The sequence below is a fragment of the Pelobates fuscus genome, chromosome 7 (assembly GCF_036172605.1).
Source record: "Pelobates fuscus isolate aPelFus1 chromosome 7, aPelFus1.pri, whole genome shotgun sequence".
NCBI lineage: Eukaryota > Metazoa > Chordata > Amphibia > Anura > Pelobatidae > Pelobates > Pelobates fuscus.
The window spans coordinates 32,022,280-32,310,637 of record NC_086323.1 but is presented as its reverse complement, the minus strand read 5'-3'; the positions used below and the strand labels follow the sequence as shown (position 1 = coordinate 32,310,637).

At 43.1% G+C, this 288,358-nt stretch overlaps 6 protein-coding genes and 1 long non-coding RNA gene across 8 annotated transcripts; 5 read left to right on the top strand and 2 right to left on the bottom strand.

The window, feature by feature from the left end:
• The first annotated feature begins 81,680 nt into the window (after window positions 1-81,680).
• Window positions 81,681-88,406, top strand: LOC134568572 (uncharacterized). Its single transcript, XR_010084039.1, has 3 exons — window positions 81,681-81,887; window positions 85,417-85,498; window positions 88,259-88,406. It is a non-coding gene; the product is annotated as an uncharacterized LOC134568572 (long non-coding RNA).
• A 358-nt stretch (window positions 88,407-88,764) lies between these two features.
• LOC134569125 (uncharacterized) lies at window positions 88,765-109,072 on the top strand. The gene is made up of 6 exons (XM_063428030.1): window positions 88,765-88,894; window positions 93,513-93,586; window positions 95,123-95,270; window positions 96,522-96,642; window positions 102,658-102,838; window positions 107,987-109,072. The coding sequence occupies exons 1-6, from the start codon at window positions 88,765-88,767 to the stop codon at window positions 109,070-109,072; spliced, it is 1,740 nt and encodes a 579-aa protein (XP_063284100.1).
• Window positions 109,073-121,823: 12,751 nt separating this feature from the next.
• On the top strand, window positions 121,824-153,843 carry SLC35D1 (solute carrier family 35 member D1). The gene is made up of 12 exons (XM_063427900.1): window positions 121,824-122,017; window positions 124,904-124,937; window positions 125,020-125,106; window positions 126,778-126,845; window positions 129,884-129,955; window positions 133,489-133,557; window positions 134,218-134,320; window positions 134,804-134,896; window positions 146,566-146,633; window positions 147,830-147,908; window positions 148,987-149,069; window positions 150,103-153,843. Exons 1-12 carry the CDS (start codon window positions 121,827-121,829, stop codon window positions 150,209-150,211), a joined length of 1,056 nt encoding a protein of 351 aa, XP_063283970.1. The 5' UTR covers window positions 121,824-121,826; the 3' UTR covers window positions 150,212-153,843.
• A 17,394-nt stretch (window positions 153,844-171,237) lies between these two features.
• Window positions 171,238-204,044, bottom strand: MIER1 (MIER1 transcriptional regulator). 2 transcript variants are annotated; one of them, XM_063427895.1, is made up of 13 exons: window positions 203,949-204,044; window positions 194,162-194,186; window positions 193,068-193,213; window positions 191,335-191,529; window positions 188,885-189,017; window positions 187,746-187,810; window positions 185,832-185,904; window positions 185,067-185,218; window positions 178,437-178,518; window positions 177,394-177,485; window positions 175,696-175,823; window positions 174,774-174,910; window positions 171,238-173,624 (listed from the first exon to the last, which is right to left on the bottom strand). In XM_063427895.1, the coding sequence occupies exons 1-13, from the start codon at window positions 203,955-203,957 to the stop codon at window positions 173,317-173,319; spliced, it is 1,545 nt and encodes a 514-aa protein (XP_063283965.1). In that variant the 5' UTR covers window positions 203,958-204,044; the 3' UTR covers window positions 171,238-173,316. The 2 variants fall into 2 exon arrangements, with proteins under 2 accessions (XP_063283965.1, XP_063283963.1); XM_063427893.1 differs by having other exon boundaries at window positions 177,394-177,488; window positions 203,949-204,043.
• Window positions 204,045-204,250: 206 nt separating this feature from the next.
• On the top strand, window positions 204,251-246,387 carry DNAI4 (dynein axonemal intermediate chain 4). Its single transcript, XM_063427215.1, has 17 exons — window positions 204,251-204,336; window positions 207,339-207,516; window positions 213,372-213,562; window positions 213,712-213,809; window positions 226,672-226,828; window positions 227,683-227,822; window positions 228,262-228,423; window positions 229,125-229,319; window positions 231,119-231,258; window positions 232,343-232,429; window positions 235,247-235,398; window positions 236,542-236,699; window positions 239,142-239,266; window positions 241,977-242,075; window positions 242,838-243,064; window positions 243,213-243,366; window positions 246,150-246,387. Coding segments are annotated over exons 1-17 (2,316 nt in total). The 5' UTR covers window positions 204,251-204,334; the 3' UTR covers window positions 246,201-246,387.
• Window positions 246,388-257,300: 10,913 nt separating this feature from the next.
• On the top strand, window positions 257,301-261,649 carry INSL5 (insulin like 5). Its single transcript, XM_063427214.1, has 2 exons — window positions 257,301-257,523; window positions 261,231-261,649. The coding sequence occupies exons 1-2, from the start codon at window positions 257,346-257,348 to the stop codon at window positions 261,464-261,466; spliced, it is 414 nt and encodes a 137-aa protein (XP_063283284.1). The 5' UTR covers window positions 257,301-257,345; the 3' UTR covers window positions 261,467-261,649.
• A 10,625-nt stretch (window positions 261,650-272,274) lies between these two features.
• DYNLT5 (dynein light chain Tctex-type family member 5) lies at window positions 272,275-282,875 on the bottom strand. The gene is made up of 5 exons (XM_063427213.1): window positions 282,817-282,875; window positions 276,628-276,742; window positions 275,495-275,586; window positions 273,724-273,848; window positions 272,275-273,007 (listed from the first exon to the last, which is right to left on the bottom strand). Exons 2-5 carry the CDS (start codon window positions 276,738-276,740, stop codon window positions 272,804-272,806), a joined length of 534 nt encoding a protein of 177 aa, XP_063283283.1. The 5' UTR covers window positions 276,741-276,742; window positions 282,817-282,875; the 3' UTR covers window positions 272,275-272,803.
• Window positions 282,876-288,358: the final 5,483 nt, after the last annotated feature.

Genomic DNA, 288,358 nt, shown 5'->3' with positions numbered 1-288,358 from the left:
ACTAAAACTGAGAACGTACACCCAAGGTAACAGGGCAGGGAAGCTGTTAGCCAACCTACTTAAAAAACAACAGACTAACTCTAAAATACCACATCTGATTACAGCTGCAGGTGACAAAATACATAACCCGCAAGACATTAATGACTGTATGGCAGATTACTACCATTCCCTCTATAACCTCAAAATAGACCCCAACCTGCATCAACCGACCTCTAGGGAAATAGATGACTTTCTCAAAACGGTAGAACTCCCAACACTTTCCACCGCCCAAAGGGATGACATACAACACCAGATCACTACACAGGAAATCATAGATACTATCAATTCACTCCCACCAGGAAAATCCCCTGGCCCAGACGGACTAACCAATGCTTATTACAAACAATTTGCACCAATCTTAGCACCCTACCTGCAAAAGGTATACCACTATGCCATACAAACAGGGCAACTACCACAAGAGATGCTGATGGCCCATGTCGCCACTCTTCCCAAACCAGGGAAACCCCCGAACAGGAGCCAAAACCTTCGCCCTATTTCCCTACTAAACACGGACATTAAAATCATAGCAAAAATCTTCTCCAACAGGCTAGCGCACATCATACCCTCCCTAATTCAGAAGGACCAGGTGGGGTTTGTCGGGGGCAGACAGGGAACAGACGGTACTAGGAAAACCCTAGACTTGCTTTATGTGATACAAGAGAGCAGAAACCCCAGTGTCCTGCTGTCCCTAGACGCTGAAAAAGCCTTCGATAGGCTCCACTGGCCCTTCCTGAAAGCGGTACTTCAAAAATTCGAATTCCCACCACAGTTCCTAGCTATCATTCAAGCACTATACTCCTCACCAACAGCCAGGGTGGTCAATGGTGGATTTGCATCCAAACCGTTTTATATTTCCAACGGATCTAGACAGGGCTGCCCACTCTCCCCACTACTATATATATTGGCACTTGAATCCCTCACACAACTAATAAGAAACGACCCGAATATACATGGAATAAAATCCAAAGGCCAAGAATATAAACTATCACTTTTTGCGGATGATATCTTGCTCACATTGGAGCAGCCGCACATATCCCTGCCCAACTTCCACAACATTCTATCCCGCTTCAGTGCATGTTCATACTACAAGCTAAATGTCTCCAAAACCCTAGCCCTAGGCATTCACATCCCAAAACCAGCATTGACAGCTCTCCAGGAGAACTTTAAATACGACTGGAGACATGACCATATTAAATTCCTTGGAATTTACTTTACCCCTTCGACCAATACCCTATTCAAAGCGAACTATACCAAACTACACACAGAAATTAAAGTTCTGTTACACAGCTGGAAGGGGAAGTATATATCGTGGACAGGCAGGATAGCCTCAGTAAAAATGGTGATCATGCCAAAAATCCAATACTTATTCCGCTCACTCCCACTCAAACTTACCAAAACCTACCTAATGGATCTGCAACGTAGTATAAACCGGTTTATATGGGACTACAAAAAGCCAAGAGTGGCTATGACCACAATGTACAAGCCCCACGACCAGGGCGGAATGGGTCTCCCAGACATAGAGAAATACTACAGAGCAGCCAACATAACTCCAATTATTGCAGCATCACACCGACAGACCCCCTTGACTTGGGAAGAACTGGAGAAGAACCATGCCAAAGGGATCTCCCTTCCAGCGCTAGCATGGCTGCCGAACAGCCTCAGACCTAAAACATCAGAATTATTGCCTCCTACCAAACTAACCCTCTCAGTATGGGATGACTACTGCCGAAAGAGAGGGATAACAAAGCCCTTTTCACCAGCGACCCCGATTGAAACAATTAGACAACTTATTCCAGACTTTAATCACAAACTCTGGCAGAGACATGGCATACACACACTATCACAAATATTACAAGGAAACCACCTCAAGTCCCTTTCGAATCTATGTGAAGAATACAAGTTAACCAACACAGCGACCTTCTCCTACATCCAGCTGCAATCATGGATTACTCTCCACAGACCACAACAAACCACAACACCGCCGGACCCACAATGGTCTAAATTAATACAAATATGCACCAAAGCTAAACCGCCAACGAAACTCATCTCACAGATCTATGCTTCCGCAAACTCAGAAGCTCCAGTAACACTGACCTCCTTTCAAACGGCATGGGAACAGGACATTGGTCATAAACTCACACAAGATCAATGGCGAACCATATTTCAAGCCAACAAGAAACTCACCCTCTGCACAACACACATAGAACTCTCCCGCAAAATATTGTATAGATGGTACCTAGTCCCAACCATACTCAAACACAGCTACCCGAAGACAACAGACGTATGCTGGCGATGTCAACAAGACCGAGGTACCTTACTGCATATATGGTGGCAATGCCCGTCATTGCTACAATATTGGACACAAGTCCTAGAATTAATATCGAGATGTACCAAACTGCGCATCTCCCCCATGCCAGAAACGTTCCTACTCTTACTATTACCTCCAACACAGCACATACACACCAAATATCTACTGTACCACATCTGTATAGCGGCCCTTGCAGCTATTAGTAGAAATTGGAAACAATCTAAAGCCCCAACGATCACTCAATGCATCACAGCTGTAGAAACATCCAAGGCATATGAAATAATGGCACGGAAACCCAGCAGGACGAATCCCTACTGGACCGAAGCATGGAATCTTTGGGACCGAAACAAGCCACCAGACCCACATTGAAACACTGACAACGGAACCCTCTCAAAATGAAAGGCCTCCACGATCGGAGGCAACCTAGCTATATACATGCTGGCTCACACACACACACCACATACACGCATCACACACACATAGCACCTACACTGCGACTACACACATTTACATGATACAACAGGATACTGCATCTACGACTACATGACCCCGCGTGCTTCACACATTCTCTCCCCCATAACCCGACCCTATAAACCTCAACATGCCCACCACCGATAATGGGGACTGCCCTACACCCGCAATCCACACCAGCCCGATCCACACAAAGAAACAACACACGGAAATACGAGAGGGCTCACTTTAATAAGAATTTGATTACAACCAATGGCAGCCCCCGAACGAGCTACTAGACAGTATCTGTATACACCTGGGCAGGCAGTTCACATTATTGGAAATGTTGAGTATGGTTATGTGCATAACCCCCTTGTCTCCCTCTTGCCTTCTGTACCCTCCTACCCTTAAGTATAACATTACTGAAATATTGCGTATGAATATATACTTAACCCTTGTTCCCGTTTTGCCTTCTGTATCCCTTACCCTTGACTGCAAAATAAAAATTGTCAAATTCAAAAAATTAAGGGAATTTAGGTGGTGTTTAAAGGACCACTATAGGCACCGAGACCACTTCAGCTTAATGAAGTGGTCTGGGTGCCAGGTCCAGCTAGGATTAACCCTTTTTGCAGTAAACATAGCAGTTTCAGAGAAACTGCTATGTTTAGAAATGGGTTTATCCAGCCTCTAGTGGCTGTCTCATTGACAGCCGCTAGAGGCGCTTCCGCGCTTCTCACTGTGATTTTCACAGTGATAAGACGCCAGCGTCCATAGGAAAGCATTGATAATGCTTTCCTATGAGACTGGCTGAATGCGCACGCGGCTCTTGCCGCGCATGCGCATTCAGTCGATGACGGAAGAAGAGGGAGGAGAGTCCCAGCGCAGAGGGAGCCCGGCGCTGGAAAAAAGGTAAGGGATTAACCCCTTCCTCCTCCTTCAGCTCCACGTGAGTGTTACCCTGAGGGTGGGGTCTACCTCAGGGCACTATAGTGCCAGGAAAATGTTTTCCTGGCACTATAGTGGTCCTTTAATATCCCAAACCCATCTTAACGTGTAATCTTCAGACCTTTAAAGCAATATTATGATTTCATGGATACATCAAACAATATCTATGAAAAAAAATTAATGGAAACATGAATATTTGAATTTGATACATTTTCTATTTGGAAATTATATTTTATATTTTGAGAATTTTTATGTAGTTATTACTAATTTTTAAGATTACGCTGTTAAACAAACTAATCCTTTGTGCACCAGGCTGTAAATGTAATGTACTATAATTCTCATGGAATAAGCGGACATTAAGTCTTACTCATTAACTCATTCATAAAAATATAATTACAACGTTAAGTTCAAAAGCCACTTATTACTAAAAAAAACAAACCTTTTCACTTTTACTGAAAAAAAAACCTCAGAGCAGTCAAGTTACTGTGCAATTTTGGTTTATCAAAGGTTTGGTGTTAATTTGCTTAGATTGTTAAACATTTCCTCAGAGATTAGAGAAACCAAATTTCTCTATAGAGGTGTGAATTTAAGAAAATGCACAATACATGTTTTAATGTAAGCCATTGTGCATTCGCTAGAGCCAGGACCATTTTATAGCTCAGCCCGTCCTCAGTTCTCTAATATAATATAACTCTATACACATCTTTGTAAGTGGAAACGTGATGAAGTAAAACATATATATATATATAGATATTCTTAGAAAAGGCTTCTTATCTGATTTTACAAAAATACGTCAAGTGTCAGTCAAACTTCCTCAATATGGAGGAAATGTGATATAAATCTCTATATTGGTTCCTATTGAGAGACCTTTGAAACACAGGGTAACAATCAGATAAGTTACTTATTTACATTTTTTTTTAACACATTTTCTTTTTATAATTGTCTTACAGAAAATGGTATGCAATAGTGCACAGTATATTTGCTGGTTAAAAATAATTACAAACTAAAAATGGTATAAGCAAGTAGAAAGGGATATAATCCACAACTAGTTGCATGCTATTTAATTTAAGGAACCTATGTAAGGAAACCAAGTTTAACCAAACCGAGTTCGGTAGTTTCCTCCCGGACGGTCAGAGCCTAAGGTAGCGAGAGTCCGGTTCGGTAGTCCCAGGAACGAAATCCCTACGGAATTGTAACGGATCACCTGGCACCCCGACTTGGTACCTCCGTTAATGGATGCTCCTAGTGCTTCCTGAGGACTCCAAGCACTCTGGCAGACACCACAATCACCGAATCCGAGAAACCTTTTAAATTCTCCCAAGCATATGAATGCTGTAGACCATTGAATAGGAACCATACGAATAGGCTTGTACTCCTAGCAGTCAACTGGAACAGCACTCAATAAATCCTTCCCCCCAATAATGAGACGACACATCACTTTGAGGGTTAAACAGGAACTCAGGACTGGCTCATCCAGCCTGGCTTTTATTACACTAATCCACATACAGGCCACACCCAGGGGGAGGCATAAAATAACCAATCACATACATGGTTCAGCCCACACATCCCCTCCCCTCAGATAACATTAAACTCAATTATCCGGTACACTTTTTCAGCCAAGTTCTGGATGTACCCCAAAACCCGGGGGTACACCTTTAAATCCAGCATCGCTGGATAGCCCTTATTCAGGGGGACAACATATCCAAAATTCAAGTAATTCGGATGAATGGTTCGTGAGATATGGGGTTCCAAAGATTTGACCGACCGCATGGGTAAAGTATCCGAAAACAGTTCCATGCATTTTGGCCCTGCGGTCGGTCACAAACAAGGGAATGAAAACAGGCGAATTGCCTGTGTTATAGAGCCTGGAGAGGGTTTGAATGAATTCCCTTGTTTATGGGGTTCTTTCTACCGAACGGCGGGTCATTCGGTAGTTTCCATACGAATTTCTGGAAGTATGGAGGTCTCAGCGGTGTTTGCCTAGTCAAGTGTCCGATTTTAGTTCCAGACACTCGACGGCAAAACACCGCTGTTCGGTAGTTTAAGATGGCCGCCGCCACGTGTTTGTTTCCCGAATGGCGGCCACCCAGAGGACAAAGGACACATTACACTGATTGCCAATTACCCGTTTGCAACATTGTTGCAAACTGTAATTGGAGGCACACTTATTCCTGGGTGGTCTGGTTGTTCGGTAGTTTCACTCAATATAATGAATGGAGTGATTCTACCGAACAATCAGTTGAATGCTGCATACATATCACCCAGGCTAAACTTAACACATGAATACATATACAATATTACAGGCAGCACACTAGAACATGCTTCACAGTCTTAAAGGGACAGTAGTCCCAAAAGTCCCAATGTGTCCATAGATGCTGTTAAAAGGGCCAGTAGCAGCAATATACAGTACAATATGCCCAAATATAAATCTTTAAGTGTACCAATTTTCCAGGGGCCATAGTCAGCAGGTAAGAGGCAGGCAGCCAGGCCCCTCCAATGTCCAGTGGCGAGGTGGGTTCCGCCACAGGAATATAACAGCTGCATAAGATAATTCCCTTGTTACAGCATACGAATTCCAAAATAACAGTCAGAGTCCAGATTCAGGATACAAGCAGAACTAACGTTTATTCACACACATGGCTTTTTATGCAGGTCCCCATGCAAGGGGACATCCCACAGGGAGGAGTAATATTTATCCAATCCTGGACAGTAAAAATATAAAACACACCTAATACAAACAGGCAGTTCCCTCCCCTAGTCCTGGAGATAATCAGGTCTGATATAGTGCCAACCTAATTATCTCCAGGCTGAAAATTCACCATTCTCCCCAACTTCTGGAACACCCCTTTATACCTGGGGTATCCCCACAAATACTATATCCCCTGATAGCCCCGATCCGGGTGACCAACATATCCAAATTTCACCCGGATCGGTTCAGGGGTTCGCAAAAAGTATGGAAGTCCTTTGTGACCGGTCCACTGGGGGCGGACTGCCCAAAATAGTTCCAGAGGTTCGTGTGGTTTTGCCGGTCACTTCAGAAAAAGGGAAGAAATGCATAAAAGTACCGAATGAATTCCCCTGGCTCCTAGCAGCGATTGTTCCCCTCATTCGTGTGCATATTTGTACCGAATAGCGCTCTCCTAGCTAATCGGTATCACTAGTTCCAGCGTTCGCATGATGGAGACCGGTGTTTGGGAAGTCGAGTGTCCGATTTTAGTTCCAGACACTCGACGACCAAGTCCCGCTGCCTTTGTTTGGCGAAAACAAGATGGCCGCGGTTTTCTCTGCCACGTGGCGTTCGACAGTACGAACGCTGACCGCACACATAGAGGGTGAAAGTGATGCCGGCTTTGAAGTTAAGTGAGCCAGGGGTGGTCTCGGTTCGGCAGTCCCATCTGCCGAATGAAAAGTACACAAAAAAACAAGAACTATGCAACAAAATATCGAATAATATAGTCATTTCTTCACACTGCTCCCCTATAAGTCCATAGGTCGGCATACCCGCCTAGACCCTGTCGGGTTGGCTTGGGGATGTCCGAGAAAAGTAGCGGTTTAGGAGTCCAGTTCGGTCTGGCGTGACAGGCCATCCGCATTACCATTTTGTTTTCCAGGCCGGTACTGCATAGTAAAATTATAAGGTTGAAGGGCTAGGCTCCACCGTAATAGCCTGGGATTGTCTCCAGCTACCCGGTTAAGCCATACCAGGGGGTTGTGGTCCGTCATAAGGGTAAATGCCCGCCCATACAAATAGGGCTGGAGCTTCTTGAGTGCCCACACGAGGGCCAAGCATTCTTTTTCTACGGTGGCATAGCTGACCTCTCGGGGTAACAGTTTACGGCTGAGGTATGCCACCGGGTGGTCCATGCCGTCTGTGCCCACTTGGCTTAGCACGGCTCCCAGTCCGAACATGGAGGCATCTGTGTGTACAAGAAATTGTTTAGTGTAGTCAGGTGCTGCCAACACAGGAGCCTCACTCAATGCCGCTTTAAGCTTCTGGAAAGCGTCCGTGCACTCTGGGGTCCAGGAAACCTGTTTGGGGAGGGCCTTTTTGGTAAGGTCGGTGAGGGGTTTGGCCAGGGCGCTGTACTCTGGGACAAACTTTCTATAATAACCGGCCGTCCCTAAGAAAGCTAGTACCTGGGTTTTGGTCCTAGGTTGGGGCCAGTTCGCTATGGCCTCTACCTTCGCTGGCTCTGGACGCTGTCTACCGGAGCCCACCCTGTGGCCGAGATACTGTACCTCGGCCAGACCTACGTGACATTTGTCGGGTTTTAACGTGAGCCCGGCGAGGTGGATTCGTTGGAGTACCCTGGACACATGGCCCAGATGGTCTCCCCATGTGCGGCTGTAGACGGCAATATCGTCTAGATACGCGCATGCGAAGTCCTGAAATCCCTCCAGGAGCCTATCGGCCATCCTCTGAAAGGTAGCCGGGGCATTCTTCATCCCAAAGGGCATAACCTTGAATTGGTATAGCCCGAAAGGGGTGACGAATGCCGACTTGGGGATGGCCGCAGGCTCCAAGGGGATCTGCCAATAACCTTTGCACAGGTCCAGGGTAGTCAAGTAGTTCCCCCCCGCCATACGGTCTAAGAGCTCATCTATTCTGGGCATGGGGTAGGCGTCTGTTATGGTACGATCGTTAAGCCTCCGATAGTCTACACAGAAGCGCGTGGTACCGTCGCGCTTCGGTACTAGGACTACCGGGGAGGCCCAAGGACTTTGCGAGGGTCCTATTACCCCTAACTGTAACATATCCCTTAACTCGGTGAGCATACTCTCACGCACTGCTTCCGGGATCCGATAGGGTTGTTGCCGCAGTGGCGTCTCTCCCTGGGTTTCCACGCGGTGTACCGCAGCGGAGGTATAGCCTGGGGTGGCTGAAAACATCTCTTGATATCTTTGCAGCAGTTGCGTGGCCTCACCTTTCTCCAGGGGGTTTAAATTTTGACCCAAGCTTACTTGGTCAATGGTACAGGGAGCGGTGTCTAGTAAATCGGGAAGGGGTAGTCCCTCACTATCTTCTGTGGCGGGCGCACACACGGCGCCCACATCCTCTGTTCTCTCAAAGTATGGTTTGAGCATATTCACATGGAAGGCTTTGGTCAGCCTTTCATCTGAGCATTTGCTCACGATGTAGGTGGTCTCGCTAACCCGTTCTACTACCTTAAATGGTCCCTGCCATGCGGCTTGTAGCTTATCCTTTTTAACTGGCCTCAAAGCTAACACCTTCTGCCCCAATTCTAGTACTCTATCTTGGGCTCCCCTATCGTACCATTTCCTCTGGTCCTCCTGGGCCGTCTGCAGGTTCTCCCGAACCGATGCGGTGAGCGCCCGCAGACGGTCCCGGAACTCCAGAACATACTGGACGATAGGGACTCCCCCCTCGTCTGTATTGCCCTCCCAGTGCTCCCGTACGAGCTCCAGTGGGCCCCGAACTTTTCTCCCATACAGGAGTTCGAAGGGGGAAAACCCAGTGGAGGCCTGGGGCACCTCACGGTAGGCAAACAGAAGGTGGGGGAGGAATTTTTCCCAGTTCTTGTGGGACTCCGTAAAGGTTTTTAGCATCTGTTTTAGAGTGCCATTGAAACGTTCACAGAGCCCGTTAGTCTGGGGATGGTACGGGGCGCTGAACAGGGGTTTCACTCCACAGCTCTGCCACAATTGTTGTGTCAGGGTAGCCGTGAACTGAGTTCCCCGATCGGATAGGATCTCTTGTGGGAAACCTACTCGGGTGAAAATCTGAATAAGGGCTTCGGCCACGGTCTCGGCCTCTATATTGGTGAGGGCGACTGCCTCCGGGTACCTAGTGGCGTAGTCGACCACGGTTAGTATGAACTTTTTGCCCGACTGGCTGGGTCGGCTGAGGGGTCCTATTAAATCTACCGCTACTCGGTGAAAGGGCTGTTCTATAATGGGCAATGGGTGAAGTTTGGCCTTCCGAAGATCTCCCCTTTTTCCCACCCTTTGGCAGACGTCGCACGTCCTGCAATAATACTTGAGGTCCTGGGTGACCCTGGGCCAGAAGAAGGTTTGGGTTAACCTGTCTCTTGTCTTTTTAACCCCTAAATGTCCTGCTAGGGGAATGTCATGACTGAGTTTTAACAACTCAGCCCGGAATTTACGGGGTACAATTAATTGTCTTTTGATGACCTGGGTGGCCCCCTGTCCCACCCCCTCGGTCACTCTATATAGTAACCCCTTATACCACTCAAACTTTTCGTGCGGGTTGTTCCCTGGGGTAACGGCCGCTGCCTTCCTATAACCCTCTAATGTGGGGTCGGTACGCTGCTCTTGTTCAAACCCCTGGGGGGTATCCCAGAAAGGGAAGGTAGGATCGGGTAAGGGGGGTATTTCGACTCTTACCTGGTTTTCCTCAGAGTGCAGCGGAGCTTCCAGTCTGGCTTGAGCTCGGGTGGTCACTGGGTATGCCTCAGCAGGGGGGTCTCGGGCCAGTTGGGAGGTCAAGCATCCTACATCATTCCCCAACAAAACCTCGGCGGGTAGTTCTTGCATAATCCCCACCTCTAGCTGTTTCGACCCGGAACCCCAATCAACAAGGATATTAGCGGTGGGCAGTTTGTGAATAGCGCCCCCAGCCACCCTCACAGCGACTGTGCGTCCGGTGCGAGCTTGCGCTCTGATCGTGTGAGGTTGCACCACAGTCAAAGTAGCCCCAGAGTCTCTCAGAGCCCGGGCCCCCACGCCATCTACGGTAATCCATTGGCGGTGGTGGTCCCGGTTGTCACCCCCAGCTTGAACTGGGTTGACCTCGTGCAATACACTCCACTGTTCTTCTTGGTTAGGAACACCGGTTGTGCCTTCCTGTTGCACACAATGAGCAGCTGCCCTGGGTTGTTGTGGGGGTTGCCTTTCCCAGCTTCCCCGGTTTAAGCGAGGGCACTGATTCTTGTAATGCCCTGGTTGTTTGCAATAATGACACACTGCAGGGGGACGTGGTGTGTTTGCTGGGTTCGGTGAAGGGTTACTCATGGCGGGTCTAGGAGGGGTAGGGGTTGTTGGAGCCTGGTAGTTAGGCTTAAAAGGTGGTCTGCTCACCCCTTGCTCCTTCCTCCTATTATCCTGATACTCATCCGCTAACCTGGCGGCTTCCTCCACAGTTTTTGGTTTTCTATCTTTAACCCAGTCTTTTATGTCCTCTGCAGCGTGATTAAAAAATTGCTCCAGTAACATAAGTTGCAAAGCATCCTCCAGGGTGGTTGCTTGGCAGCCCTTCATCCAATTGCGGGCCGCCCGTTGTAGCCGAAACGCCCATTCCGTATGGGAATCTCTCCCAGTCTTTCTCAGATCTCTAAACTTTTTCCGGTATGCCTCCGGAGTTACAGCATATCTGGCCAACAAAATGTCTTTTATTTTTTCATAATTATGTATGTCCCCCTCAGGTACTGCTCGCAGCGCCTCGGCTGCTCTACCTGACAATTTACAGCTAATGACTGCAGCCCATTTCGTGGAGTCTAATCCCTCCAGTGCACATTGGCGTTCAAAGTCTTGCAAGTAACTGTCAATTTCCATCTCATTGTCATTGAAAGATTTAAAGGCTGCATAGTTTACCTTCTTTGGGATTTCCCCAGTACTTCCCGGGGAGTGTAGTAAATCCCCCTGTGACGGTCTGTCCCGGTCCTCTCGCTCTTTTTGCGATTGTCTGGCTTGTGCCATGACCTGCAGAACCGCCTCTGTAGCTGGGTTGGGTCCCAACAGACTGAGCATCCATCGGATGTCCTTTTGCATCGCATTTTCTTCCTCTTGATCCATTTCTGTGTTGCTGGTATTATCGCTCTGCATTAATTCTGCAATTAACGTGGCTTTTGTCTTGTTACTTGCCACTCTGCCTCGAGCTTCCAGTAAATCCTTTAGTGTGGTTCTTTTAAGTAGCTGGTACTGCTGAGCCATTCATTCCCTTGCTTGGTTTGCAATGTCCATTCGGGATTCGAATCCCTCCGCTTGCCACCAGTTGTAAGGAAACCAAGTTTAACCAAACCGAGTTCGGTAGTTTCCTCCCGGACGGTCAGAGCCTAAGGTAGCGAGAGTCCGGTTCGGTAGTCCCAGGAACGAAATCCCTACGGAATATAACAGCTGCATAAGATAATTCCCTTGTTACAGCATACGAATTCCAAAATAACAGTCAGAGTCCAGATTCAGGATACAAGCAGAACTAACGTTTATTCACACACATGGCTTTTTATGCAGGTCCCCATGCAAGGGGACATCCCACAGGGAGGAGTAATATTTATCCAATCCTGGACAGTAAAAATATAAAACACACCTAATACAAACAGGCAGTTCCCTCCCCTAGTCCTGGAGATAATCAGGTCTGATATAGTGCCAACCTAATTATCTCCAGGCTGAAAATTCACCATTCTCCCCAACTTCTGGAACACCCCTTTATACCTGGGGTATCCCCACAAATACTATATCCCCTGATAGCCCCGATCCGGGTGACCAACATATCCAAATTTCACCCGGATCGGTTCAGGGGTTCGCAAAAAGTATGGAAGTCCTTTGTGACCGGTCCACTGGGGGCGGACTGCCCAAAATAGTTCCAGAGGTTCGTGTGGTTTTGCCGGTCACTTCAGAAAAAGGGAAGAAATGCATAAAAGTACCGAATGAATTCCCCTGGCTCCTAGCAGCGATTGTTCCCCTCATTCGTGTGCATATTTGTACCGAATAGCGCTCTCCTAGCTAATCGGTATCACTAGTTCCAGCGTTCGCATGATGGAGACCGGTGTTTGGGAAGTCGAGTGTCCGATTTTAGTTCCAGACACTCGACGACCAAGTCCCGCTGCCTTTGTTTGGCGAAAACAAGATGGCCGCGGTTTTCTCTGCCACGTGGCGTTCGACAGTACGAACGCTGACCGCACACATAGAGGGTGAAAGTGATGCCGGCTTTGAAGTTAAGTGAGCCAGGGGTGGTCTCGGTTCGGCAGTCCCATCTGCCGAATGAAAAGTACACAAAAAAACAAGAACTATGCAACAAAATATCGAATAATATAGTCATTTCTTCACAACCTATCCTTAAATTAAACCTCTAAGTTTGCAATTAATATACCGGCTTATCAGAGGTTAGAGATCCAGTTCAGTTCAAGCAGGACAATTGCAATCTGGAGACAATTTGGAGTTAATGGGATTGAAACGTTGGGAATTCAAAGATAAAGGACATCGCACTCTCACAGTGAAAACCAGGTGCATCAAAGACCGGGTTGGCAAAACCCAATTTAGTAGATATCAGTAGAAAGTAGATCCAGGCACTCAAGATTTCGTCAAAGAGGCAGATTTATTAAAAACTGAATGTGCAACGTTTCGGCCTTCAAGCTTGACGAAGCTTGGAATCTGGGAGACAGCACTGGAGGCAGACTTAGAGCTGTAATGTAACCATTGCAGTTTCTCTGGGTCTGCAATATTTTACATTGCAGCACCAAGTGCAATAGGGACACTGTAACCAGACCATTTCTATGAGCTGCAGTGTTCTGGGTGCCTATAGTGTATCTTTAAAATCTTAGATGGTAATTTTCTGTAAGTGCTCTCCTAAATGTCTCTAATAGTCGCACATATTGTGACCTCTGCTGTAGTGCACTCAGAATATGTAAAACAAGTTGGTATTGTCACAAACGCAGCCTACTCCAAGCGTGCACCTGACTCGCTTCTTGTGGTGAAAGGGATAGAATTCACTATTTGTCTGAGATCCGAAATAATGATAGAGATCCGAAATAATGATAAATATCCGCCTTAACACCCCCCACACTTAATTATAATAATATAAATAATATAATGCTGCCACCACCTTGAAAATGTATAAATGGGGTGCCTTTGTCCCCCAAGAAAATCAGACTAAAAACACACATAGCACATTATCTATTTGTTTTCAAATGACTAATAAATGGGTCTATTTAGGTAATGTGAGTCTTTACCAGACAAAAGCAGAACTTAATAAAGGAATATTTATTATGATAAAAAAATAGTCACAAAAAGTCAGATGACATACAGATTATTTACACCAAAACAAATCGAAATAAAAAGGATTAATTTATAGTAAAACTAACTACTAAGATGATGAAGTAACAGTATTTTCTGTCTTGGGAGGGTCTCCGGCAAGGGAAGATGGTGACTTGCTCAAAATTTGATCTTGGCCCCTAGTAAAAACACCTACCGGTATTATTTTCACACCCTTAGCTTTATACCTGTTGAGTTCATCTAAAACTCCCAAGCCAGCCCAAAACTGATATAGGCAGATGTAAGGCATACCCATAGAATCAGTAAGTGTTTCAGGCAAAAATAAATATTTTTTTCTCTTGTGCTTGCCACGTAAATAGTTCTTGCATCCATTAGTTTTATTTGCATTTTTTTAATTAACCCCTTCAGGACCGGCCTGTTTTTGCGATGTTTGTACGTTAAGGACCAGAGCAGTTTTAACACTTTTGTGGTGTTTGTGTTTAGCTGTAATTTTCCGCTCTCTCATTTACGGTTCCCATACAAGTTATATATTGTTTTTTTCACGACAAGAAGGGCTTTCTTTACATACCAGTATTTATATTATGTCATATATTGTATTTAAAAAAAATAATGAAATATGGTGAAAAATAAAAAAAAAAACATGTTTTTGGACTTTTACTTGAAAAATCTTTTACTTATCTACAAAAGCTAATGAAAAAAACTGCTAAATAGATTCAAAATTTTGTCCCGAGTTTAAAAACACCCAGTGTTTACATGCTTTATTGCTTTTTTTTGCAAGTTATAGGCCTATAAATACAAGTAGGAAATTGCTGTTTCAATATATATATATTTTAAATGTATCAATAGTGACATTGTTACACCGTTATCTGTCATAAATCCCCGAAACACACCTAACATGTACATATTTTTTAAAGTAGACAACCCAGGGTATTTAAAATGGGGTATGTCCAGTCTTTTTTAGTAGCCACCTAGTCACAAACACTGGCCAAAGTTAGCATTTATATTTGTTTGTGTGTTAAAAATGCAAAAACCGCTAACTTTGGCCGGTGTTTGTGACTAAGTGGCTACTAAAAAAGGCTGAACATACCCCATTTGCAATACCTTGGGTTGTCTTCTTTTGTAAATGGTATGCCATCATGGGGCTAATTCTCATTCCTTGGCTACCATACGCTGTCAAAGGCAACCTAACCAATCTGACAAATTTCAATAAAAAAAAAAAAAGTAAAATCAAGCCTTATATTTGACCCTGTAACTTTCACAAACACTATAAAACCTCTACATGTGGGGTACTGTTATACTCAGGAGACTTCGCTGAACACAAATATTAGTGTATCAGAACAGTAAAATATATCACAGCAATAATATCCTCAGTGAAAGAGCTGTTTGTGTGTGAAAAATGCAAAAAACTTCACTTTCACTGACAATATCATCGCTGTGATATGTTTTACTGTTTTGAAACACTAATATTTGTGTTCAGCGAAGTCTCCCGAGTAAAACAGTACCCCCATGTACAGGATTTAGGGTGTCATAGAAAGTTACAGGGTTAAGCACAGTGCTAGCAAATTAAATTATCTGGACTTTTGGCCTGGGTTGGCAGGCAGGTCCCTCAAATTGCAATCATTAAAATTACTTAATTAGGTAAAAATATTACATAAATATGCACGTAGAATTTTAATATATATACATATTTATATATTTGACGTCTACGTGTATATTTATGAAATTATTAATGTAATTTTGTATGTGGACATATGTATATTTTGTATTATTTTTATTTATTTATTTATACATAGATATATATATCATTACATTCTAAGTGTATTTTGATATAAATATATATATATCAATATCAAAATACTGTTAGAATAAAATTGAATATATATATATAATTTTTTTTTAATTATTAAAAATTATTTTTATTTTTTGTTATTTATTTTTATTAACATATTATTTGTATTTTATAATAATATATATATACCATATATATAGTTATTATATATATTGTATATATTCGTGTGTAATTTAAATATAAGTGTATTTTTACATTAATATACGTATATATAAATATAAAAATACACTTAGTGTGACATTATATATATGATACATATACATATATTATATATATAGATATAATACATGTATATATATCATATATATATACACATATTATTTTTTTTACACTGATTGTTTTTTTTTTCACTTTATTTTTTTATTTTACACTTGCAGGGAGACTGCCTGTCAGCACAGACAGTCCCCCTGCAGGCAGATACAAAGACCCCTATTGCAGTCATGTGATCGAGTGATCACATGGCCGTGGGGTCCTGATCTGCCGAGGGGGGACTGCCCGGGCAGACAGGCAGTCCCCCTGGACCGGGAGGAGAGCTGATCGCCGCCGTGGGACCGACGGCGATCAGGTAAGTAGCCCAAAACCGTTATGACGGTTCAGGACCGTCAGCGGTCCAAACGCACGTTTTGCCGCTGACGGTCCTGAACCGTCAGCGGTCCTGAAGGGGTTAATTCCATAGATGTTACACTTTCTACTTATGACTCAATGCCACGGACTTCACACTTCCTTCCAAACGGCTTAAGTTGTGCTGCCCATATTTATACTCTTTTTTGTATAGTGCACTTTACTTGTTCTGAATATGTACAAAAGAAGGCACGATTATTAATCTGTGAGTTATTATTAATGTGTCTTTTGGATATGACAACGAACAACCATGGTCTCCCAACTGCTAATGGTCACTTAGCATATCAGAAGAATGCACTGGCTATGAGGGGATATAGGAACATGGTAGATTAGCCAGTCAGTAAACATTGAAGCTAGACTTATTTCATGCCTGGAAGTGGAGCTCTGGTTGGAGTCACAGCTTCAAAAGAGAGATTCATGTTGTGAACCTTCTGACACCTATCACATTCCTATCCAATGCTGAAGATGGTCTCTCATGCTGAATATGGCCATACCACCTCTACCAGGTAGTCAATTCACGTATGCACTGCACGAATCACATTTAATATTTAATTCTATAGTGCGACAATAAATGATGCTCCCTGGTGTAACATGTATAGCCGTACTTGACCATTCCACAGCTATATAGCCCATAAGACTTCTCCCGGATACAGATCAAGTAATATAATGCAGAACAAAAAGAAAAAAGTAGCTCTTGAGACTAATATATATATATATATAAAAAATCTTACAAGAAAAGAGCAAAATAACCCATACATATATTTAAAAAACAAAATCAAAAAAACTTTTCCTACCTTCCTGGTTCCAGCATTCCAATATGGAAATAGTGCAGTTTTGCTCATTCTTATCGTGAGATGGAGCAGTGGACTATGCACCCGTAAAACAAGAAACATCTCTAAAACCCGGATCTTATTATATTCTGTGAATGCATCATCACTGAGTTTACTAATGTCTGACTAACCGTATCAGCAAATCACATGAATTTTTTTTTTTCTTCCTGCTATATGTTTTTGCTGTTGTTGGTTTATGTCACATTTGTTAAATGCTTTATTACTCTGATCTCCTTTGACATGAGGAAGAAGACTCACATTTTTCCAAAAGCTGGCAACACCCGTTAGCCCGCTTTCTTCTTGATCTACAGGAAATGTTGAATTAAAAAGGACTCAGAGTTCTAGAAACTGTTTTGGGGTTTATTCACTAATCGCCAAATTATAGCAAACTGGAAGCTGAATTGCAAAATTGCGTGACTATATATAATTTTTCCTAATCAGCATTTTTTGCCTATTTTTTGACATGCCGTTTTCAGTTCAGTACAGTTTGCTAGTTTTGTGAATAAACCATAGAGGGCCATAAGGCCGGTGAAATAGCTCAGTGGGCTAATGAATCAGCAGAATCTGTTCTAACCCTTGGGTCACAGGTTCAAATCCCAACAGCATTGACTCAGCCCCTCATCCTTCCAAGGTAGTTAAAATGAGTACCCTTAAATTGGGTGATAGTAACAACCCCTGGATGTTGGGCTAAGGTAACATCCCCAGGACATACTTGGAAACCAGAGTAATCTGAATGTACCTTTCCTGGTTAAATACTTTGTTATTATTCACTAATCCTGTTAGTAATGATTTAAAATCCAGTTGGCAAATTATCAGCTAAAATAGCTAAACTGTAAAAATTCTCCACCTCAGATATTAGCCTACTCTTGGGGGATACTGTGCCTAGTTTAGGGTCCTGTGCCACCATCCTGATTTTGACCTCGATTTACTAAGCTTTCCACGCGATTCAATATTGTTAGAAAACTTCCCAAACAATTAATCTACAGAAGTCACCATAAAGATCTACAGTAATTTTGTAAGTAAATTATGTGGAAAGTTTTCATAACAGTATTGAATAATTCTAGAAAGCGTATTAAATCAATGCCTTAGTTCCCCCGTGTCCCACACCCTTGGGAACCAGGAAACTTTTCCCAGCAAGCACTGTATGATTGATGTTTCGACAGGGTTGGACTTGGAATGGTCCTGTTTGTTGGAGTCCAGCCAGAGAGGCTATAAGTCAGCTTGGCATGCATGAAGCCAGGCTGACATGCTCTGTCAGTGGATGGGCACTCACATTTCGTTGAGCCAATAGCAAACCCCCTTAAAGACCCGCTGACCTATCAGATTTGTATTTGCTACAATACAGAGTTTAGTGAATGAACTGGCCTGTGTTTTAATACCTTGCAACAGAGGCACGCCCAAGGCAAGATATATTCCAGGTGTGCCCATGTACTCGAAAATTCATGGCCACCCGCCCTCCCTCATCTTCCAAATAAGCTAATAACTGCATTTTTGTGTCAGTTTGGTTCAGCTTCTTGGCTTGTTATGGATAGAACAATAATAACGGACTGCTTATGTTCACATAGGGTCATTAAATAAATGTGTAGTTTGTGTCTCATTTATTCAGTTTATCTCCTTTTAATAAAGTGAATTGTTACATTTTAGATTCTGTAATGAATACAAATGAATATGTTTTTGTTTCTTTGATGAATAGCATTTAGTGGCTGTGTGATTACATTTTCAACAACTGTCTGCCTTTTAGTAAAAAATGACATAAAAGATCTGGGTGCGCTAAAGATCTGGGTACGTTCACTGTTCAATTGGGGGCAGTTGCAAAATGTGGTAAATACACACTGTGCTCATGTTGAACTGCGTGGTAGGATACAGATAAAAATCTGTCTTGTATTTTGTTTATTGATGGGATGTGCAATAGAGAGAAAAAACTGCAGGTTGCAACTGGGAAATTCTGAGCTCTGAATTCTATATAGTATCGTGATGATGTTGGTAAAATTGCAGCATCAACTTAAAAACACTCACTGAGAGAAAACGAGACCTTTCTAAAAAAAAAAGGTCACCGGTAGAAGTTAATGTGGGTTTACGAGATGTTGTCCTACTTTTCGATGATCGTGGGAGTTTTATCTAAATGATTTTCATTGGCCGGAAATGAACAGGGGTCCCGGCTGCCAAATTGCAAATAAACCATAGGATGTTTAAACAACAAGCGAGGGGACTCTACACTCTACACTACATATCCAACCAGTAAGAATGTTGACATCAGTGGAAGAATTAACCGCAGCACCTATATTGCAGGAAGAAAAAAAGAGAGAGAGAGAGAGAGAGAGAGAGAGAGAGAATGTAGGACAGTGCATCCTCTTGATGTTCTCCTACCAGAAACCACTCAAAATGATGGTCTACAAACCAGATTCATGCTGCTGATCCTCGCATGTGGTGGGATAATGAAACCGCCGAACAGCTCATTGTATCTACACACAGTTATGTTACATGAACTTTAAGCCCCTTCCCAGAAGTAAAGGTTAGCCCCTGATCAAGAATCTACTAGATACACCTTGAGAGGTATAATATTCCTCCGTATTGTAAAATTTTCATGACACAGCAACACAGGAGCACACAGCAGCAAAGATAAACAGAGTGGGCAAACAGGCACTACTGTACATGGTTTGTGTCAGTCATGACATTTACTTATAAGAGTGAGGGCCACACATTAATTCAAGGTAAGATCAAAACTAACAGGGTTATTTACTGAATAGGGGAAAAAACAGCCGGTTCTGCGCGGGGCCATTCGCACAGTAGAACCCAGACATTTTTCACACAGTAGTATTTTACAATATCTGGAGTTTGCGGAGCAGACTCCGAATGAGCCTGAATTTTACCAGGATTTCAGCTGTTCTGAACACTGGTGGATGGCTGTAATTCAGGTCCGAATTGTCAATATCTGGCTGTGGGTTTTAGACATCTGTACTATTTGCTAATGTGTGGTGATCACAGAAAAAAAAAGAAAGCTTATTGGGGTCAATTCGTATTACTATAAGGAATTTTTTAAACCGCTCTTATTCCCACACCTATCATGACGCCGTTAGGGCATATCTACTAAACAGTGAGCAGCCAGCTAAAAACTAAAAAACTAAGAAACTAAAGAGCCATTAACCGGGCAGCATGTACAAGGTACACATTATTTTTTTTGAGTTTGGATGCAAAAAGCAATAGTTTTAAATGTAGTACCTATGCCTTTTTTCTGTGCATGTGTAAATGTATATGCATGCAGTACATGCAGTGTTATATATAAATCTGTTTGTAGAGGATTACATAGATATCTGCGTATAGGGTTATGTTTCTGAATGTAGATATTTGTGTTGAGGGCTTTGTGTTATATATGCATAGAGGGCTGTAGGTCTGTATGCAAATAAATGCTTGCAAGTTTATGCATCTGTGTATATAATGTATGTAGGTCACAGATTGTCTGCTAGCGTGTAAATAATGTGTGTGTGTGGTTATATGTTAATATAACACACATACACGTACATAGAGAAACATTGTGAAAGCAGAGACAAAAATAAATCATGGCTATACAGACAATGAAAACCACATACAGACACATAGCTAAGCAAGCACAGATAACCACAGTGTGAAACCCACAGAGAGACACATAGCAAAGCACAGACACTCACACTGCAAAACACACAGAGAGATGCATAGCAAAGCACAGACACTCACAATGGAAAACACACAGATATACATAGCAAAGCACATACACTCACACTGCAAAACACACAGAGAGATACCTAGCAAAGTACATACACTCACACTGCAAAACACACAGAGACACAGAGCAAAGCACAGACACTCATGCTGCAAAACACACAGAGAAATACATAGCAAAGCACAGACACTCACACTGCAAAACACACAGAAAGACACATAGCAAAGCACAGACTCCCACGCTGCAAAACACACAGAGAGACACATTGCAAAGCACAAACACTCACACTGCAAGACACACAGAGCAAAGCACAGACACTCATGCTGCAAAACACACATATAGATACATAGCAAAGCACAGACACTCACACTGCAAACCACACAGAGAGACACATAGCAAAAAACAGACACTCACACTGCAAAACACACAGAAAGACACATATCAAAGCACAGTCACTCATGCTGCAAAACACACAGAGAGACACATAGCAAAACACACAGAGATACATACAAAAGCACACACACTCGCACTGCAAAATACACAGAGATACAGAGAAAAGCACAGACACTCATGCTGCAAAACACACATAGAGATACTTAGCAAAGCACAGACACTCACACTGCAAGACACACAGAGACACAGAGCAAAGCACAGACACTCACACTGCAAAACACACTGAAAGACATAGCAAAACACAGACACTCATGCTGCAAAACGCACAGAGAGACACATAGCAAAACACAGACACTCACACGGCAAAACACACAGAGATACAGAGCAAAGCACATACACTCACACTGCAAAATACACAGAGATACAGAACAAAGCACAAACACTCATGCTGCAAAACACACAGAGAGATACTTAGCAAAGTACAGGCACTCACACTGCAAGACACACAGAGAAACACAGAGCAAAGCACAGACACTCACACTGCAAAACACACATAGAAATACATAGCAAAGCACAGACACTCACACTGCAAAACACACAGAAAGACACATAGCAAAACACAGACACTCATGCTGCAAAACACACAGAGAGATACATAGCAAAACACAGACACTCACGCTGCAAAACCCACAGAGAACCAGAGCAAAGCACAGATACTCATGCTGGAAAACACACAGAGATACAGAGCGAAACACACAGAAAGACACATAGCAAAGCACAGACACTCACACTGCAAAACAAACAGAAACAGAGCAAAGCACAGACACCTCATGCTGCAAAACACACACAGAGAGATACATAGCAAAACACAGACACTCATGCTGCAAAACACACACAGAGGGATACAAACACGCAAATAAGCAGATAACAAAACTCACATATAAACGCGTACCAAATCAGCAAACCGCTCGGCACATGTAGGAAACACACAGATACACACATAACAAAATGCACAGAAACACATTGAAAAGCACAGACAATGCATTCCTGTCCACTGGCTTGTCCTGAAGATTGTCCTGGCTGATCTCGCTAACATTAGCCAGGAACTCTTCCCTCCCAGTGCAAACAGCATACAGCAACTTCTCTCACATTGAAGGAACTATATAGTGCTAGAATACAAAGCTGTATTCCTAACACTATATTGTCCCTCTGCCATCTGCCCCCCCCCCCCTCCCCCCACCACTCCCGGCTGCAATAAATGGTTAAACAGCCCTTGAAACACTTACCTGATTCCAGTGTCCCTTGGCAATGGGTCAGGCTCCTCCGCCAATGCAGCCATTGGGGGAACCTAGTGCGTATGAATGGCAAGGTGCCCTCTGGAGGATGTCAACACACCGGGTGTCCTCATGCAAAGCGTGAGGACATCCAGTGTTGTTTCACAAAGTCAAACTCTGTGAAACTACAGGAAGTGCCTTAGGTGGCTGCCTGGTATGCATCCACTAGTGACAGTCCTAACACTGTGATAAGAGGACTGGGATACTGCACCCAAACCACTTCAATGAGATGACGTAGTCTGGGTGCCTATAGTGTCCCTTTAAGCATGTCTCCACACATCGCTGTTTGCCTGGAGAGAGAAGATAAGACAAGGCAAAAGGGTTCTGGAACAAGCAGGGATGTTGACAGGCTGCTACACTGAATGAGTGGAAGCCCAAGGTAAAAGAGAGATAAAAAAAGAAATTAATAATAATTCGCTGAGTCTCCGACTCGGTGTCCACAGAGGAACTGCCACACTTTCTTAGATGGCTGATAGCCACAGCCCTTCCTGCTAAGCAAGCTAAATTGATTCTTCTGGACGGGGCATACCAGGTAAACAGGTCTCCACGCACCCCAGCATGCTCGCCAAGGGACATTATACTCAAGTGCCAAACCTTCGCGGACAAGCAAAAGCTTATGAAAGGCCTCCAAGAAAAGGCACCCTTGGACTTTGAAACCCACCACCTCACTTTCTTCCAGGATGTCACCAGGTCCACACTGCTGTGGAGAAAGGCTATGCAGCCTATAACTAAGAAGCTGCAAGAAGCTGGATTGGCTTACCCCTGGTCCACTTCACGCACACTGATGGTCCTCAAAGACGGGAAGATACACACAGCAGCACTACCATCAGGCGCCTCTAATTTCCTCGCAGCACTCGGCCTAATGGGGGGCGCAGAAGCCCCGGCAAGACACCCGACGATCCACCAATGGGATGCCTCGAGAGTGATATATTTTGTACCATTCAGGATCCAGGACTCAGTGACTTAGACTCTGGAATAGAGGCACTACCTCAGTGCACCTCACCGTAGGTGTTAGTGAGGAGAAAAACACCCTTGATCTACCACAAGGTGGCCCCCTGCCAAAAGAAATATAGTTCATACACGCAAACGGTTTTAAAGTTCTACGCTAGTTACCTAATTACAGAACGTAACCCACTTACAAGTGGAAATACACACAGAGAACCCACACAAGCCCGACACTTAACCCCCCCCTTAACACTTAATTACAAGCATTGAGGCACCAGGCACTGTCCCCCATCCCTACTGCACGCACCAACACTTAGCGATGATGCCGCAGGCTCAATAGCCTAACCCGAAGCAGCAAGGCTCACACATAGGACAACACATAGGACATACATGGTGGCCTCTAGGACAATACCAGCAGACATCTGGCCAGCACACCTCTGCGGAAAACAAAAGAAACCTACACCTCACTACACACACACCAACAAAGTTATGCATGCAATAAGCTCCTTGAGGCTTTACCCTTTGTTTTATCTTTTTTCCTTATGTTCATCATTGTCTTTCATTGGTTGTAAACATGCTGACCTAACTGCACAGAGTCATGTACTAAATACATAAAGAGTGGTTTAAATTGTAAGGAAATGTTAGACAGCCAATATGTTGTATAATCTACTATAATGGGTGTCGGGTGAACTCACTCGCATTAGCTTGCTTATTCAGCTATGCGAAACACCCTGACTAATGCATGTAACTTATGTGTCAAAGCTATACCCTCTGTCATATTGTGATGCCTGACCTATCTCTTATATGCCTTATACTGTACAACATGTGCACCACTCAATAAAAGAAAGATTTAATAAAAAAAAAAAACTAAAAAAAAGAACAAACATGCTTACTCCAGTTTAATGTACATTTACATTACTGCAGTATATGGACCTATTTCATCACATGGAGCTAGTGCTCCATCTGGCCCTGTGTTAATCCAGCCCTCTGCAAATTCCTGTGGTAAATTAAAGTCAGGGTCTAGTCAGAGTTTTAGTATTTCAACGTGTGATACACCATTTTACTTTAGAAAATTTGAAGATGAAATGTAACGGTTGAAATTACATTATTCCTAGAGCAGAGTTCCACAGTGTACTCAGTCTGTACTACTGATAAATCACTGTACTGTGATAAAGTGAGGTACTAAATGCATAACCCTCATCATGGTTATCTCTACGCCCAGTTGTACAGTCTCAGCCGAGTATTTAAGAGTGATAATGCTTAACCAATGGCGATGTTGTGGAATTTAAACCCATTTACTACTGGCTAACAATCATTGGAGACACCGGCCACAGCACCTTGAGGGCTCCCTAGCCCTAAGTATGCTTGATCCTAAATACCTCAGAATTTTGTCCCATATCTTTAATCTCAACACCGACCCCCAATTGTGCTGTAACCATGTTGAACTCTTTTAAATGAAAATGATTTATGTATATGTCAACATTCTTCATACAGTATTATTTTGTTAAATTTTTATGAAAGTGAAAATATCTTATTAAATAATATAACTATATCTTATTGTACCTGGAATCCTTTCATTGTGAATGAATAATTTCCAGGGCCATAATATTGCGTCATGCTAAAAGCCGTGTGGATTTACATTTTATAGAATGCAATGGATTTATTCTCTAAACATTGAATGACAGTGAATTAAACTATTATTTTATTTTGAAGATTTAGGCCAACATATCGGAACTGTGAGTTGGAAAATGATTCCCAATTATCACTGTTTGCATAACATTTTGCAGTTTGGTTTTCATTTTCAATACGATATAATGTTTAGTGAAGAAAACCCCATTATAACGATAAAACATTGTTTGATTAAAATAGATTTAACCCTCGAAGTTCCTAAAAGTACCGTAAGGACAATGTGATTCCCTTTCTTCCAGGCAATACAATTAAGTCTATATCCATCATTTTAACAATATTAATTCTTAATATGGCATTGATACTTACAGCTCGCATAAACCTTTGTTTTTTTAAATCTGCCTTATCTTTTGTGAAGTTCATCCTGTCACTGTCTCATCGTTTTGAATTTAAATACTCCTCTGTTCCTCTAAAGAGTTCACGCCTACCAGTATCAGAATCTTTAAGAATCTAGGACACAGATATCGCAAGACATGCAAATCTAGTGGCATATTCAGAATGCAACCCCTTGTAAAACTAACTCCGCTATCCAAATACATTCTGGTTTCTCAGGCTGACTGTTTTGTTTCAGACAGGTTTTGTTAAGTTTGAACTCATGAACTCCCTAAAACATAAAATATCAATGCTTGATATTCAAATAGCGATGTCAGTTTCACCAATAATCATGTCTATATTCTGGACATTGACTGCCAAGACATGCTGTCCAATAGGATTTCTGATGTCAGCCATTGGTTTTACATTGGGCCATTAGATCCTAGACGCCCTAAAACACAGGCTAACACATTGTCCGCTTAGGACTGTCACATTTGGTCACGAGTTCAGTACATGTGGGGAAAAGGGGTTGAGTCAATTCATAGAGGAGATTCTAGTGCCTTACCAGCTTTAAACTTCACCAGCTACCAATGATGTGTAGACTTCATATACTAAGGTAAAACAATGGATTAATTCATGGAGGAATTACAGTGGAATTGTTGATGTTTAGATAATAGATCCTGCAGCTTATGATTTCTACGTACAACAGGTCAATACAGGTTGCAAACATTAAGACTTTATAATTTAGCCAAAAAAACATGATTAATCTGGCAAGCCAACGGAAGCCTAATTTTAGAGTTGAGCTAAGGCACACAGGGTCTGGTTTGCTCGAGATTGATAAGAGTTCAACTCACAGGCATTGCAATAAAAAAAGAGAATATCACAACTTTGAGAATGGACACAAGCTTTGAGAACCTCAGTAGCTTCCCTTTCTGTAAATCTCCGCTCAGATCTCAAAATAGTTTTTGCGCACTTGTGCAATTACAGAGAGAAACTATACCATTGCCTATCAGACTGATCCCATCCACAAGGGCAAACCACGAGAGATATAGCAACCCCGGACAATTATTTTAGCATTCTTTGGGTCTAATGAGCAGAAGATGACGCAATTAAATTAGCCCCTCTGAAAATTGCCAAATAAACAAACATAGCGCAACTCATAGCTTTTCTTTCTTTATGGCATGCAGGTACATGAACATGCCAAGAAAAACTATTGTTTAATGCATTTTGCACATTTTGTAATTAGTGGCTACAAACATGATCGCTGCAAGCGAATACTATGTAATTGATAAAGACCGAATGAGAGCACTCGTAGAGCAGCTATCATGGGTAGAAACATAACGAGAAGTCAAGTTATGAAGACGCTGAATGTATTAAAGAAAATAAGTAAAATATGCTATAGCGATGTAGCATTTCCGCTAGTGCTGAATTTGTGAATGGAAAGAAAGAAGTGTTCGTGTAGCGGAGCTCTAGTCCTAGCAGGGACTTCCTTCCCACTGGATCACCCAAGAGTAAAATCAGGAACAAGAAAACACGAAGCAGATATTCCACCTCCTCCCCAGTAACTGGACAACACACAGTTTGGGAGTACAACTGGTTTTATTCCTGCCACTCACGGCTTTTATACATTGCCCTAGAATGGGGTTTCTTTTCACAATTACAGGGCTTTTCTTCTGAAGATCCTCTGTGCCTGAGATATAATTGAGTGAGAAAAAACTATAACTCAATTATCTTTAAGGTACAGAAGAATCTGCAATATTTAAAAACATCCAAAAATACATTTTAAGGGCTTCAGAACCCCACCAAAGCCATATCACCGAATAGCTTGGATCTGAGCGCAAACATCGCCAGAATATCCCTCAGATCCCTTCGGTGGTGCGGGAACGCCATTAGAATGAAGTTTTGACCAGACGGCCATGAGGTGATGCCCCAAAACAGTTCCAGAGAAAAAAAGTCAAAGACCGGTTCTCACATGAACTGTATAGTTATCTGGGGGAGCTGAGGTGGAGGATACTGTATAGTTATCTGGGGGAGCTGAGGTGGAGGATACTATATAGTTATCTGGGGAGCTGAGGTGGAGGATACTGTATAGTTATCTGGGGGAGCTGAGGTGGAGGATACTATATAGTTATCTGGGGAGCTGAGGTGGAGGATACTGTATAGTTATCTGGGGAGCTGAGGTGGAGGGTACTGTATAGTTATCTGGGGGAGTTGAGGTGGAGGATACTGTATAGTTATCTGGGGAGATGAGGTGGAGGATACTGTATATTTATCTGGGGGAGTTGAGGTGGAGGATACTGTATAGTTATCTGGGGAGATGAGGTGGAGGATACTGTATATTTATCTGGAGAGATGAGGTGGAGGATACTGTATAGTTATTTGGGGAGCTGAGGTGGAGGATACTGTATAGTTATCTGGGGGAGCTGAGGTGGGGGATACTGTATAGTTATCTGGGGGAGCTGAGGTGGAGGATACTGTATAGTTATCTGGGGAGCTGAGGTGGGGGATACTGTATAGTTATCTGGGGGAGCTGAGGTGGTTATCTGGGGGAGCTAAGGTGGAGGATACTGTATAGTTATCTGGGGAGCTGAGGTGGGGGATACTGTATAGTTATCTGGGGAGCTGAGGTGGAGGATACTGTATTGTTATCTGGGGGCTGAAGTGGGGGAGACTGTATAGTTATCTGGGGGAGCTGAAATGGAGAATACTGTATAGTTATCTGGGGGAGCTGAGGTGGAGGATACTGTATAGTTATCTGGGGGAGCTGAGGTGGAGGATACTGTATAGTTATCTGGGGGAGCTGAGGTGGAGGATACTGTATTGGTATCTGGGGGCTGAAGTGGGGGAGACTGTATAGTTATCTGGGGGAGCTGAGGTGGGGGATACTGTATAGTTATCTGGGGGAGCTAAGGTGGAGGATACTGTATAGTTATCTGGGGAGCTGAGGTGGGGGATACTGTATAGTTATCTGGGGGAGCTGAAGTGGAGAATACTGTATAGTTATCTGGGGGAGCTGAGGTGGAGGATACTGTATAGTTATCTGGGGGAGCTGAGGTGGGGGATACTGTATAGTTATCTGGGAGAGCTGAGGTGGGGGATACTGTATAGTTATCTGGGGGAGCTGAGGTGGAGGATACTGTATAGTTATCTGGGAGCTGAGGTGGGGGATACTGTATAGTTATCTGGGGGAGCTGAAATGGAGAATACTGTATAGTTATCTGGGGGAGCTGAGGTGGAGGATACTGTATAGTTATCTGAGGGAGCTGAGGTGGAGGGTACTGTATAGTTATCTGGGGGAGTTGAGGTGGAGGATACTGTATAGTTATCTGGGGAGATGAGGTGGAGGATACTGTATATTTATCTGGGGGAGTTGAGGTGGAGGATACTGTATAGTTATCTGGGGAGATGAGGTGGAGGATACTGTATATTTATCTGGGGGAGTTGAGGTGGAGGATACTGTATAGTTATCTGGGGAGATGAGGTGGAGGATACTGTATATTTATCTGGAGAGATGAGGTGGAGGATACTGTATAGTTATTTGGGGAGCTGAGGTGGAGGATACTGTATAGTTATCTGGGGGAGCTCAGCTGGGGGAGCTGAGGTGGAGGATACTGTATAGTTATCTGGGGAGCTGAGGTGGGGGATACTGTATAGTTATCTGGGGGAGCTGAGGTGGTTATCTGGGGGAGCTAAGGTGGAGGATACTGTATAGTTATCTGGGGAGCTGAGGTGGGGGATACTGTATAGTTATCTGGGGAGCTGAGGTGGAGGATACTGTATTGTTATCTGGGGGCTGAAGTGGGGGAGACTGTATAGTTATCTGGGGAAGCTGAAATGGAGAATACTGTATAGTTATCTGGGGGAGCTGAGGTGGAGGATACTGTATAGTTATCTGGGGGAGCTGAGGTGGAGGATACTGTATAGTTATCTGGGGGAGCTGAGGTGGAGGATACTGTATTGGTATCTGGGGGCTGAAGTGGGGGAGACTGTATAGTTATCTGGGGGAGCTGAGGTGGGGGATACTGTATAGTTATCTGGGGGAGCTAAGGTGGAGGATACTGTATAGTTATCTGGGGAGCTGAGGTGGGGGATACTGTATAGTTATCTGGGGGAGCTGAAGTGGAGAATACTGTATAGTTATCTGGGGGAGCTGAGGTGGAGGATACTGTATAGTTATCTGGGGGAGCTGAGGTGGGGGATACTGTATAGTTATCTGGGAGAGCTGAGGTGGGGGATACTGTATAGTTATCTGGGGGAGCTGAGGTGGAGGATACTGTATAGTTATCTGGGAGCTGAGGTGGGGGATACTGTATAGTTATCTGGGGGAGCTGAAATGGAGAATACTGTATAGTTATCTGGGGGAGCTGAGGTGGAGGATACTGTATAGTTATCTGAGGGAGCTGAGGTGGAGGATACTGTATAGTTATCTGGGGAGCTGAGGTGGAGGATACTGTATAGTTATCTGGGGGAGCTGAGGTGGGGGATACTGTATAGTTATCTGGGGGAGCTGAGGTGGAGGATACTGTATAGTTATCTGGGGGAGCTGAGGTGGGGGTTAATGTATAGTTATCTGGGGGAGCTGAGGTGGGGGATACTGTATAGTTATCTGGGGGAGCTAAGGTGGAGGATACTGTATAGTTATCTGGGGAGCTGAGGTGGGAGATACTGTATAGTTTTCTGGGGGAGCTGAGGTGGAGGATACTGTATAGTTACATGGGGGAGCTGAGGTGGAGGATACTGTATAGTTATCTGGGGGAGTTGAGGTGGAGGATACTGTATAGTTATCTGGGGGAGCTAAGGTGGAGGATACTGTATAGTTATCTGGGGAGCTGAGGTGGAGGATACTGTATAGTTATCTGGGGGAGCTGAGGTGCAGGATACTGTATAGTTATCTGGGGAGCTGAGGTGCAGGATACTGTATAGTTATCTGGGGAGCTGAGGTGGGGGATACTGTATAGTTATCTGGGGGCGCTGAGTTGGGGGATACTGTATAGTTATCTGGGGGAGCTGAGGTGGAGGATACTGTATAGTTATCTGGGGAGCTGAGGTGGGGGATACTGTATAGTTATCTGGGGGAGCTGAGGTGGGGGATACTGTATAGTTATCTGGGGGCTGAGGTGGGGGATACTGTATAGTTATCTGGGGGAGCTGAGTTGGGGGATACTGTATAGTTATCTGGGGGCTGAGGTGGGGGATACTGTATAGTTATCTGGGGGAGCTGAGGTGGAGGATACTGTATAGTTATCTGGGGGAGCTGAGGTGGAGGATACTGTATAGTTATCTGGGGGAGCTGAGGTGGAGGATACTGTATTGGTATCTGGGGGCTGAAGTGGGGGAGACTGTATAGTTATCTGGGGGAGCTGAGGTGGGGGATACTGTATAGTTATCTGGGGGAGCTAAGGTGGAGGATACTGCATAGTTATCTGGGGGAGCTGAGGTGGGGGATACTGTATAGTTATCTGGGGGAGCTGAAGTGGAGAATACTGTATAGTTATCTGGGGGAGCTGAGGTCGAGGATACTGTATAGTTATCTGGGGGAGCTGAGGTGGGGGATACTGTATAGTTATCTGGGAGAGCTGAGGTGGGGGATACTGTATAGTTATCTGGGGGAGCTGAGGTGGAGGATACTGTATAGTTATCTGGGAGCTGAGGTGGGGGATACTGTATAGTTATCTGGGGGAGCTGAAATGGAGAATACTGTATAGTTATCTGGGGGAGCTGAGGTGGAGGATACTGTATAGTTATCTGAGGGAGCTGAGGTGGAGGATACTGTATAGTTATCTGGGGGAGCTGAGGTGGGGGATACTGTATAGTTATCTGGGAGAGCTGAGGTGGGGGATACTGTATAGTTATCTGGGGGAGCTGAGGTGGGGGATACTGTATAGTTATCTGGGGGAGCTGAGGTGGGGGATACTGTATAGTTATCTGGGGGAGCTGAGGTGGAGGATACTGTATAGTTATCTGGGGGAGCTGAGGTGGGGGTTAATGTATAGTTATCTGGGGGAGCTGAGGTGGGGGATACTGTATAGTTATCTGGGGGAGCTAAGGTGGAGGATACTGTATAGTTATCTGGGGAGCTGAGGTGGGAGATACTGTATAGTTTTCTGGGGGAGCTGAGGTGGAGGATACTGTATAGTTACATGGGGGAGCTGAGGTGGAGGATACTGTATAGTTATCTGGGGGAGTTGAGGTGGAGGATACTGTATAGTTATCTGGGGGAGCTAAGGTGGAGGATACTGTATAGTTATCTGGGGAGCTGAGGTGGAGGATACTGTATAGTTATCTGGGGGAGCTGAGGTGCAGGATACTGTATAGTTATCTGGGGAGCTGAGGTGCAGGATACTGTATAGTTATCTGGGGAGCTGAGGTGGGGGATACTGTATAGTTATCTGGGGGCGCTGAGTTGGGGGATACTGTATAGTTATCTGGGGGAGCTGAGGTGGAGGATACTGTATAGTTATCTGGGGAGCTGAGGTGGGGGATACTGTATAGTTATCTGGGGGAGCTGAGGTGGGGGATACTGTATAGTTATCTGGGGGCTGAGGTGGGGGATACTGTATAGTTATCTGGGGGAGCTGAGTTGGGGGATACTGTATAGTTATCTGGGGGCTGAGGTGGGGGATACTGTATAGTTATCTGGGGGAGCTGAGGTGGGGGATACTGTATAGTTATCTGGGGGAGCTGAGGTGGAGGATACTGTATAGTTATCTGGGGAGCTGAGGTGGGGAATACTGTATAGTTATCTGGGGGAGCTGAGGTGGGGGGTACTGTATAGTTATCTGGGGAGCTGAGGTGGGGGATACTGTATAGTTATCTGGGGGAGCTGAGGTGGAGGATACTGTATGGTTATCTGGGGGAGCTAAGGTGGGGGATACTGTATAGTTATCTGGGGGAGCTGAGGTGGAGGATACTGTATAGTTATCTGAGGGAGCTGAGGTGGAGGATACTGTATAGTTATCTGGGGGAGCTGAGGTGGAGGATACTGTATAGTTATCGGGGGAGCTGAGGTGGAGGATACTGTATAGTTATCTGGGGGAGCTGAGGTGGAGGATACTGTATAGTTATCTGGGGGAGCTGAGGTGGAGGATACTGTATAGTTATCTGGGGGAGCTGAGGTGGAGGATACTGTATAGTTATCTGGGGGAGCTGAGGTGGAGGATACTGTATAGTTATCTGGGGGAGCTAAGGTGGAGGATACTGTATAGTTATCTGGGGGAGCTAAGGTGGAGGATACTGTATAGTTATCTGGGGAGCTGAGGTGGGGGATACTGTATAGTTATCTGGGGGAGCTAAGGTGGGGGATACTGTATAGTTAACTGGGGAGCTGAGGTGGAGGATACTGTATAGTTATCTGGGGGAGCTGAGGTGGGGGATACTGTATGGTTATCTGGGGGAGCTGAGGTGGAGGATACTGTATGGTTATCTGGGGAGCTAAGGTGGGGGATACTGTATAGTTATCTGGGGGAGCTGAGGTGGGGGATACTGTATGGTTATCTGGGGGAGCTAAGGTGGGGGATACTGTAGAGTTATCTGGGGGAGTTGAGGTGGAGGATACTGTATAGTTATCTGGGGGAGCTAAGGTGGAGGATACTGTATAGTTATCTGGGGAGCTGAGGTGGGGGATACTGTATAGTTATCTGGGGGAGCTGAGGTGGAGGATACTGTATTGTTATCTGGGGGCTGAAGTGGGGGAGACTGTATTGTTATCTGGGGGAGCTGAAATGGAGAATACTGTATAGTTATCTGGGGGAGCTGAGGTGGAGGATACTGTATAGTTATCTGGGGGAGCTGAGGTGGAGGATACTGAATAGTTATCTGGGGAGCTGAGGTGGGGGATACTGTATAGTTATCTGGGGGAGCTGAGGTGGGGGATACTGTATAGTTATCTGGGGGAGCTAAGGTGGAGGATACTGTATAGTTATCTGGGGGAGCTGAGGTGGAGGATACTGTATAGTTATCTGGGGGAGCTGAGGTGGGGGATACTGTATAGTTATCTGGGGGAGCTGAGGTGGGGGATACTGTATAGTTATCTGGGGAGCTGAGGTGGGGATTACTGTATAGTTTTCTGGGGGAGCTGAAATGGAGAATACTGTATAGTTATCTGGGGGAGCTGCGGTGGAGGATACTGTATAGTTATCTGGGGGAGCTGAGGTGGAGGATACTGTATAGTTATCTGGGGAGCTGAGGTGGAGGATACTGTATAGTTATCTGGGGGAGCTGAGGTGGGGGATACTGTATAGTTATCTGGGGGAGCTGAGGTGGAGGATACTGTATAGTTATCTGGGGGAGCTGAGGTGGGGGTTAATGTATAGTTATCTGGGGGAGCTGAGGTGGGGGATACTGTATAGTTATCTGGGGGAGCTAAGGTGGAGGATACTGTATAGTAATCTGGGGAGCTGAGGTGGGGGATACTGTATAGTTTTCTGGGGGAGCTGAGGTGGAGGATACTGTATAGTTACATGGGGGAGCTGAGGTGGAGGATACTGTATAGTTATCTGGGGGAGTTGAGGTGGAGGATACTGTATAGTTATCTGGGGGAGCTAAGGTGGAGGATACCGTATAGTTATCTGGGGGAGCTGAGGTGGAGGATACTGTATAGTTATCTGGGGGAGCTGAGGAGCAGGATACTGTATAGTTATCTGGGGAGCTGAGGTGGAGGATACTGTATAGTTATCTGGGGGCGCTGAGTTGGGGGATACTGTATAGTTATCTGGGGGAGCTGAGGTGGAGGATACTGTATAGTTATCTGGGGAGTTGAGGTGGGGAATACTGTATAGTTATCTGGGGGAGCTGAGGTGGGGGATACTGTATAGTTATCTGGGGGCTGAGGTGGGGGATACTGTATAGTTATCTGGGGGAGCTAAGGTGGAGGATACTGTATAGTTATCTGGGGAGCTGAGGTGGGGGATACTGTATAGTTATCTGGGGGAGCTGAAGTGGAGAATACTGTATAGTTATCTGGGGGAGCTGAGGTGGGGGATACTGTATAGTTATCTGGGGGAGCTGAGGTGGGGGATACTGTATAGTTATCTGGGGGCTGAGGTGGGGGATACTGTATAGTTATCTGGGGGAGCTGAGGTGGAGGATACTGTATAGTTATCTGGGGGAGCTGAGGTGGAGGATACTGTATAGTTATCTGGGGAGCTGAGGTGGGGGATACTGTATAGTTATCTGGGGGAGCTGAGGTGGGGGATACAGTATAGTTATCTGGGGAGCTGAGGTGGGGGATACTGTATAGTTATCTGGGGGAGCTGAGGTGGAGGATACTGTATAGTTATCTGGGGGAGCTGAGGTGGAGGATGCTGTATGGTTATCTGGGGGAGCTGAGGTGGAGGATACTGTATGGTTATCTGGGGAGCTAAGGTGGGGGATACTGTATAGTTATTTGGGGGAGCTGAGGTGGAGGATAGTGTATAGTTATCTGGGGGAGCTGAAGTGGGGGATACTGTATAGTTATCTGGGGGAGCTGAGGTGGAGGATACTGTATAGTTATCTGGGGGAGCTGAGGTGGAGGATACTGTATAGTTATCTGGGGGAGCTGAGGTGGAGGATACTGTATAGTTATCTGGGGAGCTAAGGTGGGGGATACTGTATAGTTATCTGGGGGAGCTGAGGTGGAGGATACTGTATAGTTATCTGGGGGAGCTGAGGTGGGGGATACTGTATAGTTATCTGGGGGAGCTGAGGTGGAGGATACTGTATAGTTATCTGGGGAGCTGAGGTGGGGGATACTGTATGTTTATCTGGGGGAGCTAAGGTGGGGGATACTGTATAGTTATCTGGGGGAGCTGAGGTGGAGGATACTGTATGGTTATCTGGGGGAGCTAAGGTGGGGGATACTGTATAGTTATCTGGGGGAGCTGAGGTGGAGGATACTCTATAGTTATCTGGGGGAGCTGAGGCGGGGGACACTGTATAGTTATCTGGGGGAGCTGAGGTGGGGGATACTGTATAGTTATCTGGGGGAGCTGAGGTGGAGGATACTGTATAGTTATCTGGGGGAGCTGAGGTGGGGGATCCTGTATAGTTATCTGGGGGAGCTGAGGTGGAGGATACTGTATAGTTATCTGGGGGAGCTGAGGTGGAGGATACTGTATAGTTATCTGGGGGAGCTGAGGTGGAGGATACTGTATAGTTATCTGGGGAGCTGAGGTGGGGGATACTGTATAGTTATCTGGGGGAGCTGAGGTGGGGGATACTGTATAGTTATCTGGGGGAGCTGAGGTGGTTATCTGGGGGAGCTAAGGTGGGGGATACTGTATAGTTAACTGGGGGAGCTGAGGTGGAGGATACTGTATAGTTATCTGGGGGAGCTGAGGTGGGGGATACTGTATGGTTATCTGGGGGAGCTGAGGTGGAGGATACTGTATGGTTATCTGGGGAGCTAAGGTGGGGGATACTGTATAGTTATCTGGGGGAGCTGAGGTGGGGGATACTGTATAGTTATCTGGGGGAGCTGAGGTGGAGGATACTGTATGGTTATCTGGGGGAGCTAAGGTGGGGGATACTGTAGAGTTATCTGGGGGAGTTGAGGTGGAGGATACTGTATAGTTATCTGGGGGAGCTAAGGTGGAGGATACTGTATAGTTATCTGGGGAGCTGAGGTGGGGGATACTGTATAGTTATCTGGGGGAGCTGAGGTGGAGGATACTGTATTGTTATCTGGGGAGCTGAGGTGGGGGATACTGTATAGTTATCTGGGGAAGCTAAGGTGGAGGATACTGTATAGTTATCTGGGGAGCTGAGGTGGAGGATACTGTATAGTTATCTGGGGGAGCTGAGGTGGGGGATACTGTAGAGTTATCTGGGGGAGCTGAGGTGGGGGATACTGTATAGTTATCTGGGGGAGCTGAGGTGGAGGATACTGTATAGTTATCTGGGGAGCTGAGGTGGAGGATACTGTATAGTTATCTGGGGAGCTGAGGTGGGGGATACTGTATAGTTATCTGGTGAGCTGAGGTGGAGGATACTGTATAGGTATCTGGGGGAGCTGAGGTGGAGGATACTGTATAGTTATCTGTGGGCTGAGGTGGGGGATACTGTATAGTTATCTGGGGGAGCTGAAGTGGAGAATACTGTATAGTTATCTGGGGGAGCTGAGGTGGAGGATACTGTATAGTTATCTGGTGGAGCTGAGGTGGGGGATACTGTATAGTTATCTGGGGAACTGAGGTGGAGGATACTGTATAGTTTTCTGGGGGAGCTGAGGTGGGGGACACTGTATAGTTATCTGGGGAGCTGAGGTGGAGGATACTGTATAGTTATCTGGGGGAGCTGAGGTGGAGGATACTGTATAGTTACATGGGGCAGTTGAGGTGGAGGATACTGTATAGTTATCTGGGGGAGCTAAGGTGGATAATACTGTATAGTTATCTGGGGAGCTGAGGTGGGGGATACTGTATAGTTATCTGGGTGAGCTGAGGTGGGGGATACTGTATAGTTATCTGGGGGCGCTGAGTTGGGGGATACTGTATAGTTATCTGGGGGTGCTGAGGTGGAGGATACTGTATAGTTATCTGGGGAGCTGAGGTGGGGGATACTGTATAGTTATCTGGGGGAGCTGAGGTGGAGGATACTGTATAGTTATCTGGGGGAGCTGAGGTGGAGGATACTGTATAGTTATCTAGGGAGCTGAGTTGGGGGATACTGTATAGTTATCTGGGGGAGCTGAGGTGGAGAACACTGTATAGTTATCTGGGGGAGCTGAGGTGGAGGAGACTGTATAGTTATCTGGGGAGCTGAGGTGGAGGATACTGTATAGTTATCTGGGGGAGCTGAGGTGGAGGATACTGTATAGTTATCTGGGGAGCTGAGGTGGGGGATAATGTATAGTTATCTGGGGGAGCTGAGGTGGAGGATACTATATAGTTATCTGGGGGTGCTGAGGTGGGGGATACTGTATAGTTATCTGGGGAGCTGAGGTGGAGGATACTGTATAGTTATTTGGGGAGCTGAGGTGGGGGATACTGTATAGTTATCTGGTGAGCTGAGGTGGAGGATACTGTATAGTTATCTGGGGGAGCTGAGGTGGAGGATACTGTATAGTTATCTGGGGGAGCTGAGGTGGGGGATAATGTATAGTTATCTGGGGGAGCTGAGGTGGAGGATACTGTATAGTTATCCGGGGGAGCTGAGGTGGGGGATACTGTATAGTTATCTGGGGAGCTGAGGTGGAGGATACTGTATAGTTATCTGGGGAGCTGAGGTGGGGGATACTGTATAGTTATCTGGTGAGCCGAGGTGGAGGATACTGTATAGTTATCTGGGGGAGCTGAGGTGGAGGATACTGTATGGTTATCTGGGGGAGCTAAGGTGGGGGATACTGTATAGTTGTCTGGGGGAGCTGAGGTGGAGGATACTGTATAGTTATCTGGGGGAGCTGAGGTGCAGGATATTGTATAGTTATCTGGGGAGCTGAGGTGGAGGATACTGTATAGTTATCTGGGGAGCTGAAGTGGAGGATACTGTATAGTTATCTGGGGAGCTGAGGTGGGGGATACTGTATAGTTATCTGGGGGAGCTGAGGTGGAGGATACTGTATAGTTATCTGGGGGAGCTGAGGTGGGGGATACTGTATAGTTATCTGGGGGAGCTGAGGTGGGGGATACTGTATAGTTATCTGGGGGAGCTGAGGTGGAGGATACTGTATAGTTATCTGGGAAGCTGAGGTGGAGGATACTGTATAGTTATCTGGGGAGCTGGGGTGGAGGATACTGTATAGTTATCTGGGGGCTGAGGTGGGGGAGACTGTATAGTTATCTAGGGGAGCTGAGGTGGGGGTTACTGTATAGTTATCTTGGAGAGCTGAGGTGGGGGATACTGTATAGTTATCTGGGGAGTTGAGGTGGGGGATACTGTATAGCTATCTGGGGAGTTGAGGTGGGGGATACTGTATAGTTATCTGGGGAGTTGAGGTGGAGGATACTGTATAGTTATCTGGGGGAGCTGAGGTGGAGGATACTGTATAGTTATCTGGGGGAGCTGAGGTGGGGGATACTATATAGTTATCTGGGGGAGCTGAGGTGGAGGATACTGTATAGTTATCTGGGGGAGCTAAGGTGGAGGATACTGTATAGTTATCTGGGGAGCTGAGGTGGAGGATACTGTATAGTTATCTGGGGAGCTGAGGTGGGGGATACTGTATAGTTATCTGCGGGAGCTGAGGTGGAGGATACTGTATAGTTATCTGGGGGAGCTGAGGTGGGGGATACTGTATAGTTATCTGGGGGAGCTGAGGTGGGGGATACTGTATAGTTATCTGGGGGAGCTGAGGTGGAGGATACTGTATAGTTATCTGGGGGAGCTGAGGTGGGGGATACTGTATAGTAATCTGGGGGAGCTGAGGTGGAGGATACTGTATAGTTATCTGGGAAGCTGAGGTGGAGGATACTGTATAGTTATCTGGGGAGCTGGGGTGGAGGATACTGTATAGTTATCTGGGGGCTGAGGTGGGGGAGACTGTATAGTTATCTAGGGGAGCTGAGGTGGGGGTTACTGTATAGTTATCTTGGAGAGCTGAGGTGGGGGATACTGTATAGTTATCTGGGGAGTTGAGGTGGGGGATACTGTATAGCTATCTGGGGAGTTGAGGTGGGGGATACTGTATAGTTATCTGGGGAGTTGAGGTGGAGGATACTGTATAGTTATCTGGGGGAGCTGAGGTGGAGGATACTGTATAGTTATCTGGGGGAGCTGAGGTGGGGGATACTATATAGTTATCTGGGGGAGCTGAGGTGGAGGATACTGTATAGTTATCTGGGGGAGCTAAGGTGGAGGATACTGTATAGTTATCTGGGGAGCTGAGGTGGAGGATACTGTATAGTTATCTGGGGAGCTGAGGTGGGGGATACTGTATAGTTATCTGCGGGAGCTGAGGTGGAGGATACTGTATAGTTATCTGGGGGAGCTGAGGTGGGGGATACTGTATAGTTATCTGGGGGAGCTGAGGTGGGGGATACTGTATAGTTATCTGGGGGAGCTGAGGTGGAGGATACTGTATAGTTATCTGGGGGAGCTGAGGTGGGGGATACTGTATAGTAATCTGGGGGAGCTGAGGTGGAGGATACTGTATAGTTATCTGGGGGAGCTGAGGTGGGGGATACTGTATAGTTATCTGGGGAGCTGAGGTGGGGGATACTGTATAGTTATCTGGGGAGCTGAGGTGGAGGATACTGTATAGTTATCTGGGGAGCTGAGGTGGAGGATACTGTATAGTTATCTGTGGGCTGAGGTGGGGGAGACTGTATAGTTATCTGGGGGAGCTGAGGTGGAGGATACTGTATGGTTATCTGGGGGAGCTAAGGTGGGGGACACTGTATAGTTATCTGGGGGAGCTAAGGTGGAGGATACTGTATAGTTATCTGGGGGAGCTGAGGTGGGGGATACTGTATAGTTATCTGGGGGAGCTGAGGTGGAGGATACTGTATAGTTATCTGGGGAGCTGAGGTGGGGGATACTGTATAGTTATCTGGGGGAGCTGAGGTGGAGGATACTGTATGGTTATCTGGGGGAGCTAAGGTGGGGGATACTGTATAGTTATCTGGGGGAGCTGAGGTGGAGGACACTGTATAGTTATCTGGGGGAGCTGAGGTGGGGGACACTGTATAGTTATCTGGGGGAGCTGAGGTGGAGGATACTGTATAGTTATCTGGGGGAGCTGAGGTGGAGGATACTGTATAGTTATCTGGGGGAGCTGAGGTGGAGGATACTGTATAGTTATCTGGAGAGCTGATGTGGGGGATACTGTAGTTATCTGGGGGAGCTGAGGTGGTTATCTGGGGGAGCTAAGGTGGGGGATACTGTATAGTTAACTGGGGGAGCTGAGGTGGAGGATACTGTATAGTTATCTGGGGGAGCTGAGGTGGGGGATACTGTATGGTTATCTGGGGGAGCTGAGGTGGAGGATACTGTATGGTTATCTGGGGAGCTAAGGTGGGGGATACTGTATAGTTATCTGGGGGAGCTGAGGTGGAGGATACTGTATGGTTATCTGGGGGAGCTAAGGTGGGGGATACTGTATATTTATCTGGGGGAGCTGAGGTGGAGGATACTGTATGGTTATCTGGGGGAGCTAAGGTGGGGGATACTGTATAGTTATCTGGGGGAGCTGAGGTGGAGGATACTGTATAGTTATCTGGGGAGCTGAGGTGGAGGATACTGTATAGTTATCTGGGGAGCTGAGGTGGAGGATACTGTATAGTTATCTGGGGAGCTGAGGTGGGGGATACTGTATAGTTATCTGGGGGAGCTGAGGTGGGGGATACTGTATAGTTATCTGGGGGAGCTGAGGTGGGGGATACTGTATAGTTATCTGGGGGAGCTGAGGTGGAGGATACTGTATAGTTATCTGGGGGAGCTGAGGTGGGGGATACTGTATAGTTATCTGGGGAGTTGAGGTGGGGGATACTGTATAGGTATCTGGGGAGTTGAGGTGGAGGATACTGTATAGTTATCTGGGGGAGCTGAGGTGGAGGATACTGTATAGTTATCTGGGGGAGCTGAGGTGCAGGATACTGTATAGTTATCTGGGAAGCTGAGGTGGAGGATACTGTATAGTTATCTGGGGAGCTGAGGTGGAGGATACTGTATAGTTATCTGGGGAGCTGAGGTAGAGGATACTGTATAGTTATCTGGGGAGCTGAGGTGGAGGATACTGTATAGTTATTTGGGGAGCTGAGGTGGAGGATACTGTATAGTTATCTGGGGAGCTGAGGTGGGGGATACTGTATAGTTATCTGGGGGAGCTAAGGTGGAGTATACTGTATAGTTATCTGGGGGCTGAGGTGGGGGATAATGTATAGTTATCTGGGGGAGCTGAAGTGGAGAATAATGTATAGTTATCTGGGGGAGCTGAGGTGGAGGATACTGTATAGTTATCTGGGGGAGCTGAGGTGGGGGATAATGTATAGTTATCTGGGGAGCTGAGGTGGAGGATACTGTATAGTTATCTGGGGGAGCTGAGGTGGGGGACACTGTATAGTTATCTGGGGAGCTGAGGTGGAGGATACTGTATAGTTACATGGGGGAGCTAAGGTGGATAATACTGTATAGTTATCTGGGGAGCTGAGGTGGGGGATACTGTATAGTTATCTGGGGGAGCTGAGGTGGGGGATACTGTATAGTTAGCTGGGGGATCTGAGTTGGGGGATACTGTATAGTTATCTGGGGGAGCTGAGGTGGAGGATACTGTATAGTTATCTGGGGAGCTGAGGTGGGGGATACTGTATAGTTATCTGGGGGAGCTGAGGTGGGGGATACTGTATAGTTAGCTGGGGGATCTGAGTTGGGGGATACTGTATAGTTATCTGGGGGAGCTGAGGTGGAGGATACTGTATAGTTATCTGGGGAGCTGAGGTGGAGGATACTGTATAGTTATCTGGGGGAGCTAAGGTGGAGGATACTGTATAGTTATCTGGGGAGCTGAGGTGGAGGATACTGTATAGTTATCTGGGGAGCTGAGGTGGGGGATACTGTATAGTTATCTGCGGGAGCTGAGGTGGAGGATACTGTATAGTTATCTGGGGGAGCTGAGGTGGGGGATACTGTATAGTTATCTGGGGGAGCTGAGGTGGGGGATACTGTATAGTTATCTGGGGGAGCTGAGGTGGAGGATACTGTATAGTTATCTGGGGGAGCTGAGGTGGGGGATACTGTATAGTAATCTGGGGGAGCTGAGGTGGAGGATACTGTATAGTTATCTGGGGGAGCTGAGGTGGGGGATACTGTATAGTTATCTGGGGAGCTGAGGTGGGGGATACTGTATAGTTATCTGGGGAGCTGAGGTGGAGGATACTGTATAGTTATCTGGGGAGCTGAGGTGGAGGATACTGTATAGTTATCTGTGGGCTGAGGTGGGGGAGACTGTATAGTTATCTGGGGGAGCTGAGGTGGAGGATACTGTATGGTTATCTGGGGGAGCTAAGGTGGGGGACACTGTATAGTTATCTGGGGGAGCTAAGGTGGAGGATACTGTATAGTTATCTGGGGGAGCTGAGGTGGGGGATACTGTATAGTTATCTGGGGGAGCTGAGGTGGAGGATACTGTATAGTTATCTGGGGAGCTGAGGTGGGGGATACTGTATAGTTATCTGGGGGAGCTGAGGTGGAGGATACTGTATGGTTATCTGGGGGAGCTAAGGTGGGGGATACTGTATAGTTATCTGGGGGAGCTGAGGTGGAGGACACTGTATAGTTATCTGGGGGAGCTGAGGTGGGGGACACTGTATAGTTATCTGGGGGAGCTGAGGTGGAGGATACTGTATAGTTATCTGGGGGAGCTGAGGTGGAGGATACTGTATAGTTATCTGGGGGAGCTGAGGTGGAGGATACTGTATAGTTATCTGGAGAGCTGATGTGGGGGATACTGTAGTTATCTGGGGGAGCTGAGGTGGTTATCTGGGGGAGCTAAGGTGGGGGATACTGTATAGTTAACTGGGGGAGCTGAGGTGGAGGATACTGTATAGTTATCTGGGGGAGCTGAGGTGGGGGATACTGTATGGTTATCTGGGGGAGCTGAGGTGGAGGATACTGTATGGTTATCTGGGGAGCTAAGGTGGGGGATACTGTATAGTTATCTGGGGGAGCTGAGGTGGAGGATACTGTATGGTTATCTGGGGGAGCTAAGGTGGGGGATACTGTATATTTATCTGGGGGAGCTGAGGTGGAGGATACTGTATGGTTATCTGGGGGAGCTAAGGTGGGGGATACTGTATAGTTATCTGGGGGAGCTGAGGTGGAGGATACTGTATAGTTATCTGGGGAGCTGAGGTGGAGGATACTGTATAGTTATCTGGGGAGCTGAGGTGGAGGATACTGTATAGTTATCTGGGGAGCTGAGGTGGGGGATACTGTATAGTTATCTGGGGGAGCTGAGGTGGGGGATACTGTATAGTTATCTGGGGGAGCTGAGGTGGGGGATACTGTATAGTTATCTGGGGGAGCTGAGGTGGAGGATACTGTATAGTTATCTGGGGGAGCTGAGGTGGGGGATACTGTATAGTTATCTGGGGAGTTGAGGTGGGGGATACTGTATAGGTATCTGGGGAGTTGAGGTGGAGGATACTGTATAGTTATCTGGGGGAGCTGAGGTGGAGGATACTGTATAGTTATCTGGGGGAGCTGAGGTGCAGGATACTGTATAGTTATCTGGGAAGCTGAGGTGGAGGATACTGTATAGTTATCTGGGGAGCTGAGGTGGAGGATACTGTATAGTTATCTGGGGAGCTGAGGTAGAGGATACTGTATAGTTATCTGGGGAGCTGAGGTGGAGGATACTGTATAGTTATTTGGGGAGCTGAGGTGGAGGATACTGTATAGTTATCTGGGGAGCTGAGGTGGGGGATACTGTATAGTTATCTGGGGGAGCTAAGGTGGAGTATACTGTATAGTTATCTGGGGGCTGAGGTGGGGGATACTGTATAGTTATCTGGGGGAGCTGAAGTGGAGAATAATGTATAGTTATCTGGGGGAGCTGAGGTGGAGGATACTGTATAGTTATCTGGGGGAGCTGAGGTGGGGGATAATGTATAGTTATCTGGGGAGCTGAGGTGGAGGATACTGTATAGTTATCTGGGGGAGCTGAGGTGGGGGACACTGTATAGTTATCTGGGGAGCTGAGGTGGAGGATACTGTATAGTTACATGGGGGAGCTAAGGTGGATAATACTGTATAGTTATCTGGGGAGCTGAGGTGGGGGATACTGTATAGTTATCTGGGGGAGCTGAGGTGGGGGATACTGTATAGTTAGCTGGGGGATCTGAGTTGGGGGATACTGTATAGTTATCTGGGGGAGCTGAGGTGGAGGATACTGTATAGTTATCTGGGGAGCTGAGGTGGGGGATACTGTATAGTTATCTGGGGATACTGTATAGTTATCTTGGAAGCTGAGGTGGAGGATACTGTATAGTTATCTGGGGAGCTGAGGTGGAGGATACTGTATAGTTATCTGGGGGCTGAGGTGGGGGAGACTGTATAGTTATCTGGGGAAGCTGAGGTCGGGGATACTGTATAGTTATCTTGGGGAGCTGAGGTGGGGGTACTGTATAGTTATCTGGGGGCTGAGGTGGGGGATACTGTATAGTTATCTGGGGGAGCTGAGGTGGGGGATACTGTATAGTTATCTGGGGGCAGAGGTGGGGGATACTGTATAGTTATCTGGGGGAGCTGATGTGGAGGATACTGTATAGTTATCTGGGGGAGCTGAGGTGGAGAACACTGTATAGTTATCTGGGGGAGCTGAGGTGGAGGATACTGTATAGTTATCTGGGGGAGCTGAGGTGGAGGATACTGTATAGTCATCTGGGGAGCTGAGGTGAAGGATACTGTATAGTTATCTGGGGGAGCTGAGGTGGAGGATACTGTATAGTTATCTGGGGAGCTGAGGTGGGAAATACTGTATAGTTATCTGGGGAGCTGAGGTGGGGGATACTGTATAGTTATCTGGGGGAGCTGAGGTGGAGGATACTGTATAGTTATCTGGGGAGCTGAGGTGCGGGATACTGTATAGTTATCTGGGGGAGCTAAGGTGGAGGATACTGTATAGTTATCTGGGGAGCTGAGGTGGGGGATACTGTATAGTTAGCTGGGGGAGCTGAGGTGGGGGATACTCTATAGTTAGCTGGGGGAGCTGAAGTGGAGGATACTGTATAGTTATCTGGGGGAGCTGAGGTGGGGGATAATGTATAGTTATCTGGGGGAGCTGAGGTGGAGGATACTGTATAGTTATCTGGGGGAGCTGAGGTGGAGGATACTGTATAGTTATCTGGGGAGCTGAGGTGGGGGATACTGTATAGTTAGCTGGGGGAGCTAAGGTGGATAATACTGTATAGTTATCTGGGGGCTGAGGTGGGGGATACTGTATAGTTATCTGGGGGAGCTGAAGTGGAGAATACTGTATAGTTATCTGGGGGAGCTGAGGTGGAGGATACTGTATAGTTATCTGGGGGAGCTGAGGTGGGGGATAATGTATAGTTATCTGGGGGAGCTGAGGTGGGGGATAATGTATTGTTATCTGGGGAGCTGAGGTGGAGGATACTGTATAGTTATCTGGGGGAGCTGAGGTTGGGGACACTGTATAGTTATCTGGGGAGCTGAGGTGGAGGATACTGTATAGTTACATGGGGGAGCTGAAGTGGAGGATACTGTATAGTTATCTGGGGGAGTTGAGGTGGAGGATACTGTATAGTTATCTGGGGGAGCTAAGGTGGATAATACTGTATAGTTATCTGGGGAGCTGAGGTGGGGGATACTGTATAGTTATCTGGGGGAGCTGAGGTGGGGGATACTGTATAGTTAGCTGGGGGCTCTGAGTTGGGGGATACTGTATAGTTATCTGGGGGAGCTGAGGTGGAGGATACTGTATAGTTATCTGGGGAGCTGAGGTGGGGGATACTGTATAGTTATCTGGGGATACTGTATGGTTATCTTGGAAGCTGAGGTGGAGGATACTGTATAGTTATCTGGGGAGCTGAGGTGGAGGATACTGTATAGTTATCTGGGGGCTGAGGTGGGGGAGACTGTATAGTTATCTGGGGAAGCTGAGGTGGGGGATACTGTATAGTTATCTTGGGGAGCTGAGGTGGGGGTACTGTATAGTTATCTGGGGGCTGAGGTGGGGGATACTGTACAGTTATCTGGGGGAGCTGAGGTGGGGATACTGTATAGTTATCTGGGGGTTGAGGTGGGGGATACTGCATAGTTATCTGGGGGAGCTGATGTGGAGGATACTGTATAGTTATCTGGGGGAGCTGAGGTGGAGAACACTGTATAGTTATCTGGGGGAGCTGAGGTGGAGAATACTGTATAGTTATCTGGGGGAGCTGAGGTGGAGGATACTGTATAGTTATCTGGGGAGCTGAGGTGAAGGATACTGTATAGTTATCTGGGGGAGCTGAGGTGGAGGATACTGTATAGTTATCTGGGGAGCTGAGGTGGGGGATACTGTATAGTTATCTGGGGAGCTGAGGTGGGGGATACTGTATAGTTATCTGGGGAGCTGAGGTGGGGGATACTGTATAGTTAGCTGGGGGATACTGTATAGTTAGCTGGGGGAGCTGAAGTGGAGGATACTGTATAGTTATCTGGGGGAGCTGAGGTGGGGGATAATGTATAGTTATCTGGGGGAGCTGAGGTGGAGGATACTGTATAGTTATCTGGGGGAGCTGAGGTGGAGGATACTGTATAGTTATCTGGGGAGCTGAGGTGGGGGATACTGTATAGTTAGCTGGGGGAGCTGAGGTGGAGGATACTGTATAGTTATCTGGGGGCTGAGGTGGGGGATACTGTATAGTTATCTGGGGGAGCTGAGGTGGGGGATACTGTATAGTTATCTGGGGGAGCTGAGGTGGAGGATACTGTATAGTTATCTGGGGGAGCTGAGGTGGGGGTTACTGTATAGTTATCTGGGGGAGCTGAGGTGGGGGATACTGTATAGTTATCTGGGGGAGCTGAGGTGGAGGATACTGTATAGTTATCTGGGGGAGCTGAGGTGGGGGATACTGTATAGTTATCTGGGGGAGCTAAGGTGGAGGATACTGTATAGTTATCTGGGTGTCATGGCCGTTACCAGTAATTCCTGTCTCTTCCGGGTTGACGGACTGTTGCCACTCCCCCTCTCTGACGCGGTCTCGCTGCGCTACATAATGCGACCGCGCCAGACAACAGACGCTTGATTAATGAACAGCGTACCGCGGAATTGAACCGGCTGCAACTCTTCTCTACAATTTACCTGTGTACCGAACTGGACTCGTAATCAACTAACCTCCTTCTCCTTCCCTCGACCACGGCAAGCACTTTGACTCCTCTCGACCTCTCTCCAACGGAACCTCCCCGGAGGGCACTCTGGGACCAACTTCAATCCTCTGGAAGCTAAGTTACCTCACTGTGTTACGAACTTTTCCCCTGACTACTGAGCTCAAGCTTCAGCCTGCTCGCACTTTCTCCTATCGTTATAGGAGTAACTCCTATTCATTAACTTTCTGCCTCGATATGAGATGTTTTCTATCAATTAAGCTAAATCAAATCTCTGCAAGTTAGTCTGCATTACCTTCCTTTATTTTATTGCTGCAATTCAATTGTATAAGATAGTCTAAGAATCCACTCAGCAATCCTGAAGTATTTAAAGATACAGTACCTATGTTTCTTCAATCAAATATATTAAAGACACAGTATCAGTGATCTCCCTGGTGAACTGTCATCTCTTTATTTCCTCAATTATCACATTCACTTCTAATTAATCAGAAATCTGCAGTTGAGCTCCATCAAACTCTATGTAAACGTGACACTGGGGAGCTGAGGTGGAGGATACTGTATAGTTATCTGGGGGAGCTGAGGTGGGGGATACTGTATAGTTATCTGGGGGAGCTGAGGTGGGGGATACTGTATAGTTATCTGGGGGAGCTGAGGTGGGGGATACTGTATAGTTATCTGGGGAGCTGAGGTGGGGGATACTGTATAGTTATCTGGGGGAGCTGAGGTGGAGGATACTGTATAGTTATCTGGGGAGCTGAGGTGGGGGATACTGTATAGTTATCTGGGGGAGCTGAGGTGGAGGATACTGTATAGTTATCTGGGGGAGCTGAGGTGGGGGATACTGTATAGTTGTCTGGGGGAGCTGAAGTGGAGAATACTGTATAGTTATCTGCGGGAGCTGAGGTGGGGGATACTGTATAGTTATCTGGGGGAGCTAAGGTGGAGGATACTGTATAGTTATCTGGGGAGCTGAGGTGGGGGATACTGTATAGTTATCTGGGGGAGCTGAAGTGGAGAATACTGTATAGTTATCTGGGGGAGCTGAGGTGGAGGGTACTGTATAGTTATCTGGGGGAGCTGAGGTGGGGGATACTGTATAGTTATCTGGGGAGGTGAGGTGGAGGATACTGTATAGTTATCTGGGGGAGCTGAGGTGGAGGATACTGTATAGTTATCTGGGGGAGCTGAGGTGGAGGATACTGTATAGTTATCTGGGGGATTTGAGGTGGAGGATACTGTATAGTTATCTGGGGAGCTGAGGTGGGGGATACTGTATAGTTATCTGGGGGAGCTGAGGTGGAGGATACTGTATGGTTATCTGGGGGAGCTAAGGTGGGGGATACTGTATAGTTATCTGGGGGAGCTGAGGTGGGGGTACTGTATAGTTATCTGGGGGCTGAGGTGGGGGATACTGTATAGTTATCTGGGGGAGCTGAGGTGGGGGATACTGTATAGTTATCTGGGGGCTGAGGTGGGGGATACTGTATAGTTTTCTGGGGGAGCTGATGTGGAGGATACTGTATAGTTATCTGGGGGAGCTGAGGTGGAGAACACTGTATAGTTATCTGGGGGAGCTGAGGTGGAGGATACTGTATAGTTATCTGGGGGAGCTGAGGTGGAGGATACTGTATAGTTATCTGGGGAGCTGAGGTGAAGGATACTGTATAGTTATCTGGGGGAGCTGAGGTGGAGGATACTGTATAGTTATCTGGGGAGCTGAGGTGGGGGACACTGTATAGTTATCTGGGGAGCTGAGGTGGGGGATACTGTATAGTTATCTGGGGGAGCTGAGGTGGAGGATACTGTATAGTTATCTGGGGAGCTGTGGTGGGGGATACTGTATAGTTATCTGGGGGAGCTAAGGTGGAGGATACTGTATAGTTATCTGGGGAGCTGAGGTGGGGGATACTGTATAGTTTGCTGGGGGAGCTGAGGTGGGGGATACTGTATAGTTAGCTGGGGGAGCTGAAGTGGAGGATACTGTATAGTTATCTGGGGGAGCTGAGGTGGGGGATAATGTATAGTTATCTGGGGGAGCTGAGGTGGAGGATACTGTATAGTTATCTGGGGGAGCTGAGGTGGAGGATACTGTATAGTTATCTGGGGAGCTGAGGTGGAGGATACTGTATAGTTAGCTGGGGGACCTGAGGTGGAGGATACTGTATAGTTATCTGGGGGCTGAGGTGGGGGATACTGTATAGTTATCTGGGGGAGCTGAGGTGGGGGATACTGTATAGTTATCTGGGGGAGCTGAGGTGGAGGATACTGTATAGTTATCTGGGGGAGCTGAGGTGGGGGTTACTGTATAGTTATCTGGGGGAGCTGAGGTGGAGGATACTGTATAGTTATCTGGGGGAGCTAAGGTGGAGGATACTGTATAGTTATCTGGGTGTCATGGCCGTTACCAGTAATTCCTGTCTCTTCCGGGTTGACGGACTGTTGCCACTCCCCCTCTCTGACGCGGTCTCGCTGCGCTACATAATGCGACCGCGCCAGACAACAGACGCTGGATTAATGAACAGCGTACCGCGGAATTGAACCGGCTGCAACTCTTCTCTACAATTTACCTGTGTACCGAACTGGACTCGTAATCAACTAACCTCTTTCTCCTTCCCTCGACCACGGCTAGCACTTTGACTCCTCTCGACCTCTCTCCAACGGAACCTCCCCGGAGAGCACTCTGGGACTAACTTCAATCCTCTGGAAGCTAAGTTACCTCACTGTGTTACGAACTTTTCCCCTGACTACTGAGCTCAAGCTTCAGCCTGCTCGCACTTTCTCCTATCGTTATAGGAGTAACTCCTATTCATTAACTTTCTGCCTTGATATGAGATGTTTTCTATCAATTAAGCTAAATCAAATCTCTGCAAGTTAGTCTGCATTACCTTCCTTTATTTTATTGCTGCAATTCAATTGTATAAGAGAGTCTAAAAATCCACTCAGCAATCCTGAAGTATTTAAAGATACAGTACCTATGTTTCTTCAATCAAATATATTAAAGACACAGTATCAGTGATCTCCCTGGTGAACTGTCATCTCTTTATTTCCTCAATTATCACATTCACTTCTAATTAATCAGAAATCTGCAGTTGAGCTCCATCAAACTTTATGTAAACGTGACACTGGGGAGCTGAGGTGGAGGATACTGTATAGTTATCTGGGGGAGCTGAGGTGGGGGATACTGTATAGTTATCTGGGGGAGCTGAGGTGGGGGATACTGTATAGTTATCTGGGGGAGCTGAGGTAGAGGATACTGTATAGTTATCTGGGGGAGCTGAGGTGGAGGATACTGTATAGTTATCTGGGGGAGCTGAGGTGGGGGATACTGTATAGTTATCTGGGGGAGCTGAGGTGGGGGATACTGTATAGTTATCTGGGGGAGCTGAGGTAGAGGATACTGTATAGTTATCTGGGGGAGCTGAGGTGGAGGATACTGTATAGTTATCTGGGGGAGCTGAAGTGGAGAATACTGTATAGTTAGCTGCGGGAGCTGAGGTGGGGGATACTGTATAGTTATCTGGGGGAGCTAAGGTGGAGGATACTGTATAGTTATCTGGGGGAGTTGAGGTGGGGGATACTGTATAGTTATCTGGGGGAGCTGAAGTGGAGAATACTGTATAGTTATCTGGGGGAGCTGAGGTGGAGGATACTGTATAGTTATCTGGGGGAGCTGAGGTGGGGGATACTGTATAGATATCTGGGGAGGTGAGGTGGAGGATACTGTATAGTTATCTGGGGGAGCTGAGGTGGGGGATACTGTATAGTTATCTGGGGGAGCTGAGGTGGAGGATACTGTATAGTTATCTGGGGGATTTGAGGTGGAGGATACTGTATAGTTATCTGGGGGAGCTAAGGTGGAGGATACTGTATAGTAATCTGGGGGAGCTGAGGTGGAGGATACTGTATGGTTATCTGGGGGAGCTGAGGTGGGGGATACTGTATAGTTATCTGGGGGAGCTGAGGTGCAGGATACTGTATAGTTATCTGGGGAGCTGAGGTGGAGGATACTGTATAGTTATCTGGGGAGCTGAGGTGGGGGATACTGTATAGTTATCTGGGGGAGCTGAGTTGGGGGATACTGTATAGTTATCTGGGGGAGCTGAGGTGGAGGATACTCTATAGTTATCTGGGGCAGCTGAGGTGGGGGATACTCTATAGTTATCTGGGGAGCTGAGGTGGAGGATACTGTACAGTGGCGTACATACCGGGGTCGCAGGGGTCGCGGCTGCGACCGGGCCCGGCCCACCAGGGGGCCCGGCCGCCCTGCGACCCAGGTATGTAGGTCACTGGGCCAGCCTCTTCTGCTGGGGGGCCCAGGAGCCGGCCACCTCCGGGCCCCCCCGAGGCTGGCCCTGCTGTCACCCGGCTGGCTGGCGGGAGCGCGAGGGAGCACTGTCCCCTGGTTGCTCCCTCTTCAGCTCCCTCGCGCGCCGCACTGAAACCGGAGCCGGAAGATGACGTCATCTTCCGGCTCCGGCATCAGTACGCGGCGCGCGAGGGAGCTGAAGAGGGAGCACCCAGGGGACAGTGCTCCCTCGCGCTCCCGCCAGCCAGCCGGGTGACAGCAGGGCCAGCAGCACCACTGGACCCCAGGGAATCCCCTCAGCTCTCCCACAGGTAAGGAGGCTGGGGGGATTAAAAAAAAACAAAACAAAAAAACGTTTGAGTGTGTTAGTGTGTGTGTGTGGTGTTAGTGAGTGTGTGTGTTAGTGAGTGTGTGTGTGTTAGTGTGTGTGTGTGGTGTTAGTGAGTGTGTGTGTTAATGAGTGTGTGTGTTAGTGTGTGTGTGTTAGTGTGTGTTAGTGAGTGTGTTAGTGTGTGTGTTAGTGAGTGTGTGTGTTAGTGAGTGTGTGTGTTAGTGAGTGTCTGTGTTAGTGAGTGTCTGTGTTAGTGAGTGTCTGTGTTAGTGTGTGTTAGTGTTAGTGAGTGTGTGTTAGTGAGTGTGTGTGTTAGTGAGTGTGTGTGTTAGTGAGTGTGTGTGTTAGTGTTAGTGAGTGTGTGTGTTAGTGTTAGTGAGTGTGTGTGTTAGTGTTAGAGTGTGTGTTAGTGTTAGAGTGTGTTAGTGTTAGTGAGTGTGTTAGTGTTAGTGAGTGTGTTAGTGTTAGTGAGTGTGTTAGTGTTAGTGAGTGTGTTAGTGTTAGAGTGTGTGTGTGTGTGTGTCTGTTACTGAGTATGTTTGTGTGCGTCTGTCACTGAGTGTGTGTCTGTCAGTAAATGTGTGCGTCTGTTCATGAGAGTGTTTGTGTGTGTGTGTCTTAAGCACTTACCTTTCTCCAGCGCCGGACTCCCTTAACGCTGGGGATCTCTCCGTCCCCATCCGCCTCTCAGCTCCGAATGCACATGCGTGGCAAGAGCCACGCGCGCATTCAAACCGCCCATAGGAAAGCATTACTCAATGCTTTCCTATGGACGTTCAGCGTCTTCTCACTGTGATTTTCACAGTGAGAATCGCAGAAAATCCTCTAGCGGCTGTCAATGAGACAGCCACTAGAGGCTGGATTAACCCTCAGTGAAACATAGCTGTTTCTCTGAAACTGCTATGTTTTCAGCTGCAGGGTTAAAACTAGAGAGACCTGGCACCCAGACCACTTCATTGAGCTGATGTGATCTGGGTGTTTGTAGTGGTCCTTTAAGTGTATGTGTTTATGCATGCACTCAGGGCCGGCGCGTCCATAAGGCGGCCCAGGCGGCCGCCTTAGGGCGCCCGAGCAGGGGGGGCGCAAAAATCCGTATCCCCAGCCATCGGCTAGGGATTCGGATTTTTATAATGCCGCAGCCTACCTTGCCCTGCTGAGGCTGCTCTCCGACTCCTTTTGGCTCCCTCCCTTGACGGAGGTGCAGTCTCTGTCTGCCGCCGCCCACTCCTGATGACGTCAGGAGGAGGGCGCGACTTACACCTCCCCCAGAGTCCCCTGCGGTCCACAGTGTCGGGCTACCTCTGCGGGCTCCAATATGGCGGCGCCCATGTACATTGGAGCCCGCCCGCGTTTGGAGCCAGGCCAGCCGGACTATAACAGGAAGGGAAGGGAGACAAGGAGGGGAGGGAGGCAGATAGGCCCAGGCGGACTTCATGGTGAGTAGGTGGCCTGACTTCCGCCGCCCTCCCACTCCCCCTGACTCCATATTGTCCAGGTCCTGCAGGCAGCAGACACACCTTGGAAGAACTGCCTCTTCTGCAAGACTGCTCCCCATAGTGTTGGAGTGCCTGCAGTCTCCTCAGATCCCCCTCACTTTAGACCTGGCTGCCAGCACTTGAAGGGGGTAAGTTTGATTTTTTTTTTTTTATATTTAATGTTTTAATTGTACACTGTCTGTAACCTCCTGTCAGGGCACTAAGGGGTCAGAGTGACAGGGTGTTACAGGCTCCTAATCCTAAACCATTTTGTCCCCAAATCCACTATCATTTGTTCCTCGGCATCCCATTTCTCAATGTATCCCACAACAAGCCCCTTTTCACTTGGTTCCCTAATTTAGTCTTAATTAGCTGTAGTACCAGGACTACAAAGTACCAGGAATACAAAGCTGTGTTCCTAGCACTACTGACCCTCTGCCTACCCTTTCCCTCCTGCCCCCTCCCCCCACCTGTAAATAAAGGGTTAAAAACCCTTTACTTGCCTTATCTTAGCGCAGCGCCTAGCGGGGTCTAATGCGCATGCGCACAGCAAATGCCGAGTGCACATTAGACCTCCCCACAGGAAATTATTTAATCAATGCTTTCCTATGGGTAAAAATCTGACCCTGGAGGTCCTCATGCAGAGCTTGAGGACGTCCAGCATCAGATAACGGACCAAAAGTCTGTTTCAATTCCAGAATCGTCCCCTTTGGTAGACAGCCACTGAGGGCAGACTTAGTGATGCAATGTAAACATTGCAGTTCTTTGGAACTGCAATAGTTTACATTGCAGCACTACGTGCAAAAGGGACACAGCACCGAGACCAAGGCAGCGTTTACATTTGCTTCTAGGGACATCTCTAGTGGCTGTCAAATGGCTTTATCTCTTAAAAAAACCAAAAACAAAGTGTGTATCTATCTATCTATCTAAATATCTTTACAATCTAGTGTTTTGTCACACCTCTAAAACATTTTAGAAACGGCAAGAAAAATGTATGGGGGGGGGGGGGGGGGGCAGCAAAATGCTCCTTCGCCTGTGTAGACAAAATTCCTTGCACTGGCCCTGCATGCACTGGCATACATACCGCGGTCGCACGGGTCGCAGCCGCCATGCCCAGCCTGCGCAGAGTAAGCGCTCGAGCGGGGGGGGGGGGGGGGGCCCGGATCAGTTTTCGCACCGGGGCCCCATGGGTTGTGTGTACGCCACTGATACTGTATAGTTATCTGGGGGAGCTGAGGTGGGGGATACTGTATAGTTATCTGGGGGAGCTGAGGTGGAGGATACTGTATAGTTAACTGGGGAGCTGAGGTGGGGGATACTGTATAGTTATCTGGGAAGCTGAGGTGGAGGATACTGTATAGTTATCTGGGGAGCTGAAGTGGAGGATACTGTATAGTTATCTGGGGGGCTGAGGTGGGGGAGACTGTATAGTTATCTGGGGGAGCTGAGGTGGGGGATACTGTATAGTTATCTTGGGGAGCTGAGGTGGGGGTACTGTATAGTTATCTGGGAGCTGAGGTGGGGGATACTGTATAGTTATCTGGGGGAGCTGAGGTGGAGGATACTGTATAGTTATCTGGGGGAGCTGAGGTGGAGGATACTGTATAGTTATCTGGGGGAGCTGAGGTGGGGGATACTGTATAGTTATCTGGGGGCTGAGGTGGAGGATACTGTATAGTTATCTGGGGAGCTGAGGTGGGGGATACTGTATAGTTATCTGGGGAGCTGAGGTGGGGGATACTGTATAGTTATCTGGGAAGCTGAGGTGGAGGATACTGTATAGTTATCTGGGGAGCTGAGGTGGAGGATACTGTATAGTTATCTGGGGGCTGAGGTGGGGGAGACTGTATAGATATCTGGGGGAGCTGAGGTGGGGGATACTGTATAGTTATCTGGGAAGCTGAGGTGGAGAATACTGTATAGTTATCTGGGGGCTGAGGTGGAGGATACTGTATAGTTATCTGGGGGAGCTGAGGTGGAGGATACTGTATAGTTATCTGGGGGAGCTGAGGTGGGGGATACTGTATAGTTATCTGGGGGCTGAGGTGGAGGATACTGTATAGTTATCTGGGGAGCTGAGGTGGGGGATACTGTATAGTTATCTGGGGAGCTGAGGTGGGGGATACTGTATAGTTATCTGGGAAACTGAGGTGGAGGATACTGTATAGTTATCTGGGGAGCTGAGGTGGAGGATACTGTATAGTTATCTGGGGGCTGAGGTGGGGGAGACTGTATATATATCTGGGGGAGCTGAGGTGGGGGATACTGTATAGTTATCTGGGAAGCTGAGGTGGAGGATACTGTATAGTTATCTGGGGGCTGAGGTGGAGGATACTGTATAGTTATCTGGGGGAGCTAAGGTGGAGGATACTGTATAGTTATCTGGGGAGCTGAGGTGGGGGATACTGTATAGTTATCTGGGGGAGCTGAGGTGGAGGATACTGTATGGTTATCTGGGGGAGCTAAGGTGGGGGATACTGTATAGTTATCTGGGGGAGCTGAGGTGGAGGATACTGTATAGTTATCTGGGGGAGCTGAGGTGCAGGATACTGTATAGTTATCTGGGGAGCTGAGGTGGAGGATACTGTATAGTTATCTGGGGAGCTGAGGTGGGGGATACTGTATAGTTATCTAGGGGAGCTGAGTTGGGGGATACTGTATAGTTATCTGGGGGAGCTGAGGTGGAGGATACTCTATTGTTATCTGGGGCAGCTGAGGTGGGGGATACTCTATTGTTATCTGGGGCAGCTGAGGTGGAGGATACTGTATAGTTATCTGGGGAGCTGAGGTGGGGGATACTGTATAGTTATCTGGGGGAGCTGAGGTGGAGGATACTGTATAGTTATCTGGGGAGCTGAGGTGGGGGATACTGTATAGTTATCTGGGAAGCTGAGGTGGAGGATACTGTAGAGTTATCTGGGGAGCTGAGGTGGAGGATACTGTATAGTTATCTGGGGGCTGAGGCGGGGGAGACTGTATAGTTATCTGGGGGAGCTGAGGTGGAGGATACTGTATGGTTATCTGGGCGAGCTAAGGTGGGGGATACTGTATAGTTATCTGGGGGAGCTGAGGTGGGGGATACTGTATAGTTATCTGGGGGAGCTGAGGTGCAGGATACTGTATAGTTATCTGGGGAGCTGAGGTGGAGGATACTGTATAGTTATCTGGGGAGCTGAGGTGGGGGATACTGTATAGTTATCTGGGGGAGCTGAGTTGGGGGATACTGTATAGTTATCTGGGGGAGCTGAGGTGGAGGATACTCTATAGTTATCTGGGGAGCTGAGGTGGAGGATACTGTATAGTTATCTGGGGAGCTGAGGTGGGGGATACTGTATAGTTATCTGGGGGAGCTGAGGTGGAGGATACTGTATAGTTATCTGGGGAGCTGAGGTGGGGGATACTGTATAGTTATCTGGGAAGCTAAGGTGGAGGATACTGTATAGTTATCTGGGGAGCTGAGGTGAAGGATACTGTATAGTTATCTGGGGGCTGAGGTGGGGGAGACTGTATAGTTATCTGGGGGAGCTGAGGTGGAGGATACTGTATGGTTATCTGGGGGAGCTAAGGTGGGGGATACTGTATAGTTATCTGGGGGAGCTGAGGTGCAGGATACTGTATAGTTATCTGGGGGAGCTGAGGTGCAGGATACTGTATAGTTATCTGGGGAGCTGAGGTGGAGGATACTGTATAGTTATCTGGGGAGCTGAGGTGGGGGATACTGTATAGTTATCTGGGGGAGCTGAGTTGGGGGATACTGTATAGTTATCTGGGGGAGCTGAGGTGGAGGATACTCTATAGTTATCTGGGGCAGCTGAGGTGGGGGATACTCTATATTTATCTGGGGAGCTGAGGTGGAGGATACTGTATAGTTATCTGGGGAGCTGAGGTGGGGGATACTGTATAGTTATCTGGGGGAGCTGAGGTGGAGGATACTGTATAGTTATCTGGGGAGCTGAGGTGGAGGATACTGTATAGTTATCTGGGGGAGCTGAGGTGGGGGATACTGTATAGTTATCTCGGGGAGCTGAGGTGGAGGATACTGTATGGTTACATGGGGGAGCTGAGGTGGAGGATACTGTATAGTTATCTGGGGGAGTTGAGGTGGAGGATACTGTATAGTTATCTGGGGGAGCTAAGGTGGAGGATACTGTATAGTTATCTGGGGAGCTGAGGTGGGGGATACTGTATAGTTATCTGGGGGAGCTGAGGTGGAGGATACTGTATGGTTATCTGGGGGAGCTAAGGTGGGGGATACTGTATAGTTATCTGGGGGAGCTGAGGTGGAGGATACTGTATAGTCATCTGGGGGAGCTGAGGTGCAGGATACTATATAGTTATCTGGGGAGCTGAGGTGGAGGATACTGTATAGTTATCTGGGGAGCTGAGGTGGGGGATACTGTATAGTTATCTGGGGGAGCTGAGTTGGGGGATACTGTATAGTTATCTGGGGGAGCTGAGGTGGAGGATACTCTATTGTTATCTGGGGCAGCTGAGGTGGGGGATACTCTTTAGTTATCTGGGGAGCTAAGGTGGAGGATACTGTATAGTTATCTGGGGAGCTGAGGTGGGGGATACTGTATAGTTATCTGGGGGAGCTGAGGTGGAGGATACTGTATAGTTATCTGGGGAGCTGAGGTGGGGGATACTGTATAGTTATCTGGGAAGCTGAGGTGGAGGATACTGTATAGTTATCTGGGGAACTGAGGTGGAGGATACTGTATAGTTATCTGGGGGCTGAGGTGGGGGAGACTGTATAGTTATCTGGGGGAGCTGAGGTGGAGGATACTGTATGGTTATCTGGGCGAGCTAAGGTGGGGGATACTGTATAGTTATCTGGGGAGCTGAGGTGGGGGATACTGTATAGTTATCTGGGGGAGCTGAGGTGGAGGATACTGTATAGTTATCTGGGGAGCTGAGGTGGGGGATACTGTATAGTTATCTGGGAAGCTGAGGTGGAGGATACTGTAGAGTTATCTGGGGAGCTGAGGTGGAGGATACTGTATAGTTATCTGGGGGCTGAGGCGGGGGAGACTGTATAGTTATCTGGGGGAGCTGAGGTGGAGGATACTGTATGGTTATCTGGGCGAGCTAAGGTGGGGGATACTGTATAGTTATCTGGGGGAGCTGAGGTGGGGGATACTGTATAGTTATCTGGGGGAGCTGAGGTGCAGGATACTGTATAGTTATCTGGGGAGCTGAGGTGGAGGATACTGTATAGTTATCTGGGGAGCTGAGGTGGGGGATACTGTATAGTTATCTGGGGGAGCTGAGTTGGGGGATACTGTATAGTTATCTGGGGGAGCTGAGGTGGAGGATACTCTATAGTTATCTGGGGAGCTGAGGTGGAGGATACTGTATAGTTATCTGGGGAGCTGAGGTGGGGGATACTGTATAGTTATCTGGGGGAGCTGAGGTGGAGGATACTGTATAGTTATCTGGGGAGCTGAGGTGGGGGATACTGTATAGTTATCTGGGAAGCTAAGGTGGAGGATACTGTATAGTTATCTGGGGAGCTGAGGTGAAGGATACTGTATAGTTATCTGGGGGCTGAGGTGGGGGAGACTGTATAGTTATCTGGGGGAGCTGAGGTGGAGGATACTGTATGGTTATCTGGGGGAGCTAAGGTGGGGGATACTGTATAGTTATCTGGGGGAGCTGAGGTGCAGGATACTGTATAGTTATCTGGGGGAGCTGAGGTGCAGGATACTGTATAGTTATCTGGGGAGCTGAGGTGGAGGATACTGTATAGTTATCTGGGGAGCTGAGGTGGGGGATACTGTATAGTTATCTGGGGGAGCTGAGTTGGGGGATACTGTATAGTTATCTGGGGGAGCTGAGGTGGAGGATACTCTATAGTTATCTGGGGCAGCTGAGGTGGGGGATACTCTATATTTATCTGGGGAGCTGAGGTGGAGGATACTGTATAGTTATCTGGGGAGCTGAGGTGGGGGATACTGTATAGTTATCTGGGGGAGCTGAGGTGGAGGATACTGTATAGTTATCTGGGGAGCTGAGGTGGAGGATACTGTATAGTTATCTGGGGGAGCTGAGGTGGGGGATACTGTATAGTTATCTCGGGGAGCTGAGGTGGAGGATACTGTATGGTTACATGGGGGAGCTGAGGTGGAGGATACTGTATAGTTATCTGGGGGAGTTGAGGTGGAGGATACTGTATAGTTATCTGGGGGAGCTAAGGTGGAGGATACTGTATAGTTATCTGGGGAGCTGAGGTGGGGGATACTGTATAGTTATCTGGGGGAGCTGAGGTGGAGGATACTGTATGGTTATCTGGGGGAGCTAAGGTGGGGGATACTGTATAGTTATCTGGGGGAGCTGAGGTGGAGGATACTGTATAGTCATCTGGGGGAGCTGAGGTGCAGGATACTATATAGTTATCTGGGGAGCTGAGGTGGAGGATACTGTATAGTTATCTGGGGAGCTGAGGTGGGGGATACTGTATAGTTATCTGGGGGAGCTGAGTTGGGGGATACTGTATAGTTATCTGGGGGAGCTGAGGTGGAGGATACTCTATTGTTATCTGGGGCAGCTGAGGTGGGGGATACTCTTTAGTTATCTGGGGAGCTAAGGTGGAGGATACTGTATGGTTATCTGGGCGAGCTGAGGTGGGGGATACTGTATAGTTATCTGGGGGAGCTGAGGTGGAGGATACTGTATAGTTATCTGGGGAGCTAAGGTGGAGGATACTATATAGTTATCTGGGGAGCTGAGGTGGGGGATACTGTATAGTTATCTGGGGGAGCTGAGGTGGAGGATACTGTATAGTTATCTGGGGAGCTGAGGTGGGGGATACTGTATAGTTATCTGGGAAGCTGAGGTGGAGGATACTGTATAGTTATCTGGGGAACTGAGGTGGAGGATACTGTATAGTTATCTGGGGGCTGAGGTGGGGGAGACTGTATAGTTATCTGGGGGAGCTGAGGTGGAGGATACTGTATGGTTATCTGGGCGAGCTAAGGTGGGGGATACTGTATAGTTATCTGGGGGAGCTGAGGTGGGGGATACTGTATAGTTATCTGGGGGAGCTGAGGTGCAGGATACTGTATAGTTATCTGGGGAGCTGAGGTGGAGGATACTGTATAGTTATCTGGGGAGCTGAGGTGGGGGATACTGTATAGTTATCTGGGGGAGCTGAGTTGGGGGATACTGTATAGTTATCTGGGGGAGCTGAGGTGGAGGATACTCTATAGTTATCTGGGGCAGCTGAGGTGGGGGATACTCTATAGTTATCTGCGGAGCTGAGGTGGAGGATACTGTATAGTTATCTGGGGAGCTGAGGTGGGGGATACTGTATAGTTATCTGGGGGAGCTGAGGTGGAGGATACTGTATAGTTATCTGGGGAGCTGAGGTGGGGGATACTGTATAGTTATCTGGGAAGCTGAGGTGGAGGATACTGTATAGTTATCTGGGGAGCTGAGGTGGAGGATACTGTATAGTTATCTGGGGGCTGAGGTGGGGGAGACTGTATAGTTATCTGGGGGAGCTGAGGTGGGGGATACTGTATAGTTATCTCGGGGAGCTGAGGTGGAGGATACTGTATGGTTACATGGGGGAGCTGAGGTGGAGGATACTGTATAGTTATCTGGGGGAGTTGAGGTGGAGGATACTGTATAGTTATCTGGGGGAGCTAAGGTGGAGGATACTGTATAGTTATCTGGGGAGCTGAGGTGGGGGATACTGTATAGTTATCTGGGGGAGCTGAGGTGGAGGATACTGTATGGTTATCTGGGGGAGCTAAGGTGGGGGATACTGTATAGTTATCTGGGGGAGCTGAGGTGGAGGATACTGTATAGTCATCTGGGGGAGCTGAGGTGCAGGATACTATATAGTTATCTGGGGAGCTGAGGTGGAGGATACTGTATAGTTATCTGGGGAGCTGAGGTGGGGGATACTGTATAGTTATCTGGGGGAGCTGAGTTGGGGGATACTGTATAGTTATCTGGGGGAGCTGAGTTGGGGGATACTGTATAGTTATCTGGGGGAGCTGAGGTGGAGGATACTCTATTGTTATCTGGGGCAGCTGAGGTGGGGGATACTCTTTAGTTATCTGGGGAGCTAAGGTGGAGGATACTGTATAGTTATCTGGGGAGCTGAGGTGGGGGATACTGTATAGTTATCTGGGGGAGCTGAGGTGGAGGATACTGTATAGTTATCTGGGGAGCTGAGGTGGGGGATACTGTATAGTTATCTGGGAAGCTGAGGTGGAGGATACTGTATAGTTATCTGGGGAACTGAGGTGGAGGATACTGTATAGTTATCTGGGGGCTGAGGTGGGGGAGACTGTATAGTTATCTGGGGGAGCTGAGGTGGAGGATACTGTATGGTTATCTGGGCGAGCTAAGGTGGGGGATACTGTATAGTTATCTGGGGAGCTGAGGTGGGGGATACTGTATAGTTATCTGGGGGAGCTGAGGTGGAGGATACTGTATAGTTATCTGGGGAGCTGAGGTGGGGGATACTGTATAGTTATCTGGGAAGCTGAGGTGGAGGATACTGTAGAGTTATCTGGGGAGCTGAGGTGGAGGATACTGTATAGTTATCTGGGGGCTGAGGCGGGGGAGACTGTATAGTTATCTGGGGGAGCTGAGGTGGAGGATACTGTATGGTTATCTGGGCGAGCTAAGGTGGGGGATACTGTATAGTTATCTGGGGGAGCTGAGGTGGGGGATACTGTATAGTTATCTGGGGGAGCTGAGGTGCAGGATACTGTATAGTTATCTGGGGAGCTGAGGTGGAGGATACTGTATAGTTATCTGGGGAGCTGAGGTGGGGGATACTGTATAGTTATCTGGGGGAGCTGAGTTGGGGGATACTGTATAGTTATCTGGGGGAGCTGAGGTGGAGGATACTCTATAGTTATCTGGGGAGCTGAGGTGGAGGATACTGTATAGTTATCTGGGGAGCTGAGGTGGGGGATACTGTATAGTTATCTGGGGGAGCTGAGGTGGAGGATACTGTATAGTTATCTGGGGAGCTGAGGTGGGGGATACTGTATAGTTATCTGGGAAGCTAAGGTGGAGGATACTGTATAGTTATCTGGGGAGCTGAGGTGAAGGATACTGTATAGTTATCTGGGGGCTGAGGTGGGGGAGACTGTATAGTTATCTGGGGGAGCTGAGGTGGAGGATACTGTATGGTTATCTGGGGGAGCTAAGGTGGGGGATACTGTATAGTTATCTGGGGGAGCTGAGGTGCAGGATACTGTATAGTTATCTGGGGGAGCTGAGGTGCAGGATACTGTATAGTTATCTGGGGAGCTGAGGTGGAGGATACTGTATAGTTATCTGGGGAGCTGAGGTGGGGGATACTGTATAGTTATCTGGGGGAGCTGAGTTGGGGGATACTGTATAGTTATCTGGGGGAGCTGAGGTGGAGGATACTCTATAGTTATCTGGGGCAGCTGAGGTGGGGGATACTCTATATTTATCTGGGGAGCTGAGGTGGAGGATACTGTATAGTTATCTGGGGAGCTGAGGTGGGGGATACTGTATAGTTATCTGGGGGAGCTGAGGTGGAGGATACTGTATAGTTATCTGGGGAGCTGAGGTGGAGGATACTGTATAGTTATCTGGGGGAGCTGAGGTGGGGGATACTGTATAGTTATCTCGGGGAGCTGAGGTGGAGGATACTGTATGGTTACATGGGGGAGCTGAGGTGGAGGATACTGTATAGTTATCTGGGGGAGTTGAGGTGGAGGATACTGTATAGTTATCTGGGGGAGCTAAGGTGGAGGATACTGTATAGTTATCTGGGGAGCTGAGGTGGGGGATACTGTATAGTTATCTGGGGGAGCTGAGGTGGAGGATACTGTATGGTTATCTGGGGGAGCTAAGGTGGGGGATACTGTATAGTTATCTGGGGGAGCTGAGGTGGAGGATACTGTATAGTCATCTGGGGGAGCTGAGGTGCAGGATACTATATAGTTATCTGGGGAGCTGAGGTGGAGGATACTGTATAGTTATCTGGGGAGCTGAGGTGGGGGATACTGTATAGTTATCTGGGGGAGCTGAGTTGGGGGATACTGTATAGTTATCTGGGGGAGCTGAGGTGGAGGATACTCTATTGTTATCTGGGGCAGCTGAGGTGGGGGATACTCTTTAGTTATCTGGGGAGCTAAGGTGGAGGATACTGTATAGTTATCTGGGGAGCTGAGGTGGGGGATACTGTATAGTTATCTGGGGGAGCTGAGGTGGAGGATACTGTATAGTTATCTGGGGAGCTGAGGTGGGGGATACTGTATAGTTATCTGGGAAGCTGAGGTGGAGGATACTGTATAGTTATCTGGGGAACTGAGGTGGAGGATACTGTATAGTTATCTGGGGGCTGAGGTGGGGGAGACTGTATAGTTATCTGGGGGAGCTGAGGTGGAGGATACTGTATGGTTATCTGGGCGAGCTAAGGTGGGGGATACTGTATAGTTATCTGGGGGAGCTGAGGTGGGGGATACTGTATAGTTATCTGGGGGAGCTGAGGTGCAGGATACTGTATAGTTATCTGGGGAGCTGAGGTGGAGGATACTGTATAGTTATCTGGGGAGCTGAGGTGGGGGATACTGTATAGTTATCTGGGGGAGCTGAGTTGGGGGATACTGTATAGTTATCTGGGGGAGCTGAGGTGGAGGATACTCTATAGTTATCTGGGGCAGCTGAGGTGGGGGATACTCTATAGTTATCTGCGGAGCTGAGGTGGAGGATACTGTATAGTTATCTGGGGAGCTGAGGTGGGGGATACTGTATAGTTATCTGGGGGAGCTAAGGTGGAGGATACTGTATAGTTATCTGGGGAGCTGAGGTGGGGGATACTGTATAGTTATCTGGGGGAGCTAAGGTGGAGGATACTATATAGTTATCTGGGGAGCTGAGGTGGAGGATACTGTATAGTTATCTGGGGAGCTGAGGTGGGGGATACTGTATAGTTATCTGGGGGAGCTGAGTTGGGGGATACTGTATAGTTATCTGGGGGAGCTGAGGTGGAGGATACTCTATTGTTATCTGGGGCAGCTGAGGTGGGGGATACTCTTTAGTTATCTGGGGAGCTAAGGTGGAGGATACTGTATAGTTATCTGGGGAGCTGAGGTGGGGGATACTGTATAGTTATCTGGGGGAGCTGAGGTGGAGGATACTGTATAGTTATCTGGGGAGCTGAGGTGGGGGATACTGTATAGTTATCTGGGAAGCTGAGGTGGAGGATACTGTATAGTTATCTGGGGAACTGAGGTGGAGGATACTGTATAGTTATCTGGGGGCTGAGGTGGGGGAGACTGTATAGTTATCTGGGGGAGCTGAGGTGGAGGATACTGTATGGTTATCTGGGCGAGCTAAGGTGGGGGATACTGTATAGTTATCTGGGGGAGCTGAGGTGGGGGATACTGTATAGTTATCTGGGGGAGCTGAGGTGCAGGATACTGTATAGTTATCTGGGGAGCTGAGGTGGAGGATACTGTATAGTTATCTGGGGAGCTGAGGTGGGGGATACTGTATAGTTATCTGGGGGAGCTGAGTTGGGGGATACTGTATAGTTATCTGGGGGAGCTGAGGTGGAGGATACTCTATAGTTATCTGGGGCAGCTGAGGTGGGGGATACTCTATAGTTATCTGCGGAGCTGAGGTGGAGGATACTGTATAGTTATCTGGGGAGCTGAGGTGGGGGATACTGTATAGTTATCTGGGGGAGCTGAGGTGGAGGATACTGTATAGTTATCTGGGGAGCTGAGGTGGGGGATACTGTATAGTTATCTGGGAAGCTGAGGTGGAGGATACTGTATAGTTATCTGGGGAGCTGAGGTGGAGGATACTGTATAGTTATCTGGGGGCTGAGGTGGGGGAGACTGTATAGTTATCTGGGGGAGGTGAGGTGGGGGATACTGTATAGTTATCTGGGGGCTGAGGTGGGGGATACTGTATAGTTATCTGGGGGAGCTGAGGTGGGGGATACTGTATAGTTATCTGGGGGCTGAGGTGGTGGATACTGTATAGTTATCTGGGGGAGCTGAGGTGGGGGATACTGTATAGTTATCTGGGGGAGCTGAGGTGGAGGATACTGTATAGTTATCTGGGGGAGCTGAGGTGGAGGATACTGTATAGTTATCTGGGGGAGCTGAGGTGGGGGATACTGTATAGTTATCTGGGGAGCTGAGGTAGGGGATACTGTATAGTTATCTGGGGGAGCTGAGGTGGAGAACACTGTATAGTTATCTGGGGGAGCTGAGGTGGAGGATACTGTATAGTTATCTGGGGAGCTGAGGTGGAGGATACTGTATAGTTATCTGGGGGAGCTGAGGTGGGGGATAATGTATAGTTATCTGGGGGAGCTGAGGTGGAGGATACTGTATAGTTATCTGGGGGAGCTGAGGTGGGGGATACTGTATAGTTATCTGGGGAGCTTGGGTTGGGATACTGTATAGTTATCTGGGGGAGCTAAGGTGGAGGATACTGTATAGTTATCTGGGGAGCTGAGGTGGGGGATACTGTATAGTTATCTGGGGAGCTGAGGTGGAGGATACTGTATAGTTACCTGGGGGAGCTGGGGTGGGGATACTGTATAGTTATCTGGGGGAGCTGAGGTGGGGGATAATGTATAGTTATCTGGGGGAGCTGAGGTGGAGGATACTGTATGTCAGGGTACCTGTGGTCTCTACCTCCGAAAGAGGTAGAGACTTAGCTGTTCCTCCATCCAGACGGTCTGATGGCTCCCTTCCCCGCGGTCTATCCGGTCATGCTAGGCCGGCCGCGAGGGAGTGACTGCCTTTTACAGCATCTAGGCAGGAAGTAGTCATCAGGGCACTCCCCCGGAACGACCTGTCAGTCAATTGCTGCAGGACCAATCAGGACGCCTCGGAGGCGTGGTTACTGCTCTGAACAGGGTATTTAACAGAGCTTCTTTCATTAGCTCATTGCCCTGTCGTGGTTCTAGCTTGTTCTAGTCACTCAGTGCTTGTGTATTCTATTATCCCTTTTGGTTTTGACCCGACTTGTTTACCTTACTCTGCTTATCTCTGTTACCCTTGATTCGGCTTGTCTCTCGCTTACCTGTCTTCTGTTACCCTCGACCTCGGCTTGTCTTTGACCATTCTTTACTGTACTACTTACGTTAGTCCGGCCATTCTAAGGTCCGGTATATGTATCTGGCTACTGTTTGTACTCTGCGTGTTGGATCCCTGTCCCGATCCTGACATTACGACAGGGCCAATGGATCCTGCAAGTACAAACAGTAAGCTGGCTGCTCCTGATCCTAGGTTTGAAGCCATGGATCACAGAATGGATCAGATGGCGCTTGCGCTACAGGCTCTATTAGCTTGTGCCAATAACCCACCAGAGGAGATACGTAATACCCCTGTTTCTCCTGTCGGTTCAGGTCTAGAGGTAGCCACAGTGGGTGCTTCTTCTCACATTACCCCCCCCGGTACGCTATGGTGGGGCTCCTGAGAAGTGTCGTGGTTTTTTAAACCAAATTAGTATCCACTTTGAATTGCAACCTCGCTCTTATCCTACAGATAGGCCAAAAGTAGGATTTATTATCACCCTACTCATTGAGAAAGCTCTGAGATGGGCCAACCCACTATGGGAGAACGATAATCCATTAGTTTATAACTATAACGCATTTGTAGCTGCTTTTAGAAGAACATTTGACCCTCCAGGTAGAAAGGTTAATGCAGCCAGATTACTGTTGCGCCTGAGACAGGAGAACCGAACACTGGTGGATTATGCACTAGAGTTCAGGTCTCTGGCGGCAGAAATCAAGTGGAATGAGCAGGCGTATATGGATGTATTTTTGAATGGCCTATCTGATGTAATCCTTGATGAGGTTGCTACCAGAGAACTCCCTGAGAATTTAGAGGATTTAATTTCGTTCATCTCTCGTATAGATGAACGTCTAAGAGAGAGACAGAACACTCGAGAGAGGAACCAGAGACCTTCTTTTAGGTTAGCTCCCGCTTTTCCAAGTCCTGACTCCACGATATCTTTGCTTACTGAACCTATGCAGATAGGGTATACCCGCCTCTCTGAGGAGGAAAGACAGCACAGGAGAAGAGAGGGTTTGTGTATGTATTGTGGAGGCAAGGGTCATTTACTCTCGAACTGTTCTAACCGCCCGGGAAACGCTCGCACCTAAGTCTCTCTAGAGGACAGGCCTTGGGTGTTTCTATTTTGTCCTCTACTCCTAATTATAAAGATCACAGGCTTCTGCTACCAGTTTCCTTAACTTGGGGGAAGGAAGTAGTAAGGGCTATGGCATTGATAGATTCCGGTGCTGCTGAGAATTTTATCGACCAAGCTTTTGCTAGTAAGAACAATTTCCCATCCCAGCTAACGGAGACACCTTTGGCCGTTGAGGCCATAGATGGTAGACCACTACTAGACCCTGTTATCTTTCGTGAGACCATACCCATTGATTTAAATGTTGGTATCCTACACGTGGAGAAATTATCTCTTATGCTCATTTCGTCTCCTTCCGTTCCCATAGTTCTGGGGTACCCATGGTTGAAAAAACATAACCCTATTATCAATTGGGAGTTAGGAGAGATACTCTCGTGGGGCCAGGGCTGCCAGGATCGGTGTTTGTGCAAGGTTTCTCCATTAGCTAATATTAACATACCGGAGAATCCTACTCAGTCCACAGAAAGACAAATACCAGACCTTTACCTAGACTTAAGGGCAGTGTTTGACAAGAGGAATGCCGATTCTTTGCCTCCACACAGGTCATTTGACTGTAAGATTAAGCTTCTACCCGGCACTATGCCTCCGAGGGGCCATGTATATCCTTTGTCTGTTCAGGAAAACTCGGTTCTAGAGGAGTATATTCGGGAGAATTTAGAAAAGGGATTCATCAGGAGGTCTTCTTCTCCGGCCGGGGCTGGGTTCTTTTTCATTAAGAAGAAGGATGGCACGCTGAGACCTTGTATCGATTACCGAGGCTTGAATAAAATAACTGTCAGAAATGCCTATCCTATCCCACTAATTACCGAGTTATTTGATCGTCTTAAGGGCTCCAAAATCTTCACCAAGTTAGATCTCAGAGGGGCTTACAATTTGGTGAGAATCCAGCAAGGTCACGAGTGGATGACGGCATTCAATACCCGGTATGGCCATTACGAATACACTGTTATGCCATTTGGACTATGCAATGCTCCTGCAGTATTTCAAGATTTGATTAATGAGGTACTTAGGGAGTTTCAGCATGATTGTGTTATTGTTTACCTGGACGACATACTAATACACTCTAAGGAGATTGAGACTCACCATAGACAGGTCAGAAAGGTATTACACAAGCTGCTGCAACATGGTCTATATTGCAAATTGGAGAAGTGCAGTTTTGATCAGTCTCAGGTAGACTTTCTTGGATACGTGATTTCTGGGGAAGGTTTTAAAATGGATCCTGTAAAACTCCAATCCATTTTAGACTGGCCCTTGCCCAAAGGACTCAAGGCTATCCAAAGGTTTATTGGTTTTTCCAACTACTATAGGCGCTTCATTAAAGGATACTCCTCTATCATGGCGCCTATTACCAATATGACCAAACAAGGGGCTGATACTAAGTTCTGGTCTAAGGAAGCTCTTGGTGCTTTCAAGACTCTCAAGGAACTTTTTGCCTCGGCTCCCATTCTAGTCCATCCTGATACGACTCTGCCTTTCTTGCTTGAGGTCGATGCCTCTGAGACAGCAGTTGGGGCTGTTCTGTCTCAAAGGTTAGGGGTGGATAAACCGTTACACTCTTGTGGTTTCTTCTCTAAGAAATTTTCTGGGCCTCAGAGCAGATATGACATCGGGGAAAGGGTACTGTTAGCAGTCATTAAAGCCTTAAAGGAGTGGAGACATTTGTTGGAGGGGACCCTACACCCTATTACGATTTTGACGGACCACAAAAACTTGTCCTATATTGGGGAGGCTAAGCGCTTATCCTCTAGACAAGCTCGTTGGTCCTTATTCCTGACTCACTTCAATTATGTACTGACTTACAGACCTGGTTCTAAAAACTCTAAAGCGATGCATTATCTCGCCAATATGAACCTTCTACTGTACCTGAACCAGTTCTTTCTTCTATAGTTCCGAAATGCAATATCATTGCTAATACGAATCTCAGGATTCATTCTCCATTACTGGCCGAGATCATTAAGTTGCAACATCTAGCACCTAAACAGACTCCTGCAGGCCGTCATTTCGTTCCTCCTGCTCTTCAACTGGAACTTTTACAGTGTTTACATAATAGCAAGATGGCGGGACATCCTGGTATTCGCAAAACTTACGCGTTGATCTCTAAGGACTTCTGGTGGCCTGCTTTACGGAGGGATATTGAGGAGTTCATTGCTGCATGTGAAGTTTGTACTAAAACCAAACAACCCCATACGCTTCCATGTGGATTCCTGCACCCCTTGGAGGTTCCAGAAAAACCATGGTCCTGTTTGGCCATGGACTTTATTGTCGATCTACCTATCTCTAAAAGACAGACTGTTATCCTCACCGTGGTTGACAGGTTTACTAAGATGGCACACTTCATTCCCCTGCCTAAACTCCCGTCTTCTCCCTGTCAGGATCGGGACAGGGATCCAACACGCAGAGTACAAACAGTAGCCAGATACGTATACCGGACCTTAGAATGGCCGGACTAACGTAAGTAGTACAGTATAGAATGGTCAAAGACAAGCCGAGGTCGAGGGTAACAGAAGACAGGTAAGCGAGAGACAAGCCGAATCAAGGGTAACAGAGATAAGCAGAGTAAGGTAAACAAGCCGGGTCAAAACCAAAAGGGATAATAGAATACACAAGCACTGAGTGACTAGAACAAGCTAGAACCACGACAGGGCAATGAGCTAATGAAAGAAGCTCTGTTAAATACCCTGTTCAGAGCAGTAACCACGCCCCCAAGACGTCCTGATTGGTCCTGCAGCCATTGACTGACAGGTTGTTCCGGGGGAGTGTCCTGATGACTACTTCCTGCCTAGATGCTGTAAAAGGCAGTCACTCCCTCGCGGCCGGCCTAGCATGACCGGATAGACCGCGGGGAAGGGAGCCATCAGACCGTCTGGATGGAGGAACAGCTAAGTCTCTACCTCTTTCGGAGGTAGAGACCACAGGTACCCTGACAGTACCCCCCCTCTCAGATACGCCCACCGGGCGGAATGAACCGGGACGAGATGGGAAGCGAGAGTGATACGCCCTGCGGAGACGGGGAGCATGAACATCCTCCTGAGGTACCCAACTCCTCTCCTCAGGACCATATCCCTTCCAATCAACCAGATATTGTACTCTCCCCCGGGAGATTCGAGAATCAATAATAGAGTTAACCTCATACTCCTCTTGACCCTCCACCTGAACGGGGCGAGGAGGGGCTATTGTGGAGGAAAATCTGTTACATATGAGTGGTTTCAGCAATGAAACGTGAAACGAGTTCGGGATGCGTAAGGTATTAGGAAGAGCTAAACGATACGCAACTGGATTGATACGGGTCAGCACCCTGTAGGGACCAATATAACGAGGAGCGAACTTCATGGAGGGCACTTTTAAACGGATGTTCCTCGTGCTCAGCCATACCCTATCACCTGGAACAAAGACCGGAGCCGCCCTTCTACGTTTATCAGCGTGTTTCTTGACCAACATAGAGTTGTGCACAAGGATTTGTCGAGTTTGATCCCACAACTTCCTCAAATTGGCAACATGAACATCAACCGACGGCACCCCCTGGGAAGGGGAATCCGAAGGAAGAATAGACGGATGAAAACCATAATTCATGAAGAAGGGGCTTGAATGAGTAGAATCGCAAACGAGATTGTTGTGTGCAAACTCCGCCCAAGGAATCAAACCGACCCAATCGTCCTGGTGTTCAGAAACAAAGCATCGTAAATATTGTTCAATTTTCTGGTTGGTACGTTCAGCAGCTCCGTTAGACTGAGGATGATAGGCAGAAGAAAAGTTTAATTTAATACCAAGTTGAGAGCAGAAGGACCTCCAAAAGCGGGAAACAAATTGGGAGCCTCTGTCTGATACAATTTGAGAGGGTATCCCATGTAGGCGAAAAATCTCCTTAGCGAATATCTCTGCCAATTCGGGAGAAGACGGGAGTTTAGGCAGGGGAATGAAGTGTGCCATCTTAGTAAACCTGTCAACCACGGTGAGGATAACAGTCTGTCTTTTAGAGATAGGTAGATCGACAATAAAGTCCATGGCCAAACAGGACCATGGTTTTTCTGGAACCTCCAAGGGTTGCAGGAATCCACATGGAAGCGTATGGGGTTGTTTGGTTTTAGTACAAACTTCACATGCAGCGATGAACTCCTCAATGTCCCTCCGTAAAGCAGGCCACCAGAAGTCCTTAGAGATCAACGCGTAAGTTTTGCGGATACCAGGATGTCCCGCCATCTTGCTATTATGTAAACACTGTAAAAGTTCCAGTTGAAGAGCAGGAGGAACGAAATGACGGCCCGCAGGAGTCTGTTTAGGTGCTAGATGTTGCAACTTAATGATCTCGGCCAGTAATGGAGAATGAATCCTGAGATTCGTATTAGCAATGATATTGCATTTCGGAACTATAGAAGAAAGAACTGGTTCAGGTACAGTAGAAGGTTCATATTGGCGAGATAATGCATCGGCTTTAGAGTTTTTAGAACCAGGTCTGTAAGTCAGTACATAATTGAAGTGAGTCAGGAATAAGGACCAACGAGCTTGTCTAGAGGATAAGCGCTTAGCCTCCCCAATATAGGACAAGTTTTTGTGGTCCGTCAAAATCGTAATAGGGTGTAGGGTCCCCTCCAACAAATGTCTCCACTCCTTTAAGGCTTTAATGACTGCTAACAGTTCCCTTTCCCCGATGTCATATCTGCTCTCAGGCCCAGAAAATTTCTTAGAGAAGAAACCACAAGGGTGTAACGGTTTATCCACCCCTAACCTTTGAGACAGAACAGCCCCAACTGCTGTCTCAGAGGCATCGACCTCGAGCAAGAAAGGCAGAGTCGTATCAGGATGGACTAGAATGGGAGCCGAGGCAAAAAGTTCCTTGAGAGTCTTGAAAGCACCCAGAGCTTCCTTAGACCAGAACTTAGTATCAGCCCCTTGTTTGGTCATATTGGTAATAGGCGCAATGATAGAGGAGTATCCTTTAATGAAGCGCCTATAGTAGTTGGAAAAACCAATAAACCTTTGGATAGCCTTGAGTCCTTTGGGCAAGGGCCAGTCTAAAATAGATTGAAGTTTTACAGGATCCATTTTAAAACCCTCCCCAGAAATCACGTATCCAAGAAAGTCTACCTGAGACTGATCAAAACTGCACTTCTCCAATTTGCAATATAGACCATGTTGCAGCAGCTTGTGTAATACCTTTCTGACCTGTCTATGGTGAGTCTCAATCTCCTTAGAGTGTATTAGTATGTCGTCCAGGTAAACAATAACACAATCATGCTGAAACTCCCTAAGTACCTCATTAATCAAATCTTGAAATACTGCAGGAGCATTGCATAGTCCAAATGGCATAACAGTGTATTCGTAATGGCCATACCGGGTATTGAATGCCGTCATCCACTCGTGACCTTGCTGGATTCTCACCAAATTGTAAGCCCCTCTGAGATCTAACTTGGTGAAGATTTTGGAGCCCTTAAGACGATCAAATAACTCGGTAATCAGTGGGATAGGATAGGCATTTCTGACAGTTATTTTATTCAAGCCTCGGTAATCGATACAAGGTCTCAGCGTGCCATCCTTCTTCTTAATGAAAAAGAACCCAGCCCCGGCCGGAGAAGAAGACCTCCTGATGAATCCCTTTTCTAAATTCTCCCGAATATACTCCTCTAGAACCGAGTTTTCCTGAACAGACAAAGGATATACATGGCCCCTCGGAGGCATAGTGCCGGGTAGAAGCTTAATCTTACAGTCAAATGACCTGTGTGGAGGCAAAGAATCGGCATTCTTCTTGTCAAACACTGCCCTTAAGTCTAGGTAAAGGTCTGGTATTTGTCTTTCTGTGGACTGAGTAGGATTCTCCGGTATGTTAATATTAGCTAATGGAGAAACCTTGCACAAACACCGATCCTGGCAGCCCTGGCCCCACGAGAGTATCTCTCCTAACTCCCAATCGATAATAGGGTTATGTTTTTTCAACCATGGGTACCCCAGAACTATGGGAACGGAAGGAGACGAAATGAGCAGAAGAGATAAATTCTCCACGTGTAGGATACCCACATTTAAATTAATGGGTATGGTCTCACGAAAGATAACAGGGTCTAGTAGTGGTCTACCATCTATGGCCTCAACGGCCAAAGGTGTCTCCCTTAGCTGGGATGGGAAATTGTTCTTACTAGCAAAGGCTTGGTCGATAAAATTCTCAGCAGCACCGGAATCTATCAATGCCATAGCCCTTACTACTTCCTTCCCCCAAGTTAAGGAAACTGGTAGCAGAAGCCTGTGATCTTTATAATCAGGAGTAGAGGACAAAATAGAAACACCCAAGGCCTGTCCTCTAGAGAGACTTAGGTGCGAGCGTTTCCCGGGCGGTTAGAACAGTTCGAGAGTAAATGACCCTTGGCTCCACAATACATACACAAACCCTCTCTTCTCCTGTGCTGTCTTTCCTCCTCAGAGAGGCGGGTATACCCTATCTGCATAGGTTCAGTAAGCAAAGATATCGTGGAGTCAGGACTTGGAACAGCGGGAGCTAACCTAAAAGAAGGTCTCTGGTTCCCCTCTCGAGTGTTCTGTCTCTCTCTTAGACGTTCATCTATACGAGAGATGAACGAAATTAAATCCTCTAAATTCTCAGGGAGTTCTCTGGTAGCAACCTCATCAAGGATTACATCAGATAGGCCATTCAAAAATACATCCATATACGCCTGCTCATTCCACTTGATTTCTGCCGCCAGAGACCTGAACTCTAGTGCATAATCCACCAGTGTTCGGTTCTCCTGTCTCAGGCGCAACAGTAATCTGGCTGCATTAACCTTTCTACCTGGAGGGTCAAATGTTCTTCTAAAAGCAGCTACAAATGCGTTATAGTTATAAACTAATGGATTATCGTTCTCCCATAGTGGGTTGGCCCATCTCAGAGCTTTCTCAATGAGTAGGGTGATAATAAATCCTACTTTTGCCCTATCTGTAGGATAAGAGCGAGGTTGCAATTCAAAGTGGATACTAATTTGGTTTAAAAAACCACGACACTTCTCAGGAGCCCCACCATAGCGTACTGGGGGGGTAATGTGAGAAGAAGCACCCACTGTGGCTACCTCTAGACCTGAACCGACAGGAGAAACAGGGGTATTACGTATCTCCTCTGGTGGTTTATTGGCACAAGCTAATAGAGCCTGTAGCGCAAGCGCCATCTGATCCATTCTGTGATCCATGGCCTCAAACCTAGGATCAGGAGCAGCCAGCTGACTGTTTGTACTTGCAGGATCCATTGGCCCTGTCGTAATGTCAGGATCGGGACAGGGATCCAACACGCAGAGTACAAACAGTAGCCAGATACGTATACCGGACCTTAGAATGGCCGGACTAACGTAAGTAGTACAGTATAGAATGGTCAAAGACAAGCCGAGGTCGAGGGTAACAGAAGACAGGTAAGCGAGAGACAAGCCGAATCAAGGGTAACAGAGATAAGCAGAGTAAGGTAAACAAGCCGGGTCAAAACCAAAAGGGATAATAGAATACACAAGCACTGAGTGACTAGAACAAGCTAGAACCACGACAGGGCAATGAGCTAATGAAAGAAGCTCTGTTAAATACCCTGTTCAGAGCAGTAACCACGCCCCCAAGACGTCCTGATTGGTCCTGCAGCCATTGACTGACAGGTTGTTCCGGGGGAGTGTCCTGATGACTACTTCCTGCCTAGATGCTGTAAAAGGCAGTCACTCCCTCGCGGCCGGCCTAGCATGACCGGATAGACCGCGGGGAAGGGAGCCATCAGACCGTCTGGATGGAGGAACAGCTAAGTCTCTACCTCTTTCGGAGGTAGAGACCACAGGTACCCTGACACTCCCGAATTGGCGGAGATATTCGCTAAGGAGATTTTTCGCCTACATGGGATACCCTCTCAAATTGTATCGGACAGAGGCTCCCAATTTGTTTCCCGCTTTTGGAGGTCCTTCTGCTCTCAACTTGGTATTAAATTAAACTTTTCTTCTGCCTATCATCCTCAGTCTAACGGAGCTGCTGAACGTACCAAACAGAAAATTGAACAATATTTACGATGCTTTGTTTCTGAACACCAGGATGATTGGGTCGGTTTGATTCCTTGGGCGGAGTTTGCACACAACAATCTCGTTTGCGATTCTACTCATTCAAGCCCCTTCTTCATGAATTATGGTTTTCATCCGTCTATTCTTCCTTCGGATTCTCCTTCCCAGGGGGTGCCGTCGGTTGATGTTCATGTTGCCAATTTGAGGAAGTTGTGGGATCAAACTCGACAAATCCTTGTGCACAACTCTATGTTGGTCAAGAAACACGCTGATAAACGTAGAAGGGCGGCTCCGGTCTTTGTTCCAGGTGATAGGGTATGGCTGAGCACGAGGAACATCCGTTTAAAAGTGCCCTCCATGAAGTTCGCTCCTCGTTATAGTGGACCCTACAGGGTGCTGACCCGGATCAATCCAGTTGCGTATCGTTTAGCTCTTCCTAATACCTTACGCATCCCGAACTTGTTTCACGTTTCATTGCTGAAACCACTCATATGTAACAGATTTTCCTCCACAATAGCCCCTCCTCGCTCCGTTCAGGTGGAGGGTCAGGAGGAGTATGAGGTTAACTCTATTATTAATTCTCGAATCTCCCGGGGGAGAGTACAATATCTGGTTGATTGGAAGGGATATGGTCCTGAGGAGAGGAGTTGGGTACCTCAGGAGGATGTTCATGCTCCCCGTCTCCGCAGGGCGTATCACTCTCGCTTCCCATCTCGTCCCGGTTCATTCCGCCCGGTGGGCGTATCTGAGAGGGGGGGTGCTGTCAGGGTACCTGTGGTCTCTACCTCCGAAAGAGGTAGAGACTTAGCTGTTCCTCCATCCAGACGGTCTGATGGCTCCCTTCCCCGCGGTCTATCCGGTCATGCTAGGCCGGCCGCGAGGGAGTGACTGCCTTTTACAGCATCGAGGCAGGAAGTAGTCATCAGGACACTCCCCCGGAACGACCTGTCAGTCAATTGCTGCAGGACCAATCAGGACGCCTCGGAGGCGTGGTTACTGCTCTGAACAGGGTATTTAACAGAGCTTCTTTCATTAGCTCATTGCCCGTCGTGGTTCTAGCTTGTTCTAGTCACTCAGTGCTTGTGTATTCTATTATCCCTTTTGGTTTTGACCCGGCTTGTTTACCTTACTCTGCTTATCTCTGTTACCCTTGATTCGGCTTGTCTCTCGCTTACCTGTCTTCTGTTACCCTCGACCTCGGCTTGTCTTTGACCATTCTTTACAGTACTACTTACGTTAGTCCGGCCATTCTAAGGTCCGGTATACGTATCTGGCTACTGTTTGTACTCTGCGTGTTGGATCCCTGTCCCGATCCTGACACTGTATAGTTATCTGGGGGAGCTGAGGTGGAGGATACTGTATAGTTATCTGGGGAGCTGAGGTGGAGGATACTGTATAGTTATCTGGGGGAGCTGAGGTGGGGGATACTGTATAGTTATCTGGGGGCTGAGGTGGGGGATACTGTATAGTTATCTGGGGGAGCTGAGGTGGAGGATACTGTATAGTTATCTGGGGGAGCTGAGGTGGAGGATACTGTATAGTTATCTGGGGGAGCTGAGGTGCGGGATACTGTATAGTTATCTGGGGAGCTGAGGTGGGGGATACTGTATAGTTATCTGGGGGAGCTGAGGTGGAGAGCACTGTATAGTTATCTGGGGGAGCTGAGGTGGAGGATACTGTATAGTTATCTGGGGGAGCTGAGGTGGGGGATAATGTATAGTTATCTGGGGGAGCTGAGGTGGAGGATACTGTATAGTTATCTGGGGAGCTGAGGTGGGGGATACTGTATAGTTATCTGGGGAGCTAAGGTGGGGATACTGTATAGTTAGCTGGGGGAGCTGAGGTGGGGATACTGTATAGTTATCTGGGGGAGCTGAGGTGGAGGATACTGTATAGTTATCTGGGGAGCTGAGGTGGGGGATACTGTATAGTTAGCTGGGGGAGCTGAGGTGGGGGATACTGTATAGTTAGCTGGGGGAGCTGAGGTGGAGGATACTGTATAGTTATCTGGGGGAGCTGAGGTGGGGGATAATGTATAGTTATCTGGGGGAGCTGAGGTGGAGGATACTGTATAGTTATCCGGGGGAGCTGAGGTGTAGGATACTGTATAGTTATATGGGGAGCTGAGGTGGTAGATACTGTATAGTTATCTGGGGGCTGAGGTGGGGGATACTGTATAGTTATCTGGGGGAGCTGAGGTGGGGGATACTGTATAGTTATCTGGGGGAGCTGAGGTGGAGGATACTGTATAGTTATCTGGGGGAGCTGAGGTGTAGGATACTGTATAGTTATCTGGGGAGCTGAGGTGGGGGATACTGTATAGTTAGCTGGGGGAGCTGAGGTGGGGGATACTGTATAGTTATCTGGGGGAGCTGAGGTGGGGGATAATGTATAGTTATCTGGGGGAGCTGAGGTGGAGGATACTGTATAGTTATCTGGGGGAGCTGAGGTGTAGGATACTGTATAGTTATCTGGGGAGCTGAGGTGGGGGATACTGTATAGTTAGCTGGGGGAGCTGAGGTGGGGGATACTGTATAGTTAGCTGGGGGAGCTGAGGTGGAGGATACTGTATAGTTATCTGGGGGAGCTGAGGTGGGGGATAATGTATAGTTATCTGGGGGAGCTGAGGTGGAGGATACTGTATAGTTATCTGGGGGAGCTGAGGTGGAGGATACTGTATAGTTATCTGGGGAGCTGAGGTGGGGGATACTGTATAGTTATCTGGGGGAGCTGAGGTGGGGGATACTGTATAGTTATCTGGGGGAGCTGAGGTGGAGGATACTGTATAGTTATCTGGGGAGCTGAGGTGGAGGATACTGTATAGTTATCTGGGGGAGCTGAGGTGGAGAATACTGTATAGTTATCTGGGGGCTTAGGTGGGGGATACTGTATAGTTAGCTGGGGGAGCTGAGGTGGGGGATACTGTATAGTTATCTGGGGGGGGCTGAGGTGGGGGATATTGTATAGTTATCTGGGGGAGCTGAGGTGGAGAGTACTGTATAGTTATCTGGGGGAGCTGAGGTGGAGGATACTGTATAGTTATCTGGGGGAGCTGAGGTGGAGGATACTGTATAGTTATCTGGGGGAGCTGAGGTGGAGGATACTGTATAGTTATCTGGGGGAGCTGAGGTGGAGGATACTGTATAGTTATCTGGGGGAGCTGAGGTGGAGGATACTGTATAGTTATCTGGGGGAGCTGAGGTGGGGGATACTGTATAGTTATCTGGGGAGCTGAGGTGGAGGATACTGTATAGTTATCTGGGGGAGCTGAGGTGGTGGATACTGTATAGTTATCTGGGATAGCTGAGGTGGGGGATACTGTATAGTTATCTGGGGAGCTGAGGTGGAGGATACTGTATAGTTATCTGGGGGAGCTGAGGTGGAGAATACTGTATAGTTATCTGGGGAGCTGAGGTGGAGGATACTGTATAGTTATCTGGGGAGCTGAGGTGGAGGATACTGTATAGTTATCTGGGGAGCTGAGGTGGAGGATACTGTATAGTTATCTGGGGGAGCTGAGGTGGAGGATACTGTATAGTTATCTGGGGGAGCTGAGGTGGAGGATACTGTATAGTTATCTGGGGGAGCTGAGGTGGAGGATACTGTATAGTTATCTGGGGGAGCTGAGGTGGAGGATACTGTATAGTTATCTGGGATAGCTGAGGTGGAGGATACTGTATAGTTATCTGGGGGAGCTGAGGTGGAGGATACTGTATAGTTATCTGGGGGAGCTGAGGTGGAGGATACTGTATAGTTATCTGGGGGAGCTGAGGTGGAGGATACTGTATAGTTATCTGGGGAGCTGAGGTGGAGGATACTGTATAGTTATCTGGGGGAGCTAAGGTGGAGGATACTGTATAGTTATCTGGGATAGCTGAGGTGGAGGATACTGTATAGATATCTGGGGAGCTGAGGTGGAGGATACTGTATAGTTATCTGGGGGAGCTGAGGTGGAGGATACTGTATAGTTATCTGGGGGAGCTGAGGTGGAGGATACTGTATAGTTATCTGGGGAGCTGAGGTGGAGGATACTGTATAGTTATCTGGGGGAGCTAAGGTGGAGGATACTGTATAGTTATCTGGGATAGCTGAGGTGGAGGATACTGTATAGTTATCTGGGGAGCTGAGGTGGAGGATACTGTATAGTTATCTGGGGGAGCTGAGGTGGAGGATACTGTATAGTTATCTGGGGGGGCTGAGGTGGGGGATATTGTATAGTTATCTGGGGGAGCTGAGGTGGAGGATACTGTATAGTTATCTGGGGGAGCTGAGGTGGAGGATACTGTATAGTTATCTGGGGGAGCTGAGGTGGGGGATACTGTATAGTTATCTGGGGGAGCTGAGGTGGAGGATACTGTATAGTTATCTGGGGGAGCTGAGGTGGAGGATACTGTATAGTTATCTGGGGAGCTGAGGTGGAGGATACTGTATAGTTATCTGGGGGAGCTGAGGTGGAGGATACTGTATAGTTATCTGGGGGAGCTGAGGTGGAGGATACTGTATAGTTATCTGGGGAGCTGAGGTGGAGGATACTGTATAGTTATCTGGGGGAGCTGAGGTGGGGGATACTGTATAGTTATCTGGGGGAGCTGAGGTGGAGGATACTGTATAGTTATCTGGGGAGCTGAGGTGGGGGATACTGTATAGTTATCTGGGGGAGCTGAGGTGGGGGATACTGTATAGTTATCTGGGATAGCTGAGGTGGAGGATACTGTATAGTTACATGGGGGAGCTGAGGTGGAGGATACTGTATAGTTATCTGGGATAGCTGAGGTGGGGGATACTGTATAGTTATCTGGGGGAGCTGAGGTGGAGGATACTGTATAGTTATCTGGGGGAGCTGAGGTGGAGGTTACTGTATAGTTACATGGGGGAGCTGAGGTGGAGGATACTGTATAGTTATCTGGGGGAGCTGAGGTGGAGGTTACTGTATAGTTATCTGGGGGAGCTGAGGTGGAGGATACTGTATAGTTATCTGGGGGAGCTGAGGTGGGGGATACTGTATAGTTATCTGGGGGAGCTGAGGTGGAGGTTACTGTATAGTTATCTGGGGGAGCTGAGGTGGAGGATACTGTATAGTTATCTGGGGGAGCTGAGGTGGAGGTTACTGTATAGTTATCTGGGGGAGCTGAGGTGGAGGATACTGTATAGTTATCTGGGGGAGCTGAGGTGGGGGATACTGTATAGTTATCTGGGATAGCTGAGGTGGGGGATACTGTATAGTTATCTGGGGGAGCTGAGGTGGAGGATACTGTATAGTTATCTGGGGGAGCTGAGGTGGGGGATACTGTATAGTTATCTGGGGGAGCTGAGGTGGAGGATACTGTATAGTTATCTGGGGGAGCTGAGGTGGGGGATACTGTATAGTTATCTGGGGGAGCTGAGGTGGAGGTTACTGTATAGTTATCTGGGATAGCTGAGGTGGGGGATACTGTATAGTTATCTGGGGGAGCTGAGGTGGAGGATACTGTATAGTTATCTGGGGAGCTGAGGTGGGGGATACTGTATAGTTATCTGGGGAGCTGAGGTGGAGAATACTGTATAGTTATCTGGGGGAGCTGAGGTGGGGGATACTGTATAGTTATCTGGGGGAGCTGAGGTGGAGGATACTGTATAGTTATCTGGGGGAGCTGAGGTGGAGGATACTGTATAGTTATCTGGGGGAGCTGAGGTGGAGGATACTGTATAGTTATCTGGGATAGCTGAGGTGGGGGATACTGTATAGTTATCTGGGGGAGCTGAGGTGGAGGATACTGTATAGTTATCTGGGGAGCTGAGGTGGGGGATAATGTATAGTTATCTGGGGGAGCTGAGGTGGGGGATACTGTATAGTTATCTGGGGAGCTGAGGTGGGGGATACTGTATAGTTATCTGGGGGAGCTGAGGTGGGGGATACTGTATAGTTATCTGGGATAGCTGAGGTGGGGGATACTGTATAGTTATCTGGGGGAGCTGAGGTGGGGGATACTGTATAGTTATCTGGGATAGCTGAGGTGGGGGATACTGTATAGTTATCTGGGGGAGCTGAGGTGGGGGATACTGTATAGTTATCTGGGATAGCTGAGGTGGGGGATACTGTATAGTTATCTGGGGAGCTGAGGCGGAGTGTATTGTATATTTAGTTCAGTTTATATTAACACATTGTATTACTGTAGACTGGTTGTCATAGAGGATGGATTGTACCGCCCTCTAGTGGAGCAGTGCTTAGTTGTTTCCATAGTAAGCAGAGACGCTGTTTGTTTGACATGTTTGTGGAGACTGAAATCTCAGGAACTCAATGAGCTGCTAAGGGGCCAGGACAGGGGCCACACAGAGCACAGACTGGACCCAATATAAGCATACCGACATAAAGGCACTGACTGGGGCCACAGATTATTTACTGGGATCTAAACCGGACTCTTATTTGTCACAAGAAGCACAGACATGAGCCAGCATTGGGGACAGCAGGAGCTGTGAATCAATAACATAATCTGTCATTGTGAGTTCTACTGAGTGTCTGCTGCAGGCTGTCAGTCTGATACCATGCTGTCCTCATCCTGTGGGATTTATTACTCTGAACCTGTAACTTTGTGTTTGTTACATTGTGTCACTTTGTCACTGAATGTCTGTTACATTGTGTTAAATTGTGCTATTTTAATACTGTGTGCCTATTACTGTATGTTACATCGTGTCTGTCACTTTGTGTCACATTGCGTCACCGTGTGCCTTTAACTTTGTGTTGCAGTGTGTCACAATGTGCCTGTTACTTAGTGTCACTTTGTTAATGTGTGCCTGTTACTTTGTGTTTGTCACATTGTGTTACTTTGCTGTTGTGTGCCTATTACTGTATGTTGCATTGTGTCACTGTGTGCCTGTAACTTTGTGTCTCATTCTCTCACAGTGTGCCTGTTACTTTGTGTCACAGTGTGTCACTGTGTGCCTGTTACTTTGTGTTTGTCACATTGTGTTACTTTGCTATTGTGTGCGTATTACTGTATGTTACATCGTGTCACTGTGTGCCTGTTACTTTGTGTCACAATGTGTCACTGTGTGCCTGTTACTTTGTGTTTGTCACATTGTGTTACTTTGCTATTGTGTGCGTATTACTGTATGTTACATCGTGTCACTGTGTGCCTGTTACTTTGTGTCATATTGTGTCACAGTGTGCCTGTTACTTTGTGTCACATTGTGTCACAGTGTGCCTTATACTTTGTGTCACTTTGTTAATGTGTGCCTCTTACTTTGTGTTTGTCACATTGTGTTACTTTGCTATTGTGTGCGTATTACTGTATGTTACATCGTGTCACTGTGTGCCTGTATCTTTGTGTCACAGTGTGTCACAGTGTGCCTGTTACTTTGTGTCTCATTGTGACACAGTGTGCCTGTTACTTTGTGTCACATTGTGTCAAAGTGTGCCTTATACTTTGTGTCACTTTGTTAATGTGTGCCTGTTACTTTGTGTTTGTCACATTATGTTACTTTGCTATTGTGTGCGTATTACTGTATGTGACATCGTGTCACTGTGTGCCTGTATCTTTGTGTCACAGTGTGTCCCTGTGTGCCTGTATCTTTGTGTCACAGTGTGTCCCTGTGTGCCTGTAACATTGTGTCACAGTGTGTCACAGTGTGCCTGTTACTTTGTGTCACATTGTGTCACGGTGTGCCTGTTACTTTGTGTCTCATTCTGTCACAGTGTGCCTGTTACTTTATGTCACTTTGTGTCACAGTGTGCCTGTTACTTTGTGTCACAGTGTGCCTGTTACTTTGTGTCACATTGTGTCACTGTGTGCCTGTTACTTTGTGTCTCATTCTGTCACAGTGTGCCTGTTACTTTGTGTCACATTGTGTCGCAGAGTGCCTGTTACTTTGTGTCACATTGTGTCGCAGAGTGCCTGTTACTTTGTGTCACTTTGTAAATGTGTGCCTGTTACTTTGTGTTTTCCACTTCGTGTCACTTTGTCATTCTTTATGATGAAATATTATTAATCTAATCTTTTTTTTTTTTTTTTTTATTATATACACTTCCGATAAAGCCCACACATCCGTGGGATATTTGGGGAATGCAGTTCACAAATATGTCTATCACTGATGTTACCTATAATCAAACAAAAACATGGATTACAGTTATAATATTTTATCAGAAAGTAACATACAGTGAGTGGAACAGAATAACAGTTACAAATTGACAACACAGACACACAAAGTGTCAAACCCAAAGTAACAGGCACATGGTAATAAAGTGACACAATGTGACCAACAAACATTAACAGGAACACAGTGACAAAATAACACAATGTAGCAGTGTGAGTTTACAATCTGAGCTTGAGGGGAAGTAAGTTTTGGAAAACATCAAGACCTTCCTTTTCTTCACAGGAAATTGATATAGATACATGGAATAGTCTGCCAGAGGAGGTGGTAGAGACCAATATAGTAAATGACCAAGTGAAAGCTTAGAAATAACACTGCTGTTTTGTACATAGAAAAGATCAATAATTAAGTCTGTCTAAACAGGTAATGGACAGACTAGGTGGGACAATTGTACCCCCTGTAACCTTCTGGTGTATATTCCCTAAACATTGAGTTGTCAAAAAAAAAAAAATGCAAACTATTTGCATATAATTGGAAAGAAAAATATGGAAAAATTAATCTTGCACTCCAGATAAGCCCAGGACACTTGTTCACTTTGGCAGTTTTCACTTACATTTTGTCAGAACAGCACAACAAATAGGGTTATTCACAAAGGTGGGAATTGTTGGGAATTCAAAGTGAATTTCACATATTCTTATGTTTTCTTCAGACAAACACACTTTAATGAATTAAAGGACCACTATAGTGCCAGGAAAACAAACTCGTTTTCCTGGCACTATAGTGCCCTGAGGGTGCCCCCACCCTCATGGCCACCCCTCCCGCCGGGCTGAAGTTGGAGGAAGGGGGTAATTACTTGCCTTTCTCCAGCGCCGGGCTCCCTCGGCGCTGGGAACTCTCCTCTTCCTTTGGACGTCATTGGCTGAATGCGCATGCGCGGCAAGAGCTCTCTCAATGCTTTCCTATGGACGCTGGCGTCTTCTCACTGTGAAAATCACAGTGAGAAGCGTGTAAGCGCCTCTAGCGGCTGTCAATGAGACAGCCACTAGAGGCTGGATTAACCCATTTGTAAATATAGCAAAACAAGGGGGTAATAGGCGCTCGCTATAGTAAATGATGGGCAGGCAGCAGTGTACAAAACAAGGATTCCCAAAACCTTGTATGTGAATAGAAATTGGAAAAAGAGGGTGTATACCGCGCCTAGAGGTATTAGTATAGAAAATTATACATACATATATTTGATGAATATTTCGACAGTAGATGATAACCTCAAAATAAAAAGTAAAACATAATAGTGCAATACAGTAAGTTGGTAGAAAGGTATAATAAAACTATGCACAGTCCACTCACATTAGGGTGAGCTATAACAGAGCTCAGCTGTGATGCGCCTGGACGGTACAATCCCCGTCTCGGGATATATGGTGATGTAGCTTCAGGGGTTGTTCAAGGTGCAGTTGTACGTAGATCATGAAATGAGAATATAGCAGCAAATAGTGAAGTAAGTACTATTGGAATAATAAAAAATATAAATAGTATTGTACTTACAATTTCTAGAGCATAAAACCTGCTCTAGTGAAAACAGCCTAGGTGGTATAATCCCCACCAGGGATATGCAGGATCCAGGGAGTAAAAAAATAATGATAGAAATATAAAAAAGTATACTATAAAAAGTACTTTAATATATATATCAAACAAGTATAATAACAGGTTTAAAAAGTCCACTTTACGCTTTTCGCCTCACAGGGCTTCTTCAGAAGTGTGATGCTATGTTTACAGCAGGCAGGGTTAATCCTAGATGGACCTGGCACCCAGACCACTTCATTGAGCTGAAGTGGTCTGGGTGCCTATAGTGGTCCTTTACCAATGAGTAGATTCCCATTTTCCATGTTATATTGTTTTTCAATACATATATATATAAAGGATAATTCTTATCTTGTTTTTAGGAGGGAAATGGCTCACAGACTGTTAATCGGGTTCGACACTTTAGACATATATTCCCAAGAGATAATGAAGAAACATGCAAAGGTTGGTTATATGATTTAATATAAATTTTTGGTTCTGTCATTGTGAGTTTTCGGTTTATAATGTTCTCTGATTAAGGCATCAATGTAATATACTTACTATTAAAAATATAAAAATAAAGGAGAAAACTGGCGTTTGTTTCCTTGGTTACAATGTGGTTGTATACAAAAGCAGCACAGTACATTGTAAATGTTGGGACGCTATAAATCATTAAACAAGCTCAGAACTTATTGTGCTGTTACAGTGTCATTGTAATAAATTGCTTTTTTTTTTTTTTTTTTTTTTTTTTTTTTAGCATTTTAGCATTTTAGCCCAGGGCTTGCAGCCTAATTTTGCTATTCGATATTGCATCCATATTGAAGTGATATCCCCCATTTTCTTGTTGGCATCAGAGGGGGAGTGATTTTTGGAAGGGTCAGGCTTTTAATTAGAGGAGTTTTTTCATTTTTAAAAAAATATTTTTGTGTCAAAATGGTTGGGGGAAAAAAGGCAGTTTGAAAAAAATAATAAAATAATAAAAGAACACAAGTGTCAGGCATACAAATGTGTATACTAAAGGTATAAATAGATAAAATAAAACTAGTATTTTACTTACCTTTTTCCTCGCCGAGGCTCCCTCGGTGCTGCTTACCTGTGCTCTTCCCGTATTCTCATTGATGAGGCGTGACCTTGTCCGGAGTTGGTCCACTCCAATGATCCTCATAGGAAAGCATTGAGAACCCAATGTGCATGCACCATAAAACTTCACCCATAGGAAAGCATTGCATTTTACAAGGTTACTCCAGTTGCTCTTAGTATGATAGCTACTGGAGTTGTGCTTAATCATTCAGTGTAAACATTGCAATTTCTAAAAACAACATTGTATTGTTAAACCTACAGGACCACAGCACCCAAGCCACGTCATCGTCATCGACTTTAGTGGTCCTTTAAATTAAGTTGTACTGGTTATGGTACATAGAGTAGAATTTTAAATACCTTCCCACCTTGGTATCCATGTCTCCTGGTCCACTTAGAAGCAAAGCAAAAAAAAGGCTTAAATAATCTCTTAGTCGTATATTCTGTAAAAAAAAAAAAATTATACTAAAGAAAATAAAGAATTTAAAAAGGTCCAACCTAGCCTGTGCTATTTCATAGTAAGTTTTACAGCATTATAGGCTTAGTAGAAGATGATCGCAGACCTCTCAGGTTTGGCAAGTCTGGTGAGTGAAATTACCAACCTTTAACGATGTGTGGTATGCCTGCGCGCATGTACGTCAGGATGACAGGCTGCATTTAAAAAAAAAATTTGTGCTGCACTTTACTCCTGTCCTCCTGACACTTGCTATGTTATGTTAGTCACTAAAGTGATCATTCAAAGTGTATTTTGTATTTTAAACCAAAGTAGCTAAACTTCATGCATTTCTGACTGAGATAAACTTTCCAATCGAGCTATTTTGGGCTTCAATTTTAAATTCCGTTTGGTAAATAACCAACTAGTATGATCTGGTGATGAGGAGGGCTGTAATAAACTCATATGAAACACTTTATATCGTGTGACATGATGCGTCTGTGTGTGTCAAAGTGCCCCCCAACTCCTCTTCACACTCGTTCTCTTTGCCTGGGATTCCTCTCTTTCTCTCTCTGTCCCATTTCCAAATGTATTTATTTATAAAATATTTTACCAGGAAAGATACATTGAGATTTCTCTGGTTTTCAAGTATGTCCTCTTTTCCCTATCCTAAACCCACCATGCTTAACCCCACTGCATCTTCTATCTCCTCTTCTCATTGTGCCATCTCCCCTCCTCTAATGTTACGCACTTTGAGGGAATCTCAGTTCATTTATGGTCCTTGCTGAGCCTGGACCCTTCTCCAAACAGGGCATAGTTTATAGAGAAGTTCATTCTTTGTACTAATGTATGACTCTCTTACAAGTTGCAATTTGAGCTAAGGTGTAGGCTTTTCTTTGACCAATTTTAATAATTATATTGAGGGATACGGAGTTATTTAAATTCATAGTGGATGATTTTATTGTAACATTGTATCTATTATTCTACATTCTATATAACGTTTATAACGAATACAACAACTGTATCAAGCACTGCAAGGTGCTGTTTTTTGCACCCAGAATACCATCTGATTCCTATTTAGTAGAATTAAAATGTTAACCAGTTGTGGAGTATTTCTACTGCAATTATATGTTTTGCAACTGGAATTACTGGTTTAGATTATATATTTTCTGAATAGGAAAAAAAAACCTTCAACAACAATCTTGTGGGTAATAATTAGTATTGTACGAACAGGAAACACCTCCTTTAGTGAGTTTTCATCTTAACTTCATATAAGGGTAGGATGTACCCTGTTGACTATGCTCATAATTAATTTATTGTTTTCTCAAAATCTACAATTTTAGATAGTATGATTGTAGTCAAGTCTGTCTTACACTTAAATTTGAATCTCAAATTAGTATAATTAAAGGTGTGTAATCCTGATCCACAGGGCTATAATTATCCACTTTTGAATAGTCTGATTTTCAAACTTCTAATTAGTGCAATTGTTTTAACTCCTAAATGGCAGATAATTGAGAGACGAGAATGCAAGGGGCATGAGCTGATTTTATACAGTAAAACTGCTTTGCTATGCTAAAGTTGTTTCGGTGCTTAGAGTATCCATTTAATTCATTGTTTACTGAATAAACCACATTGAATAGATTGTTTTGAGATTAAAAACGGAAGAACTGGTTACACAGGTTTCTGTAAAAGTATTTATCTTTTTTTTTTTGTAGAAAGCTAATTTGAGCTACATGCAGCTGATCCATTCTCTGAAAATCCCCCTCTTGTTTGATTTTGAATCGGATGATACAAGTGATCATGAAGCAGATCGTTTTAAGAGGTCATCTGATATCCAGGAAGATAAGCAAAATATCACGCAGAGGTACAATCACAGGCTTTTAACACCAATCAATAGATTTCAGTCTGCTTATAGGGTTCCTTCAAGCACCATAACCACTTTGGGCCGTTTCCCGTTCCCGGGCTTTTGTGTTTCACAAATTGTTTGTCTAAAGAACACCAGACTTTATTCCACCATATGTATGAAATAGAGTGTGTCACTTAGCTCCATTGTAACATTCACATATTTACACAAATAATATACATGGTGCACATTTTTTAAGTAAAACAATAACATTAAATAATACATGGAATATATTTTGGGTTATGTACAACTTTATCTGTAGTAATTTATCCATATTATTTTCTCTGGGATGGATACTAATAGTGGCTTGCTTTCATAATGCGTCGATCCAGGTCATTGACATCTACAACATGTGTACAGAAGCCAAAGGACAACGTTTCTACCAATCAAGTGATCAGACCTTTCAGTGCTTCAGCGCCCACCAAACACCACGAGTTTGCACAGGAAGGTAATATTTATTTGTTTATAGATGCTAACATTAAAGGGACACCCTAAGTACCAGAACCACTACTGCTGAATGTAGTGGTTCTGGGACAAAGTGAGACAGTGAGAAAAGGCAGTGTTTACATTGCTGTCTAGGAACACCTATCACTCAGACAGCCACTAGAGTTGCTTCCTGTTGTGGTCCTGCAGGACCAACGTTCTGTATCTTCATGCACATCATGGAGACATGGCACACTCCCAACAGAGGTGCATTGAGTCAATGCATCTATATGGGAAGATGCTGATTGGCACAGTGCAGCCATTGCCATGCATGTGCAGTAGCCCCCGAATTCTTCCCTATGGAGAAGCATCTGATTGGCTGATGATGACAACTGGTCCTGAGCAGCAGCTGTGTGGAGAACTTTTGAATGTAGGATGAATTAAACAGATTTCTCATAGCTCTTAAGAGAGGGGGAAGGCAGAAATCTAAACAGCTAGGAAAATACTCTAACGTTACAAATATATTTGCATTTGTTACATTAGTAATCATTTAAGTCAACTTTACTAGTTTTCATGAACAACTATGGCTTGGTGTTTATCAAGATTAGAGGCATTTAGTCACAAGCCCGGTGTGCAGGGTTTCACTAGCCCTGAGGACTAAGGATTCTGTTACATGGACAGGGGTGTTGTTATGTTCTTTATGCACACAGGGTTTGAGCTCAAAATGTGATGCCCTCCAAACACCTGCTTTGGCTCTAGTACACACCCACACCCATAAAAAAACACACTCACCCAGAAACAGACAAACAGGCATATAGATGCATATACACGTACACACATTTGTGCAGATAGGCACACATAGAGAAACCTGCACTAACACAGACACAGTTATTGACAGACAGACAGAAAGACTCTGCACATGACAGATCCACGCACAGAGACATAGCTCTCCAAAACCTTGCTCATCTCAACCCACTGTAATACCATCCTATCTCTACCGAGCCCTTCATAACCCATTCTATTCTCCATTAAGCTATCAAAAAAAACCCAAAAAACTCCAACAGCACTCCATAATTCATCAGTCTTCAAACAGTATATATACAATCTTCCCTCCATTACCCTGGTCTATATTCTATATATACATTCTGCCCTCCATTACCCTGGTCTATATTCTATATATACATTCTGCCCTCCATTACCCTGGTCTATATTCTATATATACATTCTGCCCTCCATTACCCTGGTCTATATTCTATATATACATTCTGCCCTCCATTACCCTGGTCCATATTCTATATATACATTCTGCCCTCCATTACCCTGGTCTATATTCTATATATACATTCTGCCCTCCATTACCCTGGTCCATATTCTATATATACATTCTGCCCTCCATTAGCCTCGTCTATATTATGTATATATACATTCTGCCCTCCATTACCCTGGTCTATATTCTATATATACATTCTGCCCTCCATTACCCTGGTCTATATTCTATATATACATTCTGCCCTCCATTACCCTGGTCTATATTCTATATATACATTCTGCCCTCCATTGCCCTGGTCTATATTCTATATATACATTCTGCCCTCCATTACCCTGGTCTATATTCTATATATACATTCTGCCCTCCATTACCCTGGTCCATATTCTATATATACATTCTGCCCTCCATTACCCTGGTCTATATTCTATATATACATTCTGCCCTCCATTAGCCTCGTCTATATTATATATATATACATTCTGCCCTCCATTACCCTGGTCTATATTCTATATATACATTCTGCCCTCCATTACCCTGGTCTATATTCTATATATACATTCTGCCCTCCATTACCCTGGTCCATATTCTATATATACATTCTGCCCTCCGTTACCCTGGCCTATATTCTAAATATACATTCTGCCCTCCATTACCCTGGCCTATATTCTATATATACATTCTGCCCTCCATTAACCTGGTCTATATTCTATATATACATTCTGCCCTCCATTACCCTGGTCTATATTCTATATATACATTCTGCCCTCCATTACCCTGGTCCATATTCTATATATACATTCTGCCCTCCATTAACCTGGTCTATATTCTATATATACATTCTGCCCTCCATTACCCTGGTCTATATTCTATATATACATTCTGCCCTCCATTACCCTGGTCTATATTCTATATATACATTCTGCCCTCCGTTACCCTGGCCTATATTCTAAATATACATTCTGCCCTCCATTACCCTGGTCTATATTCTATATATACATTCTGCCCTCCATTACCCTGGCCTATATTCTATATATACATTCTGCCCTCCATTAACCTGGTCTATATTCTATATATACATTCTGCCCTCCATTACCCTGGTCTATATTCTATATATACATTCTGCCCTCCGTTACCCTGGTCTATATTCTATATATACATTCTGCCCTCCATTACCCTGGTTTATATTCTATATATACATTCTGCCCTCCATTACCCTGGTCTATATTCTATATATACATTCTGCCCTCCATTACCCTGGTCTATATTCTATATATACATTCTGCCCTCCGTTACCCTGGTCCATATTCACAGCTCTGCCTTATGCTATGTAACATCTCTTAACCCAGTAATATATGTTCCAATTACCATGGTGATCTAGTGATGCATCCAAATGGAAGTGCATCTGTTTCCACATGTCTTCCTGCAGAGACAGGTTCCCTCCTGTTGTTATATGACAGGACATGCTCCATAAAGCCACAGTTTTACAAGGCCATGTTCCCACATGGACTACCAGCAGGACAGATGTGCATTGGCTGAGTACTTTCTTGTGCCTCTCACAACTACGAAAACTAAACTTAACTAAAATAAAGTAAAATAAGAAATGTTAATTTAGATGCAGGCTGGCACTATGCAAAAGCAAGATCAGACTTGGGGACCATTGAGCCTGGGAAGAAAGATAAAGTTTTTACCTTGTCTTCTCCATGTCCTTCTTTGGCAAGCAGCCCCACCTCTAAAGAAGCCCTTTTCCCACAGGCAAACGCAGAGCACAGTAGCTTGTCATGGTCACCCGACTAGAGCCGGTTAGAATTTGCAGCACATTATTTAATAAAAAAACTGGATCTGAAGCTTCTAAATGCACCATGATTCGGGGTTATAGCCCCAAGATTCCACCACTAGCAGTGCCATTGTATATAGACTGTACCCAGAGAGTACATACATGGCATTGACCATGGATAACTGTCAGATCATGTCAGCCCTCCATGCCTGTGCCAGCATTTTTAATAAATGTACCTCCTGGATCACTATTCACTAGAGCTTCTGATGCCAATGCAGTTTTTTAAGACCCTTACATTGTGCTAGACATATTTAGTCCAACTTTTAGCCATGCCACGAACGATGAACAATTCTGCCCTAAGATGAGGTATACTGCAGGGGAAACCTGCATCATTAAAACTTATGAGACCGAGATCCAAACACAAGAAACATCCAAAAACACTGTGCCATATAAACGATGAACATTTTTATTTGGGAAAAAAACTGTTACAGTAGAACAAAGAAAGTTTTCATGCCACATTATTTATAGTTTAAGGCATACAAATACATTTTAATTTAAACATCTCATCCCTTTCCCATCTCCATTCTCTCCTTCCCTGGTCGAAGATGATTTACCATTAATATCTTGGTAACGATGTGGTGATTGTAGGCATTGGTCACACATTCCAGACATGATAGCACAAATAACTTGGGATTATAAAACGGTAGGAGGTCTGCTAGAGCAATGAGGGGTCTAAACAGTGCATTTCTCTTGCGTATTAGAGTCTAATAGAGACCAATTTTGAAGCATTTTTAATGTTTTGCATTTCTAAACTTATTATTGCATCAAACAAGTTTGTTCTACAAGCATAATAAAGCTAGTGCTTGTCTTATTTTTTTTCATTCTTGCCATAGCTATTATTTGACAGCCCAAAGAATGGAATTATACGTTAGCCCCATCCCCCCATCTTGCATGTATTAAATGGACACTATAGTCACCCAGACCACTTCATCTCAATGAAGTGGTCTGTGTGTCAGGTCCCCAAGGTTTTAACCCTTCAGATGTAAACATAGCAGTTTTAGAGAAACTGCTACATTTACATAGCAGGGTTAATCCAACCTCTAGTGGCTGTCTTCCTGACAGCTGCTAGAGGCGCTTCTGCGATGCTGGACGCGAAATTTGCATCCAGCGTGCAGAACGTCAATAGGAAAGCATTGAGAAATGCTTTCCTATGGACTGTTAGAATGCTCCCACTGCTCTTGCCGCGCATGCGCATTCCGCTTCACTCGGAAGCTGACGTCGGCGGGGGAGGAGAGGTCACCAGCGCTGAGGGAGCCCGGCGCAGGATTAAGGTAAGTGCCTGAAAGGGTTTTTACCCCTTCAGCGCCACGGGAGGAAGACCCTGAGGGTGGGTGGGTCCTAAGGAGTATATAGTGTCAGGAAAACTAGTTTTTTTTCCTGACACTATAGTGATCCTTTAACATTAAACATCTTAAAAAGCGTTTTACGAGTATTTAGGTTCATTAGATCCTGACTTTTTGACTCACCCTGTATACTGCTACAGTGTTTTATTATGATTTCGGAAACTTACAAGGATTCATTTCTCTCCTCTCTTAACAGAGATTAATTCTAACAAGAGGGTGAAGACTAGACATAAATCAGCCATCATTAGAAGGCGCTCTTGGAAGAGTGAGGTTGGTATTATTTGTAAGGGTTGGCATTTATTTTCACAGGTAGATTATCTGCTGTTGGGTTTGGGTAGTTTCAGGGATCGCAGCTTGTTAACTCCAATGGCAGTGCCTTTCTGTGAGGTGGAGGGCAGGGGTATTATATCATCCACTCCCAGTCAGCCTTCTCTGTTCCTTACATTCGATGTTCACTAATTTCTCCCCAAACTGCACCCACACTGTGAGGGCCAGATTTACATGGAGCCTGCAGGCACCTCTAGCTCTGTAGCTTGCACCATGATTTGGAGGATGCACACATATCTTTCTCTTTCCAAATTAAAATGCAGTTAATACATAGCAAAAATGTGTAAATAAATAAATACATGTAAAAAAAATTGTAATAATAATAAAAAAATATTAATAAAATATATTTATAAAAACAAGTAGAGATATGAATTGTATCTGTTTTTTACATATATATATATATTTAAACAAACATATATAAATGTTTTGTTAGGGTACATACTGTGGCTTGTACGCACAACCTATCCCGCCTACTGGCAAACCCAGCTCTGCTCATTTTTACAATATTCCCACCCACTTAGCTCACTTGGACTCACCTCTCCCCAGCATCCCACCTCCATGATTTAGTAATGAATTTAACAGACATTGCTAAGACGCTAGACCACTCATTTACCAATAATGATTTGCCTCTGTCTATTTCCTGACATCCAAGAATAGGAGGCAGAGCCTAACATTAGATAATGTATCTTGTAGAAAAAAGGAATTTGGGGAATCCTATTTTAATTTTTTAATTCTGTTTATTTATCTCGACATTTTTTATTATAATTTTTTTTTTTTTTTTATTAAAAATGTCTGAGTTTAATTTTGTGCGTTTTGAAACATTTTTTTTTTTGCGGCCATAACAAATCCAACGATAATGCCCCTATGAAAAAGGATATAAATATTTTTTAAAATCTAAAATCCTAGGTATATGTGACAAAATATAAGCCTTTTTAAAGGACCACTCTAGTGCCAGGAAAACATACTTGCTTTCCTGGCACTAGAGTGCCCTGAGGGTGCCCCCACCCTCAGGGACCCCCTCCCGCCCGGCTCTGGAAAGGGGAAAGGGGTAAAAACGTACCTTTTTCCAGCGGTGGGCGGAGAGCTCTCCTCCTCCGATCCTCCTCTTCTCCTCCCCGTCGGCTGAATGCGCACGCGCGGCAAGAGCTGCACGCGCATTCAGCCGGTCACACAGGAAAGCATTCATAATGCTTTCCTATGGACGCTTGCGTGCTCTCATTGTGATTTTCACAGTGAGAATCACACAAGCGCCTCTAGCGGCTGTCAATGAGACAGCCACTAGAGGAAATAGGGGAAGGCTTAACCCATTCACAAACATAGCAGTTTCTCTGAAACTGCTATGTTTATGAAAAAATTGGTTAACCCTAGAAGGACCTGGCACCCAGACCACTTCATTAAGCTGAAGTGGTCTGGGTGCCTAGAGTGGTCCTTTAAGCATTTCAATGTAAATATTCTATGCTGATATTTCTCACATTGCAGATAGAACGCATTCCTGACCTTGCAACGCTATGCCAACAAGAATGTAAATTACCCGTTATGTCTATCCTGGGGCATCGAGAATCATCTCTCCAGAGCTCATTCGTATCTCAGACCTCCAGGGCTCCGACGATGGCATCCACTCATTCAGGTTAGTTTGAAAAGTCAGCTGAATGGGTATTGTATGTATAAATACTTGTTCAATACTAGGGGGAAAAAAAAAGTTATTTTAGAACGAATTACCTGGTGATTAAAAATAAAATTATTGATCAGTTACTGCTGTAGCATTCCAGCTATTAAAGAAGTACAAAAAAAAAAAAAACAGTCACTTAACGCCATTATGATGGAAAAGTGAAAGGACAGCACTTATCTCAATGGATAGTGGTGACAGCTTCCTCCAGGGATATCCCTTTAAATACCGTGTGTATATAAACCAAACAGCTGCAGATCTACAAAAGGAATACAAAACAGACAAAATAGTGTAACACTGTTTGGTAGGGTGTAAATGTGCTATGTAGAATATAACTCACAAGAAGGATGAAATAGTATAGCCCAAGGGTGCCTCCCCTGATGTAGATTGGGGGGGGGGGGGGGGGGGGGGGAGGGGGGAGATCACTCCTCCTGTTCCAGAGATGACGAAATCAGACTCAGGATATAGAGTAGAAATATCTCTTCTTTATTTAAAATAAGATTAAAAATGTATAAGCTATTATAGTACCAGGTCCTTATTAAAGAATATTATTATTTTATTAAAGAAGTAACCATGACTGTAGGAAAGTTGTAGGCAACCTTCCGCACTCCAGATGTTGTGGACTACATCTCCCATGGTGCTTTGCCAGCATTATGCTGTAAGAGGGGATGTAGTACTCTATTTCTGGAGTGCCAACGGTTACCTACACCTGCTGTAGGGTAATGATAGTTTATAAACTTGGAGTTTAATTATTACTAAACCTCGAATCGGACTGAGTTTAAACCTGAATGGCAAAATGTAGATTATTTTAGCCCAAATGTTGTTATTCAGCAGGCTGTAGTGTACTTGAAGTATTCTTGTAATGATAGCCTTAACCTGTATAAGACAGATTTAAATTACCTTTCCGACCTCCTGCCAGCAATCTCACTAGACATCATTTGATGAAAGGCATGTTCTTAAATTCATAGCTCTAAGTATCCAGGCATACACAGATGTGACCTTAGCATGCCATTCATTTTGCAGAGTTTTATAAGAGGTAGGTAGCTAGAAGCAGCATGATATATTCAAACATGTTATTGGAATGTGTGCAAGACTACCTTTAAAAAGAAGCAACATTAGCCTGAGGTTTTAGTATTGAATTTTCGGCTTTTATCTGCTGGGACAGTCAATGTATCTATGTAACAATGCCTGATATCTGATTTTTACTTACAGAAAAAAGTGCAGGTCTGTTTGGGATTCACAATGATATGGTCATGACGGATTGTCATACATTACAGAACAGGGAAACAGATGGCAAAGGGACATTAACACAGCCACCAGAACAAGCCGTCAGGTAGAATATATGAGTATTCTAATTTCTCAGAAAACAGCCATTTGGACAATCAGAAAATGTATGGAGCTTATGTACCAAACTGTGAATAAGAGACAACTGTAGCCCATGGATCAGCGCAGCTAAGAGGAATAGGCCTTGACAGAGCCAGGAGGTAGGCATAGCAGCCACAGGAAGTTAGTGACAGCTAGCATGCTGGGTAGGGTGGAGCCATAAGGGGAGTATTTACACCAGCCATTATATGAAGTGGCCAATTTAACGGAACCTAAGCTTACCTGTCAGTTGTGAAAGCTGCCTGCCCTGGAGGGAGAAGGCAGCAGCATGGAGGCAGCATAGAAGAACAGAGCAGTATTGAGGCAGGAGGCAGCATGGAGGTACAGGAGAGGCTGGAGTGAGCTGCTGCTGCATGCTCACTCCCATCAGCCTCAGACAGAACTCCAAACAAGCCACCATCCTGGACACAAAGGTTGTGGCAGAAATCGTGGCTGGTGGCTGCAGGAGCAGCTGGGGGGCCCCGAGCACGTCTGCTCCCCCCTACCCACGTGGCGACGGAACGGAGGCCGGCAAGGAGAGCAAGGCCGTCCCTGCGGCAGCCCGGGAGTGACATCGGCAGTTCGGCGGCGCAAGAGCCTGTCAGGAGGCGGCAAGGGGACAGCTGAAAACGAGGTTGGAAAGCAGGAGGGAGTTGGAGGGCGCTGTCTGTTCGACGCGGCGCCGGTCAGGCAAGGTGGCAGGCCATGATGAGGCCGCACAGGAAGAGCGCCCCCTGCCATAAAGCGGGGGGGCGGGAAAGCACGAAGGACAGCGGAATCCAGCATGACATGATGGCTGCCGGGCAGGGAGAGCGGCAAGAGGCGTCCTGGTGAGTCTGCCCCTGGTGGCATACCTGAGGGATGGGGGGAATGATGCAAGGAGCTAGCAGTGTAAAAGCGGTCCCTCCCCCAATGGGCAGGCGGGGGGGGGGGGGGTCCAGGTCGGCAGGACACAGACGGAGGCGGCCCTGGATGGGGCCAGGGTCAGGTCAGAGGTGAATGAAGGGGATAGTGAAAGCAGCAGGAGGAGTCTTCACAGGCACAGCAGAGCAGCTGTGGAGGGGAAGGCCAGCAACCAGGATTAATTAAAGGGGCCACAAGTGGATGAGGAGAGGCCAGGTACTGCAAGCAGAGGGCAGAAGAGAGGACAAGGATGGGTGGAAATGGACGTAAGGAACAGAGGCAAGCGGGAGCCCCCTGGGGGGCGTTCTCAGGAGCAGGAACACAAGAGAAGCGTCAGCAGGTGTGAGTACGGGAGGGAGCAGCGCAGGGACAATGACCGGCACAGCAGCAGCAGGAGGTCGGATGAGGGATGGAGGAGCAGGTGAGGAGCCCAAGAAGTCAGTGTGGAAGGAGGAGGTCCAGTTCCTGGGAGAGGAGGAGGTCTCAGTGCAGCACTTCAGCTTCATCTGGCGGGATTTCACTAGGGCAGAGGCGTGACGCCTGCGGCCAGGAAGGTCGAGGAGTGTTACTCCTACGGGCTTGAGGCGGGACCAGCGCGGACAGGAGTCGGCGTCCACCGGATACTCCAGAGCCTGGCAAGGTGGACGGAAGGACAGCGCAGACGGGGGTTCGGGTGGTGAGTCAATAAACACACCCCACTTTTTAAATTGAAAAAATCATTTTAGAGTCATGATCAAGGAAAAAAGGGGCCGTCCCCGCGGTGCGGAATGGTGAGGTCACCGGAGGGCGGTTGGGAGGCAGAAGTTAGGGCGGTGGTGACGGCATGCCAGGAAGGGAAGGGGAATACGGTGTACCGGTACCAGGGACATCCGACGGGGCAGGAGAACAGTTAGATGTGTGGCAATATTCCAGGCGCGACGAAATGGGCATGTGTCCATCGCGGGGACATTGCGGGGTCACTTGAAGGTGGAGGATAAGATTTGATTAAGGGGATTTGTAAAAAAATAAATAACATTTTCCTGTCTTCCGCTCAAGGAGTTCCTTGATTTAAAAGGGGATGATAGGAAGGAGGAAAGAAGAGAAGGGGAAAAGCGGAAGTATCGCAAGATACTGAAGACTTTGCGATTTGGCTTAGGGCTTTTGTATCATAGTAGGTGTAATCGGGGTAAGATGCCCAGTTCCTAATGATGGTGCAGGAAATGCGCTCTTTCTGGGGGCTGCCGGCCCGCCCCCAGGAGGTGCAGTGCTGGCCGGACAGAAGAAAGGTCAATGCAACTGGGGACCGTCAGGTAGGCTTGGATACGGGTGTTCCGGAGGCGGTGGGAGTCACGGTGTCAACTGACGTGTCAAGAAAGGAAAACCTAAGACAGGAGGGGTACTCGCCGGGGCTTCAGCTCGGAGCGGCTCTGGTGACGATCAGTGCGTTGCTGCCGTGCCTAAGCCAGTAAGCCTCCCATGAAGGCGCTAGTTTTATGGCTGAGATTGTTGGTTTTTCGCTATTCCATTCAAAGTCGAGTGGTGACGCGAGGAAGCCCAATTGGGGAGATGGCAGGGCCGTTACATCCCGCCATTAGCGGATCTGTTGGTGTCTCCGTGGGGGGTGGTCCCCTAGAAAGGGGCAGGCAAATTCCGTCTGATACAAAACTTATCGCACCTGAAAGGGGCATCGGTAAATCAGGGAAATCGACGCGGACCTGTTCTGTATCTTTGGCATCATTCGGCCTTGCTGTCGAGTTGGTTCGGGGGAGTGGGACGCGTTCGATTATTGATGACCCTGCCATCTTTTGGGTTGCATGTTTGCAGGTGCCTATTGGTACCTCTGCTTGCCTAGGGGCAGTTCCATTTCATGTGCCTACTTCGGGAAGTTGGTTCCGTCTGGGAGTGGGTGGTGAAAGAGGAATCAGGAAGGGGTTCCTTAGTACATTATCTGTAACATAGCTTGCTGTGTGGGCTCGGCTGGGCCGGGCCGTTGTGGACATACCTTACGGTTGCCGGAATCCTACCGCACGTCTTAGCTTAGGCTGGAAATTGTGTCGGTGGTAGGAGAGTGTCAATTGCCTGGGGATCAGTTGACTGCACTTCGGGAGTTCAGGGTGAAGGTTCGCAGGTCCAAGAAGGTCATGCTGAGAAATCGCAGTTGTTCATAAGGCAGTTTCAAGTTCGCATGTCAGATTAGTCGCGAGGAATGGGTATGTAGCCGTTTCATGACGAAGGCTACTTGTGGAGCCATTGCGGGTGGTATCGAGTTGTTCATGGATGCCTCTGGGAACATAGATTCCGGGGCATACCTGGAAGGCAGGTGGTGCGCAGAGCGGTGGCGGGAGGCATGAAAGGTAAGTCCACTTATTCGAAGTTGGGATCTTTTGAGTTATTTCAATTGAGAGTGGCCAAGGCTCGAAAAGGTGAAGGATTAAGGGACGAAAAGTCGTAATTCACGGACAATACGGCGGGGTTCATGCGGTTTACCATCCAGCCGGGTCCTCGGTTCAGGAGGTACGACGATAGTGTCGATTCGTATTAATGTGCAGGTCATTTAATATCGGGTGCAAGCATGCCACATGCCTGGTTGGCGGAAGGTAGGGGCTGGTTACTTGGCTTGCGCACAAGCCGACAAGCTGCGAATGGCGGCCCCAGGGGGCGCGGGAGGAGGGACAGGCCGGTCTGGAGGAAATGTGGTAGCTCGAGGCGCCGTGCTTGGAGGATCGATAAGGAATCCTATGGCACTTGGCACGGGGACTGCCTATGTGAAGGTTTGGGATATGTGGGACGAGGCGGTTGGTTTCACTGGGGGGTCCCAGTCAAAGGAGGGGCGACGGGATACCTTGCTGTGGTTCCTAAGCCGCTTGTTCTTTCAGCAATGGACAGGAGCATGGCGGCATTGGCGTTAGGGTTCAAACTGACCGATTGGGAGGAAGTGGTGGAATGTTGTCACGTCCATCAGGCATCGCGGGTCTTACGGAGAGGTATGAAATATGTCGGTGCTGGCCGGCTGGTTTCCTTGGGTAACGCAACGCCTGGTGGTGTGTTACTCTACTTTTGCGGTGAGTTTGTTTGCGGTGGCCTTCTCGGGGGCTTGGAGAAATTCGTATTGGGGAGCTGGTGTGTGCCTTTTAGGCGGGTGGTGGGGGGTTCTACACTCGGTTGTCGAACCTCAGTCGGTTAAGGTAACGATTCGGTAGGGTTGTACAAGAACGGATGTGTCTGGTAAAGGAGGTTTGGTAAAGCTATATTCCTTGCCGGGGTCAGGGGTACGCCCGGCGTCTAGCGCATCATGCTACTTGGAGCTTCGCCCAGACATCCTGGGTGGCTTACTGGTAAAAGGGGACGGATCGGCGCTGTCACTATTCAATTCCCGCAGGGGTTTGTTCGGAGGGGTTTGACAATTTTGGGTTTGGATCCCGGGCACTTTGGGGCCCATGCTTCCCGGATAATGGCGGCGACAGAGGTGTCCCGCCTGGGTTTAAGTGAGGACCTGGGGAAACGTTTAGGCAGGTGGGAGTCAGTACGGTTTAAGTCCTGTTTACGGCCAGTCTATTTGGTTTAATGGCTATGGACGTATGGGTTTGTGTTTGGGGCTATGTCTTGTTGCTAATTACTTTCGTTTCAGGTTTGGTGACATGGTTGGTGGGACTCTCTTACACAGAAGGGAGCCGCGGTTCGGGTCAAGCGCAACTGGGTTTTCCTTTGGAATTGGTGGAGCTGGAGTGGTTTTGGTTTTCGGGGGTTTTGGTGGCAAGGCATTAGTGAAGAAAATTTTCCGGAAGGTAACAAGGGGTTCTGTCCAGGACATTCTGGTAATCAGCAAGGGCGGGAAGGATATCGGCATGGTCCCGGAAAAGGAATTGGACAGGTGGAGGCAGAGGGAGGTGGACCGGCTATGGAAGCTGGCCACAGGTGTGGTGGTGGTGCGGTCCGAGATGGTTCCTCGGTTACATTGGAGACATACTAGGTACCCGGTCATGGTGGCTCGGTGTCGAGGACGAATTAATAAAAAATTGATGGCGGTATTTATCAGATGTGGGGGCGGTGTAACAGTGAGACACAACGAACTGGGAGGCAAGCTCCCTGGGTACTCCAGGGGGGATGGGGTACGTTTTCGGATGTAAGGTGTGATCTGTTTAAATTGGGCCTTCAGGAAAGCATTCAACAGGCCTTATTCCGGTGTGGTGGGGGTCGCTCAGGAGCTTTAGGTGTCAAGTCCTGAGCTGTGGCTGGGAATGGCCTGGTTAAATCAGAGGGTAGATGGAGGAGAAAGTGGGCATCCTGAGGTTTAGTGTGGATTGGGCAGTGTTGCACGTGGTTGGTAGGTTCGAGCCCGTCGGTGGCTCCGAACCTTGGGGTGTGGTGGTGTCTTGGTACACCCTACACTGGAACTGGTGGGTAGCAGTGTCTTGGTATACCCCTACAATGGATATGGTGTGTAGGGGTGTCATGGTACACCCCTACAATCGATATGGTGGGTAGCGGTGTCTCGGTACACCCCTACAATTTAACCTGGTGGAAATGTGGTCATATTGGGTGGCCAGTTTCTGTATTAACATGTTATTTAGATTGTTATCTATTGTTATTATTGTGGGGTCATTGCTAGGGGTATGTTATGTATATGGGGGGATGTTAACTTTAATAAGATTTGTTGGCAATGACCCCATTTGTTATTCCTTAATTATTTTATTAATAATTTAATAAAGCTGTGGACTAATTATTTCCAACAGTATAACCTGTGTCCGTGTTTTAATGGGGGTTTGGGTAAGGTTAGCGCATATGCCGGCAAATCCGACTGTGCGCCTGTCATGGCAATGGAATTACAATATTTTCAGTCTAAAATAACATATAGAACAGTTAATACAATAGCTGATTTGGATAATGTTTCCAATACAACTATTTTCACCTTAGATTTGCAGATCCCTTGTTAGTTCTCCATTGATCTCAGTTTAGTGAATAAACACCAATTTTTAAAGCAGTATAAAACAAATCAAGTTTAATGTTCATAGAGACCTGACAAGATAAACTACCTAACCTCTTCCAATATCAGGTGTAGTAATTGTGGGGTTTTTCTGGTTTTTTTTTTTTTTTTTTTTGTCAGCCAGCAAGATGTCCGGCACATTGAGGGTTTTTATCATGCAGAGAAACAATGTGGAACTCCAATAGATTCTTGTACGTTCAAGGAAAGACATATTGTATCTCTGAGCATCGAGGAAGAATTGAATAAACCAAAAAATAAAATATTAACGGTTAGAAATCCCATGTCTGCAGCAAATATTCAGGTAGGTGATGATTTTCAAATCTCTTTCAACAACGAATGAATACGTTTTGCCAACATTCTTTGACTCAAGGAAGGTTTGTGAAGGGAAAAGCTGCTCAACATTTTTAGGTTTGTTGACAAAAAAAAAAAGGAAAAAAGGGAATAAAACGAGATATAAAGTGACTTGATGTCACTTCAAAGAGGATACAACAAGTCAGTTTATTGTTCCTACCAAAACGTATAGTGGAAAAGTTATTAAGCTATACATTATTTTGACCTGCTAAGGTTTATGGCTTCACTGTCCGCTTGCTGTCTACATAGCAGAAAAGATTACAAACGTGGCTTTTTGGAGTAGTTGTTAATGCGACTACTTATCTTCCAAATGATGTGTTTGTTGGCCTCCAAATGTGCACCCACAAACCAATAATTGTGGGTTGCTGTTTGTGCATTATTTGGGGCTGGGTGGCTGGGAGTGCTGAGTGTGGAGGAAGTTATTTTCATGTGTTAATCTACACAATTGCTGGCAATTATCATCAGCACAATCCACCGACTGAAACTATACCTACCTGTATGTGGACTTGTCACATACACTGTGGGGGTCAGGTTTACTTTAACACGTTCTGTGGTGATGTCAAAACATGCAGCAAGTACAGATTATTATAGAATGCCTGGCAAACGTGCACCCCTCTGGGATAAAGGCAGTGTTTGCTCTCTGTTGCCCAGTCAGCTCACAGTAGTTTCACACTACCTCCCCCAGGGGCTGTTATGTATAGGGTCTGTCTCACCCTGAGTACTCAGACAGCGGCCATTACTGCATTACTGGTCTGATTGCAAGCCGGCCTGTGTTAGGATATAGTTAAATATAAATTTATAGCTAAACCTGGGAGCACAGGACATCACATGCCAGATTTAAATAGCAATGCACTGCCTAGAAGAGTATCTTACTTACTGTGGGTACCTGGCACAACCAGCTCTCTTTATTCTGATTTAAGCTCTGAATTACCTGGTTATGTTCCTGATTAAGCCTCCTGTCAGTCCGCAGTCTGTTCATAGTGATGCATGTTGCTGCTGACCTCAACTGTCCCTAAATTAGTGTCCTGCCACATCCTAATCGGGTCTTTTACCGGCCACCCTGTCTGTCTTTATTCCTTCTAGTTGCATGTGTCCAATCTGCTTCCATGTTATGTGTTGACAATCTAGAATATTCTAGGCATAACTAGAAACTGCATGGCTCTGGTGCAAGAATTAATGAACACCCCCTTGGCCCAACCAGCTTCACGCCTCTCATCTGCCCCCTTCTCCTATTCACCCCTGGCTTCTGTGTGGCATTGACTGAGTGTAATAGTTTGATGATTGGCCAAGTTTGACTGTTAGGTGGTTGAATAAGTCTGGCTGTGTAAGTGGTTGGCAGAGTGTGGTTGTGTGCACAATTGGCAACGTGTGATAGGCTGAATGTCACTGTGTGGTGGCTTGCAGAGTGTAACTGTGTGTGTGGTTGGCTGAATGTGATTGATGATTGGCCGAGTGTGATTTATGGTGGTTTGCAGAGTGTGGCTGTGTGGTGGTTTGCAGAGTGTTGCTGTGTGCGTGGTTGGCTGAGTGTGATTTGTGGTGGTTTGCAGAGTGTTGCTGTGTGCGTGGTTGGCTGAGTGTGATTTGTGGTGGTTGGCTGAGTGTGATTCGTGGTGGTTTGCAGAGTGTGACTGTGTGGTGGTTTCCAGAGTGTCACTGTGTGGTGGTTTGCAGAGTGTGACTGTGTGTGGTTGGTTGAATGTGATTGATGATTGGCTGAGTGTGATAATTGGTGGTTTGCAGAGTGTGGCTGTGTGCGTGGTTGGCTGAGTGTGGCTGTGTGCGTGGTTGGCTGAGTGATTCGTGGTGGTTTGCAGAGTGTGGCTGTGTGGTGGTTTGCAGAGTGTCACTGTGTGGTGGTTTGCAGAGTGTGACTGTGTGTGGTTGGTTGAATGTGATTGATGATTGGCTGAGTGTGATAATTGGTGGTTTGCAGAGTGTGGCTGTGTGCGTGGTTGGCTGAGTGTGATTCGTGGTGGTTTGCAGAGTGTGGCTGTGTGCGTGGTTGGCTGAGTGTGATTTGCAGTTGACGTGTAATTCATGGTGGTTTGCAGAGTATGGCTGTATGCGTGGTTGGCTGAGTGTAATTTGTGGTGGTTGGCTGAGTGTGACTGCTTACCAAGCACTCCCTTTCAAACTTTAAAAATGACTTAATGTATTGCCAAAATGGAACTGTATTAAATAACAGTTTTGCAAGAAGGGGGAGTTTCTTTGCCCTGTTGAGACCCAGGTAGTTCTGCCATTGATCCCGCATATTCGTTTACTAAATAGTGTGTTGGAGTGAAGTGAAAACTGAATTTAATATTCTAAGTGAAAAAGTAAAATGGGAAAAATTGTATGTTTTCGGTTGGTCAGTTTCCAACAATGCTCCCTTTAATGAATAACCCTCAAAAAGCATAAGATGCAAGACATCTACATTGTGTCCCCACAGGAAAATGTATCAAATTATCAGATGTACACCTTACTGCACTGAAATTTATTATTACCAAAAACAATACATAGATAAATTATACATACTATATACAGTGCTATAAGAACACAGAAAATGTGAAGGAATTACTCCCCACCCCCCAAAAATGGTAAAGATTTCTGCCTTTTTCAAAGTAATGAGCATTTTGCCTCTTCTAGTGCTGTCAGGAGGAGCAGGTCCTCTGCCTCTCAGAAGGTACACAACCTCAAAACTCTCTGATCTCTAGAGAAGCTTCCACCGAAACGTCCTCACTTTCTTGTGCTACCTTAATAATTATCTGTATTTTTTTCCTGCTGCCCCGCTTTCTGGGATGTGATTTCCCTGGTACCATTTAGTTTGTAGCTTGCTTTGCATACCTTATGGGGGAGGATACACATTCTTTTGCTCAATATGTGTGTAAGGTCTCAAAGAACTTCCTCTGTAAACCCAACATGTGTTTGCACTCTAGATGGTGGGGGGTCTGAATTGCATAATAATTACTAAGACCCTTGCCATCCTAACCAGAGTGTTCATCAAACCTGTTCTCGGGACCCAACAGTCATCTACAATTTCCTGGTATCTGTGCTTTAGCATGTGTGAGTTAAAGAGGCACTCTAAGCTCCTTAACCAATACAGCTCATTATCCCATTGTACAGTGCTGCGGAATGTGTTGGCGCTTTATAAATAATAATAATAGTGGTTAGGGTGCTGTGTCTACAAATCTCCCAACATTTCAAATAGACAAAAAGGGAACAGCCCTTCCATCATGCTCTTCCCCCTCCCTAGCCCTTTCATCATGCTCTCCCCACTCCCCAGTCCCTCCATCATGCTCTCCTCCCTCCCCAGCCCCTCCCTCAAGTTCTCCCCCCCCAGCCCCTCCATGATGCTCTCCTCCCTCCCCAGCCCCTCCATCATGCTCCCCCCCAGCCCCTCCCTCAAGTTCCCCCCCCAGCCCCTCCATGATGCTCTCCTCCCTCCCCAGCCCCTCCATCATGCTCTCCTCCCTCCCCAGCCCCTCCATCATGCTCTCCTCCCTCCCCAGCCCCTCCATCATGCTCGCCCCTCCATGATGCTCTCCTCCCTTCCCAGACCCTCCATCATGCTCTCCTCCCTTCCCAGACCCTCCATCATGTTCTTCTCCTTACCCAGCCCCGCCATCATGCTCTCCCCCAGCCCCTTCATGATGATCTCCCCCCTCCCCAGGCCTTCCCTGATGCCCCACCTCTATCATGCTCTCTACCCCCCTCCCCTGCTCCTCCATGATGCCCCCCCTCCATCATGCTCTCTCCCCCCCTCCACTGCCCCTCCATGATACCCCCCCCCCCCCATCATGCTCTCTCCCCCAAATCTCTGACCCCCAAATTTTGGGACACTAGTGTGTGTGTGTGTGTGTGTGTGTGTGTGTGTGTATATATATATATATATATATATTATATTATAAACAATACACAAGATCCAGCGCACTCTCCTATCTACTAAACAGCAACTTCAATGTTGACAGATTTTATTAGTTTTTCAAAGGTTTTTTTTTTAAAAACACCTTATCTAGGCAAAAAATAATGGGGATTTAGTTACATTATATGATCATACATTGCATAAGCCTGCCACAACGTCAATGTACCCCATCTTTGGCAGGTCCTACTCTCACAGTCTAATGTCTGCTCTTATATATATTTATATTGATTTATATTTATATTGATATGTACTTCAGAAGCATAAATAATACAAATTTATCAAAGGTTACCTTTATAATTTGATTGCGTAATAAAGCATGCCATAATTGTTTCATTTATGTGTTTAGAGGTAAAGAATAGTTAGTCTTTGAACTTGGGCTGGGTTGGGCTATTAAGGTGTTGCTATTCAAGAAGTGATTAAATAGTGGAGGTCAAATCTTAAACAATAAATAGTTCACACATAGACTTGCCGCGCAATATCCACTATAATGAGCTGTAGTAGTTATGGTTTAAGAGTCCCCCGTTAAGACAATTTCATGTAAAATCCTCCAAGAGCACGTACAGTTTATAACACACAGGTAGTGCAGAGCATAAAGACAAAAATATAGTAGACATACTGAAATTAAAGGTCCTTTGGTCACACATCATAATTGGGATGAGCCTCTTGTGGTAAATGCTTTGGTCCACATTTTATGGACAGCACCCAACCTCTATTTGGGTATACTTTACTTCCAGGTGCATCAATGTAAAATCACATAAATCAATGGCAGTGTTACATAAAAAATGGAAATATGTGACTATATTCCAAAATCATTCAAAAACATTTTTATAAACACTAACGATAAAGAAAGATCTGCAATATCTTGGAGAAAAATCACTAATCCCTGAATTGGGCACTCTCTTTACTCCACGTCCTGTTACACTTCCTGTTATACTTCTGCGCTATTTTATGATTGACATCTTTTTTTTTATCCACTATTTGTAATTTTTCAATAAAGATTTGTTTCAACAAGTGTACATTATTATCCTTCAATTCTATACTTTCTGGATCTCACATCCAGTTTCTGTTTTCTCTCACTTCTTAATAACTAAGTTCACCCAAATAAGGTTAATTATAAAAGTAGACATTTATGTTGCAGCTCATATACTGTCTGATTAATTTTTCTATAATAAAATGTACTTTGTATATTTGCAGAATGTAAGCGCAGCAAGTGAAACAGTCCCCGTTATTTTTGATAATAACTATAAACATGGTTCCTGTGGGATATTGCACAAGGATTTCAGCAGCAACACTATTTCTCTAAATCAGACAAGTGAAGCTTGGTTGAACAGCAATATGGACAATGTAAATAAATTACCAAAAGATAAACACGCTATGGCTCCCAAGTTATCATCAAAGAGAAATAAAAAAGTGGACCCAATGTTAATGGTGGATACAAAAGTCAATATTCACTTTCTATCAGCTGATGGGACAACGCAAGTTGCAGAAGTTACCAAAGATGGAAAAATGTCTATGCCAAAAAAATCGAACTTTCGAAATCCCAGTGTGGTTTCTTCAGAGGAACTACAATCATCCTCAAAATCTATCAGTACTCATGAGATGAAACAGGAGACTGATGAGGTCGGCCCTATCATAAACGGTGTGAACCCCAGAAAAGGTGCAGTTGAGGAATTATCTTTATATACAAGACCGGCTCCATCATCAAGGTCGATTTGTTCCAATCGTTCAAGGTCATCAACGAGGTCAAAGATTCAAAGACCTGTTAGTGAGGGTGAAGTCAGAAAATGGAGCTATATATCGATAGCGAAGACATTAACACCTGGAGGATGTCCTCTGAGCTCTTCCCCGAGACACAAATCTTCTCCAGTAACTTCTCCAAAGATCGCTGGTGGTCTGGAGAAGAATATTCCTAACAGGCTGAACTCAACAGTGCCTCTTACAACAAAATTGGTACTATTCGAAAACAGGAGAGAGAGACTTGTATCCATTCTGCCAGAAATTATTTCCCAGCATAAACACCCGAGTGTGCAGAGGACGAAAGAAACAAAACAGTTTCACAATGAAGTAAACACAGAACAAGAGCAATTTATCAGTACGGAATTTGCCAATGTCCAAGATACACCTACGTTATCAGTGGTGACTGCAACGTCCTCTGATACTAAAATTCCATTGAATGCATTTAGTAAGAAAGAATCTGAAGTCATCTCCATCACCTCAGTGTATCCTGATGCCTTCCTGGTCATCAATATTCCTACGGCACAGACAGACGCAACAGAGTGAAATTTATACTTGTTACTTATTTGGGCTTTTGGGGATAGAGCCTCATGTAAGTGAGCACCCAATACCATGTTCTCAGCTCCAGTTAGGGTTAGTTTGCATTAATCATTGGAGTGTGCCTACCTTGCTTTATTTTTGCAACAGAATGAAACGTCTTATCAAATTTGTTTTCCAAATGTTATTAAGAAATAGACCCACAATTTTTTTTTCTTCTTAAATCCTTTCAAGAATTGGATTTCTTTTTAATAATCTTTCCCATACTTTATGAAACATGTGCGACAAATTTATATGTATATTTTCTTCTGTGTTTTGGATCATTTTTTTTTTTTTTACCAGGTGCTAAAATGTGAGCTATCATGAGGGAATGAACTAAAAAAATAAAGAGCCTATTGTTCCTTAAACAACACAGGGTAATATATTTTTTCTGGAAAGGGAATGCCCAGGAGGGTATTGGTTTACCATTGGACCAGTCTGGTGTCGTTGGAGCAGGGCTCTGGGCTTCTGTCTTCATTTTACCTTTTTTTGCTTTGCGTCAGGTCCCGGCTTGGTTTTCCCTCGTGGTGGATTTGGCACAGCTAAGGCAATAGATTCAACCAGTACAGTACATATTAGCAAGTACATTTTCTACTATAAAATACATGCTTACAGATAGAAACAGGTCTGCCTTGTGTTTTCTCTACAGGTCCTTACACTCAACCAAAATACAAAAGTATTCAACTTAAATATTTAAAAAAATTTGTGTGACAGCGTGTAGCGGCAGAACTGCCGCCGGTGCAGCTGCACCGGGTCCCGCATTCTAATAGGGCCCATTGGATGGCTCAAGCATTTAGGGCCACCCAATGGGCCATATTTCTTCAGGGGCCCGGTCAGCGCTGCGGCCGTGTAATAGCGTGACCGGGCCTCTTTAAAAATTTGCGCCTGCAATGATGGCTGGGAGGAAGTGACGGTCGTTCACTTCCTCCCAGCTCACTCTGCGCAGGAGGGGAGAGCCAGCTGACTCCCACCAGCCACAGCCACCCTCATGCAACGAAAAGGTAAGAAACAGGAGGGTGGCTAAAAAATGAGCTATGTGTCTGTATGTATGTCAATACATACAGAATGATAAAGAATGATTTCAGGGAATTAGGTAGCAAACTCAAGAAAAGGACCTCCAAGGTGGTATTCTCTGAGATATTACCTGTGCCACGCAGGGCCGGTGCAAGGATTTTTGCCGCCCTAGGCAAAAAAAAATTTGCCGCCCCCCCATATGTCCAGCCCACCATGTGACATCACAATGCCCCGCCCATATGCTCTGCCATATGGGCCAACGCCAGTCTTCACTAAGTGTCTTATCTAAAAAGACAGTGTGTTTACATTAAAACGCCTACAGGCACAGGCTATAGACACCAGAACCACTACATTATGCTGTAGTGCTTCTGGTGACTATAGTATCCATTTAATGTGAGGTAAATTAGAGATTAGTGCCACTAATAATATATTGGATTGCCTACTTACCACCAGATGAGGACAAGAGGCTGATGATGGGCTCAGTCTGGCTCCACGGGTCTGGTGTAGAAGAGGCTCTCTGGAGACTGTTTTTAACAGTGCTCACAACAATTAACGAACAGGAAGCAGCTCCATTTTTTAGGGCCCCTTACACAGCTCAAGGTCTGGGCCCCCAGGGGGCATATGCCTACAATGCCCACCCATAAATCCACCTACATGGCCCATCCATGAGTTGGGGATGTTTTATGTGTGCAATTTGTGTAAGGGATGTAGTGTGTTTATAGGGGATGTAGTGTGTGTTTGCGTGTAAGGAATGCATTGTATGTTTCTGTGTGTGTGTGTGTGTGTGTGTAAGGGGTGCAAGGTTTGTTTCTGTGTATGTAATTGAATGCAGTGTGTGTCTGTAAGGGGTGCATTAATTATGTAAGAGAACGTAAGGGATGGATTGTGTGTTTCGGGTGTGTCTGTGTGTGAGTAGGAATGCATTGTATGTTTCTGTGTGGGGGGGGTGCATTGTGTATGTGTGTAGTGTAAAAGAGAGGGTTTGTGGGGTAGGATAGAGACTGGGAGGGGAACAGCTTTCTTTTTTTTAAAAAAAATTCATAGTGCTCTCCCCTCAATTATTGATTTCCCCTTCCCTTCTGTCCCTCCGTGTTCTCCCCTTCTGTCACTTAGTGCTCTCCCTTGGCCCCCTGTCCCTCTGCAGTCCCCCTTGGTGGTCTTCTCACTCCCCCCTCCTTAGTGGTCCTCCCTCTCCCAAACCCCTTAGTGGTCCTCCCTCTCCCAAACCCCTTAGTAGACCTTCCCCTACTCCCCCCACCCCCTTAGTGGTAATCACCCTCCTCCCCTCTCCTTAGTAGTCCTCCCTCCTTACCCCCCTTTGGTGGTCCTTCCCCCCCTTAGTGGTCCTTATCCCCCCTTCCCTCCCCTAGTGGTCCTTATCCCCCCTTCCCTCCCATAGTGGTCCTTATCCCCCCCCCTCCCTCCCATAGTGGTCCTTATCCCCCCCCCTCCCTCCCATAGTGGTCCTTATCCCCCCCTCCCTCCCATAGTGGTCCTTATCCCCCCTCCCTCCCATAGTGGTCCTTATCCCCCCCCCTCCCTCCCATAGTGGTCCTTATCCCCCCCTCCCTCCCATAGTGGTCCTTATCCCCCCCCCAACCTCCCATAGTGGTCCTTATCCCCCCCAACCTCCCATAGTGGTCCTTATCCCCCCCAACCTCCCATAGTGGTCCTTATCCCCCCTCCCTCCCTCCCCTAGTGGTCCTTATCCCCCCTCCCCCTTAGTGGTCCTTATACCCTCCCCCTTAGTGGTCCTTATCCCCCCCCCCTTAGTGGTCCTTATCCCCCCCTTAGTGGTCCTTACAACCCCCCCCCCCTTAGTGGTCCTTACAACCCCCCCCTTAGTGGTCCTTACAACCCCCTTCCCCCCCTTAGTGGTCCTTACAACCCCCCCCCCCTTAGTGGTCCTTACAACCCCCCCCCCCTTAGTGGTCCTTACACCCCCCCCCCTTAGTGGTCCTTACAACCCCCCCCCCCTTAGTGGTCCTTACAACCACCCCTTAGTGGTCCTTACAACCCCCCCTTAGTGGTCCTTACAACCCCCCCCCTTAGTGGTCCTTACAACCCCCCCCTTAGTGGTCCTTACAACCCCCCCCCCCTTAGTGGTCCTTACAACCCCCCCCTTAGTGGTCCTTACAACCCCCCCACCCCTTAGTGGTCCTTACCCTCCCCTCCTGCCCATGTAGCGTGGCCGGGCGGCGCGGAACGCGGGACAGGAACCTCTGTTTCCTGTACCCGGCCGCCGGCGGAATGACCGGAAATGCTCACTCAGTGAGCACTTCCTGTCATTCCGCCGGCGGCCGGGTACAGGAAACAAAGGTTCCTGTCCCGCGTTCCGCGCCGCCCGGCCACGCTACATGGAAGACCGGCAGGAGGGAGCGCTCTGCGCTTCCCTCCTGCCGGTCACTCAAACCCGGCCACCCTCCGTGCAGCAGTGCTGCGCCGCCTGGGGCTTGTTAAAGCGCTCAGGCGGCGCAGCATGAGGAGGCGCAGCGGGGACAGGGATCCGGCGCCCCCTGGTAAGTTGCGCCCTAGGCGGCTGCCTAGGTCGCCTTACAGGTGGCGCCGGCCCTGGTGCCACGTGCTACAGTGGAAAGGCAGCGGGAGATTAGAGAGGTTAATGCGTGGCTGAAGTCTTGGTGCAGGAAGGAGGGTTTTGGGTTTTTAGAGCACTGGGCCGACTTTGCGATTGGGTACAACCTATATAGTAGTGATGGATTGCACCTAAACGGAAGGGGGTCTGCAGTGCTGGGGGATAGGATGGCTAGAAGGTTGGAGGAGATTTTAAACTAGTAGTAGGGGGGGAGGGTCATAGCAATCTACAAAATGGAGATAGGACAGAAAGGAGATGGGCTTTAGAACAGTATAAGGAGGGTGGAGACGGGGGGAGGGGCAAGCTCAGAACAGAGAAGCTATGTAATGTTGGTAATTCACAAAATAAACAAGAGACGCATGATATTAAATGTATGCTTACTAATGCAAGGAGCCTAAATAACAAAATGGGGGAACTAGAGGCATTAGCATACACTAAACAATATGATATAATAGGCATAACTGAAACATGGTGGGATGAGACACATGACTGGGCAGTTAACTTAAATGGGTACACGTTATTTAGGAAGGATAGGAAAAACAAGAAGGGTGGTGGGGTATGTTTGTATGTCAACCATGATTTAAAGCCAAATCTTAAGCAAATTGAATGCGATGAGGAAAATGTGGAAGCTTTATGGGTAAATATCTGCTTGGGGGAAAAGAAGGGAAACCAACTATTGGTTGGGATATGTTATAAACCACCTAATGTTAATATTGACGAGGAACAACAGCTGTTTGAGCAAATTGAGAAAGCTGCAAATCTTGGTAACACTTTAATTATTGGAGATTTTAATTACCCAGACATAAATTGGGACATAGGGACTAGTAGCTCAGCAAAGGGAATTAGGTTTTTAAACTTGTTAAATGACAACTTCATGTCACAACTTGTACAAGCACCAACTAGAATGGACGCTTGTCTGGACCTGGTTTTAACAAACAACGTTGATCTTTTGACCAACATTCAAGTAGGTGAGCACTTGGGAAATAGTGATCACAATATAGTGTCCTTTGAAATAAACTCAAAAAAACAAAAGCACATGGGGTATACTAAAACATATAATTTTAAAAAGGCCAATTTCAATAAGATAAGGGAAGCTTTACAATATATTGACTGGCATAAACTCTTTAGTGAAAAGAACACTGAGGATAAATGGATCATCTTCCAACAAATATTAGAAAGGTACATTTCTCAGTATGTACCATTGGGAAATAAGTATAAAAGAAACAAATTAAAACCAATGTGGCTTAGTAGAGAAGTAAAACAAGAGATTAAAAATAAGAAAAGGGCATTTAAAGCATTTAAATCAGAAAAATCAGATGCATCTTATAAAAGATATAAGAAAGCAAATAATGCGTGCAAAAAGGCAATTAAACTTGCTAAACTTCAAAATGAAAAAATGATAGCTAAAGAGAGCAAAACCAACCCCAAAGCATTTTTAAGTACATAAATTCCAAACAACCCAAAAATAAAAGTATAGGTACACTTAAAACTGAAACGGGGGTGTTAGTTAATGAAGACCAAGAAAAGGCAGGAATTCTAAATAACTATTTCTCCTCCGTACATATTAAAGAAGAACCCATGGCAATAGATGTGCAAATGATTGCTACTAAAAACTTGCAGAATTGTAATTGTAATTGGTTAACTCAAGACAATGTGCTGCAGCAACTAAAGAAAGTTAATATAAACAAAGCTCCAGGGCCTGACGGTATCCATCCACGTGTACTTAAGGAACTAAGTGTAGAAATAAGTGAACCTCTGTTTTTAATCTTTCAAGATTCTTTTCTTTCAGGAAGTGTTCCGGAGGATTGGAGGAAGGCAGATGTGGTTCCTATATTCAAAAAGGGTTCAAAATCCTTGCCTGGAAATTATAGACCTGTGAGCTTAACTTCTGTGGCTGGTAAAATATTTGAAAGGTTATTAAGGGATAATATTCAAGAATTCCTTGAGAAGAATATGGTTATCAGCAAAAATCAGCACGGTTTTATGAAGCACAGGTCATGTCAAACTAACTTGATTGCGTTCTACGAAGAAGTAAGTAAAAGTATAGATCAGGGTGTTGCAGTGGATGTGATCTATTTGGATTTTGCCAAGGCATTTGATACAGTTCCACACAAAAGATTAGTGTTCAAACTCAAGGAAATCGGTCTCGATGAAAATGCTTGTTCTTGGGTAGAACATTGGCTTAAAAACAGAATACAAAGAGTTGTCGTTAATGGTAAATTTTCAAGCTGGACAGAGGTGGCAAGTGGTGTCCCTCAGGGGTCTGTTCTGGAACCCCTTCTATTTAACATTTTTATAAATGATCTTGAAGACAGCATTGAAAGTCATGTTTCAGTGTTTGCAGATGACACAAAACTTTGTAAAATAATACAATGTGAGCAAGATATTACTTTGCTGCAGAAGGATTTAGATAGACTGGAGGACTGGGCACTCAAATGGCAGATGAAATTTAATGTTGAAAAATGCAAAGTTATGCACTTCGGCGTAAAGAATACACAAGCAACGTATACCCTTAATGGAAGTGAATTAGGGATAACAACACACGAAAAGGACTTGGGAATTGTTATAGACAACAAACTATGCAACAATGTGCAATGTCAATCAGCAGTGGCCAAGGCCAGTAAGGTATTGTCATGCATGAAAAAGGGCATTCATTCTCGGGACGAGAATATAATTTTGCCTCTCTATAAATCACTGGTAAGACCACATATTGAATATGCTGTGCAATTTTGGGCACCTGTTCTAAAGAAGGATATCATGGCACTAGAAAAGGTGCAGAGGCGGGCTACAAAATTAATAAAAGGAATGGAACATATCAGCTATGAAGAAAGGTTAACAAATTTAAACCTATTTAGTTTAGAAAAACGTCGCCTGAGAGGGGATATGATAACATTATACAAATATATTCGGGGCCAATACAAACCATTGTGTGGAAATCTATTCACAAACCGGACTTTACATAGGACACGAGGCCATGCGTTTAGACTGGAAGAAAGAAGATTTCGTCTAAGGCAAAGGAAAGGTTTTTTTACTGTAAGAACAATCAGGATGTGGAATTCTCTGCCTGAAGAAGTGGTTTTATCAGAGTCCATACAGATGTTCAAACAGCTACTAGATGCATACTTGCAAAGACAGAATATTCAAGGATATAATCTTTCAATGTAGGGTAATAACTGCTTGATTCAAGGATAAATCTGACTGCCATTCTGGGGTCAAGAAGGAATGTTTTGTCCTAGCTTGTTGCAAAATTGTGCTTCAAACTGGGGTTTTTTTTGTTTGTTTGTTTGTTTGTTTGTTTTTTGCCTTTTGGATCAACAGCAAAAAACAGGTGTGAGGAAGGCTGAACTTGATGGACGCAAGTCTCTTTTCAGCTATCTAACTATGTAACTATGTAACTATGTAACTATGTAACTATGTAACTATGTGTATGTATGCCTGTATGTATGTCAGTATGTGTATGTATGTCAGTATGTATGTGTGTATGTATGTCAGTATGTATGTCAGTATGTGTGTATGTATGTCAGTATGTGTGTATGTATGTCAGTCTGTATGTGTGTCCGAATGTATGTGTGTGTGTATGTCCTTATGTCTGTGTGTCACTATGTATGTCTGTATGTGTGTATGTATGTCAGTATGTATGTATGTATGTATGTCTGTGTGTCACTATGTATGTCTGTACATACAGATTTCAAACTGAGGAAGAGATAAATTCCACCCAAATATATTTTCCTTATATTAACCACCAGTTTTAAGCATGATTCCTTCAGTAGACATAAGATGAAATGTAAAACACGGTAACTGAAAAATTAATAAATCGAAAAATAAATCCAAGGTCCTTACTTGTCAAGTGGTTTACTTGTTAAACAGCTATCTGTTAGGCATTTTAAAAATACCAAGCATTTAGATCACCTCATTTCCTCTTAAAAAAGTTGCCCTTTTGTGACACGATAAACATTTCACACTGTTATGACGTGCTCAATACACACCAATGTTCCATGGCACGCTATAAATCCTTAACCATTTTTTTCCCCTTAATCTCTGAAATGAGGAATGGTGTAGAGGCTATGGAACGCTTAAAAAAAACAAAAACATTTGTTTATGTGTGCGTGTTAGTATTTTCCCGGTTTTTAACTAGTCTTTCCAAAAACACTGTTAGACCAATCAAAAAAGATATTCAGAGAAAACTGCAAAATTATTTTGGTGTTTAATCACTAAATATCGACTTATAGAGAACTGAAAGGCAAACTGCAACATTTCAGAAATACAGTCAAACTGTGAATACAGCTGCTTTGGAGAATCTTATTGAGAGCAGACATTTAAAGGACCACTATAGGCACCCAGACCACTTTAGCTCAATGAAGTGGTCTGGGTGCCAGGTCCATCTAGGTTTAACCCTGCAGCTGTAAACATAGCAGTTTCAGAAAAACTGCTATGTTTGCGTTAGGGTTAATCCAGCCTCTAGTAGCTATCTCATGGACAGCCGCTAGAGGCGCTTCCGCGCTTCTCAGTGTGATTTTTCTCACTGTGATTGAGTAATGCTTTCATATGGGCTGACTGAATGCGCACACGGCTATTGCCGCGCATGCGCATTCAGCGGATGACGTCGGAAGAGGGAGGAGATTCCCCAGCGCAGAGGGAGCCTGGCGCTGGAGAAAGGTAAGAATTTAACCCCTTCCTCCCCCTTCAGCCCAGAGGGAAGGGGACCCTGAGGGTGGGGGGACCCAAAGACCCTATAGAGCCAGGAAAACGAGTTTGCTTTCCTGGCACTATAGTGGTCTTTTAAGCCTAAAAATTAAGTTTTAATTGCGCAAACTCCTCTTATATTGCATCAGAACTACTGTCCGTGACTACATAGCTATAAAACCCTACAACCATTTTAGGAGATATAAAATTGGGATAGAATGTTGCAAGAAGGGGTTGGTATTGAAGGGCTGGCAATTTTTGACCTGAGAGACTAGAGGCATGAATGTGTATCTGTGTCAATAGGTCCCACTAATTTTAATTTAGGGCCCCCACCCGAGAGGGAGAACAATAGGTCATCCTTCCCATTTTCATGTAGGGCCCCCACCAGCCACTCATGGGTGGGGGCCGGGGAGGACAATAGGTCACAGGCTGCTCATTGTTTAGTAGACATGCCCGTACTTCCGGCATAGCGAGTAGGGGCATTCGGGAGATTTCAATCTGCCTTATGCTTATATGGGGGTCATATTGACTCGGCCATGACAGGGCAGCTTTAAGTGAGAATTGCTTGGAATTTAAATGGAATTTCAAGTTTTAGACTAAAATAGTCGCCGACAAACATAGCTGACATGGGATTTTTTTCCAATTCAACTATTTTGGCATTCAATTTAAATTTGACTTTGATTCACTTTGAATTCCTGACAATTCCCACGTTAGTGTAAAACCCTGTTTGAATTCCTGACATTTCTATCCCCTATAGGTGTAATTCCCACAGCACACAACCCAAAAAATGTGCCATTATCTAGAAGTTCTATCTAGAGATTGCGAGGAAGGTAAATCCAGAAGGTAGTTTACCGGTCGGTAGGCGGTTGCCTAAAGGCTCGTGTTTACTAGAAATGTCTACTCTGACTGCAAATATGTGAAATTCTTTTTCTAGTCATATTTTTAAAGGGAAACTATAGACTAGGAATACAAAATTGCATTCCTAGCCTATAGTGCCCTCATCGCACGTGCCCCCACCCCCCACAGCGCAGAAAGGGTTAAAAATCGCTCTTGTTACTAAGCTGTATGCAGGGTATATGTCCCTCCGATTCGCTCCTCCTCCCCCGACCGACGTCACGGACCTAATGCGCGGCGAGTGTTGCAATTGCATTAGTACAACCCCATAGGAAAGCATTGAATCCATGTTTTTCACAGACGATGGCTGCTGTCATGTTTAGCGTGAGGGCGTCCAGCGGTCAGTCAGGCGACCGAAAGTCACCCAAGCGACCTGAAGTCTCTGTAGTGGCTGTCTGGTAGACACGAGAGGTGGAGCTAAGCCTGCAATGTAATTACTGCGCTGTGGAATATGTTGGCGCTATATAAATAACATCATCATAATAATAACATAATAATAATAACATAATAATAATATATAAATAATATATAAATAATAACATATTAATAATATAATTATAATAATAATAATAACATAATAATATAATAATAATAATAATATAATAATAATAATAACACAATAATAATAATATATAAATAATATATAAATAATAACATAATAATAATATAATAATAATAATATAATATATTATTATTAAAATAATAATAATAATATAATAATAATAATAATAATAACCCCTTAAGGACGGAGGACGGTTCAGGACCGTCATCGGCATTTTTGCGTTGCCGACCGGTGACGGTCCTGAACCGTCCTAACCGTCCAATGTACTTACCCGATCGCCGTCGTTCCCCCGGCGGCAATCGGCGGTGCTCCCGGTGTGGGGAGACTGCCTGCAGCCCAGACAGTCTCCCCATGGCGGTTTAGGACCCCTGTGGCCATGTGATCGCCTCACAGGGCGACCACATGGTCACAATAGGTGTCCTAGTCTCTGCCTGCAGGGGGACTCTCTGTGCTGACAGGCAGTCTCCCTGCAACTGTAAAATCAGTGTAAAATAAAAAAAAATTTAAAGTTATAGTTAATAAAAAAAAAATATTATTATATATGTGTATATATATGATATATAGACATATATTATACCTATATAATATATGTCTATATATCATATATATAATGTCATGCTAAGTGTATTTTTATATTAATATGTACATATATTAATATAAAAATACACTTATAATTAATTTACACACGTGTATATATATATAATATATATAATAACTATATATATTGTATATATATATATTATTATAAAATACGAATAATAAATAATTTAAATTAAATTTAAAAAATTAAAAATAATAATAAAAATGTAAAAAAAATTATATATCTATACGAAATTTTATTCTAACTGTATTTTGATATTAATATATATATATATTTATATCAAAATACACTTAGAATGAAATTGTATATATATCTATGTATATATAAATAAATAAAAAGAATGTGAACTATTCATTTGTCCATATACAAAATTACATAAATAATTATATAAATATACACGTAGACTTCAAATATATAAATATGCATATATATTTAAATTCTACGTGCGTATTTATGTAATATTTTTACATAATTAAGTTATTTTATTGATTGCAATTTAAGGGACCTGCCTGCCAACCCAGGCCGAAAGTACATAGAATTTAATTTGCTATCACTGTATTTTACCCTGTAACGTTCTACGACACCCTAAAACATGTACATGGGGGGTACTGTTTTACTCGGGAAACTTCGCTGAACACAAATATTAGTAATTCAAAACAGTAAAACATATCACAGCGATGATATTGAAAGTGAAAGTGACTTTTTTTGCATTTTTCACACACAAACAGCACTTTTACTGATGATATAATTGTTGTGATACATTTTCCAGTTTTTAAACACTAATATTTGTGTTCAGCAAAGTCTCCTGAGTAGAACAGTACCCCCCATGTACAGGTTTTATAGCGTTTTTGAAAGTTACAGGGTCAAATATATGGGTCAAATATTTTTACATTGAAAATGACCAGGTTGGTTACGTTGCCTTTGAGAGCGTATGGTAGCCCAGGAATGAGAATTACCCCCATGATGGCATACCATTTGCAAAAGAAGACAACCCAAGGTATTGCAAATGGGGTATGTCCAGTCTTTTTTTAGTAACCACTTAGTCACAAACACTGGCCAAAATTAGCGTTCAATTTAGTTTTTTACTTTTTTCACACACAAACAAATATGAACGCTAACTTTGGCCAGTGTTTGCGACTAAGTGGCTACTAAAAAAGTCTGGACATACCCCATATTGAATACCCTGGGTTGTCTACTTTTAAAAAAATATGTACATGTGGGGTGTTATTCAGCGATTTATGACAGATAATAGTGTTACAATGTCACTATTGATACATTTTAAAAATGTATGTTTTGAAACCGCAATATCCTACTTGTACTTATAGCCCTATAACATGCAAAAAAAAAGCAAAAAGCATGTAAACACTGGGTATTTTTGAACTCAGGACAACATTTTGAATCTATTTAGCAGTTTTTTTCATTCGCTTTTGTAGATGAGTAAAAGATTTTTCACATAAAATTCAAAAAACGTGTATTTTTATCAATTTTTCATCATATTTTTTCATTTTTTTAAATTAAATTACATGAGATTATATAAATAATGGTATGTAAAGAAAGCCCCTTTTGTCCTGAAAAAAACAATATATAATTTGTATGGGAACAGTAAATGAGAGAGCGGAAAATTACAGCTAAACACAAACACCACAAAAGTGTAAAAAAGATGCCTGGTCGCAAATGTACAACATCGCAAAAAAAGTCCGGTCCTTAAGGGGATAATATAATAATAATAATAATAATAATATAATAATAATATATAAATAATATATAAATAATAATAACATAATAATAATATATAAATAATATATAAATAATAACATAATAATAATAATAATATAATAATAATAATAACATAATAATAATAATAACATAATAATAATATAATAATAATAATCTGACGGGGACGTCATGGAGCTGAAATGGTCTGGGTGCCTGTAGTGTCCCTTTAATATACTTTTTCCATTTTGCTGTGTGGTATTTGGGTTTTATTTGCTGGGGGAGACAGTGAGACCTTTCCCTCCTGACTCATTCCTGTCACTCAGTCAGACAGTTATTACATCCCTGCTCTGACTGCCCTCCTCACTACATGGAAAATCCAATGGGAATTTCACACTTAAGGCCAAAATAGCCGATCAGGAAAAATTCTCTAAGCCAGCTCTGCTACCAGTGCGGGTACTCTGGCCTTAAACGTGAAATTCACACAATGCGGTTAGGAAGGAGTTAAAACAATAAATGGCTCAATAAGATCTAGCTCCGCCCACCACCGAGTAGACTCCTCCCTGACCCCGCCTCCTTGCTAGTCAGCCACGCCCCTCCACGTACAGACTTTGCCCCTGTACCGCCCCGCCCCTATTCATAGTAGCTCCGCCCCCTGGCTGTCATGACGGAAGTGCTCAGACGTCAGCATGCCCGGGCTCCAGTTGCAGCCTCTCGGCGGCCCCCAGCTCCCAGTGATGAGGGGATGGCGGCCGAAACGATGACCGTGTTCATCAAGCTGCTGGCGGCCGCCTTCTACGGGGTCAGCTCGTTCCTCATCGTGGTGGTGAACAAGAGCGTTCTGACCAGCCGCAGGTAAGGGGAGGAACGGGGCAAAGTGCGGGCTGGAGGGAGGAGGAGGAGGAGGGAGAGCTGGGCACAGAGCCCTCTGCTATCAATCAATCAGCCGGTGTTTGGAGCTCTGTGCTATCAATCAGTGTGTGGAGCTCTGTGCAATCAGTGTGTGGAGCTCTGTGCAATCAGTGTGTGGAGCTCTGTGCAATCGGTGTGTGGAGCTCTGTGCTATCATTCAATCAGCCGGTGTGTGGAGCTCTGTGCAATCAATCAGTGTGTGGAGCTCTGCTGAATGAATGGAGTCCTCTGTTATCAGTGTTTGGAGCTCTGCTGAATCTATGAAGAACTCTGTATTCAGTGTATGGAGCTCTGCTGAATCTATGAAGAACTCTGTATTCAGTGTATGGAGCTCTGCTGAATCTATGAAGAACTCTGTATTCAGTGTATGGAGCTCTGCTGAATCTATGAAGAACTCTGTATTCAGTGTATGGAGCTCACTGTATTCAGTGCATGGAGCTTTTATAAATGTATGGAGCTTTTATAAATGTATGGATCAATCTATATTCAGTGCATGGAGTTCCTTGTATTCAATGTATGGAGCTCTGCTGAATGCATGGTACACACACTATTCAGTGCATGGAGCTCTTTAGTATGTATGAAGCTCTGCTAAATGTATTGCATTCTACTGAACTCCACTGTACCGACGTCGTGGAGCTCTGCTGAATTCTCGGAGCCCACTGTACTGAGTGCGTGGAGCTCTGCTGAATTCTCGGAGCCCACTGTACTGAGTGCGTGGAGCTCTGCTGAATTCTCGGAGCCCACTGTACTGAGTGCGTGGAGCTCTGCTGAATTCTCGGAGCCCACTGTACTGAGTGCGTGGAGCTCTGCTGAATTCTCGGAGCCCACTGTACTGAGTGCGTGGAGCTCTGCTGAATTCTCGGAGCCCACTGTACTGAGTGCGTGGAGCTCTGCTGAATTCTCGGAGCCCACTGTACTGAGTGCGTGGAGCTCTGCTGAATTCTCGGAGCCCACTGTACTGAGTGCGTGGAGCTCTGCTGAATTCTCGGAGCCCACTGTACTGAGTGCGTGGAGCTCTGCTGAATTCTCGGAGCCCACTGTACTGAGTGCGTGGAGCTCTGCTGAATTCTCGGAGCCCACTGTACTGAGTGCGTGGAGCTCTGCTGAATTCTCGGAGCCCACTGTACTGAGTGCGTGGAGCTCTGCTGAATTCTCGGAGCCCACTGTTCTGAGTGTGTGGAGCTCTGCTGAATTCTTGGAGCCCACTGTTCTGAGTGCGTGGAGCTCTGCTGAATTCTTGGAGCCCACTGTGCTGAGTGCGTGGAGCTCTGCTGAATTCTCGGAGCCCACTGTGCTGAGTGCGTGGAGCTCTGCGGAGTTCTCGGAGCCCACTGTGCTGAGTGCGTGGAGCTCTGCTGAATTCTCGGAGCCCACTGTACTGAGTGCGTGGAGCTCTGCTGAATTCTCGGAGCCCACTGTACTGAGTGCGTGGAGCTCTGCTGAATTCTCGGAGCCCACTGTACTGAGTGCGTGGAGCTCTGCTGAATTCTCGGAGCCCACTGTACTGAGTGCGTGGAGCTCTGCTGAATTCTCGGAGCCCACTGTACTGAGTGCGTGGAGCTCTGCTGAATTCTCGGAGCCCACTGTACTGAGTGCATTGCGCTTTCTTATGCAAGTTACGTTATGTCTACTTGTTAATCAGTTCTAAACCTATTATTGGTTAAATGTTTCACTCCTATTGGTGGACTTGTCTAAAGACACTACATACGAAACATAACCTACGTACATTAAAATTGAACGAGAATGGGAGTGAGGCTCTTTTGATTTCATACTTGACATCAGGTGAGATATTGGAAGACCGGAAAACGTAAGCATAACCCAAGGTATGTTGAATGGGCAGTCACCTTAAAGGACCACTCTAGGCACCCAGACGACTTCAGCTTAATGAAGTGGTCTGGGTGCCAGGTACCTCTAGGATTAACCCTTTTTTTTATAAACATAGCAGTTTCAGAGAAACTGCTATGTTTATAATGAGGGTTAATCCAGCCTCCAAATCCTCTAGTGGCTGTCTCATTGACAGCCGCTAGAGGCGCTTGCGTGCTTCTCACTGTGAAAATCACAGTGAGAGCACGCAAGCGTCCATAGGAAAGCATTGTAAATGCTTTCCTATGCGACCGGCTGAATGCGAGCGCGGCTCCTGCCGCGCATGCGCATTCAGCCGATGACGTCGCGATCAAGATGGAGAGGAGGAGGAAAGCTCCCCGCCCGGCGCTGGAAAAAGAGGTAAGTTTAACCCCTTCCTCTCTCCAGAGCCCGGCGGGAGGGGGTCCCTGAGGGTGGGGGCACCCTCAGGGTACTCTAGTGCCAGGAAAACGAGTATGTTTTCCTGGCACTAGAGTGGTCCTTTAAATGACCTGGTAAATACCCACAACCATAGGATAGCTCCTCACAACATGCTTTTACTGGCCCTTTAGCAATGCAAGACCATCACAATTCCACCTTAACGGAGAGTTCGATTTTTCTTTCTGGTCGTATACAGTTCTGTGATTTTTCCTAAAATAAAAAAAACTAAAAATAACTTTCGCACTGTGCCTGCTGTAGGTCAGGATTTGTAAGATGGTGACTGATACAGTGATGAGGGTAGTATCCTTCTCCTCCCCCTATAGGCTGACAATATTGTAACCTGAATACCTTTCTAAAAAAAGTCTATAATCCTGCATCGGAATTCCTGCCTGACCTGCACACATGCAGCTAAAACTTGCTTCAAATACGTTCATTTATTGCAAAGTGGTTGGAAAAACTATTTTAATTCCGAATGTTTTATCACAATCGACAGCATTTTATAGTTTGCTAACTAAAGTTTAATCGTGATTTTATTTCTCTCCCTAGATTTCCCTCCTCACTATGTGTTGGACTGGGTCAGGTCAGTAATAAACCGCGCTTTGTCTCGTCGTCCTCACACCAGTTCCTACGATGTTACTCAATGACCCACTGTTTCCTTGCAGATGCTGGCTACGGTCGTTGTGCTCTGGGTGGGAAAGGCACTCCGGGTTTTACATTTTCCAGACTTTGACAGACACATACCACGAAAGGTAAGCGTGGCTAGCGAACGCCGTGAGCCACTGCTGCTTTGCATAGTAATAATACAACATGAAATGTAAACTCTCTAATAAGGAGATACGTGCGCTGCAGGTTCAGGCGCTCTGCACGCTTGTTGTTGCTGCCCCTTCCCCTTTGTTTGAGGTTACTTGCTGGCTAAGCATTATAGGAGTTGTTTAGCGTTATTAATGTGTTGCTAATATATTCTACAGCTTTGTAAAAGGGAGTTTCGTGTGTGTGTGTAAATATATTGTGTGTGTGTGTATGTTTCCGGAGAGAGTGGGAAGGGAAATGTAGATCCTTAAAACTCTCCCATCCTTTGGTCCAGATAGCTTTGCCTCCTTTGTGCTCTTGGATGTGTACAAAACTTGGGGTCCCCCCCCTGATATTTTATCACTTGCATGATGCCACAGGCATGGGATTCGGCAGGCTGAAACTGAATAAAGTTTTCTTTTGTGACATATGTTGCCAAAAAATGTCTTGTGCATAAACACAAACTAGATCCTTCATTGTCCTTTGGGTATTAATGAAATTCCAGTATAGTCTGAGTTTTATATCAAGAATTCCAAACTCAAGGCCAGAGTAGGCGCAGTCTGAGCAGATTTGACTTAGGGAATTTTTCCCGTTGAACTATTTTGACCTTTAAATTTGAAATCCACTTTAGTAAATAAACATGTCTAGCTCTATAAAAACCCAGTTGTGTCGTTGCTTTAAAGATAAATTTCATAGTTTTCATTAGGTGTCATTGCAGATGAAGTACCAGATCTTCAGTTTTTTTTTTATTATTGAATGCATCTACCATCATGCACAGTTACACAAGGAGCATTAATTGTATATCTGGTGGGCAGATATTGTCCCAGCTAAGTGTAGTGATGGTAACAGTGCTCACTTGGCAGTAAGTTGGCATTTTGTGCGTTCCACAATCACACACACACAGTGCACACACGGTAGGATCCAGGCCTCCTGTTGGGCTGCATCTCCTGCCAGTCTGCACCCATTGCCGTTCTTTACACTTCTTCTTACTGAAAGTTAGTTTGAGGTTGATGAAAGGAAGTGGGTGATGTTTCCTCCTGTTACTTTTTTTAATTTTTATTCGTTTGTCATTAAAGTAGGTTGCAGCAATGTTAGATCATGTGGAGGTGGGAGTTGTAATGGGTCAAAATAGCGTTTTGAAAGTGTTTTTAAAGAGAAGATGGTGATTAGGTAATCGGAGTACTTCGCTGGTAATTTAGAGAACTGAAGCATAAGGCATTTGGCATCAACTTGTGCTAGAACCCCCAAGCTATAGCGCAATATTTCTTCCATTGAGAAGCCGGCATATAGGAACGGTTTCATTTTCTGGAGTGTCGGAGCTGAGACTTCCGCACAGAGTGAGTTGTCTTGGATGTAATCTATAATAAAAGCAAGATGGCCTCTTCACTGAATATTTATTTTAGAAGACAAAATGCACATATCAAAAACACTGCGCAGGCACCTTGCTAATATAGAAACAAAAAGTTGAACGCCATCTAACTATCTGTGACAAGAAATTGTTCTTCACTTTAAGAATGTTTAGAATTTAAAAGTATCATGTCATCACTTTCTTGCGTGACTGTACCTTTCTCTCCAATTTGTCTTTGTAAAGGACCGTTTTATAAATTACACGTTTTGTTGCTCTCTTTCAGACTTTTCCCCTGCCTCTGCTGTATTTTGGGAATCAAATCACAGGATTGTATAGCACAAAGAAATTGAAGTATGTATGGCGAAAGATTTTTTTTTTTTTTTTTTTTTTTTACTAATGCAAAACAAACAAGGCATTCAGCTAACCTTGTATGTACTGGGCGCTTGCCAAATGATTGGACACAATGAAATAAAGTATAAATCATTCAATATGACCTTGCCAAGCCTTATGTGAAAACGACGAAAAAGTTACTCCCTATTTGAAGATGAAAATTTGATTTCTATATTCTTAGACGTCTGACCATAAATCCAAATTATCCACTACAGACAAAAATACTATTTTATAGTACTGCATAAATACTAGGTAATCCGCAGTGTGACTGTGACTCCCATTTCATGGCAGTACAGTGCTTAGTGGGAGTTGCACTCCTGCTGACATTAATTCTGTCCCTCTCTTATTTTCATGCCGGAGAGCGGTTATGTTGGTTCATAAACTGTGCGTATCTCTTTTTCAATCTTATCTCATATCCTCTATTCTCTCCATCGATGACCTTTTTGTCCTGTAATACAAGTGTCATCGTTGTATATGTCATACTGATCACTGATTTACAATCACAGGCGTGAAATAAGTCAAGGTCTTTGCTGTAGTTTGTAGGTCAGGCATAGTCAAAAAAGATAGTGAACTTGTTTAAAAAAAAATTTTTTGAGAAAGTTTGAATCAAAATCCTTTTTAATCCACCCCCAGATGGATCGATTAGTTCAAGTGTGGATTAAAAGGATTTTGATATGGACAGACCGGCTCAAGCTTATTTTTGCACAATGCAGAAAGAGAAGTCCTGCGCTCACTCCCATCACTACTGGGCGGCAGCAAAGACTACAATACACATCAGCCCCAATATATAGTAAAAACCAAAGAAGAACAAGTTACCTGCGCTCTCTCCTTAATCCCTATGTATTCTTAAACAAATTGATTTTTTTTTAGTTACCTCCAATGGCCATGAGAGGATAAGCCCACCTGCCAACGTCAAGGCAGACCCATCCCCCCCCCCCGGGTGGGTCCTAACTCTAACAATTCACCTTGCTTCTAGCTCATGGCCATTGGAGGTAACTAAAAAAACCTCCATTTGTTTAAGAATACATAGGGATTAAGGAGAGAGCGCAGGTAACTTTTTTTTTTCTTTGTGTTTTTAATTTTTGCACAAGTCTAAAAAGGATTATTCCAGCTGTTCTAAAACTACCCAAAACTATTTGTATTACGAGGATCTACTATTTGTATTTACAAATCTACATCATCCTGGAGTCTGAAGCAACACAAGTTTATTAATCAGAGCCCTCAGAGTACTTGTGACCCTTTCATTGGAATTACTCATACCCCATGTTAAATATGGTTGGCACATGGTTTGAATGGTCTTGGTTTGTTTTCCACTACCAGATCCAGAGATATCCTGTAATTGTAATCTGCACATTGGGTATCAATAACGTCTTATTTCGTCTGCAATCTGGCTAACCAAATTCTCAAAGCATTAATCAGTGCTGGGGCAAACAAATGGTTTTAATACATGAATAAGGCGAGTTAAATGTGGCATTTCGATTGGAACTACACATTAAAACACAAACGCCAGTAATCTGTGTTGCATTTTGCTCATAAATACATAGCTCAGCGTTTTCTGAATTTACTGTTTGTTTTTGTATAAACATTGGGCTGGCTGTATTGCATATATTTATAAATGGTGTTGGTAAATTTAATTATCAGGGAGATTATATATGAGTTTTCTATTGCTATATTTATGGGAGGTGAAGAAGATGCAGATTTATATTTTGAGGTGTTTTGCAATATTTTGCCACATTGCTGGCAAGGAGCAACATGAGTTTAACAATCAGATGTTTCTGATTACCTGTGCTTCCCCTCCCACCCCCCAAATTACTACAAACATGTGGTGATGTAGTAAACATGGATTTATTGGTTTCTGTTTCATTGCTGAATGGGGAAAGGTACTGAAATGATTTGAAAGTACCAGAGCAGCATTGGATGTCTTATGAATTACATATTGTTTGTGCAGTCTGGCTAATCTAAATCTCAATGCAGCAGTCAGTATTTTGGTCAAATAAAGTTTTAATGGAGAACTGGAAAACATGCTCTGCTATAATGTATGCTAACACGATACTTGGCAAATGTGTTATTGCCTTAGCCCTGTATTTAAAAGAAATAATAATAATTTATATATATTCCCTCCTCCAGCCTCTCTTGATATTGTGGCTTATAAGTGAGGGTCTGTATCCCTCCTCTAAGCACTGCATATCAGGCTGCTGCCAGTGATCCTCCTCTAAGCACTGCATATCAGGCTGCTGCCAGTGATCCCCCTCTAAGCACTGCATATCAGGCTGCTGCCAGTGATCCCCCTCTAAGCACTGCATATCAGGCTGCTGCCAGTGATCCCCCTCTAAGCACTGCATATCAGGCTGCTGCCAGTGATCCCCCTCTAAGCACTGCATATCAGGCTGCTGCCAGTGATCCTCCTCTAAGCACTGCATATCAGGCTGCTGCCAGTGATCCTCCTCTAAGCACTGCATATCAGGCTGCTGCCAGTGATCCTCCTCTAAGCACTGCATATCAGGCTGCTGCCAGCGATCCTCCTCTAAGCACTGCATATCAGGCTGCTGCCAGTGATCCTCCTCTAAGCACTGCATATCAGGCTGCTGCCAGTGATCCTCCTCTAAGCACTGCATATCAGGCTGCTGCCAGCGATCCTCCTCTAAGCACTGCATATCAGGCTGCTGCCAGTGATCCTCCTCTAAGCACTGCATATCAGGCTGCTGCCAGTGATCATCCTCTAAGCACTGCATATCAGGCTGCTGCCAGTGATCCTCCTTTAAAACCCAATATGTATTTTACCGAAATTGACATATGTTCACAGATACTAAATATCTAGATATAGTGAATGCACCATTCAGCATATAAGGCACACAGAGTAATTGAGTGCATTTTGTGTATAAACGGGGAGAGTATTGTAAAAGATAAGTTTGTTTGTAATCATTTTATTCTAATTTATTTTGGAAATAATCTGAGGCTCAGCCAAAGGAATATAATCCAGCTTCTCTCTTGTTTTCCAGTCTTCCCATGTTCACAGTGTTGAGACGGTTTTCCATCTTGTTTACAATGATGGCTGAAGGCATGTTGCTCAAGTAAGAATGTTTTGATGTCTTTCTAAACATGCTTTCCTTCCTTTGACAACAGGTTTTTTGTTTTTGCATTCCCTCACCATGCACAATGATCCAAATTATCACTGAAAATATGCAGATCCCATTTCATTAACTGTCTTTGTGTGGTATAATGTCACCGTTTTGTGTCTGAGATATTGCCGGTGTTTCTGCTGTCCTCACTTCTGTTAGTCTCTTATCTAGAGAAAACATATGTCAGATTGTGTCAAATGCAATCACGTCTCATGCAGAAACGGTTTGCAGCAGGATACCTTGTGGTGACTGATGTTGGAGAATATTTCACTATGGCAAAGAATGAGGTTTGCTTTTTACTATCAATAGCATTTTATTATATAGCACCAACATATTCCACAGCGCTGTACAGTAGGTAACAATACTCAAACACCCCTAACATGGCCATTCCTTGTTCCACATGAAGGTTTAGGTGGCCTGTCTTATGTTCGTTTGTAAAAAAATTTTATTGCATCTGGATACCAACCCTCTCTCCAAATAAACCATGTTTTCCTCTGCCCATACAGATAATTGTGCTGTGATAAAGACTGCTCCGTAGACTTTCTAGAAGTTTTAGTACATGTATTAGATCTCTTTGCAGTGCCTTGGAGCTGTGTGTATTTTTTCTGTAGTGTGTTAAAGAATTGTGTGTGTGTGTGTGTGTGTGTGTGTGTGTGTGTGTATATATATATATTGAACTTGTCACTGGGGGGACAAAGTTGACATATTATCAGTTTTTGTAATTATTATGAAATCAGTGTAGCACTTGGTAAGGTATATGTAGCCCCCGAACTCCCCATTACAGGATTTTAGGGGGGTTATGCACACATATTACTGCCAGGGGGTATCACGAAGTACAGCTGATCTACTATCACAGGGTAGGTCTGGGGGCTATAAAGGCAGAGAATGATGCAAGCCTAACATCCATCCTCAATGCAATTAGTCACCTGCTTGCAAATAATCTGCTTCTCCACAGTTTCCAGTTTGGCTTAATCGGCCTAAAATTTGAAATTCACTTTATTGAATAACCTGTGACAGTGTGATTTGTCTGCACAGGCTGCAAGAAGGACAACGGGCAGCCATGAACACACAGACTTCTCTAACATGTTAAAGGACCACTCTAGTGCCAGGAAAACATACTCGTTTTCCTGGCACTAGAGTGCCCTGAGGGTGCCCCCACCCTCAGGGACCCACTCCCGCCGGGCTCTGGGGGGAGGAAGGGGTTAAACTTACCTCTTTCTCCAGCGCCGGGCGGGGAGCTCTACTCCTCCTCCTCTTCTTCCTCGCGACGTCATCGGCTGAATGCGCATGCGCGGCAGGAGCCGCGCTCGCATTCAGCCGGTCGCATAGGAAAGCATTCATAATGCTTTCCTATGGACGCTTGCGTGCTCTCACTGTGATTTTCACAGTGAGAAGCACGCAAGCGCCTCTAGCGGCTGTCAGTGAGACAGCCACTAGAGGCTCTGGAGGCTGGCTTAACCCTCAGAATAAACATAGCAGTTTCTCTGAAACTGCTATGTTTATAAAAAAAAGGGTAAAAGCTAGCTGGACCTGGCACCCAGACCACTTCATTAAGCTGAAGTGGTCTGGGTGCCTAGAGTGGTCCTTTAACAGAGTGTAGAATATGGGAAATAGCGGGTTTGCAAGTTTTTCTCAAAATTACCATAAAAGGATAATGGGTTTGACAACTGATGGTTTGAAATCACTTATTTCAAATTCTATAAAAAAACACAGACTTAATGTAAAATCTGTTTAAAAGCACAAATAGACGGTTTTATTTTGCTGATTTAATAATAAAGCAGTATTTTCTTCTATGTTCTGAATTTCAATAACTGGGCTCCACCATTTTTTAAATGTAGACCCATAACTGTATAGAAGCCAATTACACTGAACAAAATTATAAACGCAACACTTTTGTTTTTGCCATCATTTTTCATGAGCTGAACTCGAAGATCTAAGACTTTTTTTCTATGTACACTAAAGGCCCATTTCTCTCGAATATTATTCACAAATCTGTCTAAATCTGTTAGTGAGCACTTCTCCTTTGCCGAGATAATCCATCCACCTCACAGGTGGGGCATATCAGGATGCTGATTAGACAGCATGATTATTGCACAGGTGTGCCTTAGGCTGGCCACAATAAAAGGCCACTCTAAGGTGAATAAAATAATTTTTGTGTGGAGACAGGCAAAAATGGATTAAGTAAAATAAGTGTCTGAGGTAGAAATGCTATTTTGGAGAAAATGCTTTAATACTTGGTTTATTTTGCATGTGCAATCTGATCTAATATTACCAGCCTAGTTAATCTTGAATTTCTTGTACACTCAAGCAATGCAATGTGAATCTTTTGTTTTGAAGTGGGTTAAGCCACCTGCGTCTGCTGATATAGCATGTCTCTTCCGCCCCTTACGAGCAGAACATTAATTAAAGTGAACATGTGCAGAGGTTTATTTGTGCACTGGGCCTGTATGTTTGTGATTGCATTGGGGTTTGTGTACAGGACGTGTGTGTGGAGTGGCTATATGTGATTAAATATATTTATATGAGTGTGAATCAGCAGTAGGTGAATGAATGCACAGGTGTGTGTGTGTGTGTGGAGGGCCTGTAGATGTTTGTGTGTGAAGGGTCTGTAGGTGAATGGTTACAGGGGGGTGTGTGTGTGTGTGTGTGTGGAGCAGTTGGAGGTGAATGGTTGGTTACAGGGGTGTATGTGTGTGGAGCAGTTGGAGGTGAATGGTTACAGGGGTGTATGTGTGTGGAGCAGTTGGAGGTGAATGGTTGGTTACAGGGGTGTATGTGTGTGGAGCAGTTGGAGGTGAATGGTTACAGGGGTGTATGTGTGTGGAGCAGTTGGAGGTGAATGGTTACAGGGGTGTATGTGTGTGGAGCAGTTGGAGGTGAATGGTTACAGGGGTGTATGTGTGTGGAGCAGTTGGAGGTGAATGGTTACAGGGGTGTATGTGTGAGGAGCAGTTGGAGGTGAATGGTTACAGGGGTGTATGTGTGTGTGAGGAGCAGTTGGAGGTGAATGGTTACAGGGGTGTATGTGTGTGTGTGGAGCAGTTGGAGGTGAATGGTTACAGGGGTGTATGTGTGTGTGTGGAGCAGTTGGAGGTGAATGGTTACAGGGGTGTATGTGTGTGTGTGGAGCAGTTGGAGGTGAATGGTTACAGGGGTGTATGTGTGTGGGGCAGTTGGAGGTGAATGGTTACAGGGGTGTATGTGTGTGGGGCAGTTGGAGGTGAATGAATTCAGGGGTGTGTGTGTGCATGACTTTTCATCTTAGAATGGATGATTATTTTGATGCCACTCTAAGTGAAATGTCCTAAACCCTCTTTCCCACTATTCAGTCACCCCAATAGGCTAAACTTGGCAATCCTGCTATTGTTGGCTACGTTTCTTATGATATAGGCTCTGACAGTTGTAGTGGCAAAGGTTAAGCCATCAGTGCTCTAATTGGCTTTTGTGTCTGCCTGAAAACCACTTTAAAATGATTATCTCCATAGGAAGAAGTTCTCTCGTGGGATCCAAATGACAGTATTTTCTATGATTCTCGGAGCATTTATAGCTGCAAGGTAACATCAAAGTGCTTTTTTTCCCCTCTTTCTCTCTTTCTTAACTCTTTTTAACTAAAACTGTATTCTATGACTATTTTCTCAGTTGGTGCATGAAAATGAATAAGCTAGTTTCCCAGATCCTAGCCTTGATGGGGGCATCCATATTGCCCAATTATTGCATTCACTCCTGCCAGCTCATAAATTCTCTACCTTTTTCATCCGATTAAGGAGGAGAAATGATTATTAGAGACACAAGTATAGATTGGGGAAGAATGTTCCACGCAAGATGCAAATAATCTGTTGATTGTAAAAGTTAATTTGAAGTGCTTTTTGCTATAGTGGTAAAAAACATGAATCTAATACCTCTAGTACAGCAATGCCTCGCCTTGACAAACACTGGTTCATTGCGAACATATTTATCACTAAATTCGGCTACTAGTCAAACTCTTCTCCATATGGCAAAGATCAGTTCTACTGTTGCCCAAAACAAAATGCCATGGTATGTAATGTCTGAGAAGGAAATCACAATGGAAGCATGGTGACTAACCTTTCAAATTTCACCACTTTTCAGAACCCAATGTATTGGTAATATTCCACAATTTCTCATATTTTCTTTCACAGATTTTTGTGTGTTGGCATTATTCTTCCCAGGGTGTAATAACGTGTGCTTTCCCGCAGTGCTGACCTTGCTTTCGACCTAGAGGGATACATATTTATCTTGGTGAATGATGTCTTAACAGCCGCCAACGGTGCTTATGTCAAACAGAAGCTAGATTCTAAGGTGTGTCCGATTAAAGCTTATTAACCCTCCCCCACACAGCTTTTATAAGAGGAACCACAAAGCATTGAATGCCCGACTTCTTCCGATCAGCTTCCTCCCTTCTCCAAAACTTTCTCAAACCTAGTCTCTAATCTTTTTGGGTAACTTCTCTCCTTACATTGGCCTTTCCCCTGTTTCTCGTCACCAATACCCGTAAATTTCTTGCCCTGTGACTCTTTATTCTTCATATTGTGTTCCTTTACCCCACTTTTCCGGTACTGTAAGATTGTTGGGCTGCCTGCAACTCAAATTCATTGCTTTAAATTCCTTTCTATTGATATCCTTGATGTAAAATTGTGAATACTAATACTTTTGCCTTCATATAGTGACAACGGAATGTTCTGTTACTATATAATAAAATGGTAAATTCTTCTTGATCATGCGATTTCATGACAAGATGATAACATTTCTTTATTTATTTATTTTTTTTTTATTTATTTACAGGAATTGGGGAAATATGGGCTGCTTTATTACAATGCACTGTTCATGATCCTTCCAACTCTGGGCATTGCGTATGTCACTGGCGAAATCCACAAGGTATGTTCTACTCTAGTCCTATTTTCCACATTGATTCACATATAATAAAATGAACACATTTACAATTATTGCATATTGTAGTGTTATTTGGTTGTGTTGGGAATATTTATTTGCTTTGTGGTGTGTGTTTTTTAATTTTTAATTTTTTTTTTTTATTTTAATCCTTGGTAATAAATACGTATTCTCTGACATTAATGTAGATAAGAAAAATAGAAATAGAATATATGAAGCTGAAGTAAATTTACTCTATTTACGTAGTGTTTTTGCTGCTGTTTGGGGTGGTGGGCCTTTCAGAATTCCCCCTTCCAGGTTTGTGTCAAAATTTTCCCACTATCCTTAGAAGAAATAAAAAATTGCTGCTTTAGAAAAATCCCCCAACTCCCCTCTAGTCCTATTTAATTCTCAATTTTGCAATTCAGATTTAATTCACTAAGTTTCTGAATCCCCCTATATTAGAACTACATATTTTAGTTTCTTCCCTTTCATTTACTATGGTCTAGGTGCCTGGTGCTACCTTTATATCATTGCATCAGCTGCCATGGGAAAACCACAAACATGACTCCTTCTCTGTAACATTATGAACTATGATCTGTTTGGTTCCAATCTTATTTGATGGTTAAAGAAACGGTTTAGAGCTTGAATGCACATGTTCTGATCATTAGTTTGCGAGCGTTGTTGGTTACAGACTGTCTAACACCATAGGTCCAGGAAATGATCAGTGTCAAGCTGTTCTAACAGTTTTGGAAAGCTCATTTTTTTTCCATAATGTGCGACGTGATCCATGAGGCTCTTGTTGGGATAATGTTTGGAAAGTTTTTTTGTTTCAGTTCATTCTTCAGTGGTCTCTGGGGTGAAAGGCACAGTGCCTGACGCAGGGATCTGGGCATCCTATGAATTGAATTTTGGTAAGAAGAAAGAAAGTGACCGTATTAGGGCAGGGCAGCCTGTGTTATATTAATGTCACCCATCAAGGCTGCATTTGTAGGATTTGGAGCCTGTTACTGGTTGGTTGATCCTTCTGTGCATGTACTATGGTTCCTGTGAATCAATGTTTTGTAATATTGCTAATAGTTTCTAGTCCCTGATGTCTTAACAGGGTGTTTTACATTTCTCAGGTCTAGGTGAATGTTTCAGATTTACCCATGGTTGCAAAGTCTATTACTCAATATAAATGTTCAAAGGATCGACGTTTCAACCTCTATAAGTTATTTTTCAAGATCAGATATCTCTATATCTATATCTAACTATATATATCTATCTCCATTAACAGTTTTTTGTCTCCACAATTAAGGGGCCAGAGACAAAAGTAGGGGGCAGTTATAAAGTGTGTGTGTGTGTGTACACACACACATACATTCACAGGGCTCAACAAATTCCAGGTCGCCATGGCGATTAGACATTTGGCCCTGGCGCCTTACATTTCTCAGCCCTTTGCTAAGCCGCGCGGGAAACCAGGGCTGCCACCAGAAATTTTGGGGCCCCTGACACAGCCCACGGTCTGGGCCCCCCGGGGCCCGCCGCCAAGTCAGTCCACATGACCTGCCCCCAAATCCACCCACAGGGCCCATCTTTAGTCCACCCACAAGGATGAAGTGTGTGTGTGTACTGAATTTGTTTGTGTGTGTGTGTATAGTGGCTATAGAATGTGTGTAGTGGATACAAAGTGCGTGAGTAAAGTGGATACGCTGTTTATAGTGGATTCAGATTGTATGTTTGTGTAGTGGACAGAGTTTGTGTATAGTGGATGTAGTGTGTGTGTGTATAGTTAATGCAGTTTGTGTAGTGGATGCAGTTTGTGTAGTGGATGCTGTGTGTGTAGTGGATGCTGTGTGTGTAGTGGATGCTGTGTGTGTAGTGGATGCTGTGTGTGTAGTGGATTATGTGTGTGTGTGGTGAATGCAGTGTTTTTGTGTAGTGGATGATGTGTGTGTGTGTGTGTGTGTGGTTGTGTAGTGGATGATGTGTGTGTGGTTGTGTAGTGGATGATGTGTGTGTGGTTGTGTAGTGGATGGTGTGTGGTTGTGTAGTGGATGGTGTGTGGTTGTGTAGTGGATGGTGTGTGGTTGTGTAGTGGATGATGTGTGGTTGTGTAGTGGATGATGTGTGGTTGTGTAGTGGATGATGTGTGGTTGTGTAGTGGATGGTGTGTGGTTGTGTAGTGGATGGTGTGTGGTTGTGTAGTGGATGGTGTGTGGTTGTGTAGTGGATGGTGTGTGGTTGTGTAGTGGATGATGTGTGGTTGTGTAGTGGATGATGTGTGGTTGTGTAGTGGATGATGTGTGTGGTTGTGTAGTGGATGATGTGTGTGGTTGTGTAGTGGATGGTGTGTGTGTGTGTGTGTGTGGTTGTGTAGTGGATGCAGTGTGTGTGTGTGTGTGTGGTTGTGTAGTGGATGCTGTGTGTGTGTGTGTGGTTGTGTAGTGGATGCAGTGTGTGTGTGTGGTTGTGTAGTGGATGCAGTGTGTGTGTGTGTGTGGTTGTGTAGTGCATTTGTAGGCCATGGGTTGTGCACCCATACCCAGGGCCGGCGCGTCCATAAGGCGGCTCAGGCGGCCGCCTAAGGGCGCACCGGCCCGGGGGGCGCAAAAGTCCGGGTGACCAGCAGGAGGTTGGGAAGCGCACAGCTCCCCTCTCCTGCCGGTCACTTCTTGTAGCGTGACCGAGCGCAAGCCGGCAGTGTCGCGGACTGTGTGGAGGGGGCGGGGATATGAACACGTCATATCCCTGCTCCCTCTGTAGCACACAGCGCGGCTGGCGCCCAGCAGGGGCAGAGCTACCGCCGGCCCCTCACTTCAGCATGGGAGGAAGTCCCCCCAAGAAGAGAGCAGAGAGGAGGCAGAGATGAGGGGGGCTGGGCAGGACCAGCTCCTCCAACTCCCAACTACCTCAGGCAGCACTTTGGATCCCAGGTAAGCCACCCTCCTGAACCTGTCTGTCAGTGTGTGTGTGTATGTCTGTATGTCTGTCTGTCAGTGTGTGTGTATGTCTGTCTGTCAGTGTGTGTGTGTATATGTCTGTCTGTCTGTGTGTGTATGTCTGTCAGTGTGTGTGTATGTCTGTCAGTGTGTGTGTATGTCTGTCAGTGTGTGTATATGTCTGTCAGTGTGTGTATGTCTGTCAGTGTGTGTATGTCTGTCAGTGTGTGTATATGTCTGTCAGTGTGTGTATGTCTGTCAGTGTGTGTGTATGTCTGTCTGTGTGTGTATGTCTGTCTGTGTGTGTATGTCTGTCTGTGTGTGTATGTCTGTCAGTGTGTATGTCTGTCAGTGTGTGTGTCTGTCTGTGTGTGTCTGTCTGTGTGTGTGTCTGTCTGTGTGTGTGTGTCTGTCTGTGTGTGTCTGTCTGTCTGTCTGTCAGTGTGTGTGTATGTCTGTCTGTGTGTGTATGTCTGTCAGTGTGTATGTCTGTCAGTGTGTATGTCTGTCAGTGTGTGTGTCTGTCTGTGTGTGTGTCTGTCTGTGTGTGTGTCTGTCTGTGTGTGTGTCTGTCTGTGTGTGTGTCTGTCTGTGTGTCTGTCTGTCTGTGTGTGTCTGTCTGTCTGTCAGTGTGTGTGTATGTCTGTCTGTGTGTGTATGTCTGTCAGTGTGTATGTCTGTCAGTGTGTATGTCTGTCAGTGTGTGTGTCTGTCTGTGTGTGTGTCTGTCTGTGTGTGTGTCTGTCTGTGTGTGTGTCTGTCTGTGTGTGTCTGTCTGTCTGTCTGTCTGTGTGTGTCTGTCTGTCAGTGTGTCTGTCTGTCTGTCAGTGTGTCTGTCTGTCAGTGTGTCTGTCTGTCAGTGTGTCTGTCTGTCAGTGTGTCTGTCTGTCAGTGTGTCTGTCTGTCAGTGTGTCTGTCTGTCAGTGTGTCTGTCTGTCAGTGTGTCTGTCTGTCAGTGTGTCTGTCTGTCAGTGTGTCTGTCTGTCAGTGTGTCTGTCTGTCAGTGTGTCTGTCTGTCAGTGTGTCTGTCTGTCTGTCAGTGTGTCTGTCTGTCTGTCAGTGTGTCTGTCTGTCTGTCAGTGTGTCTGTCTGTCTGTCAGTGTGTCTGTCTGTCTGTCAGTGTGTATGTGTGTCTGTCAGTGTGTATGTGTGTCTGTCAGTGTGTATGTGTGTCTGTCTGTCAGTGTGTATGTGTGTCTGTCTGTCAGTGTGTATGTGTGTCTGTCTGTCAGTGTGTATGTGTGTCTGTCTGTCAGTGTGTATGTGTGTCTGTCTGTCAGTGTGTGTGTGTGTGTATATGTCTGTCAGTGTGTGTGTGTATATGTCTGTCTGTCAGTGTGTGTGTGTATATGTCTGTCAGTGTGTGTGTGTATATGTCTGTCAGTGTGTGTGTGTATATGTCTGTCAGTGTGTGTGTGTATATGTCTGTCAGTGTGTGTGTATATCTGTGTCAGTGTGTGTGTGTGTATATGTCTCAGTGTGTGTGTGTATATGTCTGTCTGTCAGTGTGTGTGTGTGTATGTCTGTCTGTATCATTGTGTATGTATGTCTCTATATGCCTCTCTGTTTCTTTATGTCTGTGTCTGTATTTCTGTGTGTGCCTGTGTCTGTATGAATGTATGTCTGTGTTTGCACGACAATGTACCTGTATGTGTAGATTGTATGACTGTGTTTGTTTGATTGTGTGCCTTTTATGACTGTGTGTCTGTATATCTTTGTGACTGTGTGCCTGAATAATTATGTCTGTGTGCTTGTATGGTTGTGTGTCTGTATGTTTGTGTATTTGTGCATGTATGTATTTTTGCCTGTATCCATGTCTATGTGGGAAAAAAAGAGAGATAGATAGGGGCTGAGGGGAAGAAAGAGACAGAAATGGGCTGGCGGGGAAGTAAGAAATACATAAGAGGGGTTGTAGGAGACACACTAAAGGGCACAAAGGGGCCAAAGGGGTAAGACATTGAAGAGGTTGGATATGCAACACTAATGGGGGCTAAGAAATTCAAAAGGGGGCTACGAGACACAGAGGTGAAGATGCATTGTTTATTTTTTGGGGAGAGGCGTGGGGTGGGGCGTCAAAATGCATCTTCGCCTGTGTAGTCAAAAATCCTAGCACCGGCCCTGCCCATACCATAGAGAATAAATGGTCACTGCAAGGGACCATCCGACTGAAGGTGGTTAAACATGGCGATGCAAAATAGGAATTTATTTAAATAAAGGTTGCTTTCAATACACAATAAAATAATTGCTTTGGCTAAATGTAATTTTTTTTGTGTCTTTGAAACTGTACCCAGTGTCATGTTTTGTCAACTTGACTGCTATTCACAAGGAAAAGTAGACCCTGTTTTACTTGATGTATTTAACGAAAACAAGAGCACTCAGGAAACAAATTCAAGCGATTCAGACCCAGGGAGCAGCGACATAGAAGCAGACTCGATAAAGTTTAATTTTGGTGATGGCTATGCTTAAAGGAACATTCTCATTACATCGTATTGTGTGGACATTGCAACATTGTAGTTTGCGGTTTGTTTGCTGCTACCACAATCATGTCCTTGTCGTTCAGTGATGGCTGTCTTTTGGCACTGAAAATAATTGAGAACTAAAATTCCCATGATGCTCAGCTAGCTTTCAGGCATTATGAGGAAATAAAGTTGAGAAATATCTGCGTTTTTTTGTGATGTTGGCTCTTCTGCTTGTGTAGACGTGTGTTTTTGGAGTTGTTTATTTTTACACTCTCTATAGCTATGACTTGCTTTTATATAGCCTTGTGATCACTGAACAATTACCCATCATCATTAATTGCTCCTTAAGAGATAATGTTATGTGTGTGGATTTTATTTTCAGTTAATAATTTTTTTAAACATGTCTCTCCTTTGCTTGCGAACATGTTAATGGTAGCGATGTTACCTTCACAGAAATCTGGCTGTTTCAATGCTCTCGAGGTCAGATCACACCAGCTGGAGAGAGTGCTTAAAAAGAACCACTCCTTACTATTTGGCTGCCAGCGAATTGAAGGCAGAATGTAGCCATTGTGCTTCTCAGGGAGCCAGTGTAGGACTGCTATACACCGTGTAAACAAAGCCAGTCTGTTCTCGTCTTTCCACATTTCAACTGCCCAGGAGATTGAATTTTATTTATTTATTTTTTCAATGAGCATCTGTCTGTAACACACTTTTGAGTTTAAAGGAACACATGTATTCCTGACCCTATAGTGCTTAAACCCACCATTTAGGTAGCTTGCCCTCCCCCCCCCCCCCACCCCTTTATCCCCCCTTAAAAGTTAATAAAACTCACCTTATTTCTAGCGCTGCGCGGGTCTGCCTGTGCTAGCCCTGCCCCTTGGTGACCTCATGAGCATTGCAGATTTTTTTTTTTGCCAAAAATCAGCAAGGGGGCCAAATGCCATTTTGGCCAATCAACACCTCTTCATTGAGATGCATTGAATCAATGCATCTCTATGAGGAAAATTCAGCGTCCCCATGCAGAGCGTGCTTACTGTGCAGCCCTGAGCCAGAAAGCACCTCCAGTGGCCATCTCAGGAGTGGCTACTTGGAGGTGTCCCTAGGGGCAATGTAAACACTGCCTTTTCTCTGTGTTTGCATGAAAATGCCAGCATATAATGGTTATACTCACCAGAACAACTACATTAAGCTGCAGTTGTTCTGGTGACTATAGTGTCCCTGTAAGTTTCACCTATAGATTTTTTTTTATTATTATTATTATTTTTTTTTTCCTAGAATTTTAGGCGTGTTTAATTTTGTCCTGTTTATATAGGAGTCTTGAATAGGAAGACTTCACACGTCCAGAGTAATTCCATCGTATTTGCCAAGCATTGTACGTCCTAGTTTCATTACATTGCGACTATGGCAAACAAAACCTGTCACATCTGGAACTAGAATAATTTGGAATCCTGATCATTAAAGTGGAGTCAATTTTTGTTTTTGTTTTTTAATTTTATTTTAGTGTTTTTTTTTGTTTTTGTTTTATATATACACATCTGTTTTCCATATTTTAAATAACAGAAACTGCCTTCTAATATCACAACTGCTCTCTGAGAAAGCACAGAACAGAATCTGTCAAAGGTTTGTGTTTCCTGTGATATCCAGGCATAAAGAAATATTGCTGCGTGTTAAACTTGTGAGTGTTTGAGATGAGAGGAGTTGCAATTGTCCTCCACAGATTCCCCTTTATATCAATTAGAGAACCGCTTGTGACCTTAAAGGGACACTAAAGGCACCAAAACAACTTTAGTTTTATGAAGCAGTTTTGGTGTATAGATTATTCTCACGCGGTCTCACTGCACAACTCTGCCTTTGAGGAGTTTAATTACTTTGTTGATGCACCCTTGTCACATCTCCCTGCATGTGATTCACACTCTCTGTAAATAGATCTAATGTTTAAACTTCCTTTATGGCACATCCTGTCTAATACTTTTGCAGGTACCTCTTCTTTGTAATTAAAGTTAAATGTACAGAGCAGGATATAAATGCTTCTAAAGTAGGTTGACATCTGATTGAATATAAAGTCATTTTCTTTAATGCAGACTGTGTGATTATCAGCCGGGGAGGTGTGGCTAGGGCTGCATAAACAGATGCAAAAGTGATTTAACTTTTAAAAGGCAGGTAATTGAGAAGTGAGGCTGTAGGGCATGATCTATACACCAAAACTGTTTCATTAAGCTAAAGTTGTTTTGGATTGTACTAGATAATGGGAAAAGTAAATCATTGCATGTGCCTAAGTCAGACTGTTTTTTTGTTTTTTTTACATATAAATAGGTATAAAACGGAGGCATATGTAGTATTTTATATGGCGGTAAAATAGTCACAATTGAATGAGGGGTACAGATTAGATTGTACTGTTATTACAATTTCTTTTATGCTAGCTATTTCTTGACAATTTGTTATTTAAAATGTATCTTATATGGTGTTACTATTTGTTTCTTTTAATGATCTGTTACTTGATGATGTTTATTTGGGGTATCTGTGTAATGCTGGCACCCTCTGCATACTCTTTAACCCCTTCCCAATGCAAGACAAAAAGTTTCCATCATGCTTGTCCAAGCGTTAAGGACGCATGAGGGAAAATTTCTGTCATTTATTTAAGTTAACCTTAATCAAGGGGTTAACGCTCCTCCGGTCTGCCTCGGTATTTGAGGCAGACCGGGAGCACCCGGGACTCCTAATCTGCCTCCCTGCTCTTCCGCGTTCAACGTGAAGTGCAGGGAGACTGATCAGTGCTAACTATCTTCTCCCTACAAAAAAAAATAGTTAAAGTAAAATCCCACCCCCTTTCCCCTGCTTTATTAAAATTAAACCCTTCACTGTCATTTGATCACTGACTACAGTGATCAAAATACAGATCACAGTATTTTTTTTAAAAATTTTTTTTTTTTTTATCCCTCCGGTGTTAAATTTATTTTATTTCAATATTTTAACATTACGTTTTTAGCTTGCTGCGGTGGGGGAAAGTTAGTGGGGAATTTGATGCTAGCTAATACCTAATGGTATCTGAATTTCATGCTAGATAGGGGTTAACAGTAGGAATAAAGTTAAAAAAAATCCCGCCCCTGTTTACCCAGTCCTAATAAAAATTAACCCGTTCCCTGCAGTTGATCACTGCCTGCAGTGATCAAAATATAAATCGCTGTATTCTGCTGCTATTCAGACGTCATAGCTGAGCAACCTATGTAGTGTTATACTGCCATAGCACATATAGGGTTTGTGAAATATACAGTAGAAGCTCACTGTGTGGGTCTCACTGTGTGGGTCAAAAAGGCAGAAAAAATGCTTACTACCACTACACTTTGTACAAGTTAGCGGAAAAATTATCCCATGCGAAGGTTCAAAAAAAAAAATGCATTTTGGATGTCTTCTTTAAGAAATAATATGCCTTTATGGGGTAGTTAAAATTTGTAGCCTGCTAAAATACTCCAAAATGGGACATGGACACAGAGTATAAAGTTTGGAGATAAATAAAATACTGGAATGGCTGTGTCTCAAATGTGCCCCTTCAACATCCACATATACCTGGCAAAGGTACATACGGGGGTATTACTGCACTCAGATGACATAGCTGAGCAACCTACGCTAAGGTTCAAAATATGCCTATTTAAATACCCTGGGATGTCGTCTTTAAGAAATGGTATGCCTTTATGGGGTAGTTGGAATATGTCGCCTGCTAAAGTGCTCCAAAATGGAACATGGAGCCATCAACACCATCTATGAAAATTCACACTTAAAACATGAGCCTGTCACGTCTCTTTTAGTCTTTTACAGCACTAGAACTTCCCAAAATAGTGTCCAGGTTATGCATTGGGCATATTGTTTTATTGTTTGCAACTGTGCATAATGTGCGGGCTGTGATGACAATGGTACATATAAAGTGTAAGATTTTTGTTCTCACCACAAACCTTGATATAAATTGGTGAAAAAATAGTGACAAATTAAGGCACAATAAACGCCACATAAGATCCTGGAGTGACTCCTTTCTCAAATGTAAGCCGTTTTTGGGGTTATTTGAACAGTCAAACTGCTTTTATTTATGTATTTATTTTTTAATCCTGCTTAATAGCTTTATAAATTATTGATTTTTGTGTAGTGTAGAATTTCTAAAATGCATGATTCTACTTGGTATATTGCTGATGATTGAACCAATTTAACAATGTACAAGGTTTTTTTTTTATATAGTTTACTTGCAGTTAAACTTTAATCTTTAAAGGGACACTATAGTCACCTGAACAACTGCAGCTTTATTTATTTATAAAATATTTTACCAGGAAAGATACATTGAGATTTCTCTCGTTTTAAAGTATGTCATGGGTCCACAAATCATTGCGTTGTTACATTAGGGTACAATTTTTTGTTCTCACCACAAACATTGATATAAATTGGTGAAAAAATTGTGACAAATTAAGGCACAATATACGCCACAATGAGGTTGTTCAGGTGAGATCCATAGCTCCCTGCAGCCTTTCTCATGTAAACACTGTATTTTCTGAGACAATACAGTGTTTACATTGAAAGCTAGGGACACCTCCAGTTGCAGTCACTCAGAGTGAACCAGAGGTGCTTCGGAGTTGATGGTGCCTCCATCCATTCAGATCTGCTGTCAGCAGAGCACAGGGCAGCACTGTGCACAGCATCCTGTGATTCAGTATCTCCTCCCTCTGCATGCAGACACTGAACTTTCGGATTCATTGATTCAGTTCATCTCTATGAGGAGATGCTGATTGGCCAGGGCTGTGTTTGACTCATGCTGGCTCTGCCCCTGATCTGCCTCTTTGTCAGTCTCAGCCAATCCTATGGGGAAGCACTGTGATTGGATCAGGCTACCACATGTCAGCAGACTGCTTGTTTTTATGAGTCGAACAGCATGCAGATTTACACAGTAAGTTGAGGATTTTTTTTTTAGGGAAATGACTTCTGATTAGTTTTGGTTGTGTAGTTGTTTCTAAGAGTATTCTGACTTCACTATGTGTACTTTAATGGTTATTGTGAACGGTCTACATAAAGCGACCCCCTGATGGGTTGTTGAATGTTTTTTGTTTTTTTGTTTTCCTTTCCTTATGCCACTTGTATCTGATCATACTCTCTTCTTTGCCAATTGCCTTTATTTATACTTATCCTTTCTTCCTTCATTGTATTTTGATACATGGGGGGCCTTCGTTTTGTTCTCCTCTTGTTATGATGCATCTTGCCCTTCTGTGGGATTATTTAGGCTGCTGTATTGTGGGTAAATTGGAACTTTGCTTAAGCTCTGCCTATATTCTTTGCAGTTTATCCCATGCGATAAAGTTATCCCTACTTTTCATGATGTAGAATGAAAAAAAAACAAAAAAAAAACTAAAATAAATAGAAATGAGACAAAGAGGGCAAGTGACTGAGCTGTTTTAGAATAGCTGATATTGTGCATACATCATGTAGGATGGATCACCAACGAGAATTGTAACACTGTTTGACAGAAATTAACATCCTACTGATGATCCGGGTGAGAATTCATGGATTTTAACCTCTAGTGCAGAATGTTTAAAAAGCTATGTTTTGGTTTGTGGGTTTTTTTGTTTTTGTTTTTTGTACATGCAGGCTGACTTTTCTGAAAGATTTCATTAATAAAGATGTTAGTCAGAGCAAAGTTAAAATGCAACTACCACATCAAAACTACTTACTTTTTAAAATTTATTTCATCAAGCATTGAAATGAAATATGTATTTGAATTGATTTTATATGTAAAAATAATTAAATTAGAAAAACTTCAGTATATGACCGGACCCTTCAGCCATATGCATGCACCTGGAGCCAAACTGTATGTGAAAACGGACAGTCTCTATGGTTTTCCCGGTTTCTCTGCAGGGAGGGAAGCAGGGAAGATCATAGAGACCAACTCATAATGCAAAGTACGGACCCTTTAAATGTACAGATCTACCAGCTCTGTGCCTGGACTGGACTGGATTGTGAGGTCCATTGCTAAATCATTAATATACCCTTTAAAATGGAGCATCTCATGAAAAATGGTTAACACAAATTATAGGTGATTTTTTTTTAGGTTTTACTAATTGGTGGTATATTCTGTTTGGGGGCTTTCTAGGTGTCCGAATCGTTAACTTTCTTTAAGTTCTGCAATAATTCTTTAACGATGTTACAGAGAATGAACAAGAAGCTTCATGTATCTAGAGATTGATCAAATTTGCAATAAATTCATTTGTGTGCCATTAAATATGTATTTTACCAAAAATTGTACTTTTGTTTTTTTCCCCCACAGGCTGTGGAGTATGAAGGATGGAATGACTTTTTCTTCATCGTTGAGTTTACCATGTCCTGTGTAATGGGGTAAGTTGTTGTTTAGCTTTAAACCTCTGAGTTTGATATTTTACTCTGCAAAAAAAAAAAAGAGAGAAATTTTACCTACCTCATCCCTAGCGCTGAGACTCCTTCGGCACTGCTGTCCGCTCATCCTCTCTTAACATATTCCTGGAGGTGTTCCATCAGGATGACAGTCCAATCCAGTTCTCCTTATAGAGAGGGGCATTGTGGACTGTAGGAGCATGTGGCAATCCACCAATTATTCTCTTATTATTATTATTATTATTATTAATAATTAGATGCAAGCTTTGATGGCGCTAGGCATGCGTGTGACGTCACAGTATGCCCCGGGTATGAGAGCCACGATATAACCGCCCCAAAAATCCCAAATGACAAAATCCATTTTAGATCACAGTAAAGCGGTGTGCACTGCAATCATCTTAATAGGGAGACGATAGTAAATAAAGTGTTTATTAGAAAAAATTAACAATGATGTTCCAATTTGAATTCAGTCCAGTTTGGTTCCGTTTCAGGGGTGCAGGTTCAACCCTCCAGAAATGAAATCAAATGATTATGCTTGTAATTGCACCAAAAGTCCCACTTTATGGCTCCCAAGCCCCCAAATAAAATGAGGCCACTCAAGGAGAACCAAATATTGCATTGCAATGTTTTTATTTTGAATGAGCATTCTATTCTCAATGTCTATGTTCTTTACGTAGAGGTTCCAATTCTGAGAATTTTGTAACCTTGATTTTCCTGTGTTACGTTTCTATCCAGTCCATTTTAAGCACAACTTAGTGTGGCATACTGCCGGGGCTGGGTTATCAGCCAAGAGACATGCGTGGAGAATGGTTTTCCCAGCCGCTGCAAGTACTATCTGAATAAACCTTGATTGATGTGGAACACTATTAGGAGAGATAACGGATATAGACAATTATACAATTCCTGAGGACAGTGTCAGAGTCCCTGTTTGTGTGCTGGGAACATCTGTGATGTGTTGCCTTGCGGTGAGATGGTTGGAACTGTTTTGAAGGTGTCTATGTGTATCTGCGACTTCTGATATATCTCTATATTGACCATCTGTAGAGATAGTCAGGGAATGATACAATTTCTAATACCTGTCGGAGTCTGTAATTTATCAATATGTCGTGCTGGTGGTATTTTATATTTGAACTTTGAGGATAACCTTTAACCAAGTACATTTTTTGTGTTTTTTGTTTCAGGTTTATTCTAATGTATTCTACGGTTCTATGCACTCACTATAATTCTGCCCTGACAACTACTATCGTTGGCTGCATTAAAGTAAGTTAAAAAATAAACAACAAAGAAAAATCCCAAAAAGTTAAAGCCTGTCTGTGGTGCCTTTATTCAGTCAATCAGCCATCGTAAGACTGATGAGCAAGACTGATGAGATATCTATAGAATGCTAGGGATGTGTATCAGTAGGTCACTGGCTGGACATGATGTGAAAGGTAGTTTAGAAGTATTGTGGGTGATGTGGTTCACAATACCTGCTCTGGGCCATGGGTAGAACTCTGAACGTTTACAGAGAACTACCAGGGAATTCAAAGTGAGTCTCAAATGTAAGGCCAATATAGCCAAACTGGAAGCGTGTTTGACTTTGAGAATTTTTCCAGTTCGGCTACTTTGGCCTTAAATGTGAAATTCTCTTTGAATTTCTGCACCATCGGCAGAACTCTTTAATGCCTGTCCTTATCTTTTATGTCACACCCTCATGTCAGACTGCCTTGAAGGAACACGGCTAACTTATATGTATTCCTAACGCTATTGTGTCCTAGTCCCTCGTTATATTCACTGTCCCCTCCAAAAAAATGTAAACGTAATAAAAGGCTGACTTAGCTTTTTTTCTAGCACCAAGACTCACTCCTCCTCCTGTGATGTCATCCAGGAGGCATTGCTTACTGTCAGGCAAGCTTCATGGCCATCAAGGTGCTTCTCATAAAGAAAACTTTAAACCAATGCTGCGTTTTGATGAAGATGGGCATTGAACGTCAAACGACCGAGTGAAACGGTCTTTGCAGCGCAAGCGTCACTGGTGTCTTTCAAGAAGACAGCCACCAGAGGCATGTTTAACCCTTCAATCAAAGCATTGCCGTATCTATCAAATGTCAGTGTTGTAGTTTGAAGGGCTAAAAGAAGAGATGAGGTGGTTTGTGCGCCTTTAGTTGTCCTTTAATCTCTCCTTTAATCTTAAAACCTAGATGAGTTATATTCTAATTATATCTATATCACGAAAATAACAGTTTATATATTTAGATTCAGATTTATATTTTATTGTTTTTATGTAAACCTGTTCAGTTTCTTTCTTTTTTTTTTTTTTAATACACCGGTATAACCATTATTTTTCTCTTGGCTACAGAATATTTTGATTACTTACCTTGGAATGTTTTTTGGAGGAGATTACATCTTCACTTGGACAAACTTCCTGGGATTAAATATCAGGTATCTAAGCTCTACGCTGACTAATTCTGTCTGAGCTTTGCATTGATGGGTTCGAAGATAAAATCTTTAAAGTACAATCTTTCCCGGTAACATTCAGTGTTAACAGATTCAGTCAACAGTTTCAGGTTACGGTTAAATTAGATTTCTGGTAAATGTAATTAGTAACCTGAACATGAATCCAGGGTAACGTCCATTTGTCTTGCTGACCCAGCTAACACATTTCCCATCTGAAGGTGGTTATTTAAAAACAGAATATGTTTTTATTCTGTGTATTTAATGATGTGGGTTAATACAATGAGCTACATATGGCTCGTTCTTGGTTACTTTTCACCTGGAGACATTCAATCGACTATGAATTCATAATATATGGATTGATGCATTATTTAAACAGTCTTTGTGTTTATGATTAGCATGTTTTGTACCTTCATTTAAACTTGGAGTTTGTAAAATCTGTCTTTGTAAACACTAGGAGTTATCTAGCAGTAGTGGAGAAATAACAATGAAGAACAAACCTTGCTTATATTTAGACTGCTGTTGTTTTGACCTTGCAAATCCCTTGTCAATTCTCCATCATTCCCAGTTTATTGAATAAACTCTGTTGGTACTTGCCGAATAAACTCGGTTGGTCCTTGCCAAAAATACACCAGTCCATCAACTACTGTAAGAATGGAACATGCAACAAAAATGCTGGTGCAGCAAAGTGCTACTTTTTAATTTCATTAAATCAATTAGCACTTTGTTGTACCGGCATTCTTGTTGAGCTTGTTCCATTTTTATTAAAGAAATAGTTACTAAACGATTCAGTATATTGCACATGTAGCACAAGTTAAGTGACAGCTCGAAGATCTAATTAATGGTGATGTCACTGTTTTGTTAATAAACTGATGCAAAGATAGTGTTGATTAGTGCACTTACACATTGCTGTCATACTGAAGATGCTGGGGTGTCAAAGTACTGGTTGAAATGTTTCAGCATGGGATTTTGTCCAGTCTTGACATACATTCAAATTCTAATATGTATCTGTTTATTTTAGCATTGCTGGAAGTCTGGTCTATTCCTACATAACATTTACAGAAGAGCAATTGAGTAAACCCTCCGAGGCAATCGCAAAGCTGGACATAAAAGGGAAAAGCGCTGTGTGATTGGACAGACAATCCGATTGGTCCATGATACTCTGTTCATCGGGAGTACGACTAGCACACTTAAAAAGGCTATTGCTAATTTGCACATTTATCAGATTGAAATAATCGATGCCTTTTTATACATATTTTAGACATGTTCTTAGAGAAACTAATTTAAAGAGCAGTAAAAAAAATCCTTATTTTTGTAATAACACAATTGTTTGAATTTTCAAAGCATTTCAATCAGAAACGAGGCTGTATAGGAGGATGTATGGGATCCACCTATAGTCTAACAAAGATCAAAGTTTTTTTTTAAGATGTATTCATGTGGTTAAATATATTTCAGATCGGTTTGGACTGATATCAGTCAGATGCAACAAACTGGCCTCTGATGGGTTTTAGTTAATTAATTGTGTACAAGACGGGCTGCAATGGCATACCTTGCCATTCGGACCGTTCGTCTGAATCAGATGCCTTTTAATCCACACCCAGACAAATTGGTCAACTGGGATTTACCTGTGGAATCTTATAAATATATATCTTCCTAATGACCTTTGCAGTTGGGTCTATAAGGGAAAATGAATGCACAACCGTGGATTGACTTGTATTAACCACTAGTTGGGTTGGGTTTTATTTTATATAATGTATGATGCAAATTATTTTAATAATTTTGGAACAAGAACTAGTGTTGATGATCTGTTTAAATCTGCAGATTTAAAGGGAAATTTTCATACTATGTATATTTTTTTTTTTTTGTAGTTTCTTTAATATTATTTTGTCACTTAAATCGTTTTTGCTGCTGTGACTCCATAAAATCACAAAGCCCATGCGTTATAGCCACACAACTTTAAATTTTCTGTGTTGACGCTTCAACGTACCCCATCTTGCTGCACTAAAGTCAGGTTAAAATAGATTTTCAAAGTGCATTTTTCCGTGCTCGTGTTGAAGAACCGCTAGTAAATCTGGGCGGGATACATCAATTATGCTTCTCAGAGTACATTCTCAGCGGCATTTTAAAGAAATAACCTTGCCATACAGTACAAAGCATGCCGATTTAACCGGTTAGCAGCCAGTTTTATTATGTCATGTGTATGATATCCCGGCCAACTAAGTGGAACCGTGTTCTTCCCATAACCCCTAACATACAATACAAACATAGTTTCATAACATTGTAGTGTTGGGCTATCTTTTAGAGTCCCCGGACCCTAGTGGCCGTCTGAGTGAATGCCGCTAAAGATGTACCTAGGAAGCAATGTAAACACTGCCTTTTCTCTGAAAAGGCAGTGTTTACAGTGCTGACACTGCAGGGACTGACTACAGAAACCAGCTGTTCTGGTTGTTTTAACTGCTGTTTTTGTTTTTATTTATTTTTAGTTCTTCATATGGGCAACAGGACATTCCTGTCTACTTGATTCCACTGGTTAGACATGTAGAATGTACACAATCAGTAAATGACATTACATATACTCTGACTCAATGTCAAGTTCAGAGCGATACAAATAGGCAGTTTGTGTAACTTTAATACACATTTGAACTGCTTACTGTACTATTATGTAAACATTAAATTAAAGGGACACTATAGTCACCCAAAAAACTTTAGCTTAATGAAACCGTTTTGGTGTGTAGAACATGCCACTGCAGTCTCACTGCTCAATTCTTTGCCATTTGGGAGTTAAATCACTTTGTTTATGCAGCCCTAGTCACATCCTCCCTGCATGTGACTTACACAGCTTTCCAACACTTCCTGCAAAGAGTCTTCGAATGTTTACACTTCCTGTATTGAAAATACTGTTTCATTTAGAATTTCTCATCTCCTGCTCTGTTAGTAGCTTTCTAGATCCCGCAGGAGCCTCTTGTACGTAATTAAATTTCAATTTACAGAGCAGGAGATAAAAACTTTTACAGTAAGTTACATCTGATTGAAAGTGAAACCATTTCTTTTCATGCAGGCTATGTGAGTCACAGTCAGGGGAGGTGTGGCTACGCCTGCATCAACAAAAATCAAGTGATTTAACTTCTAAATGGTGGAGAATTGAGCGTTGAGACTTCAGGGGCATGATCTATACACCAAAACTGCTTTATTCAGCTTAAGTTGTTTTGATCACTATAATGTCCCTTTAATTTATCAGTAGTCCTTTATTCTGTGCAAGCTTGTAAAATACAGCTTTTTAATTTTATTTTTATTTATTTTTTAGTGAAAATTTCCTTTTAAATGCCTGAGAAGCAGAGCGATAAAAAGTTGTGACATAAAACTTCTTTATCTGAAATGGCATTCAAACGTGGTTTATGAAATGTTCTGAGAGTGTTGTTTTTTTTCTGAGGCTTTTATAAAACAAACCAAATTTCTCCCTGACCAGACCTCTCTATTGGAGAAAAGATCGCCTCTGTTCTAGGAGCAGGCATGGTCCGCTCGGAATTATTCATGAAAAAAACATGAATGTAGCTACTTCGTGAGATCATAACCAACTTCCAAGATTCTTCATGCATCTCCTAATAGGTTTCATTTATGTTTTCATGAATGGAACATCTTGGCATGACATTGCATGATCGTTTTGTTTTTATTTTCTTCACTAATCCATTAAATCCACCCCCTGTAGGCAATGAATGTGAAAATAATCATTGAGATAAATTATCTATTCAGTTCAATAGTTCCTTGGTATAGAACCTACTAACCTTGACTGCAGCATTGCACTGTCTGCAGATCTGTGGGTGAAACATTATATTAACACCTACCTACAGTTTCCCCTGTGTTCCGATTTCATTTGTTCTGCTTGGGAACATTTTCCTAAACACAGCAGCTATCCACCATGGCACAAACATGCCAGCATTTGGACAAATATCAGTTATGTCATACTTTTCTCTTTCCCCTCCATCCCATGCTAAAAGAATTAGTAACCAACTTACGTGCTGTGGTTGCTTTGCCAGCGAGTTGGAGATCTGCCTATATGAGGGTTCTCCTGCTCTCCCTTGTCAGTCAACTGCTGGTATAAAGATCCATGCCAAAGAATTTGACTGGTGAGGAGTGACCCATTTTAAATACATTTTGTTAGCTTTGTTGATCCTTTAAAAAAAAATATAGTTTGTGCCTTTTTTACATTTATTTTCCCCCCCCCAAGGGACTGCCTTTTCAATTAAATTAGATCTGTTGTTTGTTTCTGGAGTATTACAGGGGCCTGCAAAGCTGTGGTTTGTGGCTCTGGCAATCAATGGATTAACCGTATTAGTTTGCGAGCAATAATGATCACCTTTTATACTTTAAAGTGTTCATCTCCTATTATCACAGTCCTGTAACTGTTCAATAGTTGATCTCTTGTATAGATTGTTTTATTTTTTTATATTGTACATTAGCCCTTTGACTGCTAGAAGGGATAAAGTATTGCTCTAATCAGAAAGTGTTACATGTTTATAAGAGGTCAAACCAGTTTCTATACATAGATTTTAACGCCCTAGCTCTGCGTCTAAGGGATTTTATATAGCATAGGTTACAATGCAACAAATGTGAATTAAAATGGTAGAATTTTGGGTGCAGAGAGTTAAAGGAAAGCTATTAAGTATTGAAGAGGCCTTATTCATTTCAAGTATTGGCATTTCCATTTGTACATGTAATCTATGTCAAACAATTTTACTCATTAAAAATTATATATATATTGTAATTTGTCCTTTGTGTTTTTTTGTTTTGTATTTTTTTTTTTTTTTTTTTTCAAACGTTGTGCCTGAATTTTAAGTCTTCTATATTGTAGATACAGGACCATCATTTGAAATGAAGTAATCTCTTCAAAAGATCTCTAGAACATGTAGATGTGGCCACAAAATTTGGCACCCGGCTGGTAGGATGAAGACTGTAGTGGTCTGTTTCTATCTGTCAAAGAACCCCAAAAGAATCCGGGGTAATTTGATTCCATTTCTTCTCTATATTTTCCTTGTTCAGAGGTATGCTCAGAAAAACTTTCTTCACTGACATCATGAAGTCCAGAAACTCTCAGTGAAGAATGTAATGAAGGGAAGTGGTGATAGCAGAAAGATACAAAGGAACGTTCTCAAGATTTTTTTTCTGGTACAGAAGCCAAACAAGACATCCAGACCCATTCTGGACTTGAAACAGGTAAATCCACATGTAGTGAAGAAACTTCAAATAGAGACAATTCAATTAGCAATCCAGCTTCTTCAACAGGGAGATCGCATAATTTTTTTTAGACTAAAAGGATGAATATCTCCACTTTCTAATTTCACAGATATTGTGTTCTTCACCAATGCCACAGGGATCCTTCTCTGGATCATCTAATGCCTTTTATGGGTATCCACGCTCTAAAGTTTCAATTGGTGGATGACTACACCTTTTCTTTCCCATGGCCTTTTATTCAGGCTCAAAGAGATCATTACTACAGCATTGGGTTGGGTAGCACATATGATGGGTCAGCAGTAAATGTTCAGTGTTAGATCTCAGACAGTAGAAATTCAAATTTCAATGAATATATGGCAACGTTTGTGGCTCTCATGTATTTCATGGGGAGGATAGGTCAAAATATTCAGATCAGGTCAATAAACGTGGCGACCATAGCCTGTCTAAACAAACAGTGTGGAACTCATTGTTACTCCATTACCTCCTTGAGCAATGACAGCATGATTTTGGCCAAAGATAATTTGTTTGCTCTTTCAGCCGTTCTTATTAAAGGGCTTTTCTTGCAGAGTGCATTATACAGGGAAACTGGTATCTTTCTAGGGACATTTTTCAGGAGATGATAGAAAGGTTCAGTCAGCTGAAAATAGATTTGATGGCCTCTTGTTTTAATGATAAAAGTGAGTCTTTGCTTCTGTCGACAAGAGCAAAAAGATTTCCTGGGTTTTCTAGCCATGAAATGGAAATTCCATCTCTTGTACATTTTCCTTCCAATTGTCTTTTATTCCAAGGGTGACACAGAAAATCAAAGGGAATTCTTGGATTACCGTTATGCCCTTTTGGCCTATGAGAAGTTGGTCCTCCATTCTGACGTGCCTTTTTAGGACAACATTCAGGAGTATTATTGGATCCTGCTAGAGCCCAAAAAACCTTAAAATTGAAAGCATTGCATCTGAACGGCACTCATCTCCTCCATCTGTCCTCTTCAAGGAAGCAAACAAAGGTGATATGGCATCCAAAATAACATAACAAATCAAAGAAACAGTTTTGCTGGCAATCAAGGAGGAGACATATTAGTGAAGTAAGCAATGAGCTCAATCCATTGGAGCTGTTTCAACTTCATGGGTCTCTAAGGCATTGGCTTCTCCAGAAGAAATTTAAAAGCCATCAATTGGCACCTTGACCAAGCATTAGTTTAGACATTAAAGAATCATCTTTTGGGCATAAGGTGTTAAAACTAAAAACGGACTCTTTTATTTCAAGCTTATGTGTGTAGTGCCTATATACACAGGGAAAAACATAAATTTTACTTACCGAAAATTTCTTTTTCCTGAAGATTAGAGGCAGTGCTTACACCATGGGGATATCCAATCTGGAGGGAAAAACAGGCAGGCAAATCTCCAAACATTTTAACCCCTCCCCTAATTACCTCCTTTCCAATAAGTAGCAGCTCCTCCTGATCATCCCCAGACAATACATAAGCCAAATAGCTGCAAAATTACTTAGTTTATTAGAAAAAGGGGCGGGAATTGTAGCACTGCCTCTAATCTTCAGGAAAAAGAAATTTTCGGTAAGTAAAATTTATGTTTTTCCTTTCAGATTAGAGGCAGTGCTTACACCATAGGGATATAATAAAGCAAATCCTGAGGGCGGGTTTCAGTTCACTACTGCTTGAAGCACCCTGCGCCCAAAAGCTGCATACTCTGAGGCCAGTATGTCCCACTTGTAGTGTCCTGAGAACGTATGGAGAGAGGACCGATTAGCAGCTGAACAAATTCGAGACGGAGAAGTAGCTGCACGCAGAGCCCCTGACGGCGAAACAGCTCTAGTAGAATGTTCCTTTATAGGGCCTGCAAATTCCGAGACACTCTTAGAATAAGATAACAGAATACAATCCTTCAGTCATCTAGCCAGAGAACTCTGCGAAACCAACATACCTTTCTGTGTGCCTATGAACAAGACAAACATACCGATATCCTAACGGAAGGATTCCGTAGCTTTAGATATTGCCAAAGACCTATCGTTACGTCTAAGCAGAGAAAATTACATACCAAGGCATTAGACGGATTCCGAGACAAGGTCGGCAAAACCACTACTCGGTTGACATTGGCAACAGAAAAAACTTTAGTGATACCTGAAGGATCGAGCTTCAGAACCTCCTTGTCCTGATGAAAACCAAAAAGGGAAAATACTCCCGAAGCGCTCGGAGCTCACATACTCTATTAGCTGACGAATAGCCATCAAAGGAAAACGGTATCCAAAGAAAACATCTTCAGGGAACTTCTTCCAATGGTTCAACAGGCGGTACTCAAAGCGCGGAAAGGACCAAATTCAGATCCCAGGGAGGACAGGTTTCCCCAACAAAGGGCACCAAACGTGTCAGAGCTCTGAAGAACCTTGAAATCAGAAAATTCGAGGTGAAACATCTGAGGGAGAAGAAACCGATAGCAGAAAAATGTAAACTAAACGAAGCAGGTTTAAGACCTTTGCCAATCTCATCTGAAGGAAGCATAGAATCCTCTGGATGGACGCGGAAACAGGTTTGACTTCAAACCTACAACATCGCTGAAACTTCCAAATCCTAACGTAGAACCTTGAAGTAGATGCCAACAAAAAAAAAAATTTATATAACTTCAGGATCCAGACCTTTACACTCTAAATCTGGAGTCCAGAAACCAGGCCGTCAATCGGAAACTCCGAAGGGCCGGAAGAGGCACCATGGCATCCTCTAGAATTACTCCTGAAAAGAGGAAGCTTCCAAAAGGTGGCCCCCGGAAGGTTCAGGAGAACCGAGAACCAACTACTTCTTGGCCACCCTGGACGGATTAGGATAATACTTACATTTCCCAGCCTTACTTTTTTGAAGTATTCTGGGAATAATCACTACTGGCGGGAAGCTATATGCCAGGTTGAACTTCCATGGTAATGACAGGGCATCTATGAAATCCGGCCTGTCTGCTGGAGTTAGGGATGCAAAACGTCTTGTCTTCCTGTTCACTCTGGGTGCCATCAGGACTATCTCCGGAACACCGAAGCGGACTGTGCTGAACTTGAAAGTTCTGCATGACAGGGACCAAAACTGCTTGTTTCAAATGATGCCTGCTCAGGGCATCTGCCACCACATTGAACTTTCCTAAAATGTGAACTGCAGAGATTGACATCAGGTGCACTTCTGCCCACAGCATGATCATTGAACAAAGGCTTTCTAATCTTGATGATCTCGTACCTCCCTGTATGTTCAAATACGCCACTGTCGTTCGATTGTCTGAACGAATTCGAATATGTTGAACTTTGAAGAGAAACTGAAACGCCAAGAGTGCCATCCATACGGCCTTTAATTCCCTGAAGTTCGAGGAACTTCTCATATCCTTCTCTTGCCAGGACCCCTGCTTCTATACGTCTTCCAGATGGGTCCCCCAGCCCAGCGCAGAGGCGTCTGTTGATATGATAGTAAAGGACTTCATCCGGAAAGACAGACCCCCATGGAGGAATCGAGAAAATGTCCACCACTGCAGACTTTTCAAAATTAGATCGTTAAACCTCATCAGCCTATCTAGGCCGAGTTCCTGTTGATACCAGACCTGCAGAATGTAACTTTGTAGAGGTCTCATTCTGGCTATTGCCCAAGCGACTGCCGGGATTGAGGCTGTAAACAGACCCAGCAAGCACCTGGCATCTCTGATTGAAAGCATACTTTTTTCTCAGAGATTCCGGATTAACCGCTTGATCTTTTAGTATCTTCCCCTCGTGCAGGAATAACTTCATCGCGATAGAATCCAAAAATAGACCCAAGAACTGGATCCTTTGAACTGGCACTAGTTCCGATATGTCGAAATCTATTAGCCAGCCCTGCTTTTCCAGCAAATTGATGGCTGTCCCCAGGTCTAACTGTAGTTGAACTTGGGACTCTGCAAACAACAGCCAGACGTCCAAATATGGAATGACAGCGATGCCCATACTTCTTAGAAAGCTTGAACTACTACTCGAAGCTATGTGAATACTCTGGGCGCTGATGCCAGGCCGAAAGGTAGTGCTCTGAATTGGTAATGTATGGTTACCAATTGGCAGCACACCGCATCCGTAGAAAACTTTTGCTGGATGCTGCTATGGGTACATGAAGATAGGCATCTTTCAAATCCAGGGAAGCAAACCAATTATGTGGGTGCATAAGCAGAGCAGCCGACTTTACTGTTTCCATGAGGAATTTCTTTATGATAATCCGCTTTTTTACGGCCTTTAGGTCTAGGATAGGTCCAAACGAACCATCTGGTTTTGGCACCAAGAAAAGTCTTGAATAGGTGCCTTGATGTCTTCCTTTAGAGGAACTTCTTCCACCACTCTTTTAGTAACAGAGTCGATACTTCTTCCTATAATCAAAGGCTCTTTCTGTTGACCTTTGAAATAGTTTCTAAGAGAGGAACTTCTAAATGAGGGAAGTGTCTCTGCGTTACGGCTTCTAACTGCTTCCCATACGATACTGGTAAAGCATTCCTTCCTTCCTTCACCTGTTTCAACAACTCATCCAGCTTTGAACCGAAAAGTCTTCCAGGTTCAAAAGATAGTTCACACAGTGAATTATCAGGTGTCGCATCTGCTGACCAATTTCTAAGCCAAAGTGCTCTTCTGGCGACTGTTGAAATACCTATATTCTTGGCCGATAATTTCAGGCTTTCTGCAGAGGCATCCACTAAAAATCAGATGCCATACCGATATATTATAATAGCTTTAACGGGTCTTCCTTTTCTAGTTCTTCCAACCAAAGAAATATGGGCCTCGGCAACGGATGACCCCGTAATCAAACCTTTAGCTTGAGCTGCCGAAGAGATGAACAACATCTTTAAGGAGGAGTCCCTGCGTTCAACCATGACCTCCTTGAGGCCGCTTGAAAACTCCAATTGGTAATTTTCTTACCTATTTGAGCAATAGGAACGCCCACTACAGGGACAGTATCCAGCATACAGTCTTGTACCGCTTCTATGGAAAGAGAGAAATAAAAACTGTCTAGCCAATAAACAGCATGTGACCTGGGAATTTTCCATTCTTTTAAATCAATACCCCAATCTGTGGGTGAAAAAGAAACCTATAGGACTTTTACCCTGTTTCTTCAAGTTCAAATGCAACTGCACATCTTTAATCAATTCCCCAAATGGATTCTACTGGGAATGCAGATTCCTCATTTGATGAGGCACTGCTGAATTATCGCCATACTCAGAACCACTAGTTCCCAACTAGAATCGGAACTTCCCAAGATCTTAGGCTTTTTGTTAGCATGTATTACAAGCTGAGAATCCTGGGCAACCGAAGCCTGGATTGTCTGTAATGCTGCTGACCACATATCCACAACTGTTCGCTGCATACTTTGTTGCAACCAGCTGATAAAGTGGACATTACTGTTCTTTGTGCTTCCTCTGAAGCTTCTTTGAACACACAGAGCAAAGTTTTCTTTTTACAACCATCTGGCATAAGATGGCCACACACAGAGCACATTAAATGCTTGGCTAGATGTACATTTCCCCTTCTCAGCAACTTTATCCAAATTTTCAGGATTATATACTGGGAACAGAAAACAAACAAGGGAAAATAACAAAATTTTTCCCTAAAGATTCAGGCTAGAACCATTTAAATAAAAACTTAATCAGTCTTACCTTAAATGGCCCGAGAGTGTGTTGGAGGGCAGGTGAGAAACACACATTGCAAACCGTTCTGAGAGCACCTGGCAAACAGAGGTTGCTGCTGGGGACGCTCCTTTTAAGTCCTGTAACCAAACAAACGCCCAGTTCAAATTTGGCGCCTGAATCCAGGTTCGCATTGCGCATGTGCATAGCGCTCTGCGACTCCCTGGTGGAACGCAACGCAACCTGTGTGTGCGTTCCACCGACAGGACCTCCCAGCCGACGCACGCCTGCGTCCTTCGTCAGACCGGCACCTGGCACGGCAAGAGACGGAATAAATTCTGAGGGACCACGCCGTCCGGCGTGTTAAACGCTACTTACCCAAACATCAAGGAAGCAGAGCCTCCCAAGCCTCAGCCCTTCTCACCTGCTTCCTGGAGAACCTTCCTGCATAACCTCCCCTGCCGAAGGCAGGCAAAGAACTGGGGATGATCAGGAGGAGCTGCTACTTATTGGAAAGGAGGTAATTAGGGGAGGGGTTAAAATGTTTGGAGATTTGCCTGCCTGTTTTTCCCTCCAGATTGGATATCCCCATGGTGTAAGCACTGCCTCTAATCTGAAAGGAAAAAGTATTTACTTTTTATTTAGTGAATTTTGTTTTCCTACGTTTTTTTGGCTTGTGTAATTACTAGGGTGTAGAACCTGAACACTCACCTGGCAAATTCCATATATCTATCTAGTATTAAGTGAGCATTTTATTTTACTGCACAGCACAGCTCTCAGTTGAACCACTGACCATAAACCCCTACATTTACAGGGGTTATTAAGTAAAGCTTAGGTACACTCCAGACCCATAAAGCACAGAAACAAGCTAAATTATTTGCCCACTTTTTTTTTTTTTTTTGGTCCCCTTTTACAAAAAGTGCAGCTTTCAATAAAAATTGGCACTTTTATAAATTAACATTGTTACACCTCCCTGGTGATCAGACAACAGGATCTGTTACTTCCTGGTTTGTTTAGCTCAGTGGAGATAAACTCAAGAGAGAGACAATTGCCCAGAGCACCTGCCTTGCAAATACTTCTCATTGAGCTGCACTTGGAGTCTGTGATTAAACAGTAACAGAAAGTCTAGGTTGGGTTAGAAACCGCCATTAAAAAAAAAATAAAGAAATAAATGCTTACCTTCTTCCAGTGGCGAGACTCCTTTCATGCCCATTAAAACACTTGTCGCTCTGTCCGTAAAAAGGACTTCAGTCAACATCAAAAGGAAAATATTTATTTGTAAGACTGCTATAGACTGTAGTAGGTAGGGAAATTATTTTAAAATGAAGGGAAGTTGGGCAGCACAGTAGCAGAATCAGGTTTGGAATTTCAACAAAATTCACAGGCATCGTTTCATCTTCCCAAAAAGAGGGAAGGGTGCTTTACAGTAAGGGCAATAAAGATGAGGAATTCCCTGCATAACGAGATTGTCTTGTCACTCTATGGATATTTTTGTAAAAGGCTTGATTTTTTTTTTTTTTTTTTGCATAAACAGAATATTCAAGGATATAATTATTGTTGATCTATGGAGAAATCTGATTGCCATTAGAGAGTCAAGAAAGAATACTTTCCTTTTTGTGGCATAATCTGAATTGGAAATCGCTACAATTTAGTGTGCACTTTCAGAGTGTAATGGTGTCATGGAGACAGGCACTGAGGCTAGTGGTGTTGTGCAGAGAGGCACTGAGGCTAGTGGTGTTGTGCAGAGAGGCACTGAGGCTAGTGGTGTTGTGCAGAGAGGCACTGAGGCTAGTGGTGTTGTGCAGAGAGGCACTGAGGCTAGTGGTGTTGTGCAGAGAGGCACTGAGGCTAGTGGTGTTGTGCAGAGAGGCACTGAGGCTAGTGGTGTTGTGCAGAGAGGCACTGAGGCTAGTGGTGTTGTGCAGAGAGGCACTGAGGCTAGTGGTGTTGTGCAGAGAGGCACTGAGGCTAGAGGTGTTGTGGAGAGAGGCACGGAGGCTAGTGCTGTTGTGGAGAGAGGCATTGAGGCCAGTGGTGTTGTGCAGAGAGGCTTGAAGACTATGGTGAGGCCTAATAGAAAGCAGTTGTTGTTGGGGGATTCCATCATAAGAGGTGTGGAGATGGACAATGGTGGTCTTGTGAGGTGTCTTCCCGGAGCTACTGCTCACAGAGACAGGAGACGTATCTGTAATATTGTTAAGCAAGCAAAGCAGGAAGGGGAATTGGATGTACTTGTCCATTTAGGGACAAATGACTTGGCTTGCAATGAGGTTTCAGAGGTTAAGAAAGTTTTTAGTGTTTTTGCCAATGATATACGGCAGGTTGCTTCCACACTGTCATTCTCTGAAGTTCTGCCTGTGCATAACACTCAGAATGACAGGCGGATGCGTATTAGGGACTTTAACTTGTGGCTTGGTGAATGGTGTCGGGAGCAAGGATTTGGCTTTATTGCTCATGGTAGCTCTGTTTGGAATGGAAATAAACTGTACAAAAAAGATGGTTTGCATCTTTCTCAAAAGGGAACAAATGTTCTCAGTGAGCAGTTCAGAGGTTTTGCTAGGATGTATTTAAACTAGGAGGGGGGGGGGGGGCAAAAGGGTGATAAAACATCAATCCAATTGTCCCCCAAAACAAGGACAGAAGGTGCCTGTAGCAAGTGTGTTTAAAAAAAATGATAAGCTTAGAGTCATGTCTACAAATGCTCGCAGTTTAGGGAATAAGATCCATGAACTTGTGGCAATAATGGCAACTGATAGTGTAGATTTAGTCGCTGTTACTGAGACATGGTATAATGAAAAAAATGACTGGGACCTAGCAATACCAGGGTACTCTTTATACAGAAAAGACAGGGAAGGCAAGAAAGGGGGAGGGGTGGCCCTGTATGTGAAGGATAGCATAAAATCTAGCCTAATAAAGGTTAGTGAGACGAACATAGAGTCCATTTGGGTTACGTTAGAATTTGGTAATCACACAGTAATTCGTGTAGGTGTGATTTATAGGCCCCCAGGACAAATTGAAGAGTTAGATAATCTACTAGTTGAAGAAATAGCTAAAATGACAATGAAGGGGGAAGTTATCATCATGGGTGACTTTAATCTTCCTGATGTGAATTGGAAAACAAAAATAGCTACTTGTGCCAGAAGCACACATATTCTAAACTCCCTACTGGGATTGTCTCTAAAACAAGTTGTTGAGGAGCCAACTTGTAAAGAGGCCATACTAGATTTAGTGTTAACAAATGGAGATTTGGTATCAGATATTACTGTAGGTGAAAGTTTAGGATCCAGTGATCATCAGTCAGTGTGGTTTAATATAAGAACATTGACTGAGTCACACCACACAAAAACAAAAGTTTTAGACTTTAGAAAAACAGACTTTTCTAAAATTAGAATATGTGTAAAGGAGTCATTATCAGACTGGAGCAACTTAAATGGAGTCCAAAAGAAATGGGATTATTTAAAAGCTGCACTACTGAAGGCAACAGAAAATTGCATTAGGCTTGTCAGTAAAAGCAAAAATTCAAGAAACCACTGTGGTACTCTGCAGATGTGGCCAAAATAGTAAAAAACAAAAAGTTAGCATTTAGTAATTATAAAAAAAACCCAGAATGACCTATAAGATTAGGCAGAAAGAGGCTAAGCAAGTTATAAGAGCTTCCAAATCACACACAGAAGAGAAAATAGCACAGTCAGTAAAAAAAAGGGGGACAAAACTTTTTTTAGATACATAAATGAGAAAAGAAAAGTAAAACAAGGATTAGTTAGATTAAAAACAAAAGAAGCCCCTTCCTTATACTGTATCCTGCAATAACAGTTGTGAACTTTGAAAATAAGGATTGTACTTGTACCCCCCCCTTTTTTCTTTATTCTGTATCCTTCATTAACTGCTGAAAACTTTGAAAATAAGGATTGTACTTGTACCCCCCCCTTTTTTTCATTCTGTACCCTGCATTAACAGTTGAAAACTTTGAAAATAAAGAATTTTGAAAAAAAAAAAAAAACAAAAGAAGGAAGGTATGAAGATGAGGATAAAGGTCTAGCTGACTGCCTCAATGAATATTTTTGTTCGGTATTTACAGCTGAAAATGAAGGAAAGGGACCTCCGTTAAAAAAAAGGATAAATGAGTCATTTATTACACGTGAGTTTACAGAGGAAGAGGTTCTATTTCAACTGTCAAAAGTAAAGACAAATAAGTCAATGAGACCTGATGGAATACACCCAAAGCTATTAAAAGAGCTTAGTGGTCTACTAGCAAAACCATTAACAGATTTATTTAACCAATCATTAACAGGAGTAGTCCCAGAAGATTGGAAGTTAGCGAATGTTGTGCCCATTCACAAGAACGGTAATGGGGAGGAGGCGGGCAACTATAGGCCAGTAAGCCTTACTTCAGTAGTGGGGAAAGTGATGGAAACCATGTTAAAGGATAGGATTGTTGAACATCTAAAAACACATGGATTTCAAGATCAGAGACAACATGGGTTTACTTCAGGGAGATCATGCCAAACTAATCTTATTGATTTTTTTGATTGGGTAACTAAAATTATAGATCAGGGTGGTGCAGTAGACATTGCTTACCTAGATTTCAGTAAGGCTTTTGACACTGTTGCACATAGAAGGCTTATCAATAAACTACAATGTTTGAGTTTGGATTCCAATATTGTTGAATGGGTAAGGCAGTGGCTGAGTGACAGGCAACAGAGGGTTGTAGTCAATGGAGTATATTCGAAGCTTGGGCTTGTCACCAGTGGGGTACCTCAGGGATCTGTACTTGGACCCATTCTAAGCCAACCAATCAGAGTGCTCTGACTAAAAATTGCAAGGTGGGAAAGCCTTTAAAGTTTGCAAGCTCAGTCTGTGCGGAGCCCTCCTGAATATGGATTGTTTGTCGAGAATTCTAATATGGGTCTTTTTTTTTTATTTTACTAGTTGCAATGCAATGTTATGGATTTTTATTTGCCCCTTTTTTGGTCAATATCCATTTTGCTATCTATCCTAGCTGTTCATATAAGGGTTAATTTGAACAAAGAATGAATTTGGCATTTTATCTCCTACTCTCGGAAATAGGATTGATATAAAATCCTAGTTACGGGAAAAATACTGATTTCGAAATGTTCTTGTTAATTGTCCAAGATATCGGTATTTGTAAATATCTGGTTTTACTCAAATGTGTAATGCGTTATATAACGAAAGATTATAACTAGAAACAGCTGTTTATAACTTGTGAAAAACATTATGTAATAAATGCTCATGACCCCCACCGACATGAAAATGGGGTATAAATGCAACGGACGTATAATTAAAATTTGAATTGGTTATAGAACACATCTCTTGTCTTCTTGACTGATTCCCAGGATCCTGTCTGTCTATCTAAGAGGGAGTGGCTCCAACAAATATCCATCTAACTAAGAGAGTTTTGTGTATAGCTGATTTTATCCCCTACAGTAAGTATGCAATCGCTTTTACAGGTATTTAGTTTATTGGCCCTACCATCACTTTTAATTGGTGGGGTGGGGGGAGGGGATGACTAGAGGCTTAGGGACCCTTAAGAAATAATTTTAATATTGGCTTCCCACTGCTGCCAATGGGGGCAGCAATAGGTCTATCCCCCTTATTATTTAGGGCACCCAACCAGACACCAATGTGTGGGGGGGTGGCAGGGAAAATAGGTCAATTTCTATTATTGTTAAGAGCCTTCACCCACTGTAATTAGAGCCCAAACCCTAATTCATTTTCAGTTTTTTTTTTGTTTTTTTTAGCTTGGTAAATTTGAAAGACCAAGGGCATTTTGTACATTTCAGCTTCTTCATAGATAGCTCTTTAATCCCCATGTGGAATTGGCATAAGGATACCAAAAACTACAATTTTACTCACCGTAAATTCCTTTTTCCTTAATATGGTGGCAGTACAATAGGGATGTACTCTTCCCTCAGGACAAGCATCTGAAATAAATAATTAACATAAAAAGTTCCTCCCCTTACCAGGTATAAGAGACCCCACCAGCCCTAGGACCTCAGTACGTACCAAGACCACCACAGTGGATCCATAGAACACCAAAAATAAATATATACATAAAGGGAGGGATCGCTGTACTGCCACCATATTAAAGAAAAAGGAATTTACGGTGAGTAAAATTGCAGTTTTTCCTGACATATGGTGGCAGTACAATAGGGATATAGCGAGATCCAAGACTAAGGGCAGGAATTTAGGCAATAACAGCTTGTAACACGTTGTGCCCGAAATCAGCGTCAGAGGCAGAGAATACGCCTAGTCTGTAATGTTTGACAAAAGTGTTGAAAGACCAGGTAGCCGCTTTGCATATATCTTCCGGAGAGGCACGCGCTTTTTCGGCCTAAGAGGCAGCCATGGCTCTAGTAGAATGTGCTTTCAAGGAGGCAGGCAGAGGAAGATTCGAGGAAGAACCAGCCATCTTGCCAAAGTGGCCTTGGAGGCAACTTGGCCTTTAAATTTTCCAAAGAAATTCACAAAGAGATGATCAGTCATCCTATATGCAGAGTAGATTTTCAGAGACCTACCCACATCTAGTTGGCTCCAATCAAATTCCCAATCTGGCTCAGACGGACCATTAAAGGAAGGAAGAAAAAATAGGTTGGTTGATAACCTTGGAGGAGATGACTTTTGGAAGAAAGGAAGGCTTAGGGAACATAACCACTTTATCCGGATAAAATTTCGTAAAGTCAGGAGACGAAGAAAGGGCCTGGAGTTCCCCTATTCTCTTAGCTGAAGTAATGGCCACTAAAAACACGGTCTTCAGGGACAGATTCTTCAACTAAGCTTTTTCCAAAGGTTCAAAAGGCTGAATCCCAAGAGGGAAAACAGATTTTCTTAGGAGGCTTTAAAAGCCTTACCGCTTTAAAAAAATCTCCTAATGAGAAGATTTAATTAGAAGCCCAATTTTTTACCAAAAAATTACTTAGAGCAGAAACTTGGACTTTGAGGGTAGAAAGACTAAAACCCTGAGCAAGACCATCTTGTAAAAAATGAAGGATAGTATCAGTAGAAGGAGAGGATCTTATGCAACGATTAGAAATGCACCAGTGAAGAAATCTCGTCCAAATCTTTAAGTAAATAAAAGAGGTAGAGCCCCTGGTAGAATTTAATAGTAACTAAAAACCTCTTTGTAAATACCCCTATTATGCAGAATTAGCCTTGCAGCAGCCAAGCTGTCAATTTGAACATGTTCAAAGCTCCCACCGGAATTCCCTTTGTTTTCCAGAAGATCCGGTGTTACCAGAAGAATCCAGTACTTTAACCCCTTAAGGACACATGACATGTGTGACATGTCATGATTTCCTTTTATTCCAGAAGTTTGGTCCTTAAGGGGTTAAAGCCATTTTCTTCAAAACCGAGAACCAGCTGCACTTTGGCCAGTACGGCATTATGGCCAGAAGACGTGCTTGATCTGATGTCACCTTTTGCAGAATTCTCGGGATTAGGCTTATTGGGGGGAAAATGTAAGCAAGGGGAAACTCCCACCGGATCGAAAGACCATCCATTATAAGCGGCCTGTCTACCTTGAAGAGAGAGGCAAACAAACTCACGTTTGCATTGGATCTTCTTGCCATAAGGTCTATGACTGGAAGACTGAATCTCTCCACCAGCTGAGCGAAAATTTCTTGATTGAGAGACCACTCGTTCTGGGACCATTTTGATCTGCTCAAATCGTCTGCTACCACGTTGTCTATACCACGAATGTGAACGGCTGAAATGTCGTCCAGATGACTGAGCCCAGGACATAATCCGTGAGCAAAGGAGATACAATTTCTTTACTCTTGTACCGCCTTGTTTGTTCAGGTAGGAGACAGTAGTCTGATTGTCCGACTGGATTTTTACAGCTTTCCCCAAAATGAAAACTGAACTGCTGAAGAGCGTAGAGTACTGCTAACAACTCCTTGAAATTTGAAGATTCCTTTGTTTCCTTTTCCCCCAACCTGTGTTTGAGGCGTCTGTCGAAATCACGATCCAAGATTTTTGACGAAAGGACAGGCCTTCTGTAAATAATTTTTCCTCCAGCCACCAAGAGATTTTTTCTTTTGTATGATCTGATATACTCATTATTGCATCCAAGTCTTCTTCCTTCTTTGACCATTGGACAAGAATTTCCAACTGTAAGGGCCTTGATTCCGCTCTGGCCCATTTTTCTGCCGGGATTGTAGAGGTCAGATGACCTAAAACCTGCATGGCTTTCCTCACCGAACACTCTGACATCCGAAGAAGGTTCTTTATCAAAATCTTTATCTTTTTCCTTTTTTCTCTTGTAAGATGAATCGACAGAGTGTCTGACTTGATCAAAAACCCTAGGAACAGGATAGACCTTGTAGGGGTAAGGTGTGATTTTTCTAGGTTGATAATCCAACCATGTTCTTCCAGGATTTCTAGTGTATAGGCCACATCTTATTGAATCTGCCTTTATAAACCAGTCGTCCAAGTATGGTACTACTGTGATTCTTTGCAATCTTAAAAGAGCTGTGACCAGTGTGAGGACCTTTGTAAAAATCCTGGGTGCCGAAGCTAACCCGAATGGAATGGCTCTGAACTGGAAATGATGGATAATTTTCCCTTTCCTTATAGCAAACCTTAGGTATTTTCTTGAGTTCACATCCATAGGAATATGCAGATAGGCATCCTTTAGATCCAAAGTAGCTATGAAATCTCCTTTCCGAAGGATATGAGTGACAGACGCTATAGTCTCCATTCTGAAATGTTGGTAAGGAATGAGCTTGTTCAGTTTTTAGATCGAAGATTGGACGAAAAGACATGTCCGGTTTTGGGACTAGGCACAAACGGGAGTATACCCCTTGATAAACTTGGGAATTTGGAATCCTTTCTACCACACCTTTTCTTTATAAGGAGACAGTGGCAGAAAAAAGGGCTTGGTTTTTTAATTTCGACTGGTAGGAGGAAACAAGGAAACTTGGCCTTGGAACATCTAAGAATTTAATTCGGTATCCTTTTTGCACCAGATTTAAAATCCATGGATTTGTAGTTGTCTCCCTCCATCTGTGAACAAAACCTTCCAACCTTCTGCCCACTCTGATGGCGTCAAACATTTGTTTCAGTCCGACTTATTGTCTTTTTGTGTGTCAAATCTTGGATTTCTCCATTGTTGACAAAAAAAACCTGGGTTTTTCTTGAAATGCCCTACGGTGGTTGAATTGGAAATTTCTGTACCTGGGTTTCCAGGAATATTTTCTGTCTTGAGGCAAGGCCTTCTTGGTTTCCGACATCTGTCGGATTAACTCTTCTAGAGGAGAACCAAACTATTTTTCTTCTCTAAGGGAAGTTCACATAATGCAGATTTTGATGCAGTGTCTGCTGTCCAGGCCTTAAGCCACAGTGCCCTTCGGGCTACAGATGTCAAACCCATGACACGAGCCGAAAGCTTAATCACCTCCGTGACAATATCCATAAGGTACTCATTAGACAACCTTAAATTTTGGAACAGGCTTTTGTCTTGGTTATCACCCAGACCTTCTTCCAAAGTATTAAGCCAAAGATTCTGTGCTCTCACCACTGAAGCCCCGGCTAATGCAGCTTTAGCCTGAAAACCTGCAGCCTGATAAACCCTTCTGCTGGAAGTTTCAGCCCTCTTATCCATAGGGTCTTTCAGACCAAAAACTTCCCCAATAGGTAAGGTAGTTTTTTTTAGATCATTGAGCCACTTGTATATCAACTACCGGTAGTTCTTCCCATTTATCTTCATCCTGTATTTTAACAATACTTTTCAAATGTCTGGAGATAAAAGCCCTTTTCTCCAGGTTCTTCCATTCTCTGAAAATTAAATCCAGCAATTTTTGTTGGACTGGAAGTGCTTTACTCTTGGCTTTGTCTATCGTTTCATCAGCAAGGATCACATTAACCTCTTTAATAAATTTTCTCAAATCATCATGAGGAAACCCCACCTCATTATCAGAAGAGTCGCTAGAGGATTCTGAATATGAAAAAAAACATTCCCCCTGAGTTCTGAACTAGACGGTGTTCTCTTCCTTTTAGCTTTTTGTTTAGTAGCTTTTATAGGAGAAGTGAGAGCGGGTTCTTTAAAAGACTCAAAAGTCTGGGCCAAATTATCCTGAAACCAAGACAAAAAGGATTTCATCTCTTTTTCTAGCGTTAAAGAAGAGCAAATAGTACAGACTTTTCACTCCTTTTAAACCCATCTGGTAAAGGAGTGGAGCATTCACTACAACAGAGAGGTTTAGTTTTAGAACTGGCTTTTTTTTAGTAGCAGGAGTAGGTACTTTGTCTTTATCCATATTGTCAGTAGAAACAGGACTAGACATATCTGCAATACACAATCAAATAAACCAAATTTGTAGTTTAAACAAATAAAAACAGAGAGTTTTAAAGATTAGAAACCTAAAGGATCATACCTCTAAAACCTCTGACCCGTGTGGGGTGGCTGGTGACACGGGAGACCTTCACTGCCTAGCACCAATGCTGACCGTAAGATCTGCACAGTATAAATAGGCAGATCCATTTGAAATCTGGCGCCATTTTGGGGAGTTCAGACCGCGCATGCGCGATAGCGTGGTCGGAACTCAATAGACTATGCTGAAGACAGACAAAGGAGAGCAGAAAAGATCTCCCACAGGTGGTCCTTCTGCTCTCTGCACACAGCAAGCACGGAGCATGCGCTTTGGCGACTCTAGTAAGAGAGTAGAGTGACTGATAGCACACGTTCATACAATGGAATGTTCAAATGGAGCGTCACATTGGAGGGTTGCCCTGCTATTTTAGTTTTTACAATTCTTAATGTCTTCTCTTTATAAGTTTTATACAAAGCTTCAATTTTATCTCTATTTAACTTTTACTTTGCATTGCCCTTACCGGACATTACAGAGGAATTCCACAGAACACAAATCAAAAGACTGCTTCCAAAACAATATTTTAATAGATTTTTGCAGACAAAAGTCAAGGAGTAGCGGCAAAAATACCAACAGTGCAAAATGAGTGAAAAATGGCTGAAATGTGAGCAGACATCAGATGTGACTCTGCGATAACTTACATTCAATGAAAAGTTTGGACGAGATGAGCAAGAATAATGCAGTATATCATTTTCCAAGAAACAACTGAACACCAAAAACAGATTCACTTGTACAGAGCAATTCACTGGTTGAAACACAAACCTTCAAACAGTAGAAATAATTTGTGGGTAAATGTATAGAAGTAAACTTCCATGGATTTAAACAGGATAGATAGTGCAATAAACTAGGCCATTGGTGGAAAAGAGAAACTAACCTTTAAAACAATGGAAAAAACACACACACACACAAAAAAAACAAAACACATTTACAAAAAATTGCTTCTGAATACCATGATGCACTGGGAAATTTAAAGTGGCATTACACAAATGAAATGGATAAAACAATGTACATTTCACACACTTGCTTAATATTAATATTAAGGCTGCCACATATTGGCTTGCGGAAGCAAATTAACCTGTTGTGCACCAGATGAGGGAGCAACACAGTGCAACAATTTGTGCACATCTAGCACATAATGGGTTAAAAATTAGTTGTAGGTGTCAAAAGGGCGAAAACGGCATGACTGCAAAATCATTTATACCCAGCATACACTGCATTTTACAAAACTATTTAATATACACTTAAAAGGGCAGCATGAACACAAATCTGTAAAAAAGAAAGTCACATATACATATCTAAAGCTGCTGATATAAAATAAATTATTAAAATCCTATGCTTATCTTTCACATAATATATTTAGATCTGAGGATTGGGGGTGTTCACAAAGCAGGGACATGTGTCAATTTGTTGGAATTAGATTTTTCCTGTGACAGCCGATGGAACCTGCCTTGCCCCTTGGCAGTGAAAGGGGTTAATAACCTATAAGCCACACATCCCCATTCCGTAGTTACTTCTAAAACATAACCAGAGGGTAAAATTTTATATACACATGTAAACAGATCTAATAGAGTTTCCAAAATATGCTACAGCGACCATTGCGTATATTTTTAATATCTGTTATAAGCAAATGAGCTACATTATTCAATTTTTACACCTGGAGTTAGTCTAAAGATGACAAGAGACGGGATTCACTGGATAAGAAAGAGGTTGTGCTTCAATCACAAAGCTGGGCATAGTATTAATCATGCACCCACTTAAACGACTTAAACTGCAGAAAATAGGCTTACGTTATTACATTTTTAGTATAAATCTCAAATGTAAATACACAGGCATTGGAAATATACGAATTGCATGGCGAGTTACAAAATATATGGAATTTGCTTGATATGCGTTACTAAAATAACAGGTCTACTTGTTCAAAATGTCAATATTTAGCAGTGATCATAAATTGAAGATTTCCCCCCAAAATGTGCCATTGATGAAAGTCCACAAATCAAAATACCTAGTAAATCCAAACATACATTATTAATTCCTTCATAAGCCGTCGTTACAATGTTACACCAAATCAAGTTTACAATTCAGAGTGAGGGGGAAAAATAGAAATAAGCAGACATTGTCAGATTAAATGGGCACAGTGTGGAGTGTAGTTTTTAATTAATTGATTAACCAGCAAAATGTTGCTTTTTGAGAATGACAGATGAACAAAAGCATTTCGGCATGTAGATACCTCCAAGTAAACACTGAAAATGCTAAGGAATAAAAATGTGTGTGTTTTCTTTTTCTTACTTTTTTCCACCATTTTTTTACCTTGGTGAGAGGAAAGTGGACATACAACCATCATAATATTATTTTTCATAATAAAAGTTTATCAACTGTACAAGTTAAGAAAATTATACAAGCTTTGTTTAAGAAAGGGCAGTTCAATCAAAACATAGGCAACTGTAAAAATCTTTCAAAGGTTACAAAGAAATCTGGAAAAATACACAAGGTATCTTTATCGGCCCAGATCGGAATAGAAGACATCATTGATGTCAATAAAATTTATAAACACAAACCATTTGGTTTATTTGTTCAACTTCTATCTATAAAAACGCTGTGGGAGCATTCAGGTTCCCTGGCGTTCTTTAGCAATTTCCACATCGGACATCTTTTGAAACAAACGTTTAAAATTACCTGCTTGCTTTGGAGAAACAGGATAAATTAGAATTATTATTAGTAAGTTTCCAGCTCTATTACACGTGTTGCTGTGTTAGATAAAAATACATTCTGTAGGCAGGCTTTTATTTTTAAATACGAATCCAAAATTTGCCCCTTCTGAACTGTACAAAAATGTTTTTCACCGTAGTCTTGGGCTCAACTCTGCAGGGGCTCAGCAGAGGGAAAAAAAACCCTCCAAAACAAGATAGATATAGAGTTTGATAAATAACCAGCCAGCCCTGAAATTACAAGTTTCCCAGAAACGCGTTTGTTTCAAAAGTGTCTGAGACTTCAAGAATTTTCAAAATTGTTTTAAACTTTGTTGTTTGAGAAAACTTCCTGAGAAAATTCAGAAGATCCTGGGCTGTCTTTCCCAGGGCTGTCAATTCTTCGCCTCTTTACAGATCGATCACTTTGCTCATCTACATCGGAGTCATGTCTTGCATTAGAATGGCTAAACTTGGAGTCACCCATAGTATTTTCCTGGTTGTAACCATTGGTGTCTGTGTCATTGGAGGAAGGGTCGGCAGTTCCAAGACTTGGACCATTTAAACGTGCAAGTTCTGGCTTGGCTTCATCTCTGTACGTAGACATTTCGGAAGGGCCATTGGCAGCTACACCTGCAATAAAATGTCCAGCCATGTTAGATTGTTTTATTCTTTGTAGGCAAGAGGCAGGATTACTGCATAATAAATCTGTGGCATGTTTCATATAAAAGGAGCATGCCATTTCCAAACTGTGTGGATAACAGGCTCAGCTTCAGTTATGTATTGAAAGGTGGAATGTTAGTTCTCTGATTGTGAAGGTTCCTCATTCAGTCACCATAAACACACTGTTGAAGCACTTGCTAGGTCAGTAGTAGGTAAGTCGGCACTCCAGATGTGAAATACATCTCCACCAATGCTTTGCCAGCATTATGACTGTTAAAGCTTTATGAGAGATGTAGTCCACAACATCTGTAGTGCCGAATGTTACCTACCCCCGTGCTAGGGTATAGGGTGTATCTGTGAAAAAGAAAAACTCATAAACACAGGCTTGTGCTTTACATCATTCGGCACTGCACTCAGCCAACGGTTACCTAGTGGTGAGTAGCTGGGCTCTGCAAAAAGTCTATACATTGAGCTAACACAAACTTTGGTTCTATGTTACATTTAATAAAAATATCCACTCTCAATATGCAGCCCATGTATTGTGTCTATTGCACTACTCATCAAAGGAGCAAACAGATGATTGTGTGAATAAAACAGTGGAGATATATGTGAAGACTATATGTATAGAGATCTTAAATACAAATCTGTTGATATAAAAGGCATAATAGTGATTGGTGCTCATGAGGTTTTGTTTTATCTGCAGTTCTGCTTAGGGGAAAAGGATCAACAAATAATGGCACATATTTGTGATTTTATCCTTTGTGGCCACTGCGGGCCTTATTTACTTTAAGGAACACTGGCTAGTAGTCAACAGGTCTGATAATGTGATGCTGATGAAAGCATAAAGTTATTTTATATTTTAAAACGGTTCCAAAATAATCCAGGCATAAAGCCATAAACAAAGCTTTCCTCTTATCCCTCCACAGATCTGCAGCGCAGTATAAAGCATTATTATTTGCTCTATATAAAGAAAAAGCTATACATTGTGCTCTGTTAATTACAAGACAATGTATGAGTTACTTACATCAAAGTTTGCAGCACAGGAAGAATATAAGGTTTTGTTTAAGTTATTTGATGCAAAGACAAATATTGATAAAGTGCACAGAAGCCCCTTCATACCATTTTGCTTAGTGCCAGGTGTGCCATCCTCCTTCTCCGATTGACTGTTACTGCTATTTGAGGTAGCCGGCGGCGGGGAGGGTGCTCTGCTCGACGCAGCACTTTCACTTTCATCCAGCAGGCGATCCATGTAATCCCTTAAATATGTACAAACCAGAATACATTAAATAACAAAATTCTATCACACACATTTCTTGTTAATACCAACTAAACCAAAGAGGACATGCCCAACTGTCATTTTCATTTAAAGGTTTATTGTTTTAATGCACAAACTTAAAGTGTTTCTCCGAGCACCCTGACCACTGCAGTGAGCTGAAGAGGTTATGGTGCTTGGAGTCTGTAACACTGCACATACAGAGTTAAAGCCCTTTCCTGCTGGATAGATAACTCCACTTCCAGCAGTGTCACTGGTCTACGCAGACTGTAAATTCTGTGCATATTTTGCACCTTAGCATCCTGGCAACAGACAATCAAAGGTGTCATGCAATTACTGGTGTTGTATAATGATCTATGCCAAGGACCTGGCAAACAGCTTGAGCGTAAAGAGTTTTGCCGTGTATGGAAATAGGTTGGTCTACATCATTTATGAGTGAAGATAACAGATACCCCGCGTAGCCTAGTCTGCTGCCCATTCAAACATTTATATATTATAAGACGCAAAATTCCAACCTCTAAGGAGAGGCTCCTTCTCAGCTTACTATAAATGGAGTTTATAAAAACTGCCAGATCCTTGCAGTAAATTGGGAATAATGCACTAAATGGACAGCAGTCCTAGTGCAGTTGCCATCACCAACCAACTCCATTTATAACTACGGCTGCTGATGCACATCAAATCAAAAAGCAGTTGCCTAAGTAGCTCTACACATACAACCCAGCTGCAGGGGGCAGTATGCAGAAGTAATGCATTGGATTAAATACTCACGTGACACCAGGATGCAGGTTATATTTCTTCTTTCCAAATCTTGTTTGCTGGGCAAAGAAGTCATAACGTTCAGACTTCTTCCACATGTAATAAAATGCTACACATTCCCCGACAGACCTGGTCCTCACCTGAAATGAATTAGATAGTTTTAAGTTTATTTCTATAATATCAACAGTGCCTTAAATCTAGAACTGCATGGTTAAACCTTCCAACCTCACACAGATCATGCTAGATCTCACAATAAAAAAAAAAAAAAAAAAAGATAGGGGGGTGGGGCCGGGCCGCCGAGCTGAGCGGTCGCAGGACAGATCAGCTCCTGCTAAATATAACCTTTTACGCCTGTAAACTGTGCTTTTGGAGGGAGAGAATAGCCCACAACTGCGACCCCAGATGTCCAGGGCTACCAGAGCTGAGGAGAGGCTTGCTCTCTAATTAATAACCATAAACGCGTTTCACCATAAGTGGCTTCTTCAGAATGGGATAAAAACCCATTCTGAATAAGCCACTTATGGTGAAACGCGTTTATGGTTATTAATTCTGTATTTTATTGTGTATTTTAGATCAATAAAAGTTTTTTGGCTACTTTATTGTACCAATCTTTTTATTGCACTCTCTCTGCACTTTTAACTTTTTTTTTTTTTTACCTATTCCTGGCATTTTAACCTCTCCTGGTTACTTTTACTTCCACTGGTAATTTTAAAGTTCCAGTACTCCAAGAAATCCTAGGTGGGGATCATACCACCAGCGCCTATCCATAGAGCAGTACCTCTGCTCTATCTTTGTGAGTATTATTTTATTTCCTCTACTACTCTCTTAACCTATCACAATTGAGAGCACTATTGCTGCTTTTTATTCTTCTATATTGGAGCCTTGGATCACCAGACGGTGCTGACGGACGTATCGCCGCTACATATCCTATTAGCGGGGATTATACCGCTGTACGCTATCCACACCAGAGCTGGCCATAGCTCCCTCAAATGTGAGTTTTTTTTACCTCTACTTATCTGCACACTGAACCACATCAAAATTGAGAGCACTATTGTCGCTTTCTGTCTTTCTTTTCCGAGTTCTGGACTACCAGACGGTGTTGACGGAGACCCCCTCCCTACATATCCCATAAGCGGGGATTATACCGCTGTACGCAAACCACACCAGAGCTGGCCATAGCTCTCTTGAATGTGAGTTCTCTACATTTTGTTACCTATCACACCCTGAACTTTCCTACTATACCATTAGTCGCCTCTACCCCTCTTGTATTTACATATACGGAACGGTCTACACTAGACGCATCCACAGAGGAACTCTATCAAGTATCCTAGACCATCTATTGGCACCCTAGCAATACTTTACTGGACTATCTACCCTTATTTGGCGCAGCCCTTCCATATCCTTTTATATCTATCCACCGAAGGACCCGAGGGGTTTTCCTTCATTTGGGTTGCTGCCTACCTTGACTAATTTTGTGATTACTAGCGCTGAATTCTTTTTGTGCTCATTACAGTATTACTAACCTACCTACTTAAACAAAAAATAGTGCATGTATTCTCAACTACCCCATTGTAACATGTGTCTCAACATTGCGAGAGGATTGCCGTTGCGGTACCTCACGCACGTATGTTAACTAACTATGCACTGCATAAAATAAAAAATAAAAAATAAATAAATCAATAAATAAAAAAAAAAAAAGATACATTTTACCTTATTCGCTTGAATCAAATGAAAATCTTTCCCATATGCCTTCAGTCCTTGTTCAAAATTCCTACATTCTTCTTCCGTCCAAACTGACAGTTCTTCTGAGGAAAACAATATTAATATCTACCTGTAGCCAGATTTCAGATACCATGACATTTGGTGGCATTTTACAGACACAATGTGCTTTACATTACTAGGTATTTAGGTTGTTTACAGTAAAAATGGGACTGGATTGGTGAAAGATGACCGTGAAACAGAAAGAGTACAGACGCAGTTTTGGAACAGAGTGTGATAAAAGGCAGAAAGCAACAAGCAATACAGTCAGAAAGATGCAGCAACAACCAGCAACACACTGTGATAAGGGGCAGAACACAGCCTGTTACATTGAGTGCACAGAGTAGTCAAACAGCTAGCAACAGAGCACAACAGCCAGGAACAAAGTGTGGAAAGGAGAGACAGTACAACAGCCAGCAAGCAATGGAGCATACTACAGAGACAGATAAACCGCCAGCCAGGAATATGAGTTTGTGACTCTACATTGCTAGCCATAAAGACACAGGAGGCAGAGTGTGACATCACGATATAGAGACAGATTGTATAAGAAGGTCAATAAAAAGGTCATGGTGGATAAAGGGAACGGTAAAAAAAAAAAAAAAAAATCAGAAAAAAAATTGGACCAGAAATGAGAAAAGGATTGTGAGCATTTTATAAAGGTCTTATAATATATATGTATATTAGGAAAGTAGTTTTATAAAACGTGTACACACTGTCTTTAATATTAAGTCTGTATCTGTTCTAAATTATAGAATGGTAGTTCAGCAATAGAAAATATGGGCATCTATAAATGAACAAGAGGTTGCACATATACTATATTATGGCAGAGAAATTTACCACATCCATTTTTGTAAGAGCTTTATTTTGTACTATAATATAAATATATTGAGCACGATAACCTCAGATAAAGAAAACACCAGAAAGGTAGGAAGATCACGAGAGCTAGATAGAGCCATGTACCTCCTGAAACTTAGTGCACCATAAGTTGTGCTCACCTCGTGCAGCCTTGACGTTAAATCTTAATCTCCGTAAAGCCTCTTCTGTGTCAAAGTTACATTTCACTAGTTCGTACAGCGCCTGGAACAAACAAGGATATATTGGACTTCTTCCTTAAACATGCACAACTTATTCAAAAAAAATGAATTACAAAAACTATAGGAACACCCTTGGGGTCTCACACAATGTACAGGTTAGGTTACAAATTTGCTTGGTGGTTTATTTGATTCATACGTCCCAAAGTCCCCAACCCCCCATTATGCATCCCGACTTTTTGCTCATTCAAGCCAGCTTAGGGTTTGCCAACGCCATGTTTACACATATTGTTTTACCATGATATAGGGTAAAAGGAAAATTACCCTTCACAGCTTCACTCTGGTTGTTAAAGATGTGAGGTAGAGATGGGGAGTAGATGGCAAACCAGCTTCAAATGGACTTGAAGACACATTTGGCTTGACTGGATGTGGGAAGATTCTTCCTTTCACAAGAAAACTTGCTTTCCAACCACATCCAAATATGCCACAGTCTTAACTCCCAGGTGCATGGGGAAGGGGGAGTTTCATTTCAGAAACTGCTTGAAATCACTTGAGCTATTTCACCAAGCATTCTCTGACAAGTCTTTGCAAAGACAAGAGCCCAGAATGACAACCAGGCACATCTGCTATGTGAGCCTATCACCCTTTAAATGTCTACCGATATTTACTGAAGACAAGCCCAGTAACACAGTCTGGCGTTTAAAGTAACACAGTCTGGCATTTAAAGGTTCCACACAGCTAATGGAAGTGGCATACAGGTCAGAGCAGTGATTCTTAATATTTTTTTTATTTTTTTTTTACATAGAAGTACCCCTGCAGTACACACTCACTAATTAGACACTTAAGAAACACAAGGCACCAACAGACACAGTCACTGATTTGACACACACATATTTTTATTTATTTAAGTCCACCCAGCTTCCCTACGTTTGGGAAAGCTGAAGTGGATCCCTTGCATGGGGTCCAGTGTGTGGCTTGTGTAATCATCAGAGCACAGACATTACAACTCCCTTGCTGCCTCCATTCTCGCATCCAGATAAGCAGTTGCCTACTCTGTCTTAAAGCAGAGCCGGCTGCCTACTGTGGGGAGCTTAAGTGGCCAGCCAGCTCAAAGCGCATGGCCTGCCACGGGTTGAGAAACGTGTGGCAAAAGCATAACTGCCTTCACCACTTCTCAGTCTACACATGGGAAGATGAATTTGTGAGCCTGTGGCTTCAGTATAGGGACTTCCCAATTGGAAGCCTGTGGCTGGCCAATCTGTTGGCACAGACTGAAATAGAGTGCTGGGAATAAAGAGGAGGGCTTGCAAAGACTACCAGATTTGTAGGCTCTTTTTTCCATATACTTCAAAAAAATAAAACATGCAGAAAAAAATAAATAAATAAAACATTCATGTTTTCTTTTGGGTTTATCCAAATGGATCGTTCCTGTAGGTCGAGGAATGAGCTCAACCTCAAGGACTGATTAAAACACTTGACAGCACAAAGCACCAATTTCTTTACAATTCCAGTGCTAACCTTTACCATTCAGAGAAACCATTCTCTACTGGGACTAATTCTGTCACCAAGCAAATCACACAGATTCATTTAAACGAAAAAAGACTAAAGTGAAGTCGGGTGTTCCATTCAAGTTGGAAAAGAAATGGACCCCTGTTTCACTGAAAGATATATCTCTATAGAAATTGAATAAATGTACGGTATAACCTTTATTTGGCCGCTTACGGACAACACACAAAAAAAAATATATACAGTGAAGTGATAGTGACACACTCGTGAAAATACAAGTGAATTAAAAGCTGAGTAAATGCAATATGGATATTGTCCACAGGTATTGGGAATGGCAGTGATATCTAGATTGTAGTTAGAGTATAGAGTACAATATATAGTACAATATAAATTTAGATCAGATGTCACATACACCAAATTCCTCTAGAGTTAAATATCCACAGTCTGTAAGACTTAACAAGTATTACGGCTAGAAAAGGTGGGATTGCACCGTTAGGCTGAGGTGAATTGTGTATCAATACTATTGTTCGTTACAATCAAAAGTAGTACATAGGAGACTGTTTGGTCACTGAAGACCGTGATAGCAGCCCCTATGTATATATTCATATACACAACCACACAGACTAGGTCAGTGAATACTGTCTAATATCCAAAGTTCTCCTTGTAATAGTATACACTAGACGGGAGATACATTTGGTAGTGGATAGATAGCATTACACTGGGTCAACACAGTAGTGAGGGGGAGTGTCTCAGAACAACAGTAGGGGTATATAGTGCATAGGTATAGGTTTAGGGGTGAAGGGATGGTATAGCCAGGCGTATCCAAAAGTAAGTTCAAGTAACTGGTTAGGCAGAAAATCCCATACACAGGCTGAAACTTGCCAACCACCCCACTAATCCCCAGATATAAAAGTCATATAGTCACATAAACCACCTAGATAAGTTATAAATAATTCAAAAGTAGGTTCCTCACATACTGCTGCTTCAAGGCAGCCTAACGCTTATAAAGATAGCTATCTAGCTAACTAAGGAGAGTAGCTTATTTCAAAGGCATCCAGTATCAAAAAGGCTTGCATTAATACTGCTGTTAAAAGGAGTCTCGTTCTGTCTCCTGTCAGTATTCAGTATTACTGCTATAACCAGCACTGAAAGGGTGTAGATCTGGTGCTGAGCTGGCTCCAAGGCACAATTCAATCTGTCTCCCCTATTCCCTCAGTGCTGCTGCTGCATGCCCTATCGTGCAGGCAGTCTAATACTGCATATATCTGAATGTCCAAATGAAAAGATTGCTATATACAATGTTGAATCCCCCACAACCCCCAAAAGGGTAGCCGTTTGCATTTCTCAGCATTAAAATAACCGGCAAACGCTCGACGCGCGTTTCGGCGTGGTCACACGCCTTTATCAAGAGCTCCTGGTACAGCTGTAGGGAGGTGAGTATATACCGGGTGAGAGTCCGCCCAGCGTCAGTCTACTCCAATCAGCGTTAGCTGGGGAGTGGCTAAGGGCGGGATTACAGCCCGGTCAGATCTGTTCAGAGAAAGTTATCCGGATGTCGGGTAGCTCGTTGTTGTTTGGCCATCACCATGGTGATGTAGCCGGTCGTACACTGTGCGCGCGCAGAATAGATCATGCGCCTGCGCAGAGACTTAGGTTCAGCAGCCCGATCTCCCGATCTATAAAACCTCCGTGATGTGTTGGTACCGAGCCATTTCTCAATAAAACAAAATAAAACGACCTGGCTGGGCCGAAATCCCCCCTGTGGCTCCTTTAAGTGCGGAAGATGTGTTGCATGCAAATACATCCTAAGAGATTCGAAAAAAGTCCAAGATAGTGATGGACAACAGACCTTTGAAATCACCCACTTTTTTAACTGCAATACAGCTGGCTTGGTATACCTTCTTACCTGCAGCTGCAAAATGCTATACGTGGGTAAAACCTTCAGACCGTTCAAGGAACGTATAAAGGAACACGTTAGGTCCCCTAAAAACCGTATGGAAACACCGATCTCCAGACATCTAAAAAACGTCCATGATGGTATATCTCATGATATTAGGTTCTGCGGCCTAGAATGGGTTAAGAGGGACCAGAGACGAGGGGATTTCGATAAACTCCTACGTCAAAAGGAATGTAGGTGGATATACAAACTGAAATCCCTGAGCCCTAAAGGCCTGAATGAGGGCTTTTCCTTCTCCCCATACATTTAACTACCACTAGGAAAAATCTACAGTGGGTGATCTCATTAAATAACTTAGACACAGTTACGTTTTCTGACTGAGTAAATCAATATAAACGTATACAATATACAACTATGTTGAGTCACCGATGAACTCTGTATGCCACATCAAGGACTCCACTGTGTGCATGAATGTATACAGTAACAATAATGTAAATATGTAAATATGTATATATGAATATAACTCTCCATAAATATACACCTCCTCCCTGTTTCGACCTGCATACACGATCTATTTATGATTATACCTTGATCCTTTTTTGTAATAACTTTATGGTATTTATACCTTAACCTGGTACTGGTCTAATCCAATGGGGATTATGACCATAGAATTGAGGTGTACATTCCTCTGTTCATTAATGAAATTCGTTTGTCTGGATGGTCTACCTTAAGACTACACATGGTGGATCCGTGATCTACTGGGTCCCCTTCAACCGAATTAACTTCATGGAACATACAAAAACTGGGGGCCACACCATAACTCAATACAATTCAATGTTAGAACATCGGTCCAAACATGGACGATTTGACAACAACTAGGGAGGGTCTAGTGGAATGACTAGGTTCTGTATGAAACTATATATGTTTTTTCCACATACCCTCCTGTCCCTTTAAATGGACGGACCCCCTGCATCTAAGAAAAGTATATATCATATATATAAAAAGTTAATAAACCTATATAGTATTTATTTATGGCATACGCATAGTATGCTAACTTGTGTTGTTCCATTGTATTCAGTTCATAGATCGGGCTGCTGAACCCAAGTCTCTGCGCAGGCGCATGATCTATTCTGCGCGCGCACAGTGTACGACCGGCTACATCACCATGGTGATGGCCAAACAACAACGAGCTACCCGACATCCGGATAACTTTCTCTGAACAGATCTGACCGGGCTGTAATCCCGCCCTTAGCCACTCCCCAGCTAACGCTGATTGGAGTAGACTGACGCTGGGCGGACTCTCACCCGGTATATACTCACCTCCCTACAGCTGTACCAGGAGCTCTTGATAAAGGCGTGTGACCACGCCGAAACGCGCGTCGAGCGTTTGCCGGTTATTTTAATGCTGAGAAATGCAAACGGCTACCCTTTTGGGGGTTGTGGGGGATTCAACATTGTATATAGCAATCTTTTCATTTGGACATTCAGATATATGCAGTATTAGACTGCCTGCACGATAGGGCATGCAGCAGCAGCACTGAGGGAATAGGGGAGACAGATTGAATTGTGCCTTGGAGCCAGCTCAGCACCAGATCTACACCCTTTCAGTGCTGGTTATAGCAGTAATACTGAATACTGACAGGAGACAGAACGAGATACTCCTTTTAACAGCAGTATTAATGCAAGCCTTTTTGATACTGGATGCCTTTGAAATAAGCTACTCTCCTTAGTTAGCTAGATAGCTATCTTTATAAGCGTTAGGCTGCCTTGAAGCAGCAGTATGTGAGGAACCTACTTTTGAATTATTTATAACTTATCTAGGTGGTTTATGTGACTATATGACTTTTATATCTGGGGATTAGTGGGGTGGTTGGCAAGTTTCAGCCTGTGTATGGGATTTTCTGCCTAACCAGTTACTTGAACTTACTTTTGGATACGCCTGGCTATACCATCCCTTCACCCCTAAACCTATACCTATGCACTATATACCCCTACTGTTGTTCTGAGACACTCCCCCTCACTACTGTGTTGACCCAGTGTAATGCTATCTATCCACTACCAAATGTATCTCCCGTCTAGTGTATACTATTACAAGGAGAACTTTGGATATTAGACAGTATTCACTGACCTAGTCTGTGTGGTTGTGTATATGAATATATACATAGGGGCTGCTATCACGGTCTTCAGTGACCAAACAGTCTCCTATGTACTACTTTTGATTGTAACGAACAATAGTATTGATACACAATTCACCTCAGCCTAACGGTGCAATCCCACCTTTTCTAGCCGTAATACTTGTTAAGTCTTACAGACTGTGGATATTTAACTCTAGAGGAATTTGGTGTATGTGACATCTGATCTAAATTTATATTGTACTATATATTGTACTCTATACTCTAACTACAATCTAGATATCACTGCCATTCCCAATACCTGTGGACAATATCCATATTGCATTTACTCAGCTTTTAATTCACTTGTATTTTCACGAGTGTGTCACTATCACTTCACTGTATATATTTTTTTTGTGTGTTGTCCGTAAGCGGCCAAATAAAGGTTATACCGTACATTTATTCAATTTCTATAGAGATATATCTTTCAGTGAAACAGGGGTCCATTTCTTTTCCAACTTGAATGGAACACCCGACTTCACTTTAGTCTTTTTTCGTTTAACATATATGGGGTTCATGCCCTTCTGATATCTCTGTAACCCATTGGGAGTTTTTTTCGAGATAGACTTGCTCCATCTTGAATTTCTCCTTTCTTGTCTTCAGATTCATTTAAGTTCTAGTTTTTGAGGCTCAAAGTACAGGCGCTGCATTCTAGAAGCCACAGTACAATGCTTCAGACTGCTTTGTATATTAAATAAGCCTGATTTTAGCACACGTTAAAGATGCCTAGCATTTGTCCTTATCGAGACAAGACTTTTGTAGTTTGGTGGAGTTTAGGAAATAAGTATTTTATCAGTTTGGTGAAATTAAACTTTAAATGCCAAAAGGGATGTTGTTTTAAACAAATAACTTGTCTGTGCTTACCTTTAAATTTCAGCCATTTGAATAGATTTAGGAATATGCACGTGAGTAAAGAAATACTGACCACTCAGCGATCTCAAATTTGCTAACCTGATAATGTATACCCATCACTATGCCCAAATGTAGACAACACAACCGAGGAAAATGAACGGTCTGTACCTGTTCGTTATCTTTTATATGTGATCCCTCTGGAATTGCATCTATTCCCTTCTCTTCACCAGTCCTTCTGGACGCTTCACTTAGAAAATCTAGAACTCTTGTTTCCACTATAAAATCTGGGTTCCACAATAACTGGTCATCATTTTCATACACTACAAAATAAAAATATAAATATACATATAACCCTTTAAAAAAGTAATTGGCATTTCCATAAGAGAAATTAAAAATTAAAACAAAATCCACAGCTAGTGAAGAGGTACTCAAAGCAAATTCCATAAGAGAGATTTTTAGGATCTTGTACCATAACCACAGCTGGGCCTCTCACTAGCACACGGATGCATGGAATAATATTCAGAGAACGTACAGTTATACACTCTTAGCCCAGATTACTTCGTTCATTTACATATAGCCAGGGATAGCCTGTGTGCTCACCGAGGACCTCATCTTTTCATGACGCATTAAAGTCTTGTGTACTTGTAAATAAAATGTGAACAAAACAAAAACAAACTAACTTTCCCTGAAACCACTTTTAATACGCAACAGTTTATGGTGACCAGATTTTAGATTTTGTTAAGGAAGCTTATGGAATATGTACACAGTAAGATTGCAAAATGTAGTTTTATTGAGGCCCTTGGAGGTGGCCATCTTGTCTGCTATACTAGCAAAGCTGTGATTGTGTCACTGACTAGTGGAGACCAGTCAAATTAGATCTGGAGACTCAAAGCCTTCAGTACAAGGAAAAGTCCACATAGTGCTACCATTCACCTTTTTCAGTTTCCTTGTACTTGCAGATGCCAACTGGAATCTCTGCCTGGAACATGGAACCAACCATTATTTCCTGTGAAAATGGAAATGTACATTAAGTTACTGTGTTGCACTGTTCTATAATACAACTCATTAACTACACAGTATGTACACAACCCCTCATATTTAGAAAAATAGAAATGCCAGACTGCGTGCCTTTGTGATACCCAGCATTTCTGTTTTACACAAAAAGGTCCGTCGTACACAATTCCACCCCAAATCCTGCTATCTTTCTAAACAATGCCGAGTGTTCTGGTTTACCTTGTTTATTCAGGCTAGAACACTCGAGAGAATTCTGTGAGAGCCTAATATATACTCTCCTGTACTGTATATAGAAATGTTGGGATGTTGACGGTCTGGAAGGCATTTTATTAAACAGGTGAGGTGGTACAAGTAAAGTTACCAGAGTTCAACTCACAATTTGGGAAATAATGGCTAACTCTAGGCTCTTCAACAAATATTTTAAAGCACTTATTGGTAATTAAACGTTTGCTTTGAATAATGTAATGTAATGGAAATGAAACGTTTGCTTTGCTTCCGTTCAAAATCGTTAGCCACTTACATATACGGAGCAAGGCAGACTGTGAAGTATATTATGATGGAAAAGTGAAGCAAAATAGATCCGATTTGCTGCACTTCACAGCATTTTAACTTGTATGATTATTTTACCATCTAAAGAGAGGAATATGTAAAATCAGGACAGCCAGAGAAACAGAGCACACATTATATACTATATGACAAATGTACCTAAAATAGCTGAAATAAGTGTGTGGGATAGGACTATTCCTCCTAGTGTGACAAAAGTTATGAGAGTTTTGATAAAAGGACTAGGTTGAGATTTAGAGAGTTCTCCCAGACATGTAAGCTAAATGTGGGAAATCTTCTGATATTTTTCATGCACATTTTAGAGGTAAATTTTGTGATATGTTTCAGTACTTGGCTGAGAAAAATTATGAAACTTTTTAAAAATCAAAATGTTGTTCCTATAATTTGTTGAAAAGGAGGGGTTAGCTATTCAGTTCTTTAAAGCAAGAGTGAATACTCTCCATTTTCATGTAAAGAAGAAAAAAATAAATTTAAAAAAAACTGGGCAGACTCCAAGTACACCGGCATCAGAGTGCATTGTCCCTTGGCAGTACATGGCAAATGAAACAAATGTTGATGTGAAAGGGATTTAGGGAGGAAGAGTATTGTCAGCCAATGTGGAGGGAGGCCCTTACACAAAAGCCTTACGTAGGAGTATCAAAAAGATTGGAGACCACAATATAGGGTCATTCATGCGGAAGTCTTAGAAAAGGAAATGCAAGAAGATGTCCATTCTTAATTTGGACCCCCTCCAAACACTGCTCTGCAGTGATGACAGGGAAAGGGTTTAAGGGACTAACCAGGGGAGGGAACAGCATAAAATAACTTAAATATATACCAACGAGCCACAACAAATTCTCCAATAAGCTATGGCAGAGAAGCACACAGTTATAACAATATACAATGTCAAATACCCCGTATAGAGAAATACTGAATACTGAGGAAACGATACACTGAACAAGATGTGGTAAATCCCTCATAACAGAAAATATACAATAAGTAGAAGAGTGGTCCTATCCCTAACCCCATTCAGGCACTTGTGAAAAATGTATCCCCATAAGAAGTGCATTTCTTCAGACTCACGAGACAGGGAGAGGAGTATTATAGGAATAGTGGAGTGCCCTGTAGCACCACAAGCCTTCTCTCTTGAGGGTCAACTCAAACACATGGGTAACTCATAAGAATGGCCAGTGCACCCTGCCTTGACACCCTCTGGAGTCATCTTGATCACTTGGTAGGGGAGATTACAGGTCGCAGACCAACATACACATAGAAATTTCCAACAGGTACCTTTTTCCAGTCTTCTGAAGGAACATAATCCTCATCATCCTCTGATTCTTCTTCTATTTCATTATCTGTGGAAATATTCAGAAAATAATTGAAGCAAAATACTAATATTTTGAAAACAAAGTAAATCTAACATGTACAACTTTAATATGATTACCTGTCACCCAATCGCAGATTACACCTCATGACTCTCAAAACAGCATAACCAGTAGAAATGTAGAAGTGGTTGTTTGTCCCCCAACCTTCCCCATCCAATCATTTTGGTAGTTATAAGGTGAGAGGGTGGGACAGATTGGACAACTCTCCTGCCATTTAGATAATGTTACATAGTAATCTAGGTTGACTAAAGACCATCAGGTTCATCCCTTAAACCCATTTTTTATGCTGTTAATGTAGAAGTGCAATGTCCACATTATCGAACCAAAGCCATACAACCAGTCAGCCCATCACTACTGTCCAAATTCAGGTGAATAATGCATCAGCAGATGGGCTAGACTAGAGAGAACAGGCACTGAAAGGAAATTAGGGGATGGAATTAAAGCTTATTACAGCTGTTATATTGTTTAGAGTGTCCCATTAATGGAGAACACTTTCAGGATGAAAAACCAAAACAAAAATCATATGTACCATTTTTGTTTGTCCCCAAAAAATCGACACAAGGCCTAAAATGACAAAGGGGAGCCCCAGGCCAATATGGTATTTATATAGTACCAACAATGTAACCCACAGCTAATTCAGTAAGCATGTACTTTATGAATTTAAATTGACAGGCCTGTTCATAACACAAAATAAAATCAATGTGAGATTAATGTTGAGTTTAGGAGGATTGTGTGTGATTAAATATAAAGAATAAAACCGTTATTTCTGGCTTACACACACACTGGCAGGGTGAATATAATGTAAATTTGTAGAGTAAACAGAAAACACACAGTGAAAATAAAATGAATACTGCCCTGTATGATAATATCTTGTACAACGGTATCCAAGGCTGACAAGATTTGCATATACACCGACAATCAAGATTGCTTTTTTGCTTTATTAAGACGGAGGAAAAATTGATCATTGCTTTACTAATCCCCATCTTATTTAAGAGTTTAGACAAGCAGACAAATAAAGACATTTAATGAAAACCAGCAACATACTTGCATCAAAATACTTGCACCTCCGTGGCCTGATTGCCTCTTGTACATGCCGACATGTAGCAGACGGCACTGTGTCATCGTTACATGATTGAGTTTCATCTTCCGGTCCAGAGGAATCTTTAATGGTCTCATCCTAAAAAAAGAATACACCAATATGGTACATGCTCTAACAAAATGTAAACCCTTTCAGTGCTCCATCACTGTGTACCAGCCATAATCAGGGAAACCAACACAATACCAGCACTCAAATGATCTGATGCCGACGTTGCAGCCACTATTTGACAGGACATAGTGGAGGGAATCAAGAGAATCAAGAATGACAAATGGTCAGGAAATGTGTTGGCCATAAAATGTTTAGCAACATGTGCCATTTAGAATATTGTATTTCTTCGCTATCAGAATATTTAAAAATATATATATGCCAATGCATTGATCACACATCAGACACCCAAACAATAAATAAATAAATTCTACAGCAGGCTTCCCCAAACTCCGGCCCTCCAGATGTTGCTGTACTACAACTCCCATGATTCTCAGCCTATCGCATTCATAGAATCATGGGAGTTGTAGTTCAGCAACATCTGGAGGGCCGGAGTTTTGGGAAGCCTGCTCTAGTCATGGTGCCATCTCACAGCAAGTAAAACTGCTTCAGTATAGTTTGACAAATTTCCTGGGTCAAACAGCTGAATTCAGTCTTTCCTGCAAGATAATCTGGATTGCTTTATAGAGCAAAGCAGGCCATGCAGGACATTGCTCATTGGCTGAGTGACAGCTAAGCAACCTCAACCAAATCGCAATCTCCTGCATCTGCCATACTTTATTCTATAGAGGTGACAGACTTCTCCTGAAATAGAAGCTCAGATATGGAGCAGGTAAAAAAAACTATACTAAAAACCACTCTCAGCCTAAGACTAACAAGTCAATCTCATTTTAATATGCCAGTTATATCCTACTAATACAACAAGAAGGCTGTGTTAAGACTGAACTGAATCAGGAGGTTAACTTCTTAATCTTGAATATGCATGTAAAGGAAAAATAAGCAGCATATGGAAAAGAAAAATCCTTAAAAATTGACATTCTGGAAACCTGAGTACTTTTGCTTGCTGAGGTGCTTTCTGGGAAGATTGAGTCATTCCCGCCTCCATTTTACAAAAATTTACAATTTTATAAATTAACCTTGTTACACCTCCTGGCTTTCAAGCAGACAACACATCCTGCTACTTCCTGGTTTGTTTAGCTCAGTAGAGCTAAACTCAAGAAGCTGGCAATTGCCAAGTTTAGTAGATATACCACAAATGAACACATGCATGCATTTAGTTATACATTTTTAATTGTGGGGATATCTAAAAACAACTCGAAAAAGCTGCAGTTCTTTTGTCTGCAGCTCTTGCAAGCGCCCCCCTTCTAACCATGCCCAGACTTACTGTGTCTGTCCAATCACAGACTTTCCAATGCAGTCTTTGCAAGGCAGGTGGCTCTGGACAATTGCTGCCTCTTTAGTTTATCTCCACTGAGCTAACCAAACCAGGAACTAACAGGACTAGTTGACTGACAGCAAGTGACTGCAACAAGGTTTATTTATAAATGTTCCAATTTCTATTGCAATCTGCACTTTCAGTAAATAATGGAGAAAAATTAAAGATTTTCTCTTTATTCAAAGCGAAAGTGCTTTAGGAGTGTCCCTTTAAGTTTAAGTTTATTTTTTATAATGGCACAGAAGCCAAAATTGTCAGTTATCAGATTAACATTAAAGGACCACTCTAGGCACCCAGACCACTTCAGCTTAATGAAGTGGTCTGGGTGCCAGGTCCTTCTAGGGTTAACCCATTTTTTCATAAACATAGCAGTTTCAGAGAAACTGCTATGTTTGTGAATGGGTTAAGCCTTCCCCTATTTCCTCTAGTGGCTGTCTCACTGACAGCCGCTAGAGGCGCTTGCGTGATTCTCACTGTGAAAATCACAGTGAGAGCACGCAAGCGTCCATAGGAAAGCATTATGAATGCTTTCCTATGTGACCGGCTGAATGCGCGCGCAGCTCTTGCCGCGCATGCGCATTCAACCGACGGGGAGGAGAAGAGGAGGATCGGAGGAGGAGAGCTCCCCGCCCACCGCTGGAAAAAGGAAAGTTTTAACCCTTTTCCCCTTTCCAGAGGCGGTGCGTGAGGGGGTCCCTGAGGGTGGGGGCACCCTCAAGGCACTATAGTGCCAGGAAAACGAGTATGTTTTCCTGGCACTAGAGTGGTCCTTTAATAGCAAGTGAATTTATATTTACTAAACAAGTTAATTGGATAGCTATTAATCTAACAATTTTGATACGCAATGAACTAAGCAAGATTTTTAGCCAGCCATTTTTGATAATCTTACACGTGCATTGAGTGTTATCTAAATGTAAAATAAATAGGCGGAATAAAAAGAAATGAGAACCAGTAAGGAGCAGCAGCAACTGGTACCTTGTTTTCCACACTGCAGGCACTGTTCCTGTCATTCTCTTCTTCTTCTTCCTCCTCCTCCTCCTCCTCTTCTTCTTCTTCTTCCTCCTCCTCCTCTTCGTCATCATCATCATCATCTTCCTCTTCTCCTGGCAGAGGGACAGTGCTACCATAGCCATACAATCGTAATAGTTCATGGATTGGCATTTCGCTTTCCTGAGCACATTGAAAAGAAAATCCAAAACTCAAACTATTGCAAAGCAAGATTATTATTAGATCACAAAAATGTAGCCAGGCAAAATTCTAAATATGAAAGTCTCTAAAGAAAGAAGCATGTGCAATATGGTTTTAAAGGGGTCCTGAGTATGTTTCAAATCATTCTCGAAAGATATGACACAATGTGAAAGTTACACTTCTGTATTAGTATTTGGAATTGTCTGTATTTGAGAGGTATTCTATGACTGGGAAGGCAGCAACGAGAGCATGCTGGTATCATAACAATTACAGCAGTATTTATGCAGTGGTTATAGTGACCCTTGGTATTAAAGAAAAACATTTAACATATACGCCCTAGAAAACAAAACAGTATATTAAAACTAATATGGTTTAAAAGATGTCTGCCAAGAAATATAAGTGTCTATTAAAGCCGTTTCACAAAGCAAGACAAGACCTTCCGGAACAATATAAGGCCTGGCTGGTGGTATACATCTAAGAGTAGTTAGGGATCTTAGTTTAGTAACATCCAGCCTAAATTTCTAACTCAAGAAAAACCATTCAAGTACAAAAAGATTGTTAAATCAGCAGTCTAAACTGCTCTAATGGAATGCTCACCGATAAGTAGATCTTGCGCACATTGTCTAGGTTATGGTTCAGTTTGTAACTTGTGCATTAGCCACAAGATCAGGGTCATTGAGAAAGTTTATCTTGTGTCCAACAAGGGATGTATGTCCTTTTAACAGAGAACAGTTTTTTAGTTTTTTGGCTTTTTTGAGGGGGGTGGAGGGGGAATTCTATATTCAGTGGCTGTAAAATGCCATTCACAGGTTTTTTTTTATTTTTTTAATAAATATTTTACATTTGCATTCCCACCTGATTTAAAAAAAAAAAAATCTTAATTTTTGCTTCAAATGCTAATTTAGTTTTACTCCTGACTAAAACATCATTAATCTTTAGTATTGTTTTCGGGACTGAAACATGGTTTTGCCGAAAACTATGACTAATTGTTAGTCAACTAAATTAACATTGCATAAGACAAAGCAGGAGCCAGGCAAGAGAGGGAATTTGGGACCCCAATTGTCAATCAGCTTGTAAATGGCTTGCTCTTAACACGTGAAGAAAACTCTTCTGTGGAAATGACGTTTTAAAAAGCACTAATTTCTTTTCACCTTCACAATTTGTTTAATTAGGCTTCAAATAGCTGAATAGCACAAAAACAAAACAACAACACTAATAGCATTACTCACCCAACATTACAATTTAAGCCTACATTTTACCACTCTGATTTCATTTTGCTACAATTTGGAGTTCAGTGAATAACCCTGACAATGTGTGTTCGTCAGTCAATTTTTCGTTTAATACATTTTTTGAGAGATGGACTTTGGTCAGATGAAATGCATAAACAGCATAACTTCCTTAAACCGCACCCACAACACTTTTTACATACATAAATTCAAGCTATAAAATTTGGTGAGGTACAAACTCACAAATGAGCAGCAATAAAAATGCACATTTATGATATTCTTGCTGTTATTTACCCTTTCAAGGTGTTCAATTTCAGTTGTAAAATTAACTTCCCCCTCCATCAACTCTTCCTCCTCCAAAGTTCTTTCGTCATCAAATTCATGAACCAACATATCAGCTGATGGATCAAACTCATGGTCATCTGATGTAGCCGAGCCTCCTGAATTAGATAAACATAAATAAATATGACAGGTTGACTTCCAATTGGCAACAGTTCAACTCCATAGAGATGCAATGCAGTGTATGGCCTTTAAAACCCAAGTGTGTTTTCACTAAACAAAGAACTTACAAGGAATTGCTAATTTTAGGCAAAATGCAGACAATTATGCTAGTTTACCTATCTTGGCCTGAAATATTAAAATTCCCTGGCCAGATTTACACAATTCATGAATTAGTAAAGAGATCTGATCATAGGCGTGCGCACAGGGTGTGCAAGATGTGCCTGGGCACACCGTAATCCCCGCGGCACACCTATGGATTGAGACCGGCAGGGGGATCACAGGATTTCCCCTGTCGGCTCATGCAGAGCCGGCGCTATCCCGGGAAAACACACAGCACACTAACAGCACCCTTACACAGCAGTGTATGTATAAAATTGTGTGTGTGTGTATATATATATATATATATATATATATATATATATATATATATATATACACATACACACACACACACACGCGCGCGGCATGTGTTTGTGCTTTAGGGTGCACACCCTAATGCAATAGGCTGCGCACCCCTATGGATCTGATGAACATTCCATCCACATATAAGCAATTGACGCTTGATAAAGCAGTGTATAGTTTGTCATTCTTGAAGATTATACCACACAAAAATAAAGGAATTGCTGCTTAAAAGAACATGCCAGCTTTTGAAATAATGATATGTATTTCTAAAGCTGGGGAGCGTTGTAAAGCTGATTTAGACCCTGAAATAGGGGGTCGTTTTTGTGCCACTTTTTTTTTTTTTTTTTAGAACAGGCAGTCGGTTCTCTGCATTATGTAAGCCAAATGTGTTTCATAGTAGTTTCTCCTTTTACACATTATGTGCTGGAAACATGTAATTATAAAATTAAACAAATAAACCAAGATAGATGAAGGAAGGAAGTTACCTGGGCTTGCAGTCCCAAGCGAAGGCTGCCGAGAGAGAAAACAATATTTTAGACATTACAGAGACAAAATCAAAAACTAAAGTAAGTAGCAAACTTACCTAAAAACATGTTTTCTATTTAAAACAAATAAATGCTTGTAGTAACTAGAACAAGCTTTTCTACATTTAACATATGGTAGAAAAACAGAAGAAAGTTACTGTATTGGAAAAAGGAGTTTATTTACCCAATCGTGAAATGCAGTTTAAATTTTGTAAATTCAAATTTCCAAAATGATTGCAATTACCTGTTTAGTGAAGTTTTGAACATGTCTGGAATTTTAATTCTCCATCTCTCTCCCATTTGCCCAGCTCCTGGTGCTTTCAATTATAAACATTTCTAGCTTGCCTTCCCTTTCTATATTATCCTAGATGTTTTAAGTAGGCAATAAATTAATTCCCTCACTAAATCACAAGGTTTTATTATGAATGAATATCTTAAAGGGACACTAAAGTCACCAAAACAATGTTAGCTTAATGAAGCAGTTTTCATTCAAAGAACATGTCCCTGCAGCCTCAGTGCTCAATTCTCTGCCATTTAGGAGATAAATCACTTTGTTTCTGTTTATGCATCCATAGCCACACCTCCCCTGGCTGTGGCCGACACGGCTTGTATGCAAAAACATTTGTTTTAATCTCCTGCTCTGTATATTGAGCTTTATTGACACACAGTAGGCTCCTGCAGGGTCTAGCAAGCTATTAAGAGAGCAGGAGATAAATACTAAATTAAACTGAATTTGCAATAAAGGAAGTGTAAACATTAGATGACTTTTTACAGGAAGTGTTTAGGAAGACTGTACAAGATACATGCAGGGAGGTGTGACTTTGGCTGCAGAAACAAAATTATTTAACTCCTAAATGGCAGATAATTGAGCAGGTAGACTGCAAGGGCATGATCTATACACCAAAACTGCTTCATTAAGCTAAAGTTGTTTTGGTGACTATAGTGTCCCTTTAAAGGGACGCTATAGGCATCAGAACAACTTTAGCTTAATGTAGCAGATTTGGTGTATAGATCATGCTCCTGCAGTAGGGATTGACAAATGCAATTTTTTAAAGAGCCAATGCTGATAATTGGTACCACTATTTTGTTCTTTTACATTTTATTTTTTTAAAAAGAAACAATTTCTACTCAAATCTGCCATTAACTGAACATGTTTATTTAAAAAATGTTTTATATAAATCTTTATTTATCCCAGTAAATTTTTTTATTGTTTTCTTAAATATTTGTGTGTATATACACATGTATATGTGTGGCAGGATTCTGTGGCTAATCCATTCTCTGGGATAAAAAAGGTTTTGTTTTTTTTATATAATTTTATATAAAATTATTGCATAATTTTAATTAAAAAAAAAAAAAGAAATTGATTCCACCCTCCCTGTCTTTTACTTGTGACCACCATTACACTCCATGGTGATCTAGTGGCTTTGTGCAGGCTGCCAGGGGGTTTCACTTTGAATTAGGGGTGGCTGAGACCAAGTTCACGCATTGTTCAGTTTCAGGCAGCTCCTCTCTCCAACTCTCGAAAGCCTGGTATGTTGCCCGGAGCTTCGCCATGGTAAACTGTGTCAACGCTTTGATGCCGCTGGGTGCTTGCAAGAATTGGAGAGAGGAGCTGAAGCCGATACCAATGATTGCCAAAATGCAGAATATCAGATAAATATATCGGCCAAAGACCTATATTTGGTTGATTCCTTTCCTGCAGTCTCACTGCTCAATATTCTGCCATTTAGGAGTTAAATCATTTTGTCTATGCAACTCTAGTCGCAACTCCCTGCATGTGACATACACAACTCTCCAAAACACTTCCCGTAAAGAGAGATCTAGTGTTTATACTTCCTTTATTCCACTTAATTTTTAAACTCTAACTCTGTGAAACTAACATTTTTGGTTTTATCTTGAATTTATTAATTATTTCAGCCCATATTGTGAAAATGTGTGTATGAATCTTATTTTCTTTTAAATAGTTTTTCTCCTTGCCATATAGCTCTGACAATGTCCCCCTTATCCATAAAATCCTCTATTTTAAATCATCCCTCTCTTTTCCATTTTTCTTTGGTCAACAACTGTAGATAGTATACAGCGTTAGCCTAATAGCAACGTCCTATATATAAAAGAAATTCACTGCCCCTTGTTCGTTCCATTGCTTAGACCCCCGACCCCCCTTCCAATGCAGGGTTTCTTACCCCTTCTGACGAAATAGCGAAAGCGTTCTTGGGTCATAGCTAACCAGCTATCTGGTATTTTTAATGAGATCATTTAAAAAAAAAAAAGAAAAGTCTGTAGTGGGAAGATATACGTTTTTAGCACATTTATTTTCCCCAACCAACTTAAAATATTTTTCTTCCATTTCTTTAGTCAGATTTGTCTTTTTTAAAGTTTTCATAAAATGAACTTTCATTAATCTATTGGTATACCTGATTACCATTATACCCAAATAATTAATTTTTAACCTCTGTAAAATTATAGTGTAGACTATATATTTTTTTGTAACGTTAACTCTGGAGTGATTTAACTTCTAAATGACAGAATTGAGCAGTGAAAGTGCAGGGGTATGATCTATATACAAAATCTGATGTATTAAGTAAATGACACCTGTAGTGTCCCTTTAAACCGCTGCACACTCACATTTCTTAAAAAGTTTAATGATGAACAAATTCATAGACTGACCAATGTTAAACTATTTTTTTTTCCAGACCCCAGGGAAGACAAACTCCATTAAAAAAAAAAAAAAGCTCAAAATGGAAGCAATATCAGTAATATATAGGGAGTATTGATCTCCTGTTCCAATGTCCTTTTGAGACCCAATGGAGCAAACGTCTTCTATGAAATAAAAACATGCCTTTCCCCCCACATAACAATTTGTATTCATCTTTACAAATTCATTGGATGTATGTACCAGTTATCCAAAAGGGATAGAAATTAGATATAATTAAATAGATAATGGAAGTCCCAATTCCTCCTTTCACCTACAACCTCACAGTAGTATTGTAGCCAGGAAATAAAAACAAAGCATAATACCCACACACATGTTACAAAACAGAAGTAATAGTGATATCTAGCAATATTATGTATTATATCCAATTATGCGTTTAATAGTGACTACACCTGGTTCAACCCAGGGTGAATATAACATTTCCCTTTTGGGACTGAGAGACTTATATTTTCCCTATTGGTTTTTAAATTTAGGGCGAGATTGTAGTCTTGTCTTTAAAAACAAACAATATCAATTTGATAATAAACAGACACCTTCTCCCTAAATAACGTAATGTTTTCTTAATTAGAAAGGGTTATTCTGTAGCTACTGCAATAAAGGACACTTTGTAACGAAAAAGTTACTAGTTGTGTTGTACAGAAATTTTTATTCTCCCCAGAATATTTGACTTTTATTTTTCCATTAATCTATTAACATTTGTCAGGGAAATATTGACTTTTGTACACTAGTATTAGCTATTGTATTACACTAGCCATGTTACTATGCTGCCACCCTCACTATCTGTTCCTAATAAGGGTTAATAAGTGTGTAGAAAAATGACCCCTCTCTGTCTCAGAGATTTTACCTTAAAGGAACACTATAGTCCCCTAAATTACTTTAGCTAAATAAAGCAGTTTTAGTGTATAGATCATTCCCCTGCAATTTCACTGCTCAATTCACTGTCATTTAGGAGTTAAATCACTTTGTTTCTGTTTATGCAGCCCTAGCCACACCTCCCCTGGCTATGATTGACAGAGCCTGCATGAAAAAAAACTGGTTTCACTTTCAAACAGATGTAATTTACCTTAAATAACTGTATCTCAATCTCGAAATTAAACTTTAATCACATACAGGAGGCTCTTGCAGGGTCTAGCAAGCTATTAACATAGCAGGGGCTAAGAAAATCTTAATTAAACATAACTTGCAATAAAGAAAGCCTAAATAGGGCTCTCTTTACAGGAAGTGTTTATGGAAGGCTGTGCAAGTCACATGCAGGGAGGTGTGACTAGGGTTCATAAACAAAGGGATTTAACTCCTAAATGGCAGAGGATTGAGCAGTGAGGCTGCAGGGGCATGTTTTATACACCAAAACTGCTTCATTAAGCTAAAGTTGTTCAGGTGACTATAGTGTCCCTTTAAAGCTGAGGGCAGCAAGGTGGATTGTTAGTAAGCTTACACTTTTAAATGTGAATTGGTATTTGGAATAGTGCGCAATTGTATTGGGGTTGATGTGTACTATAGTCATTGCTGCCGCCCAGTAGTAGTGGGAGTTTGAAAAAAAAAAATAATAATAATTATATATATATATATATATAAAAAATCAGACTGATGCAGTGACAAAAATGATAGCGGAAGGACTTTCATTTCATGAGAAATATTTGAAACTGAGCTGAAATTTCCAATCTGCATTGCTCAGTGTTTGAGAATCTGAAATGGAAACTAAAAGTAAATTCTAACTTATCTTAGTAGGAAAAAAGCAAATGATAGAAGTTATATTGCATATTCTAGAACAGTAACAAATCTGCAACGCTTAAAGGACAACGCTTAAAGGACCACTATAGTGCCATAGGTCCCCCCCACTCTCATGGCCCCCCTTTGGCAGGGCTGAAGGGGGTTAAACACTCACCTTTCTCCAGCACCGTGCTCCCTCGGTGCTGGGGACTCTCCTCCTTGTCAGAGAAAATGCAGTGTTTACATTACAGCCTAGTGATAACTTCACTGGCCACTCAGATGGCTGCTAGAGGTGCTTCCTTAAGCAGTCTTACCTAGTATGCATTACAACATATCAGTGTCTCCATCCTCTGCATGCAGACACTGAACTTTCCTCAGAGATGCATTGATTCAATGCATCTCTATGAGGAGCTGCTGATTGGCCAGGGCTGTTTTTGACTTGTGTTGGCTCTTCCCCTGATCTGCCTCTTTCACAGTCTCAGCCAATCCTATGGGTTAGCATTGTAATTGGCTCAGAACAACACTTCTGATGTCAGCAGACAGCTTGCAGGTCTGAGGCAGAGAGGGGCATAGCCAGCAGCTTCAGGCTTGAATATAAGTAAGATGTTACTATATTTATGGAGTCAAATAGGGTCCCAGGGGGGCTAGATGGTGGTTTTAGCACTATAGGGTCAGAAATATAGGTTTGTGTTCCTGACTCTATAGTGCTTCTTTAATGCTTCTCTATGGGGGGGAAAAAATCCAGTTGGCGGAGCACATCACAGGTGCCCAATGCTTCTCTATGGCAGCTTTAGCGTGTTCCTTTTAAAATAAATACTAAATCACAAAAGCAACTAACTGGAGGTTTTGTTTGTGGAATATTATTTATAAAGAACACTGTGCACACTCCTCTCCAGACTTGGCTGTCAGATATGATTGGTTGATTTACTAGCCAACCAGAATGGTCTTAGTTTGCAAAGCATGGTAAATTTATTCCCAGACTTTGTGATAGTTGTCAATGTGGGAACGTCTATAAAAGTGCTTTTGTTGCTATGAGTGCACATTCTGTGGCAAGCTATCTATATGTGAAGATGACTTGTTTTTATTGTGGCACGGTTTTAATTATTTCTGGCAAGTTTTTTTCTTCTTCTGCAATAGTCAATTTTTCATTTTAGTTAGTTTTAGTGGCAATTATAGATTTTTATTTCACCTTGAGGCTGAAGAAGAGAAGAAAGAATAATTCCAATAGTTAGAATTTATTTTTCAGTTTCTGGATTGTTTTGCCCCCTTATTTCACAGGGACTTTTCTAGCAACTGGGTAGTTTTTAATGTTTAGTAGACAAGATCCCACCTGCAGATGGCAGGTAGGGGCATAGAGTTTTACAACCCCCCCCTTCTAGTAATGTCAGGGCCTTATTCACCCCCATAGGATTTTGTTTTGGTGGCTGGCTAGCAATAGCTAGCACTGGCAAGCAGCCCCATGCTTTTCAATCGCACCAACAAACTTTTTTTAAATATTTGCTGTGAATGCTGCTAGTGGGCAAATAGTTCTTCAAACGAACACTTCACTTGCACAAAGCAAGTGAGTGATAATCTTCAAACGTGCATCCTTGTAGATACATTCGCTTTATCTTCGGTCACTACTTGGTCGTTGATAAATCTTCAATTCTGGAGAAGTCAACTTGTTCGGATACTATTGATCACCCGGGAACCCACCTGAACAAATGTTATAGAATTGTTCACACTAGAAGGGCTGAATGGTTCTTAAATGCCATCACATTCTATGTTTCTATATCCTAACCGCATTTGTCTTTAGTAAATTTTCTAAATTACCAATGCGGGTGGAATTCAGTAATTTTCACAGGATTTTCTCCGTTCAGGCAAAATCCGGTGTTTAATGAATAACTCTGCATAAGCTAAGAGATCCCTCTACTGATGCACATTATGACATAAGCAGAGGAAATCCCTTTAAAGTAGAATCAAGCATAGGGATAGAAACAGCACAAATGTTTCACCCTACTCAGTAATGTGACATACATAGTGTAACTCAACCATCACATCCATACTAGGTTAGCAAGCAAAGAGGGATATCAAAATAAGGATGTGTCTGTTATTTAATCCTACAGTTCTCAAAATCCTGGCAAATGTATATATGTGGAGTATCATTGTACTTGATAACAGTAGCAAAAAACAAGCATGGATTCTTTACAATAGTGGGACACATTTGGTCTGTGAAAAACGAGTTGATAGTAAAATGGTCAAATGAAAAGTGCAAAAATGCCATTAGTGAAATGGCCCACAATTATATGTTGGTTTTGGATTCTATGGCTACTATTAAATCTGTAATCACAGAATGCCAAATGTTGCAAAGGTTTAGCTTTCAAACTGTAATTCAATCACAATCAAGATATCAGAAGAGAAAATAAGAGTTTTAATAATTTGATGCAAATTCGTCTTATGGTAGGTCAATAGTAATTGTAACACCAACATTATGATTCTCACCAATAATGATTGATATATTTGTGTTCTAGTTCTAAAGAGCTTTACAGATATCACTAAATAGATAAACAAAATTTAGCATGACATTCAAAAACATAAGTGTATACAGGAAAATATAATAAAGGTAAAGTTTACAACACCAAAAACGTAAGATCGCTATATTACATGGTGAGCCAAAAAAACTAAATTGAAGTAGTATCTTTGCTACTGCTGCCCCTTCATCCACAGTACTAAAACTATCAATATCCACTTGGACTACAGCTGACATCAACCTGTTCACAACTGGGGTGAACTAGGGTAGGAATAGTAAGTTCGCTCAGTGAATGAAAAAGTGGGGGATGCAGCGAGTGGGGGGGGGGATGACAGTGAGAGAGAGAAGGAGGGCAGTGAGTGCGCTCAGTGAGAGAAGGGGCAGTGAGCGCAAAGGGTGAGGGGGCAGTGAGCGAGAAGGTTGGGGGGCAGTGAGTGCACTCAGTGAGCGAGAGGGGCAGTGAGAGAGGGTGAGGGGGCAGAGAGAGGGGGCAGTGGGTGAGGGGGCAGAGAGAGGGGGCAGTGAGTGAGTGAGAGAGAGAGGGGGCAGTGAGTGAGTGAGAGAGAGAGGATGAGGGGGCAGTGAGTGAGTGAGAGAGGATGAGGGGGCAGTGAGTGAGTGAGTGAGAGAGGATGAGGGGGCAGTGAGTGAGTGAGTGAGAGAGGATGAGGGGGCAGTGAGTGAGTGAGAGAGAGAGGATGAGGGGGCAGTGAGTGAGAGAGAGAGAGAGGATGAGGGGGCAGTGAGTGAGTGAGAGAGAGAGAGAGGATGAGGGGGCAGTGAGTGAGTGAGAGAGAGAGAGAGGATGAGGGGGCAGTGAGTGAGTGAGAGAGAGAGAGGATGAGGGGGCAGTGAGTGAGTGAGAGAGAGAGAGGATGAGGGGGCAGTGAGTGAGTGAGAGAGAGGATGAGGGGGCAGTGAGTGAGTGAGAGAGAGAGAGGATGAGGGGGCAGTGAGTGAGTGAGAGAGAGAGAGGATGAGGGGGCAGTGAGTGAGTGAGAGAGAGAGGATGAGGGGGCAGTGAGTGAGTGAGAGAGAGAGGATGAGGGGGCAGTGAGTGAGAGAGAGAGAGAGGATGAGGGGGCAGTGAGTGAGTGAGAGAGAGAGAGAGGATGAGGGGGCAGTGAGTGAGTGAGTGAGAGAGGATGAGGGGGCAGTGAGTGAGTGAGTGAGAGAGAGAGGATGAGGGGGCAGTGAGTGAGAGAGAGGATGAGGGGGCAGTGAGTGAGTGAGAGAGAGAGGATGAGGGGGCAGTGAGTGAGTGAGAGTGAGAGGATGAGGGGGCAGTGAGTGAGTGAGAGTGAGAGGATGAGGGGGCGGTGAGTGAGTGAGAGGATGAGGGGGCAGTGAGTGAGTGAGAGGATGAGGGGGCAGTGAGTGAGTGAGAGGATGAGGGGGCAGTGAGTGAGTGAGAGGATGAGGGGGCAGTGAGTGAGTGGATGAGGGGGCAGTGAGTGAGTGAGAGGATGAGGGGGCAGTGAGTGAGAGAGAGGATGAGGGGACAGTGAGTGAGTGAGAGGATGAGGGGACAGTGAGTGAGTGAGAGGATGAGGGGACAGTGAGTGAGTGAGAGGATGAGGGGACAGTGAGTGAGTGAGAGGATGAGGGGACAGTGAGTGAGTGAGAGGATGAGGGGACAGTGAGTGAGTGAGAGGATGAGGGGACAGTGAGTGAGTGAGAGGATGAGGGGACAGTGAGTGAGTGAGAGGATGAGGGGACAGTGAGTGAGTGAGAGGATGAGGGGACAGTGAGTGAGTGAGAGGATGAGGGGACAGTGAGTGAGTGAGAGGATGAGGGGACAGTGAGTGAGAGAGAGGATGAGGGGACAGTGAGTGAGAGAGAGGATGAGGGGGCAGTGAGTGAGAGAGAGGATGAGGGGGCAGTGAGTGAGTGAGAGGATGAGGGGACAGTGAGTGAGAGAGAGGATGAGGGGACAGTGAGTGAGAGAGGATGAGGGGACAGTGAGTGAGTGAGAGGATGAGGGGACAGTGAGTGAGTGAGAGGATGAGGGGACAGTGAGTGAGTGAGAGGATGAGGGGACAGTGAGTGAGTGAGAGGATGAGGGGACAGTGAGTGAGTGAGAGGATGAGGGGACAGTGAGTGAGTGAGAGGATGAGGGGACAGTGAGTGAGTGAGAGGATGAGGGGACAGTGAGTGAGTGAGAGGATGAGGGGACAGTGAGTGAGTGAGAGGATGAGGGGACAGTGAGTGAGAGAGAGGATGAGGGGACAGTGAGTGAGAGAGAGGATGAGGGGACAGTGAGTGAGTGAGAGGATGAGGGGACAGTGAGTGAGAGAGAGGATGAGGGGACAGTGAGTGAGAGAGAGGATGAGGGGACAGTGAGTGAGTGAGAGGATGAGGGGACAGTGAGTGTGAGAGAGGATGAGGGGACAGTGAGTGAGTGAGAGGATGAGGGGACAGTGAGTGAGAGAGAGGATGAGGGGACAGTGAGTGTGAGAGAGGATGAGGGGACAGTGAGTGTGAGAGAGGATGAGGGGACAGTGAGTGTGAGAGAGGATGAGGGGACAGTGAGTGAGTGAGAGGATGAGGGGGCAGTGAGCGCAGAGTAGTGCTCAGTATATTTATAGCTGGTGGTGACGGGTTCCTGGGGGGCCTGCGCTGGTTAAGGAGGGTTTCGGAAAGTTTAGGAGCGCGGGACTGAGCAACAAGTGAGTTGGGCGGGAAGGGGCCCTTGGCGGGGTGAGCAGGGGGCCCGGCTGGTTACAGCGCGGGAGAGGTGGCTCCGGGCTCACATAGATGGACCCCGGAAGATGGTGATGCCCGGAAGGAAAGGGTTAGGTGAGTTTCCTCCTTACCTCCGCCATGTTTGCCGAACTGACGGGTCACATCGCGGGTCAGCGAAATGCCCGGATGGAGGCGGAAGCGGCTGAGCTGAGCGCCAGGCGAATCAACCAATCACAGAACAGGAGGACACTGTTCAGAAAGGCGGAGTCTGCTCCAATCTGAGGAGGCGGGGTTTGTAAGGGGCGTGGTTTCAGGTTATAGGAAAACAGGCCGAGAGGGGATTAATGTGGGCGGCAAACCAGGCAATGAGGAAGCAGTATGGGGGCAGGACCTGCTGTGTTGGAAGGGGTGGGGCTATCCGTTACCATAGATACATGGAATAGTTTACCCAGGACTCTCCTGACACACGTTGTATCTATTCCAGCCAGAAGGTGAAGCTTCGAACCCCAAACGCACAATGTAAGTGCTCCAACTCCCATCATGCTCAGACATAGTTCTCTTGTTGCTTTGCGCTCCAATTATCATCATGCTCAGACAGTGCCCTTACTCATATTATTCTGAGACATCACGCCTTAACTGCTAGTGCTCCAACTTCTATCATACGCAGACACAGTGTCCTGCTAGTGCTCCAACTCTCATCATGCTCAGACACCGTGCTCTAAATGCTAGTGCTCCAACTCTCATCATGCTCAGACACCGTGCTCTAAATGCTAGTGCTCCAACTCTCATCATGCTCAGACACCGTGCTTTAACTGCTATTCTTCCAACGCTCATCATGCTCAGACACCGAGCTCTAACTGCTAGTGCTCCAACTCTGATCATGCTCAGACAGTGCCCTTACTCATATTATCCTGAGACATCACGCCTTAACTGCTAGTGTTCCAACTCTCATCATGCTCAGACACCGTGCTCTAAATGCTAGTGCTCCTCTCGCTCAGACACCGTGCTCTAACTGCTAGTGCTCCAACTCTCATCATGCTCAGACACCGTGCGCTAAATGCTAGTGCTCCAACTCTCATCATGCTCAGACACCGTGCTCTAAATGCTAGTGCTCCAACTCTCATCATGCTCAGACACCGTGCTCTAAATGCTAGTGCTCCAACCCTCATCATGCTCAGACACCGTGCTCTAAATGCTAGTGCTCCTCTCGCTCAGACACCGTGCTCTAAATGCTAGTGCTCCAACTCTCATCATGCTCAGACAGTGCCCTTACTCATATTATCCTGAGACATCACGCCTTAACTGCTAGTGCTCCAACTCTCATCATGCTCAGACACCGTGCTCTAACTGCTAGTGCTCCAACTCTCATCATGCTCAGACACCGTGCTCTAATTGCTTTGCTCTTTACTCTCATAATGCTCAGATACAGTGTCCTAACTGCTAGTGCTCCAACTCTCATAATGCTCAGACACAGTGCTCTTCTTGCTTTGTAATCCAACTCTCATCATGCTACGACACCGTGTCCTAACTGCTAGTGCTCCAACTCTCATAATGCTCAGACACAGTGCTCTAATGGTGTTGTGCTCTATCTCCCAGTAAACTAACACTATACACCCTGACAGTGCTCCCATTGCGACATGACCCACCTTCATCATTCTCACTGGCAGAATCCTCTCTGATTTGTGCTCTTATTTCACAAAACATCATACTCATTTACATCTCCAACTCCCATCACTCACAGCTCCTTGCCTGGGGTGAGCAAAATGTATGCTATATTTATGCATTTACAAATGTAATATATCTAGTAGGAAATTCAATATTGTAAATCCTAGGCAATTCAGGAATAGGATATGAAATTGAATATAGTATTAACTATCAACAGCAGTTACTTTACAAATTGGCCTTTACAGTTATTTTCCTGTTAGTGTCAATTTATACATATTAATAACTGATGTACAGGGAGTGCAGAATTATTAGGCAAGTTGTATTTTTGAGGATTAATTTTATTATTGAACAACAACCATGTTCTCAATGAACCCAAAAAACTCATTAATATCAAAGCTGAATATTTTTGGAAGTAGTTTTTAGTTTGTTTTTAGTTATAGCTATTTTAGGGGGATATCTGTGTGTGCAGGTGACTATTACTGTGCATAATTATTAGGCAACTTAACAAAAAACAAATATATACCCATTTCAATTATTTATTTTTACCAGTGAAACCAATATAACATCTCAACATTCACAAATATACATTTCTGACATTCAAAAACATAACAAAAACAAATCAGTGACCAATATAGCCACCTTTCTTTGCAAGGACACTCAAAAGCCTGCCATCCATGGATTCTGTCAGTGTTTTGATCTGTTCACCATCAACATTGCGTGCAGCAGCAACCACAGCCTCCCAGACACTGTTCAGAGAGGTGTACTGTTTTCCCTCCTTGTAAATCTCACATTTGATGATGGACCACAGGTTCTCAATGGGGTTCAGATCAGGTGAACAAGGAGGCCATGTCATTAGATTTTCTTCTTTTATACCCTTTCTTGCCAGCCACGCTGTGGAGTACTTGGACGCGTGTGATGGAGCATTGTCCTGCATGAAAATCATGTTTTTCTTGAAGGATGCAGACTTCTTCCTGTACCACTGCTTGAAGAAGGTGTCTTCCAGAAACTGGCAGTAGGACTGGGAGTTGAGCTTGACTCCATCCTCAACCCGAAAAGGCCCCACAAGCTCATCTTTGATGATACCAGCCCAAACCAGTACTCCACCTCCACCTTGCTGGCGTCTGAGTCGGACTGGAGCTCTCTGCCCTTTACCAATCCATCCATCTGGCCCATCAAGACTCACTCTCATTTCATCAGTCCATAAAACCTTAGAAAAATCAGTCTTGAGATATTTCTTGGCCCAGTCTTGACGTTTCAGCTTGTGTGTCTTGTTCAGTGGTGGTCGTCTTTCAGCCTTTCTTACCTTGGCCATGTCTCTGAGTATTGCACACCTTGTGCTTTTGGGCACTCCAGTGATGTTGCAGCTCTGAAATATGGCCAAACTGGTGGCACGTGGCATCTTGGCAGCTGCACGCTTGACTTTTCTCAGTTCATGGACAGTTATTTTGCGCCTTGGTTTCTCCACACGCTTCTTGCGACCCTGTTGACTATTTTGAATGAAACGCTTGATTTTTCGATGATCACGCTTCAGAAGCTTTGCAATTTTAAGAGTGCTGCATCCCTCTGCAAGATATCTCACTATTTTTGACTTTTCTGAGCCTGTCAAGTCCTTCTTTTGACCCATTTTGCCAAAGGAAAGGAAGTTGCCTAATAATTATGCACACCTGATATAGGGTGTTGATGTCATTAGACCACACCCCTTCTCATTACAGAGATGCACATCACCTAATATGCTTAATTGGTAGTAGGCTTTCAAGCCTATACAGCTTGGAGTAAGACAACATGCATAAAGAGGATGATGTGGTCAAAATACTCATTTGCCTAATAATTCTGCACTCCCTGTATTTTGCCTGCAGGCCGTTTAAAGGAGGAATGCGTGGAAACAAGAGCATATCTGGATTTGGGACCCAAAGCCGAATGAACTACAGCGTTCTAAACCGTAGCATGATGGGCAGTAGGAAGAGCATCAGTCTGAATGCTGACAGCAAGATTATGGATAAAAACTCTTTTGTAAACAGCAAGCAAGCTATTCAGGTCAGTTTTCAATTGAAACAATGAGGTGTAATTTACTAAGGGTCCTTTACAAACTTGTCTCTACTTTCTAGCAACCAGCCCTGCCTGTTACCATGCCTCTCGCTAGTGTTAGTGAGTAGCGGCTGTTTTCCATCTGCAAAAGTAGTGCTAGGGAGTTATTGGTGTGCTGCTGCTGTAAAAGCCATTTTAAACAGTTTGAAATAATTTTCAATTGTGCCACAAACAGGGGGAAATCCTTCTGCATTCCAAAATGGCAATCAGATAACGTTGGCTTTTATTGTATGCTGATATTTTATCACATTTGTTTTATATTAGTTGAGGTCCCTGATGAAGTTCATATGTGAACGCAATGCGTAGGACCTGGGCTCTATGATCTATTTATAATATTATTTAGACCATTTGTCTCTTTGGCACAATAAAAATATTTTTTTTTTACCTAACTGGATTCCTGACTTCACTCAGTTCCTGAATTGGAAGCATCAGTGACAAGAAGTCAACATAGCCACCCATCTCCATCAGGGGAGGTACCTTTAAGGCAATCTTAAAGCTCATATCTCATTATACAGCTGTATCCCTATTTTTTTCCTATATACATTTTGCTATTGTGATCACCAGCTGGGAAGGTTACCCTGAGAAGCTATTCGTCAATAAGTTAAGTTTATTTTTATTTAAGTCACAAAACACTTGTGCAAAAAGGGTGATTTATTTTGTTGTGTTGTTGTTTTAAGAAGTAGTATGTCTTACTTGTCCTTAGATGTGGCCCGGCTTAACATATTAAATAGATACAGAATTGTTGAGAAAACAAAACAAAACAAGGGCAAAGTAATGTAGCATAATCACAGAACAAGTAAGCAAGCCAAGTCCAGGATTGGAGAAAATCAGGATAGTCAAGATACTGTCACAGGGTGAATACCCTAATTTACAGGATATGCGAAACCCACAAATGGAGGGTCAATAACAAACGTATTACCAGGCCTTAGAATGGAGTTCACGTTCTATATATAGATAGAGACAAAGTGAAAAATAGGCATAGTCAGCATTATAGAAATACAGATATATACGAATAAGCAAGCCAGGTCAGATTCCAGAAGTGCACAAAGTCAATAAACAAATCGAGGTCAATATCAGAAATGCAAGAAAGACTAATTGGACGCACTATGTGGGTACCTTGGTAGAAACCACAATAGGGCACTGAAAATGGCCTAAACAAGCAATTATATAGACTTCCTTCACTACTGATTGACCCACGCCATATCTGCTACTCCCAAAAATACAAGATGGTGGTCATCTATGTGACGTGGACTCTTTAAGACCGGATGTGACATTTCAAAAATCCATTATTTATAAAAACGGACCATTCGAGTGGGTCGTGTCTAAATTTCTATGCAAAATAAAAAGTGCGCAGCTGTGCGGTGCATTCAGCCTCCACGAACTGAGCGGAAGAGCAGTTCGACAATGTCGAATGGGTAAGTATCTTAGCATTCGCCTACACATGTCTGTGAGGAGACAGTCCGCGTGACCGAATGGTGCATTCAGCCCACGTGGCCCGTGAAGGGAGTGGTTTGATAGTATCTAACAGGTAAGTATCGTGACAGATACAAGCCAAAGTCTATAACCAGTAAAGCAAATCACAAACTGATAGCACTGTTGGGCTAAAATAGCCCAAGTGTCTGTCATCAGCTTGGTGCCCTTTGGCACAAATTACACCTGGCCACTCTAAGGTCAGGTATACGTAAACCTGGTCTCTCTTTTACTTTCTGTGTACTAGCTGTTTCTCTATTCTCTTTGTGATACGGTCACAATTTACATCACACTGTTAAAACTACAGGGTCCTTGTAGTGTGTCTAGCAGAGTGTGTAGTATTCTGTATGTAGACAGTGTGGGGAGCTGTATGTGTGCTTAACAGTGTGGGGAGCAACATGTAATGGGGTGTGTGTACAGTCTAGAATACACATACTGAAACATACAGACATGCAGACACACATACAGATACAGACTCATAGATACTCACACACGTACAGATACAATGACTTACACAGATACCATGCCGGCCCAAGACATTTTGCCCACATTCATTATGTTGTATTATGATAATTAAAACCAAAATGAAATATATCATGATTAGATAAATACATTCCAGTAACATATTTAGATCAATGCACACTACATTAAACGTCACAACACATATGCTTCTGCAATGGTATTAAAATATTAGCTAAGTACAATATGCGTCAATCAATAACAAACCAAAGAGGAGTAAGTTAAAGGACCACTATAGGCACCCAGACCACTTCAGCTCAATGAAGTGGTCTGGGTGCCAGGTCCATCTAGGGTTAACCCTGCAGCTGTAAACATAGAAGTTTCAGAGAAACTGTTATGTTTACATTAGGGTTAATCCAGCCTCAAGTGGCTGTCTCATTGAAATCCGCTAGAGGCACATCCGCACTTCTCACTGTGAAAATCACAGTGAGAAGATGCTGACGTCCATAGGAAAGCATTGAGAAATGCTTTCCTATGGACTGATTTAATGTGCACACGGCTCTTACCGCGCATTCAGCACTGACGTCAGAAGAGGGAGGAGATTTCCCCAGTGGCGAGGGAGCCCGGAGCTGGAGAAAGGTAAGTGACTAAACCCCTTCCTCCCCCTTAGCCCAGCGGGAGTAGGACCCCGAGGGTGGGTGGGGGGGGACCTAAAAACCCTCCAGTGCCAGGAAAACGAGTTTGTTTTCCTGACACTATAGTGGTCCTTTAATTTGTCATGTATGCCATTAGTCTGAGGATGTAGTGTGTCTGTGTGTGCTGGGGATGTAGTGTGTCTGTGTGTGCTGGGGATGTAGTGTGTCTTTGTGTGCTGGGGATTTAGTATGTCTGTGTGTGCTAGAGATGTAGTGTATCTGCTTGGGATGTAGCATGTCTGTGTAGATGTAGCGTGTCTGTGTGTGTATGCTGGGGATGTAGTGTGTGTGCTAGGGAAGTGGTGTATGTGCTGGAGATCGGTTGTGTGCTGGGGATGTAGTGTGTCTGTGTGTATGTTCTGGGGATGTAACGTGTCTGTGTGTGTTGGGATTGGAATTTCTATGTGCAGCACACTGTCTGCATTGAAGCTAATTTTTACTTACCCTTTCAGTATCCCCAGTGCAGTGTATCCTAGCTGAAGCGGAATCTGAATTGACTTCTTGCAGCTCCGGTCCTCTTGTCTTTACCGTTGCTTGCGCAGTCCGACTCCTGCATGTCCCGCCGGCTGTGCTGGCTATGTGGTTGTTACAGCACACATAGCCAGACACAAAGGGGAATTCTGCCGCTCCCAGTAAGTAAGTAAATTTCCCACTGAACCTCCGGCACGCAGAACTAGTAATTTTAGAGTGCCGGAACTTCATTGGGAAACATGTCATAACCCAGAGGACCCAGCCAGCCCCAGATCAGCCTCCCTCTCCAGATGCCTGTTTTTTTTTGGGGGGGGGGGGGTTTCAATGACCTTCCAGACCAGCTGATCGGGGAAGACTGGGCTTTTCCGGCACCTTGACAGGGTGGCAAAATACTGCCCCTGTCAAAGTGCCATCTGGAGCCATGGTCCTACTGGGACCTATGGACGGACCGGCCCTGGCAGATACACAGACATAGATACAAACACTGACATACACAGACATACAGATGCATACAATGACATAGACACAGATACACAGACCTAAAGAGACACACACTGACACACAGGCATACAGATACACAGACTGATACACATGCACAGGCATATAGATACATAGACTGACACACACACATGCACAGACATACAGATACACACATATACAAAGACCTACAGATACACAGACATAGATAAACAGATACACACAGATACAGATACACTGACACAAACAAAGATACACAGACATACACTGACACAAACACAGATACAAAAACCTACAGATACACAGACATAGAGACACACACACACACACAGATAAACATGAACACACACTGACATACACACATTGACACAAACACAGATACACACACTGACACACAGATACAAAGACCTACAGATAGATATACAGATACACACACACACACAGATACACATTCATACAGATACACTGACACATACCGATACAAACACTACATACATACTGACAGTCAAAAAACACATACACATACCTTTTGGCTGGCTCCTGCTTGCTGGGACTGTTGGAAGTTTAGGGCTATCTCCACTCGCGGTCTGCCGCGCCCCCTTCGCGGCCCCCTCCCACACAGCTTGGTGTGTTACAGTTGGGAGGAAGTGTGCGTCTCGCTCTCACTTCCTCCTACATTCTGGGCAAGTTAGATGACTCTTTACAGGAAGTGTTTAGGAAGGCTGTCTGTGCAAGTCACATACAGGGGGAGGTGTGAGTTTCAACTGCATAAACAAAGTGATTTAACTCCAAAATGGCAGAGAATTGAGCAGTGAGACTGTAGGGGCATGATCTATACACTATAACTGCTTTATTAAGCTAAAGTTGTTTTGTTGAATATAGTGTTCCTTTAACACCACTCCTAATGTCCACATACAGCCATTTTTACAAGCGGTTGCTACTTTCAAAGACCCTCACAGCCAGTACATGGCCCATAGCTCACTCCCAGTGCTGAATTTCCACTCACCAGTGGCCAGTGGGCACGAGTAAATTTTAAACCCTTATTTATATTTAGTTAAAGCAATTCTGTCATGTTTTATTTCCTTTTAGTTTTCCTTTCCTTTTACCCTTGTATCTTATTGATTGCCTTTATTTATATTTATTTACCGTTCTCTTTTCTTGAGCCATTCCTCTATATCTAGGTGCCTCCATTTTGTTTGTCCATGTCCAAGATGTCTGCAGCTTGTCCTTCTGGGTGATTTTTGTTGGACTGATGGATTGTGGGTAAATTTGCAACTGAAATGGAACTTTGCTTAAGCCCCGCCCACTTTTTGGGGACTGATGGATTGTGGTTAAATTTGCAACTGAAATGGAACTTTGCTTAAGCCCCGTCCACTTTTTTTTGGTTAAATTTGCAACTGAAATGGAACTTTGCTTAAGCCCCGCCCACTGACTAAGATTTTGCCAAAAAGATCACGCTCACGCTAAGAAAAAGTAGTCCCTATCTTCCTTTATGTATAACCAAAAAACAAAAACTAAGGTGAATTTAAAATAAAATATAAAATAAAAACAAGATGAAATGGAATTGAGGGATTCATTTAAAACCAAAACCTGCAAAGTGAGAATGCTGCTTTAAATTACCATATTAAAAAACTGGCAATACACCCAAAATACTCAGAAAACTGCCCAAAATGATAGTGAAAACACAAAGTAAATAGGAAGGGTACTGTGTAAATATAGATAAATTTAAATATGACTAGATGCTGCCTAGTCCTTCAATACAATATAGGCATTCAATCTGCATACAAAAAAAAAAACACTTCATAATATATTTGGCAGCTTTTCACCTTTAAACATGTATTTTTAACATTCCTATAAATTAGTAAATTGGTAACAGGAGTATCACCCATTTCTAACATTTGAAAGGGCTGCAATTTGAATTGAATTGACTTTCCTTGATGTACGGTATAATTATTATTATTTATATAACGCCATCAGATTCCTTAGTATCATGGATTAATTTAAATGTTCGTGTATGTACGTCTTTCCTGTCTAAAGATAAGTTTTTCGCCAAAATAGCCGAGTTGTAAAAATGATCAAATTCAGCTATTTTTCTCGCTTGCTTATTTTTCCCTGAAATTTGCACTTTTCCATTGGCAATCTCCTTTTTAAGAGGAACTCTGAAGGGGCCTTTAAATTTGGTAACAAAATGGCCAATAAATGCGCTAATGTGGCTTCTGTCATTTCTCACAGGTTTATGATAACGACGGAAACAATGTTACCCCGCGTCCCCTCTTTCAGCCAGAGCCCGGATCATTGGCTTTCAAACACCATAAGCACTTCACACCCCAAGACGCGTCTGGATTAGTGACCTCCGATATCTTCACTTCCATCTCCATGCAGCAAACTGTGATTAACACGAGTTTTATTGGCCCATTTTCAGGGTACGTTGTAAGCGTCTTATTCCTCTTAGACACCTGATTGTTTAAAATGCGTCTGATACCCACCATCACCACGACATTCAGGGCCGACATTTTGCCTTGATGCAGGTGACTTGCCTTTAATTTATCGTTACAATATGTTTCTTTTAAAGGTCCATCTATGGAGACGGCAACCTTTCAAAATCAGGCCGGGAGGCAGAGCCTCAGCATGAGGATTTCGACGATCATGTTTACCGCCGCCATGTCCCCGGTAGGCTCTCTGTTTATTGATTAAAGATGTGCATGGTTATAGAGCAGGAGTATGCAACTTTTGGCACTCCAGATGTTGTGGACTACACCCCCCATAATGCTCTTACACCCATAATGCTGGCAAAGCATCATGGGAGGTGTAGTCCAAAACATCTGGAGTGCCAAAGCTTGCTGTTATATTGCATAGCTGACTAATATTTGAAATTGACTTTACATTCTCACTCAACACACCGTTTCATATATTATTAAATGATATTATTATTATTATGTTATTAAAGCAAGCACATACACCTCTCTTCCTTAATTCTGTTGTTAAAGCTGCAGTGAGTTTTACAAATTGTTGCAAATATAAGTCTGCACACCATACAAGCCCCAAGTAAATTGTATAGGCTGCCTCATTGCTGTCTGTATGTGACGGCATGCTGTAGGGTCAAAACAAGCATTATTGATGGAACAACATGAATGGAACCCCAGTTCATCGTGTTAAGCAAAGCCTTAGTGCAGCTTCAGTTAGTTTGCGATATGCTATTATAACATTATATTAATAACTATTTCAGGATCTAAGGTGGTTAAAAAAAACACCATAATCTATAAAAAAAAAAAAAAGGAGGGGGGGAGGGTGTCTACTGCAGCCTTAGCGTCTCATTTTAAGGGTATCTAAATGATTCTACCGGCCACATGGATTGGGGTAATTATTGTGTAGGCTCCATTGAGGTTATAATTGAAAGTGTATGGAAGGAAAAACTTAAATAAAGGCAGCACTCCTACAGGATAAGGCTCCCTCACAGGCCCTATAGGTATATAGGTATAAGGAAGTTGAAAAAGGTGGCGCCACAGAGATAATATGTACAATTAAATATAAGCAAGTAATAATATAGAAAAAAACAATGATCTATAATAGAGAGAGAGAAATATAAAAAATAATAATAGGGATATATATATATATATATATATATAGTACAGTCCAAAAAGAGTCCAGTAAAACCTTGGGATGAGAGAACAATCCCAGTTCTATCTGAGGCAGAGACGTCTATGGAGTAGTGAGATCAAGGGGTTCGTGGGATCCGTATGAAAGAGAAAAGAAAATATAATAGTGCAATAAAACCCAAATAGGTAGCAGCTAATAAAAAAAAGTGTATATGGGTCTACTCACGTTTTTGAGAGCTAAAAACTAGCTCTAGTATAAACTGCGTACAGTGGTACCATCCCCACTTATGGGATACGTGAGGGAGTGTTGTAAGTAGATATCTTGTCAGATGGGGACTATATGTAACATAAAAAAACAACAGGAGTGCTCACTGTGATAAAACCAGGAGAGTGTATAAAAATACCAAATTGTTATTTACATTTAATTGGCAGACGCACTGCTCAATTATAGGGCGTAAGTGGTATAATTCCCATCAAGGATGCTTTGGAGTGGTATCTCTCTGGAACAAGTAAAACTCAGATGGCAGGTAGTACAAAAATAAAAATGGTAAAAAAAAGATAAAATGGCTAACTCACAACAAAGAAAGTGGCCAAAATACCTTTATTAAAATACAGTTAGTTAATACGCGTTTCTTTCTTAGGGCTTTCTCAAGTGGATAAAAGTGGAAATTTTCACTAACTGTATTTTAATAAAGGTATTTTGGCCACTTTCTTTGTTGTGAGTTAGCCATTTTATCTTTTCTACCATTTTTATAATTTTTCTGCCTGGCATCTGAGCTAGTTTTTAGCTCTCAAAAACGTGAGTAGGACCATATAGACCATTTTTATTGGCTGCTACCTATTTGGGTTTTATTGCACTATTATATTTTCTTTTCTCTTTCATACGGATCCCACGAACCCCTTGATCTCACTACTCCATAGACGTCTCTGCCTCAGATAGAACTGTGATTGTTCTCTCATCCCAAGGTTTTACTGGACTCTTTTTGGACTGTAATATATATATATATATATATATATATATATATATATATATCCCTATTATTTTTTTTTATATTTTTCTCTCTCTATTATAGATCATTGTTTATTTCTATATTATTACTTGCTTATATTTAATTGTACATATTATCTCTGTGGCGCCACCTTTTTCTACTTTCTTATATTCAGTGATGTTATGTACAGGGAGTGCAGAATTATTAGGCAAATGAGTATTTTGACCACATCATCCTCTTTATGCATGTTGTCTTACTCCAAGCTGTATAGGCTCGAAAGCCTACTACCAATTAAGCATATTAGGTGATGTGCATCTCTGTAATGAGAAGGGGTGTTGTCTAATGACATCAACACCCTATATCAGGTGTGCATAATTATTAGGCAACTTCCTTTCCTTTGGCAAAATGGGTCAAAAGAAGGACTTGACAGGCTCAGAAAAGTCAAAAATAGTGAGATATCTTGCAGAGGGATGCAGCACTCTTAAAATTGCAAAGCTTCTGAAGCGTGATCATCGAACAAGCGTTTCATTCAAAATAGTCAACAGGGTCGCAAGAAGCGTGTGGAGAAACCAAGGCGCAAAATAACTGCCCATGAACTGAGAAAAGTCAAGCGTGCAGCTGCCAAGATGCCACTTGCCACCAGTTTGGCCATATTTCAGAGCTGCAACATCACTGGAGTGCCCAAAAGCACAAGGTGTGCAATACTCAGAGACATGGCCAAGGTAAGAAAGGCTGAAACGTCAAGACTGGGCCAAGAAATATCTCAAGACTGATTTTTCTAAGGTTTTATGGACTGATTAAATGAGTGAGTCTTGATGGGCCAGATGGATGGGCCCGTGGCTGGATTGGTAAAGGGCAGAGAGCTCCAGTCCGACTCAGACGCCAGCAAGGTGGAGGTGGAGTACTGGTTTGGGCTGGTATCATCAAAGATGAGCTTGTGGGGCCTTTTCGGGTTGAGGATGGAGTCAAGCTCAACTCCCAGTCCTACTGCCAGTTTCTGGAAGACACCTTCTTCAAGCAGTGGTACAGGAAGAAGTCTGCATCCTTCAAGAAAAACATGATTTTCATGCAGGACAATGCTCCATCACACGCGTCCAAGTACTCCACAGCGTGGCTGGCAAGAAAGGGTATAAAAGAAGAAAATCTAATGACATGGCCTCCTTGTTTACCTGATCTGAACCCCATTGAGAACCTGTGGTTCATCATCAAATGTGAGATTTACAAGGAGGGAAAACAGTACACCTCTCTGAACAGTGTCTGGGAGGCTGTGGTTGCTGCTGCACGCAATGTTGATGGTGAACAGATCAAAACACTGACAGAATCCATGGATGGCAGGCTTTTGAGTGTCCTTGCAAAGAAAGGTGGCTATATTGGTCACTGATTTGTTTTTGTTTTGTTTTTGAATGTCAGAAATGTATATTTGTGAATGTTGAGATGTTATATTGGTTTCACTGGTAAAAATAAATAATTGAAATGGGTATATATTTGTTTTTTGTTAAGTTGCCTAATAATTATGCACAGTAATAGTCACCTGCACACACAGATATCCCCCTAAAATAGCTATAACTAAAAACAAACTAAAAACTACTTCCAAAAATATTCAGCTTTGATATTAATGAGTTTTTTGGGTTCATTGAGAACATGGTTGTTGTTCAATAATAAAATTAATCCTCAAAAATACAACTTGCCTAATAATTCTGCACTCCCTGTATGTATATTACGTGGCTAGATAGACGCAGATAAAATGTATTTCTGAGGGGGCGGAGCCAACGGTGCTCAGGAGCAGACACCCTTTCACCCAGCTGCTCGATCATCGCCCGAAAAATCGCCAATAATCGGCGTAACACCGAACAATCAGAGCCGGAACAGAGACCCTTGCATAGGGGTTCACACACCGGACCCGTGGATGCCTTTTTATGCCCGTCGGGCACAAAAATCCGGTGCAAAGTGCCTCGGGCCTACAGACTCCCGCGGCAGCCACATATCACCTCCTGGGACGGAGACTACTGGGGCATGGACCCTCAAGAAGCCGATGTGCCCTGGGACATACCCGAACCCCCGATGGGCCGCAAATCACAAAAACCGGCCCCGGCCATTGATGCCTCAAACCACGATATCAGCCAGATGCTGGCCTCGACGCCCCGCACGCGGGAGCCTTCATCCCCGAGGCGGGAAATTACACCTGACCCAGTGGTAGACATAGTACCGGGGAAAGGAACGCAGGCTACACCTGAAACAGAACCACCTGTGACAAAACGGGACATCCACGACCTCCTGGCACACTTCCAGGACATGTTCTTTGCAGAACTCAACCTGGTTAAAGCAGAGATGCAAGCCATAACGGAACGCCTCCGAGAATCTGAGGAGGACTCTGCGGATACAAAGCGAGACATGGCCACCCAAGGGGAATCCATAAAGCAGCTACAAACCTCCCACTCCCAAATCGCAGCCAGAATGGATGCATTGGAAGATAAAAGCAGACAAAACAACATCAAGATAAGAGGAGTAGAGGACACCGTACCAGCAGAAGAACTACCTCACCTCATCAGGCGACTCATAGCAGCTATTCTCCCAACCAAGCACGCTAAACAGTTTGCCTATGACGGACTATACCGCATTGCAACACCCCTGCAAACGCCAAACTCCCAGCCTAGGGATGTTATACTCTGCTGTCGATCATTTGCGGATAAACAACGACTATTGCAGACACTATGGGGGAACACCCCTTTCCAATTCGAGACTCACTCACTCACATTCTATCAGAATCTCAGTATAGCCACACTCCTGTGGCGGAAAACAATGCGCCCCATCACGCAGCCCCTGCAAAAGGCTGGCCTTCCTTATAGATGGACCAACTCAAGAGCACTGCTGTGCACCAAAGAGGGAAAAACCTTCAAAGCTACCAACCCTTCCGAAGGCCCGCAACTCCTACGAGACCTGGGCCTGCCTGTGCCGGACCCAGCGACACTACCCCAAAGAGTATGGGACGTTGACAACATACCTCCTTTCATTCCCGGAGAGGAACACGACACTGTCACTTGAATAAGACCTAGACCGCATTAGGTTTCCTGTTTAAGAAAACCTCAATGTTTTGAACTGTTACACAATTTGCCAATACGTATATCAACGTTTTTAGAATTAACCCCATAGTTTAATGTTTCATTGTCATACACGCTGATCCCTCTCACATTGCAATATTCATATGCTCTTGACGCTACCATACACACGACCTCAGTGGCCCAATCATTTGTTCAGCCACTACACACATCCACCCCTATGGGACCGTCTGATACCGACACACGCTTGTCCTCCCCCATATACCACCCAGCGAAGCGAGGGAACCAAGGCACACACACAACATACCTGGGCCGGAACCCCACAAACTAGACTAGCAAACTGACCACCATACCCCCAGAAGACACACGACTAAGGAACCGCACTAATACCCTCTAGCCCAGTCCTCCAATCCCAGTAAACCTCTCCCCACTTCAGACCCTAGATCCTGATAAGGGGATGAACTTTCTACCATGGCCCATCTGAGGCAATGGGTGCCCAGAACTGTCTGATACCTTATGTTTTTTGCTCTTTTTCTTAGTTACTCGTGTTTTTTTTTTCTAATGCCTTGTTGCCTTCGTGATACTCATGACCCAGTGGCACCACTATCAGGCACACTGACAGCGCCAGTATACCATCAATATGTGCAGCTTGTAGCATATACAGCATGAACACCTACCTTCTATAGGACCATACTCCACGTTTTAATTACGTTACGATTAGAACACATCCCAAGCTGCACTAGAAATATAGAAGTTTATGTCTATACACTATGTCAGTGTCTTCAAAAATTGACCAAGCTTGTTTATCTTCTGCTAGTGCTACTAGTATTTATCCTGTATTTCCTCTGGTCACAAGTGCAGACCTATGATCCAGCCTGTTTTTTTATTTTATTTTTTTTTAACCCATAAAAATGTGCAGATCTTAACTTGCCGTGACACTGTATGAACCTATGCTCTTGTATTGCGCTTGTCAATGCTGTCGTGGCGTCGCAAGCTTATATGTCATAACATGCACTAATAAAACAAAGAATTAAAAAAAAAATGTATTTCTGAGCCTCATAATTGTATTTAGAGGAGTACTCTAAAACTGCCATTTGTTAAATTGGATAACCCCTATTGCCATAGATTTAGTTTAGCTTTTTGTTTTCAATTATATTTAATGGGAAATCTTGTCAGACTTCATCAAAAATGTCTTCATCTCCTCTCTGATCTGATAAAACCATTATTCATTGGTCATTCTTGTTTTTATTTGATAACAGTTTCTGAACTTCAGCTGATATTGAAGGTTTATTTCCAACCTGATTACCATTGCAATTACCATACGAATAAGCACTGTAATTAAAATAGAACTAGCAAACTCAATTAAATTACAAATACACATGTGCACACTGTCCTCCCCAAGAATCCTGTAGAAGTTCCTTAAATAACACAACATAATAGGTGTAGCGGACACCAGGTAATCCAACCGGTTACCTCTGCTAATCTCTTCCTTGAGCCGCACAGGAACCACTCAGAATAATACGAGACCCATTTCCCCCTCAGTAACTGGACGAGACACAGCTCTGGGAGTACAACACAATTTTATTGCCACACACAGCTTTTTATGCCTAGCCCCATGCAAAGGGTCTTCAACACACACAAACAAGGGTTGTATCCCAGGATCCTATATACTTGGGGGGTCGCTGTTGCTTTGTCTCCCAAATAAGGCTGCCACTCAGACGAGGCAAACAAATCTATTTCATAAAATATTTCGAATATTTCTCATATATAATCAAAGAAGAACAATTCAATGGCAATATAAAATCCAGAAGAGCGCAAAATAAACAAACATGGTAGGCATTTAACCGCTTAAGGACCAAGGTTCTTTTAAAAAGTAATGCTTTTGTGACCAAGCGCTCATTAGCATTTTTGTCATTTATTTATTCTACTATAATTTCATACTTTCTAAGTGCACCCATTCATAATATATATCAATTTATAGGAGAAATCAGGCTTTCTTTGGATACACTATTTATATACAAAGCCCAGCATTAAATATGAATAAAATATAAAAAAATGGAAAAGGGGGGGGGACGGACACTTCCCCCCACCCCCCTAATTTCTACGCAACAAGTACAGTTTAAGAAAAATAACTCAATATAGATTCACTAATGATGATTAACATGCCCAGTAGGTCTAGAATTTCGATATATTGAAGTTATGAAACAAATATTGCAATGAGTGAATTGCAGTTTTAAAGCTAAACCTTTGCAATGTTTGACATGTTGCGATTACAGCTTTAAATGTAGTCACAAAAACCAAAACCACTTTACAAACACATATATTCGTATCAAGTACATCCCTCAGGATAGTTAACCAAGAGTACTGCGACATTTTATCACCAACCTTGGTCACATTTACTGGTTACATTTAACTACATTGTGTTTTTCACACGTGGTTTATTTTCATGGGAATTTCATAGACAACACGAGTCTCACTACTGTAGAGATCCCATGTTTGTATTTAGTTACCCGAGTACATTCTGAAGCCCTAAAACCTGCACTTCCGGTAAGGATTAGTCAATAATTGGAGAGGACTTCATAAATGCAGAATAAGATATAATGAACTTATAAAAAAAAATCATCATAGAAATGACCCGTTGTGAGATGTGGCCAAAAGCGTAATGAGATGGTGTTGCCACAAGATGGTGTTGTAATTGGCTGGACCAGAATAAACCCTGCAGAGATGTTCGTAAGAGCCCAGTATGCATTGGATGGTCTACCTACCAGTTTATTCTCAGATCACCTGGCCTAAACCTCAGGTTGAGTCCTTGACTACTCTCTAAACATATCCTTATCAAGCAGGCTGAACTGAAATATCCGGAGCTGCTTCCTGTGAGTTTAACTGCCACTAATCTCAGGCAGGCCATAACATACATATCACATCCTTGCTCTAGATTAGAACCCCTCACTGTGTGATGTCCATCCAACCATTACCTACTGCGCAGTGTATGATGTGAAAACATTGTATATAAAAAAAAGTGGAACAGTGTATTATATGGGAAAGATTTTTATTTATTTTTTTGAGTTAGAACTTGGGTTAAAGTTGCTATTAGGGTTCCTTTAATCTTAGCGCTGAGACATTTGTAAATCTGCCAGAGATTGGTGGGAGTTACAAGCAAGTAGGTGCCTTTATATCACCTTCTCTCCCAATAGTGATATAACAGCGGGGGGAAGACAGAAATGTACTGCTTCTGTCTCCTTAGCACCTCTTCCCCAATATCATTATTTCCTCCCCCCAAACTCACGGTGAGATGCCAGTCAGGCCAGTGCACTCCCTCTTAGCACTGCATATCAGACTACTGCCAGTGATCCTCCTCTAAGCACTGCATATCAGGCTGCTGCCAGTGATCCTCCTCTAAGCACTGCATATCAGGCTGCTGCCAGTGATCCTCCTCTAAGCACTGCATATCAGGCTGCTGCTAGTGATCCTACTCTAAGCACTGCATATCAGGCTGCTGCCAGTGATCCTCCTCTAAGCACTGCATATCAGGCTGCCGCCAGTGATCCTCCTCTAAGCACTGCATATCAGGCTGCTGCCAGTGATCCTCCTCTAAGCACTGCATATCAGGCTGCTGCCAGCGATCCTCCTCTAAGCACTGCATATCAGGCTATTGCCAGGGATCCTCCTCTAAGCACTGCATATCAGGCTGCTGCCAGTGATCCTCCTCTAAGCACTGCATATTAGGCTGCTGCCAGTGATCCCCCTCTAAGCACTGCATATCAGGCTGCTGCCAGTGATCCTCCTCTAAGCACTGCATATCAGGCTGCTGCCAGTGATCCTCCTCTAAGCACTGCATATCAGGCTGCTGCCAGTGATCCTTCTCTAAGCACTGCATATCAGGCTGCTGCCAGTGATCCTCCTCTAAGCACTGCATATCAGGCTGCTGCCAGTGATCCTCCTCTAAGCACTGCATATCAGCCTGCTGCCAGTGATCCTCCTCTAAGCACTGCATATCAGGCTGCTGCCAGTGATCCTCCTCTAAGCACTGCATATCAGCCTGCTGCCAGTGATCCTCCTCTAAGCACTGCATATCAGGCTGCTGCCAGTGATCCTCCTCTAAGCACTGCATATCAGGCTGCTGCCAGTGATCCCCCTCTAAGCACTGCATATCAGGCTGCTGCCAGTGATCCTCCTCCAAGCACTGCATATCAGGCTGCTGCCAGTGATCCCCCTCTAAGCACTGCATATCAGGCTGCTGCCAGTGATCCCCCTCTAAGCACTGCATATCAGACTGCTGCCAGTGATCCCCCTCTAAGCACTGCATATCAGACTGCTGCCAGTGATCCTCCTCTAAGCACTGCATATCAGGCTGCTGCCAGTGATCCCCCTCTAAGCACTGCATATCAGGCTGCTGCCAGTGATCCTCCTCTAAGCACTGCATTTCAGGCTGCAGCCAGAGATCCTCCTCTAAGCACTGCATATCAGTCTGCTGCCAGTGATCCTCCTCTAAGCACTGCATATCAGGCTGCTGCCAGTGATCCCCCTCTAAGCACTGCATATCAGGCTGCTGCCAGTGATCCCCCTCTAAGCACTGCATATCAGGCTGCTGCCAGTGATCCTCCTCTAAGCACTGCATATCAGTCTGCTGCCAGTGATCCCCCTCTAAGCACTGCATATCAGGCTGCTGCCAGTGATCCTCCTCTAAGCACTGCATATCAGGCTGCTGCCAGTGATCCTCCTCTAAGCACTGCATATCAGGCTGCTGCCAGTGATCCTCCTCTAAGCACTGCATATCAGGCTGCTGCTAGTGATCCTTCTCTAAGCACTGCATATCAGGCTGCTGCCAGTGATCCTCCTCTAAGCACTGCATATCAGGCTGCTGCCAGTGATCCTCCTCTAAGCACTGCATATCAGGCTGCTGCCAGCGATCCTCCTCTAAGCACTGCATATCAGGCTGCTGCCAGTGATCCTCCTCTAAGCACTGCATATCAGGCTGCTGCCAGTGATCCTGCTCTAAGCACTGCATATCAGGCTGCTGCCAGTGATCCTCCTCTAAGCACTGCATATCAGGCTGCTGCCAGCGATCCTCCTCTAAGCACTGCATATCAGGCTGCTGCCAGTGATCCTTCTCTAAGCACTCCATATCAGGCTGCTGCCAGTGATCCTCCTCTAAGCACTGCATATCAGGCTACCGCCAGTGATCCTCGTCTAAGCACTGCATATCAGGCTGCTGCCAGTGATCCTACTCTAAGCACTGCATATCAGGCTGCTGCCAGTGATCCTCCTCTAAGCACTGCATATCAGGCTGCTGCCAGCGATCCTCCTCTAAGCACTGCATATCAGGCTGCTGCCAGTGATCCTCCTCTAAGCACTGCATATCAGGCTGCTGCCAGTGATCCTCCTCTAAGCACTGCATATCAGGCTGCTGCCAGCGATCCTCCTCTAAGCACTGCATATCAGGCTGCTGCCAGTGATCCTCCTCTAAGCACTGCATATCAGGCTGCTGCCAGCGATCCTCCTCTAAGCACTGCATATCAGGCTGCTGCCAGCGATCCTCCTCTAAGCACTGCATATCAGGCTGCTGCCAGCGATCCTCCTCTAAGCACTGCATATCAGGCTGCTGCCAGTGATCCTCCTCTAAGCACTGCATATCAGGCTGCTGCCAGTGATCCCCCTCTAAGCACTGCATATCAGGCTGCTACCAGCGATCCTCCTCTAAGCGCTGCATATCAGGCTGCTGCCAGTGATCCCCCTCTAAGCACTGCATATCAGACTGCTGCCAGTGATCCCCCTCTAAGCACTGCATATCAGACTGCTGCCAGTGATCCTCCTCTAAGCACTGCATATCAGGCTGCTGCCAGTGATCCCCCTCTAAGCACTGCATATCAGGCTGCTGCCAGTGATCCTCCTCTAAGCACTGCATTTCAGGCTGCAGCCAGAGATCCTCCTCTAAGCACTGCATATCAGTCTGCTGCCAGTGATCCCCCTCTAAGCACTGCATATCAGTCTGCTGCCAGTGATCCTCCTCTAAGCACTGCATATCAGGCTGCTGCCAGTGATCCCCCTCTAAGCACTGCATATCAGACTGCTGCCAGTGATCCTCCTCTAAGCACTGCATATCAGGCTGCTGGCAGTGATCCCCCTCTAAGCACTGCATATCAGTCTGCTGCCAGTGATCCTCCTCTAAGCACTGCATATCAGGCTGCTGCCAGTGATCCCCCTCTAAGCACTGCATATCAGGCTGCTGTCAGTGATACTCCTCTAAGCACTGCATATCAGGCTGCTGCCAGTGATCCCCCTCTAAGCACTGCATATCAGTCTGCTGCCAGTGATCCTCCTCTAAGCACTGCATATCAGGCTGCTACCAGCGATCCTCAAATAAGCGCTGCATATCAGGCTGCTGCCAGTGATCCCCCTCTAAGCACTGCATATCAGGCTGCTGCCAGTGATCCTCCTCTAAGCACTGCATATCAGGCTGCTGCCAGTGATCCTCATCTAAGCACTGCATATCTGGCTGCTGCCAGTGATCCTCCTCTAAGCACTGCATATCAGGCTGCTGCCAGTGATCCCCCTCTAAGCACTGCATATCAGGCTGCTGCCAGTGATCCTCCTCTAAGCACTGCATATCAGGCTGCTGCCAGTGATCCCCCTCTAAGCACTGCATATCAGGCTGCTACCAGCGATCCTCCTCTAAGCGCTGCATATCAGGCTGCTGCCAGTGATCCCCCTCTAAGCACTGCATATCAGACTGCTGCCAGTGATCCCCCTCTAAGCACTGCATATCAGACTGCTGCCAGTGATCCTCCTCTAAGCACTGCATATCAGGCTGCTGCCAGTGATCCCCCTCTAAGCACTGCATATCAGGCTGCTGCCAGTGATCCTCCTCTAAGCACTGCATTTCAGGCTGCAGCCAGAGATCCTCCTCTAAGCACTGCATATCAGTCTGCTGCCAGTGATCCTCCTCTAAGCACTGCATATCAGGCTGCTGCCAGTGATCCCCCTCTAAGCACTGCATATCAGGCTGCTGCCAGTGATCCTCCTCTAAGCACTGCATATCAGGCTGCTGGCAGTGATCCCCCTCTAAGCACTGCATATCAGTCTGCTGCCAGTGATCCTCCTCTAAGCACTGCATATCAGGCTGCTGCCAGTGATCCCCCTCTAAGCACTGCATATCAGGCTGCTGCCAGTGATCCTCCTCTAAGCACTGCATATCAGGCTGCCGCCAGTGATCCTCCTCCAAGCACTGCATATCAGGCTGCTGCCAGTGATCCTCCTCTAAGCACTGCATATCAGGCTGCTGCCAGTGATCCCCCTCTAAGCACTGCATATCAGGCTGCTGCCAGTGATCCCCCTCTAAGCACTGCATATCAGGCTGCTGCCAGTGATCCTCCTCTAAGCACTGCATATCAGGCTGCTGCCAGTGATCCCCCTCTAAGCACTGCATATCAGGCTGCTGCCAGTGATCCCCCTCTAAGCACTGCATATCAGGCTGCTGCCAGTGATCCCCCTCTAAGCACTGCATATCAGGCTGCTGCCAGTGATCCCCCTCTAAGCACTGCATATCAGGCTGCTGCCAGTGATCCAGACATTTAGACAGACCAACTGTTGTCTGTAGAATATTCAAGAAATGTGGCAATTCAAATTGGATGGAGGGTTATCATTGTAGAATATATTTACCTGTGCTGCAACATATCAACAAACTCGAATGGTTCCCACCAAATGCAGCTTGTCAAGTTCCACGGTGTGGATGAATACTAGAACGATTTTTCCAGTAAAAATGAGGCTTCCCCAAGGACCTCTTGCATTTACAGGGTTCATTTGCACAAAGAATACCCTCACCTGAGAATTGCAGAACATCTGCAGCTCGGTCTCATGTCTTAAAATAACGCATTTTGTCCTCTTTTTTTAGATGCTCCTGTTAAGCAGGTGGAGGTTCCAGAGCAGCTGGGTGAAGAGGAACTAAATAAAATGGTAGACATAGAGCTCACGGAGACGGACACACTCTGGCTTTTTGACATGCCGCCCATGCTTGTGGCTACGGATTCAGAGGAGGCTGAAAGTGTCAGGTATGCATGTTTAACTGTTTGTTTGATGGAAATCACACGTGGGTTTTAAATTCCTATGTCATCTTTATTTCATTTAAATTATCCAGCCTAGATCACTTCTCTATTTCAACCTCACCCATCCCCTGTACCCCTCGGCCTCCAGGCCTGCAATCTGTCCAACCTCACACTTCACATACTGTAGGACACTATTGTCCCCCTCCGGTTCTCTGTTTATTTTAACTATATTGAGTGTTTTTTTTTAATGAAACTTTCCTAACGTGTTTCCCATGTCTTTGTTGATAGTTTTTTGTAATTTGAAAATATACATAATAAATTGAAAAAGAAACTTGTGAGTTAACTTTCTGCTTTATCACTCCCGATCACCAGCAAAACACAGAATCTGAAACTGTATGTTTATCATGAGGATAGTTTGCAAAAAGAATTGTAGATTATGCAGAGGTAGTAAGACTAATTTGACTGGAAAGTTCCAGGGCATAAATATAATCAAAGATAAAACCGCTAATTTTAGATAAAATAGACTGCCTTGATGGGCCAGATGGATTTCATCTGCTGTCAAAATCTAGGTTACTGTGAGTAATATCTACAAAGCAGTCCAGTGGCAAAGTTCTATAAGTTTTTAACTGTATGCAAAAGTGATAACTATGCGGAGCTGCCATCATGGAACCCAGGGGAAGCTGCCAGCAGATTACTCAACTGTAAAACTATGCCTAGATCAGCTCTTTATTCACAACCTATGGTTTTTCAATACATCTTTTTCGAAAGGTCGTTTGTTGTCATGGCAAATGTACAGAACCTTATGAAAAAGTGAATTTCCAGCTGCAGAGTTGATTTAAATTGTTGATTTATATTTCAAGGTTACGAAACCAAACCTATACAGAGCTTTGTAAAAACAGAGTCGGAAATGATCGATACGTTCAAAGAATGGTGCAGACAATTGTTGACGCTCCGAAGAGTAAAGAGGTTCAGTGCGAACAGATTGTCTTGGAAGATGCAGGTTTGCCGTTTGAATCAAATATACAGTATATTCATATATATATATATATATATATATATATATATATATATATATATATTTCTATAGATATTGCAGGTTTTTTTTTTTTTGGGGGGGGGGGGGGTCAAAACCTTCTCTGTTTTGAAACAATCTCAATTAAAGGAAAGTTGTCATCATTTTTTATTCTAAAAGTTTGCATGTAATATAGGCTCTGTGCATACCTTATATCAGCATTGCCCATTGCTCCAAGAGGGCAGCCATCTTTAAAACTACTAACCGTGAGCTAGTAGTTCTCGTCATAAATTTAGATATCATGCAAAAGTGACAAAAATGGTCTCTGTGCTGATGTTTATGGGTAATGTAGTGTTAAGGTTAGGTACCACTGATGTTGCTGCATACCTATGTGGATTTTGTTATTTTGTGTCCTGTCTTTTGGTAGGTGTAATGGCATCGGCATGGGACATGTATGATTCATATAATTCACTTGAAGAACCTCCAGTGAAAGAATCGGACGAGGAAAATATTGCATCGGAAAGTATTACGGACAGCAGGGGAAGTGTAAGCAGAGCAACAACGTCCTACAGCTCTGTAGACAGGGGAGGTTAGTAATGACGGTTCTGTTTTTTTACAGCAGCCGATATAGAACGAACTACGTTTAATATTTACTACGGAGCATCATGCCATGGTGGGTTGGTTTAGATTTTAAGGGCACAGACCTCATGCATATTTATTATTTTAAAGAATTGTACAAGGATTTATATGATTCACATGTCATATACAGACAAAGTGCATTCTTAATGTGTGTACTCAATATTAAAACAAAGGGAATACAGATGACTGATCAATTAATGTGTGTACTAACTTATTGTGTAAGGGGAGCCATCTGTTACAAATTTAATCCTTGAAGAAAACTTTGAAAGAACACACCACATCCATAAAGCACTTTAACTTGCTGAATGTACCCTGCATTGTAATGCTTCTCTATAAGATGCATTCTATTTCCTGTTCATCAATGCTCATCAGTTTCCCAGTGTGCACTGGATTAGGGGTAAATTAAAGGTATACGCTAATCACCAAAACAGCGTTGCCTTAATGAAGCAGACACATAGCCTCCATTTACACTTTTTGAGAAAGCGGTCTAATTTCTAAACTTCCCTGATTACAAAGCTAGTGTTATTCAATAATGTGAGACCAAAGTAGCCAAACTGATATAGCGAATGTTTCCACTTGGACTATTTTAGACATTACATGTGAAAGCAAGCAAAGTTTTAAAACCAGTATGAAATGCCTTTCCTTTTCCAGATATAAATTCAAGTGCGGTGACAGACCTAGAGAAACTTACTGTACGAAGGATATCACCTGGGAATGTGAACGATTCCGAAGAAATATTGAATTCAGAGAAATTTAAACAAGATCTTTTTTTCATGGAAAGGATTTTGGTGCAAAATATATTTCAGCCCAAATTGGCTGCATACAGACAACTACCAGTCATTACAGGTACTTCCATGCACAGACATAGTGCCGATCATTGCAAGTTAAAGGGAAATTCAGGCTGCTGTTATATAGATAAAACATTGTGAAATATATGTGCAAAAAAATAATAAATCCAAAGTAATAAAAAGTTTAAAAGATTCACATATGAAGTAAATCCTTGTGCTTCTTTAGACCAGGAAGTGGATGTCAAGGCTAGACTCTCCAACACGCAAACCTTGGAGCTAAGAGCATGCTCCCACACAGTAAATCATATTACCTGCCTTAGGGTGGCTGGGCTTAAAAAGTGACAGTATAGAATACAATCTGCAGAAATAACAGATAAGAGTAAACCGGGACAGGCCGAGCCTAAGGAGTACAGAGTGGCAGAAAAACAAACACAGTCAAAGTCAAGGATTTCAGAGGTTCGAGTAATCAAAAAGCAAAGCCGAGTCAAAACCAGTATACACAAGCCACAACACACAATTCATAATAATGCCATAACATATGTTATATGCAGTTGTGTGGCATAAAACACTATACAAATATCGTGTGTATATATTGAGTGCCAAGTGGAGCGGTTCGCGTCATAATTGAGGGCAGAATGCCGCACAGCATCAATGTGTGTGTGTGTAACGTGTGTGTAATTGCCCAGATGTTGTAGGAACCATGATAGTTGTGTTTGGTGTTTTCTACAACAGTGCTGAGCTTGTCGACCATGCACTGCAGACATTTTTGGGCAGAGAAAGTCACTTGGTGAATTGTCGGCCACTTTTCTTCATAATACGGCCTACTATAGAAGCCTGACAACTCTCTGAAAACCTTGCCGGACAACTTTAGGGATAATTTGAGTACTTGTATAGATGAAGGGAATCATAGCTTTCATATTTCTCATATTTGGATGAAAGGGTAGCGTTTTAACTTCCATGGTGTTATTTGAAAATTACTGTAGTGATAAGACATTACGTGCAGGCAGATGGAGCCAAACATGGAAAACAGGGCAATGTTAGTCTTTCACCTAACAGTCTATAAAATGGATCTGGAGGCAGAAAACCCAGAACAGATTTAAAGGACTTAAACTCCACTTGGCACTCAAAATATACGCACCAGTACTTGTATAATGTTTTATGCCACACAATTGCATATAAAGGATTTAAAGGATCTGTTATACTTTAATACAATATTTCAAAGTCAATGACCAGAAAATGTGCATATGAAAATAAACTAAGGCTTACCCCCTATCTATCTAGTATAAAATACTGGATTCCTGGAGCAATATAAGTAACAATAGGCCTACATATACATTTTAAATAACAACAGCAAAACTGAAGGTCGCTTGGTTTGCAAAATGTCTCCAGAACCCTGAGATGGCATTATTTTTCCAAAATATATGTTTTAATGTTATGTATCTTTTATATTGTGTTTTGGGGTTATGGTAAGAGTAACTGTTAATATTTGGTGTTAGAGCAGAGTGTTTTAGAGATTGATGTGTGGCGTGTTAGGGTAGAGTAATGCTTTAAGCCCTGATACATACACCATACAATGTATACATAGTTTACAGAGGGTCATTTATGATTATGGATACTTCTCTTTTATCCTGGTTGCACAGTTTTACAATTTTAAAGCAGGTACATTATACTGTGACAATGAATCTCCTGGTTGGTTGTTCATGAACGTCACTCTATTTTGCTTGTTTAATCCAGTAGTTATCTGTTTCAATATCACAAGTCTTAAAATTTGCTCCTTGTTTAGTTTGCATGTAGAAAATTGGGCCAGCACATGACTGCATTACTGCATTATCACACCTTTTCATGGTTACTCTCCAGATCCCGAAGCCGCAGTAGAACCCGATAAAGCAGTAACACCCGTTGTGACTTCCCCTAGTCTAGATCGATTGTGGTCGTTTATCTGTGATATAACTAAAGGCCATAATGTCAGCAGCATGTCCTGGAACAAAAAGAACCCAGTAAGTGTCATATCTTCATATTATCCTTATTATATTATTATTATATATATATTTATTTATTATATATCTTCATATTATCCTTATTATATTATTATTATATATATATTTATTTATTATATATCTTCATATTATCCTCCTTTTATTATTATTATATATATATATTTATTTATTATATATCTTCATATTATCCTCCTTTTATTATTATTATATATATATATATTTATTTATTATATATCTTCATATTATCCTTATTATATTATTATTATATATATATATTTATTTATTATATATCTTCATATTATCCTTATTATATTATTATTATATATATATATTTATTTATTATATATCTTCATATTATCCTCCTTTTATTATTATTATTATTATATATATATATTTATTTATTATATATCTTCATATTATCCTTATTATATTATTATTATATATATATTTATTTATTATATATCTTCATATTATCCTTATTATATTATTATTATATATATATATATTTATTTATTATATATCTTCATATTATCCTTATTATATTATTATTATATATATATTTATTTATTATATATCTTCATATTATCCTCCTTTTATTATTATATATATATTTATTTATTATATATCTTCATATTATCCTCCTTTTATTATATATATATATATATTTATTTATTATATATCTTCATATTATCCTCCTTTTATTATTATATATATATTTATTTATTATATATCTTCATATTATCCTCCTTTTATTATTATATATCTTCATATTATCCTCCTTTTATTATTATATATATATATTTATTTATTATATATCTATATATTATCCTCCTTTTATTATTATATATATATATATATTTATTATATATCTTCATATTATCCTCCTTTTATTATTATATATATATTTATTTATTATATATCTTCATATTATCCTCCTTTTATTATTATATATATATATTTATTTATTATATATCTTCATATTATCCTCCTTTTATTATTATATATATATATTTATTTATTATATATCTTCATATTATCCTCCTTTTATTATTATATATATATATATTTATTTTATTTTTTTCAGGACCTGTTGGCTGTTGGTTATGGACAGTTTGGTTTTAAAGAACAGAAGGCAGGCTTGACTTGTTGTTGGTCATTGAAGAATACTATGGTAATTAAATATTAAACATACATCAACTTCTATATCATGTTTTTGCTATTATTATGTTTTTTTTTCTCCAAACAAGGCATTCTATATTTCTTTTAAATTCTTTATTTTTGCAGTGCATATATCAATCACAGGCATACATATGGTACCCCAACGGCAATCCATATGCAGGTTTCAAGACATTAGTTACAGTGGGGAATAGATAAACAATGCACTTTTTTTTTAATAGATACATATGGTGTGACATCAGGGTGGATATAAACATGGCTTAGGAATAACTTGCTCATTCTTGCAATATGACATGCTAAAATAATTATGCATTTAACTTCGATAATCATAAATTGAGCACACTGTTGCTCATAGAGAAAATTGCAGGTCTCTTGTGATACATAGGAGGAAAAAAAAATATATAGAAACACATAAGAACATTCTGCTTCATAACATTAGTATATTAGCTCAGACATGCTATGCTAGGCAATCGTAGGATTAGATTGGTCTCGTCTAAGGTTAATAATCCGTTGTTCAATAACATAACAGTAGGTCAAAGACTCTCGCTGTACACCCACTCTGCATATAAAAGATAAACACCAGGCTATTCAAATATATCTATCCGCTAGATCAACAAAGGATAGTTCTCATTGCAGGTTGGTTAGTCAAGTGAAGTAGGGACGGTAATCAAAAAGAGAATAAAACCCACATAAAGATATACTACCCATATTTGTGATAGATGATCCACTATGCTGAATGGGCTAACTTGAAACACATAATGCGCCTTAGGAAAGACAGGTAGTATATGGGCTAGTAGATTAACGATAAAAGAGGCAAAAACGAAAAGTCAAATGATACTGACAACTGGACAGTGTCCAAGTGAGTTCGGCAGGGGTTACTGGCTAATCAGTCACATCTAGCTCTCATCGATTGGTACTTATGCTGGTATAAAATGTTTAGCTAGCGAGTTACATCTGCGGTATTGTTGATAGTCTGATTAGTAATGCATAAACAAACGTAAAGAAACATTTTGCAGAGGGACAGAGAATTTAAAATAAAGATTGCTAGCTAGGGCTTCCGGGCATGTAAAAGATCAGGGTAAACCATAGGTAAAAGTACATAGCCGTTTGCATGACTCTGGCACGAACGGGTAAGTCCAGTTCAAGTTCAGCCGACCCCTGACACCGGGAAACGCTGGTGCTCTGTTAGGCAGTTCCTCATGTCTTCGGTATTTCTGTGTTGGGAGTCTGCTCTTGTAGTGACCTGTGGGATGTGCAGCCGCTTGATTGCTTGGCGTGCAGCGCTGGTTAGGATGTGCTGGGTCTTGCTGCGCTTGATGCATAGCTTCAGGTGAGGTGGGGTGCTTGTGTGGTCTGCTTAGTGGGCTTTTCCACTTATGTGAATTTGGGAGTGGGAGTATCTTGGTACCTTTTCCCGCCGTGGGGATCGCAAGTATCTACGTCGCCGGATGGCTGTTCTGGGAGCTTGAGGCAGGTATCTGTAGCAGCGGCGTCTCGTTGCGGGTCGGACCCATGATGCCACAGTTTTCACCGCCCGTCGGAGAGTCATTCCGCGACTGTGTAGTATGGCCCAGAAGCTTGTGCAGATCTGGTCCAAGGCCCCCAGGAGGTATGTGGGTGGCTGGACGCAGGTACTCTGCTCGTTAGGCCGGCGCTGGGCTGCCATTTTGGATATGTCTTGGCAGTTTGATGCCCTCGCCCGCTGTGTGGTCTGTTCAGCTGCCCTCTGTGCCAGTTAGATTGTCCAGTGTGGACCGGGATGTCCCCCACCGGTCCGGAGATGCGAGGTCCCGAAAGGGTTCCGGTGTCGGGGAGAGCGGCCGCCTCTCCCCGGCCCTAATCCCAGTAGGCCGCACTTGAATTCCCGCTCCCGTAGCTCCGACAGGCTCCGGGGTGGTCTCGATCGGGTCCCCGGCATTCTATACTTCATGCACCATGTTCCTTGGCAGCTGGCATCATGGCGGGTTCAGTTTTATTAAATGATAACTGACTGTAAGCAGATGAGCTTTAGAAGTAAAGTGAAGGTCATTTTGTTGAGCAGAGTTTCCATTGAAGTCAGTTGGAGCTGAACTTGCTGTGATGAGAGAGGGCTATATGCATAATCATTTCTCCAGTGTTGAGTTTGAGCCAACCTAATGTGATTTGGTAATAGAGAATGTTGTGTCCTGACTTCTGAACAAGTGTCATTTCGTATATAAATCATTCAAAATTGTATTCTAATTCTGTAGCACATTTATCTCATAAAACTTACCAGGAAAGGTAAAAGGATCTTAACATGTATAGCTTGGAGGAAAGACTAGACAGGGGGGATATGATAGAAACATTTAGATACATAAAGGGAATCAACACAGTAAAGGAGGAGACTATATTTAAAAGAAGAAAAACTACCACAACAAGAGGACATAGTCTTAAATTAGAGGGACAAAGGTTTAAAAATAATATCAGGAAGTATTACTTTACTGAGAGGGTAGTGGATGCATGGAATAGCCTTCCAGCTGAAGTGTTAGAGGTTAACACAGTAAAGGAGTCTAAGCATGCGTGGGATAGGCATAAGGCTATCCTAACTATAAGATAAGGCCAGGGACTAATGAAAGTATTTAGAAAATTGGGCAGACTAGATGGGCCGAATGGTTCTTATCTGCCGTCACATTCTATGTTTCTATGTTTCTCAGCACACCGATTACCTCTTTCCATTCAAGGGTAACGCATGCACAAATTGACATTATTGGCAGATTAATTACTCTGAGTTATGAGGTTTGTTGACAGATATCTATTCAACTCATTGGTTTAAGTGGTTTGTTTTCCACCCCAGTGGCCGGAACGCATCTTTCACTGTCAAAGTGGAGTCACAGCCGTGGACTTCTCCGCTTCAAATCCAAATCTGCTCGCTGTTGGGATGTATGATGGCAATGTAGCAATATACAATGTGCAAAGCAGTAGCAAAGCCCCAATACTGGACACTAGGTAAGTCATAGTAATACATATCATATAGAATATAGTTCCTAAAGGGTATTTACAAAACTGTGAAAAGGGTGGGGATCATTATTCTTGTGAGATATGTAAAAACAGCTTGCAAAAGCTACAGATCTCTTGTCTGCAGCTTTAGCAATCCCTCCCTTTCTAACCCCGCCCAGACTTTCTGTGGCTGTCCAATCACAGACTTCCCAATGCAGTCTTTGCAAGGCAGGTGCTCTGGACAATTGCTGCCTCTTTAGTTTAGCTCCACTGTGCTAAGCAACCAGAATGTAACAGGACCGGTTTTAAGATTAACAGTCAGGGCTGGATTTACATGTCAGGTTGATGTTCTGCCGTCGGTGTATGAGGCAAATATGCAGATAGGACATTTACAGGGTTATTCACTAAAGTGACAACGGCCAGGAATTCAAAGCAGATTCCAGAATTAATGCCAAAATTGTCAAATTTGAAAAATTATCCAAGTCTATTTTTTAGTATTCTGTTATTGGCTATTTTGGCTGTACATTTGAAATTCACTTTAAATTCTCAAATATTCTTAATTTAGCAGATAACCCTAAAAATGTTTATAGACTTGAGTGAGTTTAACTACACTTTGTTGGGCTGACAGACTCTGAGAGACCTTTATTAGACCAGCAGGTGAGAGCTAACTGCACCATCCACTCTGTCACTCATTAAATCTCAGGCTAAGTTAAAATAAAAAAATCATAAAAACTATTTCACTGAAAATCCAATGCAGTTGGAAGTAGGGATTACCAGTAGGGATTACTGGAATTCAACTCCTCTAGTAAATAGCCCTAAATGTGTTTTTTGTTTTTTTTTTAAGATGAAAAACTTGTGTTATCAATAAGACCCTCTTGCAGAACAAATACATATGATTTCTAGGTTATTTGCTAAATTGTGAATTGTAGAGAATTGACAAATAAATGTCACAATTTATTAAACCACAGTAGCCAAATTGGTGCGGTTCCCCTTCCACACAATGGTGAGCAATGGCTATCAAAGTGTTCTGCTTCAGATTAGACACCTGACCTCAGTCAGCTGAGAAAGTTAACCTTTGCTTATACACGCTCAGCGCCAGTGACCTAACAAGCAGCAATACACTAATCTTGACTTTAATTGTTATTTGTTTAGTGAGAACCCAAATAAGCACATAGGCCCCGTGTGGCAGCTGAAATGGATCGAACAAGACCAGGTTACCCTGGCAGAGGATAAAGGCGAAATCCTGGTATCAATCAGTGAAGATGGCAGAATTGTGAGATGGCATACCAGGAAGGGACTGAACTGTAATGGTGAGTTTTAAAAGGTACTTATGCTCTGCTAAAAAATAAAAAGCAAAATGATCCATTAAGAGATAAGATAAGACTCTAAGTGAGCAAAACTTTTTGATAAAACAAATAACAATATAACTAGCTGATGTTATTCACTAAACTGGAAGGAATTTGCTTATTTAGACCAAGTTGCCAAACTGACAAAATTCTTCAAGTTTTATATTTTTACACATCAGACCTCTAGGCATAGCGTTTGCTATTTCCTAGTCCTTCCACAAGGCAGTGAAGAATTAGTTAAAGCGGCACTGTCATTCCCCCTAAAAAATTAGCATTTCAAAAAGATAGAATCTTTATAAAATGCATGGAATTGGCTGTGTCTCTGGAGAATCTCATCGTATCCCCACTTTATGGCTACTATCTGTTTAGTGAGCAGTTCCTGTCATCATCCTATGTGATGATTGGTACTGCTCGTTGATGATAAGCTACCTATCTCATAAACACCTGATGGACAATAATTTCTGATAAGATTAGATCCCATAGTCCAGAATTAGTTGCATTATTATGCATTAAAAATATTGTCACATATCCACAGATAATCCTTGTAAAGTAGTAGTAGCTGTTGTGAAAGCAAATACCACTACTGACATGTAGCAACCGTGCAAAGTGACTGCGTAAATATTCAAATAAAGGAAAAACAGGGAATGAGAGAGAATTCCCTGTCCAAAAAATGAAAATCACAAATTTATGGAACAGTAAAGTCAATGTCAATGATTTCTAACCAAAACCCTTAAGGGGGTAGCAATATTCTTGTGGCAAAATGACACAATATTATTTTAATAAATAACTGAAAACACTCTCCTTGGATCAAGAAGCTATTATCCCATATAATGAATATAATATCCCTGAATATTCTGTTTTTTGCAAGAATTCATCCAGTTGCTGTTTATACATCTGTACAGACTCTGATAAAACCACCTCTTCAGGCAGATACCGTATTTATCGGCGTATAACACGCACCGGCGTATAACACGCACCTCATTTTTAGAAAGAAATTCCAGGAAATTTCCCCCCCTCCCATAGTATTCCCCCCCCTCATCCCATAGTATTCCCCCCTTTCCATAGTATTCTCCCCCCTCCCCTCCCATAGTATTCTCCCCCCCTCCCCTCCCATAGTATTCTCCCCCCCTCCCCTCCCATAGTATTCTCCCCCCCTCCCCTCCCATAGTATTCCCCCCCTCCCCTCCCATAGTATTTCCCCCCATCCCCTCCCATAGTATTTCCCCCCATCCCCTCCCATAGTATTCCCCCCCCCTCTCCCCTCCCATAGTATTTCCCCCCCTCCCCTCCCATAGTGTACTTTCCCCCCCTCCCCTCCCATAGTGTACTTTCCCCCCCTCCCCTCCCATAGTGTACTTTCCCCCCCTCCCCTCCCATAGTGTACTTCCCCCCTCCCCTCCCATAATGTACTTCCCCCCCTCCCCTCCCATAATGTACTCCCCCCCCTCCCCTCCCATAGTGTACTTCCCCCCCCTCCCCTCCCATAGTGTACTTTCTTCCCCCCCCTCCCCTCCCATAGTGTACTTTCCTCCCCCCTCCCCTCCCCTCCCATAGTGTACTTTCCTCCCCCTCCCCTCCCATAGTGTACTTTCCTCCCCCTCCCCTCCCATAGTGTACTTTCCTCCCCCTCCCCTCCCATAGTGTACTTTCCTCCCCCTCCCCTCCCATAGTGTACTTTCCTCCCCCTCCCCTCCCATAGTGTACTTTCCTCCCCCTCCCCTCCCCTCCCATAGTGTACTTTGCTCCCCTCCCATAATTACTTACCTGTCCTGAAGCGTGGGCCGGCTTCACAGCGCGCACCGCGGTACAGGAACTTTAATTTCAGGTTCCGGTTCCCGGCGGGACTGAAAGGAAGTGTGCACACTATTGTGCACACTTCCTTTCAGTCCCGCCGGAAACCGGAACCTGAAATTAAAGTTCCTGTACCGCGGTGCGCGCTGTGAAGCCGGCCCACGCTTCAGGACAGGTAAGTAATTATGGGATATCGGCGTATAACACGCACCCACGATTTTTCCCCTATTTTCAGGGGAAAAAAGTGCGTGTTATACGCCGATAAATACGGTAATTCCATATCCTTATTGTTCTTACTTCAAATAACCTGTTCATTGGCCTTAGACTAAATCTCCTTTCTTTAAGTCTAAATGGGTGGCCTCATGTCCTAAGTATAGTCCTATTTATGAATAGATTTTAAGACAGCGGTCTTTATTGTCTCCAAATATATTTCTAATTTTCTTTTATAGCTATGATTACTTACAAAAAAAGTCAAATGTACAATATACATACATGAAAAATGATGAATGAATACATAACATCCTAAAATGACCAATTACATTCTTTTACAATCTATTACCATAAACTCCTATACAACCATCAGTTCTCAAACTTTCTTTTGTTTTATGTACGCAGACCTGATGAAATTAAAACGCACAGGGATCAAGAAATCCAGAAAGGCAACCGCCATAAACGAAAAGAAAGGGGAAGCACTGATTTCACGCCAGGCTCAAGGAATGTGTTTTGATTTCCTTCCAAAGGTGATCTGAAAACCTGCACCTTTTATACGCTAAGCTGTCATTTACACTACTGCACATTATTTTTTCTTTTGGCAATCTTTGAATATAATTAAAGGGACACTATAGTCACCCAGACCACTTCAGCTCAATTAAGTGGTCTGGGTGCCAGGTCCCTCAGGTTTTAACCCTTCAGATGCAAACATAGCACTGAAACTGCTATGTTTACATTTGGGGTTAATCCAGCCTCTAGTGGCTGTCTTCCAGACAGCCACTAGAGGCGCATCTGCGACGCTGGAGGCACATTTCGCCTCCATCATGCAGAGCTTCCTATGTACACTTACTCATTTGGCTCCGCTGACGTCGGAAGGGGGAGCTGACGTCGGAAGAGGAGGAAAGGTCACCAGCGCCCGGCGCTGGATTAAGGTAAGCTGCTGGAAGGGTTTTAACCCCCTCAGCATCATGAGAGGGGGACATTGAGGGCACTATAGTGTCAGGAAAACCGCTTTGTTTTCCTGACTCTATAATGATCCTTTAAGTATAATTTTGTCACAAAAAAATAAGGAAAATAAGAGAAGAGGTAAGAGTATATAGTAAACAACCAAAATGACAGATATTAGATTATAATTACACATACTGCAAATTATTTATATTATTTACAATGTAAATTTCATATATTTATAACCCTATGCACAATCGTTTTATTCTATGACTCTATATGAAGTATATATGTATTAAGTAAACTTGCATGTACTGACATTACCTACTAATTACCCCATTTCTGACAGGTCCTCACCTAATTATTGCTCTTATGTCATTAAGTACGTCTATGGGATATCCATTGCTTGGTTCTCAATGCTTTTAAAGGTTAACTGAGGTACAATAACAGTCACTAAAGTTTAGCTATTAATTGTGATAAATGTTTTCTTTTTTTACTTTGTATGCTTTGCCTGTCAAAGCCGTCAAAGTATGCAAATTATAGTTAACTCTTGCAGTACCTTGCATGCGTGTGTATGACATTTCTCCATAAGATGCCTTAGTGTGTGTCTGAGATATCACTGCAACATATAAGCACAGCAAGTATTTTTACTTGCCTCCACTGCATTATTTACCCTCAGTAAATAACCGTACATGTTGTACATCTCCCAGAATCCTCTGCAAGGAGGACACCTCATTACAGAAGTCCTTTGTATGAGCTCATACTCCATAGCAGTACTGTGGCATCTTTATCATCTTCAAAAAATAAAGATTTTTTTAAATGGATATAACCAATCCATAATAATTGTCAGTATGTACCAGGCTTGCTCTCTGTAATTAGTGGCTTAGTTTGTGTAATCTCAATTCTGTTTTATACTCCTGTTATCTAACTGGTGCAGGAATCATCTTCAACTCTTTGAATTTTCCAAACTCGACTAATTTGACCTAAAGTTTTTTAATTTCCTTTTCAATTCTCCAAAATTTTTATCTTGGTGAATAGTCCCATATGAATATAAGCAATATTTTAGTTGTTAGAGGAACACTATAGTCACCTAAATTACTTTAGCTAAATAAAGCAGTTTTAGTGTATAGATCATTTCCCTGCAATCTCACTGCTCAATTCACTGTCATTTAGGAGTTAAATCACTTTGTTTCTGTTTATGCAGCCCTAGCCACACCTCCCCTGGCTATGATTGACAGAGCCTGCATGAAAAAAACAAACTGGTTTCACTTTCAAACAGATGTAATTTACCTTAAATAATTGTATCTCAATCTCTAAATTGAACTTTAATCACATACAGGAGGCTCTTGCAGGGTCTAGCAAGCTATTAACATAGCAGGGGATAAGAAAATCTTAATTAAACAGAACTTGCAATAAAGAAAGCCTAAATAGGGCTCTCTTTACAGGAAGTGTTTATGGAAGGCTGTGCAAGTCACATGCAGGGGTTGTGACTAGGGTTACATAGTTAGATAGCTGAAAAGAGACTTGCGTCCATCAAGTTCAGCCTTCCTCACACCTGTTTTTTGCTGTTGATCCAAAAGAAAAAAAAAAAAAAAAAAACCCAGTTTGAAGCACAATTTTGCAACAAGCTAGGACAAAAAATTCCTTCTTGACCCCAGAATGGCAGTCAGATTTATCCTTGAATCAAGCAGTTATTACCCTACATTGAAAGATTATATCCTTGAATATTCTGTCTTTGCAAGTATGCATCTAGTAGCTGTTTAAACATCTGTATGGACTCTGATAAAACCACTTCTTCAGGCATAGAATTCCACATCCTGATTGTTCTTACAGTAAAAAACCCTTTCCTTTGCCTTAGACGAAATCTTCTTTCTTCCAGTCTAAACGCATGGCCTCGTGTCCTATGTAAAGTCCGGTTTGTGAATAGATTTCCACACAATGGTTTGTATTGGCCCCGAATATATTTGTATAATGTTATCATATCCCCTCTCAGGCGACGTTTTTCTAAACTAAATAGGTTTAAATTTGTTAACCTTTCTTCATAGCTGATATGTTCCATTCCTTTTATTAATTTTGTAGCCCGCCTCTGCGGGTTCATAAACAAAGGGATTTAACTCCTAAATGGCAGAGGATTGAGCAGTGAGGCTGCAGGGGCATGTTCTATACACCAAAACTGCTTCATTAAGCTAAAGTTGTTCAGGTGACTATAGTGTCCCTTTAATTGATCAGATTTTGGGTCCATTTGAGATATTCTGAATTGTTTACTTACAGAGTCCTTCATTGTTTTTCCTAAAGGACTCAAACATATATCTGGCTGGAACCGAAGAAGGACATATACATAAGTGTTCCTGTTCATACAACGAGCAATTTCTAGATACATACCAGGCACACAAGGTGAGTACATTATAACCAGTCTGTTATAAGCTGTTTTGATAGTATAAAACATAGAGACATGTATAACATTCATGACACCCACTTTAACATAGAACAGCAATGACACCAATATTCTTGCTTCATAACCAGTACTTTGTATTTAGAAGGTGGAGTTACTTCTTTAGCAGCTGCAAAGTGCACTTCCTAGAGGAACCACAAGTGGGAGGGTTCTCCTGCTCTCCTTGGTTGGTTGTTTGTGTAGTGGGTGTTTCATTTATTTTAAATTCTTTATTTCAACAATTTTCGCAGGCGACACATCTACTTATTTGCTTATTTCAGAACCTATTTAGAAACATTTTAGGAATTTCACTCCCAATTTTGTATATTGTATCGATAAATTTGTTAAAATTTTATAAACAGGTTGCAATTACAGACAACATTTGTTGGAGGGTGGATGGGGTAGTAAATATTGGATTATAGCATATTTAGCAAATATAAAAAGTTATGCAGCAACAGAAGGATGTTATGTGATTAAAAATTAATAATTTGCTCCATTTAATATAATTAAAATAAAAAATCTTGAAAGTCACTATTAATTGTACATGACATTGTAAACATGTGAGCATTTCATTAATTTTCATGAATCGACGGTCCGTGCAGAGTAAACGCCCAATACATATCTCAGCATAGATCACTTGAATTAAGAAGCTGTGATACTACTAGAATGTTGACTTTTTGTTTGTTTGGTTTTTATGGCCTCTTGTTTTTTTTCTCACAAAATAGGGTCCAGTGTACAAAATCGCTTGGTCTCCATTCTGTCCAGACATATTCCTAAGTTGTTCAGCTGACTGGACAATTAATTTGTGGCGCCAAGATATTCTGAAACCCATCTTAACATTCGCTGCCACCACGAACGCTGTGTACGATATCATGTGGTCTCCAGTATCTCCACTGGTGTTTGGAACTGTGAATGAGACCATGGTGGAAATTTGGGATCTAGCGGTCAGCACGTAAGAAATCGTTTAGCCTTTTTTACTTTTTAATTGTTTAGAAGGTGTCGTGAGTTAAAAGTTTAAAACTGATACTTTCTTTAGAAGAAACGTGATTGTATTTGCCGGTTATTTCTGACTTTTTATATATATATTTTCTTCTTTCTAGTTTAGACCCAGTCATCGTGAGTTTGGCAAATCCAGGGGTTAAACTAACATCGATATTATTTGCTAAAAATACAGATTGTGTTCTGATTGGAGACAGTGATGGACAAGTTAGCGTGTATAAACTGAGTAACATCTCAAGCTCCAATGTTCCAGAGGTAAGGGTCATTCGATAATAATTTAGGAATAAATCTATCTGGCCACAGTACTTAATTACTGTCTATGTTAAAGCACACTAATAGAGGGGCTGTCTTGTTTCAGGCTTGGATCCACAGGTTTCCTCCTACCTTGTTCTACCAGTTTTGGCCACAAAATTTATCTGTCTCTGGGATGAAAAATAGGAACAAAAAACTTTATTGTCCATAATGACAAACAGCTGCTTACCCAACAGAGTGTGAAGTGCAGTGAGCATAGACGCTCTCATTATATGAAACTATGTATCCTCCAACCCATTGGTGTGCCCTAAGTTCCATAGCAATGTATAATTATTATATAGCTTATGATGCACAGATGTCCAAGTCCCTCTATTACTGCACGCAGTGTCTTTTAACTGCAGAAATTGATGCAACTATATGCCAAAACCCTTTAAATATGTGATATGGTAAATGTACTGTTACAGGTATTTATACTACCCTGAGGGGTTGCAGTTCAGATATCTACATTAGAAAGCTGACAGCGAAGCTCCACCTCCCAGAATCCCCTGGAGTGTTTGGTAAATCAGCAGTGGCCAAGGCCAGCAGGGTATTGTCATGCATGAAAAAGGGCATTCATTCTCGGGACGAGAATATCATTTTGCCTCTTTATAACTCACTGGTAAGACCACACATTGAATATGCTGTGCAATTTTGGGCACCTGTTCTAAAGAAGGATATTATGGCAGAAAAAGTGCAGAGACGGGCTACAAAATTAGTAAAAGGAATGGAACATATCAGCTATGAAGAAAGGTTAACAAATTTAAACCTATTTAGTTTAGAAAAACGTCGCCTGAGAGGGGATATGATAACATTATACAAATATATTCGGGGCCAATACAAACCATTGTGTGGAAATCTATTCACAAACCGGACTTTAAATAGGACACGAGGTCATGCGTTTAGACTAGAAGAAAGAAGATTTCGTCTAAGGCAAAAGAAAGGTTTGGTTTTTTTTTACTGTAAGAACAATCAGGATGTGGAATTCTCTGCCTGAAGAATTGGTTTTATCAGAGTCCATACAGATGTTCAAACAGCTACTAGATGCATACTTGCAAAAACAGAATATTCAATATTCAATGTAGGGTAATAACTGCTTGATCCAAGGATAAATCTGACTGCCATTCTGAGGTCAAGAAGGAATTTTTTTCCTAGCTTGTTGCAAAATTGGAAGTGCTTCAAACTGTTTTTTTTTGCCTTCTTTTGGATCAACAGCAAAAAACATATGTGAGGAAGGCTGAACTTGATGGACGCAAGTCTCTTTTCAGCTATGTAACTATATGTAACTATCTGTAAAGGTACCCTGTAGTCCCCAAAACAACTTTAGCTTAATGAAGCAGTTTTGGTGTATAGATCATGCTACTGCAATCTCATTGCTCAATTCTCTGACATTTAGGAGTTAAATCACTTTGTTTATACTGCCCTAGTCACACCTCCTTGCATGTGACTTCCACTTCCTTCCTAAACACTTCCTGTAAAGAAATTTAGATATTTTAGGTTCCTGTTTAATCTGCTTAAGCTGGAATGTCTTATTTCCTTCTCTTTTAATAGCCTTCTACACCCGACAGGAGCCTCCTGTGTGATTAAAGTTAAATTTACAGAGCAGGAGATACAAATTTGTAAAGCAAGTTAAATTCTGATTGAAAATTATACCATTTTGTTTTCATGCAGGCTGTGTCAGTCACAGCCAGGGGAGATGTGGTTGGGACTCTGTACAGAAACAAAACAAATGTGATTTAACTCCTAAGTGGCTGAGAAGTAAGCAAGGAGACTGAAGGGGCATGATCTATGTGATAAAACTGTTCATTAAGCTAAAGTTGTTTTGACGCTTATAGTATGCCTTTAACCCCTTAAGGACACAGTCATGATTCCCTTTTATTCCAGAAGTTTGGTCCTTAAGGGGTTTAGGGACACAGTGCGCACAGCAAGAGAAAGTTGTGGGCACATAATAACTTTGCTTGTGAATGTCAATAACTAGTTTAGGCAGAGCTCCCTGAAGAAAAAGCAAAGCCTGGAGATTTACGTCAAATACAGGACATTTTTAATGTTCTTGTTTTTGCAGATATTCTTTATAGATCATATCTGGAGAGTACCTTTAATCCCCTGCTATACATCTCACAGATAAATTATTGGCTGGGACATTCTCTTTATAATTAACCCAGTCTCTTTTGTCTATAAATCCCCATAGTTCCCATGGGAAAAATCTGTCACCCTGTGTATACTGTTTATAGCACTATCCCCAGTGATTCCCAGGATCAATATTACCACCTCATACATCCCATAGGATCCCAGCTAATTATATTCCACATCAAACAAGCTACAAAATAAAAATCATAATTGCTCAGAGACCAGCTATTTGTAACAGTTCCCTGCATCGCATGCCAACAAATAGCATCACCAATATTTCTCTATTTCTCTTTCCTATATAAAATAAGTTAAAGCGTGATTTGTGACTGAGCCTTGAACATCCCGGATGTTTTCGTTACATGCTCCATGTCAGTTTCATTGCGTGCCTTCCACTCTGCGCAGTGAATGTTCCTTTTAAATCTCCGCTCCTGCCTCTAAGTGCCTGTTTATTGGAGAGCTGTGTGTTTATGACACACTGAACCAGACATTACACCTGAAACGTCCCGTTCATTGTCATTCGTGTGTGTAAATTTGTAGCCATTGTTCCATATTCCTGCCCGAGCCTACTGCACTGTAATGATGTTAATTTCTATTTTGTTTTTTCTGCCCTTTTCCATCCACAGGTAAACGCTTTAGAGGACTTAATTGGAGCTACATTGGCCAGTCAACTGTGATTTATGATCAGAAACTTGCACTAAGTGGACATTCCTGATAATGTCACAGCACTGACTTGAAATAGCTGTGATTTATATAATTAAACAAATTATATTATGTGTTTGCTGAGTATTTGTTGCTGAATGGGTTACTTTTTCCAGGGTAACTCATATTTATGTTTTTACAAATCATAAAAGGTTCTCAGAAACACACATTGAAATAAAGTTATTTATTCACAAGAACAAAAGGTCAATGCTTCTGTCCTTCTTTGACCTTTGTGAAAATTGCGGGTCATCATGTATGCCCCATCAGAAATCAATAAGCACCGTGCCCTCTTAATGGGGTGTCACAAGGGCTTCCATTAGAAATGCTAAAGTAATAGCTGTTTACCCCTCCATCCAGCATCACAAATCACCACACACCTTCACTGCACCCCGCCACCAGGGAATTATGTGAATGTAGGGTGTGGTGTGCTGGTGTGTGGCTCCATTAGTGTATTAATGTGGAGTGCTAGTGTATGTGTGTGCAAATGCAGATGTATATTTGTGTGAAGTGCTTGTGATGGTATGTATACAATTTTTGCACAGGCTTTAGTTTTAATACCCCCCTTCACTATTAGGGGGCTAGGAAGGACAATGGCATGCCCACCCACTGTATTTTAAAGCTAATTATAGCCCCCACCGTCACCCATAGGTGACCCATGGGTGGGTGCCAGGGGGACATTAGGTCTTCCCCTATTTTAGAGGGGTGGCTAGAGGATTGTGGACCCTAACCACCTGGGGAGGGACATCCTATGTTTTTTGGGGGTGGACAATGTCATGTCCATCCACCCTATTTTATAATGAATTAGGGCCTCCACCCGTCATCCATGGGTGGGGGCTGGAGGGCACATGGTCCTCCCCTCCATATTAATATTAGGTCCCATCACCCATGAGTTGTTGCTAGATCACTAGATCTTCACTATTAATAATATAATTAGCCCCATCTGATGCCCACAAGTGGGGGTACCGGGAGACTACGCCCTCCTACCATTATTTCACAAGGAATGGGGCCTTTTCTAGTAATTGGGCTGCAATGGCTGCCTAGTCACTAGATTTAAACATCTAGTAGATATGTGGCAGGTGGGGGCATATGAGGATACAATACCTCCATGATAGTAATATTGGAACCCCATAAGCTTTTATTTTTAATTTTTTTATTACTTTTCCAACTGGTGGCTGGGCAGTCGCCACATAATTAACCCGCTGAGGTTTTATTTAACTATTTCCCTGATAAGCAAGTAGTACTTCCAATTATCATTCATTTTCTAAAATCTAGTGAATTAATAATTTGTGAATGTGCAGCCTACTGGATGCATTCGGTTTATCATCGGACACCATGCAGTCACTTTTCAACGAATGTTACAGAATCAGATAGACCGAACGAATCTGAATTTGGTAATTTTCACTGCATTTTGCCCAATCTATTGTTTAGTGAATAACCATACACGTTTTATTATGGAGCTGTACACAATCAAAGTTTAAAGAAAAGGGCTTATAAACTAAAACAAAAAAAAAACATTAAAACTGAATAGAAAAAGAGAAACATTTCACAGAACGATATGAACATCATCAATCAGTCATCTTTATGAATCATATTCCTCGTCCTTCAGGTGTGTTTCAGTCTTCCCCAAGGGTTTTGGTGGGACCCTTATACAAGCTGTTGGCAAAATTCAAAGCTCTGTTCTTTGATACATACAGTTTTTAAACTCTATAAATAAAATAAAATTTACAAAAAGGAGGTCTTTGAAATAAATGATAATGAAAACATATGTTTCAATTTATACAGGGGATTTTTTGATACTCTTCGCAAACAAAACCTAATCTTTTCACCTGTGGACAATAGCCTAAAAAAACTAATGTTTTCTTTTTGTAGAGAAAGCTAAATGATATCTCTGATAAGCGACATCTGATATCTGATTGCAGCAAAAAACGTATAAATCATTTTACTGCAGGTAATGACTGCTGTTAGCCTTTATAGACAACCTTGTAAACTTACCATTGCAGGTGAATATTTTCCACCAGGCTGCTGTAGAATAGACACATGCACGCTGAAAAAAAAATTGGTTCCTCTGATTTGTTCCGTCCAAATTTTGCGATCAATTAGGATGAACCAATTTTTTTCTCACCTTCCGCCCTCAGGGCCAAATTAAGAGCCCATTGGGCATGGTGCTGATAGTTACAATGAGCCGAATTCCAGAATCTTATCGACAGAAAACACTAAGATTGTCATACCTCCCAAGTGTCATGTATCTGGTGGAGGGAAACTCACAGGATGCAGTTATAAGAAAGTACATTTTTTTTTCTGCAGTGTGCCACTTCTTCAGAAATGTTTGTTTGCGTGGGCCCCACTCATTAGTCACTGAGATAAAATAAGGCCTTTTAGCTGTGTAATACATGTTAATACTGGCTTAATCCTGGTGCGCTTCTGTCTTCCTTCCCTTTGACCATTATGCATGACTTCACGCACAGGGTAGAAGAGGGATTATGCGCGCTACACTATCTGCTGCGCTCTGTGTCTCCAATCCTGCTTCAAACTTAATGGATACATGCAGGGCAAGGATTTTTGGTAACACAGAAGAAGATGCATTTTGCTCCCACCTTTTTTTTCTACCCAAAAAATGCTTTTTCACCTGTGTGTCCCTTAATCTCCCTCTTGAATTTCTTACCTCCTTTTGTGTTTCTTATCCTCTCTTTTCAATGTCTTACCCCCTTTAGTATATATTATCCTCCATTGTTTCTCTTTGTGCATCTATTACACTTCCTTTGTGCGTCTCTTACTCCCATCAGCCCCTTTTTGTGTCTCTTACAGACAAGGTGCGGGAGAAAAATAGAGGCTGAGTGAAGTGTGTATCTTTCTCCTCCATCCCCTTAGTGGGCTTCTTCCCCCCAGCCCCTTTTGTGTATTCCTTTCTGTCCTTTCTCAGCCCCTCTGTATGTTTTTTTTTCCTCCCACCTGACCATTGTGTGTGTCTTTTCCCCTGGTCCTCTGTGCTTCTCTTACCCCAGCAGCATGTCTCTTTCTCCCCCCAAGCCTATGTCTGTCTCTTTTTTCCCCTTCCGAACCCCTCTGTGTGTCTCGTCCCCCAGGCACCTTGTCTCTTTCTTTCTCAGTCTCTCTTTGTCTCTTTCTCCCCACAGCCCATCGGTGTGTCTTTGCCTCCCCCAACTTTGGGTGTTACCCCTAGCTCATGCCCATGGAATAGACCCATTAATTGAAGGAAGAAAAAAAAGATAAGAAAAATTACTAGAGGTAATTAAATATTGAAACTTAAGAAGGATGTAAAGGAACAAACCTGGTGTGGACTGACTGACAATTAAATTAGTTATGGTAAAGCTGACGTAGCACACTCTGTGAATCTCCTGCTGCTTCGGTCTCTCTAACACTGTGGCATGTTCCCTTTCTTCCACACTCACTACATCCACTTTTGTTCTGTCCCAGTCTGCAAACCAGGAGCTTCTGCCTGCTAGTAAGAACGGAAGGAGAGGACTAGACAAGTGAGTGCTGGGGACAGTCCTTAGAAAGCGTAGAGTGAGAGCACCATTAAACGCATTTGCGCCAAGCTCATGGTGCTGCCTTCATAATACACCGTTAGGCCAGCCTGCATGGTTGACAGGCAGCCTGGCATGCATTCACGCCAAGCTGACCCTCCAATACTTAACACTGGGTGCCACTTTGGGCAGTGACAATTACGTGATTCGTGTAACCCTTTTACCCTGCCCACCAACATCCTGCATCACTGTTAGGGAATATGGAAACCGAGAGATTAGCATGGGGCTGGAGCTTCCAACATGCGGCCTGCCAGACATCAAGGTGCAGACTGCGGTAGAGGAGCTTCTGTTTCCTGTTAACCCAGTCTGACAGGAAGCAGTTCGATGCTCTCTGTGAGCACTTCCTGTCAGACCAGGGACAAGAAATACAAGCTCATCTACTGTGGTCCACAGCCAGGAGAGGGCTGGCAGCCTTGCACCACTGAATAAGCTCACCATCCATGCCCACTTTTTCCTGGTTTTATAACGGATATTGAGGTTATTCTAATTAGTAGCACTTTGCTATACCCAATCCGCGCGCGCCATTACGTAGCGGCACCCTGACCTTTCTGAAACTCAGTTTCAGAAGCTGGTTCCTGCTGGGGGACCTGAAGATCTAGGATAGGTTTTAACCCATTAAATTAAAAGAGCGCCCGGGGACTACTGGCACCATAACAACTTAATTTAGATTAAATTGTTATGGTAAACAGTGTTCCTTTAAAAATAACCAATATGTCTACATCTCAAATAATCAAAAAAGTTTTTTATTATTTTACCTGGGATGATGAGAGGGTCCAGGGTCTGCCTGTCAGGTGACAAAGCCTCAGCCCAGTGTCCAGGATGAAGTGGAGAGATCACTTGTCCTCCACGTTGTCCTTCCTGCTCCAATCTCCTTTCTTTGCCTTCTTCTGACACTGTCTTCTCCTCCTTGACTCCTTCTGCTCTCCTTCTGCTCTCCCCTTCTTTCCTTTTGCTCTCCTTCTGCTCTGCTCTCCCCTTATTTCCTTTAGCTCTCCTTCTGCTCTCCCCTTCTTTCCTTTTGCTCTCCTTCTGCTCTGCTTTTTCCTCTTTTCCTTTTGCTCTCCATGAGCTTTCCCCCCTTACATTTTGTTTTCTCCTCCTTTCCTTTTGCTCTCCTTCTCGGTGCTCGTGAGGGGGCGAGAGACGTGGTCTTTACCCTGCAGGGTACGGACTAAATTACCTGCCACTGGACCACCAGAGATCTGTGTGCGGCGTGGCCCCCTCTCACTGGACCACCAGATATCTGCATGCTCCCTCTCCCCCCTGCAAAGTTATAAAAGGGAGTGCACTAAGACACAAACATACTGCTCCCCTGCACTAACACACAAACACAATACACACACTGCATCCCCTGCACTAACACACAAACACACTGCACCCCCTCACATACACACACAAACACACTACACACACTGCAACCCCTGCACTAACACACTACACACACTGCACCCCCTCACATACACACAAACACACTGCACCCCCCGCACTAACACACAAACACACTACACACACTGCACCCCCACACTAACACACAAACACACTACACACACTGCACCCCCTGCACTAACACACAAACACAGTACACACACTGCACCCCATGTACTAGCACACAAACATACTGCTCCCCTGCACTAACACTGCACACACTGCACCCCTTGTACTAACACACAAACACACTAAACTCCCTGTACTAACACACAAAAATATTGCTCCCCTGCACTAACACACAAACACAATACACACACTGCACCCCCTCACATACACACACAAACACACTGCTACCCCTGCACTAACACACTACACACACTGCACCCCCTCACATACACACAAACACACTGCACCCCCTGCACTAACACAAAAACACACTACACACACTGCACCCCCTCACATACACACAAACACACTGCACCCCCTGCACTAACACAAAAACACACTACACACACTGCACCCCCTCACATACACACAAACACACTGCACCCCCCGCACTAACACACAAACACACTACACACACTGCACCCCCACACTAACACACAAACACACTACACACACTGCACCCCCTGCACTAACACACAAACACAGTACACACACTGCACCCCATGTACTAGCACACAAACATACTGCTCCCCTGCACTAACACTGCACACACTGCACCCCCTGTACTAACACACAAACATACTGCTCCCCTGCACTAACACACAAACACACTAAACTCCCTGTACTAACACACAAAAATATTGCTCCCCTGCACTAACACACAAACACACTGCTACCCCTGCACTAACACACTACACACACTGCACCCCCTCACATACACACAAACACACTGCACCCCCTGCACTAACAATAAAAACACACTACACACACTGCACCCCCTCACATACACACAAACACACTGCACCCCCTGCACTAACACAAAAACACACTACACACACTGCACCCCCTCACATACACACAAACACACTGCACCCCCCGCACTAACACACAAACACACTACACACACTGCACCCCCCGCACTAACACACAAACACACTACACACACTGCACCAACACACAAACACAGTACACACACTGCACCCCATGTACTAGCACACAAACATACTGCTCCCCTGCACTAACACACAAACATACTGCTCTCCTGCACCAACACACAAACACACTACACATACTGTACCCCCTGTACTAACACACAAACACACTGCAGCCCTGCACTAACACACAAACACACTACACACACTGCAACCGCTGCACTAACACACAAACATATTGCACCCCTGCACTAACATACAAACACACTACTCACACTCTATACCCCTATATACACACTACACCTCCTGCACTTACACACAAACACACTGCACAGACACTACACCCCTCTTTAAATACTACACACACTCTATATCCCTGTATGCACATTACACCCCCTGCACTCACACACACACTGTATACCCCTTATATACACACTATACCCCCGACACTCACATACACACAGTAAAAACACTCTGTACCCCCTAAACATACACTGCACTCCCTGCACTCACATACTTTATACCCCTATAAACACACACATTACACCCCCTGCATGCACACACACTCATTTATATCCCCTATAAATACACGTTCTACACCCCCTGTACACACTACGCCACCTATGCATAAATGACCTCACCTATACACATGTGCTCTACAGCCCCTATATGCATACACACGCTAGAGCCCCTAGATACACTCACAAACACACAGTACAGCCAAGGGTCAAGTCCTGGGGAAAAAAGTGTGGGAACTCACCCAAGATCCACCCCCACACCCCCAAAAAATATATACACTCGTATGCATATATAAACGCGTGCACACGCACACACTGACAGGTGCACACACACATACACACTCACAGACACAGACAAACACTTAGATACACACATACACACTCACTCACACACACTCAGACTCACACATACACACTCACAAACACACACTCAGAGACACACACATACACTCACAGACACACACATACATTCAGAGAAACACACAAATTATTCATGTTTTTAACATTTACAAATGTCCACCCAGCCTCCATACCTGGAGAGCTGGCGTGGACCTGTCCCTGGGGTCCAGTGGGACTTCAGTGAGGTGGGCGGCTGTCTACCTGTCAGACGCAGCGAGGGAGTTGTGTTCTCTCTGATCTGCTCCCTCGCGCCGCGTGGGCTGTCTACTGATGCCGGGAGCCGGAATATGACAACATATTCCGGCTCCCGGCATCAGCAAATGGCATGCAAGGGAATAGATCAGAGAGAACACAGCTCCCTTGCCGCGTCTGACAGGTAGACAGCCGCCCGCCGAGGGGGTCTATCAGTTGGCCAGCAGGCCACCTCTTGGGCCCCCCCATGACAGGGGTAACAAGGGGGGGGGGCATTTGGGGGCGGCATTTTTTGCCACCCCCTGGTTAGTGCCTGCAGGAGCAACGGGAACGGCATTCCTGCTGTGAAGAAAGTGCAGGAACTCCGTTCCCACGCGTTCCTGCAGGACTCGAGCCCTGAGTACAGCCCTTACATGCAAACACTACATCCCCTAGGCCCACACACTCCACAGGCCCTATAAACATACACACACTCATGTACTTTACAACCCAGAAACACACACACACTACAGCCCCTAGGCCCATTCACTCCACAGGCCCTATAGACATACAGACACCCCCTCCATGAGGGAGACATATTCCCCATGTGGTCGTTGTGGGGCCTTCACCCTCTCCTTAGCCCCCTTCCCCCTTCTTACTCTATTCTAGGTTCTCTATATATTGTCTATATATCTTCTTTCTCTTTCTTTGTATTACAATTTCACTCCTATTCGGTCTCGTTTTTTGTTTTGCGTTTTGTGTCCTTCCTATCTACTTGTTTGACCTTTTTCCCCTGGTTCTTCTCGGGAACAAGGCCCTTTTTTTTTTTTTTTTTTTTCCCCAGGCATGATTATACTGTCGGAGGAACAAGGTAGCCCATGAGCAAGATTAGCTATCGAATGGAAATGGCTACTTGAATCGCCTAAATGCCTGTATTTGATTAAAATATAAACCCTCAGTAGCCGGTGGGTTTCGATGGTTCTTAAGCATTGGGCATGCATGGCATTAGTTGAGACGCATTAGGTTTTTTTAAGAATTGTATTAAAGTTGACTTTAGGGCATGCCCGAAGTGGATATATACTTGCTAGGTTTATTGAGTAAGAATAAAGAATATTTAATAATAAAAAATAAAAATCTTCGGTAGAAGGCAAGTTACAATGGGGCAAAAAGGGGCTTGTTATGTACACTCATTATGTGTATTGCATTTTCCTAGAATGTTTTATCAAATGATGGCTTCCGCGCAAGCCCGAAGGTTGAAATGCACTTGCTGTACTTATCGACTGAAAAATAAAGAATTTAAAAAATAAAAATAAAAACATACAGACACACACGTACTTTACAACCCAGAAACACACACACACGCTACAGCCCCCAATGTTAGGTTACCGAATTAGGGAGTTAATCACTGAGAGAGCAATATTAAGAAAAGGGATTTTCTTCATTTCGATCTTTTCATCTGTTTAGTGTAACTCTCCCTAATTTGGTATCCTTATTATTATTATTGCCATTTATATAGCGCCAACAGATTCCATAGTGCTTTACAATATTATGAGAGGGGGGGATTTAACTATAAATAGGACAATTACAAGAAAACTTACAGGAACGATAGGTTGAAGAGCACCCTGCTCAAACGAGCTTACAGTCTATAGGAGGTGTGTTGTAAAACACACCAGGACTGGAAATAGCAGTCAAATAAGGTGGGAGTGAAGCAGATATGAGAGTTGAGTGCTGCCCTTTAGGAGAGAGCAATAGACAGGTATGTGAGGTAGAGGTTACTCTGGGAGGCCATAAGCTTTCCTAAAGAGATGGGTTTTTGTATTTTCTAAATTCTTTTTTCAGTCCAGATAGAAACATGCAGGTTTATCATGCCCCAACAGCAAATGACAAGCATTATGGTACACAAAGCTGACATCTTGTGGGCAGGAGTATGCATGCACATTTTTGTGATTTATGAACTTCATACTAGGCTGGCACATCTAGAAGGAGCTTCTCCACTGATGGCGGTAGGCAGACTATTCCATAGGAAGGGAGCCACAAGCAAGAAGTCCTGCAAGCGTTAGTTGGCGGTACAGGTGCGAGTAGTGGACAGGAGAAGGTCACGGGCAGAGCGGAGAGACCGAGAAGAGGCATACCTATGGATCTGTGAAGAGATATAAGAGGGGCTAGAATTGTTCAGTGCTTTATAGGTGTGGGTTAACACTTTGAATTGACTCCTTTAGGATACAGGAAGCCAATGTAAGGATTGACAGAGGGGTGAGGTGGGAGAGGACCGACTAGAGAGAAAAATCAGTCTGGCGGCAGCATTCATTACAGGCTGTAGCGGAGCAATACGGCTTTTGGGAAGACCTATTAGGTTGAGAGTTACAATAATCCATGCGGGAAATTACTAGAGCATGGACAAGCTCCTTGGTAGTATCTTGCGTAAGAAATTGGCGGATGCGGGCTTATTAAAATTAATGGATCCAAAAAAATTTATTTCATTTTCGTTCGTTTTTGATTAGTTAGTTTTCAGTTTTTATATTTTTCAATTCGGAAATTAGTTTTGTACAAAATTTACTAATTCTGAGAATTTTATCGGAATTTTGATTTGGAATTAAATGAATTCCACATCCCTAGTTGCAAATAGTAGAAGAATTGCTACACCACCAATGCAGCTACAAGGGGGAGAGTGGACAATTAGTGCGTCCGGATGTCCGTCTTCAAATCTTCAGGTGACAAGTGTGGACGCCTGATCCCTAGCAACACGGCTCCCTGATTGCTGCTCCATCTGTTTGATCAATGCCTTTCAGGAAGACAAAATGAGAACAAATGCTAGAGGCCTATACCTTACAACCCATAATTCCGAACTGTTTGAATTTGTAATCAGCTTTGGCAAGTAAGTGCAAGTGCAATACTGGTTTCTCATAACCCTCACACAGAAGAAAAATCTAAATCACATCAGTATATGGTGTAGCCACACTTTGTCTCTAGGTACACTTTCATACAGTTTAGTTAGGAACTCGACAGGCAGGTTGTTCCAAACATCTTGAAGACCTAACCACAGTTGTTCTGTGGACCTAGGCATCCTTCTCAGGGTTCTGTGGGGTCCATGCTGTTACTTCCGTGACTCCTCATTCTTCTGTTTATCTTGCTCATTTGCGCATTAGAGAAGTGAACTACATCATCTGTGCATTATTCCACATAAATCACAGTTTTGATGTAGTGCGGAATCCCTAATCTCAAGGCTTTGCTAACATTTTATTCAGCTGTCTCTCAAACTGATGTCTCCCAACCCCCTTTGGTGGTGTCAGGGTACTACTCAATAAGTCCATCAATCGCTTGCTCTTATCATATATAAAAATGGTATTCCATTAAAAAACGAAGCTACAGGATACAGTTCTGGGGACGTGCTGATATAATGTATTAAGTGTTTCATAACTTGACATGTTAGAGTAGCTGTAATGGTTTTCACTACCTGCCATTGTCACCGAGCACCCTCCAAATGATGCAAACTGGAACAGGCCCGTCCAGAAAAAGAAATGGCATCTTACCTTAAAACCCCAGGTGCCAGGTGGCAGGTGCAGTTTTTTTCAGACAATTAATTTTAGAAGGTGAATAACTTTGAATTTATATGATTTTCCACATAAAATAACAGAAATTGTCAGAACATAAAAGAATTTGCATCTGGCAGATGGTAGCTATGGGGGACAGTTTCCTATTCCTGTGTTTACATGTAGTTTAAATGATGCGCCTTAAAACCCTTGGTACTGGAATAATTAGCTAAGTGCACTTTAACGAGCTTTCAAAGAGCAAATAACCTCTTCCACTGTAAGGAATTGACACATTACTATGAAGCTGGTCAGCCAATGGGAAGCCACGAATATTCCTATAAATTGGATGGCTTTCATGTCAACTGAACATCAGACCCTTCGCTTATCCTCTCCATTCCATTGCGTACATTACTTTAGTGTCCTTTCTCCAGTATGAGGGCTGTACCTGTAGGCTGTGTCCTTCTCTTGCTCCTAGTAGCAGTTACTGAGGTTAAAGGAGACGGACAATTTGTGAAGCTCTGCGGCAGAGAATTTATCAGAGCTGTGATATACACCTGTGGAGGTTCCCGATGGAGAAGATTGCTCTTAGCAGAACCGGAAGATGTTCCTGGTAAGACTCTCACCTGCTTTCATAATATTTCACTAATATTGGCCACGATTTAATATTTTTTTGGATAATCCTTTAAAATGGTTTAGTTTTCTTTTTTTTAACTTTTAAAATTATTTAAAAAAATTTTAAAATATAAATATTTAATTAATATCCTTAAAGCATATTCATAGCTTAGTAAATCAATTTTAAATAATGTTGTGTTGACTTGGAAACAAAAATGCTGTTTTTTGTCAAATTTGTAGAGTTGAACCATTTCTCTAAACAGACTATATTGGCCTGTATATTTTGCCATTTGTTTGTCAAGTTCCAGTTTTGATTAACCCCACAATTAATTGATCTAGGGTTTCTATTGATTTCCATTTACCATCCAAAATACAATATTATAACAGCAATAAATATATATATTATATAATTAATTGTGCAAATATTTGCAGCATAAACAAATCACACTGTAGTTCTGCTTTCTACATGTGATGTGCATAGTAAAACATGAATGAAAAGAAATATTATGTAAAGTAAACTGATAAACTAATAATCAATACACATACCTCCCAACGTTTCAAATGGACAGAGGGACACCTTAAAGGAACACTAGGCATCAAAACAACTTTAGATTAATTACATTACATAGTTACATAGTTAGATAGCTGAAAAGAGACTTGCGTCCATCAAGTTCAGCCTTCCTCACACCTGTTTTTTGCTGTTGATCCAAAAGGCAAAAAAAAAAAAAAAAAACCCGGTTTGAAGCACAATTTTGCAACAAGCTAGGACAAAAAAAATCCTTCTTGACCCCAGAATGGCAGTCAGATTTATCCTTGAATCAAGCAGTTATTACCCTACATTGAAAGATTATATCCTTGAATATTCTGTCTTTGCAAGTATGCATCTAGTAGCTGTTTGAACATCTGTATGGACTCTGATAAAACCACTTCTTCAGGCAGAGAATTCCACATCCTGATTGTTCTTACAGTAAAAAAACCTTTCCTTTGCCTTAGACGAAATCTTCTTTCTTCTAGTCTAAATGCATGACCTCGTGTCCTATGTTAGTCCGGTTTGTGAATAGATTTCCACACAGTGGTTTGTATTGGCCCCGAATATATTTGTATAATGTTATCATATCCCCTCTCAGGCGACGTTTTTCTAAACTAAATAGGTTTAAATTTGTTAACCTTTCTTCATAGCTGATATGTTCCATTCCTTTTATTAATTTTGTAGCCCGCCTCTGCACTTTTTCTAGTGCCATGATGTCCTTCTTTAGAACAGGTGACCAAAATTGCACAGCATATTCAATATGTGGTCTTACCAGTGATTTATAGAGAGGCAAAATGATATTCTCGTCCCGAGAATGAATGCCCTTTTTCATGCATGACAGTACCCTACTGGCCTTGGCCACTGCTGATTGACATTGCACATTGTTGCATAGTTTGTTGTCTATAACAATTCCCAAGTCCTTTTCGTGTGTTGTTATCCCTAATTCACTTCCATTAAGGGTATACGTTGCTTGTGTATTCTTTACGCCGAAGTGCATAACTTTGCATTTTTCAACATTAAATTTCATCTGCCATTTGAGTGCCCAGTCCTCCAGTCTATCTAAATCCTTCTGCAGCAAGAAACATGACTTTCAATGCTGTCTTCAAGATCATTTATAAAAATGTTAAATAGAAGGGGTCCCAGAACAGACCCCTGAGGGACACCACTTGCCACCTCTGTCCAGCTTGAAAATTTACCATTAACGACAACTCTTTGTATTCTGTTTTTAAGCCAATGTTCTACCCAAGAACAAGCATTTTCATCGAGACCGATTTCCTTGAGTTTGAACACTAATCTTTTGTGTGGAACTGTATCAAATGCCTTGGCAAAATCCAAATAGATCACATCCACTGCAACACCCTGATCTATACTTCTACTTACTTCTTCGTAGAACGCAATCAAGTTAGTTTGACATGACCTGTGCTTCATAAAACCATGCTGATTTTTGCTGATAACCATATTCTTCTCAAGGAATTAATGAAGCGGTTTTCGAGTATATATCATACCCCTGCAGTCTCACTGTTCAATTCTCGGCCATTTAGGAGTTAATCCACTTTTGTTTCTGTTTATGCAGCCCTAGCCACACCTCCCTGGCTGTGACTGACACATGGTGTTAACTTGCTTTAGAAGTTGTAATCTCCTGCTCTGTAAATTGAACTTTATTCACACACATTGCTAGAAGGCTATTAACAGAGCAGGCAATAGTAATAAATTCTAACTTAAAGAGGAAGTTCGATAAAGGAAGTTTAAAAGGACACTGTAGACACCCAGACCACTTGATCTAATTGAAGTGAACATTTCCTCTAGTGGCTGTCTTCCAGTCAGTCGCTATAGCTGCTTTGTCGATTTACACAGAGTTTAACTTTGTGAAATGACGCTGTACGTCCTGTACGACACTGTATGTCAGCGTCTTCAAAATCCTCAGAGCAAAGTTAAACATACGAAAAGCAACACTTTGCAGGTGAACACTTTACATGATTTACATATCAGGTGCCTATAGGTGCAAAATTCCCTGGCTCCAAAAAAAAATCCAGTTATCTCTTGCATGAATTATATTCTGATAAAGAGACTGAACGGGAAAAAAGCACGGGACAGGAAGATGGGAAGAGGCAGAGGGTGTACTTAAGAGTATTTGGCACATGGGGCTTTGTCTGTGGGCACATCTGCCCCATCCCTCCCAATCTGAGTGCTGACTTAGGGACTTTATATCCCTGAAGATGACAATTATTTTAGATCTTATTATGAATTTTTTTGAAACCATGCACTTGACTTCGGTCTGCAACTAGACCTGGCAGGCATACAGTCACTAGAAATTTAAAGGAGATAAAACCTTCACAAGCAAGCTGGGAGAGTACAGGGTACAAAGAATGACTGCCCCCTATGGGCCATGGGGCAGAGTGGGTCTGTGTGCAATGAGCTATAACTAAATGTGCAGCGTGAGTGTGTCTAGTGATATCCTTGTTCTGTGCATTATAGGGACTGTGGGACAGGACTTCATATTGCTATAGTGTGTGTTTATTAGAACTGTGTCTAAAGTAGTATTAGAGTAAAAGATGGTATGTGTAATTTTCGGTGGTGGATCTTGGAATGGAAAAAAATGATATTTAACTCGAAAAGTACATATTTTATAACCACAGAGTAGATGCTGTTTTTTTAAGCTTTGCAGTTTATATTGAAGACGTGTTAAAAATGTTGGGTGGCTCTGTGATGGGTTGCTGTTATCTTAAATGCCCTGGCCTATTTATTTGCCCCATCCCAGCCCAGTTGCCAACTCAGCCCAATTAAGGAAGGTACACCACTGCACTGTGTCCAAGGTCCAATAAGGGGCTGCATTGACTTTTATAATTATGATTTGGTGGCAAATGGGGTGAATACGTATTGTGCTAATTTATAAAACAAATAAAAAAAAAAAAATTATTTGCCTGGTACCTAGTACCTGTCAGATTGTTCCTCATTGGACTTGTCATTACAATGGCATTGTGCATCACTTAGAGGTAGTATGACACTTATGTGGTAGAAATGTCAGTTGGCTCAGCCCTTTTGGTCTTGTGTTAGCCAAAGACACAACTGAGATATCCATACTTTTTGGAATACCAAATGTATCAATGTATGTTATTAATATGCTATGATTACTTTGTCTGATCAATTTAATAATGTCATATTGTGTTCTTCCATAGACAGGGGACAGATCTTTGATTTACACAATGGAAATATCGATGTCAGCGACCCTTCGGAATATCAGCTACAGAAATTAAAGTCCCACACTGAAGAGGTCCAACATAGCGAATCAATGGAAGACTTTTGGGATTCTGAGAAATATTCATTTCAAGAGAGACGTGATCTCAACGAGCTACTGACCACTGCATGCTGCAAAACCGGCTGCAAAAAAAAGGATTTAAGCTCACTGTGTTAAATACAATTTTTCAGTTCTTTGGGTGCCATAAGAATAGGCAAAGCATCCCTCTGGCACCCTATATGTGTGTAAAAATAAATTCCTGGTGGGGGAGGTACATCCAGATCAATACATCCACTACTTCTGTTTTCAAAATATTCACCCCAGTAAATCTTTATCATTCTTTGTGGTACTAGATATTTAGACTTAGGTTTATAATAAAAAAAAAAAGTGCTTTGTATTTAAAGAAATGTAATAAATGCTGTCTGCTGGGAATTAGAATCATGTGTTGTATTTTTTCTTTGTATCTGTGCGGACATTCCACATTAAGCGTTTAACAAAAAGGTTTCTGAGACAGGAGAAATGACTAAACTTGCAGCTGCACAACTATATTAAATATGCTTTGCGCTATATAAATATGAAATCCACATCGTGCAAATCCACAAAATGGCTTCCACTAAATCTACACACTCAGTACTGTAAAGTGCAACTACCTGCGACCATTAAGGTTGGGGAACAGGTTATCATTGGTACAGCTGTTTAGGGTTGGAGGGGTAATGGATAGAGTCACGTAGAAATAGGGGTTATCTGCCTGCAAGTGCTGTGGAACGTAATTCCCATCATTTTCAGTAAGACGCCATTATTGCATTGCCCTATTAAGGGAACTCTCCGAGCACCACAACGTAGTATAGTAGTTATGGTGCCAGGAAGGTCCTGTTCCTCCACCCAATGTAAGTAATCAAACCATTTTAAAATGATTCAAATGGGGTCTGCCATACACCCCTCCCTGCCTCCACTACAGTCTACAGAGAGCCAGAATCTCCCAGTCTGAGCTAAGTCCGGGGGACAGTCTCAGCCAATGAACAATCTCTGCAATGCAGGACTAAGCACAGGAGAACGAATGGATGGTCTTAAGCGGGTGTTCTTATAACTTGAATCTCTTTTGTATATAGACATCTGTAATATGTTGCTAAACAGGCAATCCTAGTTCACTAAGTAGTTAGTAGTTTTTGTGGATGTGATTTTAAATATAAATGCCAGTTTTTGTTATATCCAGATATAATTAGCCCAATCAAAAACTTCAACTACAGCTCTATGAACCCCTATTCCAGCAATGGTTAGACAACATTTAGAGCTTTAACCCAGAATAACACCTGTATTGCCATGGTAACTCTGGCTATTTACCTACACACCTTCAATACCAAGATTATATCATTGTCTCTCTGGCTCAGTGACCTCAAATGATGAGAATTGCAAAGGATACCAGTAAGCTGTTTAGTGGGAACTCACTGCAGAACCTGCAAACACTGAGGCTTTACAGCAAATACAGGAACTTAAAGTGGGATTATTGGTCCTCCTGTTTTCATTTTTTTCCCCACTTTTTATTCTTGCCTTTCTTTAAAAGCATTAAATTAGGTTATTTTCAAACTATGTTTGTCCCATTATATCAATGTTAGGAATAGCCTTACCAAACATCAAATCGATATTTCCAATACAGCTCGCGCATATACAGAATAAAAAAATAAATAATCAAGTTGTTTCTAATTAATTAGTCATTTAAAGATTTACCATTTAGCCTGAGACACTTAATTCATACACAATGTTCTACCTTGACGACAGCGTGGGAAAATGTTTCATGAGATTCGGAAACGATTAAGCCAGAGGCATCACTTCAGTTCTGCCAATTTTGTTCCCTTTACAGTAAATTGTGTGCTAAATATTATCAGTACAATTAAATAAAGGCATATTTGAGAAATCTCTAAGTTAATATACACATTTTGCTAGTAGAAACATTCTTTCTTCTTCTTTTTTTTTTTTTAAAGGAACACTATAGCCACCAAAACAACTTTAGCTTAGATGAAGCAGTTTTAGTGTATAGATCATACCTCTCAGGTTTCACTGCCATTTAGGAGTTAAATCACTTTGTTTCTATTTATGCAGCCCTTGTCACATCTCCCCTGGCTATGATTGACAGAGCCTGCATGAAAAAAAACTGGTCTCACTTTCAATCAGATGTAATTTTATGGCAAGACAGGAGGCTTCATATTTGCTTATCTTTCTTTACTGAAACCTCCCAGCAGCAAAGAAATAGTTAACAATCAGTTTAAAAAATTCAACCAATCAGAGTATATATCAGTATTATATAGCATTATGGAGCTCCTCCCAATTCCTCTTTCTTTGCTGCTTGCCTCCCAGGTGAGTCTATTCCAATTACTGTGCTATAATTTTATCCTTTAACACTATTTTGAGTTAACTTGTATATTATTTGATTTATTTTCCTTTTTACATAGTCTATTGATTTCACATATGTCCTTTGGTGTTCTTTCAATACAGCAGGGACTTTTGTCCTTAGTTTATTTTCATTTATTTCCTAATGTTATTTATCCAGTATCTCTCTTAAAATCGCGGTTTCTTTAAAAACCGCGATTTATTTATCAGGCTATCACTAATTTCTAGTCTAATTTGCTTCCCAGCCGCGGTTTTTTCCCGTTTTTAAACGCTGCGGCTGGTTTCTCTCACTCCGTGCAATAACTGCCGCGGACTCCATTTCCCAGGAGTCCGCGGCTCAACCTTTTCGCGCCTTTTCCCGGCTCCCCCCCTTCCCGCGTCTGTATACTTACCAGACACACTCCTTCCCGCCTTCTGTTACGGCGGCCATCTTCTGCGCGGTCTCTTCGTCTCTGCGGCGCGCTTGCACCCTCTACCGCCGGATCCGGTAAGTACAAGGTTTATTTATTTATTTATTATTTATTTTTTCTAGCACTTTTAAAGTGCCAATACCCTTTACAGTTTTTTCATTTAGGTTAATTTTCTCCTTACAGGTTACGAATTAACAAGATACCAGCAATATTACTATTAATAAAGTGGCCTCTGTGGGTGACCCCCACCTTATAATTTACTCTGTATTTGAGTTTTTTCTTGTGGGTGACCCCACCTCGATAAACATTCAGGTGTCATAATACCGCCATTCAGGGGTGACCCCCCACGTTTAGTACTCAGTATTTAAAAGTACTCAGTATTTAAAGTGATACATCACTTCATATTAAAGACATAACCACCTGTCTAATTACTTTAGTAGTGAAATCCACCTACTATTATTACAGTGGTACAACCCACTTGTGTATGTTAGTGGTAACCCCACTATTTATTATTGTGCCGCCCTTACTCATTTATTGCGCTAATAGCTTGGGTGACCCTTAATCCAAACTTTTTACTTAAAAACTGTTGGGTGACCCCCATTTTACCCGATATTCCCTAATATTTGACTACTGATCATATTTGTACAAGACAACCATGTCTGATACTACCGAACCAGCAATCTCACAAGAGCTTAGAGCTTGGCTGGTCTCTACTATTGCCGAGTCTATCCCCAAGGCGTTAGCAGCCTTCCAAGATAGGACTTCTACCGAAGTCAACCCTACCACTCGCTTGCCCTCTGATTCCGAGGACTCTCAGCCCTCAGACCAAGAAACCACACGCAAGCGCCCCTGGAAAGGGGATAGTAGGACTGCTGGCAAGGGCAAGGCTCCTGCCAAATCCCTGAAAATGTCTGTCTCCCACTCCGCCCACGTAACCTCCGATCCCCTAGAGGGCTCTGCATTCCACACGGGCGATAGAGTTGAGGACTATTACCTTGGCTATTCCGATGAGGACCCCTCGGTGAATGCGCTAGGGGATACCCCATCGGAATTTGTCAAGGAGACCTTCCTTATTCCAAAAGACAGTGACACTAAAACAACACAGAAAGGAACCGACTCAGACATCCTTCTGGATGCTTCGGGTGCCCCCTTTTTTGATCCCAGAATCATCAGGCATCCCTGATCAGCAGAATGGTCCCCACCGGACCACATCGCTAACTTCTGTAAAATGTGGTTACGCAAACCACTTGATAAAGAGATCAGGGCAAAACTCAGAGCCGAGTGCCCTCTACCTACCATCCCAAATAAAGTAGCTCTCACACCAGAGTTCGACCCGTTACTTGTAACCTTCCTCACTAAGACGGGGAAGGACCCCCGTAAAGGAATTGAACAGGGCCTCAAGACAGCCCAAGATAAACTTCTGGACATATCTGGCCCAATTGTCCAAATATTCATTCTGGCTGACGAAGCCTTAACCAGTGGGGAATTCGACCCCAATACAGTTAGAGAATGGGCCCAGAGAGCCTTATGTCTCCTGGGCAATGCAAATGTGGCTATGTCCACTGAGAGGCGCAGGGCGGCACTATACAAGCTAGATGCTAAACTAGCCGATCTCAGCTCCCGAGAACTGGGACCAGAGGCCAATGGACTATTATTTGGAGACTCATTTATGAAGGATCTCTCCAAACATGTGGCTGTATTTACCACATTAAATAAGGCCCAATCATCCCTACGCAGGGTTTTTCGCTCCCAGTCAACCCGTTTTTCTGGGAGAGCTGGACGTTTTAGAGGCCGAACGAACAGCAGAGCTGCCTTCACAGGCTACAGGCCTCGCCCAACAGAGAGCTATTGGCAATCGAGACAGCCCCGACCATATCACAGGCAGTTATTCAATAACAGAGGAGCCATCCGGGGACGTGGTTCTGCCTCCCTACGCGGACGAACTGCTCAAGGTAATCAACCTTCCTTTTTTAAACACACCTATTGCAGGCAGACTAACCCATTTTTTCCCACAGTGGGAGTTACTGTCACAAGACCTTTGGGTCCTACACACAGTCCAAGGGTTCACTATAGACTTTCTCAACACTCCCTTCCAGGACACACCTCCTACACCTCTACAGATGTCCACATCAGACAATCTGACACTGCAAACAGAATTGCACAAACTCTTACAAAAAGGGGCGATAGAGAAATCCCCCTTTCCTCAAACATTTATCAGCAACATATTTTTAGTCCACAAAAAAACTGGAGACCTGCGCCCAATCATCAATTTGAAGGACCTGAACCGATCCGTCAGGTACCGCCATTTCAAGATGGAAGGCATCCATCTTCTCAGGGACCTCCTTTGCGTGGGAGATTGGTTCTCCAGATTCGATCTCAAAGACGCATATCTCACAGTCCCTATTGCTCGCAATCACCGAGCCTTCCTCCAATTTCTCTGGCAGGACGAAATCTGGCAATTTACATGCCTCCCATTCGGCCTTTGCTCCGCACCATGGTGTTTCACCAAACTGATGAAACCAGTAATGGCGCTACTCCGATCTCAAGGGATTCGGTCCATCATATATTTGGACGACATCCTGATAATGGCTCAGGATCCACACCTCTTGCACAAACACACGAACATGACGACAGCCTTGCTCCAAAATCTAGGGTTTGTGATCAATTTCCAAAAATCGTCCCTCGAACCTTCTCAAAAGGTTCAATTCCTCGGATTCCTAATAGATTCCGTACAAGCGATCCTACAACCCCCCTCCACAAAGGTAAAATCTATAAAGAAAGAGATTCGCAAACTACTGTCAGCCCGCCAGATTCGCAAACTACTGTCAGCCCGCCAGATTCGCCTACGCGATCTGGCCCATACCATAGGCCTTTTGTCCGCCTCTATCCAGGCCATTTACCCGGGACCCTTACACTACCGAGCCATGCAACGGCTCAAAACACACTATCTACATCGTTCCACTTCCTACGATCAGTACATCTCCCTGACAGACGAAGTTCGCATAGAACTCCACTGGTGGCTTCTCAACATGGAAGCCTGGAAAGGCAAAGCCATTTTCGGATCGCAACCGGATTTCGTGCTGGAATCCGATGCCAGTCTCCTGGGATGGGGCGCCACGTGCGCCGACAAGTCTACCGGGGGTCTATGGTCCCCCTCAGAACGAGATCTACACATCAATTGCCTAGAATTGATTGCAGGATCTTTTGCGATTCGCAGTTTCGCAAAAGATTGTTTCAATTGTTCACTAGTACTGCGCATGGACAACGTCTCTGCAGTGCGTTATGTGAATCGGCTAGGAGGCTCCCGGTCCAAACTACTATCGGACCTTACCAAGGATCTCTATCAGTTCTGCCTAGAACGGAATTTATCCATCAAGGCGGAATACCTGCCAGGCACGGACAACTTAGTCGCAGACTGGTTCTCTCGCCATTGGAGAGATGTGAGCGACTGGCAACTGGATCCCCGCTTGTTCTATCAAATTCTCTGTCTTCGCGGGCCTCTCACTCTGGACTTGTTCGCATCGCGACTGAATCGCCAGACCGAAGCATTTATCAGCTGGCTTCCAGATCCCCAATCCTGGGCAGTCGATGCCTTTCAGCACCCTTGGCCGGAGACAGGAGCCTATGCGTTCCCGCCTTTCTCCATGATCCAACGCACCCTTTACCGGGTCAAAGCCCTAGTAGTGACAATAGTCATTGTCACCCCGTTATGGAGAGCCCAGACTTGGTTCCCAACCCTGTTGGAAATGTCAGCGAATTGTCCGATCCTACTACCCCGGTCTCCCGACATTCTCATGAACCCAGCGGGACATTGTCACCCTCTCGCCCTCCAAGGACGGCTCCAACTTGTAGCCTGGACCGTTTCAGGGGATCCTGGAATGTCTCAGGACTTTCGGAGACAGCTCAGGCGCTCCTATGGGACTCCTGGGCCCCAGGCACTAGACGAGCTTATCTCACTGCATGGCGAGCATGGGCCGGCTGGTGTCTGGAAAGGGACACCGATCCCTTTTCAGCTCCTTTGACAATTATCCTTAATTTCCTGTCTATCTTATTCGATCAAGGCAAGTCCTATAGATCAATTAATGTCTTTAGATCAGCCATATCCGCGGCTCACAATCCTATTGACAACGCATCAATAGGAAAACACCCCTCAGTTTGTAGACTACTACGTGGGATCAGGCTAGCCAGACCCCCTCTCCCCAAATACTCCAATTTCTGGGATGTTGCACAGGTATTTGCCTTCTTAGAATCCTGGCCCTCTAATGAGCACTTGACCTTACGTCAACTCTCTGCCAAACTAGCCTTACTCCTATGTTTAGTATCCCTCCGTAGGGTCTCCGACATTAGAGCTTTTCGACTTCCATGCTATAGTTTTCTCGCCGGAAGGCGTTACCTTCCGCATTACTAGGCGAACTAAGACCAACTCTGCCTCTGTATTCTACCCCTACTTTCCCAGTAGACAGTCACTCTGTGTGGCGCTCTGCTTAAAGCACTATATAGCTGCCACAACCACTCTACGCCCCCCTACAGGACCCCTTCTAGTGTCCTATGTCAAGCCACATAAACCAGTATCCAACCCCACAATTGCACGGTGGATCAGATGGATACTAACCCAAGCTAGCATCGACCCCTCCTTTGGGGCGCACTCAGTCAGAGGAGCAGCCGCATCCTCAGCCTTTCTTGCAGGTAGTTCTCTCTCAGACATCTTATCGTCGGCAGACTGGTCCAGAGAATCCACTTTTCGGACATTCTACTTCAAACCTAGGCCACACCCGCATTGTCCATTATACAAGAGCGTTAAAACAGCAAATATGAAGCCTCCTGTCTTGCCATAAAATTAGGGATTATTCTAGCCCTAGTGACTGAATAATCTAAATTTTATTAACGACAGGAGGCGAATATTTTCCCACCCTTGTCTCCAGCACAAGTTCGACCCACCCTGAGGTAAGTTACTATCTCTTCCTACTCGAGATGTCTCACACACATCCATTCATCATCTGTCAACTGTCAGGTTTACATTTCACCTCTCTAACATTAAATTCATATACTTCACAACATTTCCATGAAATGCATTGAAATTATCTGTCAATCTCTACGATACGTGCTAAATTTGCAATCAACTAGTATGAGAACCTATACTCTCATGATTTTCTTTTTTCCTCCTTTAGTGTGAAGAATCCTACCGCTTACTTGTAACATCTGGATTCACCAACCCATTCAAGGTTTACATGGTTGAATGCATCAGGACCACGATTTAGTCCACAGTTCCAGTTTCAGTTCCAGTTTACATGGTTGATACTCAATACTGTCGGCTACAGCAAGAAAGAGGAATTGGGAGGAGCTCCATAATGCTATATAATACTGATATATACTCTGATTGGTTGAATTTTTTATACTATTGTTAACTATTTCTTTGCTGCTGGGAGGTTTCAGTAAAGAAAGATAAGCAAATATTCGCCTCCTGTCGTTAATAAAATTTAGATTATTCAGTCACTAGGGCTAGAATAATCCCTAATTTAGCTTAAACAATTGTATCTCTTTCTCTGTAAGTTGAACTTTAATCACATACAGGAGGCTCTCGCCAGGTCTAGCAAGCTATTAATATAGCAGGGGATAAGAAAATCTAAATTAAACAGAACTTGCAATAAAGGAAGGATAAACTTTAGATGACTCTTTACAGGAAGTGTTTATGGAAGGCTGTGCACGTCACATGCAGGGAGGTGTAACTAGGGTTCATAAACAAAGTGATTTAACTTCTAATTGCAGAGAATTGAGCAGTGAGACTGCAGGGGCTTGATACAGGGCCGTCTTTAACATTAAATGGACCCTGGGCAAGCATTTGCTTGGGCCCCCTGGATCCAGCCTCCCCCCACACTTGCACCCCCAGGGCATGTAATCATGCCCTCCACCCCAACAGTGGTAGAACAAATATAGAGAGGGCTCTGGTGCAAGAAAGTTGTTGGGCCTCTGCTCTAGGGCAAGAGTGGAAAAAATAATTCCCACAATGCAATGCCAGCTGGGGATCTACAATTTGGACATTCTAGAAGGGCTGTCTTTGAGCGCAGTGTTTGTGCATTTAATTGTGAGCATGTTTTTGTATAGAGTATGTGTGTGCATGTAGGGTGTAGTATTGGTGTTTGATTGAAGGGGTGTATTTTTATATACTTTTGAGTTTGAATTCAGGGGTGGGTTTGCATCTAATGTTTGTGTTTGCATGTTGTGTTTGATCGCTGGGATGTAAGAACATGCATTCTATACATTCACAGACATACATACACATTAGCACGCAGATACACACAAACACACATACCTGAACACACCTAGACACATGCACATACTGACACAAACACACTGGCGTTTACACACACACTAGCTCATACACACAGATACGGTCACATACATACACACACACTTTGATACACATAAAAACACTGGCACACCCACATACAGAGATACACACTTACACAGATATGTACACACATTCAGATACACACAGACAGGTACACATACACAAAGGTACACATGCAGGGGTGTATTTGTGTGCAGTGTTGGCGTAGGAATGCTGGTATGTATGCATTGCCACACACACTTACACAAACACAGGAACACAGGTACACATGCAGTGGTGTATTTGAGTGCAATGTTAGCGTTGGAATGTAGTAGTGTTTTTTGTATGCAGTATTGGCACTGGAATGATGGGATGTATGCATTGCCGTAAGCATAGATACACACACTGACACACATATACACACACAAGTACACATATACAGACACAGGTATACATACACACTGATACACATACACACTGACACAAACACAGCCAGATACACACACACACAGCCAGATACACACACTGACACAAACACAGCCTGATACACACACTGACAAAAACACAGCCAGATATACACAAACAGCCAGATACACACACTGACACGCACACAGCCAGATACACACATACAGTCAGATACATACACTGACACACACAGCCAGATAGACACACAGCCAGATACACACACTGACAAAAACACAGCCAGGTACACACTCATAGTCAGATACATACACAGCCAGGTCCACACTCATTGTCAGATACATACACAGCCAGATACACAGACACATACACTGAAAAAATACAGCCAGATACACACACTGACCCAGACCCAGGTACTATCAATTTACATAGTTTAGCGACCCTCCTTTCTCCTTACCTTTACAGAAGGGTAGCTTCCCCGGGGGTCCAGTTGGAGCTGGATGGCTGAGGTTGACGGTAGTCTGAGGAACCTGCTATCTCAGTCCCTCTCCTTTTCTTCCTACATGTGTGCCTCCTCCACCCCAGCGGCACTCTATTACTTTTTAAGGAAGTGGTCTGACCAGCATGCAGGAAGACAGGGACAGGTATGGAGCACACTTAAAGGGTCAGGGGCACCTGCTGCAGCCCACCGGAAAATTTCTCAGGATCCCAGTGGGCTGTCAGGTCCTGGTTGCAGGCAGGAGGCCCCCCAGGAAGCTGCTTTGGGCCCCCAAGGAGTAATTGGGCCCGGGGCAGCTGCCCCTTTTGCCCCTTGTTAAAGACGGCCCTGGCTTGATATATACACCAAAACTGCTTCATTAAGGTAAAGTTGTTTTGGTGACTGTAGTGTCCCTTTAACCTTCTCTCTGCCTCACTTATTTTTGTCTGTTAGACTAGATTAAGTGTACATGTATATGCTATACGACAGGGGTGCCCAAAAGGAAGATCCCCAGATGTTGTAGAACTACAGCTTCCATGATGCTTTGTCATTCTAAAGCAGTCTAAATGCATGCAAAGCATCATGGGAGTTGTAGTTCTACAACATCTGGGGATCTACCTATTGGGTACCCCTGCTATATGGCATGTGCACAAGCAACATCTACTTATTTTAAGGGGAAGGAAAACATGCACGTGCGTGCGTTTAAGTATTTTCCACTGAAGGTGGAGTGAGGAAAATAATTAGCTGGGATAGCTCAGTCTTCTTAATACATATACTATTCACAAAATAAATTAAATCCATATCATTTTTGATACACGTTTTTGAATATATGGATTACGATAAAAATGGAGTGTAACATCCACATTTGAACAAACAGTATGTACTGAACAGCCGTGGTTTGAAGGGTCATTTTCTCCACAATACTGGTTATTTTAAAGTATAATGGGGAACATCCTGATAGAAATTGGGAATCAAAGGTTCATTTATATACAATACATATAAGGCACAAGATGTTTGCAGATTACAAAATCTCAAAAGTTCGGAGCCATTGCCATAAAAACATCTCAATGCTTTCAACTCATACAGATGTAATGATTCCATTAATGCCAGTCGAGACATAAAAAAAAACCTGCATCTAAAGATTTAAAAATGTAAACATTTTGTATGTTAAACGTTTTACTTCAGAAAATCTGCAATTCTCCTCAGACTGGAGGCGGCCATGATTTTATTCCAATACGTGCACATTATAGCATATGGCCATCGTTCCATAGATAACTGAATTCTGATTGGCTGAATAAAACTTTCATTTCAATTTGTTTTTCTTTCCCTGACAGTAAACACCTCTGAATTTGTTCCTTCTAGAAATACACTATATAATTTAATAGAATTTGGAATCAATGAAGTACAGCTTTATCCATTAAAACAATCAGGCAGGATGATTTCACTTTAGGATGTTGTCTCTGTACGGTATGTGTATGATTCCTGCCGTTCTCCTATTCATAGTACACAGCATACACGTTGGCCAGTGCATACAACGAACTGTTCTTGAATGAATATGATGAAAACGTATCATTTGCAGGATCCCAGATGCATCTGCTCCCAATTCTCATACTTTCATCGCGCAGCTGCCCAATGTAGATCAGCACAATGATCTTATATCGAGGGATCATGAGATCCTTCACTCTGGCCTTAATAACCTGGAAACAGACACACGATAAAGCAAAGGTAAACATGGAATACGACAGCATTCACAAAGCTAGGTGCCGGATCTTCAAAATCATTTAAACCTTATAAATGGTTTATAGAGGAGGGTGCACACTAAATTGGGAGTGTGTAACTAGATGAAGAGTTTAGTAACCAGACAGATCTTGGAACGTCAACCTAATATTCCAGTAATTAAGCTAAAATGTGTTACACTCCACTGCCCAAATACAAAATAAATACAAATCACTATTTAGTAGATATACTTTTTATTATGAGTTTTTTTTAAATTGGAATTATATCTAAAAACAACTTGCAAAAACTGCAGATCTCCTGTCTGCTGCCTTTACAAAACCTCCCCATCTAACCACGCCCATATATTCTGTAGCTGTCCAATCACAGACTTCCCAATGCAGCTCAATGAGAAGTGTTTGCAAGGGAGGTGCTCTGGGCAATTGCTGCCTCTTGAGTTCAGTGCAAATAAGCTAACTGAACCAGGAAGTAGAAGGACCGGTTGTCTGCTTGAAAAGCCAGGGGGTGGTAACCAGTATAACTAATAAAAGTGTAAATTTCTATTGAAATCTTCACTATATCGTCAATGAAAGAAAAGAAGACACACTCTTCACACATAAAGCTTTTCAGCAAGTTAAAATGCTTTAGGGGTCTGGAGTGTCCCTTTAAAATAAATCAGCGAAATCAATACATTCACTACCTCTGTGATGGTTTTCGTCATCTGTCTGCAAAACTCAGCTTCATATTTCTCCTCCTGGAGATAACTTGTAAGGACATCCTTTAAAATATTATTTACCGTGGCCACTGGGAAACGCTTTGCTGGACCTGCAGTAAATAGACACTGTCAGGAAGAATCCAACCGTATAAATGTACAATAAACATTTTTATAAAAAAAAAAAAACAACAAAAAAAATTGTTACATTTCTTGTATATAAAAAGAAAATGTGAATTTGCATTATACAGGATGGAATAAATAAGAACAGATCCACAGACTGATTAATTATAAAAGTAAAGAGATTGTGGTGGAATCTCGGTAAAAATAAATTTAGTAGGCCGAGATTACCACGTGGCATGTGTACGTGCATATGCTGATGTATCGATCAGTTGGTTGCACGAGGCAAGATACGATCAGTAGTGTACGGAGCATGTGCAAGAATACAGGATGTAGTATTCCCCTCCTCCATTGTGCTGGACAAGCCATGCGGTCAAGCAGGAAGTTAATTCTTATTTGTATTGATTGGTCAAGAGAATGTGCGGGTGGAGCTTAATATGGGAGGAGTTATGTGCCTATATAAGGAGCCTGCACTATTGTCCGGGGCTCAGAACTTGCTGTATTTTGGTGACATTAGTCCCTCTGAGTCCCGATCGGTGATCCAATAAAGAATCTCTTCCTTCCTGAAGAAACCTGTGTCCATCTCTCTGTGCTTGGCTTCCGTCAGTTTCTCCGGTATCAAGATGGTAATACATTTCTGGCTGTGTAGTAACAATTTATAACCCTAATTTTATCTATTCCTTTAAACAAACAGTGATTACCCAACTAGCCATTCTTGAAATTACCAGGACTACATCACTTGATGTCTAAAGGTTTCCCCAAGAATTAAAACTCTAAAATGAAATAATTACAATTAAAGTACCAATAAAGGCACTCAGACTGTTTATTAATTTAGGAAAGGGTCTGGGGTGCCGTGTTTCTTTAATTTTGAGACCTGCCGTCTAAAAAAATGCCTTTTGTAGACACTGCAATGTTATGGCTGCAGGGTTAAAAACACATTTAATGGCTGCCTTCCTGATAGCCACTAGAGGCACGTCCCATGAATTACCTAGTCAGACTCAGTTATTCAGTTGAATGCCGCTCATTGGTGTTTGATTGGCACAGTGGGTCATTTTGTGGCGCACGCGCCCCAGTCTCCCGATGTTTCTATATGGCTAAGTATTGGATTGGCTAAGATCATCAGTTTTGATGAACTCAGTCAGGAAGGTGAATCAGCCGCGGAGAGAACAGTGAGGCAAGCATTATGGGCGATGTAGTCCAAAACATCTGGAGGGCCAAAGGTTCTCCACCCCTGCTTTAAGAGAATGTATTCCAAAAGCTCTCATTGCAAAACAAAACCCTGCTTCTTGATTTTCCAATTCCACCCTCAGCCTTGTGATATAATTGTGGTACGACCAGGAGAAATTGGTTTTAACTCTGCTCATTGATTCAGCTATTTTACTTGTCTTAATCGCCACACTCACATATATTTAACCTATGTTTATGTTGCAAAAAACTCAATAAAAACGTATACATTAAACAAAGGAAAAATGTCCACTCTGCATTTACACAGAGCACATGCTGCCATAAACAGTTAAATAGGAAATACTGCTTTGTGGACTTTTTAATACTCTATTAAACATCAGCATGCCTCATTGTAACACAACATTTACAGTTTAATTTCTAAGAAAACTACTCCTACAGGAATATAAACAATTACCTAATTGGTATGTATTCTCCGTCTGTATTGCTGGCCGGGGGATATCATCGTGATGACCTGGCTCGTCTATATAGGAAACTGTGCTCATTGAACTAAAGAAAGACAATACAAGAATTATTTACAAATTGTTCAGAATTTCACTTGTTATCTAGTGTACTGTCAAATTATATATTATCGAGAGAGAGAGAGAGAGGGATAGAGAGAGAGAGAGGGATAGAGAGAGAGAGAGGGAGAGAGAGAGATAGGGATAGAGAGAGAGGGAGAGAGAGGGAGAGAGAGAGGGAGAGAGAGAGAGAGAGATAGAGAGAGAGAGAGAGAGAGAGAGAGAGAGAGAGAGGGAGAGAGAGGGAGAGAGAGGGATAGAGAGAGAGGGATAGAGAGAGAGGGATAGAGAGAGAGGGATAGAGAGAGAGGGATAGAGAGAGAGAGAGAGAGAGAGAGAGGGATAGAGAGAGAGGGATAGAGAGAGAGGGATAGAGAGAGAGAGAGGGAGAGAGAGGGATAGAGAGAGAGGGATAGAGAGAGAGGGATAGAGAGAGAGAGAGAGAGAGAGAGAGAGAGGGATAGAGAGAGAGGGAGAGAGAGAGAGGGAGAGAGAGAGAGGGAGAGAGAGAGAGGGAGAGAGAGAGAGAGAGAGGTGCACTCCAGGGATTTTTTAAACTAGATCATGTCATGTAATTTATTGTTAAATCCCCCCTCTTATAATATTGTAAAGCGCTACGGAATCTGTTGGCGCTATATAAATGGCGATAATAGTAATAATAATAATAATGTCATGTTTCAGTCTCAGACTACTTGGTCTGAGACTGAAACTTTGATGTATTTTTGTGATTTCTGTGATACAGTTATTTGTTAGGGTTAGTGTTAGAGTTAACTAGGGTTAGGGTTAGACATGGCCCCAACAATATACAATGGGCAGTAAGGCAAATACAAAATGCCTATACTGGATCTATGCTACAGACAATATATAAAACTAAAAAACATACTAAACATACTTTGCTGGGGGGAAATATAGAAAAAAATAAAGGAAACTCATAATTTATTGTATAAAACATAGTAAATAAATAATGTCTCAAACCCGCTATCACTATACCAAGATCGCAAGCTCTGTGTCTCCAAATGCCCATACTTACTCTTTGGTTTTGGTGAAACTTTCTTTTGGTTTGACCTCATGACTGCTTAGTGATGAGACGCTCCCTCTTTTTTTAAGGAGACGAGCTGCTTTGTCTTTTGCTGCGTCTGACATGTCTGAAAATAAAAATCTAGATTTTCACAAAACAACGCAAACAATCCATTCCTCACATTGGGGTAGTTTATTAGAATCAATAACACAGCACTAAACACTCAGCGAACACAACACACACAGCATGTACCTATATATACACACTTTGCACACACAGCATGTTCCTATATATACACACATTACACACTCAGCATGTACCTATATATACACACATTACACACACAGCATGTACCTATATATACACACTTTGCACACAAAGCATGTACCTATATATATATATATACACATTACACACACAGCATGTACCTATATATACACACTTTGCACACACACAGCATGTACCTATATACACACACATTACACACACAGCATGTACCTATATATACACACTTTGCACACACAGCATGTACCTATATATACACACACATTACACACACAGCATGTACCTATATATACACACACATTACACACACAGCATGTACCTATATATACACACACATTACACACACAGCATATACCTATATATACACACACATTACACACACATTACACACACAGCATATACACTTTGCACACACACAGCATGTACCTATATATACACACACTACACACACAGCATGTACCTATATATACACTTTACAGACACACACAGCATGTACCTATATATACACACATTACACACACAGCATGTACCTATATATACACACATTACACACACAGCATGTACCTATATATACACACACAGCATGTTCCTATATATACACACATTACACACAGTATGTACCTATATATACACACATTACACACACAGCATGTACACTTTGCACACACACAGCATGTACCTATATATACACACATTACACACACAGCATGTACCTATATATACACACATTACACACACAGCATGTACCTATATATACACACACAGCATGTACCTATATATACACACATTACACACACAGCATATACCTATATATACACACACATTACACACACAGCATGTACCTATATATACACTTTGCACACACAGCATGTACCTATATATACACACTTTGCACACACAGCATGTACCTATATATACACACATTACACACACAGCATGTACCTATATATACACACTTTGCACACACACAGCATGTACCTATATTTACACACACAGCATGTACCTATATATACACACTTTGCACACACACAGCATGTACCTATATATACACACACAGCATGTACCTATATATACACACACAGCATGTACCTATATATACACACACATTACACACACAGCATGTACCTATATATACACACACAGCATGTACCTATATATACACACATTGCACACACAGCATGTACATATATATACACACATTACACACACAGCATGTACCTATATATACACTTTGCACACACACAGCATGTACCTATATATACACACACACATTACACACACAGCATGTTCCTATATATACACACAGCATGTACCTATATATACACACTTTGCACACACAGCACGTACCTATATATATATATATATACACACATTACACACACAGCATGTACCTATATATACACTTTGCACACACACAGCATGTACCTATATACACACACATTACACACACAGCATGTACCTATATATACACACTTTGCACACACAGCATGTACCTATATATATACACATTACACACACAGCATGTACCTATATATACACTTTGCACACACAGCATGTACCTATATATACACACTTTGCACACACAGCATGTACCTATATATACACACATTACACACACAGCATGTACCTATATATACACACTTTGCACACACACAGCATGTACCTATATATACACACACAGCATGTACCTATATATACACACACAGCATGTACCTATATATACACACACAGCATGTACCTATATATACACACACAGCATGTACCTATATATATACACACACACATTACACACACAGCATGTTCCTATATATACACACACAGCATGTACCTATATATACACACTTTGCATACACAGCACGTACCTATATATATATACACACACATTACACACACAGCATGTACCTATATATACACTTTGCACACACACAGCATGTACCTATATACACACACATTACACACACAGCATGTACCTATATATACACACTTTGCACACACAGCATGTACCTATATATATACACATTACACACACAGCATGTACCTATATATACACTTTGCACACACAGCATGTACCTATATATATACACACATTACACACACAGCATGTACCTATATATACACACTTTGCACACACACAGCATGTACCTATATATACACACACAGCATGTACCTATATATACACACACATTACACACACAGCATGTACCTATATATACACACATTACACACACAGCATATACCTATATATACACACACATGACACACAGCATATACCTACATATACACTTTGCACACACACAGCATGTACCTATATATACACACATTACACACACAGCATGTACCTATATATACACTTTACACATACACACAGCATGTACCTATATATACACACATTACACACACAGCATGTACCTATATATACACACACAGCATGTACCTATATATACACACACACAGCATGTACCTATATATACACACAGCATGTACCTATATATACACACATTACACACACAGCATGTACCTATATATACACACACAGCATGTACCTATATATACACACAGCATGTACCTATATATACACACACAGCATGTTCCTATATATACACACACAGCATGTACCTATATATACACTTTACAGACACACACAGCATGTACCTATATATACACACATTACACTCACAGCATGTACCTATATTTACACACATTACACACACAGCATGTACCTATATATACACACACAGCATGTACCTATATATACACTTTACAGACACACACAGCATGTACCTATATATACACACATTACACACACAGCATGTACCTATATATACACACACAGCATGTACCTATATATACACACAGCATGTACCTATATATACACACACAGCATGTTCCTATATATACACACACATTACACACACAGCATGTACCTATATATACACACATTACACACTCAGCATGTTCCTATATATACACACACATTACACACAGCATGTACCTATATATACACACATTACACACAGTATGTACCTATATATACACACAGCATGTACCTATATATACACACACAGCATGTACCTATATATATATATATATATACACACATTACACACACAGCATGTACCTATATATACACACATTACACACTCAGCATGTTCCTATATATACACACACACACACACACATTACACACTTTACACATACACACAGCATGTACCTATATATACACACATTACACACAGCATGTTCCTATATATACACACACAGCATGTTCCTATATATACACACACAGCATGTACCTATATATACACACATTACACACACAGCATGTACCTATATATACACACTTTGCACACAGCATGTACCTATATATATACACACACATTACACACACAGCATGTACCTATATATACACTTTGCACACACACAGCATGTACCTATATACACACATTACACACACAGCATGTACCTATATATACACACTTTGCACACACAGCATGTACCTATATATATATATATACACATTACACACACAGCATGTACCTATATATACACTTTGCACACACACAGCATGTACCTATATATACACACTTTGCACACACAGCATGTACCTATATATACACACATTACACACACAGCATGTACCTATATACACACTTTGCACACACAGCATGTACCTATATATACACACACATTACACACACAGCATGTACCTATATATACACACTTTGCACACACACAGCATGTACCTATATATACACACATTACACACACAGCATGTACCTATATATACACACACAGCATGTACCTATATATACACACACATTACACACACAGCATGTACCTATATATACACACATTACACACACAGCATATACCTATATATACACACACATGACACACAGCATATACCTACATATACACTTTGCACACACACAGCATGTACCTATATATACACACATTACACACACAGCATGTACCTATATATACACACATTACACACACAGCATGTACCTATATATACACACACAGCATGTACCTATATATACACACACAGCATGTTCCTATATATACACACACTACACACACAGCATGTACCTATATATACACTTTACAGACACACACAGCATGTACCTATATATACACACATTACACACACAGCATGTACCTATATATACACACACAGCATGTACCTATATATACACACACACATTACACACTTTACACATACACACAGCATGTACCTATATATACACACATTACACACAGCATGTTCCTATATATACACACACAGCATGTTCCTATATATACACACACAGCATGTACCTATATATACACACACAGCATGTACCTATATATACACACATTACACACAGCATGTTCCTATATATACACACACATTACACACAGCATGTTCCTATATATACACACACAGTATGTACCTATATATACACACATTACACACAGCATGTTCCTATATATACACACACAGCATGTTCCTATATATACACACTTTGCACACACAGCATGTACCTATATATATATACACACACATTACACACACAGCATATACCTATATATACACACACATTACACACAGCATATACCTACATATACACTTTGCACACACACAGCATGTACCTATATATACACACATTACACACACAGCATGTACCTATATATACACACACATCATGTACCTATATATACACTTTACAGACACACACAGCATGTACCTATATATACACACAGCATGTGCCTATATATACACACACATTACACACAGCATGTTCCTATATATACACACATTACACACAGCATGTTCCTATATATACACACATTACACACAGCATGTTCCTATATATACACACATTACACACACCATGTTCCTATATATACACACATTACACACACAGCATGTTCCTATATACACACATTACACACACACAGCATGTACCTATATATATACACACACACATTACACACACAGCATGTACCTATATATATATACACACACACAGCATGTTCCTATATACACACACACACATTACACACAGCATGTACCTATATATACACACATATATATACAGTACCCACAGCCCCCCCTCCCCACACTCCCAGTACCCAGTCCCCCCCCTCCCAGTTCCCACAGCCCCCCTCCCCACACTCCCAGTACCCACAGCCCCCCCTCCCCACACTCCCAGTACCCACAGCCCCCCTTCCCCACACTCCCAGTACCCAGAAGCCGCCTCCCCACACTTCCAGTACCCACAGCCTCCCCCCCCCCCCCAGTACCCACAGGCCTCCCTCCCCACAATCCCAGTAACCACAGCCCCCCTCCCCACACTCCCAGTACCCACAGCCTCCCCCTCCCCGCAATCCCAGTACCCACAGCCCCCCCCTCCCCGCAATCCCAGTACCCACAGCCCCCCCCTCCCCGCAATCCCAGTACCCACAGCCCCCCACTCCCCCCACTCCCAGTACCCACAGCCCCCCACTCCCAGTACCCACAGCCTCCCCCTCCCCACAATCCCAGTACCCACAGCCCCCCTCCCCCCCTCCCAGTACCCACAGCCCCCCACTCCCCACACTCCCAGTACCCACAGCCCCCCCCCCCCACGCTCCCAGTACCCACAGCCCCCCCCCACACTCCCAGTACCCACAGCCTCCCCCTCCCCACAATCCCAGTACCCACAGCCCCCCCTCCCCCCTCCCAGTACCCACAGTTCCCCCCCCTCCCCCCTCCCAGTACCCACAGTTCCCCCCCCACCCCCCCTCCCCCCTCCCAGTACCCACAGTTCCCCCTCCCCCCCCCTCCCAGTACCCACAGCCCCCCCCCCCCTCCCCGTACCCACAGCCCCCCCCCTCCCCGTACCCACAGCCCCCCCCTCCCCGTACCCACAGCCCCCCACAGGCACTCACTGTTTCCTCGCACCGCGATCTGGGTCAGCGTTCTGTTGCCAAGAGCAACCACCGCACAACAAGGGGCGGAGCGTCTTCCTGGAGAGGGCGAATGAGAAGCCGAGCAATGAGTGACGTCATCGACACGGAAACCGGTGTGACAGGGCCAGAGCTCCACATACAGTGATCCTAACAGAGCTCCACATAGTGATGCTGGCAGAGCTCCACATACAGTGATCCTAACAGAGCTCCTACACAAAGCTCCACATAGAGTGATGCTGACAGAGATCCTACACAGAGCTCCACATACAGTGATCATAACAGAGCTCCACATACAGTGATCCTAACAGAGCTCCTACACAGAGCGACACATACAGTGATCCTAACAGAGCTCCACATGCAGTGATCCTGACAGAGCTTCTACATACAGTGATCCATTCCTAACAGAGCTCATACACAGAGCTCCTACACAGAGCTCCACAGCTATCCTAACAGAGCTCTACAGTGATCCTGACAGAGCTCCTACACAGAGCTCCACATACAGTGATCCTAACAGAGCTCCACATACAGTGATCCTGACAGAGCTCCTACACAGAGCTCCACATATAGTGATCCTGACAGAGCTCCACATACAGAGATCTGACAGCTTCTACACAGAGCTCCACATAAAGTGATCCATTCCTAACAGAGCTCATACACAGAGCTCCACATACAGTGATCCTGACAGAGCTCCTACACAGAGATCTGACAGAGCTTCTACACAGAGCTCCACATACAGTGATCCTGACAGAGCTCATACACAGAGCTCCACATACAGTGATCCTGACAGAGCTCCTTATCTGAGCTCCATGGAGTTTTACATACAGTGATCCTGACAGAGCTCCTAATGCAAGCTCCACGGAGCTTTACATACAGTGACTGATGCTGACAGACCTCCACGGAGCTTTACATAGTGATCCTGACAAAGCTCCTAACCTGAACATATTATATATATATATATATATTTTATATTCATTTAAATACATTTTTGTTCTCTTTCAGTACAGCATGAACTCACCCTGAATTCAACACGGTGCAGGACACATTCCCAATAGATCCATATGGATTTCAGTTCTTGCAATCAATATCATAAAACTGCAGAGTTTTTGCTTTACATTCACACAACAAACACCTCGAAATCCACCTCAACCCAAATAGGTTTTATTACATTTAGGTGTGGGACTGTGTAGATTCTACATGGCAAACTCGCGGCCCACAATAAATATCTGCCGCCCGGTGAGTCGCGAGTTTGACATGTTAAGGCAGAGTATGCACCTGCTCTCCACACATTGCAGGCGTAGCGAGGGAGCGTGCACCCTCTGTAGTGATGCCGGAATATGACGTACTTCCGGCCCGGCCGCGGCTGGACAGTGGAGGACCTGGAGGTGCACAAAGGCACACAACGCCATGTCACATTCAGATATGACGTCAACATGCTCCACCTTCACAGGGTTTCAAGGAGTAGCGGGAGGATCCGCTTTGGAACAGGGTGCAGACGGCGCCTTTGGGGGTATACCAGAGGCTGGATTCCGGAGTCGCATACAGGCAGTGGAATGTGAGTGGAGTCTGCTTGTTAGCTAATAATGTTTTTTTTTTTTTTTTTTTTTTTAAACAGGGGCCGGGATTTAGTAGAGGGAGAAGTACTGGGATTTAGTATAGAAGAGGGGAATGTGGTCTAGAATAGGGGGGTACCTACAAAAATGCCCCAGAACTGCTGAATGCTGTTAGAGAAAGTCTCACTGTGCGTCTGACTTTCTAAACTATAAATTTATGCCGCGCTCATAAAGCTCGGCTCTTTCCTCTGCCAAAGTAAATTACTTCAATACCCTCATAACCACACTCTCCCGCGAACCCAAAAACGACTATTCCACACATTTAGCGCTCTTCTTCGCTCTATGGTTCCTCCTCCATCTACTAACTTGACTGCCTCAGACTTTGCAACTCACTTTATTGACAAGATCTCTACAATCAGGGAAGAGATCCCTCGTCTTTCTTCTTCCCCTTACAATACTTCCCCTAACCTCACTCCCTCTGCTGTTCTACAGCGAAAAGGCTTCTGCTCTGCTCCAGTCTTCCCGCCCCACCACCTTCTCCCTAGATCCAATTCCCTCGCATTTAATTTGTACTCTGTCTTCTCTTTCTCTACCTCTCACTAAAATTATCAATCTCTCTCTCTCCTCTGGTATATTTCCATCACCCTTCAAACATGCAACCCCAATTCTAAAGAAGCCCAACCTTGACCCTAACTCCCCGTCCAACTACCGTCCTCTCTCGCTACTGCCTTTTGCATCCAAGATCCTTGAAAGAATTGTGTATGCGAGATTGACAGACTTCCTCGAATCCAACTCTCTGCTAGATCCGCTTCAGTCTGGTTTACGCGTAAAGCACTCTGTGAAAACGGTTCTGACCAAAGTACCTAATGATCTACTCGCTGCAAAATCTCGTCACTACTGTATCCTAATTCTCCTTGACCTTTCTGCAACTTGACACTGTTGATCATCAACAGCTTCTTCTCATCCTCCGCAATTTCGGTCTACAAGATATTGCTCTCTCCTGGTGCTCCTCCTACCTCACCCAGCGCTCTTTCAGTGTCTCTTTCTCTGGCTCTGCTTCTTCTCCCCAACTCCTCTCTGTTGGTGTCCCCCAAGGTTCAGTCCTTGGTCCCCTACTGTTCTCCATCTATAACGCCTCCCTTGGTAAACTCATTAGCTCCTTTGGCTTCCAATATCATTTCTATGCAGATGACACGCAAATCTATCTGTCCTCTCCTGCTCTCTCCCCGTCCCTCTTGTCTAGTGTCTCTGACTGCCTCTCTGCTATTTCTAACTGGATGGCTGCCCACTTCCTTAAACTCAACTTGACCAAAACTGAAATTCTGGTGTTGACTCCCTCAAGTGTTGCTACTCCTGTGTCTCCCTCCCTCCAAGTAAACGGTGCTACCGTCAGCTCCACCACGCAGGCTCGCTGCCTAGGTGTTCTCTTTGACTCCGACCTCTTCTTCACCCCTAATGCCCAGTCTATCGCCAAATTCTGCCGCTTCCATCTCAAAAACATTGCGCGCATCCGACCCTACTTAACTCCAGATGCGACTAAGGTGCTGGTCCATTCCACTGTCCTTTCTCGCCTTGACTACTGTAATCCGCTTCTCAGTGGTCTTACGTGCTCCCAACTTGCACCGATACAGTCCATAATGAATGCGGCGGCGAGGCTCATCTTCCTTTCCGCCTGCACCTCCCACGCCTCACCCTTCTGTCAGTCCCTACATTGGCTTCCTGTAAGATATAGGGCTCAATTTAAAATTCTGGTTCTTGCTTTCAAATCTCTACATAATGCTGCTCCCACCTATCTAACCTCCCTAACACACAAGTATTTCCCTTTTAGGCCCTTACGCACTGCTGAAGACTTACATCTATCTTCTGTCCTTACTCCCACCTCTGATGCTCTATTTCAAGACTTCTCGAGGGCTGCACCGTTCCTGTGGAACTCACTTCCCTCCTCCGTTAGATGCTCACCCAGTCTCCATTCCTTCAAAAGAAATCATTAAAAACCCACTTCTTCATAAAAGCATATCAATTAAATGGTTAATAGCTCCCAACTGATTCCTATCTTGCAACTATCAGTCTAATACTATCCTTACCTTTTGTGTCACTTTACCCCACTCCCTCAAGCATGTAAACTGATTGAGCAGGGCCGTCAACCCCTCTATTCCTGTGTGTCCAACTTGTCTGGTTACAACTACATGTTTGTTCGTCCACCCACTGTAAAGCGCTGCAGAATTTGTTGGCGCTATTTAAATAATAACATAATGCTGTTTTTTTTAATACTGTACGTTTCAAAATAAAACTAAGTTTCGATGAAAATGTAAGTTTTTTTTTGCGGCCCAAATAAATGAAACCTGGTTTGGCCCGTGCCAGCCTTTGAGTTTGACATGCTTGGCACTGTAGAACAGGGATGTCGAACATGCGGCCCCCCCCAGATGTTGCTGAACTACAACTCCCATGATTCTTTCAATGAAACAGATTGCCAGGGAATCATGGGAGTTGTAGTTCAGCAACATCTGGGGGGCCGCATGTTCGACATCCCTGCTGTAGAACATTAACGTAAGTTGTAATCCCTGCCATGGTCTTGGAGCTGTATGGATAGTACTGGCACAAGACAGCATGTATCCATGTTATGCCATTTACACCATATACAGACCCCTTAATATCACTGCAGGAATCAATCAAGGTGTGAGATTGTGTGTGTTCAGAGCTATTATAAAAGGTTATCTGTGGGTCAGTCAGCTTGAACAAGTCTAGCCATTCCTGCTGCTTTAATTGATGATTCCTGGGAGGTTAACACCATGGTGTTAATACTGCAGAGACTGTAGCATAAGGAGAAGTCAGAAAAAGCTAGAAGGATCAATTTGCACTTCAGTAACCATGTCAGTATCACAATCTCAGCTTTAATGTGAAATCATACAAATCAGAAACGGTCAACTAGTGGGGGAAATAATGCAAATATCACAGTACATTATCCGCCCTTTATTTAAAATGACAGATCATGTTTTTAATTCCGTCGCAACATGATGGGTGACATCACACTGTGCATTAAAAAAAAACTGTAATACACAGTGTGACTGAAATTGTGCAATATATGACCACTTAATCTCAGAAAAGCATTGGGACATACATATTCTGGCCTCCATAGAAACATAGAATGTGACGGCAGATAAGAACCATTCGGCCCATCTAGTCTGCCCAATTTTCTAAATACTTTCATTAGTCCCTGGCCTTATCTTATAGTTAGGATAGCCTTATGCCTATCCCACGCATGCTTAAACTCCCTCACTGTGTTAACCTCTACCACTTCAGCTGGAAGGCTATTCCATGCATCCACTACCCTCTCAGTAAAGTAATACTTCCTGATATTATTTTTAAACCTTTGTCCCTCTAATTTAAGACTGTCCTCTTGTTGTGGTAGTTTCTCTTCTTTTAAATATAGTCTCCTCCTTTACTGTGTTGATTCCCTTTATGTATTTAAATGTTTCTATCATATCCCCCCTGTCTCGTCTTTCCTCCAAGCTATACATGTTAAGATCCTTTAACCTTTCCTGGTAAGTTTTATCCTGCAATCCATGATCCAGTTTAGTAGCCCTTCTCTGAACTCTCTCTAAAGTATCAATATCCTTCTGAAGATACGGTCTCCAGTACTGCGTACAATACTCCAAGTGAGGTCTCACCAGTGTTCTGTACAATGGCATGAGCACTTCCCTCTTTCTACTGCTAATGCCTCTCCCTATACAACCAAGCATTCTGTTAGCATTCTGCTGCTCTGTTACATTGTCTGCCTACCTTTAAAGCCTCCACACGATTAGTTTCACTCCCAGTCACCGGCCGTCATTAATTCAGTCCTTCTCCCTGAAATGGGTTTGCTGGAAGAGGAGCTTGGGAGTTCCTCTCCTGGCATATCACTATGAAGACAAGATCTGTAAAACACAGCTCTCATATCCAGCAGCTGCTGCTAGTGAGTGTAACTCCCACCA

What these genes read in the sequence shown, in the direction of transcription:
- DYNLT5 (XM_063427213.1), bottom strand. Translation starts at nt 276,740, where the DNA reads ATGTCAGACGCAGCAAAAGACAAAGCAGCTCGTCTCCTTAAAAAAAGA. An exon ending in AGTTTCACCAAAACCAAAGA is followed by an intron (nt 275,587 to 276,627) that starts GTAAGTATGGGC and finishes GTCTTTCTTTAG; the next exon opens with TTCAATGAGCACAGTTTCCT. An exon ending in TGACGAAAACCATCACAGAG is followed by an intron (nt 273,008 to 273,723) that starts GTAGTGAATGTA and finishes GTCTGTTTCCAG; the next exon opens with GTTATTAAGGCCAGAGTGAA.
- SLC35D1 (XM_063427900.1), top strand. Translation starts at nt 121,827, where the DNA reads ATGACGGAAGTGCTCAGACGTCAGCATGCCCGGGCTCCAGTTGCAGCC. An exon ending in TCACTGGCGAAATCCACAAG is followed by an intron (nt 134,897 to 146,565) that starts GTATGTTCTACT and finishes TTTCCCCCACAG; the next exon opens with GCTGTGGAGTATGAAGGATG. An exon ending in ACCATGTCCTGTGTAATGGG is followed by an intron (nt 146,634 to 147,829) that starts GTAAGTTGTTGT and finishes TTTTTGTTTCAG; the next exon opens with GTTTATTCTAATGTATTCTA.
- INSL5 (XM_063427214.1), top strand. Translation starts at nt 257,346, where the DNA reads ATGAGGGCTGTACCTGTAGGCTGTGTCCTTCTCTTGCTCCTAGTAGCA. An exon ending in AGAACCGGAAGATGTTCCTG is followed by an intron (nt 257,524 to 261,230) that starts GTAAGACTCTCA and finishes GTTCTTCCATAG; the next exon opens with ACAGGGGACAGATCTTTGAT.
- MIER1 (XM_063427893.1), bottom strand. An exon ending in AAATTGAACACCTTGAAAGG is followed by an intron (nt 191,530 to 193,067) that starts GTAAATAACAGC and finishes CAATGTGCTCAG; the next exon opens with GAAAGCGAAATGCCAATCCA. An exon ending in AACCTGCATCCTGGTGTCAC is followed by an intron (nt 174,911 to 175,695) that starts GTGAGTATTTAA and finishes TACATATTTAAG; the next exon opens with GGATTACATGGATCGCCTGC.
- LOC134569125 (XM_063428030.1), top strand. Translation starts at nt 88,765, where the DNA reads ATGCGTCGATCCAGGTCATTGACATCTACAACATGTGTACAGAAGCCA. An exon ending in CCACCAGAACAAGCCGTCAG is followed by an intron (nt 96,643 to 102,657) that starts GTAGAATATATG and finishes TTTTTTTGTCAG; the next exon opens with CCAGCAAGATGTCCGGCACA. An exon ending in TGTCTGCAGCAAATATTCAG is followed by an intron (nt 102,839 to 107,986) that starts GTAGGTGATGAT and finishes GTATATTTGCAG; the next exon opens with AATGTAAGCGCAGCAAGTGA.
- DNAI4 (XM_063427215.1), top strand. An exon ending in GGTCATTGAAGAATACTATG is followed by an intron (nt 232,430 to 235,246) that starts GTAATTAAATAT and finishes TTTCCACCCCAG; the next exon opens with TGGCCGGAACGCATCTTTCA. An exon ending in GTTTTGATTTCCTTCCAAAG is followed by an intron (nt 239,267 to 241,976) that starts GTGATCTGAAAA and finishes TTTTTCCTAAAG; the next exon opens with GACTCAAACATATATCTGGC.